General features: G+C 41.8%; 2 protein-coding genes across 19 annotated transcripts; one reads left to right on the forward strand and one right to left on the reverse strand.

Annotated features, from left to right (window-relative positions):
• Window positions 1–17477: 17477 nt before the first annotated feature.
• UCHL1 (ubiquitin C-terminal hydrolase L1) lies at window positions 17478–24539 on the reverse strand. Of its 3 annotated transcripts, XM_072125224.1 has the most exons (9): window positions 24399–24539; window positions 24301–24312; window positions 22039–22167; window positions 21255–21405; window positions 20093–20178; window positions 18939–18986; window positions 18604–18673; window positions 18164–18222; window positions 17478–17808 (listed from the first exon to the last, which is right to left on the reverse strand). In XM_072125224.1, exons 1-9 carry the CDS (start codon window positions 24429–24431, stop codon window positions 17722–17724), a joined length of 675 nt encoding a protein of 224 aa, XP_071981325.1. In that variant the 5' UTR covers window positions 24432–24539; the 3' UTR covers window positions 17478–17721. The 3 variants fall into 3 exon arrangements, with proteins under 3 accessions (XP_071981325.1, XP_071981333.1, XP_071981316.1); XM_072125232.1 differs by lacking the exon at window positions 24301–24312 and having other exon boundaries at window positions 24399–24478; XM_072125215.1 differs by lacking the exons at window positions 24301–24312; window positions 24399–24539 and adding an exon at window positions 22616–22774.
• A 59-nt stretch (window positions 24540–24598) lies between these two features.
• Window positions 24599–239400, forward strand: APBB2 (amyloid beta precursor protein binding family B member 2). Of its 16 annotated transcripts, XR_011849823.1 has the most exons (18): window positions 46134–46277; window positions 82786–82862; window positions 101039–101151; window positions 119037–119834; window positions 154934–155142; window positions 166012–166074; window positions 167247–167332; window positions 169666–169726; window positions 182457–182603; window positions 185069–185196; window positions 228424–228538; window positions 229865–229952; window positions 230534–230617; window positions 230699–230814; window positions 234249–234425; window positions 234605–237926; window positions 238056–238098; window positions 238185–239400. XR_011849823.1 is itself a non-coding variant. In XM_072125080.1 (17 exons), exons 4-17 carry the CDS (start codon window positions 101106–101108, stop codon window positions 234770–234772), a joined length of 2286 nt encoding a protein of 761 aa, XP_071981181.1. In that variant the 5' UTR covers window positions 24599–24677; window positions 29380–29441; window positions 82786–82862; window positions 101039–101105; the 3' UTR covers window positions 234773–239400. The 16 variants fall into 16 exon arrangements, 11 of the variants coding, with proteins under 11 accessions (XP_071981181.1, XP_071981200.1, XP_071981225.1 ...); XM_072125080.1 differs by lacking the exon at window positions 46134–46277 and adding exons at window positions 24599–24677; window positions 29380–29441 and having other exon boundaries at window positions 234605–239400; XM_072125099.1 differs by lacking the exon at window positions 46134–46277 and adding exons at window positions 24640–24685; window positions 29380–29441 and having other exon boundaries at window positions 234605–239400.
• The last annotated feature ends 2420 nt before the right edge of the window (window positions 239401–241820 follow it).

Genomic DNA, 241820 nt, shown 5'->3' on the forward strand with positions numbered 1-241820 from the left:
TACTTACCCGGTCCGGAGGAGTTCCCGAAAGTGTATTGTCCGACGACAATGCACTGTGCCGTGATTCAATAAGATTGTGCGCCCGATTTCCTGACTCAGGTCCGTCAGAGTTCACTATCTTCCTCGCAGTGAGTGTAAGTTCATGTCTTGCGGCGCCAATTTTTAAGTTAAATTCCGCAGTTTGAATCATTCGGATCATCCGCGCCCCCCCCCCATTTGTATTGCGTGAAAGTCGGCACAATTGCGTCCAATCCAATCACGTGCGACACAATCGCCTGCTAAATACCTGTCCCATCGGCACGATCACCGAAAACGACGGAAAACCCGGTGGAAATGCGATCCGCTGACCCTTTGTAAATAAGCCCCACTATGTGCAATCTGCTCATCCCCTCCTGCTCTGTAACATGCTCCCTGCAGGTAGGACATTATGTACAATCTTCTATGGCTATCCTGTTCTATAACATGCTGAATGTAGGAAGGACAGTGTATAACATGAGCTAAACTAATATTGCTTTATAATAATATTAATATAAAAATAATATAAAATAAAATATTTACATTATGTTCTCCTGCTCTATAACATGCTGCCTGCTGATAAGACAAGATTCTCATCACATCAAAGATTACAATAGATGGCACAGAGGATGCCCAGAAAATGCTTCACTGACTATTACTGCCAATGCCCTCCACAGGTCTGCTGAATCAGCATATCACTAAATGCTGGTAGTTAAGCTCAGGCAATATGTCATAATCAAGGACAAAAATATATTATATTAAAAAAATTCAGAAAATATATTATATTAAAAAATTATTAGAAAATAATAGGTTAAAAAAACAGGGATACATTTTATAATCAAGTTTTAACAGATTGTTTTAATAGATTATAAGCTCTTGGGAGCAGGGCCCTGGTATTTCATATGACCATGCTATTGCTCTGTAATGTCTTTATTTATTTGTATATGCATCGCATGATCTGTGCTGCAGAATTTGATGGCGCTATTGAAATAAAAATTAATCATTATTATACTATTTTTTTTATGATCATATTTAAAGATCCGGAGGGAATTAGAACGGTCTCTGCTGTTTCCTCTCAAGTCCAAAGAAGAATACAGGTTACATCAAAGTGATTCCAATAATAGACATACAGAAGGACAGAGCTGATGTACAGTATATGTGTGGCGAGCCTACACTTACATCTGACCGCCAGGATAAGAATAAAGTACAGTACATCAAGTCATGTAGTGGTGAAGATGTGACTGGTGTGACCCGTCTCCTGTCCGGAGTGTCACTATAACATTACAGAGCAGCTGTGACTGTAGAGGGCCACCTGTCCACTATAGTCCAGTGTGTACTCAGCTCTACACCTGCTATGGTTATATTAAGAGCTGCTTACTGTAAAAATACTGACATTTCACTCAGTTTGAGTAAGGATCCAAAAATATCATTGCAGTTATGTCGCCTGCCTCCCTACTATTATTACGTTACAGATGGCAGCGTTACCAAACATTGACTCAATACATTTCTATATTCCATCTAAACTATGACGTCTTCATTGTATGTTGTACAGGGACTCTCAAACCAACACCTGTGCTCCAGGTCTTCCACTTTAATACATGATTATTCAATCCAGACCACATTCTCAGGCCCCTTCCACACTTGCGTTGCAGATTACGTCAGGGTGCAAGGCGTGAAAACCTGACCTTTTTTTGCTGCATTTTTGGTCCTTTGTTCCTTGGAGTCATTAGCGTTTTTGATTCTTAAATTGGTACATCCTGACTTTTTTTCACATCACCTAGCAACCCATCCATTTAAAACGCATTGCACTCGCATTGCAATTGTAATGCTCGCGAGTGCAATGCCTTTTTGATGCGTCTCCATAGACTTGAATGGGGCGCGTGAAACGCATAAGTAGAGCATGCTGCGATTGTGACGCACGTGAAAACGCATGCATGGGGTTGAAAAAAAAACGCAAGTAAGGACAAGCCCACTGGAAACAGCATGTGCTGAAGACGCGCGTGAAAAACGCTAGTGTGGGAAGGGCCTCTCTCTATAATAATTAAGAGTTAATATACTTAATTACAGGCGGTCCCCTACACTCGACTTACATACGACCCCTAGTTACAAACAGACCACTGGATATTGGTAATTTATTGTACTTTAGTCCTAGGCTACAATAATCAGCTGTAACAGTTATCACAGGTGTCTGTAATGAAGCTTTAGTGTTAATTCTGGTTCTTATGACAACCCAACATTTTTAAAATCCAATTGTCAAAGAAACCAAAAAACTTCTGGCTGGGATTGCAATGATAAAATATACAGTTCCGACTTACAAACAAATTCAATTTAAGAACAAACCTACAGACCTTATCTTGTATGTAACCCAGGGACTGCCTGTATAATGTTTGACGTGATGGAGGTTGACACAATTTTTTCTTATTATGCAAACATGCTGAACGAATGAGAATTTTTTTAAGGCACTTAAAGCTACATTATAAGCCTATCAAAATTTGGGAAAAGTTTTCTCATGTGGCATCTTTAGTAGTTATGACATCTTCACAGCACATACCTGATCTCTAGAACAGAAGTCTATGCAAAAATTTGTATAGATAGATAAATATAGAGATAAATGCCTATAAATATAAAATATAAATATAGACATACAGTACAGACTAAAAGTTTGGACACATCTCATTCAAAGAGTTTAAAAATTGTAGATTCACATTGAAGGCATCAAAACTATGAATTGACACATGTGGAATTATATACTTAACAAAAAAAAGTGTGAAACAACTGAAAATATGTCTTATACTCTAGGTTCCTTTTACTTTGATTACTGCTTTGCACACTCTTGACTTCTCTTGATGAGCTTCAAGAGGTAGTCACCTGAAAAGGTTTTCACATCACAGGTGACCTGTCAGGTTTAATAAGTGGGATTTCTTGCCTTATAAATGGGGTTGGGACCATCAGTTGTGTTGTGCAGAAGTCAGGTGAATAGACTGATAGAATTTGTATTATTGTTTAGAAAAAAGCAGCTAAGTAAAGAACAACGAGTGGCCATACTTAAAGAAATGAAGGTCAGTCTGTCCATCAAGCCCTACAAAGCAACTGGCTGACATGAGGATCGCTTCAGGAAAGGAAGACCAAGAGTCACCTCTGCTGCGGAGGATAAGTTCATCCGAGTCACCAGCATCAGAAATCGCAGGATAACAGCAGCTCAGATTAGAGACCAGGTCACTGCCACACAGAGGTCTAGCAGCAGACACATCTCTACAACAACTGGTAAGAAGAGACTGTGTGCAGCAGCCTTCATGGTTACATAGCTGCTAGGAATCCACTGCTAAGGACAGGCAACAAGCACAAGAGACTTGTTTGGGCTAAATAACACAAGGAATGGACATTAGACCAGTGGAAATCTGTGCTTTAATCTGATGAGTCCAAAAATGAGATCTTTGCTTAAATAACCCCAAACACACCTCCAGGCTGTGTAAGGTCTATTTGACCAAGGAAAGTGATGAGGTGCTACGCCAGATGACCTGGCCTCCATAGCCACCAGACCTGAACCCAATCGAACACCATAGTCCAAAACGTTTGAAGTACAGAGCAGCTCCATATATGGAGGTTTGAACCCACCTCCACATCGCACCTCTAGCAAATCTCAGAGACCTCAGGGGTATATCTTATTGAGTATGAGGGGACAACTGTGTCAACACAACAACAATTTGTAGTTAGTTTTTTTCTTGGGTGCTGCAGGGCAAGTGCATCTTATCAGTCATGTCTGTCGACAGTTCAGTCTTCCATGCTTCCAAAAACCCCGGTCTACAAGGCATTGAGTCCTCTAGTAGGATGCTGTAAAGCCGGGAGAGAGCATGTGCTGGTGGGGATGTAATTCTAAATAGGCCCTTGAACTGTGTGAAAGAGCAGCCATATTTTTGAGCCCAAGGATCAGTCTTTACAAAGAACGCGAGCTGCTGATACTCAATCCAGGCTAAGGTCATGTCAGGGTTAAAGGCTCTTAACGAGTACCAAGATGGGAATGATGCGTCACTAACTATCTGACCCATCCTGATGTCTCTGGCTTCCTCCCAGCAATAGAACCTATGTCTGATCCCTTGAGGGATGGATTGTTATACAATGGGGTAAGGGAGCCCAGTAACCTTACCAAGGTTCCCCATGAGACAAGGTTATCCCAGGCCTGGAAAAAGTATGCAGAGAATAAGGAATGTGTGAAGTCCGGTGGTCTAAGAGTAGGCGAAAGCCACGGAACAGACCTCAGTGAGGGTTGAGTAAGGTCAATTTCCAGCTGTACCCATTATTTTGTCTGACGGTGATACGTGCAAACCACAACAGGCGGCTGCTGCAGTAGTGGGTCAAGTCTCTAACAGTGCGGTCAAAGAGGGTTTTATTGTTTAAACTATATAGTAGGGACAGGTCAGCTAAATACTGGATACGGGATTGGTGCCACTTGAAGGAGAATTGGACGCCAGATGTACAACCTTACCGCGTCAGGTAAGGTAATATTCAAGGCTTCAGGCTTTGTGAGGTTGACATTGAAGTTACTGAGGGGGCCAAACCTGGTGAACTCCACTGGGATAGATGTGCAGCTCCTTTCTTATATTGTCCCCATTCATGCAGCTGCTGCATTACAATGCCTGGGAAAGGGGTAAGATAAGAAAGGCGCACCTGTAGTGTCCCAAATATCTCAACTTTCCATTCCTTTGTAAAAAAAAAAATCTAATACTTACCTTTCCATGCTCCCCAGCTGCGGTCCTCTCTGAGTTACTTTCTGCCATGACTGAGTTCCCGGGGCTCTGAAGCCCGCAGGCTTTTTGGTTGGGGACCACAAATCTACACCTACATAGTGACTCATCATAGCAGGTCGACTTGTAACCCATGTTACAAAGTCATATTTTTTACACATTTTTTTTTTCCCATCTTCAACTAGGCTGTGACACAAGTCTAGATACATGGAATATCAGCACTGTGCCCAACTCGTGTTACCTCAGTCTTGAAGAGGATTTCTAAGATGGCACATTTATGGCATATATAAGCAAAAGGCTTTGAGTCTTGGTGTCTGAAAACCGACCGGAGACGCCATGTTCGACTAATCTTTGGAAATGAAATTGAAATTGAAATTTATCAAAATAAATTAACACATTCCATAATTCACTGTTATTAACAAAAATCCAGCATTTCACAGATATAAGTCCAACCTGTCAGTCCTGGTGTATATACATTGGTGGCCAAAAGTATTGGCACCCTTGCAATTCTGTCAGCTAATACTCGTTTTTTTCCAGAAAATTATTGCAATCACAAATTCTTTAGTATTAATATCTTCATTTATTTTGCTTGCAATGAAAAAACACAAAAGAGAATGAAAAAAAAGTCAAATCATTGATGATTTTACACAAAACTCCAAGAATGGGCCGGACAAAAGTATTGGCACCCTCAGCCTAATACTTGGTAGCACAACCTTTAGACAAAATAACTGTGAACAACCACTTCCGGTAACCATCAATGAGTATCTTACAATGCTCTGCTGGAATTTTAGACCATTCTCCTTAGGCGCCTTCTTCAAATTGCCGTTGTGAGATCTCTCCACAGGAGTTCTATGGGATTCAGGTCTGGACTCATTGCTGGCCACTTAAGAAGTCTCCAGTGCTTTCTCTCAAACCATTTTCTAGTGTCCTGCTGTAAGACCTCTGATGGAGATCCAGCTTTCTTACACTGACCCTACATTATGCTGCCAAATTTGTTGGTAGTCTTCAGACTTCATAATGCCATGTACATGGTCAAGAAGTTCAGTGCCAGAGGCAGCAAAGCAACCCCAAAACATCAGGGAACCTCCGCCATGTTTGACTGTAGGGACCGTGTTCTTTTCTTTGACGGCCTCTTTCTTTTTCCTGTAAACTCTATGTTGATGCCTTTTCCCAAAAAGTTCTACTTTTGTCTCATCTGACCAGAGAACATTCTCCCAAAACGCTTTAGGCTTTCCCAGGTAAGTTTTGGCAAACTCCAGCCTGGCTTTTTTATGTTTCTGTGTAAGAAGTGTGGTCTTCCTGGGTATCCTACCATACAGTCCTTTTTCATTCAGACGCCAACAGATAGTGTCCCGGGTGCTCCCGCGATCCCTTTCTTGGATTGCGGGTGCACCCGTGTTCCTCCTTGTGCCCCCGCTCTGGCCTCTGCCTCCGAGTCTCCTGTCCTGGCCCCTGCTCCCCAGCAGAATGCCGGCTGTAGGAAATTTAAAGGGCCATTGGTGCACTGGCCGAAACACCATCTCTCTATAAACCGGCACCTCCCCTCCTGCCTCGCCGGATCTTTGTGTGCCTACACCATTGTGAAAGCTCCCCTGCGATATTCCTGCGTTCCTGTGTATTCCTGGGTTCCTGTGTATTCTTCCAATCCTGTGTATTCCTGCATTCCAATGTGTTCCTGCTCCCGTGTTCCTGTGTTACCAGAGTTCCTCTGTGTTGCTGTGTTCCTGCGTTGCTGTGTCTCGTGTGCCTGGACCTCCCGTTGCTGACCCCGGATTTGGACTTGACCTTGCATCTCTGCCGCCTGCCCTGACCTTCTGCCTGGACCTGACCACAAGACTCTTTCCTGCTAAGGTACCTCAACCTCGGCTGCCTCTGCAGGCTAGTCGCACCTGTGCAACGACTTGGTGGCACCCTGCCGCAGCAAGTACATCCAGCGGCGGGCTCTGGTAAAAATCAGGTGCCACTTAGACTCCGGTCCCAGGTGTCGGCTACTACCATATCCCGTGGAGGTCCAGAGGATCCACTGTTCCTGAATCCTGACGGATAGTACGGGATGACACTATTGTACCCTCGGACTGCAGGGCAGCTTGCACTTGTTTGGCTGTTCGTCAAGGTTCTTTATCCACAATCCGCACAATCTTGTGTTGAAATCTCTCATCAATTTTTCTTTTCCGTCCACATCTATGGAGGTGGCACAGTGTCATGGGCTTTACATTTCTTGATGACACTGCGCACGGTAGACCATTTAGGTCTTTGGAGATGGACTTGTAGCCTTGAGATTGCTCAGGCTTCATCACAATTTTGATTCTCAAGTCCTCAGACAGTTCTTTGGTCTTCTTTCTTTTCTCGATGCTCAATGTGGTGCACACAAGGACACAGGACAGAGGTTGAGTCAACTTTAATCCATTTCAACTGGCTGCAAGTGTGATTTAGTTATTGCCACCCCCTGTTAGGTGCCACAGGTAAGTTACAGGTGCTGTTAATTACACAAATTAGAGAAGCATCACATGATTTCATTAACAGTGCCAATACTTTTGTCGACCCTCTTTTTATGTTTGGTGTGGAGTTATATCCAATTTGGCTTTTTGACAATTCATTTTGTGGTTTTACATTGAAGACAAATTAAATAAAGATAATAATACCAAAGAGTTTCTGGTAGCAATCATTTTTTGCAAAAAAATTGAGTATTATCTGGCAGAATTGCTGGTGTGCCAATACTTTTGGCCACCAATGTAATTTCAGTTGCCCCTAGACACAACCCTGTAACTTCTGACTTAGGGTCGGGGGGCGCCATCTTGGATTTCTGTGTGACGACCCTGAAGTTCTTTCTCTCTGCTGTCTGCACTCTAGCCCTGCCCCCTGCAGTCCAGGGCGGAGCTCACAGACATTCACTCACTCCCTGCCAGCAAACACATCACAGCCTGAGGAGAGAAGAGCTGCAAGCTACAGGCAGATAAGTTATCCGGGGGAAGGGGGCAGGCACAGGAGATCTCATAGTGTGAGAGCAGAGATGCAGCAGAGCTGACAGTGTGTTATATGCATCTCATGGATCTCATCATCTCTGATCTGTCTCTTTTTGTGTCATATAAATACAAAGTTAAGAAGGTAAATAAAAGTGTATATAAACCTTGCACCCTGATAATCTAACCACATTGTCAGCTCACAGAACTAGGGGGCTCATAATGTGTCTGCTTAGAGAGTCCCCGCCCACACCCTGGAATCTTGAACTGACCATCACTGTGATTGGAGCAAAAACAGCAATAAAACTGAATAAAATTGTAAAGTAAGGGGTTAAAATTATCTTTATTGTGTTAACATCACTAGGGGATTGAGATTTAAGAATTTTCTTTCGTGGGAAAACCCCTTTAAGGAAGCAGCAAGATTATGGAAATAAAATATCTTCAGAATCTGAATCGTACTGAGTTTTGTTTGATTCTAAAAAATAGTTTCCACTCTATCACATACAGGAGTTATCCAAGGACTTTCCTTTACTTCTATCCGGTCTTCTAAATGGAACCTTGGCATATCAGGCGCCTTCTGACAGCCCCATGTCCCTTGTACATTGTCCCCTGTAGTGCATCAGCAAAGAGAGGAGGAGGGACCCCACTCGATTTATTGGTGGGGGTCCTAGAGGTTACATTCCTAAAGCACAGCATAAAGGGATATGTCTATAAGGGTAACACTGAGTTTTTCCTGTGAGCACACTACCACCTCGTGGACATTGAACATATTGCACCATTAGAATTACATAATAGTAAGTTAACTTGTATTTGGTTTTTACAGTCACAATTTTAGATCTTTAGACCAACCAACAAGAGATATTCTTATAAATGGATTTGTGTAATACATGTCTTTTATACTATATTTGACACATCCACAGGACCTCTGGGACCCGCAACTATGGCTGACATGAAGCTGTAATGCCACTTCTTGTCTTCTCCCTTCTAGCAGTTAAACTGTATCAGGATTTTATATAAATTGTGTAAAATGCAAAGTAAATCAGAATGTCAAAAACAGGGGGGGGGGATATTTATCATACTCCTGCGCCAGCGTATGATAGCCCCGCCGCTGCAAATTCGCAGCCCAATACATCAAGAGGCTTCTGCCTCTTGATGTATCGGGGCGGGAGGCTGCGAAGCGTTTATCCTACGCCAGGCAGGGCGTATTAAAAGTCGCCGGCAGCAGCAAGTGCGCAGGCGCGGGGACAGTAACGCCCCACGCCGGCCCACTACCGTCCGGCCGCGCCCTCCGCTCGCCGCATCGGGGCAAATAATCGCAAAAGCTAGCAATAAGCTAGCATTTGCGATTATTTCAGGGCCTCTGCGCCACTGGCGGTGCACAGAGGTCCTGATAAATATGCCCCAGGGTCTCTATCTTTTACATAATGGCTATTGACTTCTATGAGAATCTGTTCTATGGCATCTATGTAAAATCCCCACCACTGCAAGCTGTTTAGAGAATATTACAAATTTGGCAACACCAAATTTTTTGCAATCTCTAATTTGGGTCTGGCTCTATTCATTCCGAACAGATGTTGAACAGATCCATGGAAATTGATGTAGATTACATTAAGAAATTATATACAAGATTCTCTGACCACAGCTGTAGGAGTATATATCATTCCAACCTGTGTCTATTAAAGATTGGTCATAAATTGAATTTATTCCTCTATTTAGCTTTAATTCAGGTTTTTAAAATGTTAGGTTGAATTAACCACCTTATTGGGAGGAACAGATTGAGAACACATGCAGACTGACAGCCCTTGGTTTAACCACACTGCCCACCCACTGGCATAGTGGCCCCCATTACCTCTATCTTTATGAAGCAATTTGTGTAACTTTAATAGGAGTCATGACAAAAGTCAGTGTATTGTTTTACATTACATTTGGGCATTCTTTTTAGTTAACCCCTTACACAATAAAGCAAATTTTAACACCTTACTTTACAATTTTACACAGTTTTATTGCTGTTTTAGCTCCCATCAATCAGTGATGGTCAGTGTAAGATTCCAGAGTGTGTTAAGCAGACACTTTATGATCGATCTACTTGTATATGTTGACAATGTGGTTAGATTATCAGGGTGCAGGTTTATATACACTTTTATTTAACTTCTAAACATTCTACTAATAGCTGACACAAAGAAAATTAAAGAAAGATGAGAGAGAGCAGAGATGAGATCCATTATATTCATATTAGACACAATGACACTGTGTCAGCACTGCTACATATCTTGTATGCCATAAGACACTGCTACATCTGCTGTGCCTCCCTCTCCTTCCCCAGGATAAAGAACTTATCAGCCAGTAACTCTATTGATTTAGGGACGCAACGATATGTGTTTGTGATTTTTACTGTTTATTTAGTTTTTTATCAGTTTTAGGGAAAGGGGGTGATTTGAAATTTTCATATTTTATTAAGACATAGAAAAACAAACAGTTAACAAACAATACAGTAAATAAAACTGCACACACTTTTTCATTAAATTATAGACAATAAAGGGTCGTACTCAAGTGTGAATGAGTAGATCATGTTTACACAACAAGAAAGCTCCAGATGAAGCTGTACAAATTCAAATCACAACCTGTAGGGTCTCATCTGAACACCCCCATCCTGATATGAAAGCTCCCCCACCGATGAGGGTGGTCCATCAGGTGAGTAGGATAAGCATATGCCCCCCTTAATTCAATATAATGAAGAAACTGGTTTGCTGAGGCCTTAGCTAAAGCTATGACAATATGTGGAGCCATTTTCCGTGGCGTAAGATGACTTGACGGTAAAGGGGTGTAATCGTTCAGATTGTTCTGGAAATGAAATGATCAGCAATCAGATAGATGCCGAAACAGATATAAACATTAATTACCATATATACTTGAGTATAAGCCTAGTTTTCAGCACAAAACAAATGTGCTGAAAACCCAAACTCGGCTTATACTCGAGTAAAAAAATAGGTTTTACCAGGTTTTTGTGGTAAAATTAGGGTCCTCGGCTTATACTCGAGTATATAGGGTAACTAATGTACAGTAGCTGCCAGATCCTCAGCTATTTATCCGGAGTACATTCCGCCTCCACTGACAATTCCTCCAGGCGGGCAATTGTTAACATTTCCTGAGCCCACTCAGCCATGGTGGGAGGCTCGGAGAATCTACAGTGTCTCGGGATCACTGATCATGCTGCTATTTTTTTTTTTTATGTCACTATTTCTTAGACCTTTTAGGGTCCTTTAACACTAGATGGTCAGATCGTTCCTACCATATACTGCAATGCTACTGTATTGCAGTATATTGCGTTATTACATAATATTCATTACAATGCGCCACTGGCTCATTATAACGAATCTTATGAAACCATGCAGCTTTTGGTCTGATGAAGACCCGAGGCTGTCATGGCAAACGATTGCTGCCCCCCGATGACGTTCAGGGGAGCGATGACCTCAACAAAGATGGTGGTGCGTCTGCCACCTTCTTTTACATGCAGCTAATATTTACATTACTACCATTTTGAGGACTGTGCAACCTTTTGATCACTTTTTAATGTGATGTAAAATGGTGTACAAGTAGCGTTTCGGACATTTGGGCACCTTTTTTTTTGGTCATTTGAGGCCACCGCCGGCAATAATCACTTTCATATTTTGATAGATCGGGCATTTTGAGACCAGTGATACCTAACGTGTTTGTGATTTTTACTGTTTATTCCGTTTTATATCAGTTCTAGGCAATGGGGGGGTGATTTGAATTTTTTTCATTTTGTTAATTATTTTTCAAATTTTTTTAGACGATTGGAACAAAGATGACGACAACCATGTGCCAGTGTCTTCTGAATGCCGCCAGAGGCTCTGTCAGCAGCATCGGCAGCATATGAAGCAAACCCCACCTCTGTATGAAGAAGGCTCTCCCCATGATGAAGAGTTCAGCTCTAGAGGCAAGCTCAGTATGGCCCCTTCTCTGTAAATAACCCTTTTCATTCAGCCCTGATGTTTTGTTGCATATTGCTAGCAATTGGTTTTTAAATGTCGCTCCCCGTGACATCATCATGGGGGCGACAGTCAGTTGCCATGACAGAGTCTTTATAAGACATTGCTGAAGATCTATAAAAGTGGCATTCTTTTACATGTCTATTGCAAATTCTCCATATTCTGCAAAGCAATAGTATTGCACTTTGTGGTAGAAGCAGTCAGACTCTCTAAGGTTAAAGTTCCCTAAAAGATCTAAAAAATTGTAAAAAAAAAAAAAAACACAGAAAAACCTAAAAGTTTAAATCACCCCCCTTTCCCTACAACTAATATAAATGCGCTTCCTTTTTAAGGCTTTTACTGTGCGCCCCGAATGACATGTCTCTAGAGATGAGCAAGCACTAAAATGCTCGGGTACTCGTTATTCGAGATGCTCGAGTGCTCGACTCGAATAACGAGCCCCATTGAAGTCAATGGGAGACTCGAGCATTTTTCAAGGGGACCAAGGCTCTGCACAGGGAAGCTTGGCCAAACACCTGGGAACCTCAGAAAAGGATGGAAACACCACGGAAATGGACAGGAAACAGCAGGGGCAGCATGCATGGATGCCTCTGAGGCTGCTTAATCGCACCATTCTGCCAAAATTATGGGCAACAGCATGGCCATGACAGAGTGACCGAATGAGGCTAGATAGCATCTAAAACATGCAATAATTGACCCTGACACTATAGGGGACGGCATGCAGAGGCAGCGGCAGGCTAGAGAGTGTCATGGCGACATACCCTAAATGGACTCAGGCTTCACCAAAGGAGGTGAGCAAGAAGCGCTGAAATGATTTCCTATGTGACCAAGTTCCATAACGTATCTGGTGAAACACCCGAAAAATGAGCCTGACAGAGCTCTTTTGATAAGGGGACGACATGTGGAGGCAGCTATGGAGACGACTTCCATGATTAAGAGCGACAGTATGGGGCATTCATATTGCGCTGTATGATTGCAACTTCAGGTCTCCAGCATGGCGGCGACAGATGGGCCGAGTTCCACTATGTATCTGGTGAAACACCTGAAAATTCTGCCTGACACAGCTCGTTTGATAAGGGGATGATGTGCTGCATATCCTCTCGTGCTCCAGCGTCTGGGGTATAGAGAGTTGAAATGAGACATTGGTGGACGCTGTGGAGGATCGTGGAGGCAAAATGGACAGGAAACAGCAGGGGCAGCATGCATGGATGCCTCTGAGGCTGCCTAATCTTGGGATGGAGCAGGCGGTCCACTGCCAGGCGAGCTTTCGCCTGTCCAAGCCCCTGTCTCTCGGCTCCTCCCCACCCAAAATGGGCCTGGGGGCCAGAAGCGTTTACTTTGAAAAAATTATAATTTTCAAAGCAGGCCGGGTCGTTTGAATATTTCACCTAGGAATAATGGAATAGCATAGCGGTTCTATTTTTAATTGTTTTTACGGAAATGGTTCCATGATTAAGAGCGACAGTATGGGGCATCCATATTGCGCTGCTATGATTGCAACTTCAGGTCTCCAGCATGGCGCCGACAGATGGGCCGAGTTCCACTATGTATCTGGTGAAACACCTGAAAATTCTGCCTGACACAGCTCGTTTGATAAGGGGACCATGTATGGAGGCAGTGAACTAGTAGTAGATTAAAGGTACTGCAGTTAAAACTATGTTAGTTGGATCTTGAGATGGAGCTGGCGCTCCGCTGCCAGGCGAGCTTTCGCCAATCCAAGCCCCTGTCTCTAGGCTACTCCCCAAACAGCACTTCTAAGAACCTTTTGTATAAGATCAAGTGTAGTAGCGTTCTTATAAGTTTAGGATATGGCGGGTGAGGAGAATGTAAACAGATGCGCAAGAAGCGCTGAAATAATATCGGTAAATGATAAAAGTTTGCCAGTATATTTTGTGTATAACACAGCAGGGTGGCGACAAAGTTAACAAGTTTGATGTGGAATCCATGAAAACAACCCAAAATTCTGCCTGACACAGCTCGTTTGATAAGGGGACCATGTATGGAGGCAGCTATATGGACGACTTTTGGAGGCAGCTATGGCGATGACGTGTGGAGGTAGCAATGGAGACAACGTGTGGAGCCAGCTAAAAAGACGACATGTGGAGGCTGCTATGGAGACAATTTAATTTGGATAGTGCCTGTATGTGGCAGTCCAAAAAAGTTTTCAAACCAGAGGAGCAGGTAGGTGGTCCTCCAGAAAAATTAAATAGATTGAGTGCCTGTATGTGGCACTCCCAAAAATTGCTTAAAACAGAGGACCGGGTAGGTGGCCCTCCAGAAAAATTAAATACATAGGGTACTATTCTGCTATAGGACTTGCCTCCGTCTCAGAAGCACTGTGTTCACCCGGCCTATCAACCCAGCTTGGGTCTGTCACCTCATCATCCTCCGATCCCTCAGTCTGCTCCCCCCTCGGACTTCCTGCCCTGACAACAACTTCACCACTGTCTGACAACCGTGTCTCCTCATCGTCGGACACCTCTTTACACACTTCTTCCACTACGTCAATAATGTCATCATCACCCACAGACTGCGAACGGTGGAAAACCTGGGCATCGGAAAATTGCTCAGCAGCAACCGGACAAGTGGTTTGTGACTGTGGGAAGGGTCCAGAAAACAGTTCAAATGCCGGTTCAAATGCCAAATTTTGCTGGGAGGGGGCAGACTGGGGGGAAGGAGGCTGAGGTGGAGGAGCTGGAGGAGTGCTGATTTCGGTGACATGGGTGGACTGCGTGGAAGACTGACTGGTGGACAAATGGCTAGAAGCATTGTCCGCAATCCACGACATCACCTCTTCGCACTGTTCTGGCCTCAACAGTGCTCTACCACGAGTCCCAGTAACTCCAGTAAGTTGCATTTCACTTCTTAAAGACTAAACTTCAGATAGAAAGGGCACAAACTAAAGACCATTGCAGTAAAGGCAAAAGGAAACCGTGATGTCCATGACCTCAAGACTTCAGGCAGTCAAAGGGTTTTGAGCCAAGTATTAGAAAAAAAAAGTTGTTGTAATTAGAATTTCATTTGAACGCGGCGCGTTCTCTGCGGTGGATTCCGGTCTTCCGGCAATTCACTAAGGCAGTTCCTCCGACGTCCACCAAGTGTCGCTGCTGCGCTGAAGTGCGCCGTGGTCCGCCGGAGTGCACGATCCATTGCTGGGTGAAGGTAAGCGCGTGTCCCGCGACACACTTTTTTTTCTTTTTAATGTCGCGGTTTCTCCGAATCAGTCGGGTTTTCGTACGGCCACGCCCCCCCATTTCCGTTGCGTGCATGCCGGTGCCAATGCGCCACAATCCGATCACGTGCGGCGAAATCCCGGGGCAATACAGGGAAAATTGGCGCAAAACAGAAAAATTCGGCTAACCCGTTGCAAAAACGCGAATCGGGCCCTTAGTAAATGACCCCCATTGTGTTTTTCTTTTTTTTAAATGCTTTAGATCCAGGCTTTTTTTGGGGGGTGGGAGACCGTTTACAGGGGTGAGCACTGCTGGGGGTATTGCATTGGGGGGGGGGGGGCCTCTGCTGTGGACATTTCAGTGAAAAGCCCAATGACAAGGTCCCCTTTCCTGTAGCCGTCTTATTAAGACATTAAAAGAGGACTACAGGAAAAAAAAAGCGGCACTAAAGAGGGGGATGCTGGGGGACATTATAGAGGATTTGTGGGGCACAATTATTTATCTATCAGTAAGCCAGCACCGATCCCGGATGTTTTCCCGCTGATCGCCGACAAGGCTGCCGGTGGCTTCAAAAAGATGGCGGCGCACGAGTGCAGGCATCTTGATGAGGATTGTCGTTAACCCATTCAGCCATCAACACATTGTAATGAATGAGGAAAATCCCCATACATGGGATGGGAAAAGCAAGGTAGGACCTTTCTACCAAGCTCCAAATCACCAGCATGCGCCAAATCTAACCTAGAATGTCTATAATACATGTGCAGAGAAGCCCAGGTAGCATCCCTACATCTGGTTGATGGAGGCATTTCTGAACTTGTCCCAAGATGTTGCTAGGGCCCTGGTGGAGTAGGCCGATGCCCCTAAGCAGGGTGGTTTAGATCTTTATAGGCCTCAGTTATGGCAGTCTTTTTCCAGACACCAACTGTGGATGACGAAGCCCTAGTCCTTTTTAGCGCCAGTAAATAGTTCAGATTTTCTGAAGGCAACAGTCCTGTGTCGATACCTTAGCACACATCTTCTAACGTCCAGTTTATAGCAAACTATCAGTCTTCGGGAGAATCCCCTCCTGGGATTGATGGAACTTGGGACTCTTTTGGAAGGAATGCTGGGTCCATCCTCAAGATCATCCTGTCAGGAAGCAAGTGCAGATTTAGGGCCACTAGCTCTACATGTCTAGCAGAGGTCACTGCTACCAAGAGAACTACCTTTAAAGTCAGGAACCTAATTGAAATCTCTTCTAGAGGGGGATCCGGATAAAGCCCCAAGACCAAATAGATCCTAGGGACAGAGGTCGCACTAACATTTTTCCAGAAGGGTAATAATATTCTCACCATTTTTGAGTAGGGAATTTTCAGTAATACAAATATATAACTCCTAGTCGTAAACATTGTTAATAGCCAGCCCCAAACCCCCTACCTCCCCACACTGAGCAGGCTGGGGCTGCTGCCACTAAATTTATTTAATATTTATTTTTAGGGTGTTTAGTTTATTTTTTACTAAAGTGTATCTGGAGATGGTCCTTCCCAAAACCATAAGCCTTCTGACCAATGCACTTGCATTCAATAACTAGAAAGATGTATTTGGCCGCAATAAAGTTGCTACTTACTGAGCACAAGTGTTTTGGTTCGGGGAGGATTTTGTTCAATAGAAAGTTTCAATACAATGTGAACACAGCCTTAGGGTCTTTGGGGCATTTATTTTATACCTTACTTGAAATGCCTGGATACAAGCAGTGTCACCTCCTGTGTCCCCTCCTTCTCTGGTTGCAGCCAAGGATAACTGTGGCCTTTTCCTTAGGGTTCTCTGTATTAGCAGGAGAGGTTGGGAGGCATATGCCAGGCCCAGTTCCACCCCTGGGAGAATACACTACATTTTTCCATCTGCCTTTAGCTGATCAGATGTATAGTGTGGTCCATCTGTCACTATATGCTCAGCATATTTGTGTTGTGACCAAAATGAGCTCAGCTCCAAGCTTTTTTCTGAGTGGTAGAATTCCTTCAAGCTCTGCAGGAGAGAAAGTGATAATCACAATGTGGGAAATCAGGTCTTCATTAGTTTTTTGGTGTCCCACTGAAATTGCAAATTCATGGGCACGGCAAGAATTTGCAGTTATTGTGACTATGCCCCTCCAAATGGGTGCAGAGCCATAGGGTGCCCCAGCCCTGTGTATTCAAAACTACACCAGGTTAGATCTGATGTAGTTTTCCACAGCATCTACATCATCCAACATATGCATTGAGGCCCAAGACTCTTGATCTAGCAGGATATGGGGAAGTGGTGGTGTGGCAGCACATAAGCACTGGCATATAATTCCCCTAATGTTAACAGATTAAAATGGACAGCTAAAAACTAATGTAGAATAAAGTAGAACATCATGGAGCTCATAAATCACATTGCCTGCTAGGACTGCAGGAATGGTACCCATTGTCCTAGTCTCCCTTACATAGATGCCAACAGTTTTCACAAAAGCATTGCAGAATCAAGTATAAGCTTCATATCCAGAGACCATTCACAATGGACAGTGGCATTATTGCTTTACATCACAATGATAAAACCCAACAGAAGAATAACACGCACTGTTCTCCAAAAACAAACATTTTATTCAGCTCATGGGTTGCATTAAGTGCTTTATGTTTGCAAAGAGGTGAAAGATTCTGTAAAGCACAAATTCACAGCAAAACAGGTCTACAAAGCCAAGAGCAAGTGTCTTTCATACCATATCTTGCTGGAGCAGTAGGTTCTGTGAAACAATTTAACAAGTAAAACAAGGCAGTAACTGGTGAAAACTGAACTACAAGGAGCATCATCTGGAATGGAAATATTATGCAGCCTTGACCAGAGCGACAGCAGAAAAACGCACATCACCATGTTCCCGCTCTGTAAACTGCTTGCAGATTTTACCAGCATCCTGGAAGAGATAAGAGCTTAATCATTGTATGGAAAAAGACTCAAAATTCACTGCCATCTGTAAAACTCTGCAAGTCAAGGAGAATGAAGTTTAGACCATTTACTTGTGTGACAGGTCACTCCCTATGCTTACTGATGTACTTTAGTTATGCCCTGCATACTTGTTTTGTTGGAGGCCTTATGTGGATCTGGTCCGACTTAAAGTGCTGGCAGGCATTTAATCTGCTTGGGTAGCCTGTTGTCACCAGTCTCACGGACTGGACTACCAAAACATTTACTGTCAGAGTTATACTAATCATAGCTATAACCCAATAATTTAAAACTTTTCAAACTTTCTAAGCCAACACAGCCCTTACCTCCAGTAGTTTTCCTTCAGAAGTAGGACCATGGTCAATAGGTTTTCCAGTTAACCCATCTATAAAAGTTAAAAAAATTAGTTTGAAAACTGCAAATAATGTGACAGATACAATACCCAAAGCTACTACCCAGTGTTGTATTCTACTACTCTACTGTCTTGAGCACTTCCTGACCCACATTATGTCCCTATAAAATACTGTTGTCACTGCAGTCTGGAAGTTAAATGAAGGTTTCAAGGCATCTGCCATAGGCTTTATTCAGACAGCCTTTCCTGTGTCCAAGGCCAGGTGGTGCCCTTTCCTAAGTAGAAGGGAATGGTGAGCAGCACTTATCCCATCTCTAGTCCACCACACCTTTAGTTTCAGATGAGCATCTTCTGCTAACCTTGCATATGCTTTACTAATTATATGGAGGAATGCAAACAAAAATCCATCCTTACCAAGCTCATAGAGATGTCCATTCACAGCTGTAAAGACTACAAGGTGGAAATGAATACCATCTTCATTTGGCTGAAAAGCAAAGATAGTTGTAAGCAACATTAAGCTTCCCCACTAAAGAATGGAGGTCCATAGTAACATCTTTGCTCTCTTAGCAAGTCCCATAAAGTGTTCAGCTACACAAATGTAGGGAGAGTCATGCAAACAAGGTAGTTACTAGACAAGCAACCAAATATCTTGTTAAAGGGAACATCCAGGGCAACCTAGTGTTATAATTAGATTGCCAATACAGGGCAAGTTCTTTATACGTTTGCATTTTAATTACATTTAGACTTACTCTGCATTGTCCTTCAGCTGCAATGGAGTTATGTGCAGAACGTAGATCCTGGAAGACAAGTGCATGTTACATGGGCAAAATATTGATAAAACTGGCTTAAATCAACTGCTCCAGATATGAAACTAACTTGCTCATGACTGTTGGAACCTGAGACAGGTATGAATTCATGACTTAACAAATGAGTCACATTTTGCTCAAGACTAGTCAAGTTTAGAGCCCTGATTGGAGGGGGAGAAGGTCACTTCAGACACTGTACAGAATGTTGAAATGAAAATATTTCATATCACATCAGAGAAAGTTAAGAATCAGATTTTTAGGGAGCTCACATTACCAACAATGGTTACACTGCCTGCATGTCCAGTTCTGAATCTCAAAGAACCACAAGTCTGATATGATTTTAAAGGGGAGATTCTTACTCTGATTCAAGCTATAGAAGCATCCATTGGTGTAATTAAAGATGGGGTATATGAAGTGATAGCTCTAAACCTGACTGTCCTCTACTCCTTTTGACAGAAGATTTTTAGGGGAGATTTCACAAGAGGGAATTCTAAGGGACATTTTACACCCTACTGGGGGAAGCAATTTAACAGGGTAGAAGGCAAGAGGCTACTAAAAATTAAACAACTTATTTAAAAAGATGTTCTTGTTGATAAAACAAAGAACTGCTTGACAAGTGCTGGTACAGGTCACCCCCAATATACCAAAACTCCTGGCCCTGCATGCGGAGGAAACAAAGGCGGATTGGCATGGCCAGGAATTGTGACTCAAAAGCTTATAAAGCCTTGATAGTTTACCCCATTAAACAAGTCTGGCTCATCTTCACTTCTGAACAAGTGGTGCCAATCCAGTTATTACTTGTAAATATGCATGTACTTAGCCAGTTAGGTGTTGAACTCCTGAGAATATTGCACTATTGCATCAATTACTTTCAGAAAGATAAGATGCTGAACATACAGGTAATGGTTAATTAGGTCGAGTACAGCTAATAGGCTGCCTTTGAATTCAAGCATCAATTTAAAGTCATCTCCACCATCCAGCAGCTGAAAGCAGGCTGCAAACGCAGCAGCTCATCACTGCAGCCTGAAAGGTCATTTTGACTCCTGTACATTGCCAACTTTATGAAAGTTAGGAGCCTGTTGCTTCAGTGTACCTACCTCATTTTCCTCCAGGAGTTTTGCCCTGTCACCAGGGGAGGCATCAGCAGATTTGTCAAGGAAGTTCTTTAAAGCAGAATCATTATCTGAAAAAAAAGTTAGGCTGTAAAATCACATCACAAGCAGAAGACATAGGATTACACTATGCAAGGTTACATAATTTTTCCAGAAGAAAAAGGTTCACTAGGTTTTTGCACTGTTCTGGATTACACCAGGAACATTTAGGCTACAGTGATTTGGTGGAAAGATCAAAACATATCACAAGTGTATAGTGGGATGAGACTCCATCTATTCAGAAGCAGGATGGAAGATTAGCATAAAGCCCATGGATTAAAACAAAAAACCTGTATTGCTTAAAAAGGACCTGTCACCCCTGAAAAATGCCCCCACCAAATATGTTGGCCCTAAATCGTCTCCCTAGGCCATTTATATTTATTCAGTTTTTATAAAAATTTGTGTGTACACTTAGTTTTAATTGATCTGACACCTTACCAAAGTAGTCAGATCCTTGTACAGGTCCCCCTGGCAGTTGGTTGTATTCATGAGGGGGCCTGCTGACACACCCCCTTCATGCCTTTGTCAGCCAGGGACCTGTAAGAATAGCCAGCAGCAGCGCATATTGGGCAATTGCTGCCGGCTCTGAATGTTCAGCTCATTCCTTAAACATTTAAAATTATGCCAATGAGCCTTACAGGCCATTGGTTTCTGAGAGCACTTCAGTGATGTCTTTACATGAGCAGAACTGAGTCTTACCCTCCACCTGCACTTCTTGATGCTAGATTACAAAGGCAGGGGAGAAGACATGTTCTGCTCATTGTAACTGCCTGTGACACTGCAGCATTGATGATCTGAAAACACCCACAAGACCCCTCAGGCTCATTAGCATAATAAATTTTAATTTAGATGAAGGCTATAGACGACAAATACAAGATTACCACAGTCATGGAGCCTGAAATTATCAATGCTTGATTTTGATGGTTGATTCTTTAAATCTGGGAATCACAAACACTGCAATTGATAGGCTGTTGGCCTATGGTAATTCTAAGGACTTGTTCACATACTGCAATTAGAAACGCAGCCGTAGCATTTTCTAGGAGTGGAAGAACTATCCCACAGCTTAATTCAAAAAGGGCTGATGGTATGGAAAAGGGTTGTAACTAACCAAAGCTCAGTTTGTCTTTATTACAAGCTGCAGCATGAATTACAGCAAGTAGTCCACAGGAGTTCTCCAGTGTCTGTTTCATGAAGTATACTTTGGCATCAGGCTCTTTGTCCTTCTGCTCATCATCCTGTTTCTTCCTGAATTCTCCATGCTACAAAACAAAAAAGTTGAAGCCACCGAATCTGTAGCACAAGAAACATATGCAATTATACATTGTAAATCTGTCCTCCCCATGTAAAAACGGTGGTAAAATGGTTGAAGTATCCTTGCCGATTTAGTACCCAAGCCATCTGATGGTACAGCAAGCATACTGACCCAATGTTTTCTATGTGGACAGCACAGATGTCATTTTATCCTTAGATGCTGGGGAGAAGGTTTGTTTAGAAAAATAAACATGTCAGTTTCATGGATTAAATGTAGGAATTTTGTTCCATAAAAAAAAAGTATATGTGCTAGTCCTGACTTTCATAGTGCTGCAAGTAAAATGGCCAGGACCTTAACAAGAAATTTTAGCTTTACAATCTGTTATAAATGGTGCTTGTTACATTTAGCTTTGTAAACCCAATAGGCGAGGCTTAGTTCACACCCATTTACAGAAGAGCCCATTCCCCTCCTGTTTATTATTGACTTCAATGCATGAAAGCTACTTCATAACTGAAGACTTCAGCCCATAGCTTCCATTATACTCCATTTGAGAAGTGGAACAGAACTTACAATTCCCCAATATGGGTGTGAACCGAGCTTTAGACAGATAATTTGCTATAGGATAGTAAAGTCACTGTACCTGTGGAGTGAGTGGGAAAAGCAGCAGCAGAGAAAGCACATCATGGGGAAATGACTGCAGATAAGTGCTCTCAAACCCCAACACATCTACATAATGGACAGTCGGTGAGACACCCACTTTCTTATTCAACTGTAAAGAAAAAAAGTTTAGGAATACTGTATTCTGACATCTATTGAGTCAGATAAACATACAGGAAATTCAGCATCTACCTGTTGAAAATTAGTTAAAATGTTAATTTCTAAAACCTGGGTAGCATCTGAATGGTCATAAGGCAGAATATTAAAATCTGCAAGCTCATGCATTTCCGGAACATTTTACTGCCTTGCTGGGAAAGGCTTCTGCAGTGTAACACTAGCAATGTCTCCATCCATTAAGGAGAAGCTCAGATCAATAGTGAATCTACACTGGACAGGGCCAGTGTCACCAGATCTAGAGATTTACACAGAAAATATAGGACTGCAGCAAGATGGGAAGATCATGTAACATCACAGAACACCAGGATCTGCAAACACTTCAAGTGACCAAGTAAAAAGCCAGCGCAACAGGTCATAAGCCAAGTGATATGAAATTTCCTTACCAATAATAAATCCAACCATAGAAACACAAGTAGATAGATATTAGTGTCCACTGTGGGTGAATTCAAGGCACTCCAATTGCACCCAGCATAATCTTTTGCTTCCCGAAAAGCTGCAATGCGATTCCCTGAAGCTGCACCCAACATGCTCACCCTCACTACAACCTTATGCTCTTCAATGGCACTCTGCAGGCAGCAATGATCTAATGAATGGAGCTCCCTGGAGATCTAGCATCAGGAATGATATCGGAAGTGCTGGAACCCATTGTATGACCCGATTGTTTTTAAATGATAAGTATTGCCTTGAGTGAATTTTATGTAGAAGTGAAAATCTGAATATGCTCATCATCTCAAGCAGTTACAGGTTTCAATGAAAAGAGAATACAGCCCATCCTGTATGTGCCACTTGCAAGTTTGGTGTAGATTTTCTGCCTAGTGTGGCTGTGCATTGCAGCTCAAGCCGTGGTAGCTTTAGGGTGGTACAAGTTGCATTTATTTTTGCAATAGGTTGTTAAAATAGATTGGAGCCACGGGGCATTCACAAGCATTTGTCAGTTTGTAACTGAGCAACTATATTTCCTCAGCTTTGTGATGACACCTCAAAGGGTCCTTTTTCAAAAGGAGTTTAGTAATCACAATTTTCAGTACTAAAAACTGACAATTTTCAGTTAGATTTAGTTCAGTGTTAATTTCCATGCACAATTTTGATCAGTTTGTAAAGCATTTTCCACTGGCAAACAAAAAACTGCTAAATGTGGTTTATTTCTATAGCAATGCATCAGCTCATGGCACACCAGGGCAGTGTTTTTAAAGTGTGGCTGCAGACTAACATGCATCATCTGCAAATGCAGAGTAGTTCCCTGTGCTTAAAAATATACACAATCTTAAAAACCCAATGGATACAAAGGATCAGAACTACATTTAACTCGGATTAGAGGACCCTAAATTGGGGATAGACAGAAAAGATCTTTAAAACCTGACATAAGGGGAACTTTAATGCACTTTAGACTGAACTTTAACTTGTGTAATATGGGTATTAATTAATGGAATATAATATATGTACAAGCAGTTCCCCTGTAGGTTGAATGAAGTGGCAATTTCCTAATATATGGATCATTGGTAACATTAATTGTATTGTTTACCTAATATATAATAAAGCAATTTTTTTAATGAACACAACTGAATATTTTTTTGGTTTTGACTAAAGGGGACAAGTCTTTTGGAATGGGACCACATCCCTAGTAATAGCTGTAACAGGTGACTTGTGGGAGATCCTTCCTCTGATAAGGGGGTGAGAAATAACACAAGGATCAGGAGACTTCTGTCAGTCAGGACATGAGGCAGCCACATGTACATAGGATTACTGACACATCAGGATGGGATCTCTCCACACAAGGCCATGGTGACCATTTATAATGAGGGCAATACAATGCAATCTGCTCCCATGTCACCCCAAATCTAGACAAATGGATAAACCTCCATAAGGTAATCATAGCCTGAGATATTGGGGGTGGGGGTCAGGGGTTACCCGTCTATTTATACACAAACTTTAGACAAGATTATAGGTATGAGCACAGGCAGAGGGTGACCCGGCCGCACCCAGCCATCTACTACATCACGGACCGCGCCCTAATCCGGGTCATCCATTATTCACTAGAGATGCTCAGCCCCGACATCTCTCCACTCACTTTGTTCAGCATCTGTGAAGACACAAAAGACGACATCAGGGTGAGACACCGCCCGCACAGACACCCAACTTTCCAGCGAGAAGACGCCCGGCCATTACCTCAGGGTTAATCTCCATAGGTGACAGCGCCATAGTAATGCCTTCTCCGCCCGCTTCACACGATATCGCTAGACTGAATACTGACTGACTGAGATCGTTGACACGCCCCGGCTGCTTTTATATGGAAGGACAGGTACCAACTGCTCCGCGAGAAGAGGGGGTGGAGTGAGTCAGCTGGTACCCATGATTCGTAACGGTTCTGAGTTTTCTCCCCCTCCGCAAAACGGAACTGAATGAGACGATCCTGGAGCGGGCTCTGGTCTGGGCGCGGGGCGTCAGGTTCTGTGGTGATTTTCAAATGCGCAATACATAACCGTGTATATACATAACCGCTATAACTGTACACGGCCACAATGGCGGGAAGCACAGTACAGTCTGTACACCTGTTGTCAATCAAGTAAAAATTCTCCTCAAAGAAGTCCTCTGCTAAGGACTATCACATATACATGTCATGGGGGTCTCATCTGCCCATAATATTGCGTCCCAAAAAATCATAATAAGCCTCTATTCACAAACGCAGCTACTGTTTTTACACACATGCTATGTCCAGTACAGAAATCTAATAATCTGTGGGCCCAGTAACAGGCAATGGAATAACGCAGGTGTGAACTCTGGCCAAGGTCCTGAAATCGCTTCATAAGGCCCTAAACACACAGACATTCAGGCCTTGACTCCGGATTTCATGGACCGACCACGGTGTAGAGAACGGGCCTACAAGCATCATAGTGATATATGATACAAGGAGTCCCTGCTGACCAGCAAAACAGCAGTACTGAACTATAACCGTCATTACGCAGGGACTCCTTTTATCATATGCAACTATGATGCACAGAGTCCCATCCTCTGCAATGTGGTCCGTCTGAGAAATCTGTCCAGAGATTCGTGGACCGTCCATGATCCCACCTGCCTAATTTACAGATTATATGGCGGCCATATTTCTTAAACTGAACTCTTCGGAGGGACCCCATAATCCTACAGGATGCTAGGAGTCCCTGCTAGGAGTCTATGAGACCACATCCCTGTACTAAAATGATTACGGTATTTCTAGCATCATATAGGACAATGATAACAGGAGTCCTGGGCATTGTTCAGTCCAGATCACACAGCCGTCATGTAGTCCATATTTTATGGTGCCATACCACTATGATTTTCTTCAAACATTTACTTTTTAACATCTTCAATGTGGTTGGCCTGTAAAATACGGCCCATGATTTCTTAGAAGGAACCCATTTTAAGCCTCATTGTCCTAAAGGAGTCCCAGACCCTCTATGGGACCACATCCTTGTACTGAAATGATTACAATTTCTGGCATCATATAGGTCCATATTTTACAATGCCGTACCAGTAAGATTTTCAGAAGTTTCAGTTTTCATTCAGATTTCCATCTATCTTTCACATATGATAAAAAAAACCCCAAAACTGATGAATATGGTCAGTTCTGTCTATAGCGATGGATCATCACCAGACTACACCAGACTATACTTGGATTATGAGCCAGCATACATAAAGGGAAAAACACTAAGCAAAAGCGTCCTAAGGGTAATGGCACACGTGGCTTTTCTAATGCATTTTTGGGCCGTTTTTAATCACGCATTGGGCCGTTGAAAAAGGCATGTGTTTTTGACAGGTTTGACATATTATCTTAATTCAAACTGGTCAAAAACGATTGCGTTTTTAAAAAACGCATGAGTTTTTTTACGGACTTCTTAAAGACAGGTCAAAAATGCGTTCAAAACGCCACGTGTGCCTCACCCTAAGGGCTCATTCAGCCGGACACGTCCGTTTTATGTCTGCAGAAACAATGGTTCCTTAACAAAAGATACTGGGGAAAAATGTAAAATGTGTGCATCATTTTGACTTTTGTTTTCCCTTTTTGCAGGCCCATTGGGCATAAAAATGTCTTAGGCCCCTTTCACACAAACTTTTTTCCTCCAAAACTAGGGCTTGTAGGTCAGTTTTTCACATTGTTTCTCCTTTCTCGCCCCCCAAAAATGGTCCCCATATCATCTATTTTTTGTGGATCCACAAGCGGCAGGCTGGCTTAAAGGGGTATTCCGAGAATATGAACGTCTGACACAAAAACCCATGATGATATAAATAAATGAATACAACAATACTCAATGTCATTAGTCACAAAATGGAGCTTAAATAGTTTGATTTTATGATTTACAAAATTTATGGCCTCTCTAAAGTAGGTGGAGTTATCACCAAGATGGCCGCCACTGGAAAATACAAGTCCCATCATCCTTTAGTTCTCAGTAACTCCTCCTCCCTCTTATGCTCTGCTCCCGGTGATGATCTAACAGGTTTTCTTGCTCTGTTACCATAGTAATGATGTGTAACTGCCATCACCAAAACACTGTCCATACTGATTGCACTGCAACCAACCGACTACAGCCAAACAAAGTGGTGATCACATGACCTGCCAGGCATGTGCAGGACATGTGATGTGGACATGTGACCAGCGGCCATCTTCTGTTCTGCAACGGACCGCGCGGAGGAAATTAACGGACTGATTAAAGGGCCAGTAACATTTTAATTCTTCATTACAGTCTATGTCATCAGCATTTTTCTGCTAACAGGAGCAAAATTTTAAATAACAACTAATTACACATTAGCTTATATTTTGAGTATCCATTTGCATATGAATTATGCTAATTCCTGGAATACCCCTTTAAATAATGTCACTGGAATTTTACCTCTATTTAAATGTGGTCAAGTGATGATTTTCTGGACATGTGTGTTGATCAGAATGAGAAAAAACGCTCAGCAAAAAAAAAAAAAATCCAATCGTCAAAAAACATGAGACCAATAGACACTAAAACAGCTAAAAATAGGACAGGGTATGAGGTTACAGCCAGGTAAACACGGCACTGGGAAAAAAAACGTCAGTGGCAATAAGTCAGTTACACAAATTTGAGACCTAAGTTATCCGCAAACATGTTTATGTGTGGCATTTTCGTTGTGTTTGAAAATGCAACGCACAGATCCGTCCTGCAATCACCAATTGATATAAGATTGGGGCTCATTTACTAAGGGTCAGCACACCTCATTTCCGTTGGGTTTCTCGACAATTTGCACCACATTTAACAGGGGTTTTTGGCGCACGCAAACAAATTTTGGTGCAATCGCGCCAACTTTCATGCGACACAAATCGGGGGTGTGGCCGTCGGACAACCCGACTGATTCGGACTAAGCACAGGATTTAAAAATTTTATTGTGTCGCAAGACATGCACTCACTAAACCGGGAAGGAGAAGGTGAACTCCGGTGGACCTCACCAGGGAAGCAACACATGCAGGATATCGGGTGCACGATCTTAGTGAATCGCGCTGGACTTCATCCTTGTCGGACAACGCACTTCGGGGATGCCCCAAATGACCGAAATAACACTTTTTTTTGCCATCTTGCAACATATAAAAATTTTTACAAAAAGTGATCATTAGGTCCTACAGTCCTCAAAATAGTAGCAATGAAAACATCAGCTCATCTGTCAAAAATGACACCTCACACAGCTCCGTACACCAAAGTATGATATCAGTGTCAGAAGATGGAGAAACGTATTGATTGTGCTGAACTAAGGAATAAAGTAGAGGTGTTATTTGGAGCACACTTGAAAGTCGTAGAAACCGAAGCCACAAGAAAATGGTGCAAATGTGTTTTTCACAGCATTTGGAATTTTTTCCCCGCTTTCCAGTACAAGGCATGGAATAATTAATATCATCACTGCAAAGTGCAATTTGTAACGCAGAAATAAACCATCATACAGCTCTGTACACAGAAAATGAAAAAGTTATAGATTTTTGAAGGTGGGGAACGAAAAATGAACAAAAAAGGGCGGGGTCCTTAACGGGTTAAAGGAGGTCTTCATCTATGACTTCAGTTATAACAATACACATGGGACTATTGTCAGGGACACTACTTGGGAGTTCTGGCTCGTCAAATGCCTATAAAGTGGAAAAGTTAAGCATAGTTTAAACCAGCGCCATGAGACCTTTCCAATTTCATTTCCAACATGCTCTTGTACAGGCGGTCCCCTACTTAAGAACACCTCACTTACATACGACCCCTAGTTACAAACGGACCTCTGAATTTTGGTAATTTTCTGTACTTTAGTCCTAGGCTACAATAATCAGCTGTAACAGTTATCAATGGTGCCTGTTATTAAAATTTATAGTTAATCCGGGTTCTTATGACAATCCAACATTTTTAAAATCAAAAGATTTTAAGACCAAAAAAATTTTGACTGGGGTTACAATAATAAAGTATACAGTTCCGACTTACATACAAACTCAACTTAAGAACAAACCTACAGAACCTATCTTGTATGTAACCCGGGGACTGCCTGTATAATAGAAGAGCATAACAGAAACAGAATGTGGGTGAACTTATGATCACCCACATTCTGTTTCTGTTATGCTCTTCTATTATACCCAATACCGTTTCATGTAATGTGTGGAAGTTTGTCTTCAGATGTGAACCACGGCCGCGGTTGGGAAATGGATCATAGAATATGCAGCGTCCTGTTTCACGGACCGACTACAGTGCCCAGGACAGAACTATAAAAGTAATTTGTGATACAAGGAGTCCCTGCTTCCCAGCACTGATACTCTTATGAGTCTCTACTTTTGTGATGCATATAAAAAAAAAAAAAAACTATGGGTCAGTAAAAAAACAAACAAACTGCATTTTCCAAGTGAAGTCTGTTTAGCACTGATCCATTTCTATGGAAAACACAAACTACATTCATCAGATTTTATTAATTTTTTACAAAAGTGATGTGAAAAACTGGGAGATAATCTGTATTTTACTGATAAAACCGATGCCCCTGTTCATAATACCGCGTTCATATGAATAATAGTGACCAGGCGCTGTGAAGCCTGAATAGTGTAAAAACAGGAGGTGTGCATAATAAAATAATGGGATGTCATGAGCAACCAAGGCTAATTAGCATATTTTTGAAAGTCTTTTTTTTTTTACAGGAACACAGGCGAGTCAAGTCTAAATATGATGTGTTCTGATAACATGGAGAAGACACCTACAGGTACACATAGTTACTTAGTTTTCCTTTGAATGTACTTTGATTGTGTGCTGAAATTGTACAGATGAATACAGAGGTTTTGCATTGATATATCCACGTTAGGCTCGGTTCACACTGCCATTTACACCTTCGTTCCTTACCTCCATTAAAAAGAAGTAAAGAACAGGGACTTAACACATCGGTAAAAAGTCCCAGTGACATCAATGTAAATTCTATGTAATCTGTCATGTTCAGTTAGGCAGTCTTCCATTATCCATGCATTTTTGGACAGAAAAAAAAGACGGTGAAAAGATTTAGAAAAAAACGGTTATGTAAATGTAACCTAACACCGAGGCAGCACGACCGCTATCTTGGGCCTATGTTGGACTCCGAATAAATACTACCAAAAAGTCACCCTGCTTGGAACCAAAAACCCCTTTTCGTCCACTAGGGCGACCCTGGGCACTGCTTGCTTGTAATTTTAATCTTCCTCACTGAATTGGTCTTAACAAATTATGGAATAAAAGTTACATTTTATCAATTTACTTTAGCCCTAGTGGACGAAAAGGGTTTTTTGGTCTCAAGCTGGGCAACTTTTTGGTAGTATTTATTGTTGGTGTTACCCTTATCCACTTAGTGCTTATGACCTTGTAGGGTTCAGTTGGTTTTCCTCCCCTTCCCCGGGGATTGGTTTATGTTTTATGTTGGACTCCGGACTCTCCATTGCACCGCATATTCAATTTGTTGCTTGCTCTTGCCGCGAGCATCTCAGAAACATCTACAGAAACCGCCTATTTCTTATACTTGAAACCTCTTAAATACTAATTGTCGCTCTGATTCATTCTCGTCTAGACTCCTGTAACTCCCTACTAATTGGTCTTCCACTTACTAAACTCTCTCCTCTACAATCTATTCTTAATGCAGAAGCCAGGCTTGTCTTCCACACCAAACGCTACACGGATACCTGCAGTCTTTGCCAGTCACTGCACTGGTTGCCGGTCTCCTTCAGAATACAGTTTAAAATAATAACCTTTGTCCACAAAGCTATACATAATGCTGCACCAATTCCCATGCCATGATTAAAGAGGACCTGTCAGGTCATTAAAACACTTTAGCTGCTCATATGAAAGTATGAGCGTCTAAAGTGAGCATCAAAACATATACCGATAAGCTATGAAACAATGCACCACATAGCGGTCCGATCGTCAGACCTGGCTTAGGCCCCATTCACACTACCATATGGGGATACATATGTCCCCTTTAGACGGCAATGGCCGCACGGAGTGATACATAGCTGCACACGTGCCGTACCATACCGCTCAATACACACTGAAAAGATAGGACATCTCCTATCCTGTTACGGTCTGACGTTTGCCCACCCGGCCATGGACGTCCGGGCATATGTTCATGTGAACGTGCCCTTAAAGTATATTAATGGGGGGAGGGGGATCCAAGGAGGCAGCGACTGCAGCATCAAGCCTAACAGTCACAGCCAGCATATGGTGTGGAAGGGGTGGTCCGGAGGAGAAACTGAGGAGAGGGGAGCACCTTGCAACCCCCCCCCTTCATAAATACACAGATCGGACCAGACGATCGAACCGCTACGTAGTACATTGTTTCCTAGCTTATCGGTATGTTCCAATAAAGCTAGAGATTTAACACTGCTATAACTGGGGGAGAGCTAGGGAGCTGCTTATTTTAATGACCTGACAGGTCCTCTTTAAGGGTGTATTGCATGCTTGAATTGTGTAGACCATCCCTTTTCACCTATTTAGGTCTCCATGTACTATTTTTTATGATTACAAACAATAAAGCTGAAGAAATTTTTTACCTCCATTTGGTGCGTAAAGCCAAGTATCTTGTTTGCTATTTGATGCTGGATTACTGGGCAATCTGTACACCTTCAACCATTACCATATATACTCGAGTAGAAGCCGACCTGAGTATAAGCCGAGACCCCTAATTTTAACACAAAAAACTGGAAAAAGCTATTGACTCAAGTATAAGCTGAGGGTGGAAAATGCATTGTAGTATGTAGCCTGCCAGCCCCTGTATTATATAGCCTGCTAGCCCCTGTAGTATATAGCCTGCCAGCACCTGTAGTATATAGCCTACCAGCCGCGGTAGTAAATAGCCTGCCAGCCCTTTGTAGTATATAACCTGCCAGCCCCTGTAGTATTTAACCAGCCAGTCCCTGTAGTATATAGACAGTCAGCCCATGTAGTATATAGCCTGCCAGCCCCTGTAGTATATGGCCTGCCAGACCCTGTAGTATATAGCCAGCCAGCCCCTGTAGTATATAGCCAGCCAGCCCCTGTAGTATATTGCCTGCCCGCCCCCTGTAGTATAAAGCCAGTCAGCCCCCTGTAGTATACAGCAAGCCCCCATGTAGTATATAGCCAGCCTGCCCCCTGTAATATATAGCCTGCCAGCCCCCTTTAGTATATAGCCTGCCAGCCCCCTTTAGTATATAGCCAGCCAGCCCCCTGTATTATATAGCCTACCAGCCCTCTGTAGTATATAGCCTGCCAGCCCCTGTAGTATATAGCCTGCCAGCCCCTGTAGTAAATAGCCTGCCAGCCTCTGTAGTATATAGACTGCCAGTCCCGGTAGTATATAGCCTGCCAGCCCCTGTATCATATAGTCTGCCAGCCCCCTGTGGTATATAGCCTGCCAACCCCTGTAGTATATAGCCTGCCAACCCCTGTAGTATATAGCCTGCCAGCCCCCTGTAGTATATAGCCTGCCAGCTCCCCCACCCCCAGTATATAGCCTGCCAGCTATAAAAAGTGTACTCACTGTTCGACGCCCCCCGGCAGGTCCTCCTCTATCCATCGCGGCTCTGGCATCTGCTCCGTGTCCCCGCGGTCCGTCGCAGGCATCATGACGTCAGCCGCACGCTGACATCATAGTGTGTGCCGATGGCGGTGCACACATAAGAGCGTCAGCATGCAGCTGATGTCACAATGCCTGCAACTGACCGCGGGGACAAGGAGCAGATGCTGGAGCCTAACTCAAGTATAAGCCGAGTTAGGGTTTTTCAGAACCTTTTTTGAGCTGAAAAACTTGGCTTTTACTCGAGTATATACAGTACATATGATTGGTGAGGTGAAAATTTTTTTACATTTCTCTATTTAGTTCTGCCAGCAGATGTCCCTGTCGCTGTAAGAACCTGCTCTTATAATATTTTTTCACATGAAATCTGAAATGATTCATACTAGTCTGCTATGAATAGCATGTTACATTACATTTTTACACATTTTAGATGGTTTATTTTTATGTAGCTTCGTGCTGGTAATATATCACATCATGGAGAAGTTTTAAAAATAGCTTTCAAAACTTCCTAGAGACTACCTAAAGTTTCTACAGTTTGCGCACAGGCCTGGTATTAAAGAGACAGGGATTGCCCTAGGATATAATGCACTTTAAAAAGTAAGGTGAGCAAATTTGTTCAGGAAAAAAAACTCAACAGGGAAAAAATCATTCCCTCCAGGTCTCTCGTATGAGCTCAACGTCCCCTTTAAGGACCACCCAATGTGTCACCACATTTTATATGTTTATATGTGCAACAACCCCACCGGTCAACAGCATATGTGGGCAACAGGTTACTAGAAAATGGCTGGCTCGATGGCGACCGGTCCTGGTATCAGGATAGCCCTGTCATGACGGCCTCATCCATACCTGTCATGGTCAGCAAGAAGAAAGGGAGGCCATGTGACAGTAAAAGTTTTCCTTGGGGCACGCCTGGTGTAAGTGACTATTTCCTGGCAGATGGCAAGAGGGAGGCCTGTGATGCTAGCGACCGGCAAGGAATACACATAGAAGCAGAGATTTTTTTATATTCACTGGGAGAAGTGTCTGAGAGCAGAACTGTTCTAGTTGCTCATGGCAACCAATCAGAGCCCAACTATCATTTTCCCACAGCAATCTATCCCACTATTCCTTTATTAGGATTACTCCAACAGCAGCAGGTAACAGGCTGTCAACATCCTCTTTCTGAGGGCTAGCAGGGCTGTTAGTTGGCTGGTTGTGGCTGGATAGTAGTCCTCTGCTTGTAGAAACAGGAATTAAAGGGGTATTCCCTTGAAGACAAAATTCTTAAATATACTCAAAATATACAAAATTACACATTCTCTCAATTACTGTCATTAACCCCTTACCGATATTTGACGTAACAGTACTGCATCGTGTCAAACTTCTATGAACGGAGCCGGCGCCAGAAGCCGATCGCGGGTGTTAACCCCTAACACGTCGCGGTCAGCAAGGGTGCAAGGGGTATTTGACAAAAATCTGACCCCCCCACGGCGCTTACCGGGGGGGGTCCGCTGCTTCGATCGCAGCCTCCTCTTCCTGGAGCTGGGTCCCTGCCTTCTGACAGGACCCGGCTGTAATACACTGAGCATGCGCAGCAGCTCAGTGTGTTACATTACACAGTGTAATACATCTGTATTACACTGTGTAAGGTGAAGAAGAGTTTGAACAAGCGATCAGTGGATCACTTGTTCAAGCTAACCTGTAAAAGTAAAGAAAAACAGTTAAAAACATTAAATAAAAACATTTTTTAATAAAAAGAATTAATTAAATAAAGTTAAAGTCCCCTAAACACAAACATTCCCTATACACATGTAATAAAGTAAAAAAAAACACAAAATCGCCAAAAAACCCACGTCCGTAACAATCCGTACAATAACTCAGAAACATTATTGGGCACGCTCTGTGAACGCTGTAAAAACAAAACACAAAAAATCACCAAAAATGTACATTTTTTATAAAATCTCTTCACAAAAATGTTCTATCATTGAAGGGTCCAGAATGTGTCCCACTTCTGGCAATCTCTATGTAATCAGCTGCAGGTGAAATTGGACTTCTCTTCTCTGTACCATCCGCAGTCTAATGGACAGGTAGAGAGAGTTAACTAAACTCTGGGATGCTACCTTTGTCATTTGGTCTCTGCCAGTCAGGACGACTGGTCCACTTTGTTGCCGTGGGCAGAGTACTCCTATAACTCTCTGGACTCGGAATATGCTGGTGCAGCACCATTTTTTATAGTTTACGGAAGAATTCCCAGCCCACCGCTTCCTCTCTCAGTTCCCTCGGATGTTCCTGCAGTGGAAGAATTAGTGCAGGACCTCAGTTCTGTCTGGGAACTGAATTCCTACTTCGGGCCTCTGCCCGGACCAAAACCCAGGCCAACAAGAGACGCAGGCTGGTTGTCCTCCAGGTACATCCGGCTGAAAATTCCCAGGTACAAGCTTGGTCCACGATTCTTGGGACCTTTTGAGGTCCTGACTCGTATCAATACGGTGTCGTGCAAGTTGCGCCTTCCTCCCACCATGCGCATCCCGAACTGCTTCCATGTCTCTTTGCTCAAGCCTGTCATCCTAAACCACTTCTCTCGGCAAGTAATTGCTCCCGCTCCTGTGGCTAACTCCACCGACACCTATGAGGTAAAGGAGATTCTTGACATGAAGACTTTAAGTGGAAGTGGTTCTTCTTGGTCGACTGGAAGGGGTTCGGGCTGGAAGAGAGGTTCTGGGACAATATCCTGGACCGTGATCTCCTGCAGACATTCCTCCAGCCCAAGAAGAGGGGGAGGCCAAAGGGGGGGGGGGGTATGTTACAGCTGGCACCCGTCTCTAGCACCCACGATCGGAGTTTCCTCCGATCGCGGGCATTAACCACTTACACACCGTGGTCTCGTGTGACTGCAGCGTGCAAGGGTCCCGTGCACCAAATCGGACCCCCCCCCGGCATGGCGCTTACCCCTGGGGTCTTCCAGTGCCCAAAAATGTTCTAAAAAGTAATCAAAAAAAGTTATGTGCGGCAAAATGGTATCACTGAAAAGGACAACTCAAACAAAAAATTAAAACCCTACACCAGCTCTGTCAACTAAAAAATATTAAAGTTATGTCTCTGAAAAGATGACGATACGAAAATAAATGAGATTTTTCTCTGTATTAGTTTTTCTTCAGTAAAATTGTAAAAATATATAAAAAACTATATAAATGGCGTATCACTGTAATCATAATGATGTATAGAACAAAGATAATTCCTACATACATTTAAGAGTTAATAAAATCTCATCAATTCGCTAATGACCCACTAAAATGAAGTATTTGTAAAGTGCATCTAATGTAGCAAAATATAAGCCCTTATATGTCCAAATTTCCAAAAAAATAAGGAGTGCATGGCCAATAAAAAGTGACAATTCATAATCTGCTCTGAATGGCGCAGCTTCCCTTCAATGCCCTGGCGTGTGCCCGTACAGCAGTTTACTAACACATATGGGGTATTGTTACACTCAGGAGCAATTGGGTATCAAACTTTGTGGAGCGTTTTGGTATTTTATCCACTGAGAATTTGTACATTTTTTGAAAAACTCATTCATTTAGCCAAAAGAATTTACATTTCAAAATTGCATTCGATTTTATTTAATCCCCTGTAAAACAATTAAAGGGTTAACAAACTTCATGAAAGTTGTTTTACCTACAATATGGGGTGTAGTTTCCATAATGGGGTAATTTATGGGGTTTTACTTTTATTTAGGCCTCTCAAAGTGACTTGAAACCATAGCAGGTCCCGCAAAAGCCTGAGTTTGGGTTTTCAAAGCCCCATGAAGCAGGAAAAAATTTCCAAATGTGGAAAAATTGAAAAAAAAAACGCATGTGCGTCGCGTTCCTGTGGGCTCAGTTTTTACGACTTTCACTCTGCGCTCCAAATAACACATTATTCCTTGGTACGGTACGTTTTCAAAAGATGACAAAAAAAATTGTCATCTTCTTACGCTAATAACTTTTTCATACTTTGGTGAACGGAGCTGTGTGAGGTGTAATTTTTTGCGACATGAGTCGACGTTTTCATTGCTACCATTTTGAGGACTGTGCAACATTTTGATCACTTTTCATTACATTTTTATGTCATGCAAAATGGTGTAAAAGTCACGTTTTGGACATTTGGACGCCATTTCCCATTTCGGAGGTCATCATTCAATTGTTTTGGCCGTCTGAGGCCTCCAATACAGTTTAAAGAAGGTGGGCAAATTCAGACCATTATTGTCCAGGAAGAATGGTGGGTCCAGCAGGAAGACCTTCAAAGACAATGCAGTTCTGCAGCACTGTTGTTAAGTTGCTTGGGACTGCAGGAAGATTTGGTGGATTTGGTCCTGTTTGGTGAAATTGGGGCGATGGCCTGAGTGCCCACAGAAAGGGCTCCGAGTGCCACCTCTGGCACCAGTGCCATAGGTTCGCCACCACTGTTCTAGGGTACATTAACCCTAGATAGTCAGATCGTTCCTACCGTATACTGCAATACTACTGCATTGCAGTATATAGCGTTTTTGCATGTGACTGGCTCATTGTAGCGAATCTCCTGAAACCATGAAGCCGAAGACCCGAGGCTATTTCGTTTTAACCCCTTCTTTACAATGTAATGAATGAGGAGGAAAATCCCCATTTATTGCCCTAGGGTTAAAGTCCCCTAAGGACTAAAGAAAAAAAAAAATAATAATAAAAAAAACTAAAAATTCAAATCACCCCCCTTTCCCTAGAACTGACATAAATATAAATAAACAGTCAAATTCATAAACACATTAGGTATCGACGCGTCCGAAAATGCCCGATCTATCAAAATATGTTAACGGTTTTTCAATGCGTTTGCCATTTTTTTGCTATTTTGAAAAATATAAAAAAAATATATTAAAAGTGATCAAAAGGTTGTACAGTCCTAAAAATGATATCATTGAAAATATTATCAAATTTCGCAAAAAATTACACCACCCACAGCTCCGTACAAGAAAGTATAAAAAAGTTATTAGTGCCAGAAGATGGCAAAATTAAAAAAAAATTGTACAGGAGGTTTTAATTTTTGTAAATGTATGAAAACATTATAAAACCTATACAAATTTGGTTACCCCTTGGCCATACCGACCCAGAGAATAAAGTAGACATGTCATTTGGGGCGCACAGTGAAAGCCGTAATATTCAAGCCCACAAGAAAATGGTGCATATGCGTTTTTTCACCATTTTCACTGCATTTGGAATTTTTTTCCCGCTTCCCAGTACACGGCAGGGAATATTCAATACCATCACTATGAAGTGCAATTTGTCACGCAGAAAACAAGCCGTCACACAGCTCTTTATGTGTAAAAATAAAAAAGTTATAGATTTTTGAAGGTGGGGAGTCAAAAATGGAAATGAAAAACCAGGAAAGGGCCCGGTCCTTAACCGCTTAAATAAATATAAGAACAATAATGGGAAATTTTTAGGTGCAAACTGCTTGCACAGGTATTTAAAAAGTGTCTACACCATAATTGCATCTTCTGGGCTTTCCGGTGCTTAGTCGGACCATGCACCAGATTTATCTTGCAAAATCCAACAGAATTGTGTTGCACGCCCCATGTTAAAGGTGCACAAAAAAAGTTGTTGAACTCTGTTGGGGCAGTGCATTTGCTTTTGCTTTGATTACTGCTTTGAACTGCTTTTGCTCTTGGCATTCTCTTGAAGAGCTTCAAGAGGTAGTCACCAGAAAAGGTTTTCACATCACATGTGTCCTGTCAGGTGGGATAATAAGTGGGATTTCTTGCCTTATAAATGGGGTTGGGACCATCAGTTATGTTGTGCGGGAGTCAGGTGGATACACAGCTGATAGTCCTACTGAATAGACTTTTCGAATTTGTATTATGGCAAGAAAAAAGCAGCTAACTAAAGAAAAACAAGTGGCCATCATTACTTTAAAGAGAACTCATAAGGCAAATCAACCCACAAAACGAAATATATTTTCATGAACTGCCATTAGAAAGCATTGCTCCTATCCCTACATTGTCCCTCTACATGCCTGTAAACTTAAGCAATCAGGTACTAAAGCTGTATGCAAATGACCAGAGATGTCCAGAGATGTCCAATGAGTCATTATCATATTCAGCAGTCCAGCTTATTCATGAGTGGGAGGCACAGCCATCACAGCCATAATGGTGTGATTTATAATGGTGTAATGGCTCCTCCATGTGCTTCCTGATGCTGGCGCCCTTCAGCCTGTGTGCATATGAAATACAACTGCTCCAGGATGCAGACATGTGTATAGCAGAACATGTCAGGTACTTGTGTAGCTGATGTCTGTGTCTGTCACATGTTATAGCAGAACATGTCAGGTACTTGTGAAGCTGATGTCCGTGTCTCACACATGTGTATAGCAGAACATGTCAGGTACTTGTGTAGCTGATGTCTGTGTCTCTCATGTGTATAGCAGAACATGTCAGGTACTTGTGTAGCTGATGTCTATGTCTTACACATGTGTATAGCAGAACATGTCAGGTATTTGTGTAGCTGATGTCTATGTCTCACACATGTGTATAGCAGAACATGTCAGGTACTTGTGTAGCTGATGTCTGTGTCTCTCACATGTGTATGGGAGGAGAGAAAATGGCAGGTACCTGTGTAGCTGATGTTTCTGTCTCACTCATGTGTAAAGCAGAACATGTCAGGTACTTGTTTAGCTGATGTCTGTGTCTCTCACATTTGTATAGCAGAACATGTCAGGTACTTGTGTAGCTGATGTCTATGTCTCACACATTTGTATAGCAGAACATGTCAGGTCCATGTGTAGCTGATGTCTGTGTATCACAAATGTGTATAGCAGAACATGTCAGACACTTGTGTAGCTGATGTCTGTGGCTCACACATGTGTATAGCAGAACATATCAGACACTTGTGTACAGGGCAGCCATCAGGAAATTCGGGGCCCCATACAGCAAAAGTGTCTGGGCCCCAACACACCCCAAAACCGAACAAGCCTCCTGCCCCCCGCAGTGACCTTTCACAAACAGGGTTTGAGGCCTGTTGCTACGACAAGGCACACTCTTCTGGCCCCAGCCACAAAATATATTTACAAAAAGGAAAAGGCTGCTCCGGTCTTCTTCTCGTTCTCTTGCGCGCGCCTTCTTCTCCTGCAGACAGTGTGTGATCCCGCGAGACCTGTGACCCAGCACTGGATCTCGCGGGATCACACAGCCAGCCCAGGAGGAAGCGCGCAGAGACCGACGCGACGCTGGCGGCAGGGTAAGCATGAAAGAACTGTACGCAGCGCACTGCGCACTTAACCCCTTCACGACTTGGCCTTTTTTAGTTTTTTCACTTCCATTTTTCACTCCCCACCTTCAAAAATCTATAACTTTTTTATTTTTCCACATAAAGAGCTGTGTTATGGCTTATTTTCTGCGTAACAAATTGCACTTTGCAGTGACGGTATTCAATATTCCATGGCGCGTACTGGGAAGCGGGAAAAAAATTACAAATGCAGTGAAAATGGTGAAAAAACACATTTGCAACACTTTCATGTGGGCTTGGATTTTACAGCTTTCACTGTGTGCCACAAATGACATGTCTAATTTATTCTTTGGGTCGGTACGATCACGTGGATACCAAATTTGTATAGGTTTTATAATGTTTTCATACATTTAAAAAAATTAAAACCTCCTGTACAAAATTTTTTTTTTGATTTTGCCAACTTCTGGCGGCAATAACTTTTTCATACTTTGGTGTACGGAGCTGTGGGTGGTGTCATTTTTTGCGACTTTTGATGTCGTTTTCATTGCTATCATTTTTAGGACTGTGCAACCTTTTGATCACTTTTTATTAATTTTTTTATATTTTCCAAAATGGCAAAAAAATGTCATTTTTGACTTTGGACGCTATTTTCCGTTACGAGGTTAAACGCAGTGAAAAACCGTAATTATATTTTGATAGATCGGACATTTTCAGACGCGGCGATACCTAATGTGTTTATGATTTTTACTGTTTATTAATATTAATATCAGTTCTAGGGAAAGGGGGGTGATTTGAATTTTTAGGTTTTTTTATTATAATTTTTTTTTTTTAAACTTTTTTTTACTTTTACTTTTACTATTTTTTAACCCTAAGTTGTCTGATCGATCCTACCATATGCTGCCATACTGCAATATGGCAGTATATGGGGATTTTACTCCTCATTCATTACAATGTGCTGATAGCACATTGTAATGAATGGGTTAAAACGAGACTGCTTCGGGCCTTCGTGAGACCCGAAGCTGTCATGGCAACGGATCACCGCTCCCCGTGACGTCAGCGGCGGCGATCTCCGTGAAAGCACCCGCGATCGGTGCTAGCACCGATCGCGGGTGTTACCGGTAAGCCTTTGCTGCAATATGCAGCAAAGACTTACCGGCTATGGAGAGGGCTCGGCCCGCGAGCCCTCTCCATGTACCGGGACCCGGCGCGCGCCGTACTAGTACGGCGCGCGTCGGGAAGGGGTTAACCAGCGGCCCCCGGCGCCTCCACCCCACACATATTGTGCAGCACAGACCGCACAGTCTGCGGCCCACCGGCCGGGCCCCCCCCCTAGTGTCTTAGAGTCCGGGCCCCATAGGGCAGTACCAGTTGTACTGCCCTATCGGCGGCCCTGCTTGTGTAGCTGATGTATGTGTCTCACACATGTGTATAGCAGAACATGTCAGGTACTTGTGTAGCTGATGTATGTGTCTCACACATGTGTATAGCAGAACATGTCAGGTACTTGTGTAGCTGATGTATGTGTCTCACACATGTGTATAGCAGAACATGTCAGGTACTTGTGTAGCTGATGTCTGTGGCTCACACATGTGTATAGCAGAACATGTCAGGTACTTGTGTAGCTGATGTATGTGTCTCACACATGTGTATAGCAGAACATGTCAGGTACTTGTGTAGCTGATGTCTATGTTTCACACATGTGTATAGCAGAAAATGTCAGGTATTTGTGTAGCTGATGTCTGTGTCTCACACATGTGTATAGCAGAACATGTCAGGTACTTGTGTAACTGATGTCTGTGTCTCACACATGTGTATAGCAGAACATGTCAGGTACTTGTGTAGCTGATGTCTGTGTCTTACACATGTGTATAGCTAATGTCAGGCACAATTCGGACCACTGCCATGAAAGGCAGTCTCGTGGTCTGGAACAGGCAGCAATTATTCGAAGTTGGGGACGGAGCAGGAGGTCAAGGCTGGTAGCTAAGAAGCAAAGTCAGGGTCAGGTCCGTGGTCACAACGGGAGGCCAGAAAACAAGGTTAACGCACAGGAAGCTTTCTCTTAGGCATAGGCTCAAACATCCGGCGGGGGTTGCTGGGAGAAGCCGGTTTATAAAGGAACCCGGAAGTGGCCAGAGCGAACCAGCTAGGATGGGAGCAGGAACGCGGAGAGGTAAGTGATTCAGTTTGCCTGCGATCCGAGATGTGGATCGCAGAGGCACCCATGACAAAATTGCAAAAAATATTGGCTCGCTGCTACAATTGGCTCGCTGCTATCTCAACTTGAGGAGGTCTGGCACGATAGATGTTCCAATAAATTTGCCGCTTTCACAAGTAATCACACCCACTGTTCACATTTATAGTGAATAAACTGAGCACATTCAGCGAGCGATACCACCAAATAAACTGCCGTACCGCTGTTGTCCCAATATACATTGAAATGCACAACAAATCCAACCAACAAGGGTAGAACTGCCACCTGCCACCATTAGCCCATATTGATGCCATCAATATCCCTTTAGCCCCCCCTTACTCCCGAACTCCTAATCTTTATTGATTGCTGTTCATTGTGTTGCTGTTGATATGTAGTCCCGACTTGGACAGTGTGTACAACTCAATTTCCCAAAAAGGGATCAATAAAGTTGTATTGTATTATATCCCTGCATCAGTAACGACCCATTGAATTAAAAACCATTATTATTACCTTTGCAATGAACACTGTAAAAAAAACCAAAAATGATGATTTTTACCTATTTCATCCTACATAAAAATGCTATAAAAAAAACATATGTTGTACCCTGCAGCAGTATAAATATGGAGTCTGTCACTTTACTGGCACAGTTTGTAGGGACAACTGTCACAGTCACGGAGGGTACCAGGGAGTACCGGGAGGAGAGTCTGCTTGGGGAAGAGTCTGTGGACCCTCTGGACCACCGCGGGAGGGGATGGTACTACTCGACACCCGGGACCGGAGTTTAGGTGGCACCTGGTCTTCACCAGAGCCCGCCGCAAAGTGGGACGGTCTTGCTGTTGTGGGGTGCCATGGGTGCGACTAGGCCCGCGGTGGCAACCAAGATAGCAAAGGAAGTGCAGGACACAGTCTGAGCCTGGGAGTGTCTGGAAATGCTGGAAAAACACAGGAGCGTCTGGAAACACTGGAGACTCAAGAAACACAGAAGCTGGAGACACATAGGAGCGCCTGGGAACCCTGGGAATGGCTTTCACTTCAACAGGAACCGCTTTGAAAAGCGAGGTCTGGAAACCCTGGATGTTCCTTGAAGGAAGGAAGGAAGGATGGGAGGTGCCGGATTATAAGGGCTGAACCGGATTAGCCCGCGCCAATCAGGAGGACGCTGGCCCTTTAAGGCTAGAAGAGCCGGAGTGACAATGATCGGTGGTGCATCCGTGACAATGTCCCACAAAAAAACAGGCCATCAATAGCTGTGATGGCATTTTTTTTGCGGGATGAGATGCTTTTTCCAGTGTTACCATTTTGGGGTTGGTATCCCCTACTGTTGAAAATTTATGAACTTTTTTTTTAATGTCAGAAGTAGAAAAGCATCAATTCTGTACTGGATTTTTGATATTCTATAAGTCGATACTATTACAGGGATACCATACATGAATATTTTTTCTTATGTTTTACTAAATTTGCCAAATAAAACTCTAATGTGGGAAAAAATTTATAATTTTTCCATCGCGGCTTCCCAGTGGCATAACAGTTTTACTTTTTTGGCTACAGAGCTGGTTGATGGCTTGTTTTTTTTTGTGGGACATATTCTACTTTGCACCAGTATCATTCTGGAGTACATATGATTTTTTGATCACTTTTTATTGCATTTTTTGTGGGATTAAATAGGTAAAAATCATAATTTTGGGGGGTTTTTTTACATTATTTTTGTTACAGTGTTCATCGTATGGGTTCAATATTTATTTAGTTTTATTCTACGGGTTGTAACAGATGCCGTGATATTTTATATGTGGGGTTTGTGTTATGATTTAGACTTTTTTGTGCATGTCTCTTTGTATGTTTTGGGGCTTCTGGGCATTTTTATTGATTTATTTGTGTATTTTATATTGAATAACTGACGCCATCTTAATGGCACTGCCTCCAGGCATCCCTGGGATCCCGATCGGACCCCAGGGCTGCCATAGCAATGATAGTGGGCACCCCCTTCCCCCCCGAAAAAACCAGCGCCGGGAGGGAAAGACCCCCCAAAGGTAATTTAAATGCCACGGTCGCTCTGACCGCGGCATTTAACGGGTTAAACACCCGCAATCGGAGCCCACCCCGACTGCGGGTGTTACCTAGGGATGTCAGCGGTAGATTACGGCTGACATCCCCAACTCCCGGTTGCGGCTCTAGGAGTACTGCACTGAGTACTTGAATGGCACAGAGAGCGCTAAGGGGTTAAGGGTGGATACACAATATATTATATCAAAGGGGGAACTCTCCTGTTTGATATGATACTAGAATTGTGTTTCTAGGGTTCAGGAGATATGGCCGTTTGAAGTTGGTGACTTTCATGACGTTTATAAACGTCCTTTCTGCACTGGGCATGTGTGGTGAAGGGGTTAAACTATTAACAGGCTTCCTTACTGTAGATCCAATAGATATCCTCAGAGGGGGGAACGTGTTTGATCTGTGAGGGTCCTATAAGGAGAAGAGTAGACTCACTTAGTACCCTATGATGATGGAGTGTTTGTGGGCATGCTCAGTCACCACTGCAGTCACTTTTGTGGGCCGTGCTTGCGCACCTAGGCTTCATTCATACATGGCAAATTCAGGCCCCTGTTCTCGTGATCCTAACAATTTGTGATTTGTGGAAAGAAAACGTTTTCTCGTTACACATATTACATATTCTATTGCAGAACTGTGACTCGGGTAGAATCACACGTGATGGAATATATTTGTCTTTCTATTATTCACAAGTGGTGCTAGCAGCACATTTCACTCGCTAAACATAGACAGTATGGGTTATGCCTCAGAGCTTAGAGGAGGAAAGAAGCTGAGGTGTTATATATATGGAGAACACCTCCACTCATTAGGAACTTGTTAACTCCTTACTTCCATATCCCTCAAAGTGATGTTTACACATTTAAAAAATCTGAACTATGGGGGGAGATTTATCATTGGTTTTGCTGCGCTTTTTTGGCATATGAAAGCTGCAAAAAAGTTGCATATGTTTTCTGCGACTTTTCATTGATCAAAAGTCGCACAATAGTATTCCCGCCACTTCACTATACTGTCTTAAACATAGAACTACTGCTAGTGCAGCGCTGTGCTAATCCAGATTCTTGAGTTGCGGCTTTTTGAAAAAGTTGCATAGTCACTTCAGCCCCTCCAGTCACTCCTGTGTACGTATTTGCTGCTCCTTTTGCTGCATTTTGCACCTTTTTTTTTGTGACTTTTTGAAAGAAAAATCCCAGAGAGTGCATTCACATGAGGCGTTTTGACACATTTTTTATGTGTTTTTGACACATTCCAAGGGCTTCAACCTTGATCACATGTTGAAGTAAGATTGCGTTTCCATTCCATTTGCTAAAACCCAATGTTACTTCAACATGTAATCAAGGTTGAAGCCTATGGAATGCAATGAAAACGCATCCAAAAACGTGACATTTATTAAAGGGCAATGGCCGCGGTCACACATACCGCTAGGCATCAGTTCATAACGCGACACTAGCGCACAGGGGGAGGTCCTCGGCCGAACGCACATGCGTTTTCCTTGGAAATGCATGTGTGTTCGGGCCGAGGACCGCCCCCTGTGCGCTATCGTCGGGTTATGAACGGACGCCTAGCGGTATGTGTGACCGTGGCCAAAAGCTGCTTTATAAAATTGGCAGCACCCTAATACATCCTAGTCCTTTTCACTCCCCAGGGCTAAGGCTTTGTTCACACTTCAGGGTCTTTAGTCCTTCTTATGTTCTCTATAAAAGAAAGGGAAAAATGTTTAGCATCTGCAATAATGGGATTACAGTTTTTAGTGGTCTGGGTTAAAATATGTTTGCCGTCCTTTTTTTTTTTTTTTCCCTGATAGATGAAAAATTGTCACCGTAGATAAAAGTGGAGTGCCCTTTGATGATATAGCAGTCATGACCCCAACAGAGGGCTAAACAGTAGTTGAGTAGTTGAGGAGCTGAGCAGATTGTACATAGTGATCTATCAACAGGCAGTATGTTATAGAGCAACTGGAGCTGAGTAAATTTATATATAGTTGTGATTGAAAAGATTTAGCATAACTTGTAATTTATTTATATTCTTGGTCACAGAATCCAGTGGGGGGTCCTTCCCTAGGGATTGACAACTTTCCCAGAGCACATCCTCATGTATGGAAAGCTGTCAATTATTAATTAGGACTGTCTTTAAGCTCAGAATGAGCAGATATTTATATAAAATGTACCGCTCTATAACATCCTTCTCGCAGATCATTGCATTTCCACGACAACTTGTTCCCGTTAATGTCCGCTGTAATAAGTAGTGAGTCCAGTGATATAATAAATAGTCCCATTGTATAAGAAATATTCCAGTAGTATAACCGTCAATATTATGTCATGAGAGCCATTCATGCATGATATATATGTCCAGTGTACAGCAGGGGGCGCCAACAGCCTTTCCACACCGTTCAGGTTCTCTTCATTCCAAAGAAGAAATAGGGAAGGGGGAAGGAGGGGCTGGGAATTATTTCCTGAGTTGAGAGCTGTGAGCTGGAATTAGCTTCCGGCTGCTGAGGCTGGTGCTTCTCGTGTATGTGTGGGGGAGAGTGACAAGAGGCGAGCAGCAGTGTGGATGGAGCAGTGACAGCGCCCTCAGTCATACAAAGTAAGTGAGCGGCTGCTCCTGTACTGCAGATGCAGGAGACTGGGACCATTGAATGGACAGGAGGACATTGTATGTGTCTGGATTTGTCAGGTTGTGGCATGCAGTAGCAAGAGCTGTGGGTAAGCTGTACTCCATATCACATCAAAATCTGCTTTTTTTTGTGACCTTTGCTATTTGCTTTATTACGGCGGAATCTTAATCTGCTTTATTGTGTTGCCACTTTGTGTACATTGTCTTGTTGTCAACTTTTTATAGTATGGCTTAACTATACATGTACAGATATACAGCAATGTGATGGGTACATTTTTATAGATACAAAATTGTGTTTGTGTTTATCCTGTAATACCCTAACCAAATCCAGGGAACCAGACGTTTAAGACTTGCTGTATACCGACATGATACAGAGAGTGATACAGATCCGTGCTATGCCGCCGCACTCTCCCTGTCTGGGCTTTGGAAGTAGCTGAATCTTCAAATGGCAGGAATGTATGGCCTCGGGGCTGGGAGCATGAAAGGAGTACACAGTCTCTTATGCAGATAAATATCCAGACCGGCATCTGTCTTGTGAGCACCTTTCGTGTAGAGAAGTAAAAGGCAAGGTTAACCCTTGCATCGCAGGTCTAATTACAATCAGATCGCGCCTAAATATGAAGGTGTTACATAGATATGTATGCAGAAGATGTCCTTGATGGGTGACACCTAAGGAGAGGTGATGTCGTAGTGGTATAAAATAAATCCCGAATGAAAAAGGAGGGTGGGGATTAAATACAACGTAAGGGATCACCTCGACTAGGAATTTCTATACGTGTATATATGGTTTAACCTATATATCTGCTTTCTGTCATACTGCAGATGCTTTCTGTATCTGATGTTTTATATACGTTCGTAGGGCTGTGAAACAGATGAGGCCATGTAACAGGTTATCATGTATGAGTAGATATGGTGAGATTGCCCAACGGGAAAGCCCATGCTATGCTGACAGATGCTACATGCATACAATATGTGAGGCCTGTGGCTCCGGGAGGTAGTGTAAGCGCTATACCCATTTACTGATGACACTTGTCTAGTGGGCAGGCGTTTCTGTCTCCCAGGGACTACAGCACAGAAAAGACAGCAAAGTCCACATTCATATCCCCTGTTGTAAAAGGGATGTTACAGTCATAAACTGCTTGCAATGATTTACTGTTTCGATGTTTCGAGTCGGCTCAAAATAAATAGAAAAGAAGGAAAATTATAGTTATACCTTAGATATAACCTGTAACCATGTGCTTGATATTAATTTTGGGTATTTTTAAGGTAACCTTATCATTTTGTTGTCAGTAAGACAGGACACCGCTGTATTCTGTGTCCATCTTTTAGTGATCAGACTTATATACAGCGGGTACGGAATGTATGCAGACCCTTTTAAGTTTTTCTCTTTGTTTCATTGCATCCAATTGGTAAGATCAAAAAAGTTATTTTCTTGCTCTTTAATGTGCACTCTGCATCCAATCTTGACCGAAAAAAAATTGAAATGTAGATATTTTTGCTAATTTATTAAACAAGAATAACTGAAATATCATATGGTCATAAGTATTTAGACCCTCTGCTGTTTCCTTCTGATCCTCCTTGAGATGGTTCTACTCCTTCATTGGAGTCGAGCCGTGTTTAATTAAGTTGATTGGACTTGATTAGGAAAGGCAGACACCCATCTATATAAGAGCTCACAGCTCACAATGCACGTCACAGCACAGGAGAATCATGAGGTCTAAGGAACTGCCCAATGAGCTCAGAGATAGAATTGTGGCAAGGCACAGATCTGGCCAAGATTACAAAATAATTAATGTAGCACTCAAGGTTTTTAAGAGCACAGTGGCCTCCATAATTCTTAAATGGAAGGAGTTTGGAATGACCACAACTCTTCCTAGACCTGGCCTCCCAGCCAAACTAAGCAATCGTGAGATAATAGCCTTGGTGAGAAAGATATAGAGTCACAAAGTCAATTGCAAAGGGGCTTTATGGCAGAGTGCGCCAACAGAAGCCTCTCTTTAGTGCAAGACATATGAAACCCGCATACAGTGGTATGTGTGGAGAAAACCAGGCACTGCTCATTACCTGCCAAATACAATCCCAACAGTGACACATGGTGGAGACAGGATGACTGGTTGCAACTGAAGGTAAGACGAATGCAGCCAGGCCCAGCCAGAGCCCTGACCTAAACCCAATTGCACATCTCTGGAGAGACTTGAAAATGGCTTTCACCAACATTTAACATCCAACCTGAGGGAACTGCTGAGGATCTGCAAGGAAGAGGCAGAGGATCCCCAAATCCAGGTGTGAAAAACTTGTAGCATCATTCCCAAGAAGACTCCTGGCTGTACTGGCTCCAAAGCTGCTAATATCAATACTGAGCAAAGGGTCTAAATACTTATGTCCATGTGATATTTCAGTTTTTTCTTTAAATTAGAAAAACTTTTTTGATCTTAACAATTGGCTGCAATGAAACAAAGATTGAAAAATGTAAAGGGATGAGAACACATTTATTATGCTGTTTGCACCAGTTTTCTGGTATAGGCTGCCATTTTCTATCTAGTACGCCTCCTGCAAGCTCTTTATTATGCGTTGCCACAACAAATTTCCTCTTTTTCTGACGCCCAGAACTTTTAATAAATTAGTCTCTCAATTTGGGCTCAGCTTTTTCTCCACAACACTTTTCCTGCACTTCTAGTTTAGCGACAACTGTTTTGGTGCAATTTGTGTCGCACTATTACACCCACAAATAGCAAGTCCTATAACATCTTCATGAATTTGGATAGTCATTGCAGACACTTTCTGCCTTCGCTAAATTACTAAACCCTTCGTGACACAATCTAAAATCACAGCCTAAAAAAACACAGAAGTTGTGTGCCAAAAAAATGGACCATGTAACATAAATAATAATTGCGCACCAATGAGTTAATAGACCGTCTCAACTTAATTTTGTCGGTCTGTCATCAACATTTGTCCCGGCTATGCAATAGATATTTACACCAATGCAAAAGTCTTGGTATCGCCCTCGATTACTAGAGATGAGTGAATCTTCACAGATTTAATTCGCTGACGTTTCGCTGTAGTCTGGGTATTAAACTATTCTATCTGATTTACATTACTCTGATCCCTTTACAGCATAATGATTGGTAATAATAATAGTACTGTATAGACTCGAGTATAAGCCGACCCAAGTATAAGCCGAGGCCCCTAATTTTACCACAAAAACCTGGGAACACCTATTGACTCGAGTATAAGCCGAGGGTGGGAAATGCATTGGTCACAGCCCCCAGTATATAGCCTGCCCGACCCTGCCCCATAGTATATAGGCAGCAGCTGCCCCCCAGTATATAGCCTGCCAGCCCATATCCCCCACTATATAGCCAACCCCCTGCCCCAGTATATAGCCAGCTCCCTGCCCCAGTATATAGCCAGCAGCGGGGGAAGCCAGAAAGGTGAGTTTTGATATATATTTTTTACTCGAGTATAAGCAGAGTTTGGGTTTTCAGCACATTTTTTGGTGCTGAAAAACTAGGCTTATACTCGAGTATATATAGTAATCTTTATTTATATAGTGCCATCATAGTCCACAGCGTTTTACAAATCCTAGGGGACATATACAATTAAAATAAGGATGTTACAGAGTAAAAACATACGTAGTCATATGGAACAATAGGAGTAATTGTATGGCATTACGTATTACATTTTATTATTGAACTAGTTCAAAGATGGCAGAAAGATGCCTGTGGATATGTATCCAACTTCAAAACTATACCTAGGTTATTCAGCGGGGTTAGAGGGAAATAGAGGTATCCCGTGTATGTAAACCAACACCCCCTCCCCCAGCAGACACAGTGTCTGAGATCAGCCATCACCACTGTTTTACAGGGTGTATATTGGGAAACGTGAGCAGTCCTGTACAAAGTTATTTAAGTTCTATACTTGGAATCCTCGCAGACCCTTCTAGATCTACGGAACATGTCATCCAATGTGTGTAACAAAGCTTTGCACCAGTGAAAAGTAAGGGTATCATTACAGTAACTTGTACAGGAATGTCTGCTTTGCTGCTTTATTATTATATTACTATTATTATGCTTTGTTGTTTTCTGGTTATTGGCTGTAAATAGAGCTGGTGGTTACTACTATTGATGGGACTGGACTGAAACAAGGTGGTATTGAATGTTAACATCCCTTTGTGCTCAGGTTTGGAGTCTTTGGGTAGGCTATTGCTGGAGGTGACTAATAGCCAGGGTGGGGGTCATAAATAATAAGCCTTTTAGCCTTTTATAGTAACTCCAGGAGTATTGCTGGACAATAGCTGTCACCTCATGACCTTCTAATGGGTGTAAGATCTTCACGTCCTGCCCAGACTAGACCCTAAATCAATTAGGGCTAAATAGCCTGGTTCCCAACAGCATGTAAAAGAATAATATTAGTTTTTAATAATATTCTCTTCTGAAGTAAATACATTACCTGCAGATACAGCTCACCAAGTGGTCCCTATATGTAAAATTTATCTGCATTTTTTTCCATATTTATTCCTTAAAGCTCGAGAAGTTGTCTCTATCTCCCATTTAAAAGGACTGGTCAGCTTCCCTGATATGTCTGTTTAACTAAGCAACTCATTAATTTTGGGACAATTTCTTGCAATATTGTGCCATTCTTCAGATAATTGTAGAACAGTAGTGGATTATAATGCCATGGCCACCCAAACCGCCCACCAAATTTTATACTGAGAAGGGCCCTAACCCATGGAATCCTCATACATCCTGTTCCTGCTCTCAATACACACTTGCACTAGAGACATTTCAGGACCTTTGAAGGTCCTGCAAAGGTCCTGAAACTACAGATTGGAAGCAGACAGAATGGAAGCATCCTCTATTCCCCAAGAGACGGGACTCTAGTATGATATGTAGGAGGTGATTCCAGACTTGTACGGGCAAAAATATATACAGCCCATGACCCACGGCAGTCGTAATCCATTATGTTGTCAGTGGGGCATGTACACAGTCTGGTCAGTGATTTCCAAGGTCAGACTGTGTAGGTACGTGACCTCTTGACAGTCCAGTCTGTTGGAGGGAGAGTTGTTGTATGTCCATCTGTTTCACAGACTGAGGTCCTGACAGGAGGAGAAAGCTGGGTGAAGAAGAAGTGGTATAACAACACCCAGAGGTTGTCACATACCTAAAGGAAAGCATGGCTTCTTTACACCTCACCATGGGCATAGCGTGGTACTGCAACTAAGCTCTATTCATTTCTACAACTGACCTGTAATATCGGAAGTGTGGCGCTGTTTTTTTTTTTTTTTAAACAAAGTAGCCATATTTTTCACCCGCTGGACAACCTCTTTAATGGGTATTTTGTCTAGCAACAAACATGGAATGGTATTAAATTAAAAAATTAATAGAAATTCCATATCATACCTTCATACATTTCCAAACATATTGTAACGACTGCAGCCAAACATTGGCCTCTCTGAGGATATTGACATGTACTTGATGAGGCCATTGAGGCTGCAGGCTACAGTAGTCACATGAATAAAATACTAGATACACAGAAACATATGGAAACATATATACATAGTAAATAGTATACAAAACTATAACCAAACAGCAATAAATAGAAATGTAAAAAAATCACATTTAGTGTTTTTTTATTATATAATTTTATTTTGAGGGCAATACTCTTGAAAAGTATTTCACATATTTGTCACTGTGACCCAGATTTTCATACAACGTGGCAAAGTGAGCTTCTCTTTCCATTTTGGACACAATATTGGATTCCAACAGGAAATTTTTGGGAGTTTAGCAGACAGTAGAGTAATGGCATACATCCACAATGACATTGCGTGCATAGTAGTATGTAGAAAACACACATATAGCGGTATGGATATCACATACATATGTGACGCTGTGTACGGAGGCATTTTTACAATGTTCCCTTTGCCGCTTACTATTTTATTCCATAATGTCACAGTCAGACATGACTTGTGTGTACAGCTATTTCATGAAGCATTACCTCACTGCCTCATAGCAGGACTGGAAAACTGGTAAGTCAGGAGACAGGTCAGGAATGTAGCAGGATGGAGGAAGGGAAGATCATGAATCTGTGACATAACATTAGGTGCCAGCAGGAATCTAAGATTTCATGGATCTCATTCTTCATAGATACCACTGCAGACATAGCAGAATACCATATAGAAAATCTGTATTGGTTCCTATATAGTTTCTTTCATGAATTATATAATTTGCTGAATCCTATAACCCTTGGACCTGTGAAATAAGTTGGTGGTGAGATGTCTGTTCCCACGTGTACTCTTGGAATGAAAATATTCATTGTATTCTCTTTTAAGGCAGCTATTTATGGTGCTAAGGAGGTCACGTCTGCTTTACCCCCTACTCTTCTTCCCATCATCTTTACCTGATTTAGTGTGAGGGATGCTTTTAAGTAACATTTTATTATTTTGCTTTTTCTTGTGGGTTAGTTGGCCCATACCTGAGGTTAGATATTGTATACATACATTTCAGTGGAGGATGGGCACATTTGCTTATGTGAGGTCAAATCTTGAATCAAGATATTAAATTATGGCTGGAATGAACCTGTGGATCCGACATTAGTTTTATTTTAGAAGTATTGCCAATATGGATAATGTGTTTTTCTATTGCGTAGAAGTATTCTAGTATGTCATCTTATATTCTATGTGATTAAATGACAAGTGGCTTTATGTTACAGCTGCATATTAACTTGTATTAAGGATCAGAATATCTTTTGGTGTAAACTATCAATATCGGACATACGAGGTCTGACAGACAGCATACCTGCTAATCCTCTACACAGGCAGGGCCGGGACAAGGCATTTTTACTACTGGAACTAATGACACTGGTGCCTCAAGGTAAGGGATCATTCACACAAACGTAATGGGGACCGATATTCGGCCTCCTCTCTCCAGCGCATGGCTGTATGCATACAGTAATGATAATATACTCTAAGGCTAAATTAACGCGAACGTATGGGGGGCGTATATTCGGCGGATGTATATTCGGACGCTATATGTGCCCCACACATCGCAATGGGCGCACGGCTATCCATTGAATTTATACACACTGACAAAAGATTGGTGTTCATGAGAACTAAAAATGGAAATTGCCATTCCCCCAAAGCAGAGCAGAAGAGGCTCCCTCGGTGGTCACCTACCTCGCTTGACCCTTTTAACAAGCCCCTCTTGACGGTGCTGCCTCTTTAATGCTTACATTGCTCCATCTATCTGAAAGCTTCATCCTATAAGTGAAGGGGACATGCTTTCAATCTTTTGAGTTCCAAGAGTAGAACTCCACAGATATGATTTCCTAAATTTTGATACTGGGAAAACTTTTACAGTCTACGAAACAGTATGAACTCTGCATATTGTGACACCAACTATATAGGAGACTCTAAATAACTAAATATTTTCACATCCATATAGACTATATTTATCGATCTACCCTACTTTGTAAATGAAAATCAATATCTTTCCGTCCTTATAAAGTCTCTCCTCATCTAAATAATATAGTGAGGCATTAAATTATGAATTGGTTTAATAAAATATGTGCCCCTCAATTCAATATAACAAATGATTAGGATCTTGGTTGTTTTGGTGTCACGTTTTATAAGGTCATATGTTGTATGCCGGCTGGTTAGCAGAGATGTGATCCTCCCAGGGTTTCCCTCATCATAAATCATCCCTGTCTCATGTCCTTTGAGCTTTATACTGTATTCCCATTTTATGGGAATACTTTGTGATATGTAAGATTATATGATCTTATTGTGTTCAGCACTGATCAGAAAGCCATCAGCAAAGGTTAGGGAAGCCAGGCAGGCGAAATGAGACTCTGTACAGGACCCTTGGAGGGGCCCTATACAAGTTCATCAATCTTGATGTCAGAGCAGCTCCACCTCTCACAGTGCATGTTGGCATTGACATCATTGATCCAGACGTCTATTTTAATTTCAGCTCAGTCTTTGCAATCTCTGTTGTCACTTCACTGGGAAGGTAGAAACTATAGAAAGTCATATATAATGTGGATAAGGCCAACTGATTGTCCTCTGCAAAACTATCTTTAGCATCAGAAGTAATAACTAACTTTAAATAGTTTTTCCAATTCTTTCATATTGATGACCTATGCATGGTGTAGGTCACTAATATCAGATTGGTGGGGGATTTACCTCTGGCTCCAGACCTAACACAGAGAAAGGAGTTGGATGCAGACGGCCCCGTTGTCCCTCTGGTTGCCGAAATGGTAAGTGCAGTTCAGCTTCCATTGAAATGAATGAGAGCACAGCCGCAGTAAGCTGGTTTGGCCACTACATAAAGAAAATACGACTGAGATTGCAGGAAATGGGACTAGCCAAATATCTAATATGGAAATCTATATCCTATATATTATTTCTTAAATCGAGCAATGCTAGCTCACTGTTAGGGATCCTGTGATAATATCAAAGCAGCCAATGGAAATGGCTCCTTGCCCTGTTTGTCAGGAAAGAAACTGAATCACAGCTGCACCACAGATGTATTTGAAAACCTTTTACACTTATTTATTCAATTATGATAACCCCTCTAAGACCTTGACAAAGACTTCTGAGTCGAATCGCGTTGTTCTGACAATGTCTTTTGTGCACTATTGCAATTGCCATGATTTTAGCAGGGACTGAATGAAGGCTAAAAAAATTTTGGGATTTTTCTCACACGTTTTCAACCCCTTTAAGTAGTCCTTTAATTCATTTTTACATGTTGAATGATATTTTTACGCTAGGTTTTTCGGGGAGGATTATAGCTCTGGTTCCTTGTCTGAAGCGCTAATATGGAGAATGATGGTGAAATGCTGACAGTGATGTATACTGTGTGTATTATACTTTCAGTAGCGTTCTGCTTTAAAGAGCCTCAGAATAAACATGTTGTCATTTCTCTGTATAGTGTTTTCTTCCAAACCAGTAAAATGTGAGGCTTTGCGTATAACAAAGCAGCATTTGGCCCAGTGCACAGCGCACTCCTGAATAATCCCCACTAGGGAGAGTGGGGACTGGAAATCCTGTGTGGTCCTATGCATTACATTGTCATAGTAAGCACATAATAGTTGTATTACACAGCACAGGCGTATATTGGTGAAATATGCTATGGAGCCTCTATTTGATGACCTCTAAAAAGCATTTTATATATGATTGTAGGGTTATGCATGGAGATGCTGTAAAGAAGGTAAAACATGGATCTTTTAAGCCTATATTCAAAGGCCAGTGACCAAACCAAGGTGCAGAGACTAAACTATTCCCTGGACTTCACTGCCAGAAATCCCCATGAGTCATTATCTAGTTATCAAGATTACACTTCCTGTAAAGAGAGGCCAAGGTCAGGGGGAGACAAAGCCAAGGTCAATCATAAAAAAAAAACATGAACAAGAATAGACCCAAGGGAATAAGCAATCAAAGGTAAACTTAGTAGGCGAACTGAATCACACACTGAAATAAACAAGCAGCAACCCTTAGGGTATATTCACACACACGTATGGGGGAAATGTATATACGACCGACGTATATATGGCATATATACGTCCCCCATGCACTTCAATGGCCTTGTGGCGCCATACGGGAGTGGTACATTGTCGTACACGTGCGGCATCATACCGATCTGTAGCCTGTAGAAAGATAGGACATGTCCTATCTTTCTACGGAATTCAGCGCCGTGCGCTGTGTATTCTTATGGAAAGGGGCGGGGATGAGCAGCACTCTCCCCCTCCTCCTCTCCCGGGCGCCAATGTCAGCCATACCCGTACTACAGGTAAGGTGGGCATACATTGTGTGAATGTAGCCTTAGACAGTGAGTCATCTGTCTGAGGGCTGAGGCTGCGTTCACACACTGCGCTTGGAATGCATTTAAAAATGCAATCCAAAAGCAAGGGAAGAAGCTTGTCCCGATCACATATGCACTTACACTGAAACACAAGCGATCAGGAACAAGCACCACATGTGTTGCACAAATTATGGACCACACACGCCAATGACATACAGCCAGGACACAACGGACCATGGGTATTCTGACTAGGGGTATACCGATATTATTATGCGAGGAAGGTGTAATAGAGGTAGTGAAGCATCACATCCTGCTCTTGTATAGGGAAGCAGTATCCTCTTGGCTTGTTCACTTTTTGAAGATCGGGTCAGATTGTTTAGTCTATGTACAGAATTTTGGCAGAGAAACCAATGCAAATAAACCCGTTTATGCTTCATGTGAACAAGTTATTTTATAGCTCTATTAGGAAGGCTCACAACGGAGGATTTCTTAAAAGTATTTTCCATATCCTTGTTTTGTTCTCAGCTCCTTACATAAAATTATGTCACGCTAACATCTATTTCATGATGTTCTATGCCCTGAGCCTGACACTTCTTGTGAATGTGACCGCTCGGTGGCTGTTTGATATTTTATCAGCTCAAAACACAAAAGCATTCCATAAATTCTCCTGGATCTGAAGCACAAAGGGTCATGAATAGAACCTAGTGCAGAAAGCGTGATACTGCCCATCACACCCAGTCAGATGTTGGCTTATACGTTTCCACATTTTACTTGTGTACATGTGCCCTTCAAAAATGATTGCTTTATATGCAGAGAGATTAAACATATAAAGAGTTGTGAGTTTCATCCTGGCCAACATCATCCAAACCAAGTTATTTCTAAAATTGCTCTTATTTTTTTTAAAAAAAAGCTTTACCGTTTATTCAAGTATAAGCCAATTTTTTCAGCACAATTTTTGTGCTAAAGAAATCCTAATCGCCTTATAGTTAGCTATTTTAAAAAAATATATAAACTTAGTATCTTACCTCCGGCCCTTTCCATAGCTTCCGCTGTAGTAGCATGGGTAGAGGCGGTGTCATGTGCTCTGCCCACACACACCTGGTGACATTATAGTGTTTGAGTGCATGGACCTGTTTCTACCCGCACTACTACATGGGATCCTGCAAGGAGGCTACCCTTTATACTGGGGGCAGTGTGCTGTGCTACCCTATATACTGGGAGGGCATGTGCTGGACATATCTATATACTTTGGACAGTCTGCTGGATACCCTAAATACTGGGGGCAGAGTTCTGGATACCTTACATATTGGGGGGGAGTGTGCTTGGCTACCCTATATACTAAGGGCATGTGTTGGACATATCTATATACTTGGGGCATTGTGCTGGGCTAGCCTATATTCTGGGGGCAGTGTGCTAGGCTACCTGATATACTGGGGGGGAGGCTGCTGTGCAGTTAAAGGAAACTTACCAACAGAGATCCTTTGGTAGGTTGCTACGATCTGACTGCAGGGAAAAACCTATCTTTTACTTATGCAAATTATCGGCCGCGGCTACTGGGGCGTGGGGTACACGCTCCTAGAAACAGCAAGTACTTGCCTTATGTAGGCAGCACTTTTCCATATTCCCCCTAGAAAGATAACTGCTAGAAAGGATTTCATGACTTTTGAATATTATTATACAAGATAGAATTGCTATATTTTTTTAAAATTACCGTAACCATTCTGTAAATACATTCTAATGTCAACTTTGAAATAATCATCTGCTGGGCAATGATTCTGCCGATTGAACATTACACATTTTAGTTGATATTGATTATCAAACATATATATACCTTATATACTCGAGTATAAGCCTAGTTTTTCAGCACAAAAATTGTGCTAAAAACCCCAAACTCGGCTTATACTCGAGTCTAAAAAATAAATATATCTAAACTCACCTTTACGGCGACCCCTGTTTATCTTCTGTGCGATCTGTCCGGCAGCGGCAGCAGGCTATATACACTGGGGCAGGGTCTGGCAGGCTATATACACTGGGGCAGGGGCTGGCTATATACACTGGGGCAGGGGCTGGCTGGGTATATACACTGTGGCAGGGGCTGGCTGGCTATATACTGGGGAGGCTGTGACCAATGCATTTCCCACCCTCGGCTTATACTCGAGTCAATAGGTTTTCCCAGTATTTTGTGGTAAAATTAGGGGCCTCGGCTTATACTCGGGTCGGCTTATACGCTATATATATATATATATATATATATATATATATATATGTATTATAGATAATCACTATAAAAACATGAAAGATCTTTCGATGACATTTTGGAACATGTCAGGCTTCTTTGATTAGAATGACAGTCTATGAAGTGATTACTTTTGAGTTACTCTTCAGTCATATTAATTACGGTTGAAATCACTATACGATGTGAATATAGCTATGGATAAGAATCGGCTATAATGCAGGTCAAAAATACAGTATCATTTACACACCAAATCACATACTATTGGTTTTTAATAATATCATTCATTGACTGCAGGAACATTCCAGATCTGCCTAGAGAATCCAGATGCCGTCGTTGTCTCCCACTGCCGGTGTGTCTCTTCTGTACTACAGTAATGAGCCATTAGTCATTCCTGTAACCTGCGTTATACCTGGGAAGTAAATGAGCAGAGTCTAGTTTTACAGTGTTCCCAGATCATACTGAGAGCTCTTAATGTAGACACAAATATCTGAAGCAGTCTCTTAGAGATTACCCCACCCTAAACAGGTGTTACCTTGCTACACATTGCTGTTATATTGTCGCCCAATCATTTTCTGATCCTTATTACAAGGCAGGTCTTAAAGGAGATTTCTGGTGAAATATATTCTTTCTATTTTTCTTTAAAATCTACCTTCCCTTTTTAAAGTCGTTGTTCTGGGAGGAGCAAGACAGATGTCACACAACAACTGCTGTATGTTTGCCAGCCTGGAAAATTTTTGGACCAGAGAATAGTAGCAGGTCTATATGATAAATAGAAAAAATGTTCTGATTTCTTATTGATAAAAGAAAATTGTCGATTTACCGCGACTGCTGTTCCCACTTTCCCTGCCACCACTTGTTTCCCACTGCCCCCATACCCCAGGAAGTGCATGGTTGAGGCCAGTCATTGGATCAATGCATGGTTTTGGTTTTTACCCCCCTTTAATTTTTTGAGGAATTGAAAATCCCTTTATAGAGAAAGTATCGCTTGTTATCTTTTCTGACTTATTGAAAAGAGAAACTCAAACATATCACGTTTTTCTTATTGTAGGTGCAGCATCTTGTCTACACTCTAGTAACAGCATTTAGTTATATGCTTTACTGCAGCCTCATGGCCATAGGCAGTAATGGGCTGGAGCCGACCTATTTATGATGGGTTTTATTTCTTGTGCCTACTATCATTGGTCGTACACCAGTTTAGAATGTGACTGATTCATGATGTTATTATGTCTTACATGTTTTTTAATCATTTTTATTAAGGCCTTTTCATTTTACAAACATATAAACCCCCCCCCCCCCCCCATCAGAAAACACAGTTGTACATGATATATGTTAATCTGTTTGCTTCTTTGATTTGGAATGGTTTGTCTTGCTGCCTCTATGCCTGCAGGGCACTGGAATAGTTTTGCGACTTATTGTGTTTCTAAACAGAACGTCGCAAATCATTTATCCAGCACAAAGCAATAGAACAAAAGGAAAGGCGAATGGTGAACCAGTCGATGTGTCAGTAGATTTAAAAAAACCGTCTATGTCACTTTGGCACAATAAGGTGCTAAAAAACGAATACGCCACAACTGCGCCACAACAGACCCAGTGTTGTGTTCCATGCAGAATTTTCTAGTAATGCCCCGTGCGGTGGTATAAATTAGATTTACTTTCTTGTCGGCATTGGTGTTATTATAGAGGTGATATCTTCATTCTTAGTCTAGTTTGTGATGTAAATTAAAGTAACTGCTGCAAAGAAATCAACTACAGAATTAGTAGGGGTTTATTATTACGCCTAGCGGTGAGAATAAAAAATTACAGGATATAGTAAGTTTTTGTTTAAAATATAGATATTGTAAAGTATTCTCCAAAAATATGTTTAGCATAAAAACCCTATTGGTTTTTATTAAGTCAATAATGGTTGGTATTGCAATGCGTGACTCCTAAACGTTCTACTTTTTTACCATCAATAGTTTGTTATGCTGGCGCCTTTTCCATCTCTGTGTAATGTATATTTTATGTTGTTGTGATACACACCACATACAATTTCCCCCGATTACGGCCTCACTACCTTTATGGTAAAGTGTATTGCTGTAGGCAGCGTTTACATGGTAACTTTTTCTTTTAGAAAAGGCAGTCATAAAGGTGTTTCCCTGTGTGTGCAGAAAATAGAGATGTTTGCTTTGGCTTCATTATTCAGTTGAAAGTATACTGTCTGTTCATGTGGCTGAGCAGTGTGCTAACAAGTACTCCAGAAGGTGTTGAGAGTTTTGCCAACCTTCGCGGTGCATTCCATCCTGCTGCCGATGTGTACAGGCCGGCCTGCCTGGCGGCTTCCTGCTTTCCTTCTGATTAGTCAAGACAAGCTTCAGTGTTACTCCAGTGCTCCCACTTCTTGTACGGTTTGAGCAATTTGTTTGATGATTTAGATTGATGTGGCTGCAGTCACATACCCTTCAATCCACTCTTTTTCTCGAATGCTTTCTGCGCCCCGAGGTTTTTTTAGCTGACAACTAAACTGATCCAAGAAAGTCTACCATTGCATTTTCGAGTTACATTCAATCATTTACCAGGCAGCATCATAAAGTGGTGTCCAACTAATGCGACTCTGTAGCTCAGCGCAGTGTAATAAGACATCTTGTTCATCTTTTTGATGCAGTACGGCTGCAGAATTTACCTAGCAGACGTCTGCTGCCATTCAGCATGCAACAGAAACCAGACGAAATCAGGTTTTTTTTTTATGCTGCATTTTTGAAGTTTACCGGAGTAACAATGCGGCCTCAGACTAATAAAGGTTGTGCACCTGTAGCCTAAAGGTTCATCCACACAATTCCACATTATGCTATGGATATGTTGTATTGCTTGAAAGAAGAGAAAGGGGGGCATTCATTAATGGCCAGTTTTTTGGCAGATTTTTTTTCTTGCTATATTTTTGGGCGCAATTTAGTAATCCCAACACTTTTCCTGTGCTTCTAGTTTCCTGGCACTTTCATGGCACAAAAATAGATTAGCTGATCTGTCAAGTTCTTTATTTTGGTTTTCAGAATAAATTTACACATGTGCATCTGCCCTTGCAAGGGCAAATGGAAAGCGCAAGACCGGGCCCTGACTCCAGTCGCAGCAGGAGGACCACTGCACAAAGAATATGTGACAGCTTGAGTACAGATATCTGAATATAGTGTATGTAACATCAATAAACAAAAACTTGAACATACAACTGGCATTCCCGTCTCACTCGTTGCACTTAATGAGAAGAATAAGCTAAGCAATCAACACTATTATCAAGGAACATGCCTCGCACAGAAGTTGTCCCAGGTGGACCACACCACTTCGAACTTATCCATTTGATTATTTACTTGGGCAGCTGATCTATAAAGTTCTAGTTCACCTTCATGAATGTGGGGAAAGTTCAGAACCTTTGCGGTCATGCGGCAATTCATTAACATCTTGTGCCACAATCTAACATCCCAGTGTAAATTATTGCGCAATCTGTGCGCCGAAAGCAAGAACCCTGCGCCACAATTGATGAATTCCTACTCCACCCCCCGTTCCTCACTCTCCGCGGAAGTGTCTAGGACCCATACTACTATGAACTTCACATTGTTCTGTACAGACACTGTACATCTTTTCTCCAGGGTGCACAAGGCTTAAGGGGGTTTGTGCATGAATGAAAGTTCTCAAGTTTTATTCCCCTAGAGATGTTTACAAAATAAAGATAATTTGTAACCCTTCACTTTACAATTTTACTCAGTTTTATTGCTGGTTTAGCTCCTATAACTCAGTGATGGTCAGTGTAAGATTCCAGAGTGTGATGAGATACCTGTGTACTGACAATGTGCTTAGATTATCAGGGTACAGGGTTTTTTTACATTTGTATTTAGCTTCTGAACATTCTACTCATCTGACACATACAAAAAGAGAGATGAGACAGATCAGAGATGAGAGATGATGGGATCCATGAGATGAATATAAAGCACAATCATGCTCCCCAGCTCTGGTATATTTCAGCTATACCACACACAGAGTCAGCTTTGCTCTACCTCCTTCCCCTAGGAGGGGCAGGAGGCAGATAGCACTGCAGTGTGCAGACATGAGAACCTATTCATGAGATGAATCTGACCATAGTCAGAAGATTTATGGTCGGATCCAGGGACAACTAAAATTGTGCGCACCAGGACTGATAGATACATGTTTCGAATTATATCTGTGAAATACAGCATTTTTGTTAATAACAGTGAATTAGAGAATGTGTTATTTTGTTACCCTGAGTACATTTAAGAATCATGTCTTTGTGGGAATACCCCTTTAAGTGCAATTGAAACAGTGAGATGTTGGAGATGGAGGAGGATGCCACACATTTATTCTGCCTTGCAGTGGAATACCATGCCACTAATAAACTATGTGTAACAAATGGAACCTGGCCTTAGAAGTTTGCTTATCAAGCAGTGAAAATACCAAGTACACCTACTCACTATTAAGGGGTACCAACCTTAGCTTTCCAGTATATGATACTCAGCTCTAATTTTAAGCATAATGTGCTTTTAAACAAATTGTGGAGAAATCAGTAGACTGGTGTGTGTACACGAAGAGTAACAATGTTTCTGGCCATTATGCTACTTGTCATCTTAATTTTCTTGTGGTTCTCATTTATGAAGTGTTTCCTGTATTATACATCTCGGTGCTATGATACACAGATCCCTATTCCCTCTGCATAGAGCTTCTATGTAAACTGAGGGGGTTGTTTAGTAATAAATATATATATATATATATATATATATATATATATATATATATATATTATATAAACAATTTTATATATGGTTGTAGAGGCTGTAAAATTAATAAACAACTTATACTCGCCTCTCTACATGCTGTTGTTCAGCCGGGGGGCCACCTGTCATTACAGGTCTCTGTTTGTACACAATTACAGCAACCTGCTACAGCCAGGAACTGCTGCTACAGCAGGTGTACGGCTATGGTTACCACATCACCGCCCCTGTATACAAAAAAGAAATTGTTGAAAAGTGACCATAATCACATAATCAGGGTCAATATCACAACATCTTCTCACTTTTCTACTGAAGTATGATTAAATTACTATGTAATCTTAATTTGTTCTTTGTTTACATGAATAAACCAAAGTGACCAAGTGACCAGAATACAAAGTTTTTAAGTGTATTTCAAATGTGGACACAAGTGGTAGAGAACAGAACTGCAAACATAATCCTGGATAATTCTTTCACACATCATTAAAAAGTAAAAGTGCTGCTCTCTTGTTGTCAGGCAGGAATTTGGAAAAATTGATTACATGAGATAATAGACCAGACATGGATGGAAGGGAAGTAAAAATGGAAAAGGATAAAGAAATACAAGTAGAAGAAGGGGTGACTGGTAAACATGAGGGAAAAGGGGAAGAGAGATGGGATGGACAGGGTAAATTATTATCCTTAAAGGACATCTACCACCAGGATCAAAGATTGTAAACTGAGCACACTGACATACTGGTGTGTGCCCCCCCTGACAGGATCTATTCTTCAAGCTTCCTATGCCCTTGTTTTTAAGAAAAAAAATATACAGATATGCCTGTGTGGCTCCAAGCTCCATTAGCACCTATGGGGAGAGCTCCTCAGACTCATTTGCATAATGAGCCTTTTTTTTGTAAAAACCAGGGCAAAAGAAGATAAGAGAAGAGCAGATCCTTCCAGAGATGGCACATGCAGTGTCAGTGTGCTTGGTTTACAATCCTTGATCCTAATAGTAGATGTCCTTTAAAGGAAATCTAGCATAAAAATCCATCATGATAAACCAGGGACACTTATTCATAGATCCAGGCACTGTGACTATGGTAATCTTCTTATATTTGTTATCAATGGCCTTCTTCCTTCTAAAATCAATGTTTAAAATTATGCTAATAAGCCAGAAGGGGGCATTACCAGAGGCCCATTGTGCTGTAGTCTCCCCCCTAGTCCCTCAGCACTTCCCTCTCCTTCTCTAATCTCACATAGTGGGAGGGAGGAAGTGCTATCCCTACCCCTAGTCATGATAAAGAACATACCTCTGACTACTAACTAGGTATTTGCATGTTTTCATCAAGATGATTGTAAAGCTTATGAAGTGATACTTAAAGGGTAACTGTCATTTCAGATGATTTTTAATACAGGCGGTCCCCTACTTAAGAACACCCAACTTACAGACGACCCTTAGTTACAAACGGACCTCTGGATGTTGGTAATTTACTGTACTTTAGCCTTAGGCTACAATGATCAGCTGTAACAGTTATCAAAGGTGTCTGCAATTAAGCTTTATTGTTAATATTTATTCTTATGACAACCCAACATTTTTAAAATCTAATTGTCACAGGGACAAAAAACATTTGGCTGGGGCTACAATTATAATATATACAGTTCCGACTTACATACAATTTCAACTTAAGAACAAACCTGCAGAACCGATCCTGTACGTAACCCGGGGACTGCCAGTATTGTGTGTGTGTGGTGCACGTGTGCTGCACCGTACCAGTCCAGTTGGGCGCAGTGCGCCCATTGCCGTCTATGGGGGACGTATATAAGCCGTATATACATGTCCCTCATACAGCAGTGTGAATGTAGTTTAAGAAGAATCTGTTTACGAAGTATATAAGAAAAATGTTCACCACATCCTCCGGGACACAAAATAAATAATTATCTCAAATGACTTATGCTTTAAGCTGCTGGGGACAATGTGGGGTGCAAAAACAACATGACAGGCTCCCTTTAATACAGTCCCTATATCCAAGATAAGCTCCTCAAAGAAGCTGCAGTTTTCATCTACAAGTATTTTTAGAATTTACATAAAAGATATCTGTTTTTCTGGTTGTCATTGTCCAACCTGGCACTAGATTTATACAGTCCAGATTGCTAACATAGTTCTAGCAGTAATAGTTTCTTACTTTTCTCAAAAATCTGTATTTTTCCAGAAAATGAAATCCTCCTTATCTACATAGACAATAATCATGGAGACCTAGAGAATAATGCTGCGCAGTGTAATAGCACATGGCGGTCTCTACGCTTTCAGAATTGTTATTTTCCATCGCACTTACTCTTTTTCAGTGGCCTCATAGATGACAGAAGTGTGCCAGATAAAACTTAAGAGGAATGTATTTTTTTTTCTGTTAAAATGTATTTTTAGTCTCTGCCCCTATTATAGAAACGGATAAACCCAGCAGAGGACTTGCTTTGTAGAGCCTGGCAAAATAAACCAGCCTAGAACTAAATGATACAGCAGACATGGAGGAAGTGGTAATAAGGCAACCACAAGCGTCCTTCCAGTGGTCACAGAAATCTCCGCAATTCATATTTCTGATAAGTTTTGGCACTTCATCAGGGAGGTGGCAGGAAGCCGAATATCAGCAATGTTCCTCTAAAGCAGAAGACTTGATGTTCTTTTTGTTACACTTGCTTAGACTTTACTTTTCTTGAATATAATAACAATGAGGCTCTGCAGCGCTGGCATAGAAGATATTATTACATAGAGGTAAAAGTTCTAGGGAATAATACCCAGATGTTGCCAAAATCTTCTTTGGAGCTGTACATAGATAGTCATCACTCATTTAAGTCCCTCTCCCCATTAGGATTCATATTCTAGATGTTCAAAGAGTATCTAAACCGTTGAAACTTTTTTTTTCATTTCAGAAATGAATAGGGCAGGTGATATTACTAACCTTTACAATATACTTCATTAAAAGGGAACCTGTCACCAGGGACCTCATTTTCACTAAAGACAGTTTACAGGAGCCCATTAAAGCTGCATTGAAAATATTTTCATTACCGTATAATTGTGTATTATAACTTACCTTGCACCCTGAATGAATCCTCTGTGTAGTCCCAGGGGTTGGGTTTTGGTTTAAAAACATGTGCCTTGTCTGTGCTGCAGACTGCTCAGCTCTCCACCTTTGTGCTCCTGTACTGCTCATTCCTACCCCACTGATGTCAGCTCCCCAGTCTGTGAGCTCTGTGAAGGAGCAGGAGGGAGGAGTTGTACAGGTGGGGGCTGAGAGCTGTGCAGTCTGCAGCACAGACAAGTCACATGTTGTTTTTTAAAATGCATCCAAACTAAAGCCAACCCCTGGGACTACACAGAAGATTCTGTCAGGGTACAAGGTAAATTATAACACACAATTATACTGTAATGAAAATGCTTACAGAAGGCAGTATTGCACTGCAGGTGTGATGGGCTTCTACAGCCTGTCTTTTGTGAAAATGAGGTCCCTGGTGACAGGTTTCCTTTAGGTAAAGAAGCTTTGCCTTTTATGCTTCTTTTTCCTGTAGTGTAATTGGTGAGGCTCTGATAGTCCCTCCATCGATCATGATAATGGGACTCCTAGCAATCCAGGGATCGGGATCCTGTTCTCACTAATGGGTGGAGGGGCAGGAGGAGCATGTATCTTTTAACTCCATTGAATAGTATAGTGTAGGAAATTACTGAGTGCAGTGGTTAGCTATCTATGGCACCCTCATAGTGATTGGAAGACATATGAGCGCTATGCTCTGCAATTTATGAAACTTCCATACTATTGAATGTAGCGGCAGGACACATGCCCACCCATTAGTGAGAACGAGACTTTTCTTGTGATCAGTGAATGTCCCAGCGGTCAGACCCTCACTGATCAGCTTGTTATCTCCTATACTGTAGATAGGGGATAACTTGCAAACTTGGTACAAGCCCTTTAACTAGTCTACAAGTGGTGTATTGTTAGACTCCCCTATGGAATACCATGTGGAAAATTTGGACTTGTTTACAGCGGGAAGGAGAAGCTGACATTTACAAGTAGCCTGTCATAATGAGATCAAGCAGTCCAGTGTTACTAGTGATCTGGTCCAGCTGGCAGGATCTGAAATGGCAGCACTTGATACCCTACCTTGACATGGCATTCCTCCATTATCCTAAGTGTTAAATAAATCGCCTTGTCTGAGGTGTCATGGAATCTGTCACGGAGAGGCACACAGCTCAATAAAGGGGAATCTGATGCTTAATCGACAGACTACAGTGATTGACGGCACAGCATTAATAATGTCACTCAGCTCCGGCGAGTGGTAAAACAAAGACTAATTTCAGCTCTGAACTGCAGACTGGGTCTGGGGGAACGTGCCAAGCTGTACACAACGTAGCGTCTCACATTTTATCGTAGAGGCTCGCATCTTTCAGCTGGAGGTTTTGTGGTGAATCAGACTTTGCATTCAGACCCGGTGAGTAATGGAAGTACTGCAATAATGCCTCATGCTGAGAAAATCTTGGAAGGGCATTTTAATTTTCTGCGGTTTTGCTTTATAGCAGCGGCTTTACGCATTCTTTGGTTTTTTTCGTAGACTGTTCTCACAGCTAAATTGGACATCTGCTTTTCATTTGTCTTTCTATGAATCATTGTGCCGTCAAGGGTTAAATCTGATAGACGTATGATTTCAGAAATGGAAATTGTTCTGTAATTTTTTCTTTTAAGCGAAAAAACATATGGCCGCTCTATGTGGTCATCCTCCTATATACTGACCGATATGCTAGAAGAAGCTTCAGGTTTCAGATTCAACTCACGTGTTCTGAATCCACACACATCTTTTAAGATTTTAGGTTGGCCTGCACGCCTAATTACCTTACACACAAGGCCATATGTATTAAATGTGTCTTCGAGTGCTTTTCCCCAAAAAAATTTGGGGCGCACAATTAGGGCTCTTCTTGGGAATCCAGCACTTTTCCTGCGCTTCTAGTTTGAAGCTGCCAAAAGCGGGTCTACGGAGTTCTATTCCACCTTCATGAATGGGGAGTTAGGTTAGACCATATGTGGCTGTGCACCAATTTATTAACACCATGCGCCACAATCTAACATCCCAATCACTTATACCTAACCTCCCAGTGAAAATTATAGCACGATTGGTTCGCCAAAAACACGGACCCTGCGCCACAGTTGATGCATCTTAAATTCAAAAGTCTTAGATTTGTGTATATTTCAGTATATATGTATGTATGTATGTATGTATGTATGTATGTATGTAAGCATACTGTGTAACTTTATCATAAAATAAATTGGAAAGAAAATGTAATCCAAAAAAATTTCCTGGCAAATCTTTTTGGAAAATTCCCTACCAATCAGTAACATGTGCAGGGACCTCAAGGTTAGGTCGATATAAGTGGTGTCTGCTGATGATATTTTGTTTCGCATATTTCGCATTTTGAAACACAATTATGATCAGGAATGAGTAACACTTGTTTTGCATGTAAACATGCCCCTCCCCCAATGTGCTTGAATTGCATTTAAAAATGAAATTCAAACGCCACATGTGAACATGACCTGTGGGTTAGCTGCTGCTTTGACATAAATTTTTTTTTTTAAACCATTTTTATTGGAAAAAAAGTTGCAGGTTATCTTAACTAAGTGAACTTACTTTAATAGCCCTTGAGATAGCCTCCTTGGAGTGTGGGGGGCATCTGTATTGGATATAGCTCTATTATAATGTATATGGATAAGGTGACATGAATTTTTGTGCTGCTGCAAGAAAACTCTTTGCATGGGTCAGTTTGCCCCGCAGGTTTTTCGTGCATGAAAGAGACTTTGTCGCTAACAGACCTCGTAGGGGATAAGCCGCCAAGTCTTCATTGACATCTGCTACTTGCCATGTAGGGGCCTACTACCAGCCTAATAGAGCATCTCAGAAGTACTATATACATCATAGCAGAGATACTCTGTAATATGCAATGATACACAAGCTCCTTTGTATATCTTGTAAGAATGCAAAATCTATAGAAGGAAACGGCTCTGGGCTCCAGTGCTCATAAACTAACAAATCATATTGTGTATAATCCGCTGAGCAGAGAATATGGGTAAGCCGCAGGTTTGCATTCATTTCCTTGTCAAAAAAAGAAATATAGTAAACAAAAAGTAGTAAAACCTGTATGAGGAGAGCGATCAGCAGCGGTAAATGTGTGCTCTGCAGAGCAGCCCGTGATTGTATTAGATGAAGATTGCTTTTATACGTTTTATGGTCATCATCACTTTGGGTGTTTCGACTTTAGTTTTTATTACGGCAGAGTTTAAATTTGAATGTGTCCTAGGTCCCTTTATGTAGTCAGGAACTCCAGGGTGTAATAGAAGGAGCTAAGCTTAGCAGAGCGCGCTATCATATTGCCAGATCCGCTGATAACATTATCTGTCCTGTAGCCAGTGCTTCAATATTATATTTTATTTCTAGAGATTCGGTTATCTTGTGTACTGATTATATACTGTCACACATCTCTTTTATTATTTCTGTGGGGAAAAAAATGTGTATCCTACTTAGTTACTTGTTTTCATATTCTCGTATTATGGGTTTTGGTGGTTTTTTTAAATGATTTGAAGCTTTTTTTTATAGTCATAATTTATGTTAATTTAATTTAAGTTAATTTTGATAAATGTGTTCACATGACAGTACACATAGAGGCACATTTACTTACCCGGTCCCTGCGCCATCCCCGATCCGGACTGTCCAATGAGGATGAACTCTGCCGCAATTCATGAAGATCGTGCGCCCCATATCCTGCATGTGTTGTTTCCCCGATCAGGTCCACCGGAGTTCACCTTCTTCTTCTCGGTGTATGTAAGTGCTTGGCTTGCGACACAATTTTGAAGTTAAATCCTGCGGTTTGTCAGAATCCATCGGATCGTCCGACGGCCTGCCCCCCGGTTTGTGTTGCACGAAAGCCAGCGTGATAGCTGTCGCGTGCGCCAAAAAACCCTTTTAAATCCCTGTTCCAGCGGCGCAAAACGTCTGACGAAAGTGTGGTCTGCGGGGCCCTTAGTAATGTGGGGTTTGGGGGTAACTTAGCATCAAAGGTAGAAGCTTCTGGACCGTACAGGCGACTTTTGTGGTGCTGAGCGCCAAAAACAATAACATAGGAGCTTGTAGCAATCCAAAAGAAAACGGCTTTATTCAGCTTTAAAACATTTACAGGAACAAAAATAATAAACAGCTTAGCCTCTACTTAGGGCACTACCTCACTTCTTGAACCCTAACTCCCTTCTAGGTTCTAGGAACACTCCTGGGGTTCCTCCTCAGCACTCTGGCTCTCAGTGAGCTCTAACAAACATTGTCCTTACTGGATTCCAGTCCTCTTTGGACAGACCACCTGTCTGTCTCCAACCGGTCCCAAGTCCACCTGCTGACTGCAGGACACACAGCACTGGCTTGCTGTGAGCTCTCCCTCTGGAGTTGGCCAGGGATGGGAGTGGTCAAGGTCCTTTTCAACCCTGGTTGTGGGTCGCTCTCCAGCGCCCCCACTCTTACAGTAAATAATCCCCATCGGTTTTTCGCAATTGTAAATATACGACCTAAGAATAGGATAGGTCAGCGATCATTTGGGATGCCAAGTTTTGGATCATTAGACTTAAAGAGAACCCGTCATGCAAAATAACCCCCCTAAACTAAATATATTTTCATAAACTGCCATTAGAGAGCATTGCCTCTATCCCTTCATTGTCCCTCTACTTGCCTGTAAACCTAAGCAATGAGGTCCTAAAGCTGTATGCAAATGACCTGTGAAATGTCCAATGAAGCATTAGCATATTCAAGCTGTCCACTCTATTCATGAGTGGGAGGCACAGACACACCCCCAGTGCATGACTGACAGCCTGTATAATGGAGTGAGGCTGTAAAATGATGTGCTTCCTGGTGCTGGTGGCCACGCCCCCTGCAGCCTGTGTGTACATGTGTGTGTGTATAGGACAGGTACAGCAGCTCCAGGCAGCCATGTTATAGCAGAACATGTCAGATTCATGTGTAGCTGATGTCTGTGTCTCTGTGTATTAGGAGGATGCAGCATGTCAGCAGATGCAACACACACTAGCAATACTTTACTATACATTACACACAGACATGAGCAGGGGGAGGAGAGGGGAGGGGGAACAGGGGTGACATCACTGCCTATGACCATGTGACCAGCCTCATGTTCATGATAAAAAATAGATGATTTTACAATGAATAATGTATGAAATAACTAGATAAAGGCTGGGATGGGATCCTTGTGAGCTGCTCCAACAGGTAGTAGTGACAGGACAAGTGACACAGACCTGATGACAGGTGTCCTTTAAGACCTAGCCCTGCCACTATGCAAAGGATGGAGCTGTACTTTCATTCTGTGTGTTTATTCCAGTGAAAAGGGAAGCTTGTTGTGGGGGTCCTTGAATGGCAAATGCCTTGATATGTCTGTGATGATTAAGAACTTGTGACACGTTCAAAACGTGTTGGATTACCTGCTGTGCAATGGACGTTTAATAAAGAGGCTTTTACTGCAACTTGCTCGTCTTAGACCCTTCCATGATGTTGATGTTACATGTTTCTAGTTACCCAAGTTGGACATGAGCTCTTGGAAGCAGGACTTCCAAGTGGGTTAGCTGGCGCCTACTCTAAACTTTAATGATGACCCCCACCCTTCTCCTCGATATGATTCTTAAGACCTGTCGAAGCCCCTTTAAGTTGGCTAAACCTGATTACCATCTTATTTGTGGAATGGTGTCTTAACTACCCCCTCTTCTGAGTGCAAATGTGGGGGAAGATAAAGATCAGGCAGTGGGATTTCAACATGCTCAATCCCCTCCTCACCCCCAGGGGATCTATGGCACCAACAGAGGTGTGTATCCCCAATCTAAAAGTGGATAGATGTAATCTGTGGTGGTTCATGATTGGGATGTGGAATCAGGAGAAATAGCACAGGACATATATAAATAGGAAAACTTGCATTATAAATTAGAGGTGGTTGGTACCAATTTTGGATGATGGTAGAGTTCAGCTCCTACGTCTGCAGATTTGTAAATGCAGCTATGGACTGTGTACTTCAAAGTGGAAACGTTAAGGAAAGCTACCACATTCAGTAACAAACAAGCAGTATTGTACACTTATATGCTGATATGTGTCCATTGAAACAGGATCCGTGCTTCCTTTATCTTCTGATATCTTGGTTTGGAGAAAACCGTCTTTTTAAATTATGCAAATGAACCTCGGGTGCTCTTTGGATGGGAGGAGGTGGGCAGTAATGTCAAACAGAGGCGTGAAAATGTTCTCCAAAACTAGGCTAATAGAAGAACAGATCCGGTTTCAGGGGACTCACACCAGTGTGTAAGTGTTCTTGGTGTACTATCCTGCATCAATATGGTAGATTTTCGTTCAAATTTTATTTTGGAGTTCCTGTATTATTGGTTTCAGAAAATTATTTAACATGGCTGTTCCTTAATGTGACTCTCAGGTATCTCCTGCATTTGTCCTGGTGTTTAGAGCAGCGCAGAGGGAGGATGATGGGATTTTCTGATGGGGATCACCACTATCTGTGCCTTGATGTGTGTGAGATTATAGATGGCTGTAGATTGTGTGTATTTTGTTGAAGCCTCCTGCCGGTTAATGTGGGATTGCTCTCAGTAGTAAAGGAAGCAGTTCCAATAATAACAGTGTATTTGGAAATTGATAGCTTCCATAGTTTGTTTCTCCAAATAGGTCAGTCCACTGACATATATGACATATCACTGAGGTTATGTTCCCGCCTGAGGCTGCCCTTACAGATCAAAAAGACAAGTCACAAGTATAGCCCATCGTAGTACATCATGGGGACCAGTGTCATCCTTCACCTTGGTGCCTTTGGTAGAACACTGTTTACTTATTAGCATGTTAGGGTAATAGCAGCTCTTCGGTATATTCTTATTGTGAAGCCCCTTAGCAGCTGTGCGCCTCAGGCTTGGATTCTGCAGATAGTGTTGTGGAGACTAGTGAGGAATCCGAATTTCCTAAAGGTCTTGTAATCTTTATGGAATGCACAATATTAGTAACCTATTACTGGAGCGTATCCTACTGATACCAATGTATAGTCAGCCTCAAACTATCCAAGTAAAGTGCATTTTCAGAATATTGTTTCTCTTAATAAGTTACTATATTTCTTCCTTTCCTTCTAATGCCTTTTCTATGGAGTTGATGCCCTTTGTTTTGGTTTTTGGCTTTCCCGTTTTGATACCCTGTGGGCAGGAGGCACTAGGACTGCAGTTACAGGAGCAATTGATCGTATTATGACACCAGGTCAGCGGGAAGCTCACTAGATGTTCAGACTCCTAGCATGAGGAGGGGAACCTACTCCCAGTGGCAAACCCTTATAGCCGGCATCATGTAACAACTCACACAGTGAGAGGATGTGGTTGCTTCTTGCTGGGCTGTGTCGTCTCATAGAAAACCACAGTGTGAATACATTATACCGGTGTCACTCACTACTTACAACTAGGTGCCTTGCAATGATTAGAGTCAAAGGGGGGTATTTATCATACGCCGGCGCTTGTGCGGGGTCCTGCGCAGCGTTTATTTCTATGCCAGACCCTGCCACATCTGAACATTTGCAGGCTGCAGCGAGGGTGCAAGCGCAGGGATAGTAATGCACCACCCCCTCAGCTCGGTCGATTGCGCCCCCCCTTCCTTGACGTGAAGGTGGCGGATTGGGGTAAATAATCGCAAGTGCTACCATTTGCAATTATTTCAGAGCCTCTACACCACTTGCGTGGCACAGAAACCCTGATAAATATTCCCCAATGATCACATGTAGATAAAGGACCTCTCTCTTTCACTGATAAATTTCCCTGATAAAGTGCCCTCTCAAACTTTTTTCTCCATACGTATTTTTGCATCAATGTTACTTACATTGTTTCAATGATGTATTGTTAACAGTTTTACCTATTGTTATACGTTTACCAATAAACTGATTCCACATAAGCTACTCCATGTGTATGAATGATTACCATAAAAAGTAGAGTCTTACCAACAGTATGTTACCGCAAAGTTTTTAAAGATTAATGAATCTTAGATCTTATATCTACTGGAAAAATCCTCTACAAGTAATTAAACTCTTCCTTGTGTTCCTCTGTTATTCCTTCCAGAAGGCTTTGAGTATATTGACCATTTGGTGGTTGGTCTATGTTGTCGCCTATGGTGGGCATTATGATCTGTTACCTAAAATATGCAAAAATACTTCCAAGTTTAAACTAAGGGTGACTACAGTGGGGTCCGTTGGAGTGTTCGTGATTTGACGGAATGAGAAAGTCCTGCTTGTAGCGCATAATAATAATAATATTTACATAGTGTCAACACATTCTATAGCACTTTACAAATCATTGGGGACGTATACAGGTAGTATATTGGTTTGTTTTAAAGTTAAATTTGTATGTAAGTCGGAACTATATATTTTGTAATTGTAGCTCCAGACAAAATTTTTTGACAATTGGATTTTCAACATTTTTAGCTGTAATGTGACCAAGAATTATCATAAAGCTTCATTGGGATTAAAATAAAGCGTCCAGAGAGCTTCACCAGAGGTCACAGTGGGCAGAGAGGTCTGTCTGTAACTAGGGGTCATCTGTACGTCGGGCGTCCTTAAGTAGGGGATCATACAGGACAATACAGAGTACAAACATAGCCATATGAACAATAAAAGTGAGAGCTTACAATCTTGTCATTCGTGAATTTTTACTAATTCTGTATATCCAAAACAGGTGTGAACATAGCCTTAATGTACCCCTCCTACATTCTGATACTGTTTGAAAAGTAATTCCCATGCCAGGCTGAATAAGGTACCTTACATAGGTAAGGGTAGCTCTAAGTCATCTATTTATTTAGAAATGCCTATATATATTGTATAACTATCACAAAAGCATCTACTTAAACAGACCTGTCCGGAGAGGTGACATGACCTTATTGTATACAATGGATGATTGCCTCGCATGGGTTATTACAGTTCACATCGCAGAGTAGTTTTATCTCTTCTGTATCCTTGAAGTAAACAAATGGAGAGGAAGAAATAGGCGAGCTCTTTCCTCCAGAGGACTAGCCGGGTGGACAGCAAGTCACCAGGGATTGTGCGCATTCTCCAAGGACAGGTATTAATAGCCTAGGAGAAGAGCAATAGGGAGCCTCAGCGGCCATTCATGTGATGATGATTAGTTAGAGATATGGAAAAACAAATGACGGTAATGTAAAGTAGAGGCGACACAAAATACTCATTCACAAGTAATGAACTGTGCAGGAGGTCACACTGTTACCATTGTACATGTCATTTTCTGGCATCTGTAGAGCCGCTGGGGTCTAAAGGGTTACAGATCCCAGACACATATGGCCACCGGCGACTGATGACTTGATTGCTATGGCAGCATCGGTTGGCATCATCCAGCAATATGTATGCAGGGTACTGAAGCTCTCGGAGGCAAAACCAGAGACTAGATGTGAGTGCAGGCGGCACTTAGCTCTCTATACTCTGCATTTTCCTATAGGTCACATCATGTCTCTCCCTAATAGACGTACAATGAGTCTGAGACCCGGTAGCCCCCCGGAGCAGGGATGTTTTTCATTCTGCAGCATTTGTCTGCTTATGTTTGATGCTCTGCGGCCAGGTTTCAGTGCCGGTGGCTGGAGGTGATGCACATTATTCTGTGCCTGCAAGCCAAATTCTCCGCATAGCTCTCATTCTCTGTGCAATTGGGTGTGGAGCCTGTTGCTAGGTAACAAGGTATGCGGTAAAATGACCCATTGGCTGGCAAAAATGATTCCATATAATAGTGAATCTAAAGCAGATTTTAACCCATGTTATAGAGCCGGGAAATGTATGAAGCACATACCAACATCAGACTCAGTTCTCCTGTTATTACTGTGGTAGTCATTAAATTGTGCCCTCAGTATGTAATATGGAGGATAAAATGTAGAATACACTGGGGACATGGAAATCATTACCCTTTGGTTACTGCACACAACTCTGTCGGACTTTTGGAATATCCTATTTTCAATGTTCATGTATTGTAAGAACACATCCGCCACGGCCTCCTTTACTAGGTGTCACTCCACTGATTCCTGCTTTATTCTGCTGGAAAGTATAATTTGCATATTGGGTTCCGAAGCGGACTGCAGGGATGGGGCTACAGACTAATTTCCATCTGTTCCGGAATCAGTCAAGTAACACCTATGGGGGAAAACAATTGGGGTTGATGGAGGTAGTGAAACGTCTTCCAGAATATTACCAAGACTTTATGCTGTGTAATCTGTGTGCGCTATATAAATAAAGGAGTTGTTATTATTTATTACATTGAATATTTTACCTTTCTCCCTAGACTGCCGGGCAGGTCAACAAATTGTGCAGTGCCAGGGCTACAGTTAGTATACATATATATATATTTATGAACATTCTATTTTGTGATATTGTTTTTACTAGTATAATTAATATTATAATTAAATTAATATTTTTTTTTGCTGGGTACTTTTTTACCAGGCAAATAAAAAACACATTTTTTTAAATTCCTTGACACCTCAGTCAGGTTTGGAATTAATTTTCATTGTTTTCATCTCTGCCTTTTGTTGACCAGATCTAATTGTCAATTTTTTTTTTTTTCTTGGCTGATAACTTTACGTTTTAATTGATACCTATTTCAGGTAAAAAGACGGTAGGCCGGTGAGCCCAGTTGCCAAAATAGCCAATTGCCACCCTGTTAACACTTTGTTTGAAGGAATGGAAATATGATGGCATGATGGTGGGACCTCACCCTATAAATTCTTAGATGCTGTGGTCGCTATTGAATGCACCATCTAAAGCTATGATCCATGTTATATTCAATCCCAGACATTCTAGCAGGGTATCATCACATCTTACCCCCACTGCTAATGGTAAGTACTCAGCTCCTGATCCTATGCCATCACCAGACTATATATTCACACCATGGTTTGTAGGATCTACTTCCTGACAGCACCATAGATAAAGTCTGGCCCTAACTAATTATTTGACTCGAGTCAATGGAGCTGAGCTGCAACAAAATGCACTTTATAAGTATATTTATTGATTTATGGATAAACAATGAAGATTCCTTGGCAATCTAAAGAGCACTGTAGCCATTTCATGTTGCTGAATGTTAGGGATCCCATAGGTCAGATACCTTAACACACATTCCATGTTGCTCTATGCAGCGCTTAGTGGATTAAGTTGTAGAAATATTTCTGGATTTGCTGCGTTATTTCAGTTACTTTCGAGTTTATACTCACTAGAGTTATTTCATGAGAGAACAGAAAGAATCATGGGGATTGAAGGAAACTTATAACTGACTCAGCTTTAGTGCAAAGACAGGTAGAGGCTAGTCCACTGCTGCTGAGGAGGCTTTCTGACAAGTAGCTTCAGAACATTAAAATGCCATAACTCTGAATAGAAAAGGGAAAACAGCAAAATATTGTCTTCTGTTTTAAAAGGGGGAATCGCATATGACAAATTGGTAAATATTCTTGTGAAAGCGTTTTAAGCCTTTCTAGTTATATAAAACATTACTCTACAGAAGTCTTTTAGTCTACAGGATACGTTCTCAAATTTAGCATATTTGTCATGAGTTTTGTCCTTTCCCATTCTGACACATAACTTGGAGCTCAATGGCCCTAATGCAAAATCACACAACATACATGTAACAATTAGTTAACTATAAATGGAAGCAGACACAGTATCACTTAAATTCTTCCCATGCACTTCATCCTGCAGTGTGAACATACTCCAAATCTCCCCATCATAATCAGCTGGAGCTTCTGTTCTCTCCTTATTACAGAAGTGCGCTCTCTTCCCTTTCTCGCATGCTGGCTTTGAATTCTTTCAAAGGAACTGTGTTTGTGGCAAAACAAGACTCATTTACTATGTACCGAGAAGAATCAGCATGTCGCCAAGTACTTCTAAGAATAAGACCCTTCATTTATTAAGTTAATAGGCTGTAAAGGCCTAAAGCTTAGCACTCCTAAATAAATATAAACCTAAACCCTTGTGAATGTAAGGATTCTCTCTGCACTAATGAGATATAGGACAAACCAAGCTATAGGGCACTTAAAGAGTTTCTACTTTAAGAAGCTTATGTATCCAAGAGGATTACTACAATTGCTTTGGTGTGGAACATCAAAAGTCATAGCTGTAAAAACTGCTCAAAGAGCCATAAACATCCATGTTATAGTCTTATAGTAAAAGATGTGTACTTTATGATGTACTGTGACAGTGTGGGAGATTGCATTATGACTGTAAAACAAACCTGGAAGACTGGTCTTCACTTGGGTGATGCCATGTGCAGAATAACATTTTTAAGCCTAAAGTCATATTTTAGTTTTCTGCTAAAATGACTGTATGAAGACTTGTTTGTTGCAGGATAAGTTTTATATCATTTTTATTATTTTGAGGGGCTTTTGAGATGCAAAAAATAACCTCATGGTGCCCCTTGAATATAAGAAACAGTGGCCCACTGAATAAAAGTATGCTCCACACTCTGTTATTAATATAAAAGGCTTGTAAATAATACCGCAGATGGTGTGATGACATCTTCACAACAAGTGCATCAGAGAGAGATAAAGATGGTGCCACACAGGTTACACTTAGTGAAGATGACTCATGTTGGCTTCTATCCTTGTGTAGAGGTTTCCTGGGATCATCTGCAAGTTAAATTCATTTGTCCACTAAATTGTCATTGTGCACCATAATGCAATATGCACACTATAGAAACATTATAGGGAGCCTAGCATCTCTCCTGGGCATTATAATCTGCTGGCAGCATGCTGTGGAGAAATGTACTAAGTTTCCAAAAATAATTCTATTATTTCTGTCTATAAGGCTGTTCCTGAGAAATTCCCATTTTAATCTGTATGCTAATGAAGCAGTTGGTTTGTGTCCTTGGTACCCATATCACTTCTTTTTCTGCCTGAAGCCCTGCCTTTTCCATCAGATAAGCAGGATATTTCTGTGGGAGGAAACCGGAGGACCCGGAGGATATCCACGGAAACACAGAGAGAACATACAAACTCTTTGCAGATGTTGATCTGGTTGAGACTTGAACCCAGGACCCCAGCGCTGCAAGGCTGTAGTGCTCACCACTGTGCTGCCCATTTGAATTTAACTGGGAATATTTTGGAAACGGAATACAATAACTGTATACTAGAAGTCACAGTGCATTTCTCCACAACATACTGCCAGCAGATAAGACAAAGGGCCATTGATGTTGTAGATACCCCAATTAGTTTCATAATATTGTCCGAAAACTGGTGACTGGTGAAGCTCTGTGATATTTGTTGCTAATTTTTCCTGGGAAGGTATAAATCCATGACCTCAGGTGGCCTCATGTGATTTATAGGGTGAATTATGGTTATGACTATTGTGTACAATAACAGCACTGGTTTATTACTCCTAGTCTAGACATGGTCACATAATTGACAATTGTTTGTGCAAATTTGGATGGATGGTTAAGAGGTTGGTGGGGAACAGACTTATAATTTCACAATATCCAGATTGCATATGCTAGAATAGTGGGATGCAGTCAACTACTTTACATATCTCTATGATAAAGATATTGTAAAAGCGTTGATGTTGTGGTATTGGTAATATAGGGTCACTGTTCTATGTAGACACCTCCATGTTAGCTATCATTGACTTTACTATGTGATGGCTTCTAAAGAACAAGAGGCTTACTAAATTACTTGATATTTTGTTTTTAATGGATCTACCATCACACAGGTTACTTTTCATGCATATATGTTCTTTTTTCCACAACAAATTGATTTATTGATGGAATGCAAGAATCTCTCTATTATAAGCATGATTTCCAATTGATTCCATGATATGTTTTGGAATAATAAAAAGTATGGGTGTGAAGTAAAGTATCCTTGTCTATAGTTGTACTCAACAAGAGGACCCTTCACGAGGTTGGAACAAGCTAGGGAAATACTTTGCCAGCCTTTTTATCCCTATTTTGCTAGAGAAACCCTTTTTGTCAGCCATTGTTAGCCATTGACTTCACTGTATTTCACTACCAAATTTAGCTTTTAAGGGGTTGTCCCAAAGTTAACAGTTAAGCCCTATCCACTGCATAGGGGATAACAAGGAGAACGGTGACGGCTGGCTGCAGGGACCCCAATAACAACTGCAATCCAGAGAAGGGGAATCCCTTTCTCACTGATTGGTGGCCCGCTTCTTGCAATTGGTGGGGTTACCAGCAGTAGGACCCTAACCTTGTTTTCCCCTAGCCTTTGGATGGGGGATAACTTTGATCAACCCCTTTATGTGGAGATGTGGGTAAGAGTATATTCATATGCAGAAAACTCCTGTACTGCGGCGCTTTCTATCAACTCTTCAAAAAGTTTGTGAACCAAGAGTTCTACATCAGTTGTGGTACCCCTCCATTTCTGTTTGTCCAAACCCTGTAAATGTACAGCAGTAATATAGAAATAAATGTGATTTTTTTTTCCCCTCCTTTCAAATGGAGGTACACACTCATTAGGTTTGGTGGCACAACTCCATTATTTTTGTGATTATCTGATAAAACATATTCTATTATTGTTGCTATATCATTATTTTTTTTCCTACTGTCCAGTAGGGGTGGGTATAAGGGTAGGGCCCTTCTAAACAATTTATGGCACCTCTGCAAAATAGTAGTGAGGTACAAAGTAATTTCGGTAAAGTTTTTAAAAAGGCTACTTATTATGATGGATATTGATTGCCTCCATGCTTTCTCCGCCCTTCCGTGTTGCAGACATTCATTGATGTAGATCTTTTTAGGTTTTCACGCTGGGCTTGAGGTTACGTGACTTGTAGTAATCAATGTCTTTTCTTATGTCACATGTAATTTCCTTGGTACGCAGCGATCATTATTCACAAATTGCTGCATTGGTGGGAAATTAGATTAGTGATTTCATGGTAGACCTTTTGACTAGGCTGCCACGATTGATTAGAAGCGCGTAAAGAGCCATTTAGTGTGGCATCCTTGGTTGCATAAATTAATCATCTACACTGGAAAGTACTGGAGATTTTACTAGAGATTGACACATAACGAATGAAATTCAGTCCACTCCATTCATATGATTACGCGCTGGATGGAGACAATTACCCCGCCGGTTCCTACCTGTTTGTTTGCTTCATTGGCTGATTAATTACAATTCCTATGATCTGCTGACTTCCACTAAAGCAATTCTGGCTTCAAAGTTAAAAGCGAATATATTACTAGAAGAACAGTTTAGCTAGAAGATATTGTGACTTGAGATCATTACTCTAACCATTCAGAAACCCCAAAACAACATCAGAAAGTAGGAAGAAATTAGCCGTTATCAAAAGCAGAGGGAAGCTGATATTTATGCTGTATATAATTATCAAACTCTCTGGAATGCCTGGGGTCTCCCCAGAAAAAGGGAAAACCTACTTGAATTTCAAAAAGAATGTGCAATTCTCCCACACATTGGGGGAGGATTTGTTTATTGGCACCCGATTTTTAGCTGTGATGTTGCACTGTGATGTTGTGGTGCACAGCGTTGATGTATTTGATGCACCATAAGGTAAGCGAATAAACATCAGAAAAGACACTCCACATTCATTAAGGGATTAAGAAGTTGATAGATTTGCTTTTTGTTGGTCTTATTATGCGCCAAAGAGTGCATTAAAAAAGGTTTGGGAAACTAAAAGTGCAGGAAAAGTGTTGGGATTCAAAAGCAGTGTCCGGATTGAGGGACAAAAGTGAGTATCTGAAAAGAAGCTAAATTGTAGCACCGACATTGCCACGGGTGCTCCCGCAACCTATGTCTCGGCTCACCCGTGCCCCTCTCCGTCCTCCAACGCGCCCGCAGCTTCACTCACCTATCCCTGTTCCTGCTCTGGCTGCGGCAGTAGTGCTTGCGTGTCCCTGTCTCCTAGGGTGCACGCTCGTCAACTCCTGAGCCCTCATGGGCAGGTCCCTCCTCCTACTTGTCTCCTGATCACTGTAATTTTGTATCATGTACTTGCACCTGTTTTTGTCTTAATGTAATGTACTGATTGTACAGCATCATGGAATTAATGGTGCTCTATAAATATGTAATAATAATTATGTCTCAAATAGGGTCATAGGCGGCAGGTTGCACTCTACTTTTTTTCTTCATTACAAAACCTGAAGTAATCACAATAGCTTGACTCGCTATAGCCTGGGACTGTTAATGCCTGAACGGTCGCAGGTAACAGTGAAATTCTACGTCAGACCCAGCCAGAGATCAGAGCCTCCTGGCGCCTCCAGTGAGGCGGAAGGATGGAGTAAGATAAATGGCCCCCACTGTATCTTGAGGGACCCCAGTGTCTTGTTGGTTGAATTTATCAAGAATTATGGGGAGAGCACGACCTAGAAATTAAGCATCTAAGAACATGAGCCCTAGACAATATTAATATTTAATTTATCTGACCAAATTTGTCCACTCAGACTGTAAATATAACCGTCATAATTAATATCTACAGTTTGTATATTTTGTGTAGATTATAATAAGAATCATGTTAGATGTTCGGGTATAGTCTTATAGATATCATACTGTCTGGACTATATTAGCATGTTCTTATTATCTTAGTAGGATATCTAGCCATACTGGTAGACATACAAAATGTTTAACTATATTAACCTGGCAATGTTAATTTTCTAATTCATGGGCATATTTTTTTGCAGGATTCAAGTCATGTAGAGGCAGACATGAGCTAACCTCACATCAGGTGCACTGAGCAACATAGAAGCCAGGCCAGCAGGTAAGACTGCAGAGGAATTTTTCCAGTTTGTGAAATTTGGGTGTGTGTGTTGGGGGTGGGTGTTGGAATTATTTCACATTTATTCATTCGATATGCCATCACTATGACTGGTAAGAGTCCAACCTCTAGAAGAGACTTTACCAATTTGTAAAAGTTTTCTTTTTGTTACGCATTTGTTTATGAGGGACTTCTATCCAGGCAGATATTCTGCCCAGGTCTGTTCATTACAGGGGTTTTCAAAGCTAAAAATTGTCTATCTGTTCTAAGCATAGGTTTCTGGAAAAAAATGGATAATAAACGCTTTTCCACAAGTTGAAAAAAAACTTACGAATTACGTTAATGCTCTATGGCGCACCCTGTGTTCTAAAGATAGGCCACCTATAGCAAGTCTGTGGGGTGCATCTTCTGGCGCCCCCGTCAGTCTACTTGTCTCTCAGAGAATGGAACAGGAAGTAGACAACTCCAGCTTCCTGTAGTGGTCAGACAAGGTTACTGCAGGTCAACTCCCATTCTCACCTATAGAAACTAGGATGTAGTGCACAGAGAATGGAGGTGTCTGTTCCCTGCTGAAAAATCTCCTATAATGCTGTGTTTTATCAGATATGATTCTACATGGATATATTCATTAAGTAAAGAATTATGAGACAGTGGAGGACAGATTGGATGGAAGACATAGTGCCCACACATTAGGCTTTGTCCACTGCCAAAGAATGTCTCTTGTAGAACATTTCTGTGTGGTAAACATGTCCTTATCTCCCCTGATCCTCTGCATTATCCATTCTTGACATCATTCTTCATTCCATCTGCAGTTTTGTTCCCTGCAATAACATTTGCAATGTTGACTTGCTGGCATCCCATCCCTTTTTCCCCATCTATAACCTGCCCTACAGCCGTATGGTTTTAGACGATAGACTGTCAGAAGCAGATAATAATTTTGCCTACATCGATGATACACAATAACTTATAGATCTGCAGATGCCTATTCACATTACAATATAAAACATAGGTTCTCATCACGGCTGAGCGTTGCTTGGGGACTTTTACAAAGATAATTTATCACGTGCGGAGTAAAGACCGAGAAACGTTCCTGAAAGTCGATAAAAAGTGGGTGTAAGAGCGGAATGGCTGCTTTTCTATGGAAGTGCACAGATGGCCAATCTGGTTTTTGTTTACTTGTGCTTCTAATGGATTTTTAGTTTGCATTTGTCATGTTTAGTAAAGGTTGTGCGGATGTGAAAGCATAGCTCCTGGAGCGCGCTATAAATGGTTGTTTGACTTACAGCCTGCCGCGCTATATCTCTTCTACGGTTACATATCGACGGGAACAAAGTAGATTTACATTGAAAGCCAGCCGCCTATAACAATGATTTTTTATCCATGTTATGAAAATAACACTGTTCATAAAGCAGCCGAGTTACTGCACAAAGCCCTGAGCCTCCTCACAACTCAGGAGGGCCGCCTGCAAATAAAAGGTGATGAAGAACCTGAATATGTATTGTACTACCCTAGACATATCATTTATACCATGTTTTGTTATTTGCACAAACAGTACAGTCCATACAGTATTTTAGGTTTATGATTCGGTTAGCGAATACTTTGCTTTGAGTTACCATATGTTAAAGGGAACCTGCCATCAGAAATTGACCTAATAAACTATTACCAGTATGTTGCCAAGCAGCTGAACAGCTTCTGGAGCATGTTTCTTTCATGGTCCAGGTCGGTGCCATCATTCAGTAAATCAACTTTGAAGTAAGATGTAAGTTGGATGTATGAAGTCAGGGAGGTGGAGAGTTTAACACTAAAGTTAAGCTCTCTCTGCCTCTGAACACCCCCACTTATGTGACTGACATCATGGGGCTCATTTACTAAGGATTTACGATTTGCGCAACATTTAACTAGGAATTCTGGCGCATGTGATCAAGTTTTGGCGCGCATCGGCGCTGGCTTTCATGCAACACAAATCGGGTGGGGGGGCGGGCCAACTGAATCGGACTAAGCGTGGGACTGTTGTGTGTTGTGGACTAGGCATAGCCCTGTATGCTAGCACTGCACTGATAGTTATAGGGTCCCCCTGCTTATTGGCTATGAGTAGTGTTATGTTGTGGACAATGCATAGCCCTGTATTCTAGCACTGCACTGATAGCTATACGGTCCCCCTGCTTATTGGCTATGATTAGTGTTATGTTGTGGACAATGCATAGCCCTGTATTCTAGCACTGCACTGATAGTTATAGGGTCCCCCTGCTTATTGGCTATGATTAGTGTTATGTTGTGGACAATGCATAGCCCTGTATGCTAGCACTGCACTGATAGTTATAGGGTCCCCCTGCTTATTGGCTATGAGTAGTGTTATGTTGTGGACAATGCATAGCCCTGTATTCTAGCACTGCACTGATAGTTATAGGGTCCCCCTGCTTATTGGCTATGAGTAGTGTTATGTTGTGGACAATGCATAGCCCTGTATGCTAGCACTGCACTGATAGTTATAGGGTCCCCCTGCTTATTGGCTATGAGTAGTGTTATGTTGTGGACAATGCATAGCCCTGTATGCTAGCACTGCACTGATAGTTATAGGGTCCCCCTGATTATTGCCTGTTGTGGATTTTTAGCATTTATTCATTCATCAGTACATTTGCATCGCAGCACATTATCTTCCCAGCTGTATTCTGCAATTCTCCATTCTGCTCAGAAATGTATTTTATGTTCTAGAAATCCCTTACCACATTTTGATACCTACGGGATTTGCAAGAATCTTCACATAAATAGTCAGTAAGCTGCAGCTTAGCACCTCGCACCCGCAGAATCTCACCTTGCCTTATCAGCGGCAGCCTCCGCTTTTTCTCCAGGCCTTAGGAGGTTTCCAGGTTTAGCTTCTATTTTCTTATTTTATTTCTATCAAGACATTAGTTCAGTTTTCAGAAGATATAAAAGCAATTTAGTGAATGCCTCCCCATTCAGCAGAAAACATTACCCGGTTTACAATTAATGGACCATTTCACTGATTGTGACAATATATTATTTCCAGCAGCTTGTGAGTATATTGTGCTAATGTGCCTCGTAACATGCAGGCAGCAAGATAAAAGAGAAGGCGCCTTTTGTAGTGGAGAAATTCCAGATCATTACATAATGGGGACATTCCAAGAAAACTGACTGGACCTTCAATATGATATGTGGTCCTGCTTGGAGGAAATTAGGTCCTTAGCGAAAATTGCAGTAGCTTAAAGATAACTAAAGGATAAATAGATTGTAAGTTCTTGTGAGAAGGGCCCTTCGATTGTTTCTTCTGACTATGTTATCACTCTTAAATGTCTTATTGTATTTATATGTGTACCCCATGATGTGTAAAGCACCGTGGAATATATGGGTACTTTATAAGTAAAGATTTATTATTATTAATAAAGCAAATCCATCACTGGCTCCACTGTCCACTAATTATATTTGGCGTTACTGCCCTCCTTAGCCAGAGAGCCGGTGACGTCATAATTAGCAGACAACAGAGCCACAAAGGTCTTCTGTGATGTAAACAGGAGCCCCCGAGGCTCATTTGCATAACTTTAAAAGAAGATTTTCTCCTAAACAAGGCTATTAGAAGATAAAGAAAAAAAACTTATCCTTACACACTAGCGTGTAGTGTGTTTGGTGTAAAACTGGCATAGAAGCCCTGATGATTGTTCCCCGTAGATTGCCAGATGAGAGGAAGAAGTACATGAACTGGAATCCCTACAAGACAAGCAGCTCAGGAACAAGAAGCATAACAAGAAAAAGGGGACGAGGAACAAAATGGATTTCAAGACTAAGACTACAGGCGCACCAACGTATGCTCGCCGGGCCATAGCTGGGCTCGCTTATTTTCGCCGTGATGGAGAAGCAAAGGGGTGACCCCTCCCCTCTCCATAGCGATGCAAGACAAGAAAAGATAGGGCATGTATTATGTTTGCCCATTTCCGTCTATGTGTTGGACGTAATTACGGCCGAATACTTGCAGCCAAATAAGAAAATGTATTATAAGTATATGGGCTCATTCACATACCCGTATTTGGGGACCAATTGCAGGTAGATCACGGCCATGATAGTATTCTATGGCTCCTGGTCACGGTGCGGTGAGCATACGGTGTCTTGACGCACCGTGACCAAGTCACAAAATATAGGACATGTCCTATGCCTGTGGCGGGAGGAGGGGTGAGGAGCGCTCACTCCTCCTTCTCTTGGCCTTGTGCTCAACCGGGATCCAGTCCGGGCGAGCGCATGGACGTCTTAACGCACCCTAAAGTACAACAACATGGAGAATTATAAATCCAAAGAAGGGGATGGGGGATAAGAAGGATTACAACAAAAAGGTTACAGGTTATGTGTAAAATGCTTATGTGGTAAGAGTCAGTGAATGGCTTCTTATTATTTCTGCATCACTAATAAACTTGCTTACATTATTATGTCACATAAATGACTTTTCGTTTTGCTGTAGTTCATTAGCAGTCCTCATTATTCAGTATTATGTCTGCTATTTCTGTCTTTTGTAGGTGATGACTGTCTTGTAGCTCCTTGTCAGAGATTATGAGCATACGCTGTATGTACGCCACCTTGCTCCGTAATCTCCCAAGATATTTTCCTTGACGAAGTCTCGTCAGCAGATCATATCTTCTCCTCATTTACTGTAATTGCTCCAGGGGATTATCACCACTGCACACGTTAATGAAGGCATACTGCTCCTATAATAATTGTGTACTGTTAGTATTGCTCCATTGGATGCCGAATTCATTAAAGAAAATGAACAAATAGCAGTTGGTATCAAGTGACTCAATAATCTATTCCTACTGTATATCAGCTAATTATGGGGATATGGAATATATGTGCAGAAGTGTTAAACAGGCCCTGTCACCACTCCTGACACATCTCTTCTAGGAAATTGTTGTAATGACCAATTCTGGAGCAAAATTTCTTTCAATTTAGCATTGTACTGTCTGGGTGATTTGGTGTTGGCACACAATTGATTGACAGAATGTAAACACCTAGTTGGCACAGCTAAATTTTTCTGCTGTAAATTAAGCCCTCTAATAGAAGGTATAAAGTTTAGTCTAATAATTCAACATATTTAAAGGGATTGTCTACTTCCATCAAATAATTGATATTGTTTGTGTAATGAAAAATTATACTTTCCCTATCAATACTCACAGTTTTCTAGATCTCAGCTTCCTTAATCGTTTACTTCCTGTGAATAAAAATGTCCATGGTCATGTGATGTCACACAGGTGCTTGGCTCATGTTACAGAGAGTAATCAGAGTTGTGTGTTTATAATGAGGTGTGCACCTGTGTGACATCAAATGACCAGGGATCGGATTTTATCCACAGGAAGTAAACAGTGGAGCCTTCTGTTGAATGACAGTAATCAGACATCTAGAAAACGGTGAGGAAGTGATAGAGAAGGTATATTGAAAAATGTATAACTTTTCATTAGACAACCAATATCAGTTATGTGCTGGGTGTTCTCAGTCTAACTTTTCCATTGTGTTTTAGCCTAAAAACACACAAATATGCCCGGTCCGTGAATCCCTCATCATATGGTGGCCAGTTTTTACAGACCTCAAGCATCATAGTAATATGTAATGCAAAAAGTCCCTTCTTCCCTCCAGAACAACATCCCTTAGCAGCTGACATTGCACGGGTAGGCCCCCGACCCTTCAAATATTGATGGGGTTCTTAGTAGTAGTTTAGTAATATGTATTTTAGAAGGGGACGTATATACGTCATATATGTGTCCCCCATAGGCCGGCAATGGGTGCCGTACGGAGCGGTATGGTTCAGCACAATTGTGGCACCGTATTGTTCCGTACCCAGGGAAAAGATAGGACATGTACAATCTGACCCCGGAGTATGGCGCCATGTGCCATGTTTCTCTGTAGAGAGGAGCGGGGGTGAGCAGCAAACCTCCTCTTCCTCTCCCGGCCGCCGATGTGTGCACACCGTGCTACGGTACGGCGGACACACGGTCATGTGAATGTAGAAAGGATAAGACTACAGCCTGAACCAATGATGAGTCAGGGGTGTGTCTCAGACTACCACAAACTCCCTGTAGACACTGGGGCTATAGTGTAGTCATAGTTCACAGTCTGCCCAACTAATGCAGCCTAGCCTCCTAGTTTCCAGATGGCTAACGATAAATAGCAGATCGATACAATACAGTAGATACTGAAACATTGGACAATGGAATGAAGTAACACTCAAAATTCTGGATACTTTTGGTGTGACTCTTTTTGATGGTTTAGATAGAGTGGACAGATATATAATTTAGCTGTAAGTGGACAGTCATTTTAAATGCTGATAGGTGTAAGAGTTGCACCTCTTACATGCTGCCCCGTAGCCTTCTGCTCCCATGCCCTTCCTTTGATCTACTATATACGTGCGGTGCCACCAGCACATATAAATAGTAATGAGAGCCTGCAGCGGCAGTAATATGGAACAATAAATGTCACTTTATTTTATGAGCTCGTAGTCTGACTTCAAAAGAAACGGCTTCCAGGAAATAGCAGCGCTTTCTATAAGGTGACTCCTTATCATTCTTCAGCATATTCCCGCAATATTTATGAATTTGCTTGGTCATAAAAAGACTCTGGCCTGGAGTGAACAGCCCCCAAAAATATACAAACCTATGGAAAAAAAAAACCTTTGAGGCAAATAGTAAGAAAATAAGTGTAACATAAATAGCTATCTCTTACATGTGTCCCGAGGCTATCTTAGTCCAGAGAATAACACAATATATATATGGGAGTTAGCGTCTCCATAATTGTACACTGTGTAATACTGTATAATATGTTTAGGGCTTCATAGGAAGACAGGAGATGTGTTTCATTTCATTTTGTGTCACTTGAACCAGAAAAATTATGTTGATGAATCTCTGGTTACTTCCCATTATCATTTACCTCTAGATGTAGGACTGGCTCTGGTGGAAATATCTTTTTCAATACCCAGTTTGCATGTAATTATTATCTAGAAGCATAGTCAATAGTAAGTGCTTTATTGTGTTGTGATTGGCGACTTTGACTTTCAATGTATCCTATTTGTGGATTAGAGGACATAAAAAAATGGGTAAGATATAAATAATGGCAGGGGTTCCAAATACATTGGGCCGATTGTAGCCTTTTTGCTGTCTGAGGCATAAGCTTAGATGCTACTGCCCCTCGGTCTCTATCATCTACCACCTGAGGCGAGATTCTCATCTTACCCCATTGCAGATGCGGTCCTGGGTAAAATTTTATAAAAACTGGTGCGCGGAAAGAACCAGCTACTAATCAGATCACTTCTTTCATTTTCCCAATGCCTTCTGAAAATTAAAACCCACTAAAATTAGTGAATGACTTGTTTGGCCCAAGCTGAGACATAGTAATGGGCCCTAAAATTGCAGTAATGACCAATTCATGTGGAGACAGCCTTGTTTTCTACAGGACCTCAGACATAATGGGGCTCATTTACTTAGGGTCCGCACTATCGTCAGAATATCCGACGATTTCTGATGTGCGCCACATTAAGGGGATTGTGCCGCACGCGATCAGATTTTGGCGCATTGGCGCCGGTTTTCATGCGACAGAAACCGAGGGTGGGGGACGTCGGACCATCCGACGGATTCGGACTAAAAGTGGTATTTAACATTCAAAATTGTGTTGCAAGCCAAGCACTTACATGCACCAGGAAGAAGAAGGTGAACTCCGGCAGACCTAAGCGGGGGGCAATACATGCAGAATCTCGGGCGCAGGATCTACGTGGATCACGGCAGACTTCATCCTCGTCGGACAACGCACCTCGGGAATCGCGCACGGAGCAGGTAACTAAATGTGCCCCAATGAGAATGACTCGGGAGTAGCATGGGTCCAGCCACTCCATTCAACTCTCTCTAGCATACCCATAGACAGAGAATATTGTGGCAAGGGCAAGCCCAACATCTCACTACATTCATTATGGACCCTTGGTTGGTGGTAGGACCAACAACAATAAGCATGTTATTCCCTATTCTGTGGATAGGGAATGAATTGAATCTCTGGACAACCCCTATTACAACCACTGCCCTGTTATGTTCTATAGTGTGTGTAACAAAGATTACAATTACAGGTGGATATGTAAATGTTTAGTACAGGGGCCCGCACAACAAATGTTGGATGGTTTTTGAAACATAATGGGGCACTGTAATAATTCCTAGTGTTTCCTTTTTTTTTGTGCAACTTTTTATAGTTTGCAACTTTTTAGGTGCAGAATCAAGCAGTGTACCAAAATTAGCAGCCTCAAGGATTTAATGCAGTGCCCGCATTTATCTTTGTAGCCCAGATGTTTGTGCAACTTGCGAGACTTTTGGGCTTGGAATTGTCCCATTTTTGCACCTAAGTTGCAAAACAGATCATGCTAGATCCAGACTTACTTTTGGTAAACTACTATTTAAGACTAAAAAGTCTCACACCACAAAAAGTCCCAAAAGTGAGACTAAACAGGCAACTCATCACATGTATTACAAAGGAAAAAAACTTAAGATACATTGCAATGATTAAGTAGGCCAATTTCAGGAAATTTAAAAAGGGGCAGCCGAAAAACTATGATACATGTGCAAAATAAAAAGTAGACATAAAAAGAAATCCCAGCTTCAGGAGTAACTGGTGCAACAGAAGTCTGACACGTAATATTAATGAAAATATTTAGGAGCTAGGTGTGGACAAAATCTGCTTGGACAAATGTGTGGTGGCAGCAGAGCAGCATGATACAGAAGTCTAGGCAGGGCTAACATCTTGATGGGTCATATGGTTTTACCATAACTATAAATACAAACTTCATAACTAGAAATAGAAGAACAGCTCAAGGATATTTTTTATTATGCATAATGGCTTGGATGAGGCCTGCATGATGATCATCCAAGTATTCATTAGCTGGATTATGCCGTCTTGAGATCTCAATCCTTTTGCAAACTACTGACCATTATAGCCTGGGAAGCTGCCCCACACATGTAGAATACTGCATGATAATGGATGTGAAGGACAAAAATATTGTGGGAATGCTTAGGGAAGCAGCCAGTATCTAACTTTAATATGGGCTATTATAATATATTTATACAATACTCTTCCATGCAAAATGACCAAGGTTGCTTCTTCAAGCTACATCTTCTCATGGCATTTTCTTATCTACTTGTACAAGAAAAAAAAATTGTAACAAAAAAAGTTAATTTATAGAAAACATGGTAGCTGTCTGCAGAGGTTGTGTGCTCTATCCTTGATCCTGATGGAAAACAGCATGAGATCACCACTGGGAATATTGCTCAGACGCGGGGTCATTGATCCCTTTGCTTCAATGCCTCTGCTGTTCAGGCAAATAGTATCGGTGATGTTGTGTTAGTGTTAAATGCTGATATACTGGACGTGTTACAAGTACAACAAACAGAACTGGAGCTTTTCAGCTCTGCTCCTAGAGACAGAGTGAAAACATGGACATATGGAACAATAGGAGTGAGGGGCCTGTTCACAAGAGCTTACAGTCTGAGGGTGAAGGGGGTGACACAATGTATAAGAGCTTGTAAAATGGTCCAGCCATTCTTTATAAGGGAATAGTATAAAATAATTTAATCATTTTAAATTCTGGTGCTTGAACCAGCCACCAGCCGCCATCTTATATACAGAGTCCAGATGGGGGGAAGACACAGGATGGGTTAGTAATGAGAGAGTTGAAGTTGCATGCATTTAGCGAGTGTGATAGGCCTGCCTAGATGTTAATTTTAGGTAATTCCAGAGATTTGGTCCAGCTTAGGAGAAGTCCTGGAGACGCAAGTGGGAGGTTCAGATGACGGAGGGGGGGCGCGGCCGGCCGGGAGTGGGCCGACGCGGGCACTTGCTGCTGCCGGCGACTTTGCATACGTGAAAAGTCGCCGTCTGCAGTTTTTTCTACGCCAGGTCCTGCCTGGCGTAGGATAAACGCTGTGCTGCCAGCAGCCGATACATCAAGAGGCAGAAGCCCCCATTGACTAGATAAAGCAATCAAAGCTCAGAGCTCATATTAATGACCTGTGGCAAAATAGCAACCAATCACGGCTCAGCTTCTAACTGCCACAGCAGCAGCAGACAATGATGTATATGACAATCCTGTATATGGTGGTTAATAAGTGTACTTTTGAAAGTGTGGGGGGAATGTTTCGGCTCAAAATTTCGGTGCAAAATTTGGTGATTTTAAACGCGATGGTTTAGATTAATTTAGCGGACACACATACATACACTCAGCTTTATATATTAGATTACCACAGTTGTGGTGCCTGGATCTGTGCGTAAGTGTCCCTGTTTTATCATTATGGATTTTGATGGTAGATTTGGAATAATCTAGCAGGGATATACCTACCAGGGGTAGACTATGGGTGTGCTATGGGTCCGTGGCAAGAGAATTGAGATGTACTTGATTTTGATGGTAAATTTCCTTTAAGACCCATCCTCTTGCTGACACTATATACATTACTTTTATAATAGGGCTTTTACTGTAGAATAAAGGATAATTGGTTGTCACACTGAATAAGAAGACATGATTTCTTATCGTTAAGAATGTGAAAGCTACTACTGTAATCACACTACAGTGCGTTAGTTGACACTGACAACCTATGCAGCTGGTCTATGAAGTAGAAATGGTGACACAGATGTTCTTTAAAAATCCATTATAGGAGAAATACTGCTGCACTGCATTCACTACCTGAATACAAGGACGTGGCGACAAATAACACTTCTACACAGCTGTGTCACATTGTATTATGTGCTCACACACAGTGACTGTATGGGTCTTATCAGCATATGTAGTAATGGAGCAGATTTTTTGTGACTCTTTTAGAAAAGATAATAACAAATGATAGCAATCATTTACAATCGAGCGGTGTAACCCAAAATAGAAATTTGTTAGGCCCAGTTCACACCTGCATCGGGTCTTTCCACTGATATTCTGAATTTTAGTAGAGCGTACCTGAAACTAAAAACGTACATTTTTTGTTCCTGACAGACCTCAACGTACTTTCTGTTACTCGTAGCAGAAAAAAAGTGGCTGTTTAAAGGGAACCTGTCATCAGGTAGGTCATTTTTACCTGAAGACTGGTTCTAGTAGCCTCTGTCATGTTCATTTAGAAATGCCTCTGTCAGAAATATGAATACGGTAATTGCAGTGCTTTTATATTGATTACTTCACATTACCTGGCTCCCTGTGGTGAGACCAGGGTAGGGGAGTTCAAAGGGTACAAGTCTTCTTCTCCTCAATGCTTTCCTCCCTCCTACTCACTCGTGGCCCTGCTTCTTCCTCCCTCAGCCTCCCCCCTGCTCCCTGAGTGAGGAGAAGACAACTTATGTCATTTTAACTGCCCACCTCCCCCGCAGTCACCGCACACTGGCAGGGGGCCAGGTATTGTAAAATAATCAATTAAAAGGCATTGGAATCATTCATATTGCCGATAAAGGCATTTTTGAAAATGAACATGCCATAGGCTATTGGAACCTGTATTCAGCTTAAAAGGGGTTTTCCCACGAAGACAAGTTAGGCCCTATCCAGGGCCTCACGTTTTCACTATCTGCAAGGTCTCAGTGCTGAGACCCCCACTGATCAGGAAGTTAGGCCCTATCCCGTGAATAGGGCCTAACTTGTCTTCTTGGGCAGACCCCTGATGACAGGTTCCCTTTAATATGTTTAAAAAAGGGAGTTCAACATTCCATGTTTTTTTTTGATAAATACTGGCAGTCTCTGCATTCCGTACAAAATAGGTTCTTTAGGTGTTTTATTACGTTAAGTAGAATTTATATATAGAATGTATATTTTTTGCTGTAATGGGACCAAGGATTATCAATAAAACTTCATTACAGACACCTTACAGCTGATCATTGCAGTCCAGGACTAAAGGAAAGCATCCAGAGAACTTCTCCAAGAATCACAGGGAGCTGTAAGTCGGATGTGCTTAAGTAGGGGACCGCGTCTGTACGCCAAATAGTAACATAGATTTCAGTCGTTATGTTTGCCAGGAAACTGTGCATGATGATAATTGTGACACTAGTTGAACTAAAAATTTTGCACATCTAGAGTTCTAAAATTTGACATACATGTACCTATGCTTTGGGTCTATAGCTATATAGAGACACGCTATATAGCTATGTATGTACATGAGCAGACTAGGCAAGTAATGGAGGACCGCGACTATTAGCCCACTGTATTTTCCCGTTTCCCGTTAGCCAGATGATACAAATCTGTGCAGCTATAATAGTCTGCCTTGCCCGGTACAACTAGACGGATGAGGATCCCATTTAAGTGACATGATGGGATATAGTTGCTTTAAATAAGAAACATTCATCTTAAACCTTAGACCCGTGAAAACATCTGGAAGTTGTGAGATTTCCTGTTCTATTTGACTTTCCTGCTACAGGAAGGTGCCGAACCGGACAAGAAGTTATAATTGCTTTCAAAGCATAACGTTATCACACCAGCTCATGGCAGCGCCCCGCTAGTGACTTCTAGGGCAGAGAGACAGCGTCTATAGGTATGTTTCATTCATCTTCTTTGTGGCTAGAGAAACTGAGAAGTGCTTTATATATCTATTTCTGGTGCATCTAATGAAATAGCTACTTACAGAGGACACATGAGCAGATCAACCAATAATTGGGGGCCTTTTTGTGAACTTTTTATATTTGCCAGTGGAGCTTACAATTTCCATATGAAATGACATATCAGTCAGGTCACCACTACAGCCAATCACTGGCCTCAACCACGACCTCTTCACTCACTCTGCCTAACTTCAGCTTAGTAACTTCTTGATTTTTTTTTTATAAATGACGGTAGTCGTTGGGAAATCTTCTGCAGGTGACCAGCCAAAAAGTACATTAGGACCAGTCTACTATAGAGCATTTTGTAGGTAGATTAAAAAAATACAACTATTCACAATTATCTACTTCTGAAGACAGTAGTAAAATGTTTTGAATGCACTTCAAGGAAAATGAAGCAATATTCTAAATTGTTTTGGCTAAAAATATCCCATCTTGTATCCATAGCTTCTTAGCATTTCTATAGAGCACATGTATAATTTTTTATACATAGTTTACTTGTTGCTTTTCTGTGACAATTTTAGGTGTACTGGTAAATATTCACTTTTTTGTACCTAATACACCCTCTCTTGAAAGTTTATTGTGGTTGTATGTTCTGCAGTTATCATGTGGAATTCTTGTTTTTGATGTGTGATTTTTTTTCAAAACTAAAAAATCTGGATGTAAAAACAATTCTGTACCCACCAGGGGTTGGAATTAGAGTTGTTGGCGCAAAAAATTACGACCTTGGTGTGACTTTTTTTTTATTTGCAAAATCACTATACACCATAATATCTCAAAATCAAGATGAATCAGACACACAGTTCCAGACAGTGTGCTCCTATGAGTAGGGGAATTAAGACTTCCAAGGGCTCTGGGCTGTTTGAATATTATAGCTCCTACAAGTCTGGGATTCACTTCATATGGAACCAGAATGAAGCTTCTTTCTGCTGCTTTCAACCTGTAGTTTCAGGACCTCTGGAGGACCTTGAAAGATCCTGAAATGGCTCTTATGTACATGTGTATTGAGAGCATGAACAGATTTTTGAGGATTTCATGGGTGTGAAGGTCCGGAGTATAAAATTGGTGGGCGGTTTGGGTGGCCTTGGGCCCCCTAGAAGGCTTAGACCCCGGACTACCGCCCAAACCACCTGTGTTATAATCCACTACTGCTTATGAATTTCATAAACCATGTCATGTCCTAGATTCATGTGTTTCTTCTTTTCCTTCCTGAAATACCATGTGTGAATAGGACGCATTGAAGTGGTAAACTATGGCTCTAAATGTGAATATGTTCTTGAGGAAAGAAAAGTTTTCATTTAATAATCCATTATTACGGTACATTAACTATTTCCCTGTGATCCAACATGAAATATCTGTGTTCCCTATGAGCATTATTTTTTTTTTTCTTAATTCTTAATTATTTCTTTATTTTAGAAGCTAATAGTATAATGTGTTTAAAATTAACAAAATACATGTAAAAGAGGTTTTTTTTAAACCTCTAAATCTCTTCCTCATCAAATCCCTTCCCTTCCTTGGTTGAACTTGATGGACAAGCGTCTTTTATCAAGCGTATAAACTATGACACTATGAATGAGTTGCAAAAACTTTTCACAGTGTCAGTATATACATCATTGTGTACTGCAGGGTTGTAACTTTAAGCTCAATACCAAATCTGTGTCATACACCATGTTATGATCCTTTAGGCACTCTCTGCACCCCTTTTTGATTAGTCTATTTTATATTGGAACATACCATCTTTGTCTTGAAGCCATAAATGGGCCATAAACCACTAGTACTGTGCTGGCAAAGTTTTGTATCCAGGCTCTGCATTTCAGCGTGTGATATAAAGTAGCGGTGTCATTTCCGCTGCAATACTCTGTCTGTACCTCCTATATGGAATAGGGAATCAGTACAATTTGTAATTTACAAGTACTTATTTAGATTTCCCTGGAGTGGGCTGTTCGCCATCTCATTTTAAATTTGTTTTTGCGTTGTGCATACGAATGACATCTGCAGAGCGCAGTTCAGCACAATGTCCCCAAGACTCATTTACAATTATATGGGGCATTGAATAAAAGCCAAGTTTTGTATAATGGAGACATAAAAATAAGACATAAATTACCAGCAGTGCACAAATGTTTCCCGCTGAATATAGTTTGTAAGTAAATTGTAAAGCTTTTATTGCTGATTTGCAAAGAACGGTTTTATATTGGTAAAGAGATTTAGGTATTAAAAGGCAAAGTCATGGAAGAGCAAGTGGCGGCTCCCTGGTAAAAATGACTGGCAATAATAGAACCGCTGGATTTAGTGATGTCACTTAGCCACATATCTTTTCCTAATGCACCGTTATATGGCATTAAAGGAAGGCCTGGATATTTGCCTCCGCCAGCGCAGGGTTTCTCTCACAAGTCTTCTGTTCTTTAGATAAGAAAAGCTTACAAAGGAGCAAATAAAAAAGGCATAGCCAAAAAATGGATCAGTGGCCACAACTAACGTAAATATTTAAAGAGGTCGATATCAGATTGGTGGGGGGTTTGGCCCAACCATTCCGATGGTGGTCTGAGTAAAGGGGCAGCTCCACTTTCATTATTTACCAGCAGTGTGCCGTCACTTTTGTGTCTAATATTATTGCTTGAAATTTTACTTGAATGGAACTGAGCTGTTATTCCAGGTACAACCACTACGAAGAGCACAGTGCTGTATTGATATAACAAAGGGGACATAGTACCCATTTTGAACAGATGACTCTTTGCAGTACCTAAAGTCAGACCCCTGCCCCCCCCCCCAACAATCTTATCAAATATTAGACCTACCCTAGAGGGTGGTACAGTATGTCGTTCTACTTCTGCTATTGCCTTTTACTTTGTTTACTTCAAGCTCTTCCTTCTTTCTTTACATCTTCTTTCCTTTTCACTTTCTCCAACTTCTTTTCTTTCTTTATATCGTTGTTTGCTGCTTTTCTTTTCTTACTCGCTGCAGCCTGACCCGGCTCCTCCTTTCAGTCCTGCTCCTCTCCCTCCTGGCTTGTGCAGTGCCACCTCACATCAAGGGGCAGAGTCAAACTTTTTATCTTCCCTTTTCCTTATTTCCCTTACCTTTTTCCCTTCTTTTATACCTTTCTTTTCTTTCTTTTATACCTTTCTTTTCTTTCTTGCTTCAATCCTTTTTTCTTTGTCTTATTCTGTCTATCTTTGCATCTTACTTTTTAGCTTTTTCTTCGGTACTTTACTTTCTTTTTGTCTTCATCCTGTCTTTCTTTTTTCTATTTTTTCCTTCCCTTCAGTTGTTCTCTCCTGTCTTAGTTTGCATCCTACTTTCATTTTATTTTATTCACTTTTTTTCTTTTTCATTTTTATCATTTCTATTTTTCCTTTCCTTCTGTTTTCTTTTCTCTTGTCTTCCTTTTCATATTATTTCTTTCTTGCTTTCTCTTTCCCTCTCTTTATTATAATACTTGAATTCTTTATCACTTGATCTACCAGAGTAATACATTTTAACAAGGGTAAAACACATTAATTATCTAAAGCTTAATATCCTGTCATTATGTGCCCTCATTGTGAGAGATTTAATCAGGGCTTGTTTATCAGGAACTGAAATAATTGCGATTACTGACGAACCACCACTAATTGCGATCATTTTTCATTAAAGCCACCTCCACATCAAGTGGGGTGCGGCCGGCCGCCGGATGGGCCCGCACACTTAGTACAACTACTGTCCAAAGCTAAATGGTTGTTAGTTAATAGCGCCATTGTACGCCAGGCAGGACCTGCCATAGAATTGTTTGCTGCGCAGCCCGGCTGCTTGATCCATCAGGGGGCCAAAATGTATCCAGCGTTGCCGGAGGGACAAGGACTTCATCATACACCGACACACATGCAATCTCCCCCATTGTCTCTAATGATAGAGATTACCTTATAATGAGATTTAGTACAGATCACAATTCCCCACTCTTGCCGGTCAAACCCGTGAATTCTTAAAACACATGGAGAATCTTTTCTTCTGCCTTTCCCTCTATTTGTCCTTCAATACCTGTTGCACTATAGACATAGTTATTCAGTGATCATCATCATACAGAATCATGCGGCAGCTGGAGATAGGAGCCTCACATCTGTGCCATCTAGCATCGTATAGTATGCCTACCCTTGTGTACACAGCCAAGAGGTTCTGAAAAGTCGCAGGAGCAGTCTGGCACCATATGTCGGGGGTTACAACAGTTGCCATCCATTAAAATTCTATCTGGTTAGCTTAAGATGAATGTTGGAAATGAAAGACAAGGAGCGGAAGCATATTCCATCCGATTATTCATTAAAGGGTTAAGCAATGCCCAGGATAGATAGTGTAACTGTAGTGTAAGTGTATCTGCTTACCAGTATGGATAATTGGGCTCATTCTACATTGGTCTCCGGTGGGGATTGAAGCTATTTAGTAATCATTGATGATCCGCGCTTATGAATACTGTGATATGTGATAGGATGGACCCCGCTGTATATAGGATTTGACGCGTTGGGCTGGTGGCGGCATCTGTCGCTGCACTGATGTTGTCTCATGTCAGCTCGTCTTGCTCCAGGCAAGTACCAGATAACACTGGGAGTGCAGTGCGCTATCTTGGCAGCTCTGAAATAGCAATAATTTTCCTATCAACAGCAAGAAAAACTCACAAGCGAGGGGGTCAGCGTTTTCATATGAGTTGCTGGAAAGAGGGAAACGCATTTCACAGCTTGACTGGCTGCATTACTGTCACATCTTACAGGGCTGCCAGCCGCCATAGGACCCCTGCCGAGGTTACCACATGCAGAATACAAAACACCAGTATAGGGAACAATGGCTTCCGATGGCTGCAGCTGTCACACACCCACTGATACAAAAGCTTTACTAATAACGATATGTCATTTACTGTAAATACTGCATCAGTTAAAGCGACACTCACTAAAGTAGCAGCCCCTAAGTAAGGCATGATATGTCCTTTCTAGATTCATCTTTTTATGTGATATCTTGTACATTTACCTCTAAAAAATCTCCTCCAAAGTCATGTGAAAACGAGCAGAGAAGAGTCATACAGTATTTTGAAAAATAATAAATTAAATAATTTTTAAAAACCCATAATTTTCAGGAATGTTCCATAAAAAATAATTTAAAGTATTCCATTCAGGCCGAATAAATATTTTGCCTAACATGAGGCTGCAGATTCATTCGAAAATTAATCTCATTTTTCAGATCCCATTAGGCTTGTGGTTCTCTGATCTATGGAACCAAAGATAAAGGCAGCTAAAAATCCAATTTAAGCCTTTATTTTAACTGCCCACAGAAACACAAGCTTGATGCGATCTGAAAGATGATATTTCTATCTTTAATATGGCATCAAGCATGTTTCTAGGTTCTAGAACCAAAGATAGTGGCGGCTAAAGTGACTCTACCTCTGCAGCCTCTAAATTTGACTCCTCTTATGCAAAATATGACTCTTCTCTGTTCTCATGACTTAGGAGGGGACTGAAGGTCTGTGAAGGCTGGTGTACATTTTTATGATGCCCATCATTGCCCATTACACAATGATTAAACTCTCCTTTAGGGTACCAAGATTACAAGGCTCAACATTTTAATATTTCATGTGTTTTCTTCAACAGGTGAAGACTGAGAAAAGTTTCACTGTTTAACATTTTTGAAGAAGCTGTAATGTTCTGACTATCAACAATGGGCAGGCGCTATCCAGGTGCATCGTATCGACCAAGCAGTTCATGTATGTATTCACATATGATCATCCACTATATACAGCTGTACATAATACATAGGCTGTTTTACATGATACATGATCTGTTTTACACCGAGTAGCTCCAGGCATCCATATACAGCACCTCCCTGTGCAGCAGCCATTAGTTGGGAATTACTGGATTATTATTGAATTATTAATTGGATTACCGTGTAAAATATGGACAATATGGATTTAAAAGAAAAAGCTGGAGACCCCCTCTGTAGTGATATGCTCTTATATTACTTGCCAGATGAGTGTCTTGGTAACAATATTTGATTTTTGTGCATTTATTTATTATATATACGTCCCCACAGCAGTCGTGTGAAAGGGGCCTAAGATGTTTGGAACACATATACAGCAACTATTGTAATAAAATAGTAGCCTTCCCACAGCCATAGATAGTGATAGAAATATTTTTCCCGAAAAACGGCACTATTATGCTCAGAGGGGGAGATTTATCATGAGTTTATGAGGTAAAACTGTTCTAGTTGCCCATAGAAACCAATCAGAAATCAGCTTTCATTTTATAAACAGCTGTGGGAAAATGAAAGCTGAGCTCTGATTGGCTGCCATGGGCAACGCCAACTAGAACAGTTCTGCTCTAAGAGACTTATGATAAATCTCCCCCAGAATGTCTATGGTATCACGTAAAGTCAGAAAGATAGAGTTCTCTTTACGTAGACTTTGCCAATAATGGCCACATTATAGGCTTGTGGAGACCTACAGCCATTGTTACTACACTCGGGGATCCTGGATAATATGCAAATACGTTTCCCAGGATGGGATAAGGAAAACATCACCTCTTAGCTACCTTGTAAAACAGCCCCCTTAACACCAAGCATGACTTTCTGTATATCTATCCTAGAGGGAACAGATTCCAAACTGCAAACAGCTCTGTTTCCATGTTTGTACCTAGAGGTATAGCATCTCAGTTCCATAGAAGTACCAGGCCAATTGTAAAAGTTATAGATAATGGATTTATGAAATCATTTTATGAACATATATTTATTATAATAAAACACTGTGGGGGATTTATCACATCTTGCCTAAAAACAGGTATACGCGTTGTGATTTAGTCGCAATTCCCAGCGCAGAGCTGGAAATTGTGATTACTCCACCCTTAATGCAAATAGGTGGGGACCAGACGGTGCCAGGCCGTTCAGTGGGCCGGCATGGGGCCCTGTGCCTGCGCACTGCCCATAGCACCGCACATGCCTCCCGGGATTTATAAGGAGCCTCCTCGTCTGGCGCATGCACCATCATACTCTGGCAAACTTATCTCCAATGTATGACGTGCCGCAATGAGTTTGGATACTCTGCTCTTTCTCTTACAGCGGTTTGGTTGGTTGCATCTTATGTCTTTTATTTGGACAGTCTTAGCAGCATTTGTGTCAGACAGCACTGGCTTCCCGAGTCATTTCCTTTCTTATAAATCACATCCTTAGAGATCGCTCTGTAATGTCTGTGACTTTTGTTTATTGGATTGAGTGCGCTCTGTTTCCTGACGTCTATTTTCATTCTCTGCTCATCTGATGGACAAATGACAGCTGCCTCATGCAGAGACTACATGACCTGAGTCTATTACTTTAGGGTTTTTTTCATGTATTGTTTCTAGCTACTTCATTACAATAGTTTTCTAGTTTAATTAATAGCCAACATGGGACAAATGTTACAGATATATAGATTACAACATTATAATATAATATACTATGTAATGAAACTGTAAAGTGAAACAGTGAAGCAGGTTGTGTCCTATAGTTACAATCAGCTGCAGTCTAGAGTTTTCTAAGATGTATCTATAGTATAATGGTGTCCCCACACTTAAAAGCAGAGTTGGATGAATATGTAGATTCCTGATATGTAGTCCTGACATATACTGTTTTGGGAAGAAGGATCAGGGATGTTGAATATGGCTGATCCTTTGTTCTGATAATATAACGGGGCTTATTTAGGAAGGGTCCCACGGCCACATTTCCATATGAATTTCCGACGTTTTTGGGGATCGCACCGCTGGGACAGGCGATTGTGCCACACGCGATCGGATTTAGTCACAATTGCATCAGCTTACATGAGACACAAATCGGGGGGCGGGTCGTCAAATGATCCGACAGATTTGGACAAGCAGCGGGATTTAACTTAAAAATTGTGTCACAAGACATGCACATACATACACCAGGAAGAAGATGGTGAACTCCGGCGGACCTGATCGGGTAAGCCACACATTCGGGAAATCGGGCGCACTTATTGATCTCCTCCGGACAGGGTAAGTAAATGTGCCCCAACATCAAAAAGGGTAAAATATCTTATCTAAGATAACTCTTAAGTGGCACTATATAAAATCTATGGATTGGGAGGGAGAGAAAGGAGCAGGGGTGATACACAATGAAACACTGCAACAGACATACAGGGGCACATTTACTTACCCGGCCGCTGGAGTTCACCGAAAGTGGGTTCTCCAACAATAATGCACTGTGCCACGATTCACTAAGATCATGCGCCAAATATCCTGCATGTGTCGCTTCCCGCTCAGGTCCGACCGAGTTCATCATCTTTTTAGTGGTGCATGTAAGTGCTTGGGCTTGCGACACAATTTGAAAGTTAAATCCCGCGCTTAGTCCGAATCAGTCCGCCAGCACGCCCCCTAATTTGTGTTGCATGGCAGCCAGCACAGCTGTGCCAAAAAAGGATCTCATGCGCCAAAATCCCAGCACAGATACTTCTTACATACCTGTGCAAGCCGTGTAATCTCTGAAAAAGGGGCACAGTCTGACGAAAGTGAGCAGCGCAAGCCTTAGTGAATGAGCCCCAGTATGTTTTTGTCTGACTCCAATCGCTTATTTCACATAATTGATGGTCATTTCTTCACTATAATCATCTATGTGAATTTAATAATGTCTGTAAGTGAGAGAGTTAGATAAAAACATTCTCCTCTACTTTCTGTATGCAGCTTGTCTCCAGCCACCAGCTTGGAGACTACTAAGAATTAGAGAGACTGTAGAATCTACAGAGCGGAAAACTGCTAAAAAGATGCAGGGAACAAGATAGATTACATGAAGAAATCCTGTTATTCCACATGTACATACACTGTACGGCTGATTTATGTAAAGTATGTTAAAAATTTTGTTCTCCTAGATATTAAAGCCTATATGTATTACATGTACTTGACCTCTTTTCTCTATGGAACAATGAACCACTACTGAAGTACATAGATGCCGCTAATGAATGACAGAATAAAGTAAATGTTTCATTAGCACCAGCGCTAAAATTAATTGTATTTCATGAAAGAAGAGAAAGTATCCGTGATATGACTTTAACAGTGAGGTTGCTAGGGGACCAGCAGAAAAATATAGGAAAAGTCACTTCTGCTTTATATTGTAAGTAAAACAGGCACCAAGGACACATCTTAAAGGGCATCTACTACCAGGATGAAGGATTGTAAACCAAGAACACTCACATACTGGTGTGTGTCCCCTCTACTTTAAGATTCTTATGTACTTGTTTTTAAGAAAAAAAGGCTTTATAAATATGCAAATGAGCCATAGGGGCTCCAGGTTCTATTAACACCTATGGAGTCTGGAGCCCCTCAGGCATATTTGCATAATTTTGAAAGCTTTATATTGTAGACACCAGGGAAAAAGAAATTAAAAGAAGAGCGGATCTTGCCAGAGGGGGCACACACACAGATGTCCTTTAAGTGTAATACTAAAAGAGAACGTTATGAGTTGCTATGAAATTCACAACAGCATATTTGTTTATATTATAATTAAAACAGAAAACCTTGGCAGCAAAAAATATCTTTGCACCAACTTAAAGGGAATCTTTCATCAGACATTGCCCCAATACACCGCCACCAGTATGTTGTGAAGCAGCTGAACACCTTCCAGATCATGTTTCTTTCATGGTCCAGTGTGGTGTTCTCATCCAGAAAATCAACTTTGAAGAGATATGTAAGTTGGTTGTATAAAGTCAAGGAGGCTTAACACTGAAGTCAAGCTCTCTCTTCCTCAGAACCCCATGATTTTTATATCACCTTTTTGGGACATTCCTGACATGTATTCAATGAACCCCTTAAAGGAAACCTACCACTGCTTGCATGATGAAATCATGCAAGCAGACCACCCTGTAGGCTACTTAATGCTGATGCCGGCACATAGTTTAGTTAGGCTCGGCGAACTTTAGTTTAGCTAAAAAACCGATTTTCTTACATATGTAAATGAGCCCTCCGGTGCTACCCTACGTCATCTTCGGGCTGGCGATGGCTTCCGATGTTTAATTATTCCAGCCTCCTTCAAATTACCCGTCCTCCTTCAGGTGCCGAGAGCCGTGCCGGCTGTCCGAGACTTAGTGTTTGCGCTTGTGCGATAAGTGCTGAGAGCTTGGTGACGTCGGCTCTCGGCACCTGAAGGAGGAGGGTAATATGAAGGAGGAGGGAATAATTAAACATCAGAAGCCATCGCCAGCCCGAAGATGACGTAGGGTATCACCAGAGGGCTCATTTACATATGTAAGAAAATCGTTTTTTAACTAAAGTTCGCCGAGCCTAACTAAACTATGTGCCGGCATCAGCATTAAGTAGCCTACAGGGTGGTCTGCTTGCATGATTTCATCATGCAAGCAGTGGTAGGTTTCCTTTAAGGGGTTCATTTAATACATGTCAGGAATATCCTAAAAAGGTAATATAAAAAACAATCGTGGGGTTCTGAGGAAGAGAGAGCTTGACTTCAGTGTTAAGCCTCCTTGACTTTATACAACCAACTTACATATCTCTTCAAAGTTGATTTTTTGGATGAGACCACCACACCTTTGATCTCATGGGCGCCGCCATTTTGGCTTAGATTGTCACTCCCTGTGATGTCATCGGGGAACGACTATCTGTTGCCATGACAGCCTTGGGTCTTTGTAAGACCCAAGGGTGTATAATTTCAGATAATTTGTTACAATGTACCAGTGGCACACTGTAATACATGATCAGTAAAATATCCATAAATTGCCATACTGTAGTATAGCAGTATATGGTAGGATCAGACAACCTAGGGTTAAAGTACCCTTGAGGGTCTCAAAAATAGTAAAAAATAAATAAATTTAAAAAAGTATAAAAAAAACAGAAAATCTAATCAACCCCCCTTTCCTTAGAACTGATATAAAAATAAACAGTAAAAACCATAAACATGTTAGGTATCACCGCATCTCCAAAATGTCTGATGTATGAAAAATATAAAAACGGTTATTCCCAGCAGTTAACCCTGTAATGGAAAATAACGTCCCAAAGTCCATAATGTCACTTTTATATGTAACATATAAAAAATGTAATAAAAAGTGATTAATAATTTAAAAGTAATTAATGTTTCATGCCCTCAGGCTTATTTGCATAATTTTAAAAGCACTTTTTTTTTTAAAAACCAGGCCATAAGAAGCTAAAATAAGAGCAGATCCTGCCAGAGGCGACACACACCAGCATGTCAATGTGCTTGGTTTACAATCCTTCATCCTGGTGCTAGATGTCCTTTAAATTCCTGATAATCAAATTCTGGATTGTAAGGGATTATATTATATATTGTACTTAAAGTTTATATTTTCCATTTTTCTCAGTGTATCTTCTTATTATTGCAATTCGGTGGTATTTTTTGGGTGGCACAGGGAAGTGCAGGTTATCCTTTTGTGTGAGTTTCCCATAGTACTGGGTGTAGTCTACATCTCTTTCCTGATGCAGTGTACAAATTCATGTTATTATGGACAAAAGGTTAAGCCAGATAGATATATTGTACACCACATGGGAAAGGGAGTCCTGGAAGGAGGTGATTCATTTCCTAGCACCATTCATTTCTTTACATGTAAGACATTTTATATAATGATCTTATCTACAGTACATGTAATCTAGTCAGTAATTTTGTTAATATTTTCTATGCTTAAAAAAACCCTGTAGTTTCTAAAACTACAGGCATTACCACTTAGTACAGACAGTCCCCGGGTTATGTACAGGATAGGTTCTGTAGGTTTGTTCTTAAGTTGAATTTGTATGTAAGTCAGAACAGGTGTATTTTGTAAGTGTAACCCCAAACAAAGTATTTATTGATCCCTGTAAACAATAGATTTAAAAACATTTCTGGTTGACTTGGAACAATGATTAACAATAAAACTTTATTAAGTAAATTACCAGCATCCAGGGAGCTTCACCGGTGGTCACAGTAGGTAGAGGGTCCAGCATCAGACACTTTAACAATCTGACTTTTTCATTGTCGGATTATTAGGCAGTATGTTCAATGTTCAATACATGGTCTGAGTTATTGACCTACCAACATAAATGAGGCCTCTGATACCTCCTAAAGCTGATACAAAAATGCTGAGCAGAAACAACACCCTGACCGATATCTAAATGCTCTAGTTTAAAATCTTAAGATCCCTGTGTGTCATGTCTGTACTGTGACATCACTGTGTGTATTATCCCTGTGCTGTGACATCACTGTGTGTCATGTCTGTACTGTGACATCACTGTGTGTATTATATCTGTACTGTGGCATCACTGTGTGTATTATCCCTGTACTGTGATATCACTGTGTGTATTATCCCTGTACTGTGACATCACTGTGTGTATTATCTCTCTTCTGTGACATCACTGTGTGTATTATCCCTGTACTGTGACATCACTGAGTGTATTATCCATGTACTGTGACATCACTGTGTGTGTTATACCTGTACTGTGACATCACTGTGTGTATTATCCATGTACTGTGACATCACTGTGTGTATTATCCCTGTACTGTGGCATCACTGTGTGTATTATCTCTCTTCTGTGACATCACTGTGTGTATTATCCCTGTGTTGTGACATCACTGTGTGTATTATCTCTGTACTGTGACATCATTGTGTGTATTATCCCTGTACTGTGACATCACTGTGTGTATTATCCCTGTACTGTGACATCACTGTGTGTATTATATCTGTACTGTGACATCACTGTGTGTATTATATCTGTACTGTGATATCACTGTGTGTATTATCCCTGTACTGTGACATCACTGTGTGTATTATCTCTCTTCTGTGACATCACTGTGTGTATTATCCCTGTACTGTGACATCACTGAGTGTATTATCCATGTACTGTAACATCACTGTGTGTCATGTCTGTACTGTGACATCACTGTGTGTATTATATCTGTACTGTGGCATCACTGTGTGTATTATCCCTGTACTGTGATATCACTGTGTGTATTATCCCTGTACTGTGACATCACTGTGTGTATTATATCTGTACTGTGACATCACTGTGTGTATTATCTCTCTTCTGTGACATCACTGTGTGTATTATCCCTGTACTGTGACATCACTGAGTGTATTATCCATGTACTGTGACATCACTGTGTGTGTTATACCTGTACTGTGACATCACTGTGTGTATTATCCATGTACTGTGACATCACTGTGTGTATTATCCCTGTACTGTGGCATCACTGTGTGTATTATCTCTCTTCTGTGACATCACTGTGTGTATTATCCCTGTGTTGTGACATCACTGTGTGTATTATCTCTGTACTGTGACATCATTGTGTGTATTATCCCTGTACTGTGATATCACTGTGTGTATTATCCCTGTACTGTGACATCACTGTGTGTATTATATCTGTACTGTGACATCACTGTGTGTATTATATCTGTACTGTGACATCACTGTGTGTATTATATCTGTACTGTGATATCACTGAGTGTATTATCCATGTACTGTAACATCACTGTGTGTGTTATCCCTGTACTGTGACATCACTGAGTGTATTATCCATGTACTGTAACATCACTGTGTGTGTTATACCTGTACTGTGACATCACTGTGTGTATTATCCATGTACTGTGACATCACTGTGTGTATTATCCCTGTACTGTGACATCACTGTGTGTATTATCTCTCTTCTGTGACATCACTGTGTGTATTATCCCTGTACTGTGACATCACTGTGTGTATTATCCCTGTACTGTGACATCACTGTGTGTATTATCTCTCTTCTGTGACATCACTGTGTGTATTATCCCTGTACTGTGACATCACTGTGTGTATTATCCATGTACTGTGACATCACTGTGTGTATTATCCATGTACTGTGACATCACTGTGTGTATTATCTCCCTTCTGTGACATCACTGTGTGTATTAACCTTGTAAGTGTTTTGGGATTATAGAAGAGCTACTAGTGCTATAAACTTAACTAATGTAAATGGAACTTCAAGTTATGTTTCAAACATTAAAAATTGATAAATCTGCTTGTTTTGTCTATGTTGTCATTCCTACCTCAGCCTGTGTTCTTTGACAAAATAAATATTTTAGGTAAAAGATCCTTTCTAGTTTTGTAGCAGGAAAACAACTCCCCTAAATTCTCATGTATGTTAATATAATTCTGGTATATACTATAGGAAACACATAGCCTTCTGTGTATAATTTTTGGTTATAGCTTTTTTTATTTGACTTTTTTATCATTTTTTGGCAAATTTATTCCTAAATACTAAAATATTCTTATGCGTCCATAAAGTTTTAGTAGCGCTGTATTTCGGTCATGCTCCTAGCAGTCCTGTGATCTTCTCATCCTGATGATTATTTGCCATTTGATTTACATTTGACTTCTGTTTGGTTGAATCTGTACCCTTTCACGTCTAGTTATTTGTTATAAATTAGACTCTTCCTTGTTTTTAATTTTTCCCATCATCCCTCTTTTCAGATTGCTAACTTTAACCTATATCCTGATCCATTGCTGACGCCCCTGTGACCCATGTCTGAAGTCCTCCAAGGTTAGAAATCCCTTCTGAGTATTCAGTTATGTTTCACCCAATGCTTTTCTTTTCCATTTCTTTGTTTTTCTTTGTATTTTTATTTCATTTTGAGAATTTGTGATGATTTCTTCCTTTTTTTTATGACTAATATGAAAATTCCTTACTAACAATTTTAACACCTAGAAGTGTATGAATATCTTCACTAAACTTTATGACGTAGATTTCACTCTTTTACAACCCAGTCCAGTCCCGAAATCCAACAAGTCATGAATTGGGCATTTACTTTCCACTGATTAATAAAGACCAGGCTTTGTGTAAAGGCCACAATTATTTTTTACTGTGACTTCTGTGAGATTATTACTTTTTTCCTAGCAGAATAAACATGATCCTTGTTTGTGTCCTTGTGCTACCTGTTAAATAAATGGATACTCATGAATCTGTGTTCAAGCTGTCTGAGCAGGTCCTATTCCTGCCTGTAGGTTTTTGTGTTTTTTTGCTGTCATCGGTGTGTGTGGACTTTATTCCCTGATGAAATGTGGCGCACAAAGCAACATAACCACAGATCCTTTTGAATTTGTGACACAAATTTGCCTTTTTTTTTTGTTTTGTGGAGACATGAACCCTATGGTTTCCTGGTAGTCACAATGAAAGAAATATTCATGACTGTCACCTGTAAATTTATACCTTAAGTAGGAGTAGGGGCGCACAACCTTTATTGGTCCGAGGACCCCATTGTCATGTTGATCAACTTCAAGGAAACACACACAACAACCACCACAATATAGCACAAATGTCATCTAAACACTACAAATACCACAGTGCAGCATTAAATACCACCCCAGAAACCAAAGATTGCATTTAGAAAATAACTATAGAGACCCCAGAGGAGATACATAATAAATATGGAGATTCCCTGAGCAGATGATAATAACAGGGACTCCCGAGAAAGCAATAATACTATTCGAGACCCCAGAGCAGAGAAATGCTGCTGGAGACCCCCAAAGCAGGAAAATGATACCGTTAACCCCTTGCACAGACAAATTATACTGGAGACCCCCATAGACCCCCTTAGTGCGGGCAAATACTGGACAATGTATGAATGCACCGCACCAGGACCTGGTACAGGAGTGATCCCAGGAGCAGCGGGTACATGTCGGCTGTACTGTCCTCTCCTGTAACAGGTCCTGACGCTGGCTCATTTATACATTGTCTGGACAAAGATCCTACCCGGAGAGGACCTAGGAGTCATGAGGACTGTATTCACTGCTAACCAGGCTCCTACACCAATGAGCACTTCCACCAATGATGGAAGTGATAATTGATCTGGCTGGGGATCAGGGGGCGAACTTGTGGGTTGTATGCAGCTCATGAGTTGTGGGTTTTGCACCCACTCTATCGAGGTTAGAGTGATAGAGTTTGGGGTCTTTTAATCAGGACCATCTCTCATATCAAGTACCCATACTATATCAGTATCAAGATCATCTTTCCCTGGATGACCAAAAATGTCCCTGCTTTTCTTTTGTCGTCCGTGTTATTTTTTTAATGAGTGCCATGTAATGCTTCGCTTCTCCTGTGGTGGCGCTGCACTGGAACTAAACACTTGCTAACTGGTTCCTCTACAGTTGACTGATGAGTATCCTAGTAGAATCCTTTTGATTAACTATTTTTGGGGTGAGTCTGATTAATTATTACACTATGGGGCACATATACTAAGGGATTGAATCGCGTTTTTCCGCCGGGGTTCCAGAATTTTTCCCATTTGCGCCAAATAGCCCCCGCATGTGATCGGATTGTGGCGCATCAGCGCCGGCTTTCACGCGTCAGAAATCGGGGGGCGTGGCCGTCGGAAAACCCGCGGAATTTAAAAAAAAAAATTGTGTCGCAAAAATAGCAATCACATACACCGAGACGGACTAGGTGAATTCCAGCGCAGCAGCGATACCTAGTGGACATCGGGCGCACGACCTTAGTGAATCCCGGCAGAACCCGAATCGGCGTCGGAGAACGCGCCGCTGGACCAGGGTAAGTAAATCTGCCCCTATGTGTTTTGGGATAACTCCAGGACTGGAAAAAAACCATTTTAGACCATTACAAGTTATCAATTATCCACAGAATAGAAGATGACTATGTCTGTTCCATGGGGGTCCAATGGTTTAGGCCCCCCCCCCCGATCACTAATCACTATTAACTTTTTCAGAAGCTGTTTTCAATTCAAGTTTCTTACATTTTTGGGAATACTGAAATATAAAACCATCAAACCCTCAGAGTCCAGGCTTTGATAATCTAGTCTTCTTGTAAAGAATAGAAAGATAATATGTAGCAAGTAATTCTACAAATACTTTCTCTATGGCGCGATTCTCTTTTCTTCTTTATTTCATTGAAGCATAACATTTCCCAGCAGAAATCGTGAGCGTTCAGAGAACAATCCAGTAGTTATTGTTATTTATTTTACTTTTATTATTATCTATCCGAATTGGATGAAAGACGCGGATTTATTTATCTCCCATTAATATATTTCAGGAGTTCAAGCTTAAAGCAAAAATGCTGTCAGACTATCATCCTAATATACAAGACTTACAGCCTGAATTCTTTGTATTCCCATTACCTTTGTCCCTGCTGTTTTTGTGTGCATGGCAGCTAAATACATGTGCAAAGTCACACAGAAAGCTGGTGCAGGGGCTTTAATAAATCTGGGCCACAGTTTGTTAAATGTGTCAGGCAAAATGTTTAAAAGGTTATATTAACGCAGCAATGTCATAAGTTAATTATTAAAAATTTTAAAAAAATTAATATAAAAATTCTAACTACAAAAATAACCCCTTCCCCTCTGACAATGATGGCTGTGTGCACTTGCTACAGCCCATGGCTGTAGTGCGTGCATCGTGACACCTTCTGTTCATTTCCCTATTTAGGCCACGTTTGCATTGTGTTAACATAGCATTTACATTGTGTTTACGGTATGTTTATATTGGGGCACATTTACTAAGGGCCAGACTTTGCACGTTCTTTTAGGTGTAAACTGTTTGCACAGGTATTTAAGAAGTCTCCACACCACTGATGTGTCACATGCGACCCTTTTGTGGCGCAGCTGCACTAGGCACCATGCAACATAAATTAGGCGGCGTGCAGTGCTCAGTCAGACTGTGCGCCACATTTAACCGGTTAAGGACCGGGCCCTTTTCCGTTTTTTCATTTCCATTTTTCACTCCCCACCTTCAAAAATCTATAACTTTTTTATTTTTACACGTAAAAAGCTATGTGATGGCTCGTTTTTTGCGTAACGAATTGCACTTCATAGTGATCGCATTGAATATTCCATGCCATGTACTGGGAAGCAGGAAAAAATTTCCAAATGCAGTGAAAATGGTGAAAAAACGCATTTGTGTCTATTCTTGTGGGCTTGGATATTACGGCTTTCGCTTCACGCCACAAATGACGCATCTAATTTATTCTTTGGGTCAGTACGATTACAGGGATACCAAATTTGTATAGGTTTTATAATGTTTTCATACATTTACAAAAATTAAAACCACATGAACAAAATTTTTTTTTTATCTTGCCGTCTTCTTGTGCTTATAACTTTTCCATACTTTGTTGTATGGAGATGAGGGTGGTGTCATCTTTTGCGACTTTTGATGATGTTTTCAATGATATTACTTTTAGGACTGTACGACCTTTTGATCACTTTTTATAGAATTTTAAATTTTTTTTAAATGGCAAAAAAGTGCCAGTTTTGACTTTGGACGCGATTTTCCGTTACGGGGTTAAACGCAGTGAAAAACCGTTATTATATTTTGATAGATCAGGCATTTTCGGACGCGGCGATACCTAATGTGTTTATGATTTTTACTGTTTATTTATATTTATATCAGTTCTAGGGAAAGGGGGGTGATTTGAATTTTTAGGTTTTTTTATTATAATTTTTTTTTTAACTTTTTTTTTTTAATTTTTTTTACTATTTTTCAGACTCCCTAGGGTACTTTAACCCTAGGTTGTCTGATCGATCCTACCATATACTGCCATACTACAGTATGGCAGCATATGGGGATTTTACTCCTCATACATTACAATGTGCTGATAGCACATTGTAATGAACGGGTTAACCCGCAGTAGCTTCGGGTCTTCGTGAGAATCGATGCTACCATGGCGACGGATCACCGCTCCCCGATGACGTCACGGGGAGCAGCAATCCTCGGAAAGATGGCGGCGCCCGCGCGCCACCATCTGTTTGAAGCCGCCGGCAGCTTTGCCGACGGCTATCAGCAAGAAAACACCCGGCAATATGCAGCAGAGACTTACCGGCTATGGAGAGGGCTCGGCCCGCGAGCCCTCTCCATGCATCGGAACGCGACCGGCGCCGTGAATACACGGCGGGCGGGCGCGAACCGGTTAACATGCAAAGTCTGTCGCACTCCCTATGTTAAAGGTGCACCACAAAAAAGTTGGGGAACTCTGTTGGGCTAATGCGCGGAAGCAACAGATTCATGATTTCTGGCGCACGTTCTTAATGTATCTGGCGCACTTTAAGTGCAGTTTTCCACATAATTAGTAAGTAGTAAATGTGCCCCATGTGTTTACATTTCATTTACACAGTGTTTACAGTATGTCTCTATTTAGACTGTGTTCACATTTACATTGTGTTCACATAGCTGTATTTACAAAATATGTACAGGCGGTCCCCTACTTAAGAACACCTGACTTACATACGACCCCTAGTTACAAACGGACCTCTGGATTTTGGTAATTTACTGTACTTTAGTCCTAGACTACAATAAACAGCTATAACAGTTATCACAGGTGTCTGCAATGAAGCATTAGTGTTAATTCTGGTTCTTATGACAACCCAACATTTTTAACCCCTAGGGGACACAGCCTATTTTGGCCTTAAGGACGCGGCCCCATTCTTCAAATCTGACCTGTGTCACTATAAGTGGTTATAGTTTTGGAACGCTATGAGATATCCATGGGATTTTTAGATTGTTTTCTCGTGACACATTGTACTTCAAATTAGTTTAAAAATTTGGATGATATCTTTTGTGTTTAGTTATGAAAAAAAACAAAATTTGGAAAAAATTTGGAAAAATTCTTTATTTTCAACGTTCTAAATTCTCTACTTTTGATGCAGATAGTCATAGCACCCAAATAAATTCATAACTTACATTTCCCAAATGTCTGCTTTATGTTGGCATGGTTTTTTAAGATTCCACATATTTTACTAGAATGTTATGAGGCTCAGAATTTAGGTATCATTTTTCACATTTTTTGTAAAATCACCAAAACCCGTATTTAGATGGACCTGCTCAACTTCTAATTGACACTGAGAGGCCTAAATAATAGCGAGACTCGTAAATTACCCCATTGTGGAAACTACACCCCTCAACGTATGAAAAACCACTTTTAAGAAGTTTGTTAACGCTTTACGTGTTTTATAGGGGTTAAAACAAAATGGAGGTGCAGTCTGCAAATTGTAATATTTTTTCACAATACACCCATTTTGGGTGGAAAATTAAACATTTACAATGGATTAAATAAAAAAAGGCTCCACAAAGTTTGATACCCAATTCCTCCCGAATGCACCGATACCCCATATGTGGTGGTAACCTGTTGTATGGGCGCACGGCCGGGCATAGAAGGGAAGGAGGCGCCATCCAGATCAGATTTTCTATGTCACATTGTACAGGCTATAATTTTTTTCTTTTTTTTAATGTGGACCTATAGGGGCTTATTTCTTTTGCCACATGAGATGCACTTTTCTGGTACGTAATTTAGGGGAATCTATAGGCTAATTGGTGAGATTTTATTAACTCTTTGTTGGTGGAGGAAATGAAAATCATCACTTTTCAGGAAGATTTTTATGGGGTTTTTGGTATTAATTGAAAATGATCTTTTTTATGGAGCTTTTTTTTGTTTTGTTTTTTACGGGGTTCACTTTGCGGAACTAATAACGATTCTGTTTTATTATGCAGATTGTTACGGACGCAGGGATACCAAATATGTGGGGGTTTTGTGTATTTTATTCAATTGTACTGAATAAAAACCAATTTGGAGAAAATCTTGTTCATTTTAGCATCACCATCTTTTCATATGCATAACTTTTTTATTTTTCGGCTGACAAATCTGGTTAGGGGCTTATTTTTTGCGAGAAGAGTTGTTCTTTTTAGTGGGCTTATTTTGGAGTGCATAACATTTTTTAAATTACTTTTTAGAGCATTTTTTGATAAGGTATTAATTAAAAATTATCTTTTTTCGGAACGTTTTTGCGTTTTTTTTCTACGGCGTGTACCGTGCGGGTCCAGTAACGATTCTGTTTTATTATACAGATTGTTACGGACGCGGCAATACCAAATATGCGGGGGTTTTTGTGTTTTTGTGTTTTTTATACTTTATTAAGTGTTTTTATGGGAAAGTGACATTTTAGGGGCTTATATTTTTATGTATTTATTTTTTATTTATTATAATGTGTAGTGTTAAGTGTTTTTGCATATTTTTACTTCTACATACTTGAACTTAAACCAGTGATGCTCTGATCACTGGTTTAAGTTCAATACACTGCTCTACAATACTATTTTATTGTAGAGCAGTGTAAACTGTCTGAGCAAGCTTGCGCATGCTCAGACAGTTTACAGCCAGACCCGGAAGGGGTCTGGCTGCCATGGAGACTGGGCAGCTCCGGGGCACATGCCAGTCCTCGGAGCTGCCCAGAAGTGGATCGGATCCCCCGGTAAGCGGCACGGGGGATCCGATCCACAGCGCAAACACCCTTACACGCCGCGGTCATGTTTGACCGCGGCGAGTAAGGGGTTAACACCCGCGATCGGAGCCGGCTCCGATCGCGGGTGTTAGCGCAGGCTGTCAGCTGTACTAGACAGCTGACAGCCGCTGCTTCTGGTACCGGCTCCGTTCGTGAGCCGGTGCCAGAAGCAGGACGTTATAGAACGTCCCCGTGCGCTAAGCATCTAGCGCCGGGGACGTACTATAACGTCCTGGTGCGCCTAGGGGTTAAAATACAATTGTGACAGAGACCCAAAAATTTTTGGCTGGGTTAACAATTATAAAGTATACAGTTCCGACTTACATACAAATTCAACTTAAGAACAAACCTACAGACCCTATCTTGTATGTAACCCGGGGACTGCCTGTATAGTGTATACTTATTTGATTTACATTGTGTATACAGTATGTTAAGTCTGAAAAAAATAGCATTGTATTTACGTAAACATGTTGTGAACACAAAGCTAATCAAAGATCGGTTTTTTTTTTTAGCTTCGTCTTGTGCGCCAGATTTATTATGTGTCGATGAGACAATTTAACTTCTTTTCCAGCACTCATGTCTTTTTTTGTCGCACAATTTGTGGGCAGCTTTTGAATCCTGACACTTTTCCTGCACTTGTAGTTTCCTAACACTTTTTTTTGCAAATGTTTTGGGGCAAAATTAGACCAACAAATAGCATCTTCTAAACCCCATCCTAAATGTTTGGCATCACAGTGCAAAACACCTGTAAAACCGAAGGCCAAACCCCAACACCTAAAAATGAATGACCCTCAATTTGTGAACTCGCCACTTACTAGCTGTAAGTTCTCAAAAGTGTGGTAGTCCAGCCAACTAGAACAATCAACATCTTATATGTCATCTTTATCTCTAGTATTATATCTTGTTTTGTGTGAGCAAAAATATTATTTACCAGACTGATCATAATGGATGACATAAAATTGATGTTAATGGTATCTTTAACTGAAACGCTCAACTTCCTTTAAACCTCCATCCTTCACTTTTTTAACTAAGAGTAGGAACGGTAGTGTGAATTTAGCCTAACAGTTATATGGTGCACATCCTCCACTCTTTTGTGTGTCAGGTAAGTTGCCCCTGACACTGCGGCCCCATAGCAGCTGCTAAGACTGCTACCCCTGTAGTTATTCCCAGGGGCGTAACCAGGGCCCAAGAGGTTAAGGGGGCCTTATGGTGTCACTTTCCCATATGAGAAGACTATTACTATAAACCATACATTATAGTCGGGGGCCTGGCACAGACTTTGCACTGGGGCCCTGCAGCTTCTAGTCACACCACTGGTTATACCCCTGACTCAGGGCTAAGTGGTGCCATTGCAAGTAATAGTAGTGTAACCACATAAGAATATGCACAGTTTACTACTGTTCCAGTTCCAGTGAAATAGTTAAAGGCTTAAAATTCCATCATCTTATTATAGACATAATTTCCTTTTACCTGTGGGGAGAACAGTACTTATTACTAAAAGAGCTGTAATCTGGGCTCACAAAGTGGCGGCACGCTTCCTAGAAATAGATTTTATGCGTAATTTTACTGCTACATTTTTACATGTCCATAGTGCCCGCATTGGTTACAACTTGACGCATTATATTTGAATTATTCTTTATAAATGATTTCTGTTAAATATGCTTTTACACAGCATTTATTTCATGTGATACTATTGTTTTTTTTTTTAATAAAATAAGTATATTTTTATTCTTTATTTTTATTTTTAATCACAGCAAAGAAAGAAAATGAAGTTAAAAACTATATGAGTATATATTTTCTATATTGCTTTACTCCTGGAGAATTTTTATGTTGTAAACATTTGGACAAAATGAGGAACTTCCCTATTGACCTGCTGCACTCATACAAAAGTGGCTATGGAACAGAAACAGAAACATTTCTATCACACAACCATGGACCGGTGTTTACTATAGGAAGTAAATAGTAAGCAGACAAAAAAAACCCAGTGAGGACTTGATACAGAAAGTACATATATAGTTTTTGTGATGGGTGGAGGTCCCCACAGTCGGAACTTCACCAATAAGCTTGTTGTCCCCTATACTGTAGATAGGAGATAACTTGCTAACTTGATACAAGCCCTTTAAGGCAACACATTACTGATCAGAATAATTGCCATGTAATACTGAATTTGCCCTACAGTGATCACTGCTCTATTTTTACTGACACCAAGAATAATGCTGTACTCTACACCACATTATATATGCCATATACAGAGAATATGAGTAGGACCTTGAAGGGACCTACAATGATGCGTAAGATTACAATTTTTGTTAATTAGAGCAGTATTTTAAGGTCTGGTTGTAATAACATCTCTTTATCGTTTCTTCTAGTCGACTCCAGTGTGGAAACACTCCCAATGTTTATGGCAAGCCACAGCGCTACAGACATAGTGAACAGGAATGGTCCGGTTAGTCCTCCCAACACTTTGAGCTTGCGATCCTCTCACAATGAACTGCTTAATGCCGATGTAAAACACACTGAAACAAAGGGCGACACACCACCAAAATGCCGAAAAAAATACGCACTGACCAATATTCAGGCAGCCATGGGCTTGTCTGACCCAGCAGCACAACCTCTCTTGTCGAATGGCTCTTCAAATATCAAACTGGTGAAGAATGGGGAGAACCAGTTGCGAAAAGCTGCCGAACAAGGACAACAAGACCCGAACAAGAATGTAAGTTTAGAAGATGGTGTCAACAGGATTTCAGGAAAACTAGATGACGACGATCCAGAAAGCTCTGAAATTCTTCCTCTACTTCCCAGAAGGACCAAGAGCTTCCTTAATTATTATTCCGATCTTGAAACTTCCAGAGAACTTGATCAAAGTCTATCTAATGGCCATGCAGTGAAAGAAGAGGAAAACTCCATATGGATCACTGGACAAGGTCCAGGTATTATTACCAATGGAGAAGTTCTGCTGTCCAAGCAGAATAAGACTCCAAGTCCTGAGGACAGTCTCGTGCCAACAGTGTCATCTAGTCCAGAGACTAAAAAGGACCATCCAAAGACTGGTGCGAAAACAGACTGCGCCTTGCATCGCATACAGAACTTAGCACCCAGCGATGAAGACTCAAGCTGGACGACCCTGTCCCAGGATAGTGCTTCACCAGCTACTCCTGACGAATCAGGTAAGCTGCAAAATTTGCCATTTTTGTGAGCAAAAGGTTGTGTTTATGACTCAGAAGTGGGTGTTGAATAGCTACAATGTCCCATGAGGCTCCTTCTGTCAATCAGCTGCTCTCAATGACATGATTATGGGTGCTAAGGTGTTGTTATAGTAGGTAGATGGGGACCTAGTGAAGGCCCCCAGGTCCACCACCTCCCTGCCATAGGATGATATTTCAGGCACAATAATGTAATCGCAACATGGGGGCATCGTCTATGTTTTGAGGAGATAGGGTATCTACATCATCATAGAAGACACTTCTTAACCCTAAGAGCAGTGGAACTATAGGACTTTCCAAAAATCGGCTTCTACTTCTTGGGTTTTCTACACTCCTCTGGATCAACAGTATAAAGTAATAGGCTACAGTAGAGTTTCTAAACCTAATGTTACTATGTTATATACTGCCATATGGTGTCACAGTGTAAGATCAAGTTCTTAGAAGTCAAGGATAAATAATAAAAAGATGAAATCTAAGATCACCTGAAGGAAAGAGAAGAAAAGCCCCTGCTTCTTTATGGTTATTTTGGGTTCTATAATGGATACTATAAGGGATTTCTTCGCTCCTGCAAAGGGCATGATGTGTTTTTTGGCTACTGAGGGGAAATATATAGGACATTATCTATTGTTGTTCTTTTCTTCTATTCTCCTCCATCCTTTGCTCTTGTATCCCCTCTCACTGTGACCATTCATTCATAGAAGATAATTAGGAAATGGGAGTGTAAATGGAAAAAGGGACGGTTCATCTAGTTACAATACCAGTGACCGCTGGCTGTGTTGTAATTTTTTTGGGAAGGGTGGTCCATCAAGGCTTATGGGGAGGGTTTGATTTTGGCTGGATGGATTATTAATAAGGGACTTCCATAGTGTGGACAAATATGGTGCGGTGTGCACCCCTAGGCAGATATTATATGATATATTATATTAGTAACATGGCAGTGCTATTTATCACGTATGTCTCCGGTGTGCTTAGCCAGCAGATATGAAGAGGACACAGTTTAGTAGAGCTGGAGATTATACAGGAATGCCCTGCACTTACTGTACTCATAAAACCCACAATTTATGAGCTGTTACACACGAGACATTTCCTAGGAGCCTCATAGTAAGTGAGGAGCCAGTATAAATCAGTGTTAAGCTTTTATCAAAACTTGAAGAATTTGGTATGATAGGAATTTTTTCATTCTCTGTATCGTGAAAGAACAGTTTTACCTCGGGCTCCAGAGTGATAGCGGCCAAAATAGTCCAAGGTTTTAAACAAGTGAAGACCTGCCCAGGGAGAGAAGATGGGAACAGAGGCTGAATAGTCAGATTCCCGACATGCTCCGTGCTAGAAGACTCCTGATATAATAATGTACAATATTAGAATTATCTTTCTCCTAACACATGTATGTCTCCTAAAAACCGCTAAACAGTAGTGGATTATGTTATAATATAGGCGGTTTGGGTGGTAACCTGGGTCCCAAGCCTTCTGGGGGGCTCATGGACACCCAAACCACCTACCAAATTTTATACTGAGAAAGACCTTCACCCATGAAGTCCTTGTACATCTGTTCCTGCTCTCAAACACATGTACACAAGAGCCATTTCAGGACCTTTCAAGCTTCTCCAAAGGTCCTGAAACCGCAGATTGAAACAGGCAGAGGGGACGCATCCCCCATTCCCCATGAAGCTGATTCTATAACCATATGTAGGAAATGATTCCAGACTTGTAGGGGCTATAATATTCATACAGCCCATGGAAGTCCTAATCCGCCTCTGCTCCTTACCCTACATTTATGCATCAAATATAATTCTCTGCCTATAAATCATATAAAATTAGATTCTGATCTAACTTATCTGAATAAGTAAGACATCAACCAGAAGCACAACTTTCCATCCTTCGCTTTACCCTATATCACAATCTGCTCTTTCGTTATTACGTACTGTACTTTCTTTTTGAAGTGCAGCCTTTCCTGTGTTTAAAAGAGATTGTTTGCTATTAATCCCATGATGTCTCAGCACCATCTTTGCTAGCAAAGAGTGCACAGTAATTGTCCTCTCCATCTGTATTCTTTATATCATCAGTAAATGCGAGCTCCTTATTTATAACTCTGGAATAGGAACCTGACTATAAATAGTAGCCAAACCAACCCCTTCCCCCCCAGCGGGCCTGTGTGGTACAGTCCAATCATATAGAACAGTCTTCATAGAATCCATTGTAAGAATTGTGTCACATTTACACTGGTACTAATCAACCATCACAAAGAAAAAATAAGAACTTGCATAAGGATTGGAGCAGCGACGTTTACCCTTCGCGTATACATTGAGATATTGTTGCAGATGGAGTCATAGTTGTTGTACATCAAAAAGTGCAGCAAGCTACATTTTTTCATCCTGCAGCCTCAACCTAAGCGACATATGGTCTCAGTGTAGGCAATGGACGTCTATGCGGAGCGGATGTAGCATATTGCATCTCTCCTCGTAGCCCCGCCGAGCGCATACGTCGCTTGGCAAGAGAGGGGGACCTGGTGATGTCACTAGTCTATATTAGGACAGTGACATCACTGGGGGAACACCCCACTCATTGTCAGCAGACAGTCCCCGATTGCGTTAAGGGGGGGGGGTGGAGGGAATGGGGTCCCCCAGGCAACGTATCCCACTGTATAGGCATAAAGTGGGATACGTCTGTGCCATACGTTGTGAGGACACATAGGAATCCTCCTGGCGTGTCCTTACAACGTATGGCAAATAACGAGGTATGAACCCAGCCAAAGTATCATGCACTTACAGTATCATGCAATATGTTATGTAGTATATATATAGTATGTAACAGCCATTTAATATCTGGGAAAGGTACAACCTTTGGTATCAAAACATATCTCCATCTATAGTGAAGCTACACATGTAAATCTCATGTATAGTAATTTGGATATCGCCGGTGTAGCTCGAGGCTCTTCAAAACCGTCTATAACAACATATTTCGAATGTCTGTCTTTGTTCTCGTCTGCGGCATGAAAGTTTTCCCCCGGTCAGCGTGCCAGGCGGGCTCTTGGCGTTTCTCTTAATGATATATTATAAGAAAGGGAGGGACTATGAGATGAGAGCAGCACTCTCGCTAATAGGAGACATCCACTAAATCAATTGAGTCCAGTGCTGCAATGCACCTTCAGCGAGAGGAAGGGTAGAAGCTCCGTCTGATACTTTATTTCCATTGCTGCCCCCTCGGAATGTGTTAATAACTTTCCGTACACATTTACATAAAGAATAATCAGCAGAGTGTGTAAGACGGTGTGCCCCGCACCACTCACTGTTCATTAACATAGGACTATTGCATTCTGCAGGCAGAGATGTTAATGTAGCACTCCGATTGATGATCACTTACTCACAGCTTAGAATTAATAAACAGAATCCGTTAGGAAATACATCACTGTCTCCGGGAAATCAATGAAGAAGTGATGTGTTTGCACACGGGGCTATCATTTCTTTATTGCTCCTGTAGCCGCTGTCTGCCTCTATCCTGAGATCAACATGTGGCGTCTGCAAAGACTCCTTATTGTTGGAAAAGGTAACAAACTCCCCTTCATTTGCATCCTGCAAGTCCTCCTTCTCTCCGAAATAACCATACGCCTTAACTACAATTAGGGAATCGCTCATCGCACCTCCGTGCTCTTACCAATCCGACTTTTTGGATTTACTGTTCTTCATGGATGGAAAGAATGAAGCTCATAGGAACTACTTGTCCTGTAGCTAACACAGGATGCTGATAGCAGGACAGCTAGGATACCTCCAAAGACAGGAATCTTGTAAGTAGCATCAAACTTCTTCTGTATATAAAGGTTATGTATCGTGGCTTATATGAAAGGTAATGCAGCAGTGTGTGTGACTGTATGCGGCACCAGTTTGCTGACTGGAAAGCTGAATATCGATCCGTGATAAAGTTAATGCCGCTGGGTAGAAATTGTATTCTTGTAGAGATTCTAAGCAATGTTACATTGCTATAAAATTTTTGTACTGTCTGAAAGTTTTAGATTTTGCACAGTGTTTTATGTAGTTTTAGTATAGTGTTCTGTAAAACATTTGGATACAGTCATTGCTTTGCTGCGTTACTCAGATTATACAGAGTATTTTTACACAGGATTTGTATTATCCATAACTTATAACTCAATTTCTTATGTGTTATACCTTTAAGAACATCTAAACGTACAACTGAGAATGTATATCAACTGGACATAGACTTTTGGTGATGTTGGTACATAATCTTTGTGGACATGTAATTGTATTTTATCTATTTGACACCCAGTAGTTTTTAATACTCCAACACCTACAGAACAGGAGCTACCGCTTGCAATGGTTCGGTCAGACTTGTAAATGTGGCAGAGAAGTAAAGGAGGTGATTTATTGGTGCGTAATGGGGACACAACAATGTTATATTTGTCTTTTTTTTGCTATTAGAAGTATTCAATCTTGTGGCATGGTCTTAATAATCAATACACACCATAGAAACTCTTACAAAGCCCATTACAGATTGCCCCAGTCTCTATTTTAATGGGAAACTTGCACAAGGATGGGGTCTCCAAGGTGCAATTTCCACAATGAATGGTGTAAAAGACACACTTGAGTCATTAAAATGTAGTAGAGGAGAGAGCCTGGGGGTTAGGAGCGTATTGGAGTCAAGTAGGGCCTGAAAGGAGCCTTACATTTTAGATTTGGTATAAGGCCTCATTTCTATGTATGTCTATAGTCTTATCCCCTTACTGTGACCCATTGACGATGTAGTGTTAGAGTGGTGTTCTTGCCTAAAGCAGGACATACCTCATATTCGAGTCTAACCTACAGCTATAGCTCATGAAACTCCTATATAGATATACCATACTGATCTGGTGCATGTACTTGAGACAATTAAGCTACTGCCAGAACCTCTGTTGGCTGCTTACTTCCATCAAATATGCCTGATTCTGTTTTCTTAGGATGTTTACCATTGGTAAAGTTGGGAGACTCCCACACATATAAGAAGTTGGCTGGTTCTGCTATAATCAGCTTGTTTAGCCAATGTCTATATGGCCACTGTGAGGGTGAGGATTTAGACACAGATTTTTTCCAATGGAAAATCTGTGTCAAGATCCAGCTAGCATTGATTACTGCAGGAGTAGTTACTTATGTGTTAAAATCCACCTGGGAAAACCCAATATGCAGATTTGGACACGATAGTCCATGTCAAACATTGCTGTGTGAACTGAAACTGGAAATAAAGGGATATTCCCACAAAGACAAAATTCTTAAATATACTCAGGGTAACAAAATAACACATTCTCTAATTCAATGTTATAAACTGAAATGCAGAATTTTCCAGATATAATCCAAACTGTCGCTGGATCCGACCATAAACATGTGACTATGGTCAGCAGATTCCTCTGGCATGAATAGGAGGAGGATGCAGAGAGCACTACAGACAGAGGCACTTCCTGTCCAGCAGAGCAGAGGAGACAGCAGCTGCTCTACAGGCAAGATAAGCTCCTGATCTCAAGGGAGGGGGGAGCATAGCAGCGCTGACTGTATGTTTTATTGATTAGGTGAGATAGCAAGGCTGAGTGTGTCATTGTGTCTTATATCCAACTCATGGCTCTGATCTGTCTCATCTCTCTTTCTATGTGTCAGATACTAGTGAATGTTCAAAGGCTAAATGAAAGTGTATATAAACCTGTTCCCTGATAATCTAAGTACATTGTGAGCTCACGGCATCTCACAGCACTAAAGGGATCATGAAGTGTCTGCTTAGAGAGTTCCTGCTTACACTGACCATCACTGAGTGATAGGACCCAAAACAGCAATAAAACTGCAAAGTAACAGGTTAAAAATTATCTTTATTGTGTAGGTGATTAAAATTTGAGAATTTTCTTTCATGGGCAAACCTCTTTAAGATTAAGGATTGGGTCATTTTAGCTTGACAATTCCTGTGTCACCATGTTCGTCAGTGGCAATCATTTATAAAGGCTAATTTGGTGTTAAAAAAAGTGCATATAGAGTTTTTCACCGACACTCTCCACTATACAAAAATGGATGGTGTTGAGGGCAGACAGACGGCAGAGCGATCGGAACCTGCTGGATTCCTCTGACACCAATTTTGTAGCAAGAGAGATCGCTACATTGACTCCACTCCCCTCCTAGTGTCAGTCATAGCGAGTCATGCACCAAATATACCACGTTGCCTGCACCTCCTCATATATTAGGTACTGGTTTAAGGGGGCATAAATAAAAACATGTCTTGATAAATGTCCGCTAATGGCTTTTAAATAAAATTTGAAAAGAAGTTGAAAGCCTCACTGAGATGAGACATGTTATGGCCTTTGTCTTCCTGAGGAGTGCGCTGGTTTCGGTATGAGATTATGCCGCAGCACTCGTGCACCTTTATGCAGATGCCGGAGAGTGAAGAAGTTTTTTCATCTTGACATCCTTGTAATTTGCTTGAGTGCACAGAAAAAAGAGCCGTCCTCTCGTCTCGACAAACAGGAGCACTTGGCCAGGATTCAGCTATTGATCAGAGTTTATTATCATAAAGCAAGTTTTATACTCGTACAGTAAGTGTGGTCATTTATTATTACCCACCTGCCACTTACACCCTACTGTGTAGTGTCAGGAATAGGGTGGATAGGGCTCATAAGTACAATAATGTAGACTTTCTATACTTTACATACAACTTCTCCAAATCCTCTACCACATTTATACGCATATTATAAAATTTATGGTCAAAGGGTTGGCCACTATAAACAATCTGTACCAGGGTAAGTACAATCCTCTAAGGGGGTCACCCGTATTGCACTTATCCTTGTAAACTTTGGTCCTAGAGTGTACAGGATGTCACTAGAGTGGCTGCCGGAGGGTCCCGTGACCCACATCCCATTCTGGTAGGAGGCTGACGTTTACAATATGTAGTGCAATATGGGTTAACGTATTATGGGATTGAACTTACCTTGGTAAACTAATTTTGAACATCCCCTTTAAATATCTAACTCATAGGTCTAAGTTCTCTTGTATGAACCAGATTCTTGGGCTGTTCTGTAAGAAAAGCTCCCATTCTAACAGTAATATCTACAATAGAACTGTAATATCTATTACTACCTGGGGTATTGCACATGCTACAACAGTAATACAGTAGATGTAAAACCATTTAATTTGTCTTATGAATATGGCAGTCACTAATTTTTGGATGCCTATGATCAGTGCATGAATTTTGGGCCTGCAGAGCCTGGGGCACTGCTGGGGAATGGGACTCCAAGCATCATGGTGATATATGATACAAGGAGTCCCTGCTGACCCGCAAAACAGCAGATATCATAGATGTCTATCATATATCACTTTGTCCTGTTCCTGACATTGGTGTTGAACTGTGAATTCCGGCCATGTCTGGGATTCATGGCTGGACCAAGATCGTATGAAAGAGCCCTAAAGTGTCTCTTTCCACATGTTTCCAATAATGGATACAAGTCCCCTTCCCTTCAGGCCTCCCCCACTCCTGCCTCCTGTTTGTGTGTCAGTCTTATGAGGGTCATTGACAAACCATTACAGCCATGTTCACATACCATTTATTATGTAATTACAAGCCATAAGATGACACAGACCTGAAAAGACTTTATTTGTTGGGTCTGATGCAGTTAATTGTAAGATAAATGATGTTTTCCAGGTTTTTCTTTGGATTTAGATAAAACATCTTGCTAATATTAAAACCTCAACTAACTGCAATTACTCAAAGAGCTGCGCTCCGCCGCACGTTTTATCGCCTTACATTTTCCATTCATGTATTGTCATCTTCTGTCGTTATCATTCTGTTCTTCAAACACTTTATGCCAATTAATTTTCTTCATATAACAACAAAATCGTACCAAATGCAGAAAAACAATCAGATTGCTCCCGATTTGTTCTCCTGTCAGGTTGTAGGCGAGTCCTGCGGAGAGCTAATCACGTCCTTCCCCTCCCACGGGAGCCGCTTTCCACATTATGAAATCACTGTTATGTTCTGAGTAATATGAAGTCTCCACTAATAAGGAACATTTCTAAATGACTTTGTGCTGTAACAGAGGCCGAAAGACTTGTTATCCCAAGCGGTGAAACGCAACTAACTCCAACGAGACAAAATATCACTGCTTGGTTTTTACATTTACCAAAAACCAGATTGATTTTATTGGCACAATTGCCTTGCAAACTTGTCTCTAATTTTTCAGTATTAAAAGCTCTTGTAAGGTTTCTTACTAGTGACCTTGTTGGGCTAAACATATATATTGGAATATAGTAGGTTTCCCAAAAGGAACCAGTGTCCGAGAAAATGGAGTCCACCCTACAGACAGCATGGTATAAAACCCTTGATGTTTGAAAGCTATTAATGACGAGCCTTGCGTTTAGCTTTTAGCCCTACACATGACAGAGTTTGGTCCACGACCTCATTACATGTGGTTACACGATTTACCGGACCAAATCTAGAATCACTGAAATGAATGGCGTAGAATTGCGATATAGCCTGCGAACTTTCAGGCCTGAATGTTCACAAACTATAGCTAGTGCACAGGCGTGGGGAAAGAATGTCCCGCATTGGTCAACTCTTCCACCAGCCGCCTGCCCCCTACGCCCACTTGACATGGAGATGGCATGAAGAGGGAAACCACAATTACTGGTGGTTTTCTAATTTCTTGTAAGCCAAAACACAGGCTGATAAATCTCCCCCATTGAGTGCAGTTCGGTGATTCTACAATTGAATTTACTTATGGGCAAAGGTCTTTACGGTGGCCCTTTGTGCTTCAAGAATTGCATATGATGACAGAAGCCACCCTTAGGACTAAGCACTTTTTAGAGTTGTGTCTAGACTGGCATTTTTTAAGCCTTCTAACATCTGCACATTTTTAACCCTACCATTTTCTGCTTTGTCCCCATTGTAGTAAGTGAGAAATGGATTTTGAGGGAAATTAAATCAAGAGATAAGGTGTGAGAAACCTTAGAGGGAACCTGTCACCAGGAATGTCATTTTTAGCTGGTTTCAATAGCCTATGCTATGAAGATTTTAAAAATGCCTTTTTCAGCATTTTGAATCAATTCAGTAGTTTATAATAATTTATTTTATATTACCTGTCTCCCTGCAAGCAGCATATGGTAAGTCCCGGGGGAAGGGGCACCTGCAACCTGTGTGTGCATGTGTCTCAGTCTCCTTGATGCTTTTGTCCTCTCATCCACACCATTCCCTTCTCCTGCCTGCTCATTGCACATAACAGTACGTGGGGAGGGGTGAGTATGGTGAAGAGGAGACTGACACAGGCACACACAGGCTGCATCTGCCTGCACCCCAGGGACTCACCACACACTGCTGGCAGGGAGCAATTAATGGGAACTAAAATGAAAGCATTGAAATCAAACAAAATATGAGGGGTGAGGGGAATGAAGTCCCGATTATATTATCTATCTTTCCAACTTTCTGGGAGACTTCATATATCCGGATGGGAGAGAGTTTGCATTGAGAACCATTAAGCAAACTAAAATGACATATTATAGCCATACCTCATATGAAAACAGTAGAATGGTACATATGGTACCGTACTCACAATTAAAACATAGATTGACACGAGACAAAAGACATATAAAAAAGGACACAAAAGAGAAGAGGGGGGAGGATATTGCAGTCCCAATACAGTCTTACATGTCTCCAAGTAGGTACCATCCCAAGTCTTATCAAGCATCTGAGAGGGAGGAGCGCCACAACCCCCAGACTTTTTCAAACTTATCCGTGGTGCCATCTAGTAACCAACTCAGACGATCATTAACCATTATTCATGTAAGCTTTGCTGTCAGATACCCCATTGGTATAGATTGGGACTTCCACCTTCAGGACTTATGAATAACTAGAATAAGGTAAGTCCATATTTGGATAATTACCTGAGCTTAACTGAGAGGAGTCCACTGCTCCCACTTACATCAGTAGGTAATGATTGCTTGTGTGTAATGAGACTTCCATTGCAGTACAAGGAATTGGACTGTGCTCAGCTATTGTAGTAGATTGTATAAAGCAACCTATCTGCAGGCAGCATGTTATTGAGCAGGAGAGCCTGAACAGTTTGTACATAATGTCCTATCAGCAGGCGGCATATTATAGAGCAGGAGGAGCTGAGCAGATTGTACATAGTGTCCTATGAGCAGGCAGCATGTTATAGAGCAGGAGGAGCTGAGCAGATTGCACATAGTATCCTATCAGCAGGCGGCATATTATAGAGCAAAAGAAGCTGATCATATTGTCCTATCTGCAGGCAGGATGTTGTAGAGCAGGAGGGACTGAGCAGACTGTACATAGTGTTCTATAAGCAGAGAACATGTTATAGAGCAGGAGGAGCTGGCTGATTGTTCCTCAGTCACCATGTAGAAGGTGCCAAACATCTAGGACATAAACTAAATGGAAATTAAAGAACACTCCAACAGTTGAAGAGTGAATATTAATTACTTGATTTTTAATTTTTGGAAAAAAATGGCCCACTTGAATTACCTGTTGTGGGTGTCATTGATCACTGTATACATAGTATGTACTATGCACGTGTCCTTGAAGGAATCTCCTGCAGTAAAGGAATCATTAGAATCTATACTATTATCTCTACCTCATTAAACACCACATTTGTTTACAGCCAAGGTCATTATGGAGCTGGATAGTGTCCAGCAATGAGCAGTAACTGTTATATGGGAGGGAGAAATAGAAAACCCATGACTTTTTTTTTTGTTGCTTAAAGGGGTCGTCCACCTTCAACACATTATTGATATTGTTTATGTCATGAAAAGTTATACAATTTTCCAGTATACGTTCTGTATCAATTCCTCATGGTTTTCTAGAGCTCTGCTGTCCTTCTATAGAAAGCTTCTATGTTTACTTCCAGTGGATCGAAATCTGTCCATGGTCATGTGATGTCACACAGGTGCACGTGCCGTTATCAAAGAGAAGTTATCAGAGCCATGTGATATTAACATCTCGTGCACCTGTGTGACATCACATGACCATGGACAGATTTCTATCCACTGAAAGTAAACATAGAAGGTTTCTAGAGCAGGACAGTATGCAGAGATCTAGAAAACCATGAGGAATTGATACAGAAAGTATAATGGAAAATTGCATTGCTTTTTATTACACAAACGATAGTAATAATTTCTTGTAATAATCGGTTTTATGATATAAGGCAGTTTTCCATGTCACAAATGTATCCTTTTTTATACAGCTCAAGGTGCTACCTGTGAGGCCCTGAACAAACAGGAGTGCTGCCACCAGCCATTTCTGTTGTAGCTGGGGAAATTTTCAGCATCTCTGTCATGTTTTTTTATGGGACACTTTGGGAACATAAATACCATACCAAATATTGACATTTTCTCAAACATTAGCACTTAAAGAAAATCTACCAACATTATCAATTCTGAAAAACCAGTAACACTTAACTAATACATTCAATCTTCTTATATTTGTTATCCATGACCTCATTCCTTATAAAATCAATTTTTTAAATGATGCTAATAAGCCAGAAGTGCTCTGGGGGTCGTCACGAGAGCCTCTCCTTTCTCTGGCTCCACAGGCTGTTACACTGTGGAGTAGCACATCTCCGCCTGCACAGTATAACAGCTTGTAAAGCTGTAGCACAGAGATGCTCTGTGACCCCCCCCCCTATTGGGCATCTTGCTCATTAGCATCATTTAAAAAGTGGATTTTAGAGGGAAAGACGCCATGGATAACAAAGTGCCTGGATCTATGGGTAAGTGTCCCTAGTTTATCATGATGCATTTTTGATGGTAGATTTCCATTAACCTCAGTTCTTCGAAATGGGTATATGAAGTTTACAAAGCAGTGCATTTTCCTGTGAGCCTTCTAGTGTCTCCGCCAATACTCCTCCATATCTGTAGGATCTAATTTATGAGTCCTGCAGAGAGCGTTTCACCTCGATCCATGGGTTTGTTAGACTGTGGATGTCATAGCGTCCTCTGATTCTAATCATTGTAATTGAGTTGAGGACATGGCATGTGCTTCCTGTAAACTACTTATTTCTTATACATAGCGGCATAAATTGAGTTGGTAGCGGGAGGGTGAATACCCCAGGAGACAGAGATTATCTGCCAGGACAATGATTGAGCGCTCCCAGCCTGATCGTATTCTGTATGATATCTTAAATTGAAATGTGGATTTTATGAATCTAATACCGCACTGCTAGCACATGGAGCGTCCTTTAAGAGGGAATGCTGTCAATATATTCTAATGCCATAACTAGGGTAAAATTAATTGTATAGATCCCTGTGGGCCTGCCTTCCCAATGAATAGCTGGCTTCTCTATGGGGGAACGGGATATAGATGTGATCAGGTCAGGTTTAGCTGTATAATATGAGATTATACAGAACCATAACTCTGCCTGCTCATGTTGTGTAGCGCTCTATTAGGATTTACCACTAAAGTACGTAGACTATAGGGTCAGGTAATTTTGGGTGTGCGGTGTCACATCAAACCTTAGTGCGTGTGCAACACAGTCTTTATAAAGCATCTATAGATTTATCTATTATCTATCTCCATCCTATCTATACTGTTGAGCTGACCAAGTTGGGTTCAGCTGAACCTTGAAGAAAGGTTTGGTTCGGGTATTCGTATCAACCGTTAACACGGATCACGGGTGTATATTGTGTAAATAGAAGACTATTTGTATGGTTAATGCTCAGTAAGAGTGCTGTATTCGGGGCTGCTGTGGCAGGTAACGGATTGTATCGGCCTCTTGATACCATATAGGATCGGTTTGGATCCTGCTGATGGCACTGTGTGCAGTGTGCATTGGGGTCCTGCAGGGCTCCTTATCTTAGACAGATTTATCCACCTGAGAGTTTTTAAGGGTGTGAAACTGCCTGTACAAGCGTCAATTATGCTTACACAGTCGTTAATGCGACCTCAGCTGTAACAAACATGCAAGTTAGTCTTATTGGCAACCGCTCATACATGTCCTAACTTTACAGTTTCCCCAAATACAGTCCAAAGACTAGGAGCATCATTATCATCAGGTATACACTTTACATCAGGATAAGTTAACTTAAATATTGTTTCCTTTGATCAGGAAAAATGTTTTATAATCAAATAGATTGTAACAACTAATCTAGGATCATCCTGAAGAAGCCACAGCTATGTCGACTGTATGTCAAAAATGGATAAATCTAATAAACAACAAAGGCCATGATGTGGTGGTGTTGTTATTGAATCTCCCTAAAATCTTAGGTACTTTAAACAAGTGAGCAGGAGGTAGCACCTTTTCGTACAAGACTCAGCACTCTCTCCAGCTTGTTCCCTCTACTACTTGATAGCCCAAGTAGTCTCCTGCTTGTAGAGCTTGTACACCTAGCAGGACAGAGTGATAGCCCAAGTAGTCTCCTGCTTGTAGAGCTTGTACACCTAGCAGGACAGAGTGATAGCCCAAGTAGTCTCCTGCTTGTAGAGCTTGTACACCAAGCAGGACAGAGTGATAGCCCAAGTAGCATCCTGCTTGTAGAGCTTGTACACCAAGCAGGACAGAGTGATAGCCCAAGTAGTCTCCTGCTTGTAGAGCTTGTACACCAAGCAGGACAGAGTGATAGCCCAAGTAGTCTCCTGCTTGTAGAGCTTGTACACCAAGCAGGACAGAGTGATAGCCCAAGTAGTCTCCTGCTTGTAGAGCTTGTACACCAAGCAGGACAGAGTGATAGCCCAAGTAGTCTCCTGCTTGTAGAGCTTTTACACCAAGCAGGACAGAGTGATAGCCCAAGTAGTCTCCTGCTTGTAGAGCTTGTACACCAAGCAGGACAGAGTGATAGCCCAAGTAATCTCCTGCTTGTAGAGCTTGTACACCAAGCAGGACAGAGTGATAGCCCAAGTAGCCTCCTGCTTGTAGAGCTTGTACACCAAGCAGGACAGAGTGATAGCCCAAGTAGTCTCCTGCTTGTAGAGCTTGTACACCAAGCAGGACAGAGTGATAGCCCAAGTAGTCTCCTGCTTGTAGAGCTTGTACACCAAGCAGGACATAGTGATATCCCAAGTAGCATCCTGCTTGTAGAGCTTGTACACCAAGCAGGACAGAGTGATAGCCCAAGTAGCATCCTGCTTGTAGAGCTTGTACACCAAGCAGGACAGAGTGATAGCCCAAGTAGTCTCCTGCTTGTAGAGCTTGTACACCAAGCAGGACAGAGTGATAGCCCAAGTAGTCTCCTGCTTGTAGAGCTTGTACACCAAGCAGGACAGAGTGATAGCCCAAGTAGTCTCCTGCTTGTAGAGCTTGTACACCAAGCAGGACAGAGTGATAGCCCAAGTAGTCTCCTGCTTGTAGAGCTTGTACACCTAGCAGGACAGAGTGATAGCCCAAGTAGTCTCCTGCTTGTAGAGCTTGTACACCAAGCAGGACAGAGTGATAGCCCAAGTAGTCTCCTGCTTGTAGAGCTTGTACACCAAGCAGGACAGAGTGATAGCCCAAGTAGTCTCCTGCTTGTAGAGCTTGTAAACCAAGCAGGCAGAATGATAGCCCAAGTAGCCTCCTGCTTGTAGAGCTTGTACACCAAGCAGGACAGAGTGATAGCCCAAGTAATCTCCTGCTTGTAGAGCTTGTACACCAAGCAGGACAGAGTGATAGCCCAAGTAGTCTCCTGCTTGTAGAGCTTGTACTCCAAGCAGGACAGAGTGATATACCAAGTAGTCTCCTGCTTGTAGAGCTTGTACACCAAGCAGGACAGAGTGATAGCCCAAGTAGTCTCCTGCTTGTAGAGCTTGTACACCAAGCAGGACAGAGTGATAGCCCAAGTAGTCTCCTGCTTGTAGAGCTTGTACACCAAGCAGGACAGAGTGATAGCCCAAGTAGTCTCCTGCTTGTAGAGCTTGTACACCAAGCAGGACAGAGTGATAGCCCAAGTAGCATCCTGCTTGTAGAGCTTGTACACCTAGCAGGACCGAGTGATAGCCCAAGTAGTCTCCTGCTTGTAGAGCTTGTACACCAAGCAGGACAGAGTGATAGCCCAAGTAGTCTCCTGCTTGTAGAGCTTGTACACCAAGCAGGACAGAGTGATAGCCCAAGTAATCTCCTGCTTGTAGAGCTTGTACACCTAGCAGGACCGAGTGATAGCCCAAGTAGCATCCTGCTTGTAGAGCTTGTACACCAAGCAGGACAGAGTGATAGCCCAAGTAATCTCCTGCTTGTAGAGCTTGTACACCAAGCAGGACAGAGTGATAGCCCAAGTAGTCTCCTGCTTGTAGAGCTTGTACACCTAGTAGGACAGAGTGATAGCCCAAGTAGCATCCTGCTTGTAGAGCTTGTACACCAAGCAGGACAGAGTGATAGCCCAAGTAGTCTCCTGCTTGTAGAGCTTGTACACCAAGCAGGACAGAGTGATAGCCCAAGTAGTCTCCTGCTTGTAGAGCTTGTACACCAAGCAGGACAGAGTGATAGCCCAAGTAGTCTCCTGCTTGTAGAGCTTGTACACCAAGCAGGACAGAGTGATAGCCCAAGTAGCATCCTGCTTGTAGAGCTTGTACACCAAGCAGGACAGAGTGATAGCCCAAGTAGTCTCCTGCTTGTAGAGCTTGTACACCAAGCAGGACAGAGTGATAGCCCAAGTAGTCTCCTGCTTGTAGAGCTTGTACACCAAGCAGGACAGAGTGATAGCCCAAGTAGCATCCTGCTTGTAGAGCTTGTACACCAAGCAGGACAGAGTGATAGCCCAAGTAGTCTCCTGCTTGTAGAGCTTGTACACCAAGCAGGACAGGGGGCCCGGGATGTGTGAAGAGCAGTGATCCCTGGTCACTACCCATCAATGGGCACTGGCAATGGTGTTGGAGCATCAAAATGTGAATTTCTTATATATGCAGCCAGCTTGACCATTCCCATATGTGTCTGTTGTCTGTTCTCTCCATCCATTTTATAGCATTATCAGCACTTTTGAGAGTACAAACCTGCTGACAAGTTCCTTTAAGTCTGCGGCTCCTGTTGTTCTATGGTTTTGCATCGCAGGCCGTTTTCTGCTGACAGTAGTTGGCACATACAGCGGTAAGGCTGGTGAAATCTCACTGTACACGTCTTGAAAATGCTTACAAAGCAGCCTTAAGTTTTTACCAAGTTGTGATTGCCGGGTAGTGCGTCACTTCAGATATTTTAATGTTCGGTATTTTCTATATTTAATTTATGTTTTATTCTTGGAAATTTCCACATGAAGTCTAAGTCATAGAACAAATGTTCAAATGGTTTGGCTATTTATAAAGGAAACCCAGGTCAACATCTGCAAAGAGTTTGTATGTTCTCTCCGTGTTTGCGTGGGTTTCCTCTGGGTACTCTGGTTTCCTCCCACACTCCAAAACATACTGGTAGGTTGTTTAGATTGTGAGCCCCATAGGGACAGGGGCCAATATGACATGCTTTGTGCAGTGCTGCGTAATCTGTGTGCACTATATAAATAAAGAATTATTATTATTATTAAAGTGTTAAGAAGCATCCCCAGGTGTGAAATCATCACAGTCCATTCAGCCCACCAACGACAATTCAACCATATATGTCTGATGCTCCCATTTCCACGCAGTGTGCCCGCTTTTTTGGCTTCCTGTGGGGTTATTTTGACCACCACCATTGCATGTGCAAGAGTTCTCTCAAGCCTGCTCAGTTTTCTAGAGTGCACTACCATAGACACCAAGGTTAAATACAAATATCTGCGATCAGGCTTCTGTTTACCAGTTTCCATTTCTAAACTTTAATAATGGATAACTATTGATCCCCATTGATTTCAATTGGCTTGTAATGGTGTCCTTTATTATGCGTTTTTACACCTTCTGTTACAGGTCTGTCTGTAGCTAGAGGTCGTCTATAAGTCAGATGTCCTTTAGTCAGGGACCGCCTGTATCTTAGTTGCACTGTACCTATAGTTCAGTAATAGGGACTCAATATAGTTTTCACACACACAGCTTTGCTGTTATTCTCGGAAATTGAATAATTTGTACTTTTAAAATTTTTTTATATTTCTTGCTAAGACAATAAATTAACTGCACAGCAAGATACCAAGTGCTTCCATAGGAGGAATTTCTGTTTTTCCGAGCTCTGGATCCGTTTGCTAATATAATAATATAATAAAAATTTTGATAATGAGCTTTTTTCTTATGTTACATCTTAGGATTTTGAAGATATTGGGGCTCACTTACTAAGGGTCCGTCGGACGCCTTTTCGTCGGGCTTCCTGACGATTTCCATTCTGCGCCGAATTGCCCCTGGATTTTGGTGCACGCGATCGGATTTTGGCGCATCGGCGCCGGTTTGCACGCGACAGAAATTGGGGGGTGGGCCGTCGGACAACCCGACAGGTTCGGACAAACCACAGAATTTAAAAAAGGAATTGTGTTGCAAGATCAAGCACTCACATGCACCAGGAAGAAGCAGGTGAACTCGGGTGGACCTCAGCGCAGAAGCAACGGATGCAGGAACTCGGGCGCACAAGCTTACTGAATCGCGGCAGACCCGAATCCTCGTCGGACAATGCACCGCGGGATCGCAGCGGGACCGGGTAAGTAAATCTGCCCCATTATATGAGGTGTTTGTTGATTTCCTCTTGTTCTTTCTGGCAGTGCATTGTATTAGCAGTTTACTAGGTAAATTTGGTTGCATTGGACGTGTGGAGGATTGTTAGTATATGTAAATCTCCTTTGGAGCAGTTACCTTATATGTACTGTATACCTACAGGGCTGGCCCGCTTTTCATATAGATTGTCTATTGTTTGCTTATCAAATACTGAAAATTGCTATGTAAAATGGCTCCGCAATTGATGATCCGAGTGTCTCAGCTGCACCATCTGTCTATGATTCCCGTGATTACAGGTAAAGGGATATTCTTAATGACTGCAAATCACTGTTATAACAATCATCCATCACTAGCGGAAGTAGTTATGGTGCTAAAATACTCTAGCCCAGATTTATAAAACTTGTTGTGCCCCTTTTCCGGTGTAATTTGCACATAAATACACATATAAACTGCTTGCATATTGTATTTATGTAGTGTCTATGGCATTATTGTGTCGCGGCTGTGCCCGACATGACACAAAAAACTCTGCTAATGAAGGGGCGTTCCAGGTGGCGATTCCCATCGGGCACCACATTCACGTTTTAAACTGACTGCACCAAAAAAAAAACAACTGGTGCACTCTGTTTAAATATGACTTATGCGTGCAGGATGCGCCAGATTATTAAAAACCATGTGCCAGTCTTACATAATCTGGTGCACTCTGCAAATTTGTGAGGCCTCTTTATCCTTTTCTGTAGACCATCTCTTCAAGAAGACCTTACCCATACTAGATACCTATGACACGTGTGCTAGACTAGACTGGGCGGTTGTCTGTATATGTGATGTTTTACAGTATGGTTTACCGATTTTTCTCTCTTTCGCTGATATACGGTAAACTTTCTAGAAGGATCTGTAAAGTAATTAGTCAGAATAGGTATTATTAAAGGGGTTGACAATGGTCTCCGCATTAAGCCATTGAGTATCTTCATAAAAGTTTGAGTAAATATTGTGTTGATTACTTTAGAACTATTATCTTGCATATCTGATTAAGACAATAGATTTCTGGTCTTCTTTGACCACCTGACTACCTTCCCATTTTAGAAAATGTGGCTTTGATTCAACATTTTGGCCTTCATGATGTTCTGGAAGTAGCCTAAAGCTGAAGAATTCATATATGTCTCATCCTTGACTCAACCTGTATAGTTCTAGGCATCGGATGCTCCCTCTTGTTATTTCTGTAGGGAGGGTTGTGGTCCTCTAATCTGTAGTGAAGGAGCTTCACTACTGAACATTTACATAAAGTGGTGGACAGTCCAAAGCCGACAAGCCACATGTGACCCTTGAGTTTCTTCCTGCACCCTGCTGACAGTCAGAGTCCTATGAGTTTTTCCATGGTGAGTGCAGCTTACTGGTCCTCTCCTGTCGCTCTGCTCTGTGACTCCTTATACTGACTGAATGTGACAGTGTCAGGACCTAGAGCAGGAGAGGACCCATGAGTGGTAAGTACTTGTCAGGTCCTGGCACAACACTGCTCTGGGACCTGATGACAATGCATACAAACAGCATGGGACATGGAGCAGAGCGGCACATGGAGGAGACAAGCTGCAGTGTGGTGCAGGGAGGAGAGGAGAAAGGAAAGAGGATTTATACATTTTTATGTCGGGTCTCCAGTATTATGTTGCTATTCAGTATTATTATTGTCTACTCAGGGGTCTCTCTATTATTATCATTGTCTGCTATGGGGTCTCCAGTGTATTATTGTCTGCTCTGAATGCAGTGTTTAGTTTCTGGGGTGGTATGTATTGCTGTACTGTGGTATTTATATATTTTGTGCTGCATTGTGGTCCTTTAAGTTGAGCAGTAGACAGTATGACCCTTGGACCAATACATGTTGTCCACCCCAGGCCTAAATCCTTAGATCCAGGATAGAACAGAGTTGGTGCATTTTATCCACCTTTATGGTCACTGATTTCCGACTCCACAGTCTTTTATGTCATAATTGGTAACAGCAAAGTGTGTTCCTGGGTGCTCCCATATCAGGGAGCCTCCTCAAGTGGGACCCGCATAAGCTTTCCTGAATCCATGCAATTCAGAGGCTCTATACATCATCTAAGGAAAAGTGATGCCAGGATGCTCAGCTGTATAGGCCCAATACTATACTCTAGCAAATCTGTACATTAGGCAGTGCTGCAACATGTAGACACTACTGAATGCACACTAAGAGACCACCCTGATCCTGTAGCCTGGTGACTTACCATCACACATGGTGCTTGTAGTTGTGACTGTGTATTTTACCTCTCAGCACGTGACGGCGTCTCAGTTACCGCATGAGAGATGCGCTTTTTGTTGCCATGACGACCCCTCATGCGGAGAAGACGGAGCATTCCAAATTTTCATCTCTCCTGCTGTTTATTTCTCTCTGTGTGATGAGCAGTGTTACCAAAAATAGCCCTCGCTCCAGTGTTTTCTCAGGATGCTGGGGAGAGAATGCATGCTGACCATCGTCATTGTCAACTATGAGGGTAGGTGACGCTCCTTTTCTACACTGTATTGTTTGCATTTTCATCCGAATATTTAAGACTTTGGAAAAACCCTGGTGAAACAGTATTGTTAGTGCGTGCAGTGTACAGAGTATTCTCCGCAGATGTAGCTTGTATTGTTGGGATGTGACGACAATGCAGCCAGCAGCCCGGATCTCCCTATACACCATTCACAACTGGAAGGGCCAGGCCATTTATACGCTTCACTTACACTTATATATTTATAACTTTATAGATTATTTATGACTGATGCTGTATGAATAGCACAAGATTTTTAATAATACATTATAAATATTCTGACAACTTCAAAAGTTGCCATTTTGTGTTTAGAAATCCCATTCTTCAATTACATCTATGTGTAAAAATACCAGACTGGGGTTTGTGCCGATATTAAATCCCAGCAGTACAGAAGTGAATAGAACTTAGTTGCAATACCACACACTACCCATGGTCAGGACAGGAGCTGTTTTTAGACGAAAGCAGCCATGTTTTTCCACCCCTGGACAACCCCTTTAATTTACTGCAAATGTATGACTTGTAGCACCATGACCGAATTCATTTTGTTTTTAGTGTTGGGAAGTAAGAATTCTCCTTACAGAGACTTTGCCAATTTAAGCTGCCTTGTAAGCATGTGGAGACTTATAGCCATTAAGGCTCCACTAGGGGATTCTGGGTAAACACGCAAATACATTTTCAAGGATGGGATAAGAAAGACCACAGCTCTTTTAGCTACCTTGTAGGGAAATACACAACAATAACATGCTATAGCCCCCCCTAGAGGTAGGATCATATTATTACTTGCTTTCTGCAAGCATTCTTGTTGGACGCGCTTTATTTTGTTGCTGCGCCGTCACACATTAGGGCATTTCCACGTGTAGCCTTCAGCTTCTGCAGGGATCCATCAATATATGGGTGACGAGAAAGGGCAGTGATGGCAAACCTTTTAGAGTCTCAGTACCAAAGCTACTACCAAAACCCACTTATTTATCACAAATTCCCAATATTGCAATCTATGCATTAATTTATTGCTCCCTATTCTCTGGTTACTTTCAATCATATCAGTGATTAAAAGTAACCAGCAGATCTCTACCGGTAGTGGATCATAATAATAATTCCTTTATTTATGCAGCGATGCACAGAGTTTGTCAAATCAATTCCTTGGGGACTTGAACCCAGGTACCCAGCGCTGCAAGGCTATAATGCTAACCACTAATCAAACAAAAACAAAGTAGTGTGTAAATATCTTTACCCCTGAGGAAGTCTCCATTTGGAGACGTAACGCGTGGGGAGCCCTCCACCTCCTGAATACTCCCCCCCCCCCCCCCGCTTGTATGCTGCTACCTTACTGGTTTGCCTGCCAGGTTATTTGTAATGTATACTAGGGTTTTTGCCTCCGCTACTTTAATCCCTCTTGACTTTAGGTTTTCTCACCTCATTTCATTTTGTAGGCATTAATTTACTTGGCTTTTACTTCTATGGCAGCTTGACAGAAGCTCTTGCACTTTTTACGTGTTTCCTTATTGTTTAGGGGTGGTTTGGGTGGATGTCACCCATTCAGGAGGTGATCATAGTGCATATAACATGGTAGATAATTGTATGTACTTTGGTACAATTTTAATTGATTTTATATTCATGTCTGTGTTCAGTGTTGGATGTTAATAAAAACTTGCATGTCTTTTTGAACCTATTATGTCAGTGACACACTACTTTGTTTTTGTTTGATTGCTCGTTTTGAGTGTGTCGACTATTACCTTTATACGGTTTGATACTTTGCTGTGCAAGGTTCCACTTTCTCTAATGCTAACCACTAAGCCACTGTGCTGCCCATTTATTATAATATAGGTGGACTTCACCCATGAAATTCTCATACAAATGTACCTGATCTTAATACACATGTACAGGCGGTCCCCTACTTAAGGACACTCGAATTACAGACAACCCATAGTTACAGACAGACCCCTCTGACCTCTGGTGAAGCTTTCTGAATGCTTTACTATAGTCCCAGGCTGCAATGATCAGCTGCAATGTGTCTGTAATGAAGCTTTATTGATAATCCTTGGTCCCATTACAGCAAAAAATGTTTAAAGGAAACCTACCATTTCAAATGGTAGGTGTAAGCAGTAAGTACCGAGCACCAGCTCAGGGTGAGCTGGTGCCGGTACTTACTTTCGTTAGTGTTATAAACCGCTGTATTGCGGTTTTAACACTTTTTAAACTTTATAGAAGAAGCTGCTTCGGCGCTGCGCGTGACCGTGCGCGCGCAACGTCTCCGGCACTTCCTATGTAGGCACGCGCATGCAGTGCCGGAGCAGCTTCGGCTATAAACTTTAAAAAGTGTTAAAACCGCGATGCAGTGGTTTATAACACTAACGAAAGTAACTACCGGCACCAGCTCACCCTGAGCAGGTGCTCGGTACTTACTGCTTACACCTACCATCTGAAATGGTAGCTTTCCTTTAAACTCCAATTGTCACTGGGGCCAAAAAATTTTTTTTCTGCATTTACAATTATAAAATATACAGTTTCGACTTAAGAACAAACCTCTGGACCCTATCTTGTACGTAACCTGGGGACTGCCTATATATGAGCCATTTCAGGACATTTGAAGGTCCTGAAACTGTATATTGAAAGCTGGCAGAACGGACACATCCTCCATTCACCATGAAGCTGATTCTAGTATCATATGTAGGAAGTGATTACAGACTTGTAGGGGTTATAACAATCATACAGCCCAGGGCCCATGGCAGTCTTAATCCGCCTCTGATCTCTACCTTGTCTTTATGTTCAACATCCATCTATACTGTGTGAAGATTATTATCAAATGATAAAAAAATAGAAAAAAGGGACCCTTGCTGCCCTTCCATTGATTTGAACTGAAGGCAGATTCTTTGTATTTTTGCAGTGGAAAATCTGCAACTCCAAACGCCTTGCGATCATACCCTTAATATGTGTGATACAGTTTGGGGCCCTTTCCTCCTAGAAATTAGTATACAAATTTGTATTCGCCTGGAGGAAGTGGTAAATGATTATGTACTGATAATTTAGGGATTGGCCAATAACACCAAACTTTACCAGGGTTAAGTCTAAGCATTATGTAGGGTTTCCCATATACTACTTACATTGGTAAGGTTTGCCTGTAGTCAGCGAGAGCGGAGGGGGTCACCTGACCTGCCAGCAGCAGGACTTGGACCTTCAAATGACATCTCTTGTCCTGTTGGAGGGGACCATGCTGTATCTACTCTCTCCATGCCCCCTCGTGATATCCTCTCCCATATGAGTGGATTGGTGGGTGTGCCAAGGACATCCACATTCTCTCCAACCACTGATATGGGAGAGGTAATCACAGTGAGTAATGACTGCATGGCCCCCTCCATCCACTGGCTGCCAGCAGGACAGAGGACATTACAGGAAGTCAAAAGTACTGCTCCCGTGACTACAGGCAAACCTTACCAGGGTAAATACAACATGAGAGACCCTACTAGGGTCTTGTGATTTCCCTGGCAAAGTTTGTTATTAGAAGCCAATACCTTTTATTACTTTATTTCTCATGACACAACCGTTCTGCAGCATTGTTTCTTTGACACCTGGATTGTGCCAACCATCCATTGGGGGTCATTTACTAAGGGCCCGATTCGCGTTTTCCCGACGTGTTACCCGAATATTTCCGATTTGCGCCGATTGAACCTGAATTGCCCCGGGATTGTGGCGCACGTGATCGGATTGTGGCGCATCGGCGCCGGCATGCGCGCGACGGAAATGGGGGGGCGTGGCCGAACGAAAACCCGACGTATTCGGAAAAACCGCCGCATTTAAAAACCGAAAAAGTGTCGCTTGGGAAGCGCTTACCTTCGCTTGGTCCGAGCTGGTGTATTCCAGCGCGTTCGGATGATTTTCAGCGCAGCAGCGGAGGAACTGCCATCATAAATCCCGTCCGGACCCGAATCCTGTGCAGAGAACGCGCCGCTGGATCGCGAATGGGCCGGGTAAGTAAATCTGCCCCATTATCTCTCTTCCTTTGTGAGGGTGTTTCCATTTTCCTTCCCCAATGGGTGTGTGACTGGAGCCTGATACTGTCAGTGCTCATGTTTTTCTAATGTGTGTGTACATGTGGGGTGCAAGATATTTGGTAATTTACCAACATACATCTATTTAAAGTATTGAACCTTAATCTTCTATTCATGAATATTATCATAAGGTCCTGGCAGGGAGATTGCTCATGGACAGTTAGCGTTCACATGAACCTCAATCTTCGGACATTATGATTTTTAACCCCTATAATAATAATTCCTTTATATAGCCCACACAGATTATGCAGCGCTGCACAGAACTTGCAAAATCGGTCCCTATCCGCATGGGGCTCACAATCTAATTAACCTACCAGTATGTTTTGGAGGGTGGGAGGAAACCGGAGGAAACCCACGCAAACACAGAGAGAACATACAAACTCTTTGCAGATGTTGACCTGGATGGGACTTGAACCTAGGACCCCAGTGCTGAAAGGCTGTAGTGCTAACCACTGAGTCACCATGCTGCCCATCTTGTTGATAGTATATAACAATCTGATTGGTGGGGGTCTACTGCTGGGATGAGAATGGAGGTCCTGTTCTCAATAATTGTTGAGCATATTGCCCAGGTATCTCCAACACTCTCATAGACAGTGAATAACAATCAAAGTTGGTACAACCACTTCAGGAACTGATGTTTTGATAAAATAAACAAGTTTTCAACAAAGAGAATTATCAGGAGAGCTGACAGGATCTGTAACAGTGTAAAAAGGATGTCAAGGATCTAGCCGCAGGTTAATCCACTTTTCCCATTAAAATGGTAGGGAATTATTTGTCAAGTGATCAGCTCCACATCGGCAGGCCAGTGCTCCCCGCAGATTTACTGCTACAATTTAGCCCTGTGCAGAGGAGATATGGATTGAAATAAAATGGGGCCAGCTAGAATGAAACCATTATTTCTGTCCGCCCTTCACCCTGTCCTGTGACCTATGAGAATAGCAGTGTTATAGGAGCGTGAGTTATAATTACCCTGACTGCATGGGATACAGGGACAGGGGACTGTTTAAGGGCTTTAATTCCTTATGCCTGTATAATTATGCCAATTATATCACAGACAATAGTGAATGAAAAAGAAGGCTTCAGGATTATAACAACGGAAAAATTGCTTCTTGAATTATTTCTGGGAGAGAAAATCATTGCCGCACTGAAGCCCCATACCGATGGGGCCGGTGTATTAAGACCAATGCGCTGTACCGACCTTAGTTGTTGGTGCTCATGGCGCGGGACATACTGGAATGACTTCCTGTTAGAGATGAGCGGACCCCAGTCAGGCAGCTTTACGCCCCTAGCAACTAGGTAGGTCGTGTAAAGCTGCCTGATTGGCTTCTCCTCATCTCCTCTTCTGACCTAATTAATAATAATTAATAATGATAATTATTTATATAACGCACACACATTACACAACGCTGCACAGAGCTTGCCAAATCAGTCCCTGTCCCCAAAGGGGCTCACAATCTAATTAACCTACCAGTATGTTTTGGAGTGTGGGAGGAAACCGGAGGACCCAGAGGAAACCCACGCAAACGGGGATAAAACATACAAACTCTTTGCAAAATGCCAGCATTCTGCATCATTTCAATACTTCAATTTTAATTCACATTACCTCTGGCACAAGAGTCTGGGCTGGCGTAGATTTTAGTTCTAACCCAAGCCAGGTGGTTATAGTAAATTTGGCTGGCCAAAGTGTCCCTCCCCTGCGCTGCCATCTTCCCCCACCCAATGTAGTTTTTTTTTTAAGTGGCACACATGGGACAATAGGACCTCAAAGTTGCAAATTCCAAGGTGCGACTTCAGACATTTTCACACCAAAAACCGTTGGGTAGGATTGGTGGGTCTGTCCAATATTTTGTTGGGCTTTTTTAGAATATAATTTTTTCGAATTCTTGCAATTGTCAGCATTCAGTTCTTCCACGCAGAATTAGACAATCTAATAAAAAAAAAAAAGTTTGCCTTCAGGGAGCCTCACAGCGGTCTGCAAAAACATTAAATATATTAAAACCCGCCATTACTCACTGCCTACTAGATGGATTTACCACAAATCAAGGTGTGGGACGTTTTTCATTTTACTTCCCGCTTCCATTTATTTATATTAGATTATTCTCAGCTCAGTGCCCACAATAATATCTTTTACTGCTATAGCCTCCGCTCAGATAGATTGATTTCTAAGAAATTGGGTATTTAATTAGAAAACAGCTAGCGATGTAGCGGAGATCCCTGGAGCGATCCGGAATCATCCATGAATAGGCATATTGTGAGCAGTCACAATTCCTGGAGAACGCAGCTAATGGGTCTGGGCTCCGATAATTACCTGCCTGCCCTGTAATGGTTACATGTGTCTCCACTCACCAGATCACAGCCTCCTCCATTTACCTCTATACAGTGCACAAATATACAGCATGTCAGTCTGAAATGTAAACACGGAAATAAAAGCTAAAGGAAAAGAGAATTTCACTAAAGTAAAATCAGGATTTTTTTGTACTATAATGTGATGTGCATGACACCCCTGGCGCAATTTTTTCTTAGCATCTACTTTTGGTAAACTTATTATGTGAACCCTTTTAGGAAGAAGATTCTGCCTAAATGTATTCCAGTTTTATTTGCCAGTATTCATTTATAGACCAGAAGAGGATGAGCATAGCCCTGGGGAAAATATTCAGTATAACCTCATTGTGGGATTAGAATTCGTATGGGCGGCCCTTCTGTGTTATTGTCACATCTTCATAATACCCATTCAGTATTTCACCTGCTCAAGTAGATTAGCCTTCATTTTTATTTAGTAAGATTCTTTTATTGAACATCTACCATCAAAATCGAGCATGGATTAACCAGGGACACTTACTCGTAGATCCAGGGACCATAACTGTTGTAATTGCAACATCCCCCACTGGGGCATAGCCTTTTCTTGGGGCCTGGAGGCAGCTGGGCCCATTATACTGGAGTGGCTGCCGATTGCGGCCTAGGGCATGCTGTGGTCATGGTGCTTGGTATGGGGACCGGTGGGCTGTCCTACAGCCTGGAAGGTCTGCAGCAGGTGGTGTGTGCAAGAAATATAGAGGGAGAGGCTGATGTAGTGGTTCTCCCTTGGGCATCCCTGAATGTCTGTAGGAATAGTCCCTGGGTGATGAATGGGGAAGCCCGTGGTGGTAAGCAGTCGTATCCATGGATCAGACGGAGGCAACGTTGTACAAATCAACTTAAAGTTCTTTATTTAACAGCAGGCAACGGTTAAAGGGGTATTCCAGGAATCAGCATAATTCATATGCAAATGCATACTCAAAATATAAGCTAATGTGTAATTAGTTGTTATTTAAAATTTTGCTCCCCTTAGCAGAAAAATGCTGGTGACATAGACTGTAATGAAGAATTAAAATGCTACTGGCCCTTTAATCAGTCCGTTAATTTCCTCCGCGCGGTCTGTCGCAGAACAGAAGATGGCCGCTGGTCACATGTCCACATCACATGTCCTGCACCTGCCTGGGCAGGTCATGTGATCACCACTACGTTTGGCTGTAGTCGGTTGGTTGCAGTGCATCCAGTATGGCCAGTGTTTTGGTGATGGCAGTTACACATCATTACTATGGTAACAGTGCAAGAAAACCTGTTACATCATCACTGGGAGCAGAGCCTGAGAGGTAGGAGGAGTTACTGAGAACTAAAGGATCATGGGACTTGTATTTTCCAGTGGCGGCCATCTTGGTGATAACTCCACCTACTTTAGAGAGGACATAAATTGTTGTGAATCAAACTATTTAAGCTATTTTGTGACTAATGACACTGAGTATTGTTGTATTCATTTATTTAAATCATTATGGGTTTTGTGTCAGACATTCATATTCCTGGAATACCCCTTTAAACAGCAGATTCTGGTTGCTGGAGTGGTCATTGAGAGTGGTTTGCAAGAATAGAGACCACAGCCTGATAGTAGATGCAGGCTGGGCTGGTCCAGATGGAACTGCATCCAAGTTGTGGAAGCTGCAGCTCTGGGCTTGAGTCTTCAGACTGCGTGCCGGTCAGTAGGCCTGAGGCACTGGTAGTTCCTGGGATTGATGGCTATGACAGCACTGGCATGTGCTGCTCATTCTGTCTCCTTGGGATTAGACCAAGAACCGACTCTGAAGAACATGTGCTCTCACCCAGCAAGGGGTTTTTATACTCCCCCCTGGTCAGGTGGTAGCACCTCTCCAATCACACTCCAGCTAACATAACAGCCACATCATTGGATAATTACTTACACCAGTTAACTGTTGCCTTTCCAGGAAGTATCTACAGCTGCAATTGCACTTCAGTTATCATAGCATTATCCTCTGGGTGAGTTGTGCAGGCTCACCAGATACATTCTGACAGGGAAAGGGTGCTATTTCAACGCTATGCATTGGCAGGGGTGTTGCATAATCTTATATTTGTTATCCATGGCCTCCTTCCTTCTTAAATCAACTTTAAGAACCAAGAGCTATGCCTAAGAACTAGGCATTACCAGAGCCCCTCAATGCTGTAGCTTCACAGGTTACATTGTCTCCTCCTGCTCCATCAGCACTCCCCCCTCCCTCCTACACAGTTGAACAGTCTGTAACCGCTCTACTAACGCACCCCAGGAGACCTTTTGACTCATTAGCATAATTTTAAAATGAGATCTTAGGTGTCTGGATCTGTTTTATCATGATGAATTTTGATGGAAGATTCCTTTAAATTGGAAAGTTATGAAAAATGTTTTTCATCAACTAATTTCTATAATCCAGCAGCAACATAATAACTAGTGGCAGACTATGGGTGTATTGTAGGGCCCTGGTAGGAGAATCGAGATGCACTTGAACATGTCAGATGGGAGTCACTTGGACAACAGCACCTAATGCCTTTGCCTTTAGTGAGGATAAGGCTTTCTGCCCATGGTAACCAATCAGAGCTCAGCTTTAATTTTATAAACAGCTGTGGGAAAATGAAAGCTGAGCTCTGATTGCTAGCTATCAACAATTAGAGCAGTTCTGCTCTCAGAAAGTTTCTATAAATTTCGCCCATTGTTTTTGTTCATGTGCTATCTGTTGGAACACGGAAAAATTCATCAGAGCAGGTCCTATTGCAGCGATGGCGAACCTATGGCACGCGTGCCACAGACGGCACGCGTACCGTCGCCAGTAAGCCTCTGCCCGCAAAAATTTGGTCTATGCGAGCGGCGGAACTACGCGCCGCTCCATAGACAGAACCGCAGAGTTTTTGCGCATGCGCGGTAATTTGGGAAGCGCTGAAAGTTTCAGTCGCTCCCATAGAAACCGCGCATGCGCATTAATTATCCCGGGCCGCTCCGCTCTGCTCTGCTCCCTCCCTGTCCGCTCTACTCTGTCCCGGTCCGCTCCGCACTGCTTTGCTCCCTCTGTCCCGTTCTGTAGCCCCCCTCTCCTCCGCTCCGTAGCCCCCCTCTCCTCCGCTCCGTAGCCCCCCTCTCCTCCGCTCCGTAGCCCCCCTCTCCTCCGCTCCGTAGCCCCCCTCTCTTCCGCTCCGTGGCCCCCCTCTCCTCCCTCCGTAGCCCCCCTCTCCTCCGCTCCAGGTGGGAGTGGAGAATGCATACAGCGTAACCTGCATGCATTCCTGGAGAACCTTCCTGTAGAATAAAAGAAAAAAAAGTAAGTTTATCTGTGTATATGTATGTAATATGTATATGTATGTAATGAGTATATGTATGTGTATATGTATGTAATGTGTATATGTATGTGTATATGTATGTAATGTGTATATGTATGTGATGTGCATATGTGGGTGTATTTGTATGTGATGTGCATATGTAGGTGTTTAAATGTGTATACATATATATATATAATATATATATATATATATTCTGTATGTATTTTATACTACATGGCGATAAGCTGTATGCATTTTATACTACTTGGCGGCATTCTGTATGCATTTTATACTACTTGGCGGTATTCTGTATGCATTTTATACTACTTGGCGGCATTCTGTATGCATTTTATACTACTTGGCGGCATTCTGTATGCATTTTATACTACTTGGCGGCATTCTGTATGCATTTTATACTACATGGCGGCATTCTGTATGCATTTTATACTACATGGCGACAAGCTGTATGCATTTTATACTACATGGCGACAAGCTTTATGCATTTTATACTACATGGTGACAAGCTGTATGCATTTTATACTATATTACGTATATGGGGGGGGGGCGTCTCTCTATGGCTCGTTTTCTCAATTAAAACCTTGTTATTCTAGTTAAATTTTTGTGTTGGCACTTCACTTCAAGTCAGAAGGGTTTGGGTTGCATTTTGGGCACTCGGCCTCTAAAAGGTTCGCCATCACTGTCCTATTGTATATGATTCTGTTTAGATTTTGGAGTTTTGTTGTTCTTTGGTTCTGCTTTATGAATTGTTTTCCAACCATCAGGTGTAAATGGTAAAATAAATTTATAGGGTGTACAGCCAGATTGGTATTGTTTGAAGCGCTCTTCTAAACCCCTGGGTCCTGCATGAAATGTATTGGACACTTTGAGATGCAATACCATACTATCCTTAAGATGTAGTATTAAATATGTATGCAGGTCTGAAAGCTGTCAGTCCACAGTCATGTAGAGATCAGCCAGCAGATAAATATAACTAGGACCTGACAGGCTATTTACATGTCATCGATTGGCAGATCGTCATTACTGCCCCTGTAGATTGTAGGCTATTAAACACCATTTCATATACTATACGAGGCAAAGCCATTATCTAGATAATAGAGCAGTAATACTTCCCTATAAATAGCAATGATCCTGGGACTACTCACAGACGGCTCTGACAGATCACTGATAGCTGTACCAAAGACTCACACCACACAGTGATGACCTGGCTGTGCTGTGTCGCATTATTAGCCTCTGGCTCTAGGTACATTTCTGTTCCTATGTAAGGCATCTTTATGTTTTTATTTTAGGGTTGGACCTTACATACTGCCTTTAACATGAACTATTACGTAAACCAAAATTTGGATAAATCAGTATTCCAGTTTGCGGATATGAGGAGTAGAAAAATTTCTTAACCGTTGTATAACTTGTTTTTAACCTTTTCTAGCAGTTTTTCCTTCTATAGCCTTCCTCTGTAATTTGCAGTTTCCTCTGAACTAGTGAGTAGTGATGGGTCATTCGTGACCAAGCTGGGACAAAGTGGGGCAGATTTACTTACCCGGTCCGTTCGCGATCCAGCGGCGCGTTCTCTGCGCTGGATTCGGGTCCGGCCGGGATTCATCAAGGTAGTTCCTCCGATGTCCACCAGGTGTCGCTGCTGCGCTGAAAAGCATCTGAATGCGCTGGAGTTCACCGACCCGGACCAAGTGAAGGTGAGCGCGTCCCAAGCGTCACATTTCTTTTTTTAAATGCAGCGGTTTCTCCGAATCCGCCGGGTTTTCGCTTGGCCACGCCCCCCGATTTCCGTCGCGTGCATGCTGGCGCCGATGCGCCAAAATCCGATCGCGTGCACCAAAATCCCGGGGCAATACAGGGGAAATCGGCGCGAATCGGAAATATTCGGGTAACACGTCGGGAAACCGCGAATCGGGCCCTTAGTAAATGACACCCAGTGTCTCTTTTCAGTGAACGATGGGAGCCAGCTCCCACCTGGGTGCCGATCCAGTGAGCCGATTGACTGTTATTATACTTAAGAAGAGCGGGCCAGACAGGAGGACAGGATATGTGACCTTTACTTTGGTCTCTCTTTCCCTCCACCCGTCGCTCTCTTTGCAACATCCCCCACCGGGACCTGACCTTTTGTGCTTGGGGGAAGCTGGATTACCCTGGTATCTGAGTCGCTGGCTTGAGCGCGGCCTAGCACCCGACTGGGTCACAGTCGCTTGGTACAGGTGGAACAAGCAGGTCTCTGACTGGTGATTTGCAATAAACAGTACTCCCAGGGGCACTCCCTATTTATAGATGTGGGGATCCCTGGGTAGATGGAGGGGAGACCCATGATGGTATGCGGATTCTGTGGATTACTCTGAGACAATGGATGTAAATGTTAACTCTCGGTTCCTTTATTACGGAACACAGCAAATGCAACAGTTCAACTGGTCCAAAGTCGCTTGTTGGATGTGCAACACCCCTGCCATTATATAGGCAGGCTGGTAGTTGCAAATAGTGCCCTCTCCAGGTTAGGAGCAGTCAGAGGGAGTCATGAACCCTCTAGTAAGTTTCTCGCACTGAGAGACTATATAATAGCAGCTGTAGCCTCTGCCTGGAAAGACTATAGTTAAATGGGTGTAAGATGTTATCCAATTATGTGGCTGTATTGTAAACTGGAGTGTGATTGGAAAACCCCTGTGCAGGGGGAGCACATGGTCTTAGTCCGGTCTTAGCTGGTCTGTCCAGACCTCATGGTCTTTCCACAGAGCAGAGATTCAGACCTGCTGTATGAGTGAAGAGAGAGATAGAGTGTGGAACACACCTTCAGTGCTGACACAGATACCAATCCCAGGAACTGAGTCAGGAGACCCAGAGCTGCTTCCATAGTTTGGACACAGCTCCATCTCAATTACCCCAGCCTGCATATACCATCAGGCTGGTGCCTTATCCTGCGGACCACTCTCCACGACCACTCCAGTACCAGTATTCTAAATCTGCTGTTTGACCTGTTGCCTGCTACCTGCTGTTAAACAAAGAACGGTGAGATGATTTGCACAACGTTGCCTCCGTCTGATCCCTTGATACAACTGTCTACCACCACGGGCTTCCCCATCCATTACCCAGGGACCTATCTTACAGACACTCAGGGGTTGCCCCAGGGAGAACCAGTACATCAGCCTCTCCCTCTTTATTTCCCGCACACACCACTTGCTGGAGACCTGTCAGACTGTAGGACAGCCCTCCGGTCCCCATACCAAGCACCGTGACATCACCGTGCCCTAGACCGCAACCGCCAGCCACTGCGGTATTCTGGGCTCCGGCTGCCACCAGGCCCCAAGAAAAGGCTAGGCCCCAGTGGGGGATGTAACAGATGTATCTGACAAAGGGTATCTTCAGGCTGGAGAAATGAGGAGCTTCTATAGAAGGGCTCCAAGGCAGGCCATGGTATAGCTCACAATCCTGTTCCTCAGCACTCACAGAAAGACCTTCCTCCTGGATTGGCCTAGAACTTTCCAGCCACCAGGGGTTTAATTGGTTGAGGTGGTCAGTTCCTTACACAACCAGAGACCTTCTTACAGATGGGAGTAACTATCATCAACAGAACATTCTAATGGCCCCAATATAAACATCTCCTTTCCAGGCAGATATTCTGCAGCTGCAATACCTAAAATAGACAGTAGATGGCACACACAGGTGATCAGGCTCTATGGGACACATGCAATCAAATAGGAGTAATACTTTGTAATGGCTGGGCCTCTACATCTTTATTTCTTAAAATAACCCTGTCCCTTTAACGTCTAACTTCATCCCTGAACTGAGACTTCCTTTGATACATGTAATAAAGAGCCGTCCAGGAGCCAAAAGAGCCAGCCCTCTATAGTGAGCGGAGCCTAATGAGCCAGCTCTCTATACTGAGCTGAGCCTAATGAGCCAGCTCACTAAAAATAGCCGGACTGCCCATCATTACTGCTCTCCCTCCCCTCTGCCTAGAGTTTCTACTCCTGCACCTCTGGGCTCTTGTCTCTCTTGCTAGCAAGGCAGAATTCAGCAGAAATCTCAGAGTATTTGTGGAAGGAAGGGTGAGGATCATAAGTGAAAAAATGGCTCTTTTTAGCATTCACTTCTATGTGGAAAAGACTTCTGAAAAAAAATGACATACTTTAAGGCAAAAAGTTGTATAAACTAGTATGGACAATACCAGGCATAACATCACATAGAATGGATGACACGTCCTAATGATTGTCAGGGTTGTCTCCTTCTTTAGTGTTTTAGTACTGAGTATCTGCTTCACAGGATGGGAAGATATTTCAGTTAATACATTTTGCCTTCATTCTTCCTAAATTCAGTTGATCTCCTTTTCGGCACGGCATAAGAGACTTCAAAGTACGGGGTGTAAAGTCCTCTGGATGTAGAAAAGACATTGATTAGAAGATATGCTGATCCTGAATTTAATAGGTAGATCCTGGACTTACTGTGAATGTTAAAGTGGGATTTTCTAATGAATCATTCATCAGTCCTGAAAGGCAAGGTTGTTCCGTGCTCTTCTTGTTCATCAGGCTGAGATTGAACATGTCTGGATGTCTCTGCAGCCCAGATTAGGTGATAATTTAGATTACAATTGGCTGTGTTTTAGTTTTCAATCCGGCTTCATTTTCTGCTGTGAAAGGGAACGGATAGTTGAAGAAGAAAACAGTGATTATTTCTTCGGGTCTTATTATAGAATCTCAAATCTTGTTTAATTGCTCCAAGTGCTTATTATATTGTCAGGCTGCGAGTGTGAACCGTACTGGGTGCAGGGCTGAATGCATTACATTGCTGAAATACATCATATCCAGCCCTGCGAGATGACAGCTCAAGGGGAAAGCTGTGATATTGCAGTGGACAACATGAGGGTGTTCACATACAGGGGCCATGGACCGCACAAACGTGGCTTTCATGCGACAAAAATGCGACAGATTCAGCCAAACCGCTCAATTTAACTTAAAAATTGTGTGGCAAGCCATGCACTTGCATACACCAGGAGGAAGGAGGTGAACTCTGGCGGACCTGATCGGGAAAGCGACACATTCGGGCGCACAATCTTCTTGACAGTGCATTGTCGTCTGATTTTTCATGCAGTCTTAGCAGTTTGTTATGAGGTCCTGATGCCCAGGCCTGATGTCTGTCTAACTGATGCAAGAGCAACAAAAATTTTTGTTTTAGTTATTTTGTTATATATTCACAGTATGTGAATTTTTAGACGCCTTGTACCATCTACTGGGGCCTTGTCAGACAATTTTAGATAAATATATGTTTATTTCTCAGAGGATAATCTGCTGTTCTAATAATTATGCCCTGTTTTTGCTCTCTACAGCTGATATATGGAGCGACCATTCATTTCAGACGGACCCAGATCTACCACCGGGTTGGAAGAAAATTAACGACATTGCAGGAATCTACTACTGGCACATTCCAACCGGAGCCACCCAATGGGAACGCCCTGTGTCTGCACCCACAGATCTACCAGGATCACGAAAGGGATCTCTAAGTTCTGTGACCTCATCACCTACTCCAGAGAATGAGGTAAGAAACAGGATATTTCACATGAAATCTATACAAGTAAAATAATAATCTAATCTAAACTAATCTTATGTGTGGGGTTATATGATTCGAATTTGTGTCACACTAGTCTTTGCAATGTTATGTATTGCTAATAAAATAGAGAATTTTCATAAAGCAGGCACATTTATGTCCTTTTACAAATAGATATTCCAGCCTGGAAGATAAAGTATAAAAAAAATCTTTAATTTACAAACTGCTACAAGAAATTCCTAACAGTAACAACTATGCATGGCTATGATTGGCCAGGGGGACAATCCTAGTAATGGCTAGTTGTTAGGGGCATCCATTTGTTGGATTGGCTATTCGGCCACCAATCAGATCAGGCGGTAGAACCTGAACTGTAGCTGCCCATATTGTATATTTAGTGGTTGTTATCAAAAACTAACAAATTGTAAGAAACCTAGAAGGTGAGCATATTGACATATCAAGAAAATAACCATAGCACAGGCAGATAAAGATTTATCGTAAATATAAAATACACTTTTTATTAATTTCTACTTAACTTTTCCCTTGATCAATGACCTTTGATAATTATACTGTGGTATCTTCCTAACTTTGGGAGTCTTATTGGGCTCTTCATTATTTAGCACCTCTGGCCTTCAGCAGAAAATCGCACTTGACCCAGTGAGGTCATATACATGTTGTATGGAAGTGGCTCCAATAAATTTATTCTAGCAGATTTACAACAAGTCCAAGAAACCGGTTTACTGTAGACTTAAATACATTACATAATAGTCTTCTAGATACAAGAAAGGATGTAAAGGAGGAATAAAAACTTGTTAATGGAGTCTAGTTTTAGAGTACTTACTGCAGATTTATGTATGGATCGCACCTTTGTTAAAGGAAATCTAACATCAAAAGCCATCATGATAAACCAGGGACACTTACTCATAGACTGTGGAAATCTTCTCATATTTGTTATCCTTCTAAAATCAACAAAACTATGTTAATGAGCCATATGGACTCCTGGGGGCATTACTAGAGTCCTCTATGCTGTAATTTCACAGGCTGTTACACTGTTACTCACCACTCCCACCACTCTCTACCTACTGGAATCTCACACGTTGAGGGGGGACAGCATGTGAAGCTTCAGCATGAAGAGGCTATGGTAAAGCACATCTTGCTCATTAGCATACATTTAAAAGTTGATATTAGAAGGAAGGAGGCCATGGATAATAAATCTATGAAGATTACAGTCATGGTGCCTGGATCCATGAGTAAGTGTGCCAGGTTTATCCTTTCATGTAAGTGGGGGGATATGCACAGTTATCTGTAGCTGTAGATTCCCTGTAGATTTGTATAGAATTCCACTTCTTACTATCAACCAACTCATCAGTGATCCCCAAGGAACACCATTTCACTTGACTTGTTCTCTTTGTAGGGATTCAACTATCTTTGGTCATTAACGATTCACATTTCAGCTCATTTCTCCCCGCTGACTGATACAGGCGGGTCACAAAATGCAGAATTTAGCAGGGGCAGGGGCAGATCTAATATCACAGGGTACATTAGACGTATGATGATGTAGCAGCATGTAGCTCACTTCTGGATACAGGTTAGTAACATGATGAAAGAGAGTATTTTATAAATTCCTGCCCCGATCCAGCGACGTCTACATCCACTCGTTCTATTGTATAGTCTTGTTAAGCCTGTGAGATGAAATGTTACATTGCTTTACTTCCCCACTTATTTAGACGGATGAGATGTGACAGGGACCCTTCAGGGATACTCTATATCTCCAGTGTACAAACAAGGTGCATCAAATATTTACTTGTGCCGACTCCAGATAGGGCTTTTCTCTGAATTTCTATCTAGCTTTCATTTCCTCCTGATACAAGACCTCCATTCATACAGTCCCAGTATATAGCCAGGGCATGAAATAAACATTATACCCTCCTGAGTGTGAATATTTAAGTGCAGTCACCAATACATTATTCTTGTATGAAGCAGACATGCAAATTTTGGAGTCATAAATATTTCATTGGCTCGGAGGCATCCGGTTGAATACATGAAATAAATGTGGATTGAAGTTATTCTCTGTCATGCATGAAAAAAATGGAAGCTAGGTGATAAATATTTCACTAAGTGTGGAACATTTCAGGGAGATTACCGGTTACATCACTGGATTCTCATAGCAGGGATCATTATCGTGTGAATATATTAAAAATGTGTAAATATTTCACATCGATAATAGGAACACTGAGGGTAGGTCCACATTGGGCGAGACCACTGATTGTTTGGCTGAGCATAGGGATAAAAGACAGCCCAAGATTAACCTTTACTTGCCAAAAAGACAAGCATGACACTACGTGATGACGGCAATAGTAAGGCGGCGGCAGCCTAACATCAATAAATACAAATAAGTTAACATTTAATTTAACATTCTAACATAAAAAACCACTAAAGAGCAATAATGTTTCCAATATTGGATGACAAATCTAAGAGAGGTCTATCTAGAAAATCAATTACCCCTAACCGCCCCCCCACCCCCACTACGCCGGGCCGGGGGGGGGGGGTCTGAGAAACATACCAGGGGTACTAAAACCACTAGGTGGGACCACATTGTCAACCGGAACTCAGTATAACATGACTGGGAATGCACGGTGCATCCATAAAGGTGGAATGAACCATCAGGATGGACCTCTGTTCTGGAGATGCGAATGGGCCACTTAGATAATGAAAGTATCTCTTTAGAAAATGTACAATTTGTTCTAAGTAAGGAATATATCATTAACAATTTATGAGAAATGACGCAGTAAGATCCTGAATAAAGTAACACGTGGGAGCAGTGTAATTAAACACGCAATGTCCGAGGTGATATTGAGATGACTCACACCGCTCTCTCCATGGAATATTTTACAAGATTATGGAGATATGATTTTCTATTATTTTTTACCTTCATTTTATTATTATGTTGTTTGACATATGATTTAACCCTTAACGAGCAGGCCGTTTTTCGTTTTTGCATGTTAATTTTTCACTCCACATCTTCAAAAATCAATAACTTTTTTTATTTTTCCATGTAAAGAGCTGTGTGAGAGCTTTTGTTTTCTGCATTACAAATTGCACTTGATAGCGACGGTATTTAATGTTCTCATCGTGACGGCTTTTTAATCACAGGTGTTACCGGTGGGTCTTTGCTGCAAAATGCAGCAAACACTCACCAGCCCGTGAGCCCACTCCAAATACCCTCAGCCAAGGGGAGACATAGAAACACGGCACGCATTGTAAAGGGAAACTGTTAGTAGTTTTGACCATAAAAAGCTGCAGTCTGTGTTAGATATTGTTCCTGGAGATCTATATTGTCATAACTTTGTGTATGGTTTTAGTAGTGACAAGACTGAAAAGTTATGATGCAGCAGTTGTAAGGGCTCTGGGAGGGTCTTTTTTCCTGAGTAGCTTTCTGCTCCCTGCATTTTGCTAATTAATAACAACTCCCCTCTGCTTCAAGTTGGAGCTGTATCAGGATTTTGGTCAGATATCTACAGCAGTCACTCAGAGCAGAGGGGCGGGGCCGTGGAACAGTTCATTGCAAAGAGCAGAAAGCTCTTCAGTCTGAAAGACCCGTCCATAGTACCTGCAGGAGCTGCAAACCTGGATTAAAAGTTCACTTTTCACAGTCCTGCTGTTACTTACTATATAAACTAACATATGGTTACACTGATCTCCGGCCTATACCTAGAACTGTCTGCAGTTAATTATAGTCTTAGCTGTTTCCCTTTACAGGGGTTGGAGCTAGTTGATACCCCATATCCATAGTTGTCATAAAATAAAAAGTAGATGTGGCATAAATTGTCCATTGGCCAGCTGAACACCCAAACTTATGCAGAGTGGCACCGAACCCCCAAGTGTCTCCCCCCAAATGCACCCCTGGTGTGCCATAGTAATCAGAGAACTGCTTTTGCTCCCCCCCCCCCGTGCTGCTTTGTTACAGATACATTCAGTATCATTGGACGTCTTTGATGTCAAGTTGCTCACTTGGAAAATTCTGTGATATAGTCACTATCACATTTCTGTGAACATCTGTCTCACATTGCCAGTCAGTGGCCTAAATGAGGCGTAAGATTGGTAATACATGTCAATGCCAAGTCTTTTTGTGCCCTCTAGCAAAGCTGTAGCTATAGGCCTTCCTTTCATGTGTATACAAATTGTCCATACAACCTGATATAATAGACATATACAGAGTCTGTATCTGTGGCATTCATGCGATGGAGGATATATATGGAATGACAGGAATAAGGGTTGTGTCATTCTACAACAGCTAACCAGTTTATTATCCATTACTACACCCCACGTTCTGTCTCCTTACTACTGATGAGAATTGCACATGGCAAAATAAAACCTAATATATTGTTATGTTATTATAATGTCCTAGTTCCTGCTATTAATATTTGGTAGAAATGAAGGCCCTCTCTAATTGGTTCTCATTGACACGTATCTGTACCCATATTTAGAATTGTTACTAAAAATATTTGGGTTGATATGCAGGGGTTTTTCTGTAGTTTTTCACTTAGTTGCATAGGAACTGTCACTACTGATATTCAGGAACGGTTCACTTTTACCATTCATAGAATACTGTTTTCTACATATTCTATATAATATGCAACAGTGTGCAGTGAGAAAGCTGTCAATCAATGAGAAAGCGGTCAATGAGTGTGCAGGGAGAGAGCAGTCAATCATTGTTAAGTCAGAAAGCAGTCAATTAATGACAAAGCTGTCAATCAGCATGCAGAGAGATAGCTCTCAATCAGTAAGAAAGCTGTCAATCAGTGTGCAGTTAAAGGACATCTACCACCAGGATGAAGGATTGTAAACCGAGCCCACTTACATGCTGGTGTGTGCCCCCTCTGGTAGGATCTGCTCTTCTTCAAGCTCCCTATACTCTTGTTTTTAAGAAAAAAAAAGGCTTCAAAAATATGCAAATGAGGCTGAGGGGCTCCAGGCTATGGAACCTGGAGCCTCTCAGGCTCATTTGCATAATTTTAAAAGCGTTTTTTTAAAAAAAAAAATCCAGGGCATACGAATCTAAAAGAAGAATGAATCCTGCCAGAAGGGGCACACAAAAAACTACTTCACCCAAAAAAGATAAGTGATCCAGTGCTGGAATTGGTGTGGGTTTATACTAGTCACAGACAAAGCAGCATAAACCTGGGGACTGACCTGCTTTATTTTTTTGCAAAGGTTTTCTAAAGGATCTTATTTCTTAAGTTAATTTAGTTTATTTTACAACTTTTATTAGGTCATAAATGGATTATGCTTGGTACCATCCAAGTACAGACACCATATCCTCATTTCTGGCCATAGAGTTGCTTACAAATAGTCAGTGATCCTTCCTAAAAATCTCAATGCAAGTTGTCAGTTTTTTTCTGTCAACTCAAAGTTGATTTGGGGTATGGCGCTAGGATAATAGGGCCCATGGCTCCCATATAGACATTACCTGCCCCCCCCCCCCTCCTGTAATGTCTCCTTTGGAATTTCAAGCTCTGTCCTGGGAGATTTCCTTCCCCCCGCTGACAGTATAATTGAATTTAGTGTTTGCACAGGAGCAGGGTAACCATACAGCACGGCCATTACACTGCTCCTTCCTTATATTGTTCTTATGTGGGAGGCAAAGTGACAGCAGCCGCTTAGAGTCAAGGGCAAAAGGCAAACATGAGAGGAATGTGACTGTGTACTGAGGATCATCCATTACATCTACCACAGGCAGGACCCAACAATGCTGACACAGGTTATAGAAATCCTCTATTCTATATCCCCTTTATACTATACATTTCATTATAAATCTGCATTCATTTCAAGGGGATATCTTAAATAATAGCTACATATCCTGCAGGGGATGACCAGTCATGTTTGTGTATTACATAGATGATCTATCGATGGGCATCTTGTAATGCTTTCATGACAAGACGGGGTGAAGAAATCCCTTAGGGACCTGCACCCAGTAGTGGATTATAGTGTTGGCAGTTTGGGCAGTAGCCCAGGGCCCAAGCCTTCTAGGGGGCCCATGGCCACCCAATCCACCCAGCAAATTCTATACTGAAAAGGACCTTCACCTATGAAATCATTGTGCATCTGTTCCGGTTCTCAATACACATGTACACAAGAGCTATTTCAGGACCTTTGAAGGTCCTGAACCTGCAGATTAAAAGCAAAAAGAAGGGGTATCCTCCATTCCCCAGGAAGCTGATTCTAGTACCATATGTAAGAAGTGATTCCAGACTTGTAAGGGCTGTAATATTAGTATAGCCCAGGGCCCATGGCAGTCATAATCTGCCCCTGCCTGCACCTATTATATATCCCATGGATAGTTATAAATCTTGTACATGAGACTTTGTACCCCACAGATTGCAGTTGTGCCCTCGGGGTGTCAGCATCCAGACACCCTTCATGGATCTATAGGGGTATTTATTTTATATAATTGTCTGAAATGGACAACCCCTCAAAGCAACAATTATGCCTAAAATAATATCTGCCATACAGCTCCTAATGCGGATTCAAGCAGATATCTGCTAGGATATGTGATTGCACAGGTAGAGAAGATATTTACATAACCCTTCATCATATATATATATATATATATATATATATATATATATATATATATATATATACGCTCACCGGCCACTTTATTAGGTACACCATGCTAGTAACGGATTGGACCCCCTTTTGCCTTCAGAACTGCCTCAATTCTTCGTGGCATAGATTCAACAAGGTGCTGGAAGCATTCCTCAGAGATTTTGGTCCATATTGACATGATGGCATCACACAGTTGCCGCAGATTTGTCGGCTGCACATCCATGATGCGAATCTCCTGTTCCACCACATCCCAAAGATGCTCTATTGGATTGAGATCTGGTGACTGTGGAGGCCATTTGAGTCCAGTGACCTCATTGTCATGTTCAAGAAACCAGTCTGAGATGATTCCAGCTTTATGACATGGCGCATTATCCTGCTGAAAGTAGCCATCAGATGTTGGGTACATTGTGGTCATAAAGGGATGGACATGGTCAGCAACAATACTCAGGTAGGCTGTGGCGTTGCAACGATGCTCAATTGGTACCAAGGGCCCAAAGAGTGCCAAGAAAATATTCCCCACACCATGACACCACCAGCCTGAACCGTTGATACAAGGCAGGATGGATCCATGCTTTCATGTTGTTGTACCAAATTCTGACCCTACCATCCGAATGTCGCAGCAGAAATCGAGACTCATCAGACCAGGCAAAGTTTTTCCAATCTTCTACTGTCCAATTTCGATGAGCTTGTGCAAATTGTAGCCTCAGTTTTCTGTTCTTAGCTGAAAGGAGTGGCACCCGGTGTGGTCTTCTGGTGCTGTAGCCCATCTGCCTCAAAGTTGGACGTACTGTGCGTTCAGAGATGCTCTTCTGCCTACCTTGGTTGTAACAGGTGGCGATTTGAGTCACTGTTGCCTTTCTATCAGCTCGAACCAGTCTGCCCATTCTCCTCTGACCTCTGGCATCAACAAGGCATTTCCGCCCACAGAACTGCCGCTCACTGGATGTTTTCTCTTTTTCGGACCATTCTCTGTAAACCCTGGAGATGGTTGTGTGTGAAAATCCCAGTAGATCAGCAGTTTCTGAAATACTCAGACCAGCCCTTCTGGCACCAACAACCATGCCACGTTCAAAGGCACTCAAATCACCTTTCTTCCCCATACTGATGCTCGGTTTGAACTGCAGGAGATTGTCTTGACCATGTCTACATGCCTAAATGCACTGAGTTGCCTCCATGTGATTGGCTGATTAGAAATTAAGTGTTAACGAGCAGTTGGACAGGTGTACCTAATAAAGTGGCCGGTGAGTGTACATATATTATACCTGCATATAAGTTTACATTACACCATGGATGTACAGTGACAGTGACTGGACCCACTAAGATCAACCCAAAGCCAGAACTTTGCCATTACTTTCACAGTATTGAAACTAGAGACACCTAGAGACTAGGACACCCTTCAATCACATATACTTGTGATGATGTTAAAAGCTGACAGCAAGCCATGAAAGATAAGATTGTAAAGTGTAAGTGTACAAGGAATGTGCAGTATCTCTCTGCTGAAAGCTGACACGCTCAGATATACCTTTTCATGTGTCATTTTCTCACACTTCATGATGTTGGTTGTCATCTGCTTTTCCTGCATCCAAACATAATCAGTGGCGCCTGAAGTGCTGAAATATAAGGATGTTATCCTCAGATCTGAAGGCCGGACTCCATGCGCACAGCCAATGTTGTGTAGTCTACAGTAGTAACCAGTAAATACAGTGTCCTGTGCTACTCTACATCAAAGGGAACCTGGCATCAGGAGTTAACATTTTTACCTACTGACATGTTCCCATAGCCTGTTTAATACTATTTCCCAATATGATTTTATAATTAACATTAGCGGTTCCACTCACTTTAAAGGAAATCTACCACCAGGATCAAGGATTGTAAACCAAACACACGTGCATGCAGGTGTGTGTGCCCCCTGGCAGACTCTACAAAATATTTAGGCAGCATCTTTCATAATTCTTCAGTAGGCTAAAAAATAAATCTTGTCATTCAGGATGGGTTTATCCGTGAATATGAAGCAATGGAACAGTTAGGGAGATGGGGAATTTTACATTGTCTCTGGTAATTTGAAGTTTTTCATGAACCTAATGGGGGTAGGCTAGTCATATTTAGTAGCGAATTTTGTCTCATATTTTACCATTACACTCTGACCTTTATAGGATAGTAAAGTTTGATGAAACCTAGTTGTGTGTCATTGGCATCCTTGCATTTACATCTGTTAGCTAGTTCAACAGATTCAGAAGAGTAAATAATACTTGTAATACATGTACATGACCGGGCTTGATATATACTGCATTGTATTATTTTGCCATTTATTTCTGAGGGAAATACTACAGGGAACTACAGGGAACTAATCGCTGTCCCTCTCTAAGTTTTCCATTCATAGAAGAGCTGTAAGGTGCACAGCGATGCAGGTATCTGCAGCTCTCCCCATTCACTTGAATAGGAAAGTGCTGCAATTACCTATATAGAGAGTGGTTGCTGTGCCACTGTGTGGGGAAAAACACTAAACTAGTCACTACACTACATAACTAGTAATAAACTCCAACATATGATAAAGAAAATCTACCATGAAAATCCATCATGATAAACCAGGGACACTTTCTCATAGATCCAGGCACCGAGACTGTGGTAATCTTCTAATATTTGTTATCCATGGCCTCCTTCATCTTTTTCTACATTGGATAGAGAAGCAATAAATGTAACATGACTTACACAGTAGTCTAAAAACAAGTTCAGAGATCACAGAGCAAAATAGAACCATATGGGCTCAGTACATTGACAAAACATTAAAGGGGTTGTCCGAATTTAAAAAAAAAAATATATGTGGCCGGGAGCTGGGTTACTAAAACAATACAGCTGTACTTACCTCCCGGTGCCCTCCCGTATCCAGCGCTGCTGTCGCTCCGGTCCGGGGGCCATGTAAACAAACATGGCCGCCGGAGCAGCGCTGGACTCAGCTTCCGGCCGGCCGTGGCCGGGTACGCCTATCCGTCCCTATACACTGCATTGTGTATGGGGACCGGAAGGTTGTCGCATCCGGCCGGAAGCTGAATCCAGCGCTGCTCCGGCGGCCATGTTTGTTTACATGGCCCCCGGACCGGAGCGACAGCAGCGCTGGATACGGGAGGGCACCGGGAGGTAAGTACAGCTTTATTGTTTTAGTAACCCCGCTCCCGGCCACATATATTTTTTTTTTTAAACTCGGACAACCCCTTTAATAAAAAAAACTCAGAGGGTTGAAAGGTATAAACGTTACCAAAACTTAAATGCAGAGGACAGAAGAGAGAGCAATACAAGCGAGGCCTCCTTTCTTCTAATATCCACTTTTAAAATTATGCTAATGAGCCATAAGTGCTCTGAGAGGCCTTGCCAGAGCCCCTTCGCAAGCTGTTGCACTGTGCAGGAGCACTTCCCCCTCCCACTGCGTGCTGAAAATCTCTACTGCAGCCAAGAGAGAATTGGGTTAGGGTGAGATATGCTCCTGCACAGTGTAACGGCCTCTGAAGCCAGAGACAGGGACCCTGGTAACGACCCAGAGCAATTCTGACTCATTGGTATAAATTTAAAAGGTTGTTTTAGACGGAAAGAGAAGCCTGGTTTATCATGCTTTATTTTAATGGTAGATTTATTTTTAAGTCTTGTATCCTAGCGACTTTATTTGCTGATAAAACCAATATAAATCCCTTTTACCCTCAATATAATGTCTGATCAATAAAGCAGCCTGGTTATGGTCCTCGTTCAGCTGTTAGGAAGCAGTTTGCTCTATGCTCTCTTTAGTGGCCAAATGCAGTTACTGCACTTGGCCACTAGACTACTTTATACTCTACGGTCTGCATGGCCAAATAGCTGATCGAATGTCGGCCACTTACCAGTCAGACATTGATGACCGGCAGGCAGGTTATCAATGTTTATTCCTGGACAACCCTTATCATGACTGTCTCATACGCATACAATATACAGAGGAATGTTGTATCAGAGGACGCACTCTTAAAGTGTGATACTTGCCAGCAAGCAGTGATGTTGCCGTAGGACACAAGCATGTGCCATTGGAATGTGAAAGAACAATAGCAACGACTCGTTTCACTAAAGTCTTGTGATGATTCCCTGTTATAACACAAATGATCCTAAACTCACCCTGTGAAAATTTGCTAACAACATTGTCTTGTGTTTGTTTTGTTTTTTGTTTTTTTTTTTGTTTTTTTATTCCCCTTCTTTTTTATGAATGTGCTTCTACCTTGTGAATAATTGTATGCCTAGAAACAACCATGGAGTGATTTTGCTGTTCTGAATGGGGGAAAGATAAATGTTGACATTTGGAAGGCAAGTATCTGGTCGGAAGACATTGCAACGTGTAACCTTTACTTTGTGTTTGCATGGCAGTGGCTGCTACTTTCACAATTACCATTCGTAAAGCAGGAGGAAGAACAAAGCGAGCGCCGGGCTCCAGAGTTCTTACTATGAATCTTTGCTCTGACTTGATGGTTCATTTCTCTGTTTAAGGGAATCTGTCAGAAGTTTGGAGCATCCAAAGCTGCATGCAGTGTTAGGTATTGGCTCTGAACATCTGCATAATTATATCTTTGTGTATGTTCTAAGTAGTGACATAACTGTCAAAAGATAAGTTATAGTCCAACTCGGCAGCTCCTGCAGGGGCTCTGGGTGTGCCTTTTAACCTCAAGAGCTTTCTGCTCTCTGCACTGTGCTGCTCCACAGCCCATCCCCTTAAGCTGTATTAGGATTTTGATTGGATATTTACATCAGCTACTCAGAGTAGAGGGGAGGGGCTGAGTAACAGTTCATTGCACAGAGCATAAAGCTCTTCAGGCAGAACGACCCGCCCAGAGTCCTTACAGGAGCTGCAAACCTGGATTAAAAGTTCACTTTTTACAGTTCTACTGCTATTTCCTACACACACAATGGTATGGTCACACATCTTTTTAGGGCCTAAATCTAATACTGTCCATAGTTTAGTATGTTCAAAACTGATAACAGATTCCCTTTAAGTGCTTGGTCCAGACCAGTAGCCGATCAGAACCCACCAGCATAAAGTGCATGCCCTTCTCTGTTAGCCAATCTCCTGTGTATGCTTCTTTTGCTTGGAGGGAAAACACGTCCTGCCATATTTACAGTGCAGACCGGGGGCTTGTGTGGAGTATATTCATCAAATGGCCTTCTTCATGTCACATGAGATAAGTATCGCTTCATACTATGTTATTCCACCAGGGACTGCTACATCAGACCATGATAGATTTATCACCGCATGATGTATTACTCACATATATGAAAATGTACACACACTGATCTGTATCTCATGTGAGGCATATAGGGCCTTTTGATGTATAGACCTCCTCCTGCTTTGCTTCCACACATGGCCCTGCTTTATCTCATTCCTTACTGGTAAATATGGATGACTGTCTTCACCTCCCACTTTTCTTCACAGTCTTATGGAGCGATTGACTACTGTTTTCTAACGTCAAGTCTGTTTTCTGTAGGATTTGCACGCAGCCACTGTCAACCCGGATCCAAGTCTCAAGGAGTTTGAAGGAGCTACCTTACGCTACGCCTCTTTAAAATTAAGGCAAGGATCAAATTTTGCTTTTGTCCATTAAACAGAGCAATACGTTCTGTAACAATTTTGATAAAGGGGTACTACCAAGTTTGTAAGTTATCCCCTATCCACAGGATATAATACAACAAGTTTACTGCTTAGGGTCCAACTGGGACCCCCACAGATCACAAGAATGGGGGTCTTGTTCTTACTAATGGGTGGGGTAGCAGGGAAAACACCTGTCCTGCTGCTGCATATAAAAAATATGGTAGTGTCAGAGACGTTCAGCTACCTCCAGCACTTATATAGACTGTGAACGGGAAGACCACAGATACCCCAGTGGGGCAATTTCCAACATCCTGCCACTCCACCCATTAGTGACAACGAGAGCCCCATTCTCTGAATCACTAGGGGGGTCTCGTTCTTATGAGTAATCGGGGACCAAGCAGCCGGACCCTCACCGATCAGATTGTTATCCCCTATCCTGTGAAAAGAGGATACTTACAAACTTCATACAACTCTCTAATGTAATAAACAATCAATAATTACCTCTCCAATCTCCTACTGACCCAGCACAGACGCTCCATAATTTCTCCTGGTCAGTATGACACATGACCTTTTTTATTAAATTTTTTCTTTTAGAATTCACGTATCCTTTTATGAGGTTATATGATTTAGAAATTTAGCGACCCCATGAGGACACTTTGAGTTAACAAAGCAGATTGTTTCAGTCACAACCTTCATAAATTGGCCAAAGCACCAAATAGTAATGAACATCCATCCCCATCAGTCAGAGGACCCAAGACGTCTTTGTATTAAACTACCGTAATCATCCGTTTATTATAATAAGCACCAGGTAACGCTTTGTTTCTCCTGTGGTGGCGCTACATGATAGCTGAACAGTACCTGCTTAGCTTTCCAGCAGGGAAGGGGGCTCACCACAATCTGCTTGTATGTATTGGAAAGGATTGTATATAAAGATGAAGATCAGTGTCAATTTTCTAATAAAATGCATTTTGTAACATGTCAAGGTTACTTGGTTTTGGACAAAGTCCGTGGCGCTATAAAACCCCTGGAGAGTCATTGGCTGTACTTGGTTTATAGTTTTAAACTATTTAAACGATTTCATGTGACTATATACGTGATTTATGTCACATTGCGATGCCAGACAAAGAGAACATTACTTACATGTGACTCTATAGATGAAATTAAGAAGTAAACATGTATTTCCGGATAATTGATCATGAATTACATTTGTGCAGTATTTTGTATGGTTGCGGTCTTCAACATTGGTAGAATGAATATAAGCCTAAAAAGATTGCATGTACTCGTTCCATACAGTTTAATCTGATTTGACCACTTTCTTGTCTAGATGTGTAGATTATACTTGTTATATGACAAAGTATATAATTCACAACTTTAAAGGGAACGTGTCACCACATTTTTACAAATACAGTGATAGGTTCCCGTAGAGCCCTATTAATCAACTTACATCCCCATGAATCAACCTTATCTTATATTTCCTGGCATCAGATGGGAGGAAGGGGTGTCCTCCTCCTTCCCATGTTCCATACCTCTGCTCAACATGTCATGTGATCAGGGTGACATCCTCATGGGGTACATTTGCAACAGTCTACCCCATGTTTGTATCTGATCACATAAAATCACAGTTTGTGCAACATCCTCCCACTGGGACCTGACCTAATGGCTCAGGGACAGCTGAATTCCCCTGGTACCTGAGTGACTGTCTTTAGTGCAGCCTAGCGTTGGACTGATCACGATCGCTTTGTCCAGGTGAAACAGGTCTTGTCCATGCCGGGCAGGTCCAGAAAGCGGATTGCAACAAAAAGGAGAGGCTGCAGTAAAGTGGAAAGTTCTCCCTGGGGAACTCCCGGTGTATGCGTGTGTTAGGGATTCCCGGATGAAAGGTAGAGGGGAGGCTCTTGATGTTAGGGGCAGCCAGGGATCCTAAGGAGAGACGATGTAGATCATCAACTTATAGTTCCCCTATTCCAGAACTTCAATTCAGCAATGATAACAGGCTGAGGTAGAGATGGTATCTGCCAATGTGCGAGGAAGCTGGTTGGGTGCAGTCTGGTAGGAGAAGCTCACAGATCAGATTCAGGGACTTGGGGATGGAGAAGGTAGAAGCTGTTTTGGCATCAATACTAGAGCGGCTCTGGAAGGTAGAGTCCTGCAGCAGGCCTGATGGGGTTGGATTGCTAGCTTCTATAAACTCCCTAAATGCACATTAATGTATTTATGGTATCTGTTAATAGAGAAATTTTGTAGTGTACTTCTGTATTACTCCATAGAGAACTTTACATAACACTGAACTTACCATCTCCTAATGTCCTCCTTAGAAATGGACCTCAGTCTGATGAAGACGACTCATCCAGCATCAACAGTGACCCTGAAGCCAAGGTAAGTGGTGGCACAGAATGTACATCCTCATTCATGTGATCTGGAAATGATGTAATGAGATGATATATTAGAAATAATTTTTATGTCTGGATTCGTTATGATTTTCTGCATCAGTTATTGTCAGGATCAGGTGTGGAGGTTACATAGAGATAATGTGTAATGGGAAGACTTGTACCTGCTCTGTGTAATCTCTACTTCTGACTGACTACTACTTCTGACTCTCTAACTGATGCAAAAACTGATGTGGTGTGAACTGGCCCCAAGCATAACAGACATTCTTCTACAAAAGCTCACTGGGTTAGAAGTCCTAAATGGGCACATCCCTGTTTACATGTAGTTATGGGGTGAAAACTGATTTGGAGCATGTGTCCCCCCGATCACCTCCAGACTTTCATGACTACATTGTAGCAAAATAGAAACAAACCTTATGTAGTCCAGAAATCTCTGTCTGTACTCTAACTTATAGTTTCAGTAGGTTTGGCCTTTGGACGTCTTACAATTATAGATGTTTGAAGCTGTGACTGGATTTGTAATTCTGACAAATCATATTTGTTACATGCCTTAAGATGCCCTGATGTAAGGTCTTAAAGGAATTTTCCCACAAAGCAAGTTAGGCTCTATCCACAGGGCACCGTATTCCCCAATCTCCATCAGCTCCATAGAGATAAAGGGGGAAGCCCGGCCATGCCTGACTGGCTGTTCTGGCCATCTTGGTGATAATATAAGGGTTCTGACGGGTAGTTCGGACCCCCGTTCTAGTGATCTGTGGGGATCCCATCACTAAGACCACGATCAGCAAGTTAGACACTATCTTGTGGGAAAACTCTTCGTGGGAAACCCCCTTGAAGTCTTAGTGTGGACAAGGAAGAAGTTCATCTGTTCATGTGGCTGGTTGACTGGAATACATATTCTTGTGGTATTAAATGATCACTATACTATACTACCTGAACAAGACATGGAAATCAGGACCTGTGCTAGCCATATTCCCTACATCTAGCACACATCCCTATTTACTGCTATGGGCTCATACACACAGCTATGGATTCCACAGCACTATGCATGAGTCGACCGTTAAAGATAGAGCGGGTCCTATTCCTGCTCATGTTTGCGTCCCGGGCAGTCATTTTCATTTGGCATTGGCAGATGATCTCCGCTGACTGTTGTATATGTCCTATATAACTGCACACCTTATGTGGAAGTAGCCGTAACCTGATACATAACCACATAGACCACTGGATCTCCATCTATATGATCACACGTACAGTTATAATGTATCTCTACTTGTAGAATATTAAGCAGAACATTCTTTGTGATGTCTTTGTCCCATACCGGACGTCCTCCTTTAACTCGCACCGCACTGTAAATATCCAATTAACAGATAAATACGCATAATGTACATGGGAATATATACTCATCACTTCTGATGACTCCCTCCCTCCAAAGGAACTTGTAGGCAGCAGTCTACTTTGTCTGTGTGTGACTGCTGAGTTAGGGTAGGGCTTAGCTTACATGGGTGTGTGAGTACGGCTCCCATGCAGATGGCTGTAGAAGAGGACTGCCGGAGCGGGGCCAGGAAATACACCAATTATAGAAATACATGGGCATGTGCCGTGCCGTTGATGGAATAGTTAACCTTATAGAAAGATGACTAGAAACTGTACATTGGTCACTGCCAGCATTTACCATTTCTCACTGAAGGGTTAGTCACTCATTGACAAGTTCCGAATTTTCTTCTGTTTTTGAATGCATTCTGATATTTCTATAAATGTCTCCTGCATGATAATGATGGGAATGATCAGAAGCCTCATACACCAGTTGAGATAAGAAAATTTTTATGGATGATGAGTAGTGTTACTGCGTCTGACTTATATACTGCACAGTACATGGTGTGTTCCTGTCCCCTTGTGGCGACAAGATATGACTGCATGTACTCAGCAGTAACCTCATTATATCACCATCTGTACTGCAGTCTATAATTAAGAAGAAAAATTCCACAGTGTAACCAGATAGAAAGCCGGGAAAAGATTATCAACCATCCACCACTGAAACTGCACCAGCGATGTGTGTGCATTAGCTGGATCCAAATACCCCCTAACACCTTTCCCTAGGAATCTGCAGACTTTAATAATAATAATAATGCATGTAAACCAGGAGAGCAGACTTCCCTTCACTGCCGAATTTCTCAAGCCAGATTTTTAAATCTCGGTCATGTTTTAGATTACATATAGATATCTAATGTTATATGATGTCTATTTATGAGAATAGAAAAAGCTGTGTGAAGGTGACAATACTATAAGTCAATGTCAAACCCTTTTACAGGCCATGTGAAATGACAAGATTAAAAACAAATAAAATTTTAGGGTTTTAATATTAAATGATACTTTCATTGTCACTTCCTTAAAGGGGTTGTCCTGTTACAACACAGGGTGGAGGATCATTTTTTAATTAAAATTTTTTGGTAAGTGAGCTTAGTACTCACTGGGGGTCATTTACTAAGGGGCCGATTTGCGTTTTTGCGACGGGTTAACCAAATTTTCCCGGTTTTGCACCGATTTTCCCTGTATTGCCCCTGGATTTTGGCGCACGCGAGCGGATTGTGGCGCATCGGCGCCGGCATGCACGCGATGGAAATCAGGGGGCGTGGCCGTACGAAAACCTGACGGATTTGGAGAAACCGCTGCATTAAAAAAAAAAAAGTGTCGCTGGACACGCACTTACCTTCACCCGGCAATTGATCGTGCGCTCCGGCGGACCTCGGCGGACTTCAGCGCAGCAGCGACACCTGGTGGACGTCGGAGGAACTGCCTTAGTGAATCGCCGGAAGACCCGAATCCACCGCATAGAACGCGCCGCTGGATAGCAAATGGACCGGGTAAGTAAATCTGCCCCACTGTCTCACCTGCCGCTGCATTCATTTGGGGTATAATAGACCCTGTTTTCATGATCTGAGACCCCCACCAATCTTCAAGTTGTCCCCTATCCACTGAGACCCTCACCCAATGGATAACTTGACAGGACAACCCCTCAATCTGTCAGCAATTTTGAACTTCTGAAGGTGTTAGGTAGCAGCCCTAGGGCATTTTTTTTTATTATACCTTGGTGTATTGTTGTTAACTTTCTGCATTGAGCTGCTGCACATCCCCTCCTGTGTAATCTGTAGCTTCTGTGTTATTACTACATCAGTTATATGGAGCAGATTGGATGGGCTGTGGAGCAGTTCATTGAAGAAAGCAGTGAGAGGACACAATTGCTGTGCACTTAGTGAAGATTAGGGAGTTTTATTCCATTTTCACACTTTTACTGTCAATAACAACACACATATAGCTATGATTAGCCAGCTCTTCACACTTGCTACCCTAACCCTTCCCTAACTCCAGGGGCGTAACTTTAGGGGGTGCTTAGGTTGCAATCGCACCTGGGCCCAAGAGGTTTAGGGGGCCCTTATGGTGTCACTTTCCCATATGAGAAGGCTATTACTATAAACCATACATTATAGTCGGGGGGCCTGGCACAGACTTTGCACTGGGGCCCATCAGGTTCTAGTTACGCCACTGCCTAACTCTATACTAACCCTTTCCTAACCCTAATCTAAGCCTACGCTAACTCTAACACTACCTTAACCCTATGCTTACCCTAAACCTACCCTAACCCTATACTAACCCCTCCCTAACCCTATACTAAACATAATCTAAACCTACCCTAATTCTAACCCTATACTAACATTAACCTAAACCTGCTTTAACCCTACTCTAATCATGCCCTAACCCTAATCTAAACCTACCCTAATCCTATACTAACCCTTCCCTAATCCTAATCTAAACCTACTCTAACATTACCCTAACCCTATACTAACCTAAACCTACCCTAACTTCCACACTACCCTAACCCCATACTAACCCTAACATAAACCTACCCTGCCCAAACCTTACCATAATTCTAACTGTACCCTAACCCTAACCTTGTCTGCAACTATAAATGGTCAAAACTAATTACCAAATTCAGGGGGACCGTCCAACTATCCAATGGTTATAGGAGTGTTCTGATTCTCTGCTAATGGCTAATGTCAGGGAAAAGAAGGATCGGAATGTTGAATTTCAAAAATTTTAAGATTCTTCCAGAGGATTCTGACTTATGGATGTAAAGGATTCAAGGAAATACTCTGGAGATGTAAGGTGCCTGATACTGAAGACCCCTGGAAGCAATAGAATAATATAGTATGTTGCTAAAAATAAAGGGAAATGCAGTAAATATTCTATACTGTATTGTATTATACGTTCTAGCTGTATAGTGGCCTAGGTGCAGCGCATGTATGTTTTATATATTCTGCATTATTGCTGTGATCTCCTTAGTCTCGGGGACCTGATGTCCTGACACTAGTGAGGCCTGTGGCAGTGACAGGGACCGCAGAGCTTAAATATTGGTTGTTTGCAGCCAGGGCTTGGCAGCGCACCACACGCAGTATTAAAATCCACTCACAGCCACGAAGGGAACTGCAGATAAATAATGCAGCAGCCGCCATGTTTCAGGTTTAAATAAACCAATTTGTTACTGTGTAGGGAAACAAGGGCAGAATCTGGGATGATGTCTGTAATTATGCGGCTTTTTATGTGGATGGCGAACACTGTAATTGCATATGTGGCACTGAAACTCCAGATGGATAAATACAGGTAAAGGGGGGCAATGAAATGTGAAGGAAACAAGGCTATATTATACATAGCTGGAGGGATGCAGACTGCTGTAGGTCCAGCGCCCGGCAGCTTTATGTTTTGTTTAGGTTTGTAGGTATCTGTCTTGATCCTTGATGCCCACTCCTGCAGTAAGTTTTGCTGCCTTTAAGTAAACTTCTCGACAGCTCGTGCCTTAAAAGGGAAGGCGGTGGGTATGACACAGCAATAGGTTTTGGCTGACCCCACCGACCTTGTCATCATTGACAACCTTGTAAGAAAATTCCAGTGGCCGTGTATATATTTGCCATTGTATTAGTTTACGTTGTTCATGAGATATTTCTGCTGTACGTGTCTATGTGCAGAGAAGTGGTACAGTGGTTTCTGCACCCTAGACTGGCACATTGCAATAATGTACTGTACATGTTTTTTTCATAGTTAAAAATTGGAGTGCATAAATGAGCTGCCCAATTTTTTTTGTTGTTCAAAAAAAGCTAATTCTTATAGAAAGGTTTTGCTGTTCCAGCAGCTGCATTCTGGTCTGTGCTGTTTGTTGCCCTCACCAGAAGTGATGATGTCATTAGCGTGCAATCACCAGCAGAACTGTCATAATAAGAATAGAAATAATATGCAGACAGCATGGTACAGAGCAGGAGGAGCTGAATAGATTGTACATAGTGTATTATCTGCAGACAGCATGTTATAGAGCAGGAGTAGATGACCAGATTGTATATAGTTTCCTATCTGCAGGCAGCATGTTATAGAGCAGGAAGAGCAGAGCAGATTGTACATGGTGTCCTATTTGCAGTGAGCATGTTATAAAGCAGAATATATATGATATAGTTTTGCTCAACGAGTTCTAGTATTCATTTCTGCTCATTTGAGCCTTGAAAGTTTAGTGTTTCATCTTATTAAATGATTAGCAGCTATTTCCCCTTATGTACACTCCTGCAGGAGAGGCTGTCACTATGTAGCACTGCCCACTTGACATCTGAGCCTCACTTCTTCTTATACCCTTTGAATGTCACTTATTGTTTTTGAGGGGTTAGAAGATGATCACATACATACCTAAAACCTTTCCCCTGCCCTGATTACATGACTGAAATGTACTGGAACTCCTTACCCCAACCCCATGCACCAATCATCCAGAATTAACTGATATATACAGAATTATCAATAGGAAGAGCTGCTGCTGCTGCTGTAGGGAGTGTGCGGGATAGAAATGCACAAACAAATACAGCTGCAGAGTCTAGTAAGTTTTTCACCACAAGTGTTGAAGTTACACTGCTCCGCACTGTTGTATCCAAAAGGATAGTTATGATAAGGAAGCTCAAAATTAAATCTACCATTTGATTTCATGCATTATGAACCAAACATACCTTGAGAATGCTGTAGCTACACGGATGCAGAAGCATATCTTGTTTAATCCCTGAGCTGAGTGGTTTTGCTGAAAAAATAAACAATTATACCATTCAAGACCTTGGGAAAGCTGGGTTGGATTCAGCCTGCATAAACACATTACATGGAGTTTCCTGAACTGTCCAGACAGGACTAATCAATCTGAGCTGGATGACTTATACACAGCAGCTGGAGGATGGTGCAGCGATTGATTACTTCTGCCTGTCAGGCACAACAGTGATTACAGTATCCTCTGGTGCAGTACATAACTAATGTAAGAGGAAAAGCGCTGAGCCCCAGCACAGAAGCGACAGAGCTTCATTATCATAATTTTATAATTGTTTTTTTAGCAAAACCACTCAGCACTGGGATTAAACAAGATGTGATCAGTGTAGCTACAGCATTCTAAAGGTATGTTTTCTTCATAATGCATCAAATCAAATGGTAGATTTCCTTTAAATACCTGGGTAAAAAAAAACATTATAGAAAAAAGCGTATAAAAGCCACAGCAACTTATGCTGTTCATGAGAATCAGTCTTTTTACTATCTGTTACATTTGCAATTTCTGATTACAATTTTGGACACCGAGATCACATATAAAACCTCCACTAGAGGGCAGTGTTGCACTGGATATTCTTCCTATGTATTCCAGGGGTCACATTCTAGTTCATTTTATTCCTCCAGTCTGTGTGTAATGGCCACAGTAATTACTAGTTATCCGTATACTGCTATATACACCGTGTATGCATGGGGATCAGTAAGTGCCACAATTATGAACATTTTTATGGCAGCTTTATGATAAAGATATGCAGATTGAATTTTTCATTTTACTACCTAAAGAGCACTACACGACTCAACCCCTGGTTTCTTTCTTTCTTGTGGCAAGAGAACTAATAGCAACCTAATAATGCCACAGATCGATCATCCTGCAACAGCTACTGAAAATTGTGGCACAGTTCAGGATTATGTAGACTAATTATTGGGAAGATTTATCAAGTTGGACTAGACAGTCTTATACTCCACTAGGTTTATCAATGCTGGATAAAAAATCTGGTAATATATTTATCATTGTCTTACAGCTCCCGTTAGTTGGCTTAGTCTAAGGTATTGGCTTATTTTTGGTGCCTTTCTGGCTCCGCATAAGTCATGTCCCCTATACCAAGACTGTTACTAGCAATGTACTGTCTATAGTTTTACAAAGTCCCTTTCAAAGAAATTTACCATCAAAAGCCATCATGATAAACCAGGGACATTACTCATAGATCCAGGCATACTGACTGTGGTAATCTTCTTATAATTGTTATCCATGGCCTCCTTCCTTCTAAAATCAACTGTTTAAATTATGTTAATGTGTTGATCTCATATTTGTTATCCTCCTTCCTTCTAAAATTCAGCTAATGAGCCAGAAGTTCTGCGGGGGGTGTTACCAGAGCCCTTCTGGGCTCTGTCTTTACCGGCTGCTATATTGTGCAGGAGCACTTTCCCCTCCTCCCCCACCGGGTACTTTCCACTTCCGTCAGCCTGCTGTAATCACACATTATGAAGGAAAAGTTATGAGGTGGAGGGGAATGTCCTGGTAGCTTCAGTGCTTTTCTGGTTCTTTGGCATACGGTATATACTTGAGTATAAGCCAAAAAATGTGCTGAAAAACCCTAACTCGGCTTATACTCGAGTCTATAAAAATAAACAAACTGTGTACTCACCTTCCAACGCCACCACTCCGGCAGGTCCTCTTCTTTTCCACTATGTCCAGCATTGGCTCCGTGGCGGCGCACGGTCTGTCACAGGCACCAGTGACGTCAGCCACTCAGACATTTTAATGTGTGTGCCGGCATTGGCTCACACTATGATGTCATGGTGCGTGCAACAGACAGCGCAAAGGGCTAGCTGTATACTGGGAGTATGAGCTGGCTGTGTATATACTGGGAGCATGGGGCTTCTGGCTATATATTAGGAGCATGAGCTGGCAGGTTATATACTAGGCTTATACTCGAGTCAATAGGTTTTCCCAGTTTTTTTGTGTTAAAATTAGGGGTCTCGGCTTATACTCGGGTCGGCTTATACTCTAGTATATGCAGTAATTTAAACAGTTGATTTTAGAAGGGAAGACGCCATTGATAACAAGATTACCACATGAGTAAGTGTCTCTGGTTTATCATGATGGATTTTGATGGTAGATTTCCTTTAAGTAGGCAACAATAATGTTCTAAGAAAAAACATAGGTCAGATTCTTTCCTGATTAGTAATTTAGTTGCTTTTCTACCTAAAAACATATGGGAATAGTCTCAGTTCTTTCCATAAAGAACATTCCACATACGTTTCAGCTTTAGCATAACGTGTTACTTTCTAGAATATTTGGCAGTAACCATACAATGCTAATTTATAATTGCAATGTTTCCTACTGTCCAGAGGACACCCGGCAGGAGGGGCTGATGTTCCAGCTCCTTTGTCTTTGCACAGCATTGGTTATCAGCGTTGTGGCAGCTGTTGGAGACGGGTCTGTTTTCCTGCTGTCTGTAGGGAAAACCAAGTCAATGTTTCACAGGGCAATTTAATTTTTCATACATTCCTTTCCTGGATAAATAATACAGTAACTTTTTTAATTCAAGCATGCAGATTACATTACTGAAACATTAATTAGAAAGAAGTAACTTTCCACAGATCCCAGGACTGGTGAATAAGAATGCAAACTGTAACACATTTGGAAATTAATAATTTGATTGCAAGCTCTTGTGCCTAAATATGTCTACAGAGCTGCAGAAAATGCCAGAGAGCTCCGAATCCAGATACAAATCTGAAAAATATATCTAAAACTCCCTTTCCTGCTGCTACTAACAACACACACATAGGTATGGTTAAACAGATCTCAAGACTGCTGACAGATTCCCTTTAATACACAATTCAGAATAGGCATTCTTGAATTTCTAACTTTCCAATGCATTTCTCAACTTTTATATCGTCATAGCATTAATAAATTGATGCAGCGAATTGCCAGAACAATGTTTATATGTCAGCATCTTATTCTGGCATGGTTATGGCGCTGATGCACAATAGAGGGGACAAAGCATAGCTGGGGCATCTCTTGATCTGGAGGCTCAGTACATCCTTCCATCACTTGAATGGCCATTTATTATAATGGCCAGTATGTCATTCTGTAGAGGAATAACAGATTAGTTTGCAGATTAGCGTAAAAATGTGCTGGGAAAACCCAGCTCGGCTTATGCACAAGTGTATAAAACAAAAAACTTGTACAGTTACTCTCTGGTGCTCACCCCCAGCATCCTCTTCTCCTCATGGCTCGTCCTCTCCCTGCATCTTGCCTTCTTGGCAGTGCCGAGAGAGGCACGTCCATGCTCTCTGCCCCGTGTACACACGTGGTTTATCGCCGGAAAGCTAGAGGGGAGGGAAGAAGAGGAGCTGCAAGCAGAGGAGGACGCCAGGGGTGACCACCGGAGGTAAGTCCTGAGTTTATTATTTTTAAGGGAGGCTCTGCTGCTGGACATTAAGGGGGGTCCTCCTGCTGGACATTAAGGGGGGCCCTGCTGCTGGACATTGAGGGGGGCTTTGCTGCAGGATATTCAGGGGGGTTCTGCTGCTTGACATTTCATTAAAGAGTAGTTGCTGCATTTCCCACCCTTGGCTTATACTTGAGTAAATAAGTTTTCCAAGTTTTTTTGTGGTAAAATTAGGTGCCTCAGCTTATACTCGGGCGGCTTATACTCGAGTATATGTATGGTACACCTGAATGCTGAGAGCCCCCAGCAACTAGTTGCAAGGAAACCCTTCCAACAAATATTCTAAAAGAAAACCCCTTTAAGATCAGGGGCCAGTAAATAAAACTTTAATAAATTATTGGTGCTGTAAACATAGACTCCTCCAGGGAGGTAATATTGCAGCTTTCGAAGAAGAGTGTATGTGCTGTTTCATCTGTTATGTCTCTGTAAGAAGTTTTCCCAAGAGAGAGGAGTGTGTATGCATTTTTATTTCCAGGTTGAAGTTCCAGGTTGCAGTAGCATGCTTTCACATACCGGCAGTGGCTTAACTAGAAGGTGATGGGCCCCAATGCAAAGTCTGTGCCAGGCCCCTAACTATTACTATAAACCATACATTATAGTCTTTTCATATGGGAAAGGGACACCATAAGGGCCCCCTAAACCTCTTGGGCCCGGGTGCGACCGCAACCTCTGCACCCCCTCAAGTTATGCCCCTGCATACCGGCATCACATGATTCCTGTTCACTGTGCATGTCAGAGCAAGGGAAAAAAAACCTGTGCAAGGGTGGCAGTTGCTTGAACAGTTACAGTAGTGTAGTCAGAAGGGAGGGGGGCGATGAGGGAGCTGTGAGAGCTGTTACAGAATGACACCCTGGCACTTGAACAATGGATAGAAATCTCACATGACTTGGGGTCTTTGCTGGCAAGGAGTAGGGTACATTTTCAAACTTGCTTTTAATGTGACAGAAACAAGTGTTTTTTTTTATTACAAAAGAAGCTTGAGGATCAGTGCATAAATTGCTACAGGAAACTGTCATTAGTGGAAAAACTTGGAATCGTGCTTCAAAGCCGCAAATACCGTGTACCAGCTCAGGGTGAGCTGGTGCCGGCGCTTAACTTCCTTATGTTCTTAAATGGATGTAAAGCGTTTAAACGCTTTATTAATCTTTATATAGGAAGTAGCTTCCCTGCACCGTGGTACGCGGTCGGCGCACCATTCGCGCGTCTCTGTCTGAATAGGAAATGGTCGCGCGCATGGTACTGCGGTGAAGCTACTTCCTATGTAAACATTAATAAAACATTTAAACGCTTTACATCCGTTTAAGAACATAAGGAAGATAAGCGCCGGCACCAGCTCACCCTGAGCTGTGCACGGTATTTGCGCCTTAGAAGCACGATTCCAAGTGGTAGGTTTCCTTTAATCAATAAATTCATAACTGGGGATTTCTTTGTCACAAACTCTACAGTCATGGCTATAAGTTTTGAGAATGACACAAATATTATATTTTCACATGATCTGTTGCCCTCTGGTTTGTCAGATGTTTTTATCACATACAGAAATACAAGTACAATCATATTATGAGTAACAAAAGCTTTTACTGACAGTTAGAAGCAGTTACTGCAGCAAGTCAGTATTTGCAGTGTTGACCCTTCTTCTTCAGGACCTCTGCAATTCTCCCTGGCAACTCTCATCAACCTCTGGACCAAATCCTGACTGATAGCCGCCCATTCTTGCACAATCCATGCTTTCATTTTGTCACAATTTGTTGAATTTTGTTTGTCCACCCGACTCTTGATGATTGACCACAAGTTCTCAATGGGATTAAGAACTGGGGAGTTTCCAGGCCACGGACCCAAAATCTCTGTTTTGTTCCCTGAGCCATTTAGTTATCACCTTTGCTGTAATGCAAGGTGCTCCATCATGCTGGAAAAGGCATTGTTGATCACCAAACTGCTCTTGGACGCTTGGGAGAAGTTGCTCTTGGAGGACATTCTGGTCCCATTCTTTATTCATGGATGTGTTTTAGGCAAGACTGTGAGAGAGCCGATTCCCTTGGCTGAGAAGCCGCCCCACACATGAATGGTTGAAGGATGCTTTACAGTTGGCATGAGACAAGACTGGTGGTATCGCTCACCTTGTCTTCTCCAAACAAGCTGTTTTCCAGATGTTCCAAACAATCGGAAAGGGGATTCATCAGAGAACATGACTTTACCCCAGTCCTCAGCAGTCCACTCCCTGTACTTTTTGCAGAATATCAGTCTGTCCCTGATGTTTTTTTCTGGTGAAAAGTGGCTTCTTTGCTGCCCTCCTTGACACCAGGCCTTGCTCCAAGAGTCTCCGCAGTCTCACAGTGCGTGCAGATGCACTCACACCTGCCTACTGCCATTCCTGAGCAAGCTCTGCACTGCTGGTAGCCTGATCCCGAAGCTGAAACACTTTAAGAGACGGTCTTGGTGCTCGCTGGTCCTTCTTGGGCACCCTGGCAATGGAACCTCTCTCCTTGAATTCCTTGATGATGCGATAGATTGTTGACTGAGGTGCAATCTTTCTAGCTGCAATACGTTTCCCTATTAGGCCAGTTTTGTGCAGTGCAATGATGACTGCATGTGTTTCTTTAGAGATAACCATGGTTAACAGAAGAGAACCAATGATGCCAAGCACCAGCCTCCTTTTAAAGTGTCCAGTGGTGTGATTCTTACTTAATCATGACAGATTGATCTCCAGCCCTGTCCTCATCAGCACCCACACCTGTGTTACTGGAGCAATCACTGAAACGATGTTAGCTGCTCCTTTTAAGGCAGGCCTGCAATGAAGTTGAAATGTGTTTTGGGGGAAAAGGTTAATTTTCTAGGCAAATATTGATTTTGCAATTAATTGTTGTCAAGCTGATCACCGTAGACTTTGTAAAAATGAACATTTGTGTCATTCTCAAAACTTATGGCCATGACTGTTATAATATCCAGTCAATGTCTGTCAACCCATTTGTCAATTTATTTATACATGTCCAGGAGAAACAGAATTGCAGAACTATAGACAGTGTTCTTCCAAACCTGACATGTTAAGAGAGCTGACATGTACCCACATTTAAGAACCGTTATATATTTTTGATAATTTGTCAGTAATGATAAGCTTTATCCACTGTATGTATAATAGGTGTTGTTTCTCGCCCCCAGTGCTTTGCTGTGCGTTCTTTGGGCTGGGTAGAAATGGCAGAGGAGGACCTGGCTCCCGGGAAAAGCAGTGTTGCTGTGAACAATTGTATCAGACAGCTGTCGTACAGCAAGAATGACATCAGAGATACAGTTGGCATCTGGGGAGAGGTAAGCTCAATACCACTACATTCAGTTTCAGACTGGATTACTTGTGGCCCAGCAGAGGAATCTCTTTTTGGGCCTACCATTCATGTAACTAGAAATAATAATAAACTACTCCTAATTGAATTGTAAAACATGTATCTAACTTCACTGTAGTAGCCCATATAGTAGCAGGGCCAATATAGTAGCATGGCTCCCACACTAGCCAAAATAATAGAAGAGCCCCTACAGAACCCAATATAGTCACAGGAGCCCCTCGGTATCCCATATATTCACAGAGCCCCGCTATAGCCAATATGTTAACAGAGCCTCCACAGTAGCCAATATAGTGATGGTGCCCTCACAGTAGGCAATATAGTAGTGGTGTCCCTACAGTAGCCAATATTGTACCAAGGCCCACATGGTAGCCAATATTGTCACAGGAGCCCCTCAATATCCTATATATTAACAAGGCCCCACAGCAGCCAATATGGTAGCAGGACCCTTTACAGTAGCCAATATAGTATTGGTGTCCCCACAGTAGCAAATATAGAAACAGGGCCTACATGGTAGCCAATAAAGTAATTATGCCTCTACAATAGCCACAGTGTAACAGGATCCCCACAGTAGCCGATACTAACTAACAAAGGCACCACTATAGCCAAAATAGTCATATAGGCCCCCATTGTAGACAAGTTAGTCACAGGAGCTCTTCGGTATCCCATATATTAACAGGGTCCCCTCAGTAGCCAATATGGTAACAGGGCCCTTACAGTAGCCAATATAACAATGGTCGCCCCGCAGTAGCCAATATAGTAACATGGGCCCCCAGAGCAGTCAAACTAGTCACAGTGCCCACATAAAAACTAAAACAGGCAGTCTCCGATTTGAGAACATGCGACTTACACAAGAATCTTACTTACATACTGTGAGCTCCTACCTGAGTAAACTATGTTACGGCCCGGGCGGAAGTCATAGCGAAACACAGTCAACTCAAGGCAGAGGCCTCACCCTTTTTCTGAGTATTCTTACTATATTGCATCTGCACACCCCAGAATGCAAGTCTCTCTGGGCAGGGGCTTAGTCAGGCCTTTGCGATGAATTGACTGTGACCCGAAGTTTGCATGACAGCGGGGTCGGAGCCCACTGGAGGATTCTGCCATCTTCTGGTGGACCAGTCCTGACTACATAACACAAAAGTGGTTTTTCAGTGAGTGCAGAGTTCTTGAGCAATTACAAGCTGTTTTTAGGTCAAAAGGACCGTCCATTTTCATGTAACCGTCCAACTACATAATGTGAAATGTGTCAGATTATCTTTTTTCAATTTATGTTTTCAGTTTATCTTTCTTATGGAGAGGTTTGTACATGACCTTTAATAGGGGGTTTATGACTTGTCTACCGCACGCCCACAATATCCAAGGCAAGTAGAGTTCCGGCAGATGTAAAAGCTAGAATAAGATCTACTCATCTGTTCTCCTAAACGTTATATAAGCTAGACACATTGTAATGAAATATTAATTAGAGGCTACAGGCTGGCATCTCCATGTAGCTCACCACTGAGACTTCAAAGAGATGCAAGTAATGTGCACTTGTAACCACACATCTAGGTCACTTAATAAATCATACCACTGAATAGCCAAACATCATTTACCAATTACGCTACCATTAAAGAAAAAAGTCAATTTAATCCATTTATTAAAATCACTGCTAAAATGGTACATTACACAAATGGAACATACAGGGATTTTATTCTCCTAAATGTTTACAGATGAACTTGGCTGAAAGAGTAATTGACATGATTGCTGACCTGCTGCTTTGCTATGTCTTGTCAACATTGCCATTGAGATTTTAGGATGCCCTTCCTAAACAATACTTTCCTAGTAACCAGTCTGCATCAAAATATTTAAGTCTTGAAAAGATTTCCAGACAAATATAAATTGCTCAGGCACATTCCTGATTCCCTGTCAGCCTCTGTATACTATACTAATAATTCCTTTATTTATTTAGCGCACACAGATTACGCAGTTCTTCACATATCGGCCCCTGTCCCCAATGGGGCTCACAATCTAATCAACCTACCAATATGTTTTGGAGTGTGGGAGGAAACCGGAGGACATCCACGCAAACACGGAGAGAACATACAAACTATTTGCAGATGTTATGCTCAGAAGGGACACAGCAAGACATTATCAGTGTAGATATTACCTGTTTGTAAAGGGTAAAGGGGTATTTACCATTGGAATTCCCACTGATGGGACCCCCATCGGACAGCAAGTTATTCCCTATCTGATGGAGAAAATGGTACCATAATGTAAATGGAATACCCTTTTAAGTGTTCCATTACATTGCCTGATTTGGTCCTGGTCGTGGCATGTCAGTAAAACTTGGAAGTAGTAAAATTAAACCCCTGTGTTTTCATCACATGACTTTACTACCAGTTGTGTAAACTACTAACCACAATTGACTGATTACTCTCCATCTTTGTTTTCCAGGGTAAAGATATGTATCTCATTTTAGAGAATGACATGCTAAACCTGGTAGATCCTATGGACCGCACCCTCCTACATTCACAGCCCATTGTAAGCATTCGAGTGTGGGGAGTAGGCCGAGACAATGGACGGTGAGTGCAACTATTTTCCCTGCTGCTGTCTAGTCTTCCTTGTTGTATTTAAATGATGTTGTTATCATGTTTTTTTTTGGGGGGGGGGTGCTTATGCATTGGATGCTATGTACGTATGGTTAAATAATTCCAAAACTACTGGCGTAAATTTTCTTCCTTAATTGTAAATAGGTAGTAACTTTTGATGTTTGTGAAAAGTACGATAACATACGAGGTGCAGTAGCTGATGCAAACTGTGACTTTATCTATCTTGTTTATATAGTCCCTACATTCATGTGTTTTATTTTAATATTGGAGTCTTAACAGGAATGTCTGTTGTTTACTAGGTTATAATTTCTAGTTAAGATTTATTAAATTCAGGAGAACTATTTGAATTTAAGAATTTCAGTGATGTATAAAACTTACTATCATCTGCTGCTGCCTCTTTTTGCCCTTCTCTCTGTTTCTTGAATCATGAGTGCTACTTACCTAAATCTGCCAGAATAGGGACTTCATTTGTTTAAAAACTGTCAGTATTTATGTTGTGTTTTAGACATTTTTTCCCATCATTGATGGGTGTGACATTGAAAGGAGCACGGCTAATGTTACTTTGTGCCAAAATGTTGGTAGAGGCTAAGCCAATCCATAGGTGATGTACACATAAGATGGATTTGAAATTTTGGGGCACCAAGCAAAATTCTAAACTCTGCCTCTGGGTATAATGGCATGGAATAAGGGTCTCCATCCCATCCAGTGAATTTGCATCCCACCACTGTGCGGGGCCTCCTGGTTTCCGTTATAGGGAAATCTGCTCCTGATGGTAAGTGTCTAAAGATATACAACATGAGACATTGTGCTCCATTTTCAAACTGTGTATGTAAGCGAGATTTAGTAAATCTGTCCTCCTGTATATCAGTGACCTCACCCTATCCAGGTAGTTAGAGACACTTAGTAAATCTTCCCCATGTATGGTGGAGACTTCCTCCCATCCAGGTAGTTTCAGTCATAGGGGAAAATACATCATACGATTTTCCCATCCCCCCCCCTGGATACATCAAGAGAGCAGGTCTCTTGATGCATCCAGCGGACAAAACTATGCTACACTAGTTGTGTGTTAAAACCTGCAAATGAAAGTTCGAAGGTTTTTCAAAATTACCCAGGTACGGGATGGGAATGCCCTGTGTTTGCCCTCTCTGCACTACACGGCGTGCAGGTGGCATAGAGGCGGTGATAAATCTCCCCCGTCCATCTTGTGAACTAGAAAGATTTCCAGCAAGAAGTTGATATTTTCTAGTCCACTAAGAGATGTGATAGTTTGTAACCTTTTACCCCATGTGTGATGTTCCTAGTAGGGATATGCTCATGCCAGTACCTGGGAATAGTCACCTGCCAGCTATATTTATCACTCCTGTCCAGGTCCCCATAGGCGTTTGCTTTTATCTCTCCTTCCACTGTCATTGTGAATAAAGCTCTGGCGCTAGTTCTAGTGATGGAGTCTGTAACATGTCTTACATCCTCTCTGTCAGAAGTAATGCAAAGCTTTGACTTGCCTTGTGCTCCTTCATTATACATCCGAGTGTTCCCTTACATCTTACATAAGAGCACCTGTTCTGATCATTTAAGAGTCCTTCAGTATAGCTGACAGCAAGAACCTTTGATAAAAAAAAAAATCACTCATGGTTTTATTAAAAATTTTTAGGAGTAAAGTGTTTTTCATTAGACGAATGTACTTTATCCTGACGTCCACACAAAGCAGACTGCTAAGTCACACACACCACCGTACAAGGGGAATGAGGGAGCTACAGTCTAGTTCTTAAATTATTCAAGTACAGGCGTTCCCCAACTTAAGGACACCTGACTTACAGACGACCCCTAGTTACAGACAGGCCTCTCTGCCCCCTGTGATCTCTGGTGACCTCTCTGGATGTTACTTTAGTCCCAGACTGCAATGATCAGCTGTAAGGTGTCTGTAATGAAGCTTTATTGGTAATCCTTGGTCCCATTACAGCAAAACATTCTGAAAATCCAATTGTCATTGGGACAAAACAGTTTTTTGTCTAGAGCCACAATTTAAAAATTTAGCAGAACCAACTGAAAGAACCTATTTTGTATGTAACCCGGGACTGCCTGTATACAAAGATGCTAACACTTAGAGGGATGAAGGACTGGTCTAAATGATGTAGAAACATGTATTTTATCTCCAACCTGTATTTTATCTCCTCATGCACACAACTTTGTGATTTGGCAGTGAACTGGTCGCACAAACAGTTACTAACTCACAGCCCCATTATTTTACAGTCACCGCGCGGTGCATGCACCACAAATCAATGTGCTAACTGCCCATGCCACAAAAGATAGGGCAGATCTTATTCCTGCCCATCTTTGCTGCCAGGACAGTACTTTCTTATGAACATCCATGGTGTGATCCGGTGTCAGACGGATATAAATGGCACACGGCTACAATCATAATGCTGGAAACATGCTGAGATCAAACAACCGCAATCCCTGCTTGTTCATTTACTGAGGGGCTGATTTATAAAAATGTCATAAATGTCTTTTATGGGAAAACCGCTGTCAATTGAGTAATTGTGCGCAAAATGTGGACATTTATATTTCTTTTATGCTTAAATAATATAAATATGTGGGAATTTTTTTTAAAAAGTACAAAATAACAAAATAAAATAATCATAAGTATGTATTATATTTATCATATTAAAAATATACACTCACCGGCCACTTTATTAGGCACACCATGCTAGTAACGGGTTGGACCCCCTTTTGCCTTCATAACTGCCTCAATTCTTTGTGGCATAGATACAACAAGGTGCTGGAAGCATTCCTCAGAGATTTTGGTCCATATTGACATGATGGCATCACACAGTTGCCGCAGATTTGTCGGCTGCACATCCATGATGCGAATCTCCCGTTCCACCACATCCCAAAGATGCTCTATTGGATTGAGATCTGGTGACTGTGGAGGCCATTTGAGTCCAGTGACCTCATTGTCATGTTCAAGAAACCAGTCTGAGATGATTCCAGCTTTATGACATGGCGCATTATCCTGCTGAAAGTAGCCATCAGATGTTGGGTACATTGTGGTCATAAAGGGATGGACATGGTCAGCAACAATACTCAGGTAGGCTGTGGCGTTGCAACGATGCTCAATTGGTACCAAGGGGCCCAAAGAGTGCCAAGAAAATATTCCCCACACCATGACACCACCACCACCAGCCTGAACCGTTGATACAAGGCAGGATGGATCCATGCTTTCATGTTGTTGACGCCAAATTCTGACCCTACCATTCGAATGTCGCAGCAGATATTGAGAATCATCAGACCAGGCAACGTTTTTCCAATCTTCTACTGTCCAATTTCGATGAGCTTGTGCAAATTGTAGCCTCAGTTTCCTGTTCTTAGCTGAAAGGAGTGGCACCCGGTGTGGTTTTCTGCTGCTGTAGCCCATCTGCCTCAAAGTTCGACGTACTGTGCGTTCAGAGATGCTCTTCTGCCTACCTTGGTTGTAACGGGTGGCGATTTGAGTCACTGTTGCCTTTCTATCAGCTCGAACCAATCTGCCCATTCTCCTCTGACCTCTGGCATCAACAAGGCATTTCCGCCCACAGAACTGCCGCTCACTGGATGTTTTTTCTTTTTCGGACCATTCTCTGTAAACCCTAGAGATGGTTGTGCGTGAAAATCCCAGTAGATCAGCAGTTTCTGAAATACTCAGACCAGCCCTTCTGGCACCAACAACCATGCCACATTCAAAGGCCTCAAATCACCTTTCTTCCCCATACTGATGCTTGGTTTGAACTGCAGGAGATTGTCTTGACCATGTCTACATGCCTAAATGCACTGAGTTGCCGCCATGTGATTGGCTGATTAGAAATTAAGTGTTAACGAGCAGTTGAACAGGTGTACCTAATAAAGTGGCCGGTGAGTGTATATCGTCCTCATCCTAACAGCTACTTGGAAATAGACAGTATGCAGTTTCCATACAATGTTCGAGGCCGATGATCTCTAATCCCAATGGGGCTTATTTAGTAAGGGTCCGCAGATTGCATTTCTGTCGGACTTCCTGTCATTTGCGGGATTTGCGCCGCTGGGACAGGTATTTAACTGGGGATTGTGTCGCACGCGATCAGAATTTGGTGCAGCTGTGCTGGCTTTCATGCAACAGAAATGGGGGGGGGGGGTGCCGTTGGACGATCCGATTGATTCAGACTGAGCGCGGGATCTAATTTTAAAATTGTGTCGCATGATCAAGCACTTACATGCACCAGGAAGAAGAAGGTGAACTCCGGAGGACCGGAGCAGGGAAGTGACACATGTAGGATATTGGGTGCACGATCTTAGTGAATCGCGGCAGACTGCTTGATCGTCACAAAATTCACTTTGGGTGAACTCCTCGGAAGGGCAAGTAAATGTGCCCCAATGAGTCCCATTAGCTCCAGACTTATGGATTTGGCAGGAAAGCTGAGGGAAGAAGCAGTAGATCTCACCTGTTTGGTATTCGAGCCACAACATTGTATGTGATGTGTAAGTGTGACAAACTCAGAGGAGATACAGGAATGCAAGTGTACAGATACAAGTGATACAGGAATGTCTGGGAAGAAGATGTTGTGATGACAATGACCACCCACATTAGTATAACGTGAGACAATCCTGCCGGTGGAACCTGTCACATGGCGTCTCTCCTTGACTGTCAATCGGCCTGTCTGCTAGTCACCTATGCCTCATGTTATCTATGCTAAAAGAGGGATGCCACATGGATGCAAATTAATCTTAAACTGTTTTCTCTATTTTGCATGTGAATTTCGTCTTTCATAGAGACTAACCAATATGTATTTGTACATGCGCCCATTTGTGATTGCTTATACACGGCCCGTGTCAGCATTATGATCCAGTCCATTTGCCTTCTTGCATACAAAAATAATTTCAGAGTCAATATCCAGAGACGGCGGTGATCTTAGCCGGTTATCTGTAATTACATAGAATAGAGATTGGCATCTTAGCTTTTGGTGAACATGTCATTTGCAGGTGAAATAATGAATTTCTGCTGATAACATTAATGTGAACTTGAAACCTTTTAGGGTGGGTGAAATTCTCAGTGCATTTGGTGTGGATTTAGGAGATAAAAGCCTCCTTAGTAACATCTGATAAAATGATTTTCCAAGTCATCCTGTAATGAAAGATTGATGACATACGGAGAGGCTCCCAATGAAAGTTTAATTTGGTCACATGTCTATTACCTATAAACAAGGAATATTTTGGAAGTCAAAGATAATTCCTCTAGATACCGGTTGATCTTCTTCTGACCTCCACACTTCATATTAACTAAGAAACCTGAAACAAAATGCAATGGGGCAAATATACCTACCCGGTCCTGTCGCGATCCCCGATCCGGACGGTCCGACGAAGATGAAGTCCGGCGCGATACATATAGCTCGTGCGCCTGATTTCCTGCATCTGTTGCTTCCCCCGCTGAGGTCCGCCGGAGTTCACCTTCTTCTCCCCGGTGCTTGTAAGTGTGTGTCTTGCAACGCAATTTGAATGTTAAATCCTGCACGTTGTTAAATCCGTCAGGTTGTCTGAACCACGCCCCATGATTTGCCTCGGATGAAAGTCGACGTGATTGCGCCAAAATCCGATCACGTGCGCCAAAAACCCCATTTAAATCCAACGCAAAACAAAAACCCGACGAAAATGTGGTCAGCGGACCCTTGGTAAATGAGCGCCAACTTACATGCACTGGGAAGAAGATGGTGAACTCTGGCTGATCTGAGCGGGTAAGCGACACATGCAGGATATCCGGCACACAATCTACGTTAATCGCGGCAGAGTTCATCCTCGTCAGACATTCCAGATCGGGGATCGCGCGGGGACCGGGTAAATAAATGTGCCCCAATGTTTGGCTTTGTAAACATTTGAATTGCCCCTGTACTTCTCAGACAAGTAAGAAACTTTGCCCATTAAAAAATGCCATCATATTTTGTGTCTGCAGGTGTTAAATAGTGATATATGTCACTATGTCCTTAAAGAAAATCTACCATCGAATCCATTATGATAAACCAGGGACACTTTCTAAACCAGTCACCGTGACTGTGGTAATCTTCTTATATATATTATCCATGGCCTCCTTCCTTCTAAAAACAACTTTGGCGCCATTACCAGTGCTTTAGATTACCAGGCTGTTACAATGAGCAGAACATGTCTCACCCTCCCTCTTCCTGTGTAATCTAGGAGCAGCAGAAACTGCAGGAGGAGGGGAGACCTGCTGTGCTCATTGTAACCACCTTTGAACCAGGGGCTTAGTAAACACCCCCCAGAGCCCTTCAGGCTCATTAGAATAATTATGAAAGTTGATTTTAGAAGGAAGGAGGCCATGGATAACATAAATAAGAATATTACTATAGTCACTGTGCCTGGATCCATGAGTAAGTGTCCCAGGTTTATCATGATGTATGCTGGTGGTAGATTTCCACATACTTTCTTATTTTTCCATTTAATCGGCTGTAGGAGGGCGTAATATCTACTTCCTAGTGTCAGTATTAAATAATCTATGCTACTAAGAAGCTGTAAAAAATTGTTGTAGAATTGACAACAACGCCCTTTTCTTAGGCGTCTTGTATTTACGGCTCTGGCTATGTGGTACAAATGACACCTCCCATTTACTCTTTGAAACCTTACTGTAACATACATACCGAATTTTTTATGTGTATGTTTTAATACCTTAAATGTTTCAAGAATGTTTTTTTTTCTGCTGCTATCTGACTTCTTTATAACTTGCAGAACTTATAAATGCAGAAAACACTTTCTATGTATAGAGAGGGCTCAACCTCTCAATACATCTTAAACGATGCTGTATTGTAATTGTATGGTGCACCTCGTTAAAGGGGTTTGATTGTTTTCCCCTATCTATCAAGAGGATAGGGGACAATTATTATATTGGTGGGGTACCAATTATGAGATCTCTTGATCACAATAACGGGGTCCCATTCTTACTAATTGATGGAGCAACAGGGCAAGCACTGTGCTTCCATAGTATTGAATGGAGTTGTAGGATGAATGTTAGACCTACCACTCCATAATTTTGTGACAACAGCACCCACCTTTTCATAATCTTGGGGTCCCAGTTTGGTGTGGATCCCCACTAGTCCAATTCTTATCCACAATCTTGTGGATATGGGAAACAATCAAACCTGGTGAACCCCTTTAAAGGACACCTGTCATCAGGTCTCTGCCACTAGTCCTGTCACCTCTACCTGTTGGAGCAGCTCACAAGGATCCCATCCCAGCCTTTATCTAGTTATTTCATACATTATTCATTGTAAAATCATCTATTCTTTATCATGTAAATGAGGCAGGTCACATGGTCAGAGGCAGTAATGTCACCCCTGTTACCCCTCCCCTCTCCTCCCCCTGCTCATGTCTGTGTGTAATGTATAGTAAAGCATGGCTAATGTGTGTGCTGCATCTGCTGACATGCTGCATCCTCCTAATATACAGGTGAGAGACACAGACATCAGCTACACATGAATCTGACATGTTCTGCTGTAACATGGCTGCCTGGAGCTGCTGTATCTCTCCTATACACACACATGCACACACACACACAGGCTGCAGGGGGCGTGGCCACCAGCACCAGGAAGCACATCATTATACAGCCTCACATCATTATACAGGCTGTCAGTCAAGCACTGGGGATGTGGTTGTGCCTCCCACTCATGAATAGAGTGGACAGCTTGAATATGCTAATGCTTCATTGGACATTTCACAGGTCATTTGCATACAGCTTTAGGACCTCATTGCTTAGATTTACAGGCATGTAAAGGGACAATGAAGGGATAGAGGCAATGCTCTCTAATGGCAGTTTATGAAAATATATTTAGTTTAGGGGGGTTATTTTGCATGACGGGTTCTCTTTAAGTCAATGATAAAGGGGCAGCACGGTGGCTTAGTGGTTAACATTACAGCCTTGGGTTCAAGTCCCAGGGTCAACATCTGCAAAGAGTTTGTATGTTCTCTCTGTGTTTTCGTGGGTTTCCTCCGGGTCCTCCGATTTCCTCCCACACTCCAAAACATACTGATAGGTTGATTAGATTGTGAGCCCAATTGGGGACAGGGACTGATTTGGCAAAACAATGGGGCAGATTTACTTACCCGGTCCATTCGCGATCCAGCGGCACGTTCTCTGCGCTGGATTCGAGTCCGGCCAGGATTCAGTTCCTCCGCCGTCCAGGTGGCGCTGCTGCGCTGAAAAGCATCGGAACGCGCTGGAGTTCACTGCGGCGGTTTTTCCGAATCCGTCGGGTTTTCGTTCGGCAACGCCCCCCGATTTCTGTCGTGTGCATGCCAGCGCCGATGCGCCACAATCCGATCGTGTACGCCAAAATCCCGGGGCAATTCAGGGGAAATCGGCGCAAATCGGAAATATTTGGGTAACACGTCGGGAAAAAGCGAATCGGGCCCTTAGTAAATGACCCCCAATATGTACCACTGCGTAATCTGTGTGCCCTATATAAATAAAGGAATTATTATTATTATTATTATGGTGCTTCAAAAAGTGATATTTTTCACTATGGTTTTTTTAAAGATAATTGGTTAATGTAAATTTCATAAAAACACTTGTCTGAAAACACGTAGTAAATGACAGGAGACCGTTCTATATTTAATGCTTCTGTCCATGTTCCTGAAGACGCCTGGTCTGGCCATGGAATTACCTGCAGTATTGCAGATGCGGCTCTCAATCTGGAAGAGGAAATTATAAATTGGCTTATTTACTTGGAGAGGAGAAGTAACCCTCGGCATGGGATTGAATCATTTCATGAAGGCTATTGATTGAAAGACTCTTCAAGAAGTCTTCAAAATACATTGCTGTGTTACAGTGATGTGGAGTCTGATAAGGTAGAGAATAGTTCTACCATAAACCTCTAGTACCTGCCAATTACCTCCGTGTACACCTCACTACTAGACCGGATGCCATATACAGTGATAATTATGACACATTCAGAGATTCCTCATATATTTTTACACATTTTTATAACCTTATGCCTTAATAATACCGCACTAGAACGCCCACAGCAACAGAATATGTTGTCGCCAAATGAATATTTAAAATAAATGTTTGAGCCGTATGACTTATTTATTTTTTAATTGACTTTCCTGGGTTGGCGAGTCTCGTCTCTGCCGATGCAGGGAGATTTTTTAGCTCAGAACATGAAAGTAGGTCAGACAGCGTTTTAGAGTACAGGGAGTTTATTAACCCTTTGTATACCCCAATCTATCACCTTCTCCTGTGTACTTGTCACTAAAGCTTGAACAGATGGTTGTTCCCAATATGTCAGAACCCACAGATAAATAATGGAAATACTTATCTGGTTTAGTTTTATAGATTCTGGTAAACTAAAGATTTCATTAAAGGGAATCTGTCTGTCTGCTGTTTTCATCATATAAAGCTTCAGACAATCTTGGGTATTGACCCTGGAGATCAGTGTAATAAGAATATTTGTGCATGTTGTTAGTAGCAGCGAACCGATGAAAGATGGATTTAGCTGGACTTTCATAGTGTCCTGACACTGCTGTGTACTTGGTAGCCCCGCCCCCCAGGGGTAGAGGTTGTATCGCAGCTCACTGCAGCACAGCAGTGTGAGGACACTCTCCCCTAGTATTGAACCCAATGCTTCCTAATACTGTCTGATGTTATGTGTTTTCTAAATATAGGTTCCTATGGCCAGACCTCTACTTGAGGGTTTGAAAGGAAACCTCTTTGCCTTTACATACTCGAGCATTGCATTATAGCAAATTTAAAAAGCTTTTTAAATTTAGAGTTTAAACTTGACAAAATCGTCTTCTTCTTAGTAATTTATTTTGTCATTGCTTGTTTGCTTGGCTGTTTCAGTAATTCTCAGCGGCTTCACTACTGCAATGGGGGGTCCCACAGCTATCAGACACTTAATATATATCCTGCGGAAATCTCATTATTGACTATAGTGGGGCATCTCTTTCAGTGCCTTGTCCTAACAAAACTAAATAAATATCCCACTCCAGAAAAGTAAGCAGCACTCCAAAACAGCAATGGTTAAGTGATGAAAAAAGTGTTTCTTTTATTCCATGCTTCAAAGTACAGTGAAGTACAGCGCCGTTTCGGCTCCAAGGAGCCTTTTTCAAGCCAAGTGATAACAGTGAACAACACATATATATACTCATACAAACAGTCACATGACCAAGTGGTGTCCACCCCCTAATTAGCATATCCCGTCATGGTAATGATATATATAAAACAATTTCCATTGTACAAAAGTGCAAAATACATAGAATCAGGAGGAATATGACATATCATCATAAAGTGCCAGTGCAGAAAACATTGTTTTTTATTAATCCTTAAACATCAAGTGCAATGCATATGGATAAAGTGACAAGTGCATACTGTGCTTTTTGTAAACCAAGTTAAAACAATGAACCGGGTGTCTCACCATCCATCACACGTGTCACTGTGGCAGAGATCTCACATCCGAGCGCGCGCCAACCATCCGCTGCAATGAACCGCAAAGCTGGAACGCAAACAGGCCAGAGAGCGATGCGCATGTCCGGTTGTCAAGGGAATCGCCTACGTCACGTGTAAACCAAACACGGACATCCAGAGCGTTCCCTAACCGGCTGTGGGTATCTGTATGCCGTTATATAGCGGTGAATCTTAGTGGTTAGATCAAGCATAAATAGTAAAAATGGTGGTGGTCAATGGCACAGAGGAGGGCTTAATGTATCATGTAGCAGTACGCTCTCCAACATTATTGTTACATGATACATTAAGCCCTCCTCTGTGCTATTGACCACCACCATTTTTACTATTTATGCTTGATCTAACCACTAAGATTCACCGCTATATAACGGCATACAGATACCCACAGCCGGTTAGGGAACGCTCTGGATGTCCGTGTTTGGTTTACACGTGACGTAGGCGATTCCCTTGACAACCGGACATGCGCATCGCTCTCTGGCCTGTTTGCGTTCCAGCTTTGCGGTTCATTGCAGCGGATGGTTGGCGCGCGCTCGGATGTGAGATCTCTGCCACAGGGACTCGTGTGATGGATGGTGAGACACCCGGTTCATTGTTTTAACTTGGTTTACAAAAAGCACAGTATGCACTTGTCACTTTATCCATATGCATTGCACTTGATGTTTAAGGATTAATAAAAAACAATGTTTTCTGCACTGGCACTTTATGATGATATGTCATATTCCTCCTGATTCTATGTATTTTGCACTTTTGTACAATGGAAATTGTTTTATATATATCATTACCATAACGGGATATGCTAATTAGGGGGTGGACACCACTTGGTCATGTGACTGTTTGTATGAGTATATATATGTGTTGTTCACTGTTATCACTTGGCTTGAAAAAGGCTCCTTGGAGCCGAAACGGCGCTGTACTTCACTGTACTTTGAAGCATGGAATAAAAGAAACACTTTTTTCATCACTTAACCATTGCTGTTTTGGAGTGCTGCTTACTTTTCTGGAGTTTGCTATTGAAGGACCTGGGGCCTGGTCCCTGTGAGCGTGCACCCACTGCCCCTAGTGGACTTTACTTGAAGTGTGCTGTTTTTTGCATTTCCTGAAGTAAATAAATATCCCAATATCTCAATGTTAAGTAGTAACTGCTGGACCTGGGAGCTTCTGTAATTTGGCCAGTACATGATCTGCTCCCCTGGGGTTTATTGATGACCTGTTCTTCACCTTGACTAGTCATGCTGTGTGCTTACTCCTGTTCTCTATGAACTACGAGAGAGGAATTAGATCACCTAGTTGTATATAAGAGAATATATCATCCCCTAAGTCTGTATAGGAAGCATGAGCATACTATATACAACAATGGTGATCTTGCAGCAAATAAGATAATATAGTTGTCAATGTCAATATACCATATTTACTCGAATATGAGCCAAGTTTTTCAGCACAAAAAATGTGCTGAAAAACCCGAACTCGCTTATACTTGAGTAAAAAAAAAAAAAAGGAAGTCAATACTGACCTTTTCAACACACCCAGCAGATCTCCTTTTCCATCCAGCGTCAGCCCCAATAAGATGGCAGCAGAGGCTGATGTCAGAGCCACAACGTCGTAAGGGCCTTCCGCTGCCAAACAGAAGAGGAGAAGACCTGGGAGGCTGTCAGAAAGGTGAGTATTGACTTTCTTTTTTTATGTGTTGGGCATACTGGGGCTAGCTATATACTGGGGGCAGGCTGGCTATATACTGGGGCTGGCTATATACAGTGGACTGGCAGGCTATACACTTGGGGATTGGCTGGCTTTATACTGGGGGCTGGCTATATACTGGGGATGGCTGGCTATATATGGGGCTCACTGACTTTATACTAAGGGCTTGCTATATACTTGGGGCAGGGGCTGGCTGGTTGTATACTGGGGCTGGCTGGCTATATACTGGGGGGCTATGGGGCTGGCTGACTATATACTGGGGGCTAGGGGGCTGGCTGACTATATACTGGGGGACAAGGGGATTGAATAGCTATAAACTGGAGGAGGCTGTGACCAATGCGTTTCCCACCCTAGGCTTATTCTTGAGTCAATATGTTTTCCCAGTTTTTTGTGGTAAAATTAGGAGCCTCTGTTTATATTCAGGTCGGGTTATACTCGAGTATATACGGTAAATATATCCTATGTTGAGTCTATCAGTAACACATAATATGTAGATGTAACACAGCGGAGGAGAACTTATTCTGAAAAAGATTCATTATTCTTAGGCTGCTCTGAACATGCAAGTTCCAAGGAAAACTAGGTCAGGAGGTCACCTTGAATTCGTATTTTCCAATCCTCCCTTGTGGAAGCCGTGACCCTTTGATTCAAGTGTGTCTGCTTCACCTACCAATAATGCAATGCTGGAAATGAATAGCTATGTTAATTATTTATCAACAATCCTAGCCATATGCTTCTGGAGATGTTCCAATAGACTTGTGATTACAGATTCAATAGCAAAGTAAAAAGAGTAGAAATATAAGTACATGCAGTGCTTTGGGTTCTTCCATAGAGTCACCTTTAAAGGGGGTATCGACTAGAGCAGTGATGGCTAACCTATGACACGCGTGTCAGTGCTGACACGCGTAGCCATTTTCACTGACACACGGCTGCCTGAGAGTTAAGGTTCATCCTACATGACCAGGTGCAGTAGCCGGGAGGCTGAGAGATTGCACTGAGCTTCCAGCACTCCCCCCTCCTCCTACTACCCCAGGGCGGCCCCTCCCCATATGTGAGCTGTGCCTAGTGTCTCCAATCAGCACAGGTATCAGCACAGGGCACAGCAGGAGAGGTGACCCGGCCATACACCCAGGAGGCTCCTCTGCAGCTCCTGATAGTTGTGGTGGGGGGAAGAAGGCAGCACAGTCAGAGGTCACATCGCTGCTGCCTTGTATGATGTCCCAGCAGCTGCCACCTCTACACTGACCATCTCCACAGCAGGGGCAAGGGAGGACAACCATTCTCATCATATAGTAAGTAAGGTCAGTGACTGTATGACAGTCATCAGGGCTTGTGTGTCAGTTTTGTGATGTACAAGCCCTGAAATAATCGCAACGCCTTGCAAATCGCCAGACATTGCGATTATTTTGCTCCTCACACCTTCTCCATGCCAAGAGGGCATGAGGGAGATGCAGACAGCGGCGACTGCACCCTCGCTGTAACCTGTGAACTTTCATGACAGAAAGTTCACAGGTTACTAAGCATTTCCACACCTGTCTGATGGTAACCGATCTATTACAATGTGCGATTTGCACATAGTAATAGATGATTGGGAAAATCCCCATATACTGCCATACTGTAGTTTGGCAGTACATGGTAGGATCAATCAGACAACCTACGGTTAAAGTACCCTAGAAGTTAAATAGTATACATATTTGTTATTTAAACTATAAATATCACAAAATTATGTTTTTTTGTCAAGGTGACACACCACCCGAGTTATGCTCGGTTTTTTGGCGAATTTTGACACACCAAGCTCAAAAGGTTGCCCATCACTGGACTAGAGCAAGTAGGAGCCCCTCCAATTCAAAGAGTAAATCAGGTTCAGTGCTTTACTGCCTATATACTGTATATATAAATCCTCTAGAGCAGTGGGGACCATTGGTAACAGGGCTTGTCAGTGGCAGACAATTGTGGGGCAGATCGGTGGTGGAATAGTTACCTGGGATTATGCAGGAGGCCGATGATGAAGGAGCACCGAAGCTTCCTAGCCAAGGCATTTGTACCCCCCTCACATTGTCCACAGCAGAAGTGGCCACTTACTGTAGGTGTGGTGAAGGTGCTTCTGCTCCTCAAATCTCCCACTTCCCGCTCCTCCTGTACACCTACAGTTGGTGGCCGCTCCTTCATCCTGGAACTTAATGATCCCCGACCCAGCATTGACCCATGAACTGAGTGGTTGGGGAACATTGCTCCTGGACTTCAGACATCCTGAGGATGAGATTTCATGACAGTCTACCTAGTAATAATATGTAGTAATAATCTTTTGTGTAGCTATTATTATTATTATTATTATTATCAGTGATCAGTAATGGCGCTTCTCATTGCAGCCAGTAATTTGGTGAAGAAAGGTAATAAAATAAAGCAAGGGGAATATTTTTCATGTACTTAAACTTTTTCTCCCCCCACAACACCCTCACGCCAAGTGCTATAGCTTGTCCCAATATACCAAGAGACTGGAGCATCTTAGTATATTGGGCGCATTCTGCCCCCCCAAGAGTTGTCTAGTCAGATTTCTTTTTGGTTGAGTGAAGTGACAAAAGTTGAATATTCTAACACATTTTTCACTTGACTTAGGCCTCTTCCACACTAGCGTTGCGTTTCACGTCAGGGTGCAATGCGTGAAAAACTGACGTTTTTGGCTGCGTTTTTGTTCCATTTTTCCTTGGAGTAATTAGCGTTTTTGCGTTTTTCACGCGCGTGTTGTTGGCGTTTTTTTGCATTTTCGGCGCATTTTTCACGCGCGAGTCAATGGGAGACTCGAGCATTTTTCAAAGGGACCATGGTTTGGGATTAAAATGGGTTATTTAATTAAAAAATAATGTCTTCTGATAAGTTGCAAACATCTGCGATCTATTCTTCACTGTTCCCCATGTATATTATCTCCCGACAAGTTAGCAGATGTGAAGAACAGTGAAGAATAGAATAAAACCAGTGAACACAGTGAAAACAGTGACCACAGGATCATTTAAGAGAAAAACACAGTGCAGAACACAGTGCAGAACACAGTGCAGAACACAGTGCAGAATAGATTACAGATGTTCGGCACATCTGCTTACTTGTCGGGAGATACGCGCGGAACGGTGCGGCCAAAATAGCATGTGAAGAACAATATATATGTGTGTGAAGAACAAATTGCAGAAGTTTAAATACATCTGCAATGTGTTCTTCACACATATATATTGTTCTTCACATGCTATTTTGGCCGCACCGTTCCGCGCGTATCTCCCGACAAGTAAGCAGATGTGCCGAACATCTGTAATCTATTCTGCACTGTGTTCTGCAATGTGTTTTTCTCTTAAATGATCCTTTGGTCACTGTTTTCACTGTGTTCACTGGTTTTATTCTATTCTTCACTGTTCTTCACTGTGTTTTTTTAATTAAATGATCGTTCGCGAGCAGGGGAAATAATGTTATTCTGGTCACCTAGCAACCCTTACGTTTAAAACGCATTGCACTCGCATTGCACTTGCAATGATTGCGAGTGCAATGCGTTCTTGATGCATCTCCATAGACTTGAATGGGGCGTGAAAATTGCGCGTGACTCGCAAAAATAGAGCATGCTGCGATTTTGACGCGCGTGCAAACGAACGCAAGCACGCGCGTGAAAACCAACGCTAATGAAGAAAGACCCATTGAATACAATGGGACAGAGTGCAATGCAAGTTCTGCGCGTCAAATGCACGCGCAGAACTCGCGCGTGAAAAATGCCAGTGTAGAAGGGGCTTTAGAGACTCATATGGGACTTTTTGAATTATATTTTTTTTCTCTTCTTTTTGGGCTGTGACTGATCTTTCCCCCGAAAAAATATATTCATAAAATTTTTGTAAAGGTGTCTCATTTTTTGTCTTCTTTTCTGGCAGTGAATTAGTTTTAAGATCCAAGTAATAAATATGTAATAACATTGTTCTAGCAAGGGCAGGAAGTAGATTAGAAACCCATGCGTTTTTTGTTTTTTTTTAATGGTTAGGAAAAAAAAACCTGTTTACATACAGACGTGATGTAAAAATGGATGCGCATACAATACGGACTGCACATTGATATAATCCGTCCACATTTTTTGCGGACACGCAACAGACAAACCCGGCAGAATTAGCTGTTAACCTTCTACCAAAAAAAAGTGTATAACATGGAAACTATGAGAAAATGCCCACAGTATTTTTTCGCACCTTACCTTGACAAAAATGGGCGAAAGGACTTTGCATAAGATTTGCACAAAATTCTGTGAAATTTTTGGATAACTTTATCAGACAATTATTAGAAAGCGAAAGTTACTACTAACTATTCATGCAAATAAAAAGTTTGGACTTGTTATTTTTGATGGGAGATCTGTACAGATACACATAACCCACACACATTTGTGCCTCTTCCTTCATGTCAAGACAGATCGACATTTTCCAACTAAGCTCGGAGGAGATGCACAGCTCAGTGGTGAGATCACAGCGCCAGCGCTCCTTATGATAACTGTTCACAGCTCAAGAGACTGAGCAGGCAGAAGCCGTCTGTCATTATTTTTTTTTTTTCCTGCAAAAATCATTCATTTTATAATAAAACCGGAGCCTTTAAAAATAACACCAGCTGTGCATTACCAAGCAGAGCACGTTGGCTCACAGCTGATGCCAAGGAGACTCGCATGGTTCCATGTTGACTACATTATCAGGCATGGCATAGATTTATTATCATTAAGTGTGTACATGGGTGGATTAAATAATGGATTCCAAGGTCACAACTAGTTCCACCACTTTACAGTTTGTTTTTATGAGCAGATGGGTAGAAGATAACGGCAGTATATATATATTACATAGTACGGGGATACGCCATGATATGTTAGAGGGCGCACATTCATTTTAATCGAACCCCTCTTGTTACTAATGACGGGAAAATGAAATAGTTAAAGGTTAAGAAAAGGTTAACACCTGTGATTGGCTGACACATATGACATCACATAAAACAGTTAACTCCTGCCTTGCCAGGCAGGATCTACCACTGCAATGTTCCCCTGTATCCTATAAGGACTATGTAGTGTGATGTAGTGACATGCTGTGGGGCTGACTAGACCCTACACAGGCTGCAAGCTACATGGTGGGACGTATTCGCAAACACAACTCTGCCTTGCATCGGCGAGGGTGTTGCAGAAATTACCATAAAATCGAGCATAATGGATTTTATCTTTGTACCAGTATGGATTAAATAAAGGAACCATGATTTTTTTGCCAAATTTTTTGTGTGCTTCAGGATTCTTTTAGACATTTTTGAAAATCTTCACCTATGTGTATGGTCCAGACAGCCAAGGTCAGGAAAAAAGCGCATACTTATCTGGCTCCGTTTTTTGCGTTGTTCTGATGCTTTCAGTGTTTGAGGTGTCGGTGGGTCATGCGACACACGTCATCCAGTGTTCATGGAAAACCCCATTAAAAAGAGACACTGCAGTCTTAGAACCCCATCTCTTGCCCCTTCTCCTATAGACTACAATAAACTGCGTCTGTACTTCTCTGCTCCTCTTTTTTTTTGTAAGAGAAATTTACTAATCTTTTTCAGTACAATTAAATAGAAATAATCTCCCCCTTAATGGATACAACTTCTCATAAGCTCTGGAAGATCATCTAGCCTTGGGCTGCATTTACACTGACATAGGCTCAGCCGGCCTCGTCTCCATAGGAAATAATGCGCCACAGCCGTTTTTGCGGCCAAAGATAAAGCATGCTCTATCATTTTTGCGGACACAGCATGGGGAACACGTTGTGCTCAATATACCAAGCCCGGGCACCATAGCCATCTATGGGGATGTATATCCAGACGGATATGCGTCCCTCTGACGGTCATGTGAATGCAGCCTTAACTAGTTCTGCCATGCCACATTGTCCACTCTTCCCCCACTTATCCAAATAATAGCATCAGGAGAATGTATTTCCCTTCCTTAATCCCATATACACCCGCTCTCCCAGCCACAAACACTCTCCCTATTTACCTTTGAACTTTCCCGTGGTCACAGACCTCAACATTTTTTGTTGCCTTGTTAGCATGCCCACTAATATGTTTTACTTCTACGTATTTTTCAACACTAATGCTGTACTAATGTTTATCATTATATTAAAAAAAACTAAAGTTATATATTTAAAATAGAAGTCTGTATTTGTATGTGCTAAATAACTGTAATATGTCATGGAAAAATAATGATTATTAAAAAAATATATAACATAGCTCAGAGAGCTACTAAAACAAAGCTATTTCCAAGGATTGCTGCATAGGAAAATAATATGTAAATGAATGCTACTAGCCATACCAGAGGCCTTATCTGTAGACCGCACAGTTTCAGGCTTCATGCCCCTCATCAGTGCAGAGCAGGGTTACCTAGTGGCTGGATGAGATGCCTTTGACATTACTATACTGTATATGTATGTAATCAGGAATCACTATATACTGTAGCAGCTTTCCTTATTCATGAGATCTAGAAATAACCCCTGTACCGCTGTAGATTCTTACGCCACACAATCTGCTTAAAATAGTCGTGTGTGGGCACAAAGTATTTTCCTAGTCTTTTGGCAGCTGAGAAGTGTGTTAATCACTTACTTTCCAGATTGCAATATGATCCTGAGATCTGGGTTTTATACAGTGTTAATTTAACAAGGGAGAACAGTGCAGAGTGCAGAGACACAACAGATACATGGAAAAGATCACAATCAACCCCTTCCTCAATATACAAGACCATTGTTAAAACATATTGGGCTGCACTTTTCAGAACAATGTTGATAGATGATTAATTTAGTACATTGAATGCACAAGGGGTAACATAGATATCTGTGGGTCTAGGGACACAGTAATACATACAGCTTACTATACCAAATCCAAGCTATAAGCAATGAAATATGTTAATTGGGCTATATATAGTAGTCCTTCCTGTGACGAGAGAGGAAACAAGAGGCTCTAGGAGAGGTTTGACATTAGACCAATTGGTCAGTATTTCACATTAAGCCACGTTCACACTGTCAGTATTTCACATTGGTATTTGTAAGCCAAAACCAGGAGTGGGCTCAAAAGACAGAATTGAGGGTTTCCCAATATACCTTTTCTCTTTTACAGGTATTGGCTAATGCAAAATACTGTGTGAAAGTGTCCTTAAATTTATATTACTTAATATTGTGATGTTTTGTTTAATTAGAAGCATGATTTGCTTCAATTGCCTCTGTAAACCACTCTTGACTGCCATTTAGGACCTAATTGCTCATACACTGTGCAGATAGCACATGTATAGAAACCATGACAGCAGCCTAATTCCATTGGTTATATCTTCTGAATGGTGGCACCTAGAAACAGTTCTAGGAGCCATTTTAAAGAGAAGAATCTCCCTTTTAAAATGACAGCATGACATTCTAGATGTTACAGAACCAGAGATATCCACAGTAAAAAATGTGACTTTTATACACATCTCTTCTTTCCTGACTGTACATTTGATAGTAAATATCTCTGCTTCTAGTACGCCTACAAACACAATGCTGATGTAAAATTAAAGGGGAGATTCTCCTCTATGAATATGAACCGTGTTTTAAGTAGCCGTGATAAAAAGATATAGCCATTTGAAGTGTTGCCCCCATCCAGAGTTTGTAGAAATACCTGCCCCCTCTGCGTCTGTAACTGAACCTGTGAAAGGGTGATGTATTGACGCCGCACACGTATATTCAATTATAATTGCAAATATTACAATAAAGTGTATTTTTTTACATTTTATTAATTTGCTTACCGTATTCTATAAAGAAACACATTTAATAAATACATCCTATCAAGTTTATGTCACTTACATCATGAAAAAATAAAGTATAATTGCCATGACATGAAAAGCTTTTCCAAAGATATCGTCCTTTAAAGAAGAGCAGAACAGAAGTACAAAAAGTCTACCTGGACCTTCCGTTACCAATGACCCATGATGGTGAAAGGGTTAAAGAGGTCATTTGCAGGGGCTGTGTCTGCAGTATGGAGGTTGGGCATGCATGTGCTAGCAGGAACCCCAGAGATTTGCTGCCTTCATATACAAGGTCCCTATACCGTTCTAGAGTAAATATAGCTCAGCTACATATTTTTGTATTGATGTGTTTACATGCAGTTTATTGCACTTGTTTTCCCTTTTCAGTCCTAACATGGTGAATAGTAATACACATGTAGCAGCTTTCACATTATATTACACTCCTTATCAGAACATTTATGCTCAGCGAGACTCTTGGAGTATCTGTCACCCTCCCTCCTGTGAGTATAGCCATTGGCGCATTACCACCTGCTGCCTGTTTCATCACCAGCCTGTTCTCCTTCAACAAAGGCCTCAGACTTCCCAGAGAAATTTCAATTTTTATTTCTTGTGTGAAAATGATGATGCTGCAATGTGCATTCACTATAGAACTGATGTTACTTACCAAGCGAACATAACAGCGCGATGGTTTGTTATAGCTGCAGGGCACACAGGGACGTTTAGAGGAAGTTTTTTTTGTAATTTGTGTCATTTTTATTTGTTTTTTTTATGATAGGCATAGCCTGTAAACAGAGACATTGGGGGTTGTTTACTTTATGCATGGGACGCCTGCGTATGATTGCCCCCCCCCCTTCCTACGCATCTGATATATCAAGAGGTGTCTGCGCCCATCAGCAATTCTACCTGCCTTGCAAAGAATTGTGCTTCAACCTGTGACCTTTCGGGTCTGAATGGGCGGAGGCTATAGCTAGTGCCCCATGGCTTCTTCACACCCTTCCATGCCCACTAGGGGACCTAAGGGGGGGAGAAACCCTCACTTTCACCCCTGTGAGAATCCATGGACTGAGAAATGCAGATTTTGTCATCAGTTACAATAATAACCTAAGTCTGAGAATAATTAATTATTTATCAAGACCTTTTTCTACTTCCCAGATATAAATACAGAACGCTTAAATGTCAAGGAGTCAATTTTGTGCAGCTGTGGCGATGCGTCATCATTACAGTATAGAACTCCAGGGGATGAAGTGTATGCAATAAAACGTCAGCAAAAATGATCCTACATAATGGGTAATTGTAATCAGTATTAGATCTATAGGCTTCCTGGCCATTCATATGTCACTGCAGCACCAGCCCCATTCATAATCTCATCCTGATGATTAACATTTAAGTTTAAATGCTATGCATACCTACGGGGGCAATTCTTTTTTCGTTATTGAATTTTTATGTCTTTTAGGTTAAAGTATTTTGTGTAGATGCCCCCTCTCACACTCACTGCAGGATTGTTGGTTCTCAGCCTGACATCTCAGGGGGTATCTCTTATCTGTCTTCTCCTAAGTGGTTATAAGCACTGCTTAAAGCAGATTTCTTAATTAGAAGAAATGATTATCAATAACCAGTTATTAAAAAAAAACCCATAAGCGATTCATATTGAACTATAGGCTTCTTCTCTGATGGATTTCTGTGTTTAAGAGGAGAGACCACTGTACAGCAGGGCTGTGGCGTCTGAGTTGAGGATTCAGTGACAATTTCGTGAAAAAAATTGACTGACTCCACAAACATATACAGTATTTTTCGGACTATAAGGCGCACCGGAGTATAAGGTGCACCATCAATAAATGCCTGCTGAAATGTCTAGGTTCATATATAAGGCGCACCGGAATATAACTCGCACCTGATTATAAGGATGAATGACCAGCTGGTGGAGGACCTGTGCTCAGTTCAAGGCAGCTGTTGTATGTAAGTATGGTTTATATATAAGGTGCACTGGACTATAAGGCGCACCTTTGATTTCTGAGAAAATCAAAGGATTTTTAGTGCGCCTTATGGTCCGAAAAATACGGTAATAAAAATTTAGACATTTCCTTTAAATATCTATTTTATTTCTCATCTAAGGATTCAGGCCAGGTGTGAGCAACATTTATTGGTCAAAAGGCCATGCTGTCATACTGCTTATTTTTAAGGGGCCGCTTTAGTAACTAGCACCCTAGCAGCACAAAGTAAAACCACAATACAGCACAAAATGCCACCCAGAAATTATAAATGCAACAGGACAGCAATAAATACCACTCCAGCAACCAAACACTGCATTCAGATCAGACACAAATAGTACTGGAGGCCACATAGCACCAATGATCTGCCATCAGTTATGTTACATCAATTATGGAAGTGAGTGCTCATTGGACTCTGTCAACAGGGTGTGGACCGCAACTCATCAGCACAACTTGCTCAATCCCTCCTTAATCCCTCCTTTAATTGTGATGTATGTGGCTGCACTTTTTGTACATGCTCAGGAGTGAAACTGTTCTGCTATAGATAACAGGAATAGTGCACTGGGAAGGAAAGGCCGCATTTATCTCAGCACTGTGACCAGGAAAACAGGACTATGGAGTCAGAGTCATGGAGTCAGTGACCATTTTGGTGGAGCTGGAGTTGAAGTACAGGAAACTGAGTTGGTTTGGCTTACCGACTCCACAGCCATGCCATACAGTGTGAGAAGAAGCTTGTACAGACCTGCTATTACCTGCTAGACTAGATGGTTACTCCAGATATGTTCCATCCATTCTTTTATTATTAATAGAGAGCTTCCATTGACTTTAGAGGAGGAAAAAATGTACCAGGAAACTTTTGGGAAGGGCATTACAAACACAGTATATAGTTTTTGTTAAAAGGAATGACAGCTTCCAGGTAGGTGGTTAGCTGTCCTCATAACCTTTGCCATTTAACAGTGGCAGAACATCAGACAATTCAAGGTTATTCTGCCCTCCATTAAGTTTTCTAGCATTGAGTGGCTGATGCTGTGTACTGGGCTATTTTCCATCCTCCTCTTTCCTGACTATGATAAATGAGTTATACTATGGGGTATATACAACTATGGTTGTATTTATTTAGTAAAGTTACATGACAACCATACAGATTGTTACTGAGGACTTTCAGTGTTGATTCCTCCTTAGACCTCTGTGTTCTTGGCTCGACATAGTTAGAATTTAGAACATTGATTGAATGCAGCGCTGTACAGAGGAACGTCAGATAAAGTCAGGAGGTTATACCGCACATTGAATACATTTTAAGAACTGCGCTGGAGTGTCTAGAGAATGTATTTTCCCTTCAGGTTTTGTGTCTGTTGAAAACTTCAGTTTGAGAATTGCAATGTAGAATGTAGTGGTACTGTAGCTGGCTTTAGTAGTATTATTCTAATTACATTGTATACTGTAAAAATATATGCTCTTGCACACTACCCGCGATCAGTGGTAACACCAATCATGGGTGTTACCAGTCGGTGTTTGCTGCGGTATGCAGCAAACATCAAACCTTGTATGCAGTGTTGAACCTGTGAGCCCTTTCAATACACCAGCAGCCGACATGTGACATACTTATATGTTAAAAGCTTTAATTTGTAACCATCTGCATCTTACTCTGATGTATCTTATGCGTACACTGAGTATGCAGTAAGCTCCGGAGCTCCCTCTGGAGGTGACTGCAGGCAGTTGATGTGTGTAATATTTAAAGTTGTTGTCTACAAGTTAATTTAAACTAAAGGGGTTCATTGGGTGGCTAGTAAAATAACAAATGGATGCTTGCTGTTCTGCTGCTGTTTTACCTACGCAGGTAGGACCCCCAAACAGGGTATTCTCATATTTTAGATTCCACAGGCTATGTCATAAACACATGTGGTCAAACTGAATGGAGTGTTTCCATTCTCCATTCAGGTATATGGGAATCTATACACTCCCCTGTTTTTGTCACTCTCATAGACTTGAATAGAGAGAATGGCCATGCATGCGCCACAAGCTCTGCACTTGGCCAGGCCTCAGGAAGGGGGTCAGTGAACCCATTTTTCGAGGTGCTGGTCCCTGTTATACATTTTAAAGAGGCAAATACCCATTAACTGGAGAGGCTAGGCTGTCAGAGCTCTACTTATGTTTCATGTTGTGTTAAAAGACCTTGAGCATAGGATTAGTGTAATTTAAAATATTCATTTTTTACTGCCCCCCCTTGTAGAGCCCCTGTAAGGTATAACTTTTTTAACAGGACCACACCTTTAAAATCTATGTGTAGCTTCAATCAATTTAAAGATCTATTAAGAAATAATTTTGCCACAGATTTTCATCCTATTTAGAGAAAAATAATTCATGGTATTCCAGGGAAGGAATAATATAATGTATAGACATTTGCTTCAAATTCTGAAATGTGCAGAATTTATTTCACCATCTTCTGATTGGTAAAGAAAAGGATCTATGGAAAAGTGATCATTTCCCTTTAAAGAATTAAGATGATTGATTTCTAGACGGGAGTCGATGCTCATCCTATAGAGGATCCCCCGGTAATTCCACGGATGTATTGAGCTGTTATCACCAACACAATAATTACCGTCAAGGTCACCTGCAATCTGCAAGATTAATCAGCATTGAAAATCCACCTTTATGAAGAGGTCCATGTATCATGGTTATAGCGTGTTTAGACTCTCATCCGTCACTCATAGTCAACCCCACAATAGTGATAGCAATGGCGAAGACCAGACAATAGAGTGTTGTACATGGATAGACAATAAAGAACTTTAAGCATCGTACATATGTATAGTAAACTGATGGCGGCCACCTAATCCTCCCCTTAGTGGGAGCGTCTTTGTTTCCAGAATTTGGAGCTTCATCCAAACAGGGCAGCATATCACCCATCAATCTGATGACACCCGATACACATTACATGGTTGATCGCTAGTTATCTAGTTCAGTTTCCAATCACCGCGAAGCCCTTTATACATATACATTGGTTAAATCTCTCCACCCTTCCTCATTTAAAGCACTTTAAACCAAAAAGTTGTTTAATCTGTAGTTCAGTATCATCCGATAAAAGCCATTTCAGCCTAGGTAGTATCACATTTAGGAGAACATTGCTTCCTAAATTAGTAAGAGGTCATTTAAGTCTCTACAGCAGCAGAACCAAATTATTACAATGTTGTCTCTCCCTGGGGTAAAACCTACCAGGAAAATAATTTGCAGCCTAAATAAGGATTAAAGTGGGAATAGGAGATTCTGAAATCTGCCAAGTATCTACAGTATATGCTAACAATAGGACCACCATAATGGGGGGCAATGTCTCCCTCTCTTCTATGTCCACTACTGATAATAAAGGTTTAGTGCACTAGATTCATCATTATCTTTTTATAATGGATGGATTATTATACCTATGTCTCCACTCTGTCCGCATCCATTTTTTTTCCAAGTAGTTTCCACTGTATATTAATGATATTTAAATATATCTGGACTGAGCATATTATGTGCCGCCATAAAGTTACTAGTAATTCTATCAGCCGGGCATTAACCGCATTACTTTATGGATCCTGCGAGGATAGTAACTCAAGGGCTTTGAAGTATGCAATAGTAAATTGTTTTACTAGGCCCGCTCCTTCTTTTCTAATGCAAGCTAATGAGATGAGACAATTAAAGGCACACTGGCTCCTATAAAAAGACTGATGGATAATGGTTAATTATTTATATAGGAGCGGTATTACCTACAGCACTTACAGCTGTACACAAGGAGGAATGCAGAAATGAGCTTATAAATTGAAGTTTCATTAAAAGTAATCAGAATAGCCCTAATTTAGGAACCCCCTTTTTCCTAGCCTACAGTACAGGCAGTCCCCTAACCCAACTTACAGACGACCCCTAGTTACAGACGGACCCCTCTGCCCACTGTGACCTCTGGTGAAACTCTCTGGAAACTCTCTAGCCCCAGGCTGCAATGATCAGCTGTAAGGTGTCTGTAATGAAGCTTTATTGATAATACTTGGGGTTTCAAAACCCCAAAAAACTGCAAAAATTTTTGAAACCCCAATTGTCACTGGGGCAAAAAAAAAATTGTCTGGTGTGACAATTATAAAATATACAGTTTCGACTTACATACAAATTCAACTTAAGAATAAACCTTTTCTTACTTTTGTCTGGGCTCATGTATCTTTTTTTTTTAAATGATAGACAATCGATATATTACCTCTTTCCTGGTGTTGCTCCTCCCATTGCCACCAGTTGGTAGGCATCCAATCACAAGTCACAGGTGACTTGCCTCACCCAATGATTGTCCATATCTTGTGTTTTGAGAGGGACGGGACTATGGAGTAGAAACTGATGGGATCTCGATAAGAAGTGGAATGGGAGTGACAGGAGATTGTGATGAGAGCACTAGCTTTTTACTTTAAAATTTTTTTGCCATTCTAACCCGTCAAAATAATTTCAGACTAGACATCCCCTTTAAATGAACCACTCAATAACTCATGAATATAATTAATGGCAATGATCTTTTTTACAATGCCATAAACTATATAACCTGTCAAGAAGAGGCCTACAGATGACACTGGCCTCAAGGAGGAATTCATTCCTTCTGCCGGTTGCACAGACAGGTCTGTATTACTTGGATAGGGATTGTGGATGTACAGGCTTGGGTTATTTTGGGTACTTGTGTGGAGGATGTGACATGTATAATATCTGCTGCGTGTGTCATACATGCAACAATGGAAGCTGCAGTCACAGTGTTACTGACAGATTGATATTCTTCATGGACTCTGATAGAACTGTGATTATTAACATTCTGCAGTGATTTCTTCCTCTAGTGGTCAATGAAGGCTTTAAATTTTTATTTTTTTTTAACTTGTTTTCATTTATTTTTTAATAAACAAACATACATATAATATTAACATTTGTACATTGGGATTCTTGTCTTAGCCAGCACGGTGGCTCAGTGGTTAGCATCACAGCTTTGCAGCATTGGGGTCCTGGGTTCATGCCCTAGGGTCAACATCTGCAAAGAGTTTGTATGTTTGTATGTTCCTCCAGGTCCCCCGGTTTCCTCCTACACTCTAAGAAATACTGATTACATTGTGAGCCCCATAGGGACAGGGACTGATTTGACAAGCTCTGTGGAATCTGTGTGCGCTGTATAAAGGATTTAATATTATGCTAATATTATTAGCAACTTAGCTGCAGTGGCATCTGCTATGGAGCCAAACGCATTAGGAGGCCTGGTCTGCATGCCCTGGGCCCACTAGGCATTCATTGCAAAAATAAATAGCATTTGCACCTTTAAAAGAAGCAATGCAATAGATTTTGAGCACTCCGTTGTCCTGCTCAGTAAATAGAGTAAATAGATAGCAGTAGGACCGCCTACTGGACTCCTAAACATGAAACAACATATCAATAAATAAAAATACAAGTTATACTGACTCTTGGGGTGATGCCACAAGGGGTGTTTTGGTCTGTTTTTTATCTTGTGCTTTCACTCTGTTTTAAAACATATGCTTTTTTAAAATGCTTCTTTTTTTTACCGTTTACCGTACGTATGGCTGCTTAGAACCTGTAAATCTTAATAGATAAACAGGTTCAAAGTAGCCAAACACATGTTAAACAGTAAAAAACAGATGCCTTTTAAAAAACGGACTGAAAACGCATGCTTTAAAACGGACCAAAAACGCCACATGTGGCATCACCCTTTTCCTACAAAACTATATATCATTCCATTGAGTCCACCCTAATCTACAACATCAGACACCACGATAAATGTGCCCGGTTCCCTTTAAGCTTGATATCCTCATACCCCCAGCTGTATAAGGCAGTGCAGAGGCCCCGGTGCACATGTCTTACATTACATAGGTCGCTCCCTGCTCTCTGGAGACTACTTGCTTCCTTCCCAGAGATCAATCGATAGAGGTGACAACAATTAGCAGTCATTAATGGCTGTGGTTACATGTCTGGCAGCCCCTGTCAGCATCTCCCCACGCATTGTGTACTATAAACCTGTACAAGGGAATTTGTGTAAGAAATGCATTAACCTTCAGAGGAGCGGGGTGGAGTATTTTTTGGTGTGGGGGGCGGTTCTCGCAGCAGTCGTTTTTCCCAGTTCTTGACTGAAGACTGGAGATGCTGCATGTGTACATACTGATTCCTCAGCTTCCCTCCTGCCTCGTAGATGACCTGCCGCTGCTTCTAATCACAGGTTTGTTATTAGATGACTAATATCTTCATTTTACGGATCACAAAGTGCATTTCTTTCTTCATTATCTCCACTGCATGTGTCCCGGAGAACCTATTCATGGCCGTATTAGAGATCGAAAAGAGGCTCATTTGTCGGAGCTGTGACAGGGCAGTAATTCTTTGATTTATTTATTGCGAGTAACCTTGGAGATGTACGCCAGGACAATGACACCCCGGGACGTAGTCGCTGAAGACCATTCATGGGGGGGTCCTTGAACTTGAGCTGCAAATACAATAGACACTAGTTGGTTGTGTCACACGTGCAGAAGGATCATATGTATTAGGTCAGGGCCTCCAATGCCTTGATAATTTGATTACATTTGCACATTTCTTCCCATTTCGGATAATTTTATTAACTATTTTTCAGCTATATTAAAATCTATGACATAGCCGGTGATTGCTGGTTCTGATTCATGTCTCCCGTCAGTCACATAATACCATAAATATTCCCAGAGACTGATGACTTTGGACCATGGACCCGCATAGTAATCCCACTTCATCACCGTATATCAGTCACCCTGCGGTCCTTTGTTCAGCAGTAATACTACAACTCACATGGTGGAAGAATTTGTTGGGTGTCATAGTATGACAATGGCGTGCTTGATGTTGCCAGTATCGCCAGGGGGTGTAGCTGCCCTTGTGTAATAACTTGCACATCATGTTCTGGGGGCTTTGTCATGGGAAATTCCTGATTTCTAAGCAAAGGATGTTGTTGCTAAGCACTTGCCTTATACTGAAGCCAGCGCTGTGTGGGGAATGAAAGCATTACTTTGGAAACCTAACGTGAAGTGCCAAATATTTCACTAAATGAATCAAACAATTGTCACAGAAAGAGCATTTCACATTTCCTTCCTATGAGACCTACAGCAGCTTCTTTTGTAGCCCGGTTCTGCTAAGGCAAAGGTTTGGTGGGTTTATTCAGCAGTAGGGTCTGTACATATGTGTTATAACACTACTTCAACAAAGATGTTAATGAATGCAGAAACTTTTTTTCTTCTTCTACCAAGAATTCTTAAAGGGAACCTGTACCAAAATAAAGAGCGATCTGCAGGCGGCATGTTATAAAGCATGTGGAGCGGGTCAGATAGTACACAGTGTCAGCAGGCAGCATGTTATAGAGGGAGGGAACTGTGCAGATATTACTGTAACTAGTGTCCTATCAGCAGGCAGCATGTTATAGAAAGGGAGGAACTGTGCATATATTACTGTAACAAGTGTCCTATCAGCAGGCAGCATGTTATAGAAAGGGAGGAACTGTGCATATATTACTGTAACAAGTGTCCTATCTGCAGGCAGCATGTTATAGAAAGGGAGGAACTGTGCATATATTACTGTAACAAGTGTCCTATCGGCATGCAGCATGTTACAGAGCAGAAGGAGCTGAGCAGATTGTACATAGTGTCCTATCTGCAGGAAGCATGTTATAGAGCAGGGAGAGCTGAGTAGATTTTATTATTTCCAGTGCACGCCCCGGCCCCGCCCTCTTCCAAGGGAGAAAGGGAGGTAATGTCACAAAGGAGGCATAATCAGTCCAGAGTGCTGGACATTTTGTCCCTGCGCTCCGGGCTGCTAATTATAAGTATTTTCTAGGTGATCCCAGCGTGTCAAGCTTAACAAAGAACACCGCTGGGAATAGGATGAAGAGGAGAGTAGGTAAGTATGTGTAGGTGTGCATTCATTATTGTAAAATGGTAGATTTCATTTAAGGCCTCATGCACACGATCGTCATTGGGATTGTGACTAGATCATAGCCCCTTTAGAGGTCACCCCGGCACGATGCCGCCGCCATGCAAAATATGGGGCATGTCCTATATTTTGGCATTTTACAGCCACCCAGCTTTCTCTCACCCCTCCTCTCTCCTGCACCCGGCCATGTTTGTGTGCAAGGGGCCTACATGCTAAGCAGTGATTGACTCCTACTACATTTCTAAGCATAGAAAGTGCAGAGGTATATCAATTCTGTGCAGCTCTTCTTGCTCTATAATGTACTCCTTCATCCTGTAAGGGAGTAACATACAGTTACACTGATAGAGACATCTAGCTGTGAAATGGAGGCCGTCCTATGGAGTAGCAAACAGATTACTTCATTTTTATGTAAAGCTCTAGAGCATCAATTTTATTAACTTGTTGTATGAGAACAGAACCTCAGACTAATTACTTTCTAGCAATTATTAAGATATAACCACAAAGTCTAACTGAATGGAAGCACCAGTGTTCCATCGTAATAGTCACAATCCATCAGTGCCGCAATATCTTCATAGCAATAAAAGAAAAATACCCATGTAGATGAAAGATAAAAGTGACTCAAAAGTGATAAACTGTTTCAATATGGATATAATGCTCTGAAACGTTCAATTGTTTTCTAGTTGATTGGAAGACGCACTTAAGGGTCTCTTTTTTTGCCTGCCGGTATAACAAGTGCTCCCTCTTGTCAGAATTATTCAGTACTCATCTGTAGTGGTGTATATTGGAAGAATTATATGATATTTTACATAATTCTTTAAAGGGGTTTTCCATGTTTTTTTATATTGGTAGTCTGGTATTGGTATATTGGTAGTCTGCTAAGGATAGTCCAAGAAAGAAATATGGTGTTAAAAGTTGACCATTTGTATTTACGTATTACATGATAAGGCCCCCTGCTCATGATCGCGTGTAGCCTGTGCAAACGTGCGCATGTGCCCTAAGAAAAGGGAGTCCTTGCATTATACCCCTATTAAAAAAAGGACTTCCCATGTGGCGGCTGGACTGCAGCATTGAGACTGTATTAGGGCAAGAGACCTTATGCTGTATCCTGAGCGCTAGGATTGGATCAACCGACTATGAAAAGCATCTGACGTGAATAGCACATAAGGGGTTATTTACTAAGGGTCGCAGATCGCACTTTTGTCGGGCTGTTCGCTGGTTTGGGGATTTGCACAGCTTTGACAGGTATTTAACAGGGGTTTGCACTGGGATTGTGTCGCACGCGATCAGATTTTGGTGCAGCTGCACTGGCTTTCATGAGACAGAAATTGTGGGGCGTGCCGTCAGATGATCCAACTGAGCGTGGGATTTAGGATTCAAATTGTGTCGCAAGACAATGCACTTACATACACCGAGAAGAAGAAGGTGAACTCCGTTGGACCTGAACAGGGAAGCGACACATGCAAGATATCGGGCGCACAATCTTAGTGAATCGTGACAATGCACATTCTTTGAATTCCAAGGAACGGGTAAGTATCGTAAATGTGCCCCAATGAGTCAGAATGCTGCTCAATGCAGACTCGGACAGGACTTGTACGAGGGTCTTGTGGGCAAGGGAGTGGGACCTAAAATTAGCCATACACTTTTGATGGTTATAAGGTCAATAGGTTCTGACAGCAACTTAAGAACAAATTATCCCTTCTTCTCCATGGTACGTGAGTAGAACACATTCATGTACATTATGTTCCTGCCCAGATTTGCAGGTTTCTCTAATGTGGAGGAGAGCTATAATTTCCCACTATTGGTGTTTCTTAAAGGAAATCCGCCACTCGATAAAAGTAAAAACACACTACAGATACTCACCTGTCCTCCTCTTCATCTTGATCCCAGCACTTGGCTTTTATAATCTTGACACAACTGGATCACATGAAAACAAGGCTGAAGTGCAGGGACAAGATGCTAATTATTCATTCCCCCACCAGCACCCTCTCCATGCTGGGAGACAGAAGTGACATCACGGCAGAGGCATGAATTCTTCATGTTGGAGAGGCAGATGACGTCACACAGGGGGCATGAATAATTAGTAGCCTGGAGTGCCGGACATATATTCCTGGTCCTTCAGTCTGCTTTTTGTAAGTCTCTTTTTTTAGGTGATCTTGGAGTGTCAAGGTTAAAGAATACCAGTGCCGGGATCAAGATGAAGAGGACAATTGGTGAGTATCTGTAGTGGGTATTTTTTACTTTTATCAAATGGGAGATTTCCTTTAAGTTAAAAAAAACTTTGGAAATTTAGTAAATTTACTTAATGAGGACATATAAGGTTCTATATATTAGGCCTCATGCACATGAATGGCCGGGTGGAGAAGGGGGAGATAAGTGGCCACACTGTGAATCCAGGCAGGAATAGGACCTGGCCTATCTCTTGCGGGGCTGCCACAAAGCTCGGGGATGATGTGATGCAACCACCCATAATGCACCTCTGTGGCAGCTGTGAGCTATCTGATGTTTTTGTGGATACCATATACGGTTGTGTGCATGAGGTCTCGGTTATATTGGTAAAGGAGCGAGATAGTCAGAAGAAACAAAGCTTAAAGCTGCTGGGCAACAATGCAAAATCCTTACCGCCCCCTGCCTATAATGTGACATTGATAGGTGCTAATTTGGGAGGTAATTTCATGTTGTGCCTACAGAAGCCCCAGCTGTGATACAGCACCATTTATCATGTACGTAGATATTATACTGAGGCTTTTCTATGGGCACTGCAGTGTGGAGCCGGTAATCTGCACGACATTTAGAACGATTTTTACATTGTCTGTGCTTCCTCCGAGCTGTCATAAAATCACATTTGCTTCACTGAGTCTTATTGAAGTTACACACCCACAAAGAAGGAGCGAGAAGTAATATTGGCTCATAATCTCCATCCTGGCATTTCACTTTCCATCTCCTTCCAATTAATGGTATTACTGAAGAGTCTTTAGGTTTTGTTTATTGTCAGTAATCTTTTAAAGAGTCTTAACTCAGCTCTAAATCCATCTATCAGAATTTGGTTTGGCCGAATGCTCCACAGAAGAACTCCCACCAAGCACTAACATGAACCACGTACCGCAAATCATCCAAGATTGAGTATTTCAGGAACTTATTCTACATTTTGTATTTTCTATAAAAACTGAAATTCTAATGAGCCCAAGGATTATTGTGATGGGAGTAGATCCTGACACCCTCTTAGGGTGCTATAGAGCATCCAGTTACCTTCTTCTAGCTTTATCACATTTTTATATGTTTACCGTATGTAGAAAGCTAGTGGTCACAGAATCTGGTCCACCACAAAATTCAGGTTTTTGAACAGCCACAGCCAGATGTGTATTGGAGCTTGTAACAGAAGTAAATGGGGACAGCTAGTGCCCTTCCCAAAACAGTGTTTGTGTGCTGGTGGCCTTAGGTTGTGTCTAGAGATGAGCGACCACCTGACCTTGACATATTGGCGAATTGGTGGCCAGTCTGGCAAATTGACGCACCTGGCAACTATGACTATGATTGTCCAGGGGGACACCTCTTGCCATGGCTAGTTGTTTGGGGCATCAATTTCCCGATTGGCTGTTACTAGATTGCCAATATGTCATATGAGTCAGGCAGCCAAACCTGACCATCATGTCCACTTATCTCTGGTTGTGTTCCCACTTAAGTGCCCTCTTTTAGATTTACTGTCCCCCTTGTTCGTCTTATCTCATCTTTAATCTCTAGTCTTTTCGTCAGCACCTATTTTTTGCACCGATTCATGTATACAGGTATCACAAGTATGGATAGAATAAATAGAGGAAGTACTATATGTCCTTTATTTCTACGCACCATTCATGATGCACTTCTTACGGCATCAAAACCTGTAGCAGAACATAATCCCATGTGGATATCTTCAGATAGAAAAACCTTTGCAACTAAAATTATTGAACACCAACAAGAGGAGTGGGGGGGTTAAAATGGTTTAGAGGGTCCTATTAATATGACAGTTCTGTATACTGGGGTCAGTGAAAAAAAAAATGATATAATAAAAATACTAGTCAGGCCTATTCCGTTCCAGCACTCTCTTGGCTCGGGGGATTAACTTGCCGTATTGCCTACTGTGACAGGCAGAAGATCCCTGGATAAGGAGTGATTGGTATAAGTGATGGTAATCTCAGTTCCACTCTGTGTGATGCTATAGAAATGTACAGTATATAATAAATATGATGTAATATTATATGGCAAAAGTGTCCAATATGTAGAGCCATGATGAAATCATTTATTCCCTATATGTAACAATGTTCCATAAAATGCTGAATAACATAAGGAATAAAGCTTGAGATGTATCATTACATAACCCGCCAGGGGAAGTTACTTTACTACTTGTAGCTTCGCTTGGAGAGATGGAACTGATAACAATTATTAACAATAATTATTAAAAAAGAATGGAATGTCTTGGATTGTAAATGTTTTCTCATACTCACACTCCGGTCTATGTCATATATCTACTTGATGGAAAATGTGAGTAATGTGGACAGTGAGCAGATGGTTGGAGTTGGACAGGTTATTTGTATAGATTATTCACTAGAGTGGGTGATCCTGGTAATCTGTATTCTACACTGGAATAATAACACTGTGAAGAGCTACAGTCCATCATTTAGGTTGAGACACATGGAAATAAGTTTTTGGTGAATATGAAGAAGTGTGCTGCCTAGATACTGCCGGATCCCATGATTTATTACATAGCACCCCCCACTACTACCCCTGAGGATCCTGATGAGGTTACATGCATATGCTGCGTCTCCACATCCAGATGCTTATTGCCTTCCCGGTTACATCCCACTCTGCAGCTGCTCCGTGTCCTTTTGGAAGGAGATTTCTCTTCCTCCCTTCTTAGATCTTGATGTAGTCTTGCTTCAGCTCCTTCGTTGCTTTACCGGCTTAAGAAAGCAATTACTTACCCATTGATGTCTTGGACCTTAAAGCCAATGTGCGAGAGCGTGGACTGTGTAGCGTCTGGCTCTCTTGCTTTATGCTTTGGATCTCTTGCATTTTGTTGATTTTTTTCCCTAACTTGCCTTTATCTGCTCTCTTCTTTCATGCTGTCGTGGACACAGGGAGAGGTAATTCGCTTTCTTCTTATTGCATGTTGTATGCCTTTAAAATATATGAACCTGATGTGAATCATCAATGACTATCTGTATCTGTGTTGCCATCCTTGTTCTCATTCATCGTGTTGTAATAAAATCTCCATCCGAAATGATAATTAGTATAAGATGCATAGGGTACAGGCGGTACGATACAGGGGACCTTTGTTTCTATGTGAAATTGTTTGATAATTTATATCAATGATTGCATTGTGATTATAGGTCTGCGATTTGTCACTCATTACTATTGTAATTATCAGTCTTGGCCCCATTTACACTCCATTAAGATGGTAAGGTCATATAAAGAGCCACAAATGCATTTGCTCAGCGGTGACATTAAAGCGAAGAGATGTCCTCATTTCTTTTTAATATCTAGGCTGATTGCATGTACTGTAGCTCTCCGCTTACTCCTAGAAATCACCTTAAGCTATAAAGCAGCCGGATATACAGAGCCACAAAGTATCCAGGCAAAGAATATTAAACTACGTTCTAGTACAATAAAAGGGGATTGTCTATATCCTTGTCGGTGTAGAGCAGTAAAGGGGTAAAAGATGTATATCAGTGAACATATTGTACTGAATGAGCGCAGGGAGGGGGCAGAGATATCTGTGCAGCTGTAACTGTGGTCCTTTTTCCACATCATGGTCAACTTTTTTATGCTGTGGAAAAGCAAAAAAAAAACGGGGTTGTGAAAAAATAAAAGTTTTATACACCCTACATAATGTAGGCTGGGTTCATATCACAAGGTGTCCCTCCACTGTAGGAAGCTATCAGGAGGATTGCCCACGTACCCTTATAATGGGTGGGGGGCACAGATCTAGTCAGCTATATGCACATACAGTGTGATATGTGCTCGCCCCCCACTGAATGAAGGAGGAGGAGTGAAAATGTGACTGGGTTGTATGGACAGTGACATCACTGGGACCTCTCTCCTGCTGAGCAGTATAGAAGTTCAGCAGAGGCCGCTGGGGATAAAGAACTGCATACCTTGCTCACCAGGAGGCATCAGGATGGAAAGACAGAACTCACAACAATTACTAGCCAGATGGAGGCAAAAAGTATGCCTCCTCTGTTTGCCAGTATATGTGTATGGATATGCTCAGTATATAAACCGGGAGCTTTCCCTTTTGTATACACTGAACCTATACTAAAGGTTTGAACCTCTGGTAGCCTTAACTTGTTTTTCCTCCGGTGATCTAGTGCTACAATTCCAATGGTTATCCCTATCTCTGTTATAGGCTGGGCGGCAGATGCCACTACCACAGCCACTTAGAAGCTGAGCTGTGATGATCCTATTGCAGAGGCATCATGCCAGTGACTACTGAACAACTTTGATTGACTATAGAGGCCATGTACCACCCAACCCACAACAAAGACAGCACTTGTGCTCCCATGAAATAATGTTTCTCACCCAAGATAAAGGGAGAAAGGCAGCAATGCAAAAGACTGTAGTGGTTCAAATATAAGGTGCACGCAGCCCAGGGTCCTGGTGCTCAAAACCCCATGTAGACATAGTGATTGGGGAAGACCACAGCATCGGAGGGGTTAAATTCTAACGATTCTTTATTTACAATTCATCCAGGTATAAAACAGCGACGTTTCGATTCTCATTGAATCTTTATCAAGCTTGATAAAGATTCAATGAGAATCGAAACGTCGCTGTTTTAGGCTACATTCACACACATGTATGGGGGACGTATATACGGCCGACGTATGTACGGCCGATATACGTCCCCCATACACTTCTATGGGCTCACGGCCCTGTACGGGAGGGGCACTGTGCAGCACACGTGCGGCACCGTACCACTCCATAGCCCGGGAAAAGATAGGACATGTTCTATCTCTTCCCGTGATACGGCGCCGTGTGCTGTATCTCCCTATGGAGAGGGGCGGGGGAGCGCTCATCCCCTGCTCCTCTCCGCAGCGCCGATGTATGCCTGCCGTACTACGGTACGGCGGGCATACATCGTGTGAATGTAGCCTTATACCTGGATGAATTGTAAATAAAGAATCATTGGAATTTAACCCCTCCGGTGCTGTGGTCTTCTCCATTCACTATCTCACCCAAGATATTTACTAAATATAATACCTTTGGTGATGAATTCCAATATGTAAATGTGTCTTCCATTACCTTTCCTTGGCGGAACCATGTCCAGATATGTGTGTCTAGATATGTGTGCCATAAGATGACCAATTTCTTAGAAGAAGACAATTACTCAGTAATCTGTTCCAAGTTATCTATCCTTTATATGTATGGCCACCCAGGGATGTATCATGGAAGCCCTTATGTATGCATGTTGAAATACTGTATTGGATTGGTTCCATGGAAGCCAGGGATCCAAAATCAAGCTAAGGCAATTGTGGACACGTGTGCACCTTATATCTTTTGAAGAGAACCTGTCATCGGGGGAACCCCCCACAATCCACACAAGGGACCTTGTAGATGTCTTATTACATGGTCCATTGCTGTCTCTATGCATGGGATTAGAGCCACCATTCTCCTAAAAAAAGAATTTGATTGATGTGGTCTGTTTCAGTCATGGAGGCATGGAGCAGCAGCTGAAGAGAAGGGTGAGGAGCAGGTGAAAGAGACAGTGGCTTCGTCTTACTTGCTCTGCTATATTGTTAACCACTTCCTCAGGAAGGAGGTGGTGATAGTGATGCTGGCTGTGGGAAGAGATCCACCTTCCTCCTCCTGCAGTTCTCCCGCCTCCATGACTGAATACTGGAGCTCCCTGCCTCCATGACTGAGACGAGTCATCTATAAAAGTGTTTTTTTAGAAGAATGATGTCTTTAATCCTTTGGGTGGAGGAATTAGTGGAATGTAGAAAGACATCTAAAAGGTGACGGTTACTGGTGACGGTTCTCTAAAATGTTAACCACTGGCCAGTGTATTATAACCTTCATTGATAATATGAGTGCATACTTGTAGAGTATGCATTTCCACCCAGGCCAAGGATTAGGTTAGGCTTCTCATTGTCAGTCACATTACTGAACCTGACCTGAGTCAATGTGCTTCTCTTACACTGATGGATCCAGACACACAGCTGATTCTCCATATTTACTTTGGATCAATATTAATTAAAGTGTGAGCTGTACCTCTCAGACGCCATCCAGTTCTGTATTACATGTATATCATGGTACCTGGTACAGAGGCAGTATAGTTTATTTTATACTAAATCTGTAAATTTCGTTTTAGTTTCTATGGTTTAATAAACAAAATACATTTATTCTTACTAAAAATATATCATATTAAAGGGGGGGGTGTCCTCAGGAAATGACCTTTTTAATAAATAAACTATTTTTTCATATTTTAAAAAGACTAATTTATGACTTTTTACAATAAAAAAAACATTTATTTTGCTTAAGAATTTACTAAAATCTTGCAGTTTTTACTGTGGTCACTAAGGATTATAAGCATTTGGCACTTCCTCTTTTGTTGAGGTCATTTTCATCCCATTATCAGCACAGGTAGGGTTGCAATGATAATGTATCTATCTATATACAGATAGGATGTGACTGTCACCTATTTTGAGTTGATGGATCCTGTGTTATTTCCTCCCCCTTCCTATACAATGACCACAGCTCAGGTCACAGAGCATGCCCTCAACAATCGCACTAAATGTTAAGGAACATCACCAGCATCTCCATTGTGTCTGTGGTCCAAGTGGCTGCCATAAAGCATATCTCTAAATGCTGTGAAGATGGATACACACATTTTTTAATTGAGAGGCCCTTCTACAGACTTTTTTGTGGCCCAGTAGTTTCAAGTACAGCTGGTCCAACAGTGCACATTACTGGTATATGCTATTTATGTAACTCATAGGGATATTACAGAAACAACATGGCTTAGAAAGCTCACTGTTACCAACTACTGCTGACTGTCTAGATGCAGGGGTAAGCATGGTATAGGGTCTTACGGAGTCAATTTTAGAGGTGAATCCAAATCTTTCAAAAATGTGTGGCAGCCCTGTGTTCTTTTGTTTCTTTTTGGCTCAAAGTTTCTTCACTGGAAATATGAAAAAATATTAGGAAAAGAGGAAAACAGACACATTTTAGCGACTGTATTCAGTACGGCACACCTTGAGCTCGGCTACAGCCGGGTCATTGTTCTGGAGAATAGTCAGACATTAGTCTGGAAGGGGAAGAATTGATCAGTGATGAGAAGTGATCAATGATCTTTCTGGCCCATAGGCCTGCAGCATGTCGGCTGTGTTATTGATCAGATGACAAGTTCAGAAGAGAAGAATTTATTGCTACATTAGTCTTTTAATCTGGTTTTATTTTTGCGATTGTTAGATTTTTTTTTCATTTAATAGTTAAAAAAAATAAACAATCAAGTCACAGATAATGAACAATGATATTTGCAGAGTTACACATATATCAGTGTAAGAACAGAAGCAGAGCATATCACCATGTTCATGCAATAATCAAAGAATTGTCATAATGTGAGAGTACAGAAATACAATAGTACCGCAAACACATAAAACATACATGTGCAAGCTCCAAAGACAATGTTTTTTTAAGCAAATGTAGAAAAAAAAACTGGCCCAGAAGCAATAATATATCTGGGCCATTGTCTTAAGAAATCTCGGTTAGAAATTAAACATATTGCACTATTAAATTATTGATTATTATCATATTATTATTAAATTAAATTAAACTATTCCACTCATAGAGAGGAATATTGTGGGGATGCTTTGTAGCCGGAGGGGAAGCCACAGCATCAAATGTGTCACTTTAACATGTTGTTATCTAATTGTCTATCGTTATGAGTTATTATCTGGCCAAAGATGAGAACAAGATGTCTACTCAGAAGTGATCTCCACAGAACAGGAAGCTAAGCTAAATGTACAACTACATGTCAGACTGTAAAGAGAAACAACCTCAATAGTAATGCCCAGTTGTCAATTTATTAACAAATATTCAGGAGGAATAACCGGAAGGAGCAACATAATCCATAATTATATATTATATTATATTTAAATCCCCATATATTATATAATATATACATAGAGGTGATAACATAGACCTAAAGGGGTAGGCACATGGTATACCAGGTTAAGCATAATACCCTAATAGTCACCCCCTATTGTACTTACCCTGGTATACTTTCGTGGAGGAGCCATGGATCACATCAGCCTTCGGCAGCCACTTTTGGGACTGTGGATGTAGAATGCCCCTCCTTGAAGACCACTCCTATGTTCCTGATTGGAGGGGCATTTAAATGTCATTGGCAATATTGAAAGTAATGAATGTACTGCCTCTGATCCACACATGTCACAGGTAGTCCCATGGTTGGTTGCCGGTCGGTCACTTGACTCTCGGCTCCTCCAGACAGAAGGGTTTGCTAGGGTAAGAACAATAAGGGTGACCCTCTTAGGGGATTGTACTTACCTTCATAAACTTTAATATATGTAGCCAATCCCCTTAACAGCAAATAGTATATTAATATTCTATAAACTAATTTCTGTTTTATCAGAATTTAGCCAAAATTTAGCCTTACAAATTTTCAATTCATGTGGTGTAAGGGAAGAAGAAAGTGACCATTTTTTGTTTTGTGCGGCTTCTTTCATTCGCTTACTGTCCGGGGGAATATGATACCTTCTTTTTCAATGTGCAATTTGCCTTCCTATGACTCTCCCTTGAGCAGACAATCAGGAAGAAGAATCACATTTCCTTTATAACTCCCTAATATTATCAAGATTATTGCCTGTAGCTATTCATCTGTCCCTGGGTAGTAGAGCTGAATATAATTTGCACCATCAATGAACGGATATAGGTATAACCCAATCCCATCATTTTAATAATACATGATAAAGGATATTTGAAATGAAAAGTGCTATCCCTGTGATGCTTCCAAAGGCACCTTATACTTACTGCGCTTGTTTAGGATTAGCTAAATAGGTCTCCGTCTTTTCAGACAGCGTCATTCTTATATATGGGTTGTGCCTGGTATTGCAGCTCCTCCTGATTAAGGAGAATATATTATTTATTATGTTATTATGTATCATCAAGGGACATTCAGGGACACTGTTGGCTTCTCAGTATCAAGTCTACATGTCTTAGAGAGGATCCTTTATCACTTCTTACATATCAGCTTTAGTAAATACTTGGGTATTTTATTATTGCTTCGTATTGCTTTATTCGTCTGTTATTCTACCTATAAGTTCATGAATAAATTGACTTTTTTGGAAAAGGTTCTATTGCGGCATAGTCTGACCGTGTCAGGCAGTGTAGGGACACAACACTTTGACCAGTGAAATGGTAAAACCACTGGATATTCATATATTTATATGGTGTTAAAGTTGTCTAGAATCCCATAGGGCTATAAAAATAACACACGTGCCCTACTCACCTCTGGCACTGGGGTCATTGCTGGCTTCTGTTTGCAACTGCTGCAATAGCGAGTGCTCGGCTGTCAACTGCTTGTTACTGCTAAACTGGCGGTGGCAGGAGGAGCCACACTCAACCGGAGCACCAAAGAGGGGTAAGTATGGCGTGTTTCTTATTTTTATAACCATAGTATCTATATTAAAAGAAATCTTCCATCAAAATCAAGCATGGATAAACCAGGGGCAGTTACTCATAGACCCGGTGACTGTGGTAATCTTCTTATATTTGTTATCCATGGCCGCCTTCCTTCTTCTTATATTTGTTATCCATGGCCCCCTTCCTTCTTCTTATATTTGTTATCCATGGCCTCCTTCCTACTAAAATCAACTTTTAAAATGATGCGGGGGTTACCAGAGCCCCTCCGTGCTGTAGCTTCACCAGCCGTTATACTGTATAGGACCCCTTCACCTCTCCTACTGTGTGCTGAATCTTCAGATTACAGTAGGCAGAGGGAGGGGGAAGTGCGGATGGAGCAGGGGCAGGGTGAGACTGTGTAACAGCTTGTGAAGATGCAGCACAGAGGGGTGCTGGTAACACCTTTGTTCACCTGCGGCACTGTATGTCACACCCGCATCTCTAGGTGTTTACAGAGGATGGCAGTGCTTTTCTAACTACTGCCAAACGTCTGCTACACACTGAATCCAATACTGTAGCATGCGGGATGGCCCTGCCAGCCTCTGTATATAAACATGGGCCTGACTTACAGCAGGTAAACAGGAACGCCGGAGGAGGTACGAATAAGATGGTTATTATTTAAATAACTCCCCCTCCCCCAAAACCATATATAGCTTTTTCTCAAATCCCGAACAACCACTTTAAAGAGGAATAACACAATTCAGTATTGGGCACTGTTTACACTTCTGACGGCAGTGTTGCAGGATCCATGCTGAATAAAGCTGATCGGTTTTGTATGGTTCCTGGCGGATCCCAATGAGTTATAATGGGTACATCGGGCTGTTTTGTAATATAATGTAACAGAAGATCAGCAAAACAAACGTAACACCGGAGTTTGGTATTGATTCCTTTCTTTCATTATTTATAGCTCTAGCAAGTTCTATATGTCAATGCGGCACTCCTGCAGCAATCCTTACTTCAGATATGCAGTTATCATATATGATGGGTATATTTCAGGCTGGAAATATTATCCAATCCTTACAGATTCACCGTAGCCGCTAATCCATCAGAATTGATGCAATGGACCAGTTGCTACTGGGGATGTGTGCATTGATCTATTAATTGAGTCTTCCTGATGAATATTCATGTGCACTGAAAGCTCCAAACTTTTACCTATTATGCATTCAGTAGTGAGGGTTAACCCTTACTGGTGTGCCGTCACACTAGTTAGGTAGGTTGCTTTTCTTGGAGTGTACATTGTTTATGAGCACAATGATGCATTCCCTGAATTTCAATGAGGAATCCAGATTTCCAATTAAGCTGCATGTGGAGATTTATTACACCGAGGTTCTCCCCATTTACAATGCATTGCAGAATATTTTATTTGTCTCCTTGGTGGAAAATATACAATTACATTTTGGAATGACTTATTCCCTTTATATGTGCATAATACCAACTCCTTGCACCTCCATAAGTAGGTCTCCGTGGTCCTTATCACTATTTCATTACTAGTCTATGCAAGTCTTCAGGGGGATTTTAGATTATGGCTCTTTCTTGTTCCAGCTGTTAACATCTGCGTTTTATTATCCTGTTTTCCCATACTTTTACACCTGTCAACATAGAATGAAATTTACATATTATACACATTTTATACTTTATTTTTTAAATTATTTTTGTAGGGATTTTGCATATGTTGCCCGGGACAAGGATACAAGAATCTTAAAATGCCACGTGTTCCGATGTGACACACCAGCAAAAGCCATCGCAACCAGCCTTCACGAAATCTGTTCTAAGGTACTTCAATGATGTTACTGTTTCACAGCACATAAAAATATTTCATGCATTGTGAATACAGATAAGTTAACAGTCTTAAAAAAGAACCATATTTTTACAACCCAAACTGCATATAATAATACAGGCAGTGCCCAACTTATGGACAACAGTAAGAGATATAAAAGTGGTTTTCAATGAATCTTTATTATTAACACTTGTTCCCAAAATTATTAGAATCCTATTTTCATAGGGACGAAAATAATACATGGGTTTACACATAGAAAACATACCTGTTCCGACTTGCATACAAATTCAATGAACCTACAGATCCTATCCTGTACATAACCCAGGGACTGACTATAGATAAATATTTTGCCATATGTACTGTGACAATCCACATTGGAATGGCTTTATAATCCATTGTGGAAGGTTTATTGCCAAATTTAAAAATGAGCAATTCATGTGTCCATCTACAGACTGCTAAAGCTCATGAGTCTGGTGTGTTCATCAAATTTAATTAAAGTGTAACTCTGATTTCATAATGATTTTTTTCCAAATTATGATATGTAATTCCCCTTTTTAAAACAAATAGAAAGATGCCCATATTGTGCTAGTCATGTTTTCTTTTCATGAGTTATGGCAATTTTGTTGTAAAGCTACTTCCTTAGCAGCATTGAAGTAGGCAGAGTCTAACCTCTTCCTGTATTTGCCATAAAGCTGAGTCAATTATAATATGCCCTTACTTCTTATGATGCTGTGTGTTTTCTCATGAAGTTAACCCAGTAAGAAGTAACCGAGCAAATCCAGTGAGATTACTACAAGTAAATCCACAGACCATACTGTGTAAATACACAGGATCTACACAGTCACATCACCCTGGCAGATGTAATAAGAACCTGGAGCATGGAATCAGTAGTAGAAACCAGCAGTGTAATAGTTAAATTAAGTTTACAGTCTGTGCTGTGTGAGCACTAAGGGTTAAAACTTCCCTGCTGTGAAGATTATGACTGGAGAGCATGAGCAGAGGCTGAGGGGAGTGAAAAGTCTATGATGGAGAGACAGAGAAATCACAGACTGGGAGGATGGACTGATAGGGAACAGAATAGTACCTCACTATTATTTGCATGAGGCTTCTACATCTACAGATCTGCACAGACACAGCTCTTCTGCTAGCTACGCACAGAGAGCATCACATGCCCATCACAAGTTTTTAAAGTAAATACACTGGCCTCAATATGATACCTATTCAATAATATACTTTCATTGTCCCTGAAGCTGTTAGACAGTATGCATATAAATACATATCACAGATGACTTGTATTACCAATGTTGGTTTATATTTTACAGATTATGGCAGAAAGGAAAAATGCCAAAGCTACGGCTTGCAGCTCATCACAGGAAAGACCACAAGCCAGCCTTGATGTCCCCCTGCAAGGTATACAGCGCTGCTTAAGATGCGTTCAACCTACCTCCTCTGGTTAAAACTTTCCTAATAGTGGCTGCAATACCCAAAACATATTAAAAAGTAACCTTCAGTGCAACATTGTTATGATTTAGAAACAAAGGTGTCACATTTATATTGGTTGGATAGGGTGGAGGTGGTTGTATCTGGACTTCCATATAAAGTGTCCATATAAAGTGTTGTATTGTCACCATCAAATCCTATTATAAGGGAAAGCGGGGATTTATTTTGCTAGAATAGGAACTAGTGTCCCTGTTTTAATATTAGCAAAAATACATATACATGGAGCACTAAGACCAGGGATCCTGTTCGGCCAAAAGCTATTACTCATTTTGGTTCTGCCCAAATCAGCTATATTGGCCAATACTCATCATAAATAGCCCTAATATGTGTCTGTATTATGAGCTGAAGCTTCCTTAGTGGCGCACATAGTCTTAACCAATAAATACGACTCATTCATACACTGTGTATAATTTATGAATTGTAGACAATGTTTCCAGGCTGCTTAGGATTAATGATTTATGTATCGCTTTCTTGTCTTTCCTCTTATGCAGTAGAATTCCCAACACCAAAGACAGAACTTGTGCAGAAGTTTCATGTGCTGTATGTGGGGATGCAGTCCGTGACTAGACCCACAGGTAACGTGCTCAGGTCCACTAGAGTGTGGTATAATATAGCCTTTATGGAGCATCATCTTACATATTGTCTTCATTTCTAAGGTATTGAAGTTGTCAACGACGCCATTGATAGTCTCATCCTCCCCTCAGACAGAGAGGACTGGACACCGGTTATCATGAATGTGGCTGATGCCACGGTGACCGTCATCAAGGAGAAGGTGAGGAACAGTCATATAACCTGCAAAATCCAAATCCCATCCACAAAATAGGGGGGTTCCACTTCTGCGACCCTGAAGGGTCTCTTGAGCTTTTGTCTCACTTTTCAATATAGTGACGGTCGCACAGGAAAATTGCCAAGCAAAGACTCCTCACTAATCGCTCGCTGGAATTGGCACAAGACCCTTATTGTCATTATCTTTAGGGGTCTCAACCATGTAACCAGCAGAGAAAAGCTAAAATGTCTCATAGAAACAGCCAACATGTTCCACCATCTGATAACTTTAATATCAGATATTGGGGCTCATTTACTTACCCGGTCCAGTCGCGATCCAGCGGCGTGTTGTCCGACGAGGATTCGGGTCTGCCGGGATTCACTAAGGTCGTGCGCCCGATATCCACTAGGTGCCGCTGCTGCGCCGAGGTCCGCCGGAGTTCACCATCTTTGTCCTGGTGTATGTGAGCGCTATTCTTGCGACACAAATTCTTTTTTAAAGTCTGCGTTTTTTCCGAATCCATCGGGATTGTCCGACAGCCACGCCCCCCCCCCCATTTCTGTCGCGTGAAAGCCGACGCCAATGCGCCAAAATGCGATCACGTGCGCCAAAATCCCGGGGCAATTTGGCTCAAATCGAAAACATTTCCAATAATGTTTTATCTTGTACTAAACACCCCCTTATACTATTACACATCGCTGTGACCCGGGGTCAGTCATGTCTGATGTCCTCCTGAGTTCTATGTACAAATATAGAAAAGAGTTTTGTCACTATTCACATTTTTGCTTGTGATTGGTCTCAAGGTCACATTATGCTGGTTACCAATGCATGCACAATGACAATTAGATAAGTGCAGCAAAGTAATGGAATAAGTGACATTGCAGCCATCGAAGCGCAACATAATCTGCTTAATTATTTTTACAGAGTAATTTTATATTGTAAAGAGAGCAGATGTTCGATTTAATCACTTTATTCATTAATTCAGTACATGCAGCATGTGTGTATTCAACACCACAACAGTACAAGCACACAATACAGCTGGGGTAACACCAAGGCCTGGGAGTGCTGTAACAATTATATCACCATACAGTGAAGAAATAATACCACCAGACAGAAAATACATATCATTATGTAGTGAATAAATAATAAGGCCATAAATTGAGAGTCTAATAATAACAAATCATGACGTGTTGAGAGTGACCAGATAGTACGCCCACATATTCACATAATACTGTCATAACAGCGCTATCTTGTCAGATCAAATAGCTACACAAGTTTTGGTTCTGTAGTTTCTTTGTCCCACATTCATGCTGAACCCAATCACTGAGATATTTTTCCAGGAGAGGATCGGATGTATTGGGTTACATTTGTTGCATTTCACATGTTTACACAATAAAGATATTTTTAACCCCCTTACTTTACAACTTTACTCAATTTTATTGCTGATTTAGCTCCTATCACTCAGTGATGGTCAGTGTAAGATTCCAGACTCTCTAAGCAGACACATTACGACCCATCTATTTCTATGTGCTGACAATGTGGTTAGATTACCAGGGTACAAGGTTTATGTACACTTTTATTTACCTTCTGAACATTCACTAGTATCTGACACAGAAAGAGAGATGAGACAGATGAGAGATGATGAGATCCATGAGATGGATATCACACACACTGACACTCTCAGCTCTGCTAACTCACACAAATCTGCTATATACCTTCTCCCTGCTCGCCCAGATACAGATCTTATCTGCCTGTAGCTTGTAGCTTTACTCTCCTCAGGATACTGCTGTTGTCTGCTGGTAGGAAGTCAATGGAGCTCATTTACTAAGGGCTCCGCGGCCGCACTTTTGTCGGGTTTCCCGGCTTTTTCAGTTTTGCACCGTATTCCGCCGGGATTTTGGCGCATGCAATCGGATTTGGCGCCGGCTTTCACGCGACAGAAATCGGGGGCGTGGCCATCGGAAAACCCGACAGATTCGGAAAAACTGCGGAATTTAAAAAACGAATTGTGTCGCAAAAACAATCACTCACATGCACCAGGAATAGGTTGATGAACTCCAGTGGACCTCAGCGGACCTTGGCGCAGCAGCGACACTTGGTGGACATCGGGCGCATACCTTAGCGGAGTCCCGAATCCTCGTCGGAGAACGCGCCACTGGATCGTGACAGGACTGGTTAAGTAAATGTGCCCCAATGTGTGTGTGTCTGGTGTGTGTGAGTTCATCCTGGAATGCAAAGGTAGGGGCTGCAGTACAGAGAGGAGCTCAGTGCAGCGTCAGACAGGAGAGCAATATGCCTGCTGACCCTAAACTCAGAAGATCCAGGGTCAGATCCTGGGGCAAATGAAATTGTATACAGCAGGACTGATAGGGACAGGTTGGAATTATATCTGTGAAATGCTGGATTTTTGGTAATAACAGTGAATTAGAGAATGTGTTATTTCGTTATCCCGAGTCCATTTAAGAATCTTGTCTTAGTGGGAATACCCCTTTAAGCTCTGTACAGCTCTGTTGCATGAGACCTTAATAATTTTTCTTCATCCAACTTTTTATTTGGCCTAAATAAGAAAAATACATAGACATCAGCAGAAATAGGTGTCAGGCTGATAGTGGCAGAGCACAATATTAATCATGTGGCAGAAGCAGATGGAGAACAATAGGCCACATTTATGCACAGAAGAAATCTGAAATGCTATGTGCTCCATCCATGTCATCGTGAAGGTGCTGCCGGGGAGGGTCCTATGTTACTGTATATTCGGTCTTATTACTGTTACTCTCACACAAGGCTCTGCTGTCTTATTAATTTACATGCATCAGCATGCACCTTGCTATATTGTCCTGCTCATTCTGTGTATCGGCCTCCATTTATTAGGCAGTCTGTGTAGTGTATGCATCAGCTCACACTAGTCTCTATCCTTAAATAGATTGCCTGCTTCACCTATCCGCTGTACAAAGACAGCAAAATGGAAAGCCCCCGAGGCCAGCGCACACTACATCCAGAATGCAGGAATACAAGAATAGCAATAAATTGGAAGTGTAGTATAAAGCTATTGTTTATAGCACCCAATGTAGCTGCGGTACATACAGGGACTGATGCCAGGTGAAGGGCTCATGGATAGGGCTATCCCTTGCTGTCATAGCAAGCTGTATGGCCATGCTGGTATCAGAATTTCTGGATATTAGGGTTATTCTTATATCTGATGGTGTATTCTTATTCCATTATCTGCAGCGTCGCACCTATACCCCTGCTATACCTATACCTATGCATGATATGGCTAAAGAACGGATAAAGAAACTTGTAAGACAATGGTTTTTCCTGATTTGTGTTACATACACGAAAATAAAGTTGGATTTGTATTTTTAATGAGAGTTTAATGAAATGTTTCATTGCGATGTAACTGTGATCAGAGGTGACGAATGTGGTCTGTTCCTTCCTTGCAGGATGAAGAAGTTTTAGTGGAATGTCGGGTGCGTTTCCTATCCTTCATGGGTGTCGGCAAAGACATCCATACATTTGCTTTTATTATGGACACAGGCAGTCAGCATTTTGAGACTCATGTCTTCTGGTGTGAGCCCAATGCAGGAAATGTTTCTGAAGCGGTCCAAGCTGCGTGCATGGTAAGGAGATGGACTCTCGCCTGCCTGTCATACACTTAAACTTAAAAATACCAGAGCCAGAGACCCCTTTGACATGAATGAGTCCTGTGTCACCTTGAATATAATGTTTTCTATCTGGGATAATGAATCAGACGTGTTGGATATTTACTAACCTATTGCCCCCTCTGTTGCTCTTGTAGCTGCGGTACCAGAAGTGCCTGGTTGCCAGGCCTCCCTCGCAGAAGCCACAGCCCCCGCCTCCTCCCGCAGACTCTGTGACCAGGAGAGTCACCACCAGTGTAAAACGCGGGGTTTTATCCCTGATTGACACTTTGAAACAGAAACGCCCGGTGGCCGACATGCCGTAGCCGTAGCCGGCAGAGGAGATAAGGAACACTTGAATCTTATGCGTCTACTGAAGCAAAAGCGGCTCCACGTCGGGGTGTCCTGCGCCTTCCACTACGCCGCAGCTTTTCTCTTCAGAGATTCGCCCTTAAATCTGATGTTTGACAAGCATGTTCTCGTTCTGACACCATGGCGTACTACAAAAAAAAGAAGCATGAATATAAATATATATCTACTCATACCTTTTATTTTTCTCTCTCCTATAAGTGGTTCCTGTTCCATGCATTGGATGGTCTGTTTCCGATTGTAAATATGAGAAACATTTCATGACACTCTCTAACAAATGCCATGGAGTCCATTGTTGTGAAGGATTACTAAGCATCCCATAGCTCACTGACTCATCACCACCATCTCCATACTTGGCTCACGTAAAGAAGCTGCGTCCCTACAAGTCTCTATGGAGCAGATTTTGGGGGCTTTTATTACCTACTCCACCAGCACTTAGACATCACGTGGTAACCTGCAGGAGTGTAGCGGATGGGCGGTCAGTACAGATATACGGGAAATGGACAGAGCATCGCATCCCATGCTACCTTCTGCTTCACTCCATCATGCTTCATCCTGTGGTGCACATCTATAGGCTCCAGTACACACTCCGCATAGCACAGTCTTCATATGGCCTGCCAGATACTGACACTGGTTCTACAGGGTTGACCGACCATAGTCAATAACTTGTCATGGAAAATTTGTACAGTCCTATTTTATGTTTAGTCCTATATATATATATATATATATATATATATATATATATATATACCGGTATAATCTACCTTTGCAATATACTGGTGTCCATATCACTGTAAGACCATGCAATCTACCCCTAATTGAGCGATTGCCGATCATGCACAACGCTGCCTGGTATTTTTTTGGGCACTTTCAGACTTGAGGATCAGATACTTAATATTGGGGAACCATTTGCAAGGGATTTGTAGCTCTATACCAAACTATTGTGTACCTAAATAATAGCGCTAAAGTGATATACCAGTCTCCCCAGGTGACTGGGTATAAAATGTCCTTTCTAGAATTCCACTGACATTTCACCCATGGAATTGGTGGAGTTTTTAGGCAGGGTTTCACATAAAAGAGAAAGCCCAATCTATACCCTACCTGGGGGTGCTAGTAGTTTAATAGGGTATAATTTGGGGACTGAATCACTCATCCCGCCCATGTGATGCTCGGTGCATGCACCCAATAGCCGGGGACATGAGCATGAACATAGTTTGTGCAGCTAGTACACGGCTCCTGCACACAGTCATGTGAATAAGGCCTAAGGCAAAACATTACTGTGTGTTTCTACCCTGCAGTGATACATGTAGTTACCAGCAGTGAATGGTCATTACCCCTGGTTGGGGGCGGTGTGTTATTGTACCCTACATAGACAATTCATGTCACTTATGATGTCCTTGCTTATTGGTCCTAAACCTAATTTGGCTTTTCAGAGGAAAAAAACAACTTCTCCAATTATGTGCAGTAATGTCATTTACACAGTAGATACATGATCACTGATTGTTTTAGACGATCTTTTCATTGCTCTTTCTTTGCAGTCTAATAGGTAAGTTTTTGGCAGGTTTTGACAACGACAATTTGTCCCAAATTGCTTTCATCAAACCTTTGAGGCAATAACGTGTATAAGTTATTATAAGCTGACCCCCCAACTCTACGATGGTCAATTGCCTTTTGGCGCTAATGTGAAGGGCTGACTGATTTTAAGAAACCATTTCAATAACCCATCAGAGTATTCTATGTAAATAATCAAGTCCCTATTCACAGTCTGAATCTATCTGCCAGAGCCTCTTACCTTGGAATACTCAGAATATCTGTGTATTCTGACCCAAATTAATGTTATTATAAATTATATATGGTCATTCTTGAGCTTATAGAATCTTTAGGAGACTGGAAAGTGGCTAGAGGCAGTATAATGGATTTACTAATGAAGGACGTTCTGCAGCCTGCTAGGTATTGGGATACATGTCAGATGATGTATACTACAGCCTGCTAGGTATTGGGATACATGTCAGATGATGTATACTGCAGCCTGCTAGTTATTGGGATACATATCAGATGCTGTATACTGCAGCCTGCTAGTTATTGGGATACATATCAGATGCTGAATACTGCAGCCTGCTAGGTATTGCCATACATGTCAGATGCTGTATACTGGAGCCTGCTAGGTATTGCCATACATGTCAGATGCTGTATACTGCAGCCTGCTAGGTATTGCCATACATGTCAGATGCTGTATACTGGAGCCTGCTAGGTATTGCCATACATGTCAGATGCTATATACTGGAGCCTGCTAGGTATTGCCATACATGTCAGATGATGTATACTGCAGCCTGCTAGGTATTGCCATACATGTCAGATGCTGTATACTACAGCCTGCTAGTTATTGGGATACATATCAGATGCTGAATACTGCAGCCTGCTAGGTATTGCCATACATGTCAGATGCTGTATACTGCAGCCTGCTAGGTATTGGGATACATGTAAGCTCATGTATACTGCAGCCTGCTAGGTATTGCCATACATGTCAGATGCTGTATACTGCAGCCTGCTAGGTATTGCCATACATGTCAGATGATGTATACTGCAGCCTGCTAGGTATTGGGATACATGTCAGATGCTGAATACTGCAGCCTGCTAGGTATTGGGATACATGTAAGCTCATGTATACTGCAGCCTCCTAGGTATTGGGATACATGTCAGATGCTGTATACTGCAGCCTGCTAGGTATTGGGATACATATCAGAAACTGTATACTGCAGCCTCCTAGGTATTGGGATACATGTCAGATGCTGTATACTGCAGCCTGCTAGGTATTGGGATACATGTCAGATGCTGTATACTGCAGCCTGCTAGGTATTGGGATACATGTCAGATGCTGTATACTGCAGCCTGCTAGGTATTGGGATACATGTCAGATGCTGTATACTGCAGCCTGCTAGGAATTGGGATATATGTAAGCTGATGTATACTGCAGCCTGCTAGGTATTGGGATACATGTTGGCTGATGTATACTGCAGCCTGCTAGGTATTGGGATACATGTCAGATGCTGTATACTGCAGCCTGCTAGGAATTGGGATATATGTAAGCTGATGTATACTGCAGCCTGCTAGGTATTGGGATACATGTTGGCTGATGTATACTGCAGCCTGCTAGGTATTGGGATACATGTTGGCTGATGTATACTGCAGCCTGCTAGGTGTTGCCATACATGTCAGATGATGTATACTGCAGCCTCCTAGGTATTGGGATACATGTCAGATGCTGTATACTGCAGCCTGCTAGGTGTTGCCATACATGTCAGATGATGTATACTGCAGCCTCCTAGGTATTGGGATACATATCAGAAACTGTATACTGCAGCCTGCTAGGTGTTGGGATACATGTCAGATGCTGTATACTGCAGCCTGCTAGGTATTGGGATACATGTCAGATGATGTATACTGCAGCCTCCTAGGTATTGGGATACATGTCAGATGATGTATACTGCAGCCTGCTAGGTATTGGGATACATGTCAGATGATGTATACTGCAGCCTGCTAGGTATTGGGATACATGTCAGATGATGTATACTGCAGCCTCCTAGGTATTGGGATACATGTCAGATGCTGTATACTGCAGCCTGCTAGGTATTGGGATACATGTTGGCTGATGTATACTGCAGCCTGCTAGGTATTGGGATACATATCAGATGCTGTATACGGCAGCCTGCTAGGTATTGCCATACATGTCAGATAATGTATACTGCAGCCTGCTAGGTATTGGGATACATGTCAGATGCTGTATACTGCAGCCTGCTAGGTATTGCCATACATGTCAGCTGATCAGTTAGAAATCACTGAAGCCAGGAAAATAAATCCAAACACAAGATTCTGTAATCCTTCCCAGCAGCTATAAGTTATGCTTCTGAACAGATGAGCTAAAATTACATGCAAAATTACACATACCTGCATACATTTTGGAGGGGGGGGGGGGATTAAGGGGATTCTCTATATTTGGAAAATCATATAAAAAACACTCCACAGCTAAACATAAACCACTCTGAGCCTATAGTCAAAAATAAACCACATAAAACATGAAATACATATATATATATTGTACTAATATATACAGGGAAAGACTATTTGCTAAGCGCTCCACAAGAAAACGTCCCGCGTGGATCCAGACTCAGACTCCATAACCCACCTCCTTGTAGACAATGTATACCAGTTGTTGATCTCCCGGATGCATCGTCTTGGATCCTAATAACCTAGGTCTTGTGCGGCATTGTGTGTATTGTGTGTCCCCAGATCCTCCATGACGCCCCCTGCAGGAGCGCTTCACACTGACATACAGGAGGAAGCAGTGATCTATGGGAAATCGCCAATCCTTTGCAGATATTTTGTTTTAAAAATAGCTTTGCATATTTTAACTTAAAGAATTATTTTGTAAAAGGAATTGTAATTAAGGAAAAACGTCACTTTTTTTTACGGCCAAAAAAGTATGTATGTGGTGTGTATGTATGACTAAATGCCAACGTGTTAGTAAGAGTCCATTTATCTATGCATTCTTTGTATGCAGTGGCTCTATAAACAGCCATGTTCACTACACGCGTGTGCTCTTTATTATTCATTGCCGCCTCTATACTGTGCAGAAATGTCATCCAATCTCCAGCTGATCCTGCATTACTGGCCAATCACAGACACCCAGAGGTACATGATGGGTCTATTCATCTCATGCAACACAGCCATGACCCAGAGACCCCATATAAGAAGGGGATTTCATAGGTCAAGCCATGGTGTAATACACCTCCCTTACCTGAGAGGGAACCTGTCAGCAGCTATATTGCACTGGGTACAGGTTCCCATACACGCTGTAAAGTGCATTACAGATAAGCTTTTATAATACCTCCGTGTTTAGTTGTTCGTTTAATAAGCCTTCTTAAACTTTACCTAGCTCCATGTCAGCATCTTCCTGAAGGTCCAGGGGATAGGTAAATTTCAAAATGTGACATCCACATTCTAATTACCATATTTTATTTCCTCAGCGTCCACTCATCTAAATTAAACACAACCCCTCCCACATCCTTCCTCTGCCCATCCCTCCCACACATGATGTCGGCTTAGCGCACATGAAAACCTTGTGCTTGCTTCTATCTCAGTCATGAGCAGTGAGCAGCTCTGGGCCCCCTCCTTTGTGCTCCTGTACAGCTCCTCCCTCCTGCTCCTTCACAGAGCTCACAGCCTGGTGAGCTGACATCAGTGTGGGAGGGATGAGTTGTACAGGAGCACAAAGGTGGGGACTGAGAGCTGAGGAGTGAGCAGCACAGACACCTTACATGTTGTTTTTTTTTAAAACTACATAGAGGATTCAATAATCCAGTAGAAGAAACTCTTTTGTGACCGGAGCTCAAAAACGAAAAAGACGATCCATGCAGGTTTCCTCCTTATTTGTGCACCAAACACAAGGGATCACTTTCAGGGATAAGTCACCATTCAGACCAGAAACCGTCAATATTTTCACTCCTGTCCTAGTCTCCTCCACTCACTGCATATAAGAGACATATCCAGACATAGTGTAGACAGTTTCAAACTTTTAAAACTTTTATTTCCAGTTCTACTCACATATGTAGATAAAAAATGCGCATATCACAAATGACTCCACGAGGACGCCAATCCTTGCCCGACCCAGGGTTTCGCCTCTGTGCTTCTTCTGGGGCATGATTAGCGTCCGTCCTCTAGCTTTATTTATACAAAACTGTTTCTCCATAAAATACATTTTCAATTTCATACATAAATCACATACATTTAAAAAACATACATTTAAAAAACAAGGAACACGGAATACATCTGATTTGAACAAGGTATCTAAATAAGGAAAACACTTTAAGCATACATACACATCAGGCTAAAAAATCCATGTTTGCTAGTTTCTCCAAACCACCTGGAGGGCAATCTCTGTTTTCAAACTATCCTCCAATCACAGGGAGTGCTGAGCCAAGCCCCTCAACCTGTCATTCAAAGTCACGTGGGTATTACCCAATTAACCCAAAAATGTGCTTCACTCATTACATAGGGAGTTGGAGAAAGAAAAAAACAAAAAAAAGAAAACAAAAACAAAACCTTTTGTTTTCATTGTGTCTGGGAGATGTTGAGCTAGAGATGTTGTATAAACTCTAGCGTATTAGTAACAGAAAAACATTTTTTACTTTTATATACATATTTTCTTAATACAAAGATTACTACAAATACATTTTGCACATATTCCTATTTTTACAACCTGTGATCACAGACATCCTCAATGTCTAGTGCTACATTATAAAACTAAATTCCTTTACGTCTACCCATCATGATACTAAGCGAATATTAAAGTGCATTAGATAAAGTGCTTCATTCATTTCTACCTATATTTTTGTAAAAGTGCTTTTTTATCCCTACCTATATCACTGTTGAAGTGTTAAAGTGCTTCAATGTGGACTAGGTCCCTACCTATATCAGTGTGAACTAGGTCCCTACCTATATCTCTATTCAAATGTTGAAGTGCTTCAGTGTGAACTAGGTCCAATTTATATATCCCTGCATCTACTTAGACACATTCAAACGATGTGTCACTGAAAACCCATAGACCTTGGTGCATATAGTGAAATCTAGTACTTCTACCATATCCCTATACTCCAATAGATATATTGCTAGGCAGAAATATTTATGTGTCTCTCAAAAAACATTTTAATTCAAAGTCTATATTCATACCTCCTGGTGTTAACGTACCCAGCTTATATATCCACTGACTCTCTCTCCTGCTTAGTACAGTGCTTAAATGTTCCCCCCTCCAATGTGGAAATATTCTTTCAATTGCCCAAAATTGTAGTTTCTCCGGGTTGGATTGATGTGCTTTTTTGAAATGTGCTGAAACACTGTGTGTCATTAACCCTTTTCTGATATTCCTAATATGTTCTCCTATTCTGGTTTTTAATTTTCGTCCAGTTCTCCCTATATATCCCAAGCCACATGGGCATTTAAGGGCATAAA

Source organism: Engystomops pustulosus, chromosome 1, assembly GCF_040894005.1.
Source record: "Engystomops pustulosus chromosome 1, aEngPut4.maternal, whole genome shotgun sequence".
In the NCBI taxonomy this organism is placed as follows: Eukaryota; Metazoa; Chordata; class Amphibia; order Anura; family Leptodactylidae; genus Engystomops; species Engystomops pustulosus.

Excerpts from the sequence above, each read along its gene's own strand:
- APBB2 (XM_072125080.1), top strand. The coding sequence starts at position 101,106 with ATGGGCAGGCGCTATCCAGGTGCATCGTATCGACCAAGCAGTTCAT. Across the intron at positions 155,143-166,011 it reads CACCTACTCCAGAGAATGAG|AAACAACCATGGAGTGATTT; the intron begins GTAAGAAACAGG and ends TTGTATGCCTAG. Across the intron at positions 234,426-234,604 it reads CGGTCCAAGCTGCGTGCATG|CTGCGGTACCAGAAGTGCCT; the intron begins GTAAGGAGATGG and ends TTGCTCTTGTAG.
- UCHL1 (XM_072125215.1), bottom strand. The coding sequence starts at position 22,759 with ATGTTGGGTGCAGCTTCAGGGAATCGCATTGCAGCTTTTCGGGAAGCA. Across the intron at positions 22,168-22,615 it reads TATGGTTGGATTTATTATTG|TTGAATAAGAAAGTGGGTGT; the intron begins GTAAGGAAATTT and ends TTTTCTTTACAG. Across the intron at positions 21,406-22,038 it reads TTTTCCCACTCACTCCACAG|CATGGAGAATTCAGGAAGAA; the intron begins GTACAGTGACTT and ends TTTGTTTTGTAG.